General features: G+C 47.9%; 8 protein-coding genes and 2 long non-coding RNA genes across 25 annotated transcripts; 3 read left to right on the top strand and 7 right to left on the bottom strand.

Annotated features, from left to right (window-relative positions):
• Window positions 1-4,585: 4,585 nt before the first annotated feature.
• Window positions 4,586-7,579, bottom strand: GPR84 (G protein-coupled receptor 84). Its single transcript, XM_004274216.3, has 2 exons — window positions 7,449-7,579; window positions 4,586-5,987 (listed from the first exon to the last, which is right to left on the bottom strand). The coding sequence occupies exon 2, from the start codon at window positions 5,977-5,979 to the stop codon at window positions 4,789-4,791; it is 1,191 nt and encodes a 396-aa protein (XP_004274264.1). The 5' UTR covers window positions 5,980-5,987; window positions 7,449-7,579; the 3' UTR covers window positions 4,586-4,788.
• A 3,442-nt stretch (window positions 7,580-11,021) lies between these two features.
• ZNF385A (zinc finger protein 385A) lies at window positions 11,022-31,644 on the bottom strand. 7 transcript variants are annotated; one of them, XM_033436113.2, is made up of 8 exons: window positions 31,284-31,644; window positions 24,751-24,887; window positions 17,328-17,438; window positions 15,497-15,659; window positions 13,343-13,591; window positions 12,806-12,975; window positions 12,502-12,621; window positions 11,022-12,357 (listed from the first exon to the last, which is right to left on the bottom strand). In XM_033436113.2, the coding sequence occupies exons 1-8, from the start codon at window positions 31,291-31,293 to the stop codon at window positions 12,127-12,129; spliced, it is 1,191 nt and encodes a 396-aa protein (XP_033292004.1). In that variant the 5' UTR covers window positions 31,294-31,644; the 3' UTR covers window positions 11,022-12,126. The 7 variants fall into 7 exon arrangements, with proteins under 7 accessions (XP_033292004.1, XP_033292006.1, XP_049549832.1 ...); XM_033436115.2 differs by lacking the exon at window positions 31,284-31,644 and adding an exon at window positions 29,412-30,016; XM_049693875.1 differs by lacking the exon at window positions 31,284-31,644 and adding an exon at window positions 25,943-26,027.
• A 3,352-nt stretch (window positions 31,645-34,996) lies between these two features.
• ITGA5 (integrin subunit alpha 5) lies at window positions 34,997-56,404 on the bottom strand. The gene is made up of 30 exons (XM_004274211.4): window positions 55,590-56,404; window positions 49,006-49,136; window positions 47,531-47,646; window positions 47,275-47,395; window positions 47,006-47,067; window positions 46,871-46,916; window positions 46,480-46,605; window positions 46,198-46,242; window positions 46,012-46,055; window positions 44,232-44,288; window positions 43,983-44,035; window positions 43,497-43,705; window positions 43,024-43,215; window positions 42,757-42,802; window positions 42,484-42,585; window positions 42,232-42,287; window positions 41,942-42,096; window positions 41,536-41,673; window positions 41,337-41,404; window positions 40,839-40,989; window positions 40,664-40,756; window positions 40,439-40,518; window positions 40,220-40,300; window positions 40,002-40,107; window positions 39,317-39,469; window positions 38,318-38,404; window positions 38,094-38,207; window positions 37,396-37,497; window positions 36,721-36,843; window positions 34,997-36,084 (listed from the first exon to the last, which is right to left on the bottom strand). Exons 1-30 carry the CDS (start codon window positions 55,961-55,963, stop codon window positions 36,001-36,003), a joined length of 3,315 nt encoding a protein of 1,104 aa, XP_004274259.1. The 5' UTR covers window positions 55,964-56,404; the 3' UTR covers window positions 34,997-36,000.
• On the top strand, window positions 38,400-52,307 carry LOC117202974 (uncharacterized). Its single transcript, XR_007469947.1, has 3 exons — window positions 38,400-38,566; window positions 39,687-39,764; window positions 46,484-52,307. It is a non-coding gene; the product is annotated as an uncharacterized LOC117202974 (long non-coding RNA).
• Window positions 56,405-86,883: 30,479 nt separating the features above from the next.
• Window positions 86,884-101,970, bottom strand: GTSF1 (gametocyte specific factor 1). Of its 2 annotated transcripts, none has more exons than XM_004274210.4 (9): window positions 101,687-101,970; window positions 99,741-99,785; window positions 94,637-94,737; window positions 92,712-92,838; window positions 92,187-92,270; window positions 91,658-91,721; window positions 89,976-90,070; window positions 89,022-89,055; window positions 86,884-86,980 (listed from the first exon to the last, which is right to left on the bottom strand). In XM_004274210.4, exons 2-8 carry the CDS (start codon window positions 99,754-99,756, stop codon window positions 89,039-89,041), a joined length of 504 nt encoding a protein of 167 aa, XP_004274258.1. In that variant the 5' UTR covers window positions 99,757-99,785; window positions 101,687-101,970; the 3' UTR covers window positions 86,884-86,980; window positions 89,022-89,038. The 2 variants fall into 2 exon arrangements, with proteins under 2 accessions (XP_004274258.1, XP_049549833.1); XM_049693876.1 differs by lacking the exon at window positions 101,687-101,970 and adding an exon at window positions 100,428-100,573.
• A 9,464-nt stretch (window positions 101,971-111,434) lies between these two features.
• LOC101288998 (gametocyte-specific factor 1-like) lies at window positions 111,435-112,681 on the bottom strand. The gene is made up of 3 exons (XM_004274457.1): window positions 112,585-112,681; window positions 112,060-112,066; window positions 111,435-111,639 (listed from the first exon to the last, which is right to left on the bottom strand). Exons 1-3 carry the CDS (start codon window positions 112,679-112,681, stop codon window positions 111,435-111,437), a joined length of 309 nt encoding a protein of 102 aa, XP_004274505.1.
• Window positions 112,682-118,051: 5,370 nt separating this feature from the next.
• NCKAP1L (NCK associated protein 1 like) lies at window positions 118,052-160,533 on the top strand. The gene is made up of 31 exons (XM_012534668.3): window positions 118,052-118,210; window positions 119,291-119,401; window positions 120,130-120,222; window positions 124,556-124,612; window positions 125,342-125,484; window positions 126,311-126,401; window positions 126,492-126,629; window positions 127,441-127,489; window positions 127,585-127,741; window positions 131,784-131,840; window positions 132,132-132,228; window positions 132,646-132,755; window positions 132,927-133,059; window positions 133,459-133,540; window positions 133,721-133,779; window positions 133,996-134,141; window positions 136,404-136,536; window positions 136,826-136,945; window positions 139,093-139,238; window positions 139,547-139,678; window positions 142,938-143,156; window positions 144,670-144,800; window positions 147,256-147,353; window positions 147,486-147,579; window positions 147,731-147,813; window positions 148,109-148,189; window positions 151,572-151,665; window positions 152,574-152,690; window positions 153,024-153,133; window positions 155,162-155,251; window positions 159,093-160,533. The coding sequence occupies exons 1-31, from the start codon at window positions 118,109-118,111 to the stop codon at window positions 159,222-159,224; spliced, it is 3,405 nt and encodes a 1,134-aa protein (XP_012390122.1). The 5' UTR covers window positions 118,052-118,108; the 3' UTR covers window positions 159,225-160,533.
• A 5,358-nt stretch (window positions 160,534-165,891) lies between these two features.
• On the top strand, window positions 165,892-193,210 carry PDE1B (phosphodiesterase 1B). Of its 7 annotated transcripts, none has more exons than XM_004274207.3 (16): window positions 165,892-166,086; window positions 166,175-166,297; window positions 182,823-182,936; window positions 183,828-184,010; window positions 184,198-184,264; window positions 184,613-184,729; window positions 186,973-187,113; window positions 187,522-187,622; window positions 187,704-187,829; window positions 187,947-188,048; window positions 189,242-189,362; window positions 189,672-189,753; window positions 190,073-190,181; window positions 190,604-190,734; window positions 191,255-191,374; window positions 191,839-193,210. In XM_004274207.3, exons 2-15 carry the CDS (start codon window positions 166,188-166,190, stop codon window positions 191,356-191,358), a joined length of 1,608 nt encoding a protein of 535 aa, XP_004274255.1. In that variant the 5' UTR covers window positions 165,892-166,086; window positions 166,175-166,187; the 3' UTR covers window positions 191,359-191,374; window positions 191,839-193,210. The 7 variants fall into 7 exon arrangements, with proteins under 7 accessions (XP_004274255.1, XP_049549835.1, XP_049549836.1 ...); XM_049693878.1 differs by lacking the exon at window positions 191,839-193,210 and adding an exon at window positions 191,510-191,832 and having other exon boundaries at window positions 165,954-166,086; XM_049693879.1 differs by lacking the exon at window positions 191,839-193,210 and adding an exon at window positions 191,513-191,832 and having other exon boundaries at window positions 165,954-166,086.
• Window positions 170,171-174,958, bottom strand: LOC125960377 (uncharacterized). Of its 2 annotated transcripts, none has more exons than XR_007469949.1 (4): window positions 174,892-174,958; window positions 173,711-173,830; window positions 170,816-170,952; window positions 170,171-170,308 (listed from the first exon to the last, which is right to left on the bottom strand). It is a non-coding gene; the product is annotated as an uncharacterized LOC125960377 (long non-coding RNA). The 2 variants fall into 2 exon arrangements; XR_007469948.1 differs by having other exon boundaries at window positions 170,171-170,394.
• Window positions 193,211-194,173: 963 nt separating the features above from the next.
• PPP1R1A (protein phosphatase 1 regulatory inhibitor subunit 1A) lies at window positions 194,174-201,919 on the bottom strand. 2 transcript variants are annotated; one of them, XM_033436108.2, is made up of 7 exons: window positions 201,626-201,919; window positions 198,040-198,100; window positions 196,995-197,032; window positions 196,598-196,631; window positions 195,850-196,005; window positions 194,850-194,956; window positions 194,174-194,302 (listed from the first exon to the last, which is right to left on the bottom strand). In XM_033436108.2, the coding sequence occupies exons 1-7, from the start codon at window positions 201,707-201,709 to the stop codon at window positions 194,297-194,299; spliced, it is 486 nt and encodes a 161-aa protein (XP_033291999.1). In that variant the 5' UTR covers window positions 201,710-201,919; the 3' UTR covers window positions 194,174-194,296. The 2 variants fall into 2 exon arrangements, with proteins under 2 accessions (XP_033291999.1, XP_004274254.1); XM_004274206.3 differs by having other exon boundaries at window positions 196,598-196,661; window positions 201,626-201,916.
• Window positions 201,920-281,949: the final 80,030 nt, after the last annotated feature.

The raw sequence follows: 281,949 nt of genomic DNA on the forward strand, positions 1-281,949 counted from the left end.
CCTGAGCCCTGCATTCCCAGCCTCCCTTCCCAGGGACCCAGGCTGTGGTCTGTGGGGCGGTGGAGGATTTCAAATCTTCCTCTCCCAGTGAGCAAGGTGACAAGCCAGAGAAACCTGCCTCTGAATTTCCTGGCTCCTCTCCCTTATTCCTCAGCAACTGAGTTTAGGGGGGCAGAGGAGAAACTGGCTTCTCCCCATTTCTCTCCGTCTTCTGCAGAAATGCTGTAACTGCACTCAAGGAGGGGTGATAAGAATGCCAGGATGATTGGAAAGTTCCTCCCCCATCTGCCTTCAATCCTTTCTGCTGCAAAGCTCTGCAGTCCTGAGGGGCTCTCCAGGATAGTCAAAGGCCCTTTCTGATATCTGAGAGCCATTCGCCACCTCACTCAGTGCTCCTTTCTCTGGCTCAGAATGAGAGGGAACTGGTGGGTGGGGGCCTTGGGAAAGCGTCCGTGCTAAAAATAGGAGCCCAGCGCTGCAGCCCCTCCACGGCCCCTTATTTATATCACCTTCCAAACCTCACTCTCAAAGAAGCATAAATATTCCTAATTCCTGAAGGCCAGCCCTGAGCTCATAAATTTAAGCGGGAGGAGTGAGGTGTAGGAAGGGGAGCCTACTGCAGCCTTGAGGAAGTAGAACATCTCCTGGGGGTGGTGTCTGACTTGTCCCCCGGGCAGACGCCTATGGGTGTTCACTGAGAGGAGGAGTTGTGGCTCTCAATCGGTCCTCTAGGGATTAGCCTTTTCTCACGCCCCCAAATAAAAACCAAACTTAGTTCTGTCTTCTCCATTAGTTTCCATCCTTCTCCCTCTCTCTTTTCTTGCTATTACCTTCTAGTTCTTTCCTGCGCCCCTCTCCCCTCTCTGCTGCGCTTTTCTCTACGTGTTTGCTCCTCCAAGTCTCCCCCTTTTCAGAACCGTTGTCTGAAGAGGAAATTTCCATCTCGTTCGGTCTGGTTAGTGAGGTTTGAAAAGAAAAGTCTCTCTCCGTGCCCGGAGCTCCCCGCTTCTGCCCATTTGCCCCCCTCATACACGCCCTTTCTTTTCAGTCTCTCCCGTCTTCTCCTCAGAGCCCCCCACCCTTTCTCTCCCTCAGTCTTCCTTTTCTCCTCAGCCTTCCTATTCCTTGGTCACCCCCTTCGCCCCCTCAGTTTCCCCTTCGCTCTTCAGCTCAGGATTCTCTCTCCCTCTCCAATCTCCTCTTCTCTCCCTACTCTACCCCATCCTACCCCTCAGATTCCTCAGCTCCTGTTTACCCCTTCAGACCTCCTCGTCTGCTTCAGTTCCTACCACCACCACGCCCCATTTTCCCCTCCCAATGGATGAAAGAGGAGGAGAGGTCTTGAGGAACAGGTAGAGGGAGTGCGGTTCCTTGAGGGGAGGGAGAGCAAGGGGAGAAAAAGCAGGGGATAGGAAGACGGAAGCGGTGCAGAGGGGAGGGGCAACCTCATTCCCCAGCGGCGCCCCCCCTCTCCTCCGCCACCGAGCCATAAATCAGGGCCAAGGCGTTTTGGCCAATGACAGAGTGACTCGTAAATCGGCCTGTCAAGCTCAGCCAATGAGAGGCAGCGTTAAATCAAGTCCTGTCAGCGCTTGGCCAATGAAAGGCCCTGGGCTGACCATAAATCTGCCTGTAAGAGACAGCGAAAGAGAGAGAGTGTGCGGACGAGCGACAGCGGGGTGAGGGACCGGGGAGGGGGTGCGGGGAGAGCGGGCGGGGGGCAGGCGGGAGAGAACAAGCTCGGGAGAAAAAAGGCGATAACGGAGGTACAAACGATGAAGACAACCTACAGGAGAGACGGACAGATGGAGAGAGACAAAGAGAAGCCTCGAGAGATAGCGTCAGAAAGTCCGCGATAGAGCCCGAGACTGACAGAGATAAAGAGAAAAGAGAGACAGACACTGACACCCTCAGGAGGGCCCCCGTGACCCACTTCCCCGAGACAAATGCATACACTTCCCCGAGACACGCGTGAGCTCCGCACCACGAGGGACACGCGCGCAGTGCACACCCGCAAGAGAGAAAAAGCCTGAGAGATCATCTTCCTCTTCTTTAACCTCACTCAGCGCCTATCGAGATTAGGGGTGGGGTATGGGTGTGTGGGCTGTGGAGGGTGAGAGAGGAGGGCGTATCTTTCTCGCTATGATCTGTCCTCTCTGGTCTCAGACTCCAGGGTTTCCTTCCGTGTTCCCTGAGTCATTTTTTCCAAGCGACTGATGATTGGGAAGTCCCTCCTGAGGTCTAACCTCAATCCCTATTGCTGCTCCTTTCTACTTGCCAAAGCTTTTGAATCGCCTTCAAGGAATATGCAAAGTGAAGCCTTTTACAACCCTTCAGAGAACTCTCAACTTTCAGAATCTTAGGTCTGAGCAGGAAGGATTTTTAGGGATCATCTGGTCACTTGATTCTAGTTATAAAAAGGCTGCTGTGGGCTTCCCTGGTGGCGCAGTGGTTGAGAGTCCACCTGCCCATGCAGGGGACACGGGTTCGTGCCCCGGTCCGTGAAGATCCCACATGCCGCGGAGCGGCTGGGCCCGTGAGCCATGGCCGCTGAGCCTGCGCATACGGAGCCGCAACGGGAGAGGCCACAACAGTGAGAGGCCCGCGTACCGCAAAAAAAAAAAAAAAAAGGTTGCTGTCCTATAGTGGTTAGACATGTGGGCTGGTACTAAAGTCAGACTTTCGGCCCTCAAATCATGATCATATCACTTACTAGCTCTTGGACTTCAGACAAATTGCTTACCCTATTTGTGCTTCATTTTTTTCATTTGTAAGCAAGAGATTATAATAGATACTTTTTGGTAAATTTTGTAAGGATTACACAGAATAATATATTTATAGGATTTAGGACAGCACAAGGCACATGGCAAGGGTGCACCCCACCCCCATCTTTGTACAGATTATAAAACCTGAGGTCCAGAATGATCCAGGGTCCTGCTCAGGTTCACAGAACTAATTATCAGAGAGCCTTGTTTGGAGCCCTGGTCCCTACACTCCCAGGCTGATGTTCTTTATCGCTTCTGCTGTTCACCCCACCTGTCAGGACCCCTGCCTTAGCCACCTGAATTTGACTCAGTATAGGCTGCTGTGATTTTTGTGGGAGGAGGACACTCCGAAGCACACACTCCTCATTAGGAGGCAGGATTCCTGGGCCCTGGCAGTGTGTTGAATGTGAGGGTATCAATCTGTCCACCCTGACTATGGTTCTTTCTGCCCTTGTCTTAATCTCTCTGGACTTTGTTAGCTCAAACCATGGACTTGGGGGCAGGGAAGGGACGGCACGCAGCCACAGCAGTGTCACCATCAACATGACTCTCACATTCTATCCCCAGTGCCCACCCTGCTCCCCCCAGCCCAACCAGGGCTCATGAAAAATAAGTGTCTAATTCTTCACTTTTCTTCCTAAGCTTTGGGGAAAAGGGAGGGGTGCGGATTCCTGGGTCTCCACCCCTGCTGGCCATGAGGGTGGTATATCTCTGGACTCCCAGTCTTGCTGACACCTTCTGTCCTCAACAGGGAAGCCAGAAAGGAAACACAGAGAACCAGCGTCACCTGGTGGCCACAGGTGCTTTAAATTCGTGCATGTGCATTCGCGAGCACATGGGTGACAGGATGTCAATTACACTGGAGGAAGGGAATGATATGCTCTCCCCTCAGCTTGGCTCCTGAGCCTTCTTTTTTTTAAAAAAATTTATTATTTATTTTTGGCTGCATTGGGTCTTCTTTGCTGCACGCAGCTTTCTCTAGTTGCAGTGAGCGGGGGCTATTCTTTGTTGCGGTGAACGGGCTTCTTATTGAGGTGGCTTCTCTTGCTGTGGAGCACGAGCTCTAGGCGTACGAGCTTCAGTAGTTGTGGCACACGGGCTCAGTAGTTGTGACTCACGGGCTCTAGAGCGCAGGCTCAGTAGTTGTGGCGCACGGGCTTAGTTGCTCCACAGCATGTGGGATCTTCCCGGACCAGGGCTCGAACCCATGTCCCCTGCACTGGAAGGTGGATTCTTAACCACTGCACCACCAGGGAAGCCCCCTGAGCCCTCTTAACTAGAGTCTCTGTTCGGCTTTCGTAATCCAGGATGACAAGAGCAAGTCTGGGGGAAGGGAGGGGCCAGGACCCAGGTGAATTAGCTCCAACAAGTGTGACCTTGCTAGGGCGGCTAGAACACCCTTCTGCCATCGCCTCAGCTAAGCTCAGCTCCATTTCCAGAGTGAGGAGATCTTCCCCGTGACCATTCTCTTTGGATAGGGCAAGGGCCAGGAGGCTGGACTCCCTGGAGGGCCTATCAAAGCTGGATTTCAAAACATTTTTGAGCTGAAAAAATCTGTTTGCAGTGATGGGGGATCCTGGCAGCAGTAGATAGAGGTGGGGGCCATTTCTGGGAAGTTAAGCAAAAGGCAGACCAATCCTCTTAAACCAACTCACATGTTTTATACCTGAAAACCCCTCAGCTGAAGGCTGTGTCCCAGGTCTTCTGCTTCCTGCCCCTCCCTGCTCTGACCTAGGTCCCCCCAAACCCTTAACTATTAAGTTCCAGCTGCAAACCAATCCTGGCCTATTTCCTTCTTCCCCAAAGATCACACCTGAATGTGAAAAGGACAGGTTTTGTTTATTAATAATTAATAATGCACCTTGAGCAGCCTAGGGCTGAAATGTTGAGCGAGGGGTGGAGAGGCCTGGTTTGGGGCTTGGGGAGAGGTTGTCTGTGCAAATTCCCAAAGGTCTTTCATCTCCTCTCATACCAGCTGACCTGGAGGAGACATCTCCAGATTCTGGTGACTGGGGACATAGTTCTAATGGAACCTACGAAAATTCTGGGGCCCTCGTTTTAGGAGGGAGCCATAGGCTTGGCGGAACTGGCGGTTCATGGCTGCATAGAGCACAGGGTTGATACAACCGTTGAGCCAGGTGAGGTTGGCAGCAAGCATGTGGACAACCCGGGGAGCCCGGACCTTGGCATCCAGGATGTTGAGCAGCAGGAAAGGGATGTAGCTCAGGGAGAAGCAGAGGAACACAGCAAAACACATCCGAGTCACCTTCCCAAACTCTGATGGAGAGTCCTGAGCTCTCTGGGCTCTTTTAGTTGTCCTGGCTTTGGCAGGCTCTCCTGGAGGACTTTTCTCTGCCGTTTGCTTAGCTGCCTTGCTGTTGCTCTTGTCCCCCACTGCTGATGAGTCCCCTTCCAGGGTCTGGGTGGTGGCAGCACTGACTGGCTCAGATGAAATCCCCTCGCTGTGCCCTCCTGATGCCAGCCCACTGTCCAGCTCCCGGAAACGACCAGGCGTGGCATCATCCGTCCCAGCCACGTTGTTGGAGTGGATGCTCGCCTGGCGCAGCTTGTACTGATCCAGCGCCTGTGCTGCTCGCTTCACCTGGCGGTGGATGAGGCAATAGAAGACGCCGACACTGCTGAGCCCAACCACAAAGTAGATGCCCATGAGGATGGTGGTATAGGGCCGGCCTCGAATGCGATCAAAGCTGCAGGTGCAGACTACGGGCACCAAGACATAGACTGGCCAGAGGGGAGCAAAGCTGGCCACACCTACCACCCAGGTGCTCACCAGGGCTAGCACGATGCCCTTGGCACTGAAAATATGGGGAAAGAGCTTCGGGTGGGCAATGAGGAGGTAGCGTCCCAGGGCGATGAGGCAGAGGGTGAGAATGGAGACAGAGTTGGACGCAAAAAGGAGGAGCCCAAAGACCCTGCAGAAGGTGGCACCAGTGCGCCAGTGCAGGTGGAGGTAGGTGTCCACAGAGAAGGGCTGGAGAAGGGTGCAGTAGAGCAGATCGGCCACTGTGAGGTTGGCGATGAGCAGGTTGAAGCGGGTACGGAGCCTGGGCTGGATGGCCAAGGCCAGCAGGGTGAGCACGTTGCCCACAGTGCCTGTCACGGCCACCACCACGCCCCAGCTAACTGCCACATAACGATAGCCCAGCACCGACTCATGGTAGCAGGAGAAGTTGGCATCAGAGGTGTTCCACATGATGGAGGCTGAAAGGGGTGGGGTGGGGGGAAGAGGGAGTCAGAACTTGACCTTGAACTTAGATTGTTCTCTTTTTTTTTTTTTTTTTTTCTTTTTTTTTTCTGCCCCCTTCCCCCAGGAGAAACTAACAACAGACGTGTGAGTTGGGAAAGACCATTTTGGTTCTTTCTTTCTTTCCCAGTTACAGATTTGTTCCTGTGGAATGTTTCTGGAAGTTTCTGGAAGCTTCATCTGCACTGCATCCCCAGTCCCATATGAGTGGGGTCCCAGGGGTCCTGAGAGTGAGGAGAGAGGTTTGGCCTTTGCCTACTGGGTATCATCTGAGAAGAAATGGAATATGCATCCTAAATAGATTAGGATAGAACAGAGAGGTCTAGAGCATCAAGTCCCAGCAAGGAGGCTGGGATTCAGGGGAACCCATAAAAGGGTCCACGAGAAGGAATGGGACCATGAAGGCCATTGGTTGGCTCAGAGGACTGATGCTGAAAGCTTGGCCTCTGTGCCCCAGTGCTGAATCAAATCTTGGAGACAGAGTTTTGGGTGAAGTAGAAAAGAATAGCTATATTGCTTTGCCAGGCAAAGGGGGACACATTGGGCTCCAGCCCGGAAAGAGTATGTGTCCCTGTTCTCTTTTTTTTAACGAAATTTTATTTATTTATTTGGCTGCTCTGGGTCTTAGCTGCCGCACGCAGGAAACTTTGTTGTGGCGTGTGGGATCTTTAGTTGCGGCCTGCAAAATCTTAGTCTTAGCATGTGGGATCTAGTTCCCTGACCAGGGATCGAACCCGGGCCCGCTGCATTGGGAGCGTGGAGTCTTAGCCACTGGACCACCAGGGAAGTCCCTAGATCTCTTGAATAACTCTGGGCTCCTGAACATCTGAACCACTCCAGGATCTCACCAGCCTCCTGAGCCATTCACAGGCCTCTTCATCCCAAGATCCCCAACCCCTTCCTTTCCCATTTTCAAAGATTTTCCCAAAGTTTTATCTAACTTTAATTTCTGTCCACTCCAAACTCCAGCCTTTTCAATATCCATCCAGATACTCTCAGTAACCCCAGCACCCTCCGACCTTTCTAACTCTTTCCCTGTCCCTTAAGACCACCCAGGAGTCCCCTCTCCTCTGTATTCAGGAGAATAGTACCCTCTGTCTGTAGTCCCAGGCCTCAGGGTTTTTTTTTTGTTTTTTTTTGGCAGTACGCAGGCCTCTCACCGTTGTGGCCTCTCCCAGCGCGGAGCACAGGATCTGGAAGCGCAGGCCCAGCGGCCACGGCTCACGGGCCCAGCCGCTCCGCGGCATGCGGGATCCCTCCGGACCGGGGCACGAACCCGTGTCCCCCGCATCAGCAGGCGGACTCCCAACCACTGCGCCACCGGGGAAGGCCCCAGGCCTCAGTTTTTTTCTGTTTTTACCACCTGGGAGATGAGGAGACAGAGAACGTAAAAGTACACCCACCACCAAAGTACTCACCTGAGTCTCCCAGCCTTCAAATCGCTCTCCGGTGGAAGATGTCCAACTCATTCAAAGAGCAGTCCTTTCTGGTGGGCAGTCAGGCTTCAGACAGGAGGTGCTCTGCTCTCCTGTCTCCTATTATACTAGACGGAGAGAACAAGTAACTCCCCAGTTACACAACCTCAGCCACTTCCTCCCTGCTTCCTTCCTTGCCTCTCTGGTCCTACTCACTTTGCCTTAGCTAGTGAAATCTGGGCTTCTCTGTTGAAATTTCCCTGTTACTCACCCCAAAGCCTTATCACTCCTTCAGTTCTCCTTCCTGAAACCCAAGCTCTGTTTCCTTCCTCTCTTTGCACGGCAGGACACCTATAAGATCATTGCTGAGAATTGCTGGGACAGGGAGACAGAGCATCAGAGTATCTGGGCCACTTCTCAAGGGGCCAAAGGACAAGACCAAGTTCTAGGAGCAACTCTAGGCATCCCAGAAGTCTTGAGTTTGTTTTGGGAGAACACTGCCTTCCCTCTCTCCAGAACTTGGAGATAGTTCACATCTGAAAAAGGATTCAGACGAAGAAAGGTGGGAAATGAAGCATCTAGGATGCTGGCTTCCCGCCCCACAGGGCCTCAGGCTCCCAATCATTGGTTCATTCATCCATTCACTCACCAAAAACGTATCGAGTGTCTACTATGCATTGGACTCTGAGCTAGACCCTGGGATGGTGCATGGCCTTGTGAGTAGTCTAGGGGAGGAGACAGATATGTAAATATATAAAGGCCTAATTGGTCCTCTGAAGCAGCTGTCAGCAAAGTTTGGCCTTTGGGCTAAATCGGGCCCACTATCTATTTTCATATGGGCCATGGGCCAAGAATGTTTTCTTTCATTTTAAAATGGTTACCCGGGGCTTCCCTGGTGGCGCAGTGGTTGGGAGTCTGCCTGCCGATGCAGGGGACAAGGGTTCGTGCCCTGGACCGGGAAGATCCCACATGCCGCGGAACAGCTGGGCCCGTGAGCCGTGGCCACTGAGCCTGCGTGTCTGGAGCCTGTGTTCCGCAACAGGAGAGGCCACAACAGTGAGAGGCCCGCGTACTGCAAAAAAAGAAAAAAAAAAAAAGTTTACCTATGTAGGTACCTACATAATACCCTCAATTTTACCTCTTGGCCAATATAACCTGAAATATTTGCTATCTGGCCCTTTAAGAAAAAGTTTGCCGACCCTCTGTGAAGTACATCAGAGACTTGGAGAAAAGGAGCCAACTGCCAAGGAGGGGATCAGGAAACGGTTCACAGAGAGACACCTGAACTGGATTGTGAGTGATGAACAGGAGTTTTTTGGGCGGATAAGTAGAAGGACGTTCTAGATAAAGGGAACAGGATGCACAGAGCCACGGAGGTTTAGGTAGAGGTGAACAAAGGATGTGAAGGAGGGGCCAAGAGGGAAGATCCTGGAGAGGTGAGTGGGGTCAGAATCAAGGAAGGCCTTGTGCGCCATGCTGAGGAGCTGGGGTTATATCCTGGAGGAGATTTACACTTGGAGAGCTGTGAGTAAGGAGTGAAAGCCTGCAGGCCAAAGGGAGAGAGACCAGTAAGGAGGCACCAGTTCAGAGAAGGGGTGGGCAGGGCCTGAGTTAGGGCCAGGGCTGGTTTTGTGGGCATGCTACCTGCGCGTGTAATTGCACAGGGCCTTGTGCTGAGAAGGGTCCAGTGCTTGAGTTAATGCTCTGCAGTCAGCCTTGAGATCGTTTTTGAACACTTTGCTTTTTCATTTTGCACTGGGCCCCACAAATGATGTAGCCGGTCCTGGTTAGAGCGGCGGTTGTGGGAATAGAGAACAATGATCGGGATCCGTAGGTCCTTAAGAGGTCAAATAGGGTTTATTATTTACTTATTTATTTATTTATTTTTGCGGTACGCGGGCCTCTCACTGTCGTGGCTTCTCCCGTTGCGGCGCACAGGCTCCAGACGCGCAGACTCAGCGGCCATGGCTCATGGGCCCAGCCGCTCCGCAGCATGTGGGATCTTCCCAGACCGGGGTACGAACCCCTGTCCCCTGCATCGGCAGGAGGACTCTCAACCACTGCGCCACCAGGGAAGCCCAAATAGGATTTATTTAATGACTCATTAGATAAAGGGTTAGGAAGAGGGAAGGCTAGGAAGACTCCCAGTTTTCCAGGTGGATGGTGGTTCTCTTAATCGATGAGATAGGGAATGTGGGAAGCATAGCAGGCTTACAGAAGGAGGTAAATAATGAATTCAGTTTTATACCAGATTTGAAGTACCTGTGGGACATGCTAATATCTCAGCCCCTCTAACCCCGATTTCTTCCAGCCCCCCCACCCCACATGTGATCGAGCCCCGGCTTTTCTCATTCCACTCTCCTATTCAGCCACTCCTGCCCCTCAGACTTCTAGATCTCCAGTCTCTTTTTTTGAGCTAGATCGACCTGAAACAAAACAAAACACACACACACAAAAACCCCCCAAACTTCTTGTTGGGTTCCATTTCTGAGCCTACAGCAAACTCCCCCCAACAACTTCATAATTGACTAGCTCAGGAGGCCCCTCTTCCCCCTCTCCTTCCTCTTTGACAGTCGTCATGTCATCCCATCTTCCCTCCCCCTTTCTTCAGCAAGACTGAGAAGTGGGTAGAGAGGTGGAAGTGAGCAAAGAGAATGCAACTCAGGATGGGCCCATGTAGAGACTGGGTTCTGGTCTGGCCTTTCTTGTTGACCTTCTGCTGCCCAGCTGGACTAGAGCAAGGGGGGGGTCACAGAATCACTGGCTGCTCTTGTGAGTGTGTGGTCGAGTCGAATTCTGAAGACAGAGAAGAGACCCCTTCCCCCAGCATCAAGTGGGAGGCAGTGAGCGATGTGTGCTCTCTTGTCCCATAGACCATTTAGGGAACCAGTTGAGAAGGCACTCTAGCATATCTGTAAATGGCACGGTCCCAACACTTTAGTCATGGATCCATCCATGAAGTCTCAATGAACTTTTAAGAGACCCAAACCTGCTTATTTTGCAGATGGGGAAGTTGAGGTCTCGAGAGGGTAAGGACTAACCCTAAGGTCACTGTTTACATTGGGGCCGAGCAGAGCCTACAGCTCAGATTCCCAAGTCCCTGCCCCTACTTATTCCCATGCCTTGAGGGTTGCTGGCGTGCGTTTCCCACCAGAGGTACAAAAACCTGGATTCTTCCTTTGTCTGAGACCGGGTCTAGACCTGTCTGCCTAGAATCTAGAGACACGCACTGGAGCCTAGCGGTCTCCTTTTCCATGTCGTTGGCGCCGCCTGGTGGAGTTGCGGCGAATTCTCAACAGCCGTGGCTGCAATCCGAGACCTGGACTCGAAATGATTCCCCAGGGCCAAGTTGACACTTGAGCTGGGCCGGAGTAGGCGTGAGTGGGATGGGGAGCTCTGCTCACTTTGCGCAAGCCTCGGATCTTGCCTCCTCCCAGCCCCGTTTTCCCGTCCCCCTCCTTCTTGCCCTCTTTCCTGTGTGCCCGCCCCCCCCCCCCGCCCCCCGTCACCATACACATACACTTCTGATGGAATTGCTCCCAACTCAGCGGGCAAAGACAGAGTCTGAGTCTGGGGGACGGAGGGCAACGAATCCAGATTTTATTGTCAGGGAGGGGGAAAAGGGAAAGACGTGGGCTGGGGGCCGGGATTGCTACATCGTCAAGCATTAAGAGTTGATGGGGAGGGGAAGGCCAGTGGGGGCCTGTCCCCTCCCGGGTCTGTGCTGGAAGGACTGACGATACGGAAACCACAAGGTGGGGTGGGGAGGTCACGACCCCGCCCGAGTTGTGCAGTGGAGGTGTCTGGTGGGAGGGGACAGCCATGAGGTCTAGGAGCTGGGATGGGGTAGGCTACAGGCTGCAAATCCTGCGGAAAGGGGCGGGGCGGGGGCGAGGCTTCTATTGCTGTTTGCTCACAGTTTTGCGGAAGGCGAGGCGGGGGTGGGCTTGGACTGGACACCCCTTGCCCCCCTTGGTACCCCTTGGGCGATGGGTGCTGGTGAAAAGAATGGAATCCGGACTGGGAAGGAAGAAGGTGAGGGAAGGGTCTATAGGGGCATCTACTTGGTCCCACCCAAGTGCCAGAGATGCCACCAAGTGCTGCCCGTGGGCCCGGCTAGACCTGGGCTGGGGCGTGATGCGGGGCGGGCACAGTGAGGTTGCAGGCGGTAAAACCAAAGTGCTTATGAGGGACCCAGGATCCCGCCTGCTCCCCTCCCCCTGCGGAGGACGGGGGTGTTCACGGAAGCGCTTCAGTTTGGGGGTAGGGGGCCGGAGTCCCAGAGTCCGCTTATTGCCAAGAAAATCCATTTCTGCCCCCTGGACCCCGATCATGGCTTGTGAACCCCGTTTTGTGCTAGGTTTGGGGGGGAAGGGCTGGATGCACATGGCTTTTGGGAGGGGGTGTCTCCAAGGGGGCCCGGGGGTGAGACAGCCCCCCCTTTTCTAGGGGAGAGGGAAGGGCAGGGGGCGGGGTTCCCTGAGATCTGGGGTGTTCCCCCCCTTCTGAAGCCCCCCTCCCCCGCTACCCCTCCCCTTTCCTGGAACCCCGTACCTCGGGGTGGGGGGGAAGGAGAGAGATCATTCAGGGAGTGCCGGGAGGAGGGACGGACTGGGAGCCCGGAGGCCTGGGTCCCGGCTGGAGGTGGGGGGTTTGAACGGGAGGGGGTTCAGGGTTCAGGTCAGTAGGGGGAGAAGAGGATGGGTCCGTGCGCAGTTCGGATGGGCCCGGGGGCCGGGTGGAGCAGGGGGTGGGTGATCGGCGGTCCCTGGAGAAGAGGTGCGGCGGGAGCCGGGCGCAGAGACAGCGGGGAGCCTGCTGCCGCTGCCATCACCGCAGCCACCGCGAGGGGGCTGGGGAGCAGGCCTCCGGCCAAGGACTTGGGCAGCTCCTTGGAGAAAGTCAGAGTGCCCTGCAGGGGGGAGAGGGGCGGGGAGAGGGAAGAGTCCTTCTGTGGCCCCGCAAACTCCACCTCTCCCAGGGCCGGCCGGCATCCCCTCTCCTCCCCGCTCCGGTCCCCGCCCCTAGGACGAAGTCTCCATCGCCCAGGCCTCACCGCCAGCTCCCCGGCGCCCCTGGGCTTCTTGTGACGGCTCAGTAGGGGGTTGGGCTTCCCGGCCACGCCATCTCGGTGCCGCCGGCTGGAAATGTGCTGCAGGGACCAGTGGGTGGGGGGCTGTGAACCACGGGGAAAGGAGCAACCGCCAGGGAGCGGAGTGATCGCACCTCAGCACCTGGCCCCGCCCCTTCTGTGGCACCAAAGGACGAGCCTGAAGAAGAGTCTCACCCAAGCTCCCTGTCCCCCCTCCTCCCTCAGCAGGTGCGCTCTCCAGAGTCCTCGGAAAGGGCCTTGGACCCACCTGTTTCAGTTGGACCTCCGAGTTGACCTTGACATTGCAGATCTCACAGTGGAAGGTTCGGTCCTGGGCAGGGGCCTCTGGTTCCCCGGGAGTGGGAGGCCCCAGCCGAGGGTAAGCTTTGATGGGGCCCAGTCCACTTCGGGCCTCCAGAATCGTCTTGTGCTTAGTACCTGGAGCCCCCAGAGGGCGGGAGGTAAGAGGTGGGAAAAAAATTCTCCAGGCTTACTACGCCTCAAATACCCACATTTCCAATTACTATATTGGGGGGGGGCATCAAGCGTGGGGGCTTTCCAAGGCCCTTGGGACCCTTCCAGACACAAGGTGGGTCAGGGGAGAGTCACAGTTACCAGAAATAGGGCGGGGGCGGGGAGGGAACTGAGAAGGTCAGGGGCTAAGGAATGAGGGAGATGATTAGGGAGGGAGATAGGCTGGTGAGTCTTCGAGGGTCCAGGGATGCTGGAAGCCAGGAGGGCTAGGACATAGCGAGCAGGAGGGGATGGGGACAGGGGAGTGGGCGTGGGGGAGGGGAGCCCATACCTTTGTTATGTGCCTCAAGCTGGGACAGGGAGTTCACTGCCACCTTGCACAGAGCACAGTAGAGCAGCCGCTTGGCCTTCTCCTCCTCTTCCTTGCTTCCCCCAGGCAGGGAAGCTGGGGCTGGAGTCCCCCCTTCACCCTTGGTCACACCCTGACCAGTCTCCGGAACACTGGGAGGGGATGGGGAGCCAGGCTGTTTCTCTGGGGATCCTGGGGCTGGACCCAGTCCATTTTCCATGGAAACTGTCACTGGGGGAGAAACATAGGGATCATCCCAGATGGCTTTCGGAGAAGATTCTTTATGTGGAGGAGACCTAGCCCCGTTTCCCGGAGGGCAAGGGCCCAGGAGTCCCCACCCTGTGACAACACGCATGCTCTCATGCCCTGGACCAGAGCCAGATGTGGTCCAGCTGCCGCGGGCTGGGTGTGAGACTCCAGTGCCTGGCTCATTCTCCATAAGCTGGGAATGGCTGAGGGGTCCAGCCCCACCAGCCTCCCCTTCAGCCAGGGTGACGCTGGCAGCCAGCCTGGTGAGGGGGAGAGGGGCACGGAACAAGGAACCTCCCCTCCGAGGCCTGCCAGCCAGCCTGGGCTTCCCGCCCGGCCAGCCCCTTCTCAAGAGGCCTGCCCAGTCCCCAGGGAGGCATGCCAAAGAACTCTAGGAAGGGGCAGAAGCGAGGTGAGGAGAGGTTGGGAGAGACAGGCACAGACATGGCAAAAGGGAAACAGAAACAGCAGAACCAGAGAGGGAAGAAACAGGGATGTGGGCTGCTCTATAATTCATGGCTTGATTAAAGATGCACAGGCCCCAGGCCTCAGCGCTGGGTTCTGGCCTCTGCACAGGGGAAACTCTAGCGCTCCCATTCTTGCTCCAGCAGCTGATCCAGTTTCCGGGTCAGGGGGAGGCCGGGGGTGGGGCTGGGGAGCTGGTGGGAGGGGACCTCCTGAGCCCTGCCAGTGTCCATTTTGCTGGTCCATCCTGTGATCTTTCCTTTTCTTTTCTCTTCCTCATTCCTGACATCATTTATCTCCATCCCAATCCAGACAGCACACTCACATCTCTATCTGGACAGAAGCTCCTGGCTTCCAAAAGCAGGGCAGGTCTCCTTACCTCCTTAGGGAGATACCCTAGGAACTAAGTGAGGTAATATGTATCGAGCACCTAGAACAGGGCTAGACAGAAAACGCTAGCTACACCGCCACCATCATCATCCCCCTTTGACAGAGACATTACCAAGTTAACCTGAGGTGTTCAGGCTGAGAAGCAGCCAGAACACAGTTAGAACTCAGCTCACCCACTCGCCCTGCCTGTGCATCCCCGAGGGACGGTGTGTGTGTTTGTGTGTGTATGTGTGGTGAGAGTGGGGCCTGCTTCCCAAGCTGGTGGTGCAGCTCCTTGGTTTTCATTCTCCTTAGGGTAGGGCAGGAAGGACAGGCAAGGACAAGGAGGACATGGGGAAGTCAGGTCTCTCTGGAGTTGCCATGACTGACATCTGATGTAATCCCAGGATGGGGGTGGCTCGGATCGTCCGTCTTGATGTTCCTTCTTTCCAGTTTCTTGGCTGGGAGTTAAGGTTGAGGATGGCCACCAGCCACGAGGGAGAAAGAATGTCAGAGTTGCTTTCTGTAAACCCGGAAAAGACCTCACAGATCTTCAAGTCTCACTCCCTCATTTCCGAGGGACAAAAAACTCTGGCCCAGAGAGGTCGAAAGATCTACCCAAGATCACCCAGGGAGTTGCCTGGGTTTCCTGGGCCCAGTCCTCCCTGGGGGGAGCCCCCATGGGCAGGCCCTCAGATATCCTGATTCTCTCCCCTGCCCCTCTCCCCAAGATGAAATGGTCTCTCCCTGGATTTGGTGGTTCCCTCTTTCTTGAGGAAGTTTGCCAGGTAGCCTCACCCTAGCCCCTGTCTGAGTCACTGGGAGGTGGGGAGGACAGACAGTGGGGACTCTGCTGAGAGGAGCTGGGGCAGCAGTGGGGGTGACAGGATGGAAATTTTGCGTCACTGGCTTTGGCTGCAGGACTCATCTTGGGTGGGGCTGGGGTGGGAGCTGAGGAAGAGAGAGATGAAAGCAGAGGAGAGTTCTGGGAACTGGGGACAGAATGGAGGAGGCAAGTTCAGTTGAAGGATGCTGGGGGGGAGTCAGACATACCTGGACGGGGGGCTACACCCTCTCCACTTGGGGGCGTGCCGCCTGGGGGAGCTGGATCTCCTGCTTCCCGGACGCTGGGCTCCCTGCCTCGAGTCTTGGCAGCCTCGATGCCTTTGACTCTTCGGGCATGGCGATTACCCTTGTAGTGGGCCTCAGCCTGGCTCTATAGGGATGGAGGAAGAAAAGGGAATCTGAGATCGTCTTTCATCTGAACATTCTCCCCATGGAGCTCCTTCAGGTGCTGGGGTGGCCTCAGCAGGCTGCACTTAACCTCTCCCTACACCAGGGAGAGGTAAAGCCCCATGTCGAGAACCCTGGTTACTCAGTCGCTGGGAACCTGGATCCCCACCTAGCCCAGGCTCTACCCCACCACCACACCCAGGGCCTGCCTGCTGACTCAGGCTTCCCACCTTGTCCAGGGGTGAGGGAAGGGGACCCCACAACTATAGGAGAACCCTAAATGGGAGGGGCCGAGCAATCTAGCCAGTCCGCATACTCTTCGACCCCTGGCCTTCTATGCCTGTGTCCCCTGGCCCCAGGATCCAGCCTTTGCTGCTCCTGGGACTCCCACCCTCACGCTGGGAGTCCCAGGAGCTCTGCAGCCTGGGCCGTACCCTGACTACTCCCCTCTGGGTCTCATTTTCCCTGAAGCCTCTGCGGACACCCTGGAGGACCCTGGCCCCAAGCCCAGCTCTGGAGACAGAGAGAGCAGCAGAGACAGCTGTCAAAACAGAGGTGCTTGGTGGAGGAGGGGAGGGGAGGGCAAAAAGAGGAGAGGGCTGTTTACTATTGGCCCCTGGCCCCTCCAGTCTCCCACCCTCCAGCAGTGAGCAGAGCCAGGGTTGGGAAAGGGGATGCCTGGGGTCGAGGTCAAGGGGAGGTCTAAATCTGGGTTGGTCCTGGCTCCACCCCACACTGTGTGCACCCCCTGCTAGGAACACACAATCCTGGAACCACAAGGTCACTCAGACAGGCAGTAAAGTAGAAATAAAAGGTGTGGATAGGCAGGAAAAGACTGACAGCCCAGGGGTGGGCCAGGGGTGTGCAGAGCCTGGAGGCATGGTGTGGCACGCGCGTGTGTGTGTGTGTGTGTGTGTGTGTGTGTGTGTGTGTGTGTGTGTGTACTGGGTAGAGAAACAGAACATGCTTTCTTTTTCCTACTTAGCAGAATGAGGCTCTGCTGTTTTTCTCCAAAACTTCTCAGAACCTGCACGCCACAAAGCCCCCTCTAGACCCACACAAAAGTCCCAAGGGAGCCTCCGAGGGAGAAAATCTGGGAGGCCAGACACCAAGGTTCTGAGTTTGGGGTGGCTTCTCCCATGGGAGAGGCTTTCCCTTGGGAGAGCAGTGGGGGCCAGGCCTTGTGTGTAATTTGGAGGGAGGATGGCAGAGAGAGGAGGAAGCCAGGAGGTTAGAGGGAAATGGGTGAGCCGGGGAGGAGTTTAGCAGAGGCCAAGGAGGGCACAGGCTCTGCAGGGAGCCAATGACATAACTCAGCCCTGTACCCAAGACCAGAGGACCAGAGGCCACACTCCCACCCAGACACAGATGGCCACCTGTGTTCCAAGAAGTTCTGAGCCAGGGATGCCTCAGTCCCCAAGGGAGGGAGGGGTCAGCCTTAGAGGACTGGGCTATATACTTCATGTCAAAATATACAGCCATCTCTTGTCCCTCCCGAGTGCTTTCCATCAGCCCTGCCTCTCCTGCAGTATCCCCTCATATCCCCTTAATCCCTGCCCCTCATCCAGAGCTCCCAGACCCTGCCCTCCCCTAAGATCCCCTGGTCGTCCCTGCCCCAGCCAGTGGATGGGTGAGCAGCTGGGTTTCTTACCTGAGAATTGAAGCGGATCTGACAGACATTACAGGAAATGATGGGCCGCTTGGTCTTGAGTAAGGGTCCCCCAAAAGTGTGGGACAGTACAGCCTTCTGCACAGGGTCCATCTGTGGAGGCAGGCTGGGGTGAGCCAGGAACCCCAGCACAAGCTCATGTCCATCACAACCCCACTGGCAGCAGCTGGGTTGAACCAAAGTCCCCAGAGCCTCCTCCCAATCCCCCAGCATGCCAGAGGGCTCCGAGCCTCAGCTCCCTGATTCCCTCCCAGCCCAATCTTCATAGCACTGGGAGGGACCTGAGAGATCCCCTGGCCCAGTGCTCCCATTTGACAGAAAGTAGAAGTGGTTTACCCAAGGTCAGAGCATGACTTAATAGCAGAGCTGGGACTCGAACCTGGACTCGTCTCCATCCGTTATACCATGAGGATCAAGCTCTGTCACCTTCACCTTTCTCCGGGGCTGATCCACCAGAGGCCCACTCAGGAAGTCTCAAAGCATCCCAGACCCTAGGGCTCTCAGCTGAAGCCTTCTTCGGCCTCCTCTCTGGGGCAAGACCATCAACCGAGCCAAGCTTCTGGTCCCAGGAGGCAGATGTTCCTAGCTTCCCACCTCTGCGCCCCAGGTTGCCCTGACACACTCATTCCCTGGACCTCTTAAAAGCAGTAGCTTCTAGAGGGAGCAAAAGAACTCAGGAGAGAGTAGGTGGCTCCAGCGGGAGTCAGTCGGAGAACGTAAGAAGCTGGGCTGGCCTGAGGCAGCCCGGGGATCTTCTGAACTCCCTCCCCTTGGTCACAGGGCTACGGGGCTGGGAGGGATCAGGAACGGCCTCTGCCCCCACCCTGGGTCAGCAGATGTCTTTGCAGTCTCCTGCCAAGAGTTCACATGAGGCGGGAAGAGGATGGGAGTTTCTGTCTGAGGCTTTCTGCGATGAGGATAAAGCCAGGGGCCTAGAGGCATGAAAACTGCCTCCCTGCCCCGTCCTCCTCCCTTCTGGCCCCCAGGCGGCCAGGGAGAGGCGAGCCTGGAATGCAGCTGAGGCTGAGAAGAACTGGGTGGTGGCTGGGATCTCTCATAAGCATGGAACCAGATTAGAGCTGAAACCTTATCTTCTAGGTGGAAGGATCAAGTGAAAAAAAAGTTGCTGGGGGTACCCAGCTCCTCAGCTGAGGCCCTCCCTGCGCCCAGGTCTTCATGACTCCCCATGAGACACTGGTGAGAGACAGGAACACGGAGCAGGGGGAAGAAGGTGGTCTGGAAAGGGGCTTTAGCATCCCTGTGAAATGCGCCATCCCATTTGGCAGTGACAGAGGCAGGAGCCAGGTTCAGATAACCAGTCTGACAGGCCAGTGTCAATTTCCTGGCCTGCCGTTGGCTGGAAGCAGCCCCTCTCAGTGGCTTACTCTTCACCTCCTGGAAGCCCAGGTCCTTTTCAGGGAAAAGCCAAACAGGGGAAGACTGGGTGTGTCTGTGTGTGTCTAGGCAGTCTATGATCAATCTGTGCAGGGGTGGAGTGTGAAGGCGTGTCACGTGCTGTGTGTACATCATTTCTGTATCAACAGTTCTGTGTCAGGGGCTCTGCCGAAGCCATGAATGGTCAGGTTGTGCAATCTTCAGCTGTGTGTTTATCGGTGTGAATGTATGATGTGTCTGGCAGGAAGACAGACCGAGTTGGAGACAGGCTTTAATCAGAAAGGGGAGACAGAGGTTGCACTCAGCTCCCAGCCTCCGGGCGACAGTCCTCCCTAACCAGGGACCCCCCCAACTCTGCCCCAGGGTTCTCCATAGCCCCTGGATGTCCTCACATGCTGGGTGGGGAATGGAATTCAGCCCAAACAGAAACCCAATCTGGGCCAGGAAACCTAAGTCGATGAAAATGGTAGGGAGAGAGGAGTGGGATGGAGAGGGGAAAGCAGAGGTCCTGGCTCTGTCTGTGCCCCACCCCAGGACCCCAGCCTGCTCCCCAGAGTGGCTGAGGACCCAGTGCCCTGAGGATGACCTGTGAGCTGACTGTCCCAACATCCATCCCCTGCAAATTGGTCCCTGTCCCGCTTGGGTCCTTCCTCCAGGTGAGAGCCTTTTCCTTTGCACAGCCCTCTCCTCAGGCTTAAGTCCATAAACACCAACTAGGGGTGGGAGGTGGGCAGAGAGGAGGGCGGCAACCCAGTCAGGTAGGTCCTTCCCACCCTCTCCTCCGGGAACTGAGGAGACACCAAGCTGAAGGTGAGGGTTCCTGGGCCCAATCCCTGCGCAGGTGGAATATGAGCCACTGAAGTGCTGCTCCAGGCCAAGGTCAAGAGGCCCTGGTGACCTAGATGAGGGCTCTCTGGGGAGGGGTGAAGGCCAGCATCTCCCAGAGCCCTCTCACTCCAGAGCCCCTTCCCTAGGATTTTGGCCTAGACACTGTCTGGAAAGGTCCACAAAACAGTCTCCTCCCACCTGCCCTCCAATAGCAGACATGAAAGGGAATCGCTCTCCTAAGCTGGGGCAAAATGAATCAGGAAGGGCAAGGGGGAGGGAAGGGGGAAACCAGATCAGGAACACCAGGAGGGGCTATGATTATATTTCCTTCCATTGCCCTTTATCTGATGGCTCCGCTGCCCCTGTCTGACCACCACACCACCTCCCCGCCCCAAATAAAGGCAAAAAGGGAAGGGGGATGGAATCTCAGGGATGGGAAGACCTGAGGGACAGGAAGGATTGAAACAGGAAAGAGAGGGAGCTAGAGGGTGTCTAAAGAGCAGGTGGAAGCTGGTGGGGGAGGGATGCTAGGAAAGGGACTAAGGCTGAGATGGGGTCAGGGCTGCATAAGGGATCTGACCGGCGGCGTGGCAATTTGAGGGTAGGTGCAGGACCTGATGGGAAGTCTGAAAATTTGGGGGACTTCAAGGATCTGAGAAGCAGAGGCCGGGGTATCCAGTATGGTGGCAGCAGTCTGGGGGGCGCCAGATGGGATCCGGAGATTGGTTGGGGCCGCGCCGGTCGTGGGGGATGGGCCGGATAACCCGAGGACCAGGCGAAGGGAGAGGTAGGGAGCCGGGCAGGGGCGGGCGGGGATGGGGTGGGGGGGCGCTGCGGCAGCGGCGGGAGCCAGGGAGAGAGGAGGGGCCGGGTGGCTTACCCTGCGGGACCCCGGGGGACGCGGTTCCATGGCCCGGGGTGGCGGACCCGGGAGGGGAGGCCGAGCCTGGCCGGGCCGGGCAGGCCGGGGACGCGGCGCTCGTTGCCCGGGTGGCTCGGGGCTGTGCGGCCGGGCCGGCCCGGAGAAGGGGAGGCGGCGCCGGCCCGGCCCGGAGCCCGCCCCAGAGGCGGGGCCGAGGACGGGGGCGGGGATAGGGAGCTCGGGAGGCTTGAAGGGGCGCTAGGGCGAAAAGAAGAGAGGACGGGGTGTCCATGTCCAGACACTGGTTCCAGAAAGACCTGGTCCTGGCGAAGGGCCTCTCGGCCTGGCGACGGGGCATTGACCAGATGCTCCACTGGGCTTCCTCCAATGGGGACCCTTGCTGGGTCCAGTATCCCTACCAGTGGCCGACCCTGTTTCTCTAGCTTGGACCTTTCTCCTTTCTTTCACCCCTTCCACCCTCGCTCTTCTGCTGACAGCTTCTCTTTCGAGTCCGCAGACGACCCTTTCCCTGCTCCCTCTGCACACGACCCCTGTGCCCCTTATACATGTTACTTCCCCTACTAGGGATGCAAGACCGAGCCCAGGTACCCAGGTGTCAGGCACTGCTCTCTTAGTGACTCCTCTGAACGGTGGAGCTGGGGTCGCCCAGGGCAGAAGCGACCTCAAACTGGGGACATCATCCCTAACCTCTTCCCACCTCCTCCTCTCGCCCGCCACCTGCTGGAGAACCAGGTTCCCGAAGGGCTTATGCTTCGTGCACTTGCTGCCCTCTGGCGGTAGAATGGGGGCAGCACTGGGGGACGAGGGACAGGAGGGCAGAACAGCCCACTGCCCCAGACACTTCCTTATCCTCTCTGGATAGGTCCTAGGATTCCGGCTCTCTCATCTCCGGATCTCATCCCCTCCGTTCCACCTAGGGCCGAGAGATGAGCGAAGCAGGGGCCTGGATGTAGAGAGAGGCTGTCTTTGGGAGACAGTGAGGGATGTCCAAGGGCAGAGGGACGCATAGTTCAGGGAGGGGTCTAAGGGGTAGGAATTACCCGAGTAGGAGACATCTGGAAGTATTAGTGCAGGGAAGGAGAGACTCTTCCGTGAATAATAATACCATCACCACCACCTAATGTTGACTGAGCCCTTGGAATGTGCCAGCGTCTGGACTGAGCTCTTTGCGTGGATTATCTAATTTAATCTTTACAACCACTATTATAATAATAAATACTATTATTATCTTCATTTTATAGATGAGGGAACTGAGGTTTAGAGAGGGTAAATAATTTGTCCAAGGTCATAAGCTAGTAAGTGGCTGAACTGGGATTTGAATTTAAACCCGGGCGTTCTGACTCCAAAGCCCTGTACTTAACTGCTGCACAGTACTGCCAGGGCATGTCTGCAGCTTTTCTGCAGTCCTCATTCCCCTGCAGAATTTGGCACTATTGATGCAGCCTGCCACACTCTCTCCCTTGGCTTCTCCAACTCTATAGGAACTTGGTTCTGTCCCCACCCCGTCCTGTGGCTCCTTCATTTCCTTTGCAGGGGCCTGCCTCCTCCTGTTCCTACTGCCTAATTCTGCTTATTACCCAAGGCTTGGGCCTTGGAAACTACCTTTCTCTCTCTGATCCTCTATTAAATAAAAACAATGAAATAACGTAATAATCATAGCAGCTTACACTGATTGAAAACTTACTTTGTGCTAGGTGCTAGGCATTATGATTATGTAATACGATTCTCACAACAACCTTGCGAGTTGCTATTACTGTCTTCTTTTACAGCTGATAAAATTGAGGTTCAGAGTGGTTAAGTAATTTGCCTAAAGTCACACAGCCAGTACTTTTGGAAAATCAATTCAAATCCTGCCAGTCTGATGCCAAAGCTGGTATCACTCGACACCTGGCCACACTCTCTCCAAGCTTATCCACTCTCATGGCTTTAAATAGCTCCTCCCCACTAGAGGCCGTGGAGCCATGAACCTGGGGAGTCAGAAACTTGGGATTATCCACGTGAATCAACAAAGTAGCTTTGTGATCTTGGGAAAGTCACTTAACCTCTCTGGGTCAGTGTTTCCTCATCTATAAAATGGGGACAAAGATAGGAGACCCAAGGTTAAGTGTAAATCAGGTATGTAGACTGGGGGGAAACTATTCCCAGCACCTTCTGCTCCAGTCACACCCAGTCAACTGCAGTTTCTCAAGTGCTCTTTTTTAGCCCTTGTTTCAGTCTGCAGTCTGGAATCCCTTTTAAAATCCTACTAATAGTTCTTCAAAGCCCAAATCATAACGTCATCTGCTCCAGCTTCAATCCCTTTTTCCTCTGCTGTTTCTTTTTTTTTTCCTGCTCAGCTCTGGTTGGTCCCTCACCACATGCAATAAGTCTTTCCTGACACCCCCTTGGGCTCCCCTACAAGCTACCTGCCTCCAGCACAGCTCTTCTCACACTATAGGGTAAATGCTAACTTACTGTCTTTCCTACTACACCGTGAGCTCTCCAAGCACAGACTGAGTCCTGTGTCCCTGATACCAGTGCCTAGCACATAGTAGGTGCTCAAAATTTTTTTTGTTCAATTAAATTTTTGTTAGTGTCTCTGTCACAATATTTATAACCCGTCCTCTGTTTTGCATTGTAGATCACTGCATACACATCTATACTTCTTTCCTGAATATAGCGCCTTTAGCATGGGAGCATGTCATATTTACCCTCATGTCTCCCTTTTATCTAGGACAGTGCCTTCCTGATCGTCATTACTCAATTTTCTCGTCTGTAAAACGAGGATAAAATGACAGCTACCCCATAGAGTTGCTATAAAAACTGAGATATGAAAAATGCTTCGTAAACCTCAAAGCGCATTGCAAATGTTGGTTTGGATTCTCTGGGAGGAGTTTGGAGGAAGCAGCAGGTATAAAGAGAACTGTATTTGGAGTCAGATGCTCTGGGTTCAAATCATACCTTAGGCACGTACTGCGTCCACTTAGATAAATCCCTAAACCCTCTGGGCTTTAGTTTCTGTCTTCCAGTATGTCAAACTGGAATAATAATGTCTACTTTGTTGGGTTGTGGTGAGGATTAAATGAGATCAAGTATAGAAACATCTACTGCAGGGAATTCCCTGGCAGTCCAGTGATTAGGACCCCACATTTTCACTGCTGAGGGTCTAGGTTCAATTTCCTGGTTGGGGAACTAAGATCCCACAAGTCACACAGTGTAGGCAAACAAACAAACAAACAAACAAAAACCACACACACACACAAAAACACATCTGCTGCAGTGCCTGGTGCGTAGTTGATGCTCAGTACGTGTTTGTAACTGAATATGGTTTGATGGTGGGTTACTTGAATTGAATAAAGCTGACTTCCCCCAAACCTTTAGCTCCAGCCCACTCTCTAGGACCCAGATTCCAACCGTCTGCTGGACATTTTTGGCTCAACGTCCCACTGGTCCACCAACTCGCCATGTCCTAAAGTGCATTCAGCAGCCTCACCCCAGGCCAGCCTCCTCCTCTAACCCCCTGTCCCTGGCAAGGTGAGTTCTTTCTCCCGGTCACAGAGGCCTGAACCCCGGAGTCATCCTTGACTCATCTTCTCTCCCCCACCCCCAAATCCTGGTTGGTCACCGTGGCCTGTCAAGATTTCCTTGGAAAAACCTCACCCACCCCGCTTCCTTCACGCACTCTTCCGATGCCGCGGGCCCAGTCTGGCTCTCCAGGTTCCCCTGCAGGCCCTTATTGCTGGGACAGCCTCCTAACTGGCCACCATCCTCCAGTCTCTGCTCCCTTCCATCCAGATGCCCCACTCACCTGCCTCAAACACTGCCCCTTCCCACTCACTCTCCTGCTCAAGAATGGATAATGCCTCCCTACTTCATAGTGATTAAATCTAGACGACTTTGCCAGCCCTCCAAGCCCTACCCCACTGACCCTACCCTATCCACCCAACGGTGGGCTCCAGAGAGCTGCAGCTTACAAACAGCCTGCTTGTGCCCTTGAAGAGTCTCTCTTTCCACCTCCCTGTACTCACTACCACCAGTCTAGGTCTTGTGACTTCTCTCGATGGTGGACTGAATGAGATGATTCATATAAAACACCTAGCACAGTGTCTGGCCCATAGCCGGATTTCAGCAAATATTAGTTATTATTGTTATTGTTGTCAACAGTATACCAGAGAGCCAACAACACTTGTAACTGACTAGAAGTAAAGGAGATGGGGCCCTAAGAAGACATAAGGAATTAGATACAAGAGGAGAAGAGGGCAGGGACGGAAGCAGCGGGGGTGGCAGAAGGGTGGGGAAGGCAGGCAGGCTGCTACTCACAGTGCTGTAGTTGCTGAAGAGGCCCAGGGTGGGTGCCGGCTCCAGTGGGAAGGGCAGGATCTGCTTGAGGTCCAGTGGGGGCTGCATGATGGGGGGCTGCCGTAGCAGAGGGAGGGGCCCTGCCCGGCTCAAGCTGCCTAAAGACCAGAGAAAACATCATGTGGGGCAGGAAGGCTGAAGCTCAGGAGCCCAACCCAAGCCTGGCAGTCCCACTTCCCAGCTGGGGGCCCACACTCAGAAGTGTGACCCCCACCACACACACTTCCCCTGCTGGCTGGCTCCGGAGCAATGGAGCACGGTGCCCTGTGGGCCTGGGGGAGGGCGCAGACCTGTTGTTCTTCCCTTCTGGGTGATTTTCACTTCCCCCTTCTCCAGCCTCCCTCCCCCAAGACCTTTAGGCATTTTACAGACCCAGGAAAATCACAGGCCTTCTCTGCAGGCCGCCTGCTGGACCACAAGGACTCCGGAGTCCCACGCCCCTGGCTACTCCCTTCTGGTTTTGCTTTCCCCCAGGGAATCCCAGAGGCTAAGTCTTACCCCAGGGAGAACTGTCAGGTGAGTGATTCATCCCACTGCTTAGAGAGGAATATTGAGGCCTGTATTTGGAGGAGGGCTGCTGGATCTCTCAGGCTCCCCAAAGTTATGATTTTGTCCCAGTCGTAATTCTTAATTAACTGTCGATGTCTCGGAGTAGGAAAGTGGCATTCGATCTGGGAGGTGGACTGCCTGTGGCCATTCTCAGAGCCCCTTCTCCCCACCTTCCTGTCCTCCCCAGGTCCCTCTGTCAGCCGCGGGAATGTTCAGCTCAGGCTCTGCGGGAGGAACTGCGACCAGTCCCTGGGAGGGGAATGCCTGGGTCTGACCCCAAGGGGAGCTGAAAGTCCACTACCGTCCCTGAAAGCTTCTCCTCCTGCCCCAGAGCCGTGGGAGGAGCCCTGCCAGGCTCCGCACGGCTGGCCCCTCTGGGCTTCTGCTGGCCCAGCTCCCTTCTGCGACTTCTCTGTCCACCAGTCAGGGAACTCTGGCTGCCCTTCATGGCTCTGGCAACCCCCTGCCAGCAACAGGGGTCCCCAGGAACAAAGGCAAACCCAGGAGGCTGCAAGCTTAGCCCCGTCCTCCCATGACCTTACTGGGGCAGAGGGTCCCCCTGGGATCCTTTCCTACTCCCTCCAGAGACGGCCCCTTTTCATACCTTCAGTGTCTGGTGCCTGCTGCCCCCAGGCAGTGGCCTGGCCCTGGCCCCCCAGGGGCCTGGGCCTGACAGCGTCCCCTTCCCTTGGTTCTGCCCCCTGCCCCCTCCCTTGCCAGCCTCCCCCCCAGTCCAGTCAGTAGAATCAGCCAATCAGAGTCCTGGAAAAGTGGGGCAGAGGGGAGGGCGGGGGAGCAGGGATTAGGGGAATCGGATGCGAGAGGGTGGGGGTGGGGAGGGCTCAGGCACAGCTGGGGGCAGGGAGCCGGTCCAGGAAGGTCTGGAGGGGTCTGTCTTTTCCACCCACTGCTCCGACTGGGCAGCTAGGGTGCCTGAGGCAGAGAGGGGTCAAGGCTGCTGGGAGCTTGGCCTGCAGACATCTAAGGGTTGAAGGAGAAGGCCAGGATGCTTGGCTTTGGCCCTTGGACAGCTGGGGGTCTGTGTGTCATGTCCGTTCCCTCCTCTGCCACCTCGGGGTTGAGATGGGGTAGGGGGAGAGGAGAGAGAGAGACAGACAGACAAAAGTGAGTGAGATAGAATGGGAAAGACTGACAGAAGCAGGAATAGGCGACTGAGAAAAGGGACATAGACACTGAGAGAGAAGAGGACAGGGGACGATGGAGAGATGAAGAGAGTGAAATGAGAGAGAAACAGAGACACCGCTGAGAAGCTGGACACAGAGCTAGAGACGAGGGCAGAAAGACCAGAGAACAGAGAGAACGAGAGAGGGAGAGAGGAGAGAGAGGGACCGACAGACTGACGGGGCAGGGCGACCATCTCCCCTTCCCCTCTGTCCGCCCATGGCTTCTCCCCTCTGTGCCCGCCTCCTCCCGTCTGGCACACAAGGCCAGGGCAGCCTTAACGAGCCCCAGGCGGCATCAGGAATGGTGAGAGAAACCTGAGCAGTCCCAGAGCCCCAGGCACCCAGCACCCACCCCAGGCAGCTGGCCCGGGGCTCGCGCTTGCTCCGGCCCCAGAGAGGGAGGCAGCTCAGCTCCTTGACCCTTTCCTGGCTCTGAACTCTCCAGGCCCCCACCCCTCAAACAACCACCTCAGAGGAGAGAGGTGAGTTCCACAAAAGGCAACAGAAGAAAACAATGTTTTCAGGCAAAGCACCTTGAGTAGTAGCACATTTAATCTCTGAGGTAACTATTCTATGGGGTGGCTGCTACTAGTTTTTAACCATCTGACACTCGAAGAAACTGAGGCTCAGAGAACTGAAAAAGACTCGGCTGACGTTACACAGCCTGTAAGTATCAGAGCTGGGATTTCCATCGAGATCTGCCACCCTCTTTCTCTGCTACGCAACCCCAGAGGGCTCCCGTTTAACCCTGAATTCAGCAGAGATCTGAGAAAGGCTTCCATCTTGTCCAAGGAGAGGAAGGGGAGAACAAGTTCCATGTACTTCCTGGGGTTGGAGGAAAACAGGTAGCAGCCAGTCAGTTCCCTCTAGCCAGCAACTCATCTTTTCCACTGACAGGAGCCCTGGGGTCGGGGGAGGGAAGGGGAAGTGGGAGGAAGGAAGGAAGGATGCAGTGAGGCAAGGAAGCAAAGTGGGCAACTGGAGATTCATGTGTCTCTTTCCCAGATTCCTGGGTCCACTCCACTGAGATCAGAGGTGGGAGGGGGCAGATGGCAACTTACGGACCACGTGGGGAGAAACTGGGCCCTTGGTGTCAGGTAGCCCACGTCTCAGTCCCCTCTCAGCCATACTGAGAATAATAAGGGCCCACTGTATGCCAGGCGCTTTACATATATGCCCCCCTGCGGACGGCTCTACTGCTCACTAGCTGGGTGACTAGCTCGTTTCCGAAGCCTCTCTGTCTCATTTCTCCTTTGTCAAATGAGAGCAACGGTACCTGCGTTGTGGAGTTGTTGAAAGGATTGAACAAATCCATGTAAAGTGCTGGCCTGCCACAAAGAAAGCTCAATAAATGTTTGCTAAATAAACGAATCCTCATCTTATAGATGACTGTCAGCTCAGAGAGGGGGAGTTAATTGAGCAAAGTCACACAGCTAGTGAGGGATTTGAACCTGGCTGGCTGGCTCCAGACAGGGCTTTCAGGCACCACACTTTCCTAGGGATGGAGGGGGAAAAAGGCAGGAATATAATAAGGGCTGTGAAGGAGGAAATCCAGGGCTTCATATGGCTGGTTAGGTGAGGGCTTCAGGTGGGTTTGGAGGAGGAGGTGGAGAGCAAACTGGAGTATGTGTGTGTGAGTGTGTGTGTGCGTGCGTGCGTGCGCGCACGCGTGCAGGTCTGCACACCATGTCAGGCATGACAGGGAGGAGCTGAGGCCTGGCTGGGACAGGCCACTCCAGAGGGAAGCTCATTAGCTCCAGCAGATAGAGCCCCACCCAGCTCTGTGGGGAGCTGCCAAATGCTTTATTAAAGACAGTTCCCAACCACTTTGGGGGGGGTGAAGTCTCAGTCCCTTGGATGGATGGCCATCTGTTCATTTCTGCACCCCACCTGGACCTAGGCACTTTGATCCTGCTCCGGTATCCCCCCAGCACCAGGCCACAACCAAGCCAGGTCTGACTCCTTACTCCTTCCATCCCACTCAGAGCTCGTCTTTTCCTTCCTCTCTTCCCCAGAAATTCTGGCCAGGTGGGAGTCCCAGTCCCTTGGCTGTCTCCGGTCGGGCCTAGGGCCTGAAGCCCCTGTGGCAAAGAATGGGAGTGTCTGCCAGTGAGCTGGCTCTGGGAGCAGCAGCGTCAGGGTAGGAACAGGAGCCAGGAAGGATGTGAGGGTAAGGCTGCAGGTTAGCGTTCGTCTGGAGATTGGGCCGCGATGAGATTCAGATCCCAGAGAGGTATCGGGGATAAGGTTGCACGTAGCGTTAGGGCCCAAGGTGGTGAAAAACATGGGGTCAGCACTGGGTTAAAATGGGAATTACGCTCTGGGGCCAAAGGAGAAATGAGATTTGCATCTGGACTGGAATCTCATCTCTAATCCATCCCCTTTTCACTTTAGGCCTTTTGGCCTCTTCTAACCCCAGAAATGCCTAAAACTGGGGGATTAAGGGGAGAGCCTGGAACCCCTAGATCTTGCCTTCTTGACCAAGTCTCAGGTATTTGAGGTATTTGTCCCCTTCTGCTGCAATTTCCCCCTTCTTGGCAGGAGGCCGGCTGAGTGCTGGAAAGGCTTTGAAGTCAAAGATGAAAGCAACAAGGGGATGATTATGAACAACTACTCAAAACATCATCCCTAATAACCCCGGGGGAGATGTGGGCGGGGGCAGGGCCTAAAGGGGGGAGGTGGCCAGGAAAGGCAGAAGGAGGACCCCTGGGGAATTTTCCCTGGCCTGATGGGAAAAGCCTCCCTCAATGCCCCCGCCCCACACACCACACCAAGGGCCCAGTTGGAGAGGAGGGTAAGCAAAGTTCAGAACGGTGAACCTGAGTCCAGAGCCACCACCTTAAACCTGGGCCCACAGTCTAGCTCTTGAGCAGGCAGGCTGGGCCTCACCTGCCGGGCAGAGCACCTGCACACAGACTCAGTGGACCTCAGCGTTCAGAACCTGAAAACCTTAGAATGGGCCTCAGGCCTGGCCGGCAGCTGCCTCCCTCTCACCTTCCTTCGTCAAAGAGGGTTAAGGTATGTGGCCGGCCAGGCTTCCCACCCCTCTGTGGGCTGGGCACAAGGAGGGAGTTAATCGCAGTGTCCTCAGGGAGGTGTGGTGGGCGTCCAGTTGGTGGCCCCTGGCATTCCTCCTGTGGTGGGATCTTGGGCTGGTTCGAGCAGGTTCCCGAGGTCCTCTCCAAGGCCTACTGACCAGGAGAAGCACGACTCAAACTGGCCTGTCCTGGACAAGCGTGATGTTGCCTCTGGGGCCCGTGCCCAGGCTGGGGCCGGGGTGCAGGGATTGCACAGGTTGGAGGAATGTGGAGCCTGTGCTCTGGGAACCTGAGTCCAAGTGTGGTGGTGGGGGTCACGCCAGGGTCGGGACAGTCTTCATAGATGGGCCTGGAGTCTCTTTCCTGCTAGAGACACTCTTGGGAAGAAGGCAGGCAACCAGTCATTCGTGCCTCTGTTGGCTCATTCATTTAATGGATTTGATGGGGTGCCAGGTGGAGAGGGGCAGATGTAGAGGGGTGAGAGCAAGGAGCTACAGGAGTTGGGGGGTGAGAAAGGGGTGGAGGAAGGAGGGCAGAAGGGGAGAGAGCCACCTAGTGGGAGTCAATAGGGGTCAAAGGAAAGAAGAAAAGCAAGAGTCAAGGGGGCCCCAGCAGAGGGCTGAGGTGGGAGCCAGGCGAACCCTGGGGTGCCAGCATGCAGCCAGGTGTCCCTGGTGGGGGGCAGGGAGACCACAGGTGTCTGGGCCTGGTGGGGGGTCTCCCACCACAAACAGGGCCCAGGAACCGGCCTAGCCAGGACAGAGGGCAGAGGTCAGAGGTCAGAGGACAGAGCAGGCCTGTGGACTATCGTGGAGGCAGGGGCCTGGAGCCCGACTGATGAGGAGTCCTTTCCTCCCCCTCCCGGGGCTCCCTTCCCATGTAGGTCATGAGGCTGGGGTGGCTGTGGCTGAAGGGATGTCAGAGCCCCGCGGCAGTCTCCCTCCGCCATCCTTGTACTCCCCGGGGCCCCTTCCTCTGCTGGTGCCCCCAGCCCAAGGCAGGGGTGGGGGTGGGGTGGGGGAGGAAGGAAGAAGAAGGCAGCCGGGAAGGAAGGGCCCAGGCAGCCAGAGCACGGAGGCAGAGGGGCAGGTCCCGGCGTGTTGGGGCAGGATGGCTGTGGAGACAGGATCCGAGCCGCAGGGGCCCTGGGATGGACAGTTTCCCACCCCTTTTTCTCCCCAGACCCCTTATCTTCAGCCCTCAGGTTCCCACCTCCCACCACACACCTCGAAGCTACACCCACCATCTTCTCCCCCCGCCCGCCCCTCACTTCCTCCTTTCCCTCTTATCCTGGGCCCAGAAGGATGTCGGAGTGTTTGAGCTAAGGGTGGGGGAAGGCCCCGGGGCGGGGCGGGGGGGGGGAGGGGGGGACGGGTCAGAACCTTTCGCTCAACTCCGCCAGGCCAGGACCAGCCCCTCCCCCAGCCTCTCGTAGACTGTCATATAATATTCATGAGCCTCATGAATACGCAATGTTCTCATTACGGGGCGGGGGTCTTACTCGGCTCTGTCTCCCCCTTTACCACTCCCTGGATCACCGGGAGAAGAAGTGGCAGTTTGGGGAAGAGGGAAAGAGGGGGCCCCAGATGTGGAGCCAGATGAAGGGGGAGGGGGAACCGGTGGCTGACGGGCGGCCGCAGTCACCGCGGTGCGGGAGGTTGGGGGGTGACCTACTGAGAGGGACCCAGGAGCCTGGAGCCGCGGAGCCGCAGAGCCCACTCACCGAGGATCATGCTGGGGACCCAGGCGTCCGCGGTTCCGCGTCGCTCTGTCCCGGGGGCCGTTCTGGCCGGGCTGGGGGTACGGGGGGTGGAGTCGGGGGAGGAGCAGAGGCCGACCGAGGCGGAGCGGGGGCGGAGCCCGCAGCAGGTGAAGACGGGAGGAGGGGGGACCCGGACACCCAGGGCTCCAGGAGAGGGCGTCCTGGCGGCTCCTTGTTTCCTCCCGCTTTCTCTTCTACTTGCTGCCCTGGGTCTTCTGGATTTACGGTGTCACTGCAGCCAGGGCTGGGGGAACAAGACATCTAGAGGACGGTGTGTGTTGATACAGGAAGCTGGAAACTAAGATGCCTGGGATCCCGGGAAGGGCTGAGTCTGAGGGCGGGAAGTCTGGTCACAGGCTGATATGGGGTGGGGAATGCCTAAGTACTCTGGCGAGGGATGGGGCCTGGCTGGATGGGACACCTGAGTCCTCTCCAGAGTGATGGGCTGGGCAGGAGCAGAGGGTGGGGCAGAGAACGTTTAGGTACTAGTTTGTTTCCCTGGCTCTGGAGCAGGATGCCTGGGGGCTGGGTCTCAGAGGTGAAACGTGGGGTTGAAGATGGACCCCGGGTTGATCTCTGGCTGGGGTCCGAATGCCTAGGTCCTTAGGGAAGGTCTGAGGGAAGAGATTGCAATCAGTGGACCCAAAGAGGTGGAAATAGAAGCTTGCAACTGAGCTCATTAGGGCAACCAGAGATGACAGAAGATCAAGAACTGAGGCTGAGCCTGGTAGAGATGACCTGGATTGGTGGGGATGGGAGCATCTATCCAGGGCATTCCCCATTAAGGTGAACCTGGACTGAAGAGGCCTGGTAGGGGGTCTTTGATGAAGTGGAGGGGAGGATGGAGGATAGGACAGAATGTATGGGCTGGGGAGAACGTCAGGGGAGAGGCGGAGTACAGGACACCGGATGTATTCTAAGGACCAACAGGATGTATTCCAAGGCAAGCAACTGGGATCGCGGCAAGAGGCTGGAGTCTGGGAGTCTACGAGGTGTCTGGGGAAGATGCAGCTGCTGCAGCCTGGACCTGTCTGTACCTGCCCCAAGAGGGAGGGCAGCAGGAGGATTTCCCAGAATGCCAAGCAGCCAGCTTCAGGCCAACCCCAGCCAGAGGGAAAGGAGGTGTGAGCGGGAACTAGAACACTTGGGATTTAGGGACAGTGGAGGCAGGGAGGAAGAGGTCGGTAGAAGGGTGGGGGGACTGGAGTCTTGGAACAGTCTAGGAAAGAGCAAGGGGACTGAAGACTGGCATTCCTGGGTTCTGCAGGGAATTTAGGACCATAGGGCTAATTAAGGTACAGGAAGTTCAAGTTCCTGTTTCTGGGCCCCCAGCAGTCTCTTGTCCTCACTCCACTGATCTGGTTTGAAAAAAAGATCTGTTTCTGCACCTGCCAAGATGCTCCAGCTCAAGGGCAAGTGAATTCTGGGGGTGCTAATGCCTTGGCATTGTTCTGATCCAGAGACTCAGAGATCTCAGGGGACTGCGGCCTTGCTGCCCGAATCTGGCCTTGGGGGGAGAAGGTAGGGTCTCCGAGCCCATCAGAGGACGTCCTCTTGCTCCAGAACCGACCTACCACCATGCTGTTTGAGCCTAGTATCACAAAGCCTGCTTCTCCCACACCTTGTTATCTACCCCCCCTTGCCTCTTCCCACTCTTTCTCCTGGGTGGACTCAGAGGACAAACCAGAGTCAGCATCAGGCCTGGCTGATCAGTGACAGAGACCCCTTTGCCCTCATCCTCGTCCATCCTCCCACTCTACCCCCAGGGACCCTGAGTTAGGGAGGTCTTAGAAGAGGGGTTCCTTAGCTCACCAAGGGGAGGCAGCTGGCTGGAGGGCGGGGTGACCTTGCAGGCAGCTGGAGGGGGACAATGTGTGGGATGAATTCATTATTGATGAGCCCTGCACCCTGGGCTACTAATGAGCCCAGGCCGGCTGCTCTAATTGATGTCAAGAAACTTGAGACCCCCAGATCAGCTTCCCGCCTGCCAGCTGCCTCTCCTGAGCCCCCTCCCCCTTCTGTGCCCCCAGCTGCTCTGTTCCCTTCCCAGGGCCTCCTTTCCATCTCCACTGACACAGACGAGGCTAGGACTCAGGACTTCCCCTTCCCCTCTTGTCCCTTTGCATCACTCAAGTCTCAAGATGGGAGGCAGACAGGCTCTGGAGGGGCTGGGAGATTGGGAAGGGGAAACAGACCAGAGCCTGAGAATTACAGTTCAGGGACAGAGAGGCTGGTGCTGGGTTACATCTGCAGCATTGCTGAGCCCAAGGAATTCTCATCTTGTTTTGTGCATCCTTGGGAGAGACCTTGTCACTCTCTGAGACTCAGAGGTACAGGCGCTATACAGACACACCCATGATACTAGCCCAGTACTCACAGCCCACTTCCCCTCCTCATTTCCTCCTCATAATCGTATAAGAAATCTCAGATTTGGCCCCTGGAGTTCGGCTGATGCCATTCCCACCCATCCCCCGAGAGGGCGAGTATGGGATTTCCTTCCTGGAGAATTCCCAGTGCTTTGTTATGCCACAGCTGTCATCCTCGGAAATACTGCGTGTCTCTTTGCCTCGTCAGGTCTCACCCTGCCTGTCAGTCCCTCTTCATTTATGGGTTCTGGGAAGAAGTTCCCAAGTTACAGTATTATCAAGACGTCACAGATTGTAGTGTGGAGCGGGCTTGGCCTCCTAGGAGAGATATTTTTGAGATCACGTGGGTACTGATAGGCAGGAGCCTAAGTTAATAAGAATAGCCCTGTTGATGGGGGAAGAAAGGTGAGGAGGACCTCATTTCCTCCCCTCCCCAAATTCCCATGAATTTGTGGCTATGCTGCCCTCTGGTGGCTGAACTCTGGTTTAGCAGGACATGAACATCTTTGCCTCTAACGATCCCGCTAGCATTTCAGCACCCCTCTCTGTCCTCTTCCTGGATATTAGGACAGTCCTAGAGGAGACAGAGGATCCTGAGGGGTTCCCTCACTCTGGTTTCTCTTCAAAGACCTCAAGGCCATGTTGGTTAAGCATGAGGGCTTTCACAGTCAGGCAAGGCTGAATTTGAGTCTGTGACCTTGGGCAAGTTACATAACTTCTCTGGACCTCAATTTCCCCTTGTGTAAATGGGGTTAATTGTACCTACTTCACACATTTAATTTCTATCAAATTAAATGAGATACTGTATGTAAACTATTTAACACTCCCTCTATGCACCAGAATACAATGGGCAATGAAAACAAAACAAAAACCCAGCTGGCTTTCTTCTGATTTAGTTCTGCGGCCTTTTCTCGAAACCCATTTCATTATTTTGATTTAGGAAAGCCCAGGTGAGTCTCTGGACCATGGTCCCCCACCTTCAACTTGGACCTCCCCCTTTGTATTCTTCCCTAACCCTCAAACCCAAAGAGAAGGGATTCCGCTCCCTTCTCTCCTGGAGGTGCTGGGGCCAGATCTGGCGGGGGCTGGGTGATGAGCAGAAGAGTCAAGCCTTTCTTTCACCCCTTCCATCATCTCTTTCACTTAAGAAAAGGGAACCCCCAAACTAGTTCCACAGTTGCTGGGGGTCATACTCTTGGCTCCCAGTGGAAAGAAGCTGCAAGAAACACAAACATTTCCTACCCACCAAGCGGTCTGGTTCCAGGAAAGTTCTGGAAAGAGTGGGGATAGGACAGATTCCAGCTCTGGTCAGTGGGGGCACCGGGCCGGGTTTATTGCACTTGCAACAGAGTTTAAATAAGTCCCGGGTGTCCGGAGCCAAGGTGAAGGGAGGGTTGGGCAGGGAGAGGAGGGGCAGCGTCAGTGCAGCTGGCGGGCAGAACCCAGATCCTGCAGGCCGGGGGCAGCGGGCTCCCCCTTTCTCCAGGCGACTAGTAGGGCCTGTGTCCGGCCAGTGTTAAGGTTCCAGATCTGTTGCCATCGTGGCCCCTTCAGGGTCCTGGGCAATTCCTGACTTCTCCTGAGTCAGAGGTGGATTGGGCCTCCAGGCCCAGGTCTGGAGCAGGCTCAAATGTAGTCCTGGATCTGCCTAGTTAGGTCACCAATGTCTGAGTCTGGGTCCCAGATCAACCCCAGGCCCCAGGTTCGATCTGGCCCTGTTAGAGTTCTGATTCCCCTTGCAGCTGGTTCTGGGCCAGCGTGGATCCTGGTGTGGGATCTGTCCTGAGCGGGGCCTGGGGCACCATCCACGGTTATTGTTCCTTGTTGGCCCACCGGGGTGGGGGCTGTCCAGAGCTGCCATGTCTCGCTCCCCAGGTTCCAGGTTCTTAGCTGGGGGCTTCTGGCAGGGCTGAGGACAGATCTTTGCAGGCTGGAGCTGGACAGGAAGTCCTGGTGGCACGTCTGAGCCGGAGAACTGGGATTGGATCCCCCAGTTCTGGTTCCAAGTTGTTTTCAGGAAACTCTCCAAAATGCAAAGGCTGCAGGGAGGCTGGGGCCTCTGTCCCTGGATCTGAGTTCCCCCATCCATGAGGAGGGCATGTGTAAACGAGGGTCCTTCACAGTGCATGGGGGGAGGGGATCCCCAGCTCCGCACCTCCCGGCTCTGGCCCTTCAAGTATGTCTCTGGGCTGGGGAGAGGAGCTTCTCCCTGGCCCTCAGCACCTTCAGGAAGCACCCAGCCCCCTCCCTGTCAGTAGACTGAGGGTGGGGGGACTGGACCTTCAGGATTGGGAGTCTGGGATTGGGAGAAGTCAGGCATCAGAGGTGGCTGGAGGCTTGAGCTGAGCTTTTTCCATGGCGGTGCCGTATGGGAGGGAGCGTTTGAAGAATCCGAGCTAATGAGGGGAAAAGGAGGGAGAGTTGAGTTACTCTGGTTCCCCTTTCTCCGCAGATCTTATCCCAAGGTGGGATGAAGATGACTCTAGTGCTTCCAATCTCCCCATCTTGCAAAAGTGGCCCAAATTCAGGCTGTTAAGACCACCTCTCCAAGAGGTCCAGTGGGTTAAGAGGGCTAAGGTTGGGGGTGCTTTGGTGCCATAAGAATGCCCCCAGTTCAGCCAGAGACGGCACATAGGTTTGAAGTCAAGTTCTAAGTCTCATTGCCTAGTAGTGGCTGCCTCTCGAGAAGGGCTCTGAGGCTACTTCTAGGGTATGAACGATCAGCGATGGCTGCCATGGCTTTCTGGAGGAAGTGACAGCACAAATGCCACATACTGGCCACTTGGGAGTAACACTGATTTTGAAAGTAGAAATAAACTTATCAGCTTGAGTCAAGAGAACTTTTTCTAAGCTAGGGGCTGTAGAATGAAGGAAAGGATCCCATAGGCAGTGTCCAGACGGGATGCCCGTGGCCAGGGAGAGGTGGGGACCTGTGGCTGGAGAACTGGTCTGGAGGCAGATGCTTGGGACTGTGCTGCCTCAAGGGCAGAACCTGGTGAGAGAGAGGCCAGGTCAGGTAGGATGTGGCTGACCTTGTAGAGGATATAGATGAGCAGACCTAGGAGCAGGAGGCCAATGAGGACGGCTAGAATAATGATCCACAGCGGGACGCTGTGGCTGCCTTCCGCCTTGATCCACTGCACGGCTGTGGCCACCTGGGAGCAGGTCAGGAGAGGTCACTGAAAAGCCGTTAGTCCTTCCCACCCTACACTTGGCTCCCACTTGCCACTGGACCTAGACCCACCTTTCCCCTTCCGTCTTGGGCTAACAGAATTCTGATCTTCAAAAGTCAAATTCCTAAAATGTGCATTATTGTCTCTTACTTTTGGGCTTTCACACCTGCTCGTTCCCTCTCCCCAGAGAATATTCCTTTCCTGACTGGTTAGCCTGGTAGATCCTATTTATCCTTCAGGTTTTGCTTAAACATCCCTTCTTCCAGGAAGCCTTCCCCGACTCTGCAAGCCTGTGTTCGAGTGTCCCTATGATGTGTTGCCATAAACATGCTGGCACTTGTCACACTGTCTTCTCACTGCCCTGTCCATCTTGCTTATCACTGTATTCCCAGGACCTAGCACAGTGCCTGGCACACAGTAGATGCTCAATCGATATCTGTCACCATAATCAGGCCAGCCCCCGTTGCATCCCAGTGCTAGCGCCAGGCCCAGCACTCCATCATCCTTGGCCCCGACCTCTGGCCCGGGACTCACCTGCAGTTCCTTTCGGGGAAGCTGCCGAGGCAGGATGCGGTAGGGCATCTTCAGGGCTTCATACACAGCTTCACACTGCAGACTGAATGGCTGGTGTTCCCGCTGTGGGTGGTGGAAAGGTGTTCAGGGTGGCCTCTTATGGTATCTAGGAGGTCACTGGGCTCCCCATGGTCTGGCTCTGGTTATGATCTTTCCCTATTTTGGAATCATTCTCTTCTGAATCTCTCTCTGTGTTCCTTATATGAGATAATAAATGTGTAACTGAAGAGTTACAATTAGATGACAGCATGTTCAATAGAAAAAGCATTGTTTTGGAATCATGAATATGGGTGAAGCACCCAGGATGACGCCTGGCCTATAGGATGCACTCAGTAAATGACTGCTCTCTACTGTTCCTACATCTGCTTGCCTCTCTGTGATGGATATGTCTTCCGTCCCTGTTTTCTATCATTCTCTGCCACTGGTCTCCCTCCCGCCCTGCCTCCTCTGAATGGGCCAGGAAAGGGAAGCTGTCGGTCCCAATGTGGCCACTAGGTGGCGCCAAGGACACACAGCCCTGTCCAAACAAGGGTGAGGGAGGGGAGCGCGGCTGCCTGGGTCCCAGTCACCAAAGCGGGTGGCTAGGGCAGTGGGGAAAGGAGCGTCAGTCCAGGCAGGCCCGAAGGTCGGGGGTCAGGACTGAGGTGAGGCTCCCTCACCTGGAGGAAGGTCTTGGCCCAGACGCGGAAATGCAGTAGCAGACTTCGGCTCTCTTGCCGGTGCAGTGGCCCCAGCTCGCAGCGCAGCCGGAAACACTCGGCCTCCGGGCATTTCTGGGAAGAAAGCGGAGGCTTGAATGCGGCGTTCCGCCCTGCTGGTGGCTCTGAGGATGCAAACAGATACTCAACGCTTCGACCCAGACCTCATTCCCAGGAGGACTTACCAGGATCTGAGGCCCTGAGGAGGCAGGGCTCCGGCCTGGAGCATCCCGTCTTTGCAGCCGGTGGTGCTGGGAACCCTCGGGATCCAACTGGAAGAGGAAAGGGACCATTAGCTGCCTCTCTCACCTCATTACAGCCTCTAAGTCAGCCTGCCTCTGGGGTCCAGAGCAGCTTCGACCTGGTCTTCCACCCATACAACTGACCACCTCCTGTGGCAAGGCACCGACCTCAGCACTGAAATACCGAAACGGGTGAGACTTGATCCTTGGAGTTTACAAGGAGGAGATGTCAGTAGATAATTAGGGCCCCGTGCCTGCCTTGGGGCCTTTGCCCTGCCTGTCCCCTCTGCTTGGAATGCTTTCTCGAGTCTTCACACACAGGTTCACCCTTGCCTTTCATGCCTCAATTCACCTGTTCTCTCCTCAAGAGGTTTTCCCTGATGCCTCAAACAGGCTCCCAGCCGGGCCCTGCCCTGCCCCAGCATTTTAGCACTGCACTCTCAACACTTCTCAATACCTGTTTCTCTCTCTCTCTCTCTCTCTTTTTAATTTTTATTGTCTCTTACCCTCCACTAAAACATAAGCCCCATGAGAGTGGGGGCCTTGTGAGTTTTGTTTGGTGCGATCTTTCCTGAGCCTGTAACATGGCTCAGTGCATTGTTGTTTATGTGTAAACGAGCTTTAAAACAGGCACTGGGGCCCAGGCGAGCGGCTCTGAGGAAGGCTTTCCGGAGGTGGTGGTGCCGAGCTGGGCCCTAGGAGTACGCCAGGGCAAGACGTCAGGGAAGGATACTTCAGGCAGAAAGACAGAAGGGCAGTGCATAAAACAGTCTTTTCCCCTCCCAGGGTCTCAAGGTGTCTGTGGGCCTTCGGACCCCCTTCCAGTGGCCTCAGTCCTAGCTCCAGGCACACCCTACTTGGCTCTTCTAGTTTCCCGGTGACCTTCCCCAACCACCTTCGACTTGGTCCCCTCACCCCCAGGCCAGTCCCCAGGCCCCTCACCTCTAGGCCCTGTGGGTTGGGGGGGTGACTGGTGGTGCAGTTGCTGAGTCCTGTGACCCTGGTCACGTAGAGGAGCTGCTGACCTTCCAGAGCCTGGGGACAGCTGAGCTCCAGCACGCCCCGGCTAATGGAGCTGGGGCCCAGGTTGATGAGCTGAGGAGAGGAGGGCACGGTGATCATGGGAAGGGAGGCAGTGATTCTGCCCTGTTGCAACCCAGGTCCTGGTGGCCCGCTCATGCCTGCTGCGAGTCTCCCATCTCAGGAGCGAGGGAGGAAATCAACGGGCAGAGGCGAAATCCTCCCCAGCCAAGCCTCCTGGAGGAGGCGGCTCCATCCTTCCCCCACCACTTTTTTTTTTCTTTTTTTGCAGGAACTTAGCTCCCCAACTAGGGATTGAACCCGTGCCGCCTGCAGTGGAAGCGTGGAGTCCTAATCACCGGACCACCAGGTAAGTCCCCATCCTTCCCTTCTAAGTTGCTCAGCTGGCCAGTCTCTCACACTGATCCTGCCCAGGACTTTCTCTCTCACTCCCCACTCCCCCTCTCTTGCTCTCAATCCCTCAGGCTGGTCCCAGCCATCTGTCACTCATACAGCTCCTCCTTCCCTGTCATTCATTCTAGTCCGGCCCTCCACTCCCAGTAGCACACCTGGGGACCAGGGCCTCCCTGCCTCTGTCCCTCCTCACCTCATACACATGGTGGACAGCAGGGCCCACGTCCCCCTCCTCCTGCGGCTGGTCTCGGGGATGCCAGTCGGTCACAGGGAATAGCACTGCCTCGGGCTTGGAGACACTAAAGAGGAGGGTGGTTTAGAAGACAGTGGAAGGTACCCCATCCCATATGCATCCTTTCCTAGAAGTCCATCTTGCCTCCCAGAGAGCCCCATTTTGCCCGGAGAACTGACCCGTTAAGGGAGACCTGGGCCTGAGCTTCCACAGAGAGCTGGAAGGAAACCACTTCGCTTTGAGAGTTGTTGAGATTCTTGCTGTGGGATGGAGGAGAGACTCAGGTGGTGCTGGAGCCCAGCCAGGAAGAATTTCACCTGCACCAGACTCCGCCCCTGCCCCACCCTCCTCGGCCCCGCCCCCAACTCAGCCTCAGCCTGGCCCCACCCACTCCCTACCTGAGGATCTGGAAGTCAAACTGGATGGTTTTCTTCGTGTCCCTGAGGTGCGGGACTGTGAACCGAAGGCCACCCCAGAGCTGGAGGACAGGGAGGGAGGACAAGGGGGCTGTTAGACTGGGCGTCTGCCAAATCCCAATTGCAGCCCTCCTTCCCTATCCCACAGCTCTGCTCAGGGTGAGCCGGTCACTTTCCCTTGGGTCCTCTCTCCTGTCCCAGACTTACACTGGCTCCCGCCTTCATGGGGTTGCCCAGGTCACACACCAGCAGGCGGCTCTGGTTCACAGCAAAGTAGTCACAGCTCAGGCTGGAGAAGTTCTGGAGGTGGGGTGGGTGCAGGTAAGGCTCTGGTGTCCCTGTGGCAGGATCTCCCAAGCCCTGCCTAAGAGTCCCCTCTCACCCCTGGGTGTCTGACGAGTCCTGAGTACTCAGCTTCCGGAGGGGCCGTGACGCGAAGCTCTGCCTCGTAGGCGCCGCCCTCACCCACATTCTGGGCATGGAAAGTGAGGTTCAGAGAGTTCTTGTCGCCCAGGTACACGTGGTTCTGCTCCCTGGAGGGGACACACAGGGTCAGGGACACTGGGGAATTAATCCGCAAACCAAGACAATGGGCCATAACAATAATAGACACCGTTTACTGAGTTCCAACTCTATGGCAGGCACTAGGCTAGATGCTTTATGTAGATTATTTCATTTAATCCTTCCCCAAAGCCAGAGAAATAGATGCTCTTATTCTCACTATACAGATGAGGAAGTTGCATAATTTCCCAGGGTCACACAGCCAGCTAATACGTTCCTATTCTACTTTTTCACATGCCAGGTGCTTCCAAGCTCCATGTGTTCTGCTAGGAGACCTTGGCATCTGGAACCCCCCAGCTTGACGTCAGCCTTCACTTACCCAAACACTTCCAGCTGTAGGTCTGGCACACAGATATTGTCTTCTCCACAGTCCAGCAAGATCTGAGCCTGGGGAGCAGGGCAGCCTTGAGAGGGGGAGTTGCGACCCCCTCCTAAGCTGTCGGCTCCCCCCTCCAGGGCCCCACCCTTAGCGGCCCAGGCCCCTCTCCTCCTGGCCCGTCTCCCCACCCTGCCCTCACCTTGTCCTCTATGCGGCTCTTGCTCTGGTAGTGTAGGACTGGCCGAAGGCCGTGGCTGTCCACAGGGGCTTGGGGGTCCAGGGAGAAGTTGAGGGCGATGTGAATCGGGGAGAGTTTGTCTCGAAACTCTGACTCGTTCTGGGGCCGGGGGAGAGGGTTCACAGATTCAGGGGACACAGGGGACTTGGTCCTCATCCAGAATTCAGGTGTCCAAACTTGACCATGCTCATTGCTTCAGAGGCAGCCTGGTTCCCAGCTCCTCCAACAGAAGGGCCCCCTTCCCCAGCCTCCCAAAGTCCCAGGCCCTTCACTGGAATCTCCCTGTCTCTTTCCCTTCATGAGGGGCACCCAGTTCTACGTGGCCACTCTTCCCAGGCCAGTCCCGACCCTGCCCCCGGGCCCATACCCTGAGGTAGATCTTCATCTCTCTGCAATCCTCCCGAGCCCCGTTCTGGATGAGCAGGGTCTGGGTCAGGGTGGCCTGTCGGGAGGCCAGGAACAGTGCCCGCCGCGCTCCACCCTTCTGCTTCTGCCAGTCCAACTGGAGCTCCACCGTGAAGCCTGCAGCCAGGCACATACGTTAATGAGCATCTGCCCCTCCCTTCTAATCTATCCAGAGAGATAAGAGGTCCCCGAGTCCCCAGCCCCTCCATCCCCATCCCAGTGCCTGAAAGGTTCAGGCAGTCTCTCCCTCACCGATGGAGTCAGGAACGTGTTTTCCAGAAGCATTGAGGCAGAAGCTGAGATTGATGCTGGAGGAAGACCAAAGGGAAAGCTGGTGTATCCAACTGGAACAGGCATCCTATTCCCTACCTGCCTCCCAGACAGACCCAGACTGGGACAGTCCCATTTGTCCACTTTCAAAGACCTGGTCTCCCTCCCCACTTCCAGGCACAGATGAAACACCCCCAGACTCCATCCCCGCAGTCTCCTGGGCACCCCACTCACCAAGACGCAGGGTTCCCCCCCAAGCTGCAGCTATGCTCCTCTGGGTTGAACATGGCGGGAAAGATGGTGAGGGAGGCACTGGCAGACACGATGGGGCGACCCCTGCCAAGAGTGGGTGTGGGGTCAAAGAACTAAGACTGCTCAGGAACCTGGGCACAGGAAGCTGACGCCCAAGCCCCAGGATCCCAGTCTGTGCACTTCCCCAAACTCGGCCCTGTTGAGAAATCCCCCAGTTCCCACGTCTCCCAGGCTGCCCCCTGCCCAAGTTCATACCTGTACACCACAGCCTTGTCTACACCAAAGGACCCCACAATCAGATCTGCAAGAAGTCAAGAAACTACCCCTTACAGCAAGCCCCAAATCAGAATCCTTCCCAACCCCTTCCAGTTGCATTGTTCAAGGAGGCCGAAGTGAGGGGACACCGCCATCTGGTGGCATCATCCTAGAACTGCACCCAGGAGCTTAGGAAAGTGCATTAGAGGGGCTAGGGTTCTGAGACCAGGGAATTCTAAGGTGAAAGGGGCCGCTGGCACAACTCACCAGGGTATCCGTTGCCATCCAGGTCTCGGCCTCCTCGAAGGGCAGAGCCAAAGAAGTCCGGCGTGTGGCCAGCTGCCCACAGGGGCAGCAGGACCTGGGAAGGCTTAGAGGCCAGGCCCCCTGGGCCCCCAGGGAATACAAACACCACTCCCTGCTGGTTCTCCCCACCAAAGGCAGCCCCAACGGCTACATCTGCAAGACACACAACACACAGCAGTCAGCAGGCCAGGAATCCAGGAGTTCAAATCTCTACCATCGGACCCCAGGACCCGGGATCCTATTTTCCCCATCTGTCATTCCCAGTATTCTAACCTCTTCAAGCCCCAAGATCCAGACATTGGGATTAAAATCCACACACCTCCTGGAGGAGTCACTGGGGGTCTTGGGTATCTTATCTGACAGCCATCTCTCCCCAAATCCCTTCTGACTCAGGCCCCCACTCCTCCTCAGCAACTTGAGCCCACGGTGCTTACCATTGTAGCCATCCTGGTCCAGGTCCCCCAAGGGGGTCAGGGAACTGCCGAATCGACCAAACTCATCATGGCCAGTGAGGGTAAGGGTGGGCACAGGCTCCATGCCGGCTGGCCGCTGCAGGTAGACGTAGACCCTGCCCACCTCCTGCGGCCGCCCGTCGGCTGTCCGCTCCATGAGCAGGGGCGCCCCTACCAGCAAGTCGTCCAGCCTGAGGGTACGGGAAACGCAGTTATCCTGAGGCCCTGCCTTGCCATGTCCCCTCCTCAATCCCAGAGCCAGGAAATCCCAGGCCTCTTGGATCCGGGCTCCTTCCCACCCAAGTGAGAGACCTGAGGTCTTCTGGTCTTTGGTTCTCAGCTCTCTCTTTGCCCCTGAGCCTAGGGAATGCAGGCAGGAGGAGGAGAATGCAGAGAAAAACTCTCCTTGCGTTTTTCTGTCCCGTCCCTACTCCTCGTCCTGTGCTGTGCCCCTTTCCCACTACTCACCCGTCCCCATTGATGTCTGTGGCAGCCACTGCATAGCCAAAGTAGGAGGCCATCTGGGAGGGACAGAAGGGCAGCAGTGGGTCAGAACTAGGGGGTCAATCAACAAGGGCTATGAGGGGAAATCAGGGACTCCAGGGAGCCTGAGAAGCTGGGCTGAGCTTATGGGCTCAGGGCAGGGGCTTGGTTGGCAAAGGGCCAAGCTGGGTTGTGTGTGTGTGTGTGTGGGGGGGGGGGGGAAGGTGTCCTCACCTGTTCCCCTGAGAAGTTGTAGAGGGACCGGATGTCTGAGCCATTAAGGATGGTGACCTGGGGACGAGGAGATATACCCATTGGTCCCAGACTCCCAGACCATCCCATGGGTACAGGATACCCAGGGGCAGGCATTCCTTGAAGACATAGATCACTTGTCTCCTAGTTCCCTCCTTTGCTTTGCCTCACATTCCCATCTCTATATTGGGTAGCTCCATCCCAGGGAGACTTCATTATTTTCCTCCATGTCACTTATCAACTACTACTGACAGATTTCGTACTTATCTCTCTGTTGTGCCTGTCTACCTACTAGAGTGTCAGATAAGTGAGGGCAGGAGCCTTGTTTTGTTTTTTGCTTTCTCCTCTGAGCCTAAAGTAGTGCTTGGTGAGCAGCTGACACTCAATAATTATTAGCTGAAGGACATCCACCAGCCCTCCCAAGTCACAAACACTCATGGCTCCCCCGACGTGCCCCCCTTAGTGATGGGCCCTTCCGGTCCCCTGAGGCTCTCGACTCCCTGTTCTCTTCCCCAGTCTTGCAGCTGTTCCTCTGGTGTGAGCCCTCCCCCAGGACTGCTGGAGAGCCCCCTGGCCTCCCCCTGCCTCGGGCTCTCCCTTCCCCTCAGCACCCTTCCCCCATGGCAGCGGGACCGATCGCCCTAGAGCCGGTCTAGGAGGGCTACGGCTGGCTTGGAAATCCGTGGTGGTTCCCTGAAGCCATGGCCCAGTCTCAGCTTCTTGGCTGGTCCTCTGACGCCCTGGAGAATCTGGCCCCACCTCTCTGTTTCTGCCCAACCTCTCTTTAGTCTCCTCATGCCCAATCAGCCCATGCTGAACTGGCTTGCATTTTTTTCCTTTCCTTCCCTGTCTTCTCACGCTCCCGCCCAGGATGCTCTCTTTCCTCATCTCCACTGGTCTTTCACAGGACATTTTCTGATCCATCCCTGCCCTAGAAAAGAGGTTATTCTTCCCTCTAAACTGCTATATCATCTTGACCACTTTTCTGAAATTTATCCTAGTGCAGAAAGAATGCTGACTTTGGAATAAGACAGGTCTGGTTTTAAATCTCTATCCAGCCACTTATTAACTTAAACAACTTACTTGGTCTCTTTGAGCCTCAGCTTTCTCATGTGTAAAATGTGAATGGTAATATCTCCCCTGATAAGCTTGTTGCGAAGAATAGAAATCATGAGTGGACAGTGCCCGACGCACTGAGGGGCTCGTGAATGGGAGCTGCACCTTCGATTACAATCGCTTGTGTGTCTTATCTTACATACTTGATTAGAAGCGCCTTACAAGATGGGGTATGATGTCTTCTTCATCTTCTTATCTCTTACCTTGCCCTCATAAATGTTGGTAATTGAATGGACTCCTATAGCGTTCTTATCTATATCCTTTTTAAAGCACTCGCCATGGTCTAATAATAACAGCTACAGTTGTACACTGCCTCACAGTTCGCTAAGTACTTTCACGTGCATTATCTCGCTTCATCCTTACAAGAGCCTTGTGAGGTCAGAACTATTATTATACCATTATAAAGAGAAGAATGAGGCTCAGAGAGGTTAAGCAGACTCAGGTTTTTATGGAATGAAGTGGGGTAGGAATAAATCACAGATTGATTCATCCAGAGTGAGTACCAGAACTCAAACACTGGTCTGACCCAAAAGCCCGTGTTCTGATCCACTTTTTCACCCCCCCCCAAACTGCCATGCATGGTTCTCTGTGATTAGCCAGGGGACGGGAGAGCAGAGGAGGGAGGGAGAGTCAGGCTGGGCCTTACGTAACCATAGGTGAGGTTCCCTTTGGGCACGCCAGCAATGAAGTCTGTAGAGGGAAGAGAAAGTTGTAGGCTAAGGGCAGGGAAAGGGGAGTCAGACAAAAATGGTAAGTGTCTCAGTCCCTGTGGCTCCGGGTCCTGGGTCTCCATCTGCCCCCTCCCTTGGCCCCAGCCTGGGGACACACTCACCTTCTGTGTCATCACCACTGAATTCACCTACAGCCACAGAGTATCCTAGGAGACAGGGTGGGCGGATATTAGGATTCCTGCTTTGGGGACCCCTCTGTCCTGGCCCATCCTCAATCCCTTCCCCACCCCTACTGGGCCTTCGTAGTCAGCCTCCACATGACACATAGGGCAGGAGGCTGGGGATGCCTGGGTGGGAGAAGGGAGGCGGGGTGGGGGGGGTGAGCGAGGACAGGGGCCCCTGAGGTGCTCCCCCTGCAGCTCCCACCCCATTTGCTCCCTCACCCAGGTAGCTGTCATCGTAAATGGAACTGGCCTGGCGAGTCTGCAGCTGCCCCCGAACTGGGTTGATCAGGTACCCGGGGTAATAGGATTCTGCAATCTGCTCCTGGGTGGCGGACAGGATCTGGCCTGGGGAAGGGGATAAGGAGGGGATGGCTGGAGGAGGAGGTGGCAGGGATGGGGGCACTGGGGGCTGACTGGGTAGAATTTCAGAAGTCTGGTTCAAGGAGGGGAAGCTTGTGGAGGGTGGTGGGAGAGGATGGGTAAGTCTCAGGAAAGGGAGAGGAGAATTGGGATGGGGGCAGAGGAGGGAAGGATGGTGATCTCGGGCTGGGAGAGGGATAAGAGGCCAGGTGCGGGAGACAGACGCAGGGATAGAGGAGGAAGGGCTTACCTTGCCAGAAATAGCTCCCTGGTCCGCCCAGGACCACACGCCCAGTCTGTGGGGGGAAGGAGGTGAGTCCACATCTGGTCCTGATTCCCCTGCATCCAGCACCCACAGCCACTCTCCTCCCAGATCCCTCCTCACCTTGGTGAACTCGGCACTGAAGCCCCCTTGGCAGTAACCCTGCCCCGCTGCCCGGCTGAAATCTGCGAGGGGAGAAGGTGGTGGGAAGGAGCTCCACACAGATGGGTCAGGCAGGAAAGAGCAGGAAGCTTGGGGAAGGAGAGGGGAGAGGGGGCCAGAGAAAGGACCTCTCTGGACCAGACAGTGAGCATCAAGGCTGATGGGGGGCGGGGGACCGTGGGGATTCACAGAGAAGGCAGACTCAGGGCTCGTGACCCCTCTTGCCCTACCTGAGCGGCACGGCGCATACTCCAGAATCCGGGTGAAGTTGTCTGTGGAGAGGTAGCAGGTGCCCACGGGATCGCTCAGCGGCTCCTTTTCGGTGCGCCAGCTGTAGAGGGGAGCACAGGCCTGGGAGGGCCCAGGAGGAGGGGGGTCCAGGTTTAGTCCAACAGGACCTCTCTTCCCCGCCTCCCCCACTGTGCTCCGCTAACCGCAACCATTGCCCCTCCTGCCCACCACGCCACTCAGCCTGCTGGCCCTCACCAAGATGGAGGAGCCATGGGCTCGCACCGTCGCTCCGAACCACTGCAGGGACTTGTACTCCACAGGCTCCTCTCCCTCGAGGCTGGACGGCGGCGAGGACTCCAGGATCCGAGAGCCTTGGGGGAGTGAGAAAGGGGAGTCATGCCAGCTGTGGGCAGCTGAGCCCTAGAGCAGCCCGTGCCCTCAGTCTGGGGGCACCCAAGCACTTGCAAGCCCTGAGCCCATGACTCATGGGAGGGTGAGTGGGGAAGGTCCTTACAGTCTGCCTGTTGTAGCCTGACTCAGCTTCCCCTGCACGCGTGCACACAAGCCCATGTGCACACATGTGCACACGCACACACACACAGAACCTGGGGTTTCTAGAGGTGCATTCCCCTGGTCCGCCTGCCTCCTCACCCAGCTGGGACAAGGATGCTTGTGGTGAGGTGGGGAAGGACGGCTAGTTCCTGAGAGGGCTACCCTCTGGCTGCGCTTCTCTGTCTGTACCTGGGCCTGTGTCTCTAGCAGCACGTGTTCTATGTCCTTGACCTTTCTCACGTCACTGAATCTCTGCCCCTCGTGTCTGCGTGTGTGCGTGTGCGCATCTGTCTGTCTGGCTGTCTCTCTCCTTCCAAACCCTCTCTGCCTCTATGGGGCAGCCTTTTTTATTCCTCCGCTTCTCATCTGTCTTCCAGGTTTTAAAAAGAAATCGGTCGGTTTTGTGCTCTTACACCACCCCTCCCCCACCATCTCCATCTTTTGATGCTCTCCTCTTTTGTCCCCTCACCCCAGTTTATCTCTGGAGCCACACTGCTCAAGTTCATGTCCTCGCTCCACCTTCTACTAGCCGTGTGACCTTAGTCAAGTTACTTAACCCGTTTCCTCACCTATAAAATGGGGATAATAACACCTCGCGCCATCGTTGAAAGGATTAAGTGCGTTAATATATGTAAAGTGCTTACAACAGTGCCCAGTATATAGCAAGTGCTCTTGAAGCGTTAGCTGCTGTTATTATTCTTTCTCAGCCTGTTTCCTTCCATCCCTCTCTGCATCTACTCCGGACGTTAAGCTCCTTGAGGGCGGGGCCTTAATCATGTTTCAATCCCCTGCAGTACCAGCACAGAGCCTGGCACGCATTATCACTTAGTCAGTGCTTAGTTAAATGAATCGAATAGGCTCTGTGACTCTCCCTGTCTTTGTCTGTGTTACTGCCCTGGCCTCCCTGAGCTGTGGGTGATTCAAGGAAAATGAGAGCCACATGTTTCTGAATCATGCCCGCCCTCCTTGGGCTGGGCTGGATTGGGAACGTGGTGTGAGTGCCACGGGGAGCCGCTGCACCGCTGCACGGAGCTGGAGCCCCAGAGCCTCAGAGCACGTGGCCGGGGAACTGGTCAGGCTCCGCCCCTCGCTCCAGACCCCGCCCGGGCCCCGCCCCCTAGCCTCAGCCCCACCCCTTAGTCCCTCCCTGAACCTCCCCGACCTACGAAGAGGGTTACCTTTGCTGTCAAATTCAATGGGGGTGCACTGTGCTGGGCTGGTGCCCCAGGGGCAGAGGTAGACGGCACCGCCCTGCAGCACTCCCGGCTGGCTGGTGTTAGCCTTGGGCGCTCCCACCAGCACGCTGACCCTGCGGAGGGGAAAGGAGAGGCAGCTCAGGGGGGGCTCCTAGCTCTTCTCCAGTCTCCCCAGGCGGGAAGGACCCAGGCCTCTGGGCCAGGGTCTGGGTGGGCGTGGCACAGATGCCCCCCGGGTTGTATTTATATCTCAGAAAATGCCACAGATGCCAGAGGCCCAGGCCGGAGTCAGGCGGTCCCCATGTGCCGCTGTCACTAACACAGCCTCTCCCGCCTCCCCCCAGTCTCTCCCTTCCTACCTTCCCCTGTCATTAGAAGGAGGAACCAGAGTCAGTTCTGGCAAGAGGCCGGGGCCAGAGCTTCTCTATCTCCTCTATGGACCTGCCAAGACTGGAGATGCAGCCCCTAGAACCCCAGGGTCCTCTTACCTAGCCTATACCCTCTCCTCCCAAGCCAAAGCCCTTTTCTGGGCAAAACCCAGGCGTCCAGCTGCCCAGCCCTGGGGCATGTCAGAGGAAAATGTGAATCTTGGAAACCAGGCAGAAGTGGAGAGAGGAACTGGAGAATGGTGAAAGCAAATTGTTCCCCTGGGCCTGGGCGTGGACCTGCCCTCACCCTGGGCTCTGGTGGGACCTCCCCATCCTGGCTGGGTCTCTGTCTCAGCCTCTGAACCCCTTTCCCATACACCATTGGTCAGAGTCTGAACTCAGATCCGGGTCTACTTGGGTCTTAGTTTTGGACACAGTGCCTCGTTCCCCCTGAGACGACGAGGAGAAGGTTGCCTTTGCTGGGGGTCCTATGTAATGGGGTGGTGACAGCTAAGGTCCTGGATAATTCTGCTGCCTCTGGCTCTGCCTCTATCATTCCTGGGTCCCTTGCCTCCAAGACCTCTGTGCAGTAGTCAGCCTTCTGGGCTTTCTCCTCCAGAGTCTCCCATGAGGCTGCATCTGGCAGCCGGGGCAACTGAACCAGTGTCCCTGCCAGCCGCCAGCCTCGGCCTCTGCTCTCCTCCCATAACTGGCTCTGGCACTGCTTCTCCATCTGTCCCTCTGCCCCTAGGACTGCTTGCTCTCTTGGTTTTGGTTTTAGGGACCCCCCCCCTCTCTCTCATCTCAGATCTTGGGCTTCTCCATCTCTGTTGGTTTCTGGCCCCTTTCAGCTTTCAGCACTCCCAACACCCACCCTTTTCCCGATATTTGGATCCCTTCATTAGCCTTTCTTACCAGGAGTCCCCAAGTCGGGGATTACGGTAGAGGTCACAAAAGCGGGTGTGTGTGTGACGGGATGGGAGACAAGAGATACATCGAGTAGGGGTGGGGTGGGGGGTCCAAGAGGAATAGGAATGGGAGCACCAGAGAGAGCAGCTCCAAGGGGCTGAAGCAGAGAGTGAGGGCGGTCTAGCAGGGCCAGAGGGTGAGGATGGGAGAAGAAAGGGTCCAGAGGGATAGGAGGGGAGGCCTGGAGTGAGAGTTCCTGGAGTGGTGGGGGGTGGGGTGCCAGCCTCGGTTACCCTGGGGACAGGAAATGTTTACTGCCTGCGGCTTCCTGTCTGTTTCCAACCTCTCACTTCGCCGTTTGTCTCCCACCCGCCCGCCTGCTGGGCCCCACCCCTCTCACTCAGGCAGTACATTCAGTAGGGGGGTGGGAGCTGGCTACTCGGAGGCACAGTGACCTGGTTGGCTGCCAGGCCTAGTAGGTGAGGTTGGTGGTGGGGAGAGATTGCATTGCCCCGGGGCTGGGGGAGGAGAGAGGGGTGCAAGCCTCTGTAGCAGAGGCAGCCGCAGAAAACAGCAGTGGTGCAGGGGTTCTGGGTCAGGCACTAGCTCAGTGTGGACTTGGGAATACCCTCTCCCTCTTCCTCTGGGTGAAGAGGTTGAACAGGTTATCTCAAAGTCTTCCGGAGCTCCCATACTCTTCCAGGAGAGTGTAGGGGCTTGGCCAAGGGACCCTGCTCCCACCCCCAATTTTCCCACCACTCCGTGGAGGGGGGCTGAGCCTGGGTGCTCCTGGGATGGCCTGAGGAAGAAGCTTGGAGTTTGGCAGGGCGGGCAGGTGAGAGAGAGGCCTTACAAGGCTTAGAAAGCCCACAGACTTGTGGGCCAGGGGCATATGCCATGGCTGCGTGAAGGTTCAGGAGATCTGGGGTACAGGCAAGGGACACAGATCCCGACCCAGACTTGCCCCGTGCCGCCCATGGCTTATACCTGAGGATGCAGTGGCCCTTCCTTCCCAGCTCCTCCAAGTCAGTCCAGTAACTAGTGCCCTCCCCTATCTGCCAAGAGAGGCACCCAGTGTCAGAGGTGGCACGTCACATACCTTATCCTTATTCTCCCACTCCTGGTTCCTGCCTCCTAAATCCTACAGCAGTTGGGTCCTACTAGGGGTCCAAGAAGGTAACAATGGAGGGTCCTTGGGCTCTTTTCAATATTTCAGAGAGCCTAACGGAAATCATGCATTTACCTGATAAGGCAGCCCAGGCTAATTAAAACCTCAAGTGTATTTGCTTTGGGCCGGAATTATATCAACTCCTGTGGGGAACCTAGTTATCTCATATTGGTCAGAAGCTCTGATTGGCAGCTATAGACGTCTTCTTGTTCTAATTTTTGGTGGATAAAAAAAAAACCAGGAAAAAGGAATGAATTATTCCTTCCTAAATGCAGCTTGGCAGATAAACTCTTCCAAAATATAGAGACCAAGGGAAGAAATAAATTGCCGTAATTCATTTTGAAGCCTCGGAACTCTGATGTTCTAGAGCTGCTTCTTGGAGACACAGGCTGCCTCAGCACCGTGGTTTGAAGACTTTCTTGTCGATGCCTCAGGGCTGCCACATGGAGCGAGCAGAGGCCAGTTCGGTCCTGACAGTCCTCTCCATCTTCTTTCAGAGCAACCTCTTTTCTCTGTTTTTTTTTTTTTTTTCTTTTTTGTGGTACGCGGGCCTCTCACCGTTGTGGCCTCTCCCGTTGCGGAGCACAGGCTCCGGACGCGCGCAGGCTCAGCGGCAATGGCGCACGGGCCCAGCCGCTCCGCGGCATGCGGGATCCTCCCGGACCGGGGCACGAACCCGTGTCCCCTGCATCGGCAGGCGGACTCTCAACCACTGCGCCACCAGGGAAGCCCTTTTCTCTGTTTTATATAGAATGCCCTGATAAGATATCATTTGAATTGAAAGAAAGGAAGGAAGGAAGGAAGGAAGGAAGGAAGGAAGGAAGGAAGAAGGAAAGGAAGAAGGGAAGGAAGAAAATAAAAAACTGTAACAAAAAATACTGCTGACCTAGTCCCATGTCCTCATTGTACAGATGGGGAAACTAAGTCCCAGAGAAATTAGGTCACATGTCCTGGGGTCACTCAGAATCCTTCTCAACCTAAGAACAGAAGCCAGGAATCCTGATACCTAGGCCACTGTTCTGGTCTACCCCGTTGCTAATTTGTTCCCTCCTCTCCTCCCCACTATCTCCCCAGCCAGGCTTCTGATTAACCAAGTTCCTGTTCAATACATGGTTACTGTTTGACTCTATTGGCCTGACAAGGTCGGGGGTAGAGAGTAGCAAGTGGACTGGACCCAGCTCCTGCAGGTCCCACGGCAGCCCTGGCCAGGCCAGAGGAGACACCTGGTTCTGGGTCCCCCAGTGTAGTCTCGAGGGAAATGCCTGGCTGGCTGGGAAGGAAGAGTTGCCTCCACTTGTGGCAGCTCCACATGGGGAAGGAGCTGGGCTAAGGCTGGTGCACCTTTCAAGCGCATGTCTTGGGTCAAGTCACTTCCCCTCTCCAAGACTTGAATTCTCTACCCATAAAATGATGGGTTGCCCTTGAATGGTCCCTAAACAAACTTCTAGTTCTAAACTTCTATGATTCCTGAAGCTTCAATTCATAGACACGCATAAAATGGGAGCGGTAATGCTTCGTCTGTCTAAGGCAAGGATTTTTGTAATGATCCGACAGAAAAATTGATATGAAAGTGCTAAGGAATGTGAGGCACTATTATGACTATCTCTGCCATAAGCAAATATTAAAAGTGAGTAAGAAATAGTGAAAATCTTAGACAAAGAACTAGGTGGTGTCCAGGGAAGAGAGAACCAGAAATAGAAAATAGCTACCTCATAAAAGTCATACCTCCACGTACCGATCACCCTCCACGGACCAGGTGATTTTTATATATATTGTCTCGTTTAGTCCTCAGAACAGCCTCATAAGTTAGGTGTCTGATTTTCATGAGAAGACCAGGCTCCAGTATTTAAGTCTTAAGTAACTCAGCCCAGGTCACACAAAGAACAAGTAAGTGGTGAGGCCTGGACGCACACCCAGCTTGGCCTGACTTAAAGCCTGCCCCTTTCCTACTGTGTAACCTCTCTAGTGCTTACCCTGCCCTCTGATGCTGTTTCGGTTTCCACAGTGAGAGGTGATAAAGGGGGCCAAGAACACTGAGGCCCTCCCTCTCCAGAAAAGGCCCCAGGTGAGGGGCTACATTTGTCCCCCCGCAGGTAGGAGGGGTTGAAAGTCCCAGATGTGGTGGGGAGGGAGGTCACTGGGGAGGTGGAATGTTCCGAGTCCTATTCTAAGAGTGCTTTGTAGAGAGAAAATGAGAGGGGGAGGTGCACAAGCTGGACACCTGGGTTCTCTTGGGAGAAGAGATGAGCAGAGGGGAGGGGGAGGGGAAGAGACTGCTGGGTCCTGCTTTAGAAAAGGGCTTTTGGGACTTTAGGATCAGGCCAGGGGCCAGACAGACACCTAGGGAACCAACTGGGAGTGTGTGAAAGTCCAGATGTTTCAGAGGAGTGTTTTAAAAGGGAGATGACACTCTTGTTAGGTGGCAGTGGGGGTGGGATAAGAGGAAGGTTAAGATACAGATAACTGGATACCCTATTGTGGGGGAGGATCCCTTCCCCTCCCTCCCTCCCCCTTCTCTACCCCCGTTAGGTTTGTGGTAAGGAGTTGCAAGGGGCCTGGGGGAGGCCGGGCCTGGCAGAAGCTCCAGGCCAGGGTGATGCAATGGGGTTTGGGCAGGAGGCCAGGGGGGTGGGGTGGGGGCTGGGTGGGGACCTTGAATAGCCCAGAACCAACAGCTGGGGCCTAACCATCCTCCAGACAAAGGAGAAATATGCCCCATACCCCAAGTGAATTACCTAGATTAACCCCTTTTCTCCAAAAATTAAAGGAAATGAGTAGAGCTCAGTTAACTGTATCATGTGTAGGAACAGCTCACCTCTGACAGAGGTCCTATCAAAGCTGGATACCAGGGGTGGTTGTGCTGGTGGCGATGGTGGGGAGCAGTGGCAATCTCAGAGCCCAGAGATGCAGAAAGAGGATTATTCCAGACATCGTGGAGGATCAGGCATCTGGCACCGGGGAGCCCCCGTCCCACCCCAGGAGCAGCTTCCTTCCCCTCTTACTCCCCCCCCCACATTTAAACAAACACCCTTGTTCTAATGTTGCCTAGCTCGTTTCCCCAAGCCCGTGGGCTCCCCATTTTCCTGGCACACAGGGTCCGCTCTGCTTGTCACCCTGCTGAGCTGGGAATGGGGATCCTCCTTTGAGACTTCCCCGGTCTCTGAGGTCCTGTGTTCTGACGCTCTTGGGCCCTGCGAGCCCGCGTCTCCCCAGCTTCCGACCCCAACCCCAGAAGTCCCGGTCTCAGCTCAGCTCCAGCCGACAAGCTACAGGAAATCAGTTTTTCTCTTCCTCCCAAGAGCTAGAGGAAGAGGGAGACCGCCCACCCCCCTTCACGGGCGCACACACACCCCTCCCGACACATCCGAGCCCCCGCCCTTGGCTGAGACAGCCCCCAGCCCCGGCGCCCCCCAGGACCAGGGTCCCGGGACTCTCCCCAACTTCCCGGATCCCCTCTTCTGAACAGAGATTGGGGGTGGCGGGCGGAGTAGGAGACCGAGGAGAGAGGGGAGGGAGCCGCCGTCCCCCTCCCGAGTCTTTCCCAGTCTGAGTTGAGGGGGGAGGGGAGGGTAAGGCTGGCCCCCATTTAACCTCCGGACCCCTTCAGCCTCCCACTCCCTTCTTACTACACACAGCTCATTCTGCTTCGACCCGTTCTCTCTCCGCACAATGGCCCTCAGGGGTCCCGGGGTTCCCAGTGCTCCAAAATGCCCACCCTGGCCTCCGCGCCCCCTCTCCATCCCCATCCGCCTCCGGTCCCGGCAGCTCTCGGATCTCAGCCAGAGACCCTCTGCTCTCCATTCCCGCGCCCTCCTCTCTCTTGGCCCCAAGACCCCGGCCCAGACTCCTCCAGCTTGCAGCTTCGTGTCCTCTCCCCACCCCACACGTCTCCCTGCTGATCGCTCTCAAACTCCTGGCCACCCTCCACGCCGGCCACTGTCCCCTCCCTACTCCAGCGCGGGCCCCCAACTCCGGCGAGGGCCCCCAACTCCAACCCTAGTCCTTCCAAACTCCGCCTCCCAAACCCAAGCCTTGGTCCCCTCCAGACTCCAGCCGCGCCCCCTGTCTCCAGGCGCGCACCCCCGACCCCGCCAGCCCGCCGCCAACCCTCCTCAACTCACCCGTCTGTCCCCGGCCGGTAAAACTCCACCGAGAAGCCGAAGAAGGAGCCCGGGGGCCCGGAGAGCACTGCTGGGGCCTCCGCGTCTAAGTTGAAGCCCCCGACCCTGGGCGGCGGCGGCAGCAGCAGCAGCAGCAGCAGCAGCAGCGGCAGCAGCCGGGATCGGCGCCGGGGGCCCCAGCGCAGCTGCACGGCGAGGAGAGGGGACCCTGGCGTCCGGCTCCCCATAGCACCCGCTCTTCCCTGTCCTGGGGCCACCGACCCGGAGCCGCTTCCTAAACCTCCCAGAGGCGAATGACTCAACGCGGGGAGGAGTTTGCCAAACTCCCGGCTGAGCCCTCCCCCCGCCTGCCGGGGGGGCGGGCGGGGGGGCATTCCTGGGTCCCTGGAACGCTGAGCCCGCGCCCCCCACCCCGAAGGGGCGTGGGGGGGGAACGCACCTCTCCACTTCCCTCGCCCCAGCCCCAGCTGGAGGCCGGTTGTCTGGACTGGGTCAGACTGGGCTGCTTTGGGCTCTTCCCCCTCCTTCTCGCTGCTTCCCCCTACTTCCTCCCGCCTCCTTTCCAGATGTACAACGTAAACGCTCGGAAAAGGAGTCGGAAAAAGGGAGCGGAGAATTTCCTAATGAGGAAAGGAATCACCTCCGGAGGGCGGAGGGAGTCTGAATATGTGTGTGGGGTCTCCCTCACCAATTCAGGGAGGAGGCTTTGGGGTCTAAAGGCAGAGGAGACACCTCTGGCATCTGGCCAACTGGGATTCCCCCTTTGCCTTCCGGGGCCATGGGGTGCCTGGGTTCCAGCCAGCTGGATTTGGGACTCAGGAGTCGAGGTACAGGGTGCTCCCAGTCAGGCCGATCCGATGGAGGACCTACACCGGCTCTCCGCTCCCTGCCCCCTCCCCCCGCCCAAGTTGCTAGAATTGAAAACCCAGGAGTCCAGAAATTTGGGGTTACTTCACCAGGAGGATTCCGGTCCAGGCCTCCCCCTTTCTTGGTTGCAGGATATGGAAACCTCTGCTGAGTCCCTTCCTAGAACCTGGCAGTTGACCAAGAGCCTGGTAGTGGGAGGGGGAAAAGGTTGCTTTGGCCCTTCAGTGCCTTCTTGATCAAACTGGCCTGATTCCTACAGACCTGGAGAATTGTAGGATGGGGTGGGGTGGTGTCTTGCAAAGGGGCCCAACCTTTAGCTTCTATTGTCTTTAGGCTCTGGGAGCTGGAACCCAGGACCCCATTCTCCCAAGATGCCCTGTGGATGTAGAGGAAGGGACTGTAGCAGGAGAAGGCAGTGACCCCCTGCCCATCCCTTCCCCCAGCCCTGGCTCTGTGTGATGAGATCACCTTTCAGGATTCTAGTCTTTATCTTAGTCTGGGGGAGGGGGACCAAGGGGCCTAGATCCTCTCCTAACCTCCTCTCCTTTCCAGCCCTCCTCCTGTCTTTTTCCTCCAGGACTCCTCCCCTTCCAGAATAATAATCCCCCGAATTGGAACCCTGCCCCTTCTCTTCTCCAGTCCCCTGCCCCACTCTGGCTTGGGGGACTCAGAATCAATGCTCTTTCCTTCGCCACGAGTCTCCTCCTCATTCTACTACTCTACTTCCTGTCCCAAATCGCCCAGCTGTTTTTTTAAAAGCCCCTCTCCAGAGCCAGCTGCAGCCCAAGGGAGAAGGCAGCTGGTCAGACCGTGGAGTGGTGCTGGCTCCCATCCCACTCTCACATCTGCAGGTCCTGACCCCCTCTTAGGCGAGGAACCCAAAGAATCTCTGGGTCAGGATCTTAAGCACAGCACTGCCACGAAGGTAACCTCTAGGTGAAAACTACTCAAGCCAAGGGCTGAGACCCTCTCTGGGAGGAAAGAGGTTGCGGGCTGACTGCTGTATAACCCAGCAGAGCCTGTGTGTGTGAACCCAAATCTCTCCTGTTTCAGCCCAGGCACAAGCTCTTTAGATTTTCCCAGGATTTGGGAGCTTGGGGTGGGGGTGGGGAGGGATACAGGGAGGGAGGTGTGTGATTCAGCTCCTCCCAGGAGCCTTGGTGAGGGACAAGGGACATAGCGTCCTGCCCCAGTTCTCCTCCCCACTCCACCCCCCCCCACCCCGCTTGGCCAAGTCAAACAGGCCCCCTCCCTGTCCATTCCCCGCTCCTGTTTACACCGGGAGCCCCTTAGTCATTCTCTGGCTGGCTTTTCTACTCTCCCCAATATCCCTCCTCTCTTGGCTCTCTCTGCCCTTATAAGTCCTCTCCCAGTGGCCCCAACACCTCCTGCCTTCCATCTCACCATGCCTGCCTCTGCCTGGCCCTCCCTTCCTCTGCTCCGGGTCAGGCCTGCACTTGGGGTTCCCTCCCAGTTGGAGCTGCTTCAGGCAGCCCTCCAGGCCTGGAAGCTGGCCGAGAAAGGTCAGCCAGGAGGGGGTTCCTAGGGATCATCAGCCCAACCCTCTCCTTCAGAAGAGGAAATGGGTGTAGAGAAGTGAATTGACTTGTCCAAGGTCACATGGCTGCTAGTTAGGGGTGAGTCTGGAACCTAAGTGTTTTGACTCTAAACCCAATACCCTCTCCTCTCAGCCCACTGCCCACTAAATGCTCTGTGTCCTGTCAGCTTTTTCTCTGTGTATCTCTCAGCTTGTCTCTGGCCAGTCTGTGTGTCTCCAAGTGTCTCTGTTTTCTCTCTCGGCTCTGACCTTTCTGCTACCCTCTGTCCCTTCATTGCTCAGTAAGAATTATTTGCTGTGATGACTGATTATTATTAATCACGGTCTGCTTGACAGAGGGGCAGAAGGGGTGAAGGGCAAGGGCAGGACACTCACCAGACTCCTGCTGTCACCAGCCTGCCTGCCCTGAAGGCTGGAGCTTAGAACTAGGAGACTGAATTTCCGCAGAGGAGTTCAGGGTAGAGGTGCAAGTTTTAAAGCCAGGAGCCACGCTGAGTGTCAGTGGCATGGGAGAGGGGTGAGGAATATTAATAATAGTTTATTTAGCACATGCTATATGCCTGGCCTTGGGCTTGACCATTAACCTGCCTTTGTCCCATTTCATCTTCCGAATATCTCCAGCACTGCAGGTATTATGATTCTCATTTTACTGTCAGGAAACTGAGGCCCAGAGAGTGAAGTGACTAAGACAAGATCAGCACAAAGAAAGGGGCAGAGGTAGAATCCAAATTTCATCCCAACTGATCCCGAAGTCCTTGCTTTTCCCACTGCACTGTTAGTTTAGTCCTCTAAACTGGGATGGGTTTCTACAGGGGGAAGATTCTGGAGCAGAGATATTTAACATAGGACCATTGTTCCTAGGGTGGGGGTGGGGAAGATTGGGTGCACAATTCATTAATCCTCGGAAACAGGATGGAAGTGTGTGTGTGTGTGTGTGTGTGTGTGTGTGATTTCTCTGGGGTTGCTTCTTCCAGATTCTCAAATGCCTGGAAACTCTGAGAGCACTGAGGCTGGATATCCTGATTTCGGGGAATAGACTTGAGCCTTGTGGGGCCTGTAAGAAGCCTGGTGGGGTGGCATAGGCTGGGTGAGGTCTTCCTGAAATAACACTTCCCAACTGGTGTGTGTTCACACACACAGATGGGCTGTGGGTGTGCCGAGGCAGGTATCAATCCCCTCAACCCTCGCAGCCTGGTAAGACCTGGGAGCACCAGAGACCCCAGGCTAGTGGCTTCTGGCCAGAGCGACTTCTCTCACTACCTCTGGGGATGGTCCAAATCTAATGTTCTCAATGTGATATGATGCAAAAAAGAGTGGGAAGACTTCGCTGGACAAAGGCATCAGAGGAGCTTATTGGTTTGCGGCTCCTGGGACCCCCTCCTCCTGCCCTGTGGTGGGGTGATGAGTGGGAGTTCGGTCTCCCAGAGGGAAGGACGGAGGGATAGGTATACAGATTATGGAGCTGCAAGGGTTGGGGGGGAGGATTCTGGAAGTAGAGTAAGATCCTGGTTATCCCAGGAGTCTGGGTCTGGAACCTGCTAAAGTTGGAGCATTGAAATGTATGTGTGTCCAAGAGAGAGAAATCGGAAAGTACAGGAGTGGGCCATATGAACCCTAAAGCTCTTTCGCCACCCTGACTCAGGTCTCTGCTTAGGGGAACTGACGGTTCCATCATCTGTGACTCACCCACCACCATCCCCACTCCCTGTCTGACCCGGGGGGGGGAAAATCCCTCCCCCATGTCCTGACCTAAAATAAACGCAGACTCCCCTCCCCTTTCTACCCCCACTTTGCTCACAGCACAGGAGGGGTGGATGAAGGATGTTTGCTAGACATCATGGGGACAAGACCAGTCCTGGGAGATGAGATGCTTTGGTTCTCTTGTTCTAGGGCTCTGAACCTAAGGCTTGAGACCGTGCTCAGGTATCTCTGTAGGGACAAAACTGGGACTTTTTCCAGGCTGGACTAGGTTTGGGAGGGGCAGAGGGACGGGGATTAGGGGAAGGGCACTGGTGGGAGAGGGGCAGGGCTAAGGGAACACTGGGGTAAAAAAATACAAGGCCCAGGGGTCCAGAGCAATCAGATTAATGGGAAGGAATTTCCACCATCCAAGCTAGTGTCTTCTTTTCCAAACCCTCTTCAGTTTTCCTATTCTACTTTTTGGCATTTTTTTTTGAGGCAACAGAATTCTGCAGGAAAATGTAACAACTTCACATAGGAAGTTAAAAGGGAAATAAGATTCTCTGGGGTGTCCTAAGCATTGACCTCATTTTATTTGCTCACCCACCCCACCCCCATTGCTGTCCATCCTTTTTCTCTCCTTTGTTGCCATGTACCTACCTCTAGAGAAGAAAGGAGTGCCTGAAGCTTCTGGGCTCAAGGGCCTGGAAGCTGAAGGAGAGATCCATCCGGGGTGGGAGTGTGTGGGCGGGAGCGTCGTTTCCTGGGATGGCCTTCCCAGATGTAAGCACATCTGGAGCCCATCAGGGAGGGACCTGAAGCACCAGGATTCCCAGTGCACACCCAGCTGGGGCTGTGAGGAGCTGAGGAGGAGCCAGGCGTTCCCTCCCACCCCCACGACGCTTGCCATTTCTAGCCTGCTCTTGGGAAAATATTACCAATGCCAGACAGAAAATTAGGGCATTGGAAGGGGCCGGGAGGAGGGCAAGAGGGCCAGAGATTGCACCCAAAACACAGACATACTATTTCACTAGCTTCAGCTTTTTCTGGCTCTATAAAGAGGACAGCGGGAATTCCCTGGTGGTCCAGTGGTTAGGACTCCTCGCTTTCACTGCTGAGGGCCCGTGTTGGGGAGCTAAGATCCCACAGGCCATGTGGTGCAGCCGAAAAAAAAGACAGCATCTCTGATCGGTTTGGAGTCAGGATGTGCGTGTGCGTGTGCGCGCGTGCATGCACGCGTGTGTGTGTACAGCACAGGTATGCCATCTGTCCTTACACACACAATAAATTGGCTTCGGCATCAGGTTGGGGATGGGGGCTAGCACGTTCCCCTTCTTGCTTTTCATGAAAAGGTGTAGGTCTTCCCACGAGCTCTCTGGACTTCTAGCACTTCTCACCCCTCCACCCCCAAACAAACACACTCCTTCCTTGGCTGCCAATTCCTTCCTGTCCATCGTCACCTCGTAATGAGCACACTTGTTTGCCCGGCATCATGTACAGGGCTAAGAATAGGTCCCTCCCCTTGCCCTTCCCTTCAGGGAGATATAACATGTTGGGGTAATGAATTAGGGGGTAAATGGGGGTATACCGTGATCCCTGCAAGGGATCCAGGTGTTCCCAGCAGCCAACCCCAAGGGTAAAATGAGAAGTCTCTGGGGCCGAGATTCAGGAGCGCAGTGAGAGGGAGAGCTCCTCTGCACAGCCCTCTCTTCCATAGCTATAGCTGGAGGGGGAACCAAGCCCTAAAAGATTTTTAAACAACCTCTGGACTTCAAGCTTGTGGCTTTACTGAGTTGAGATATTAATATAATAGAAGGTAGTGGTGGATGCAATTTACAAGTCTGATGTATAAAAATATCTTGGGCTTCCTGTCTTACCTGCAGCAAGGTCGAATGGACTATGCCCTTTCAGCCTCCATCTCTTCTCACCTCTGGCCTCAACCCTAGATTGGACTTCAGAGCCCCAGGGGAGAAGCCGAGGAGCGGAGCTCCCTGACCTTCTGGCTTAGATCCCTTTCAATAGCTGTCCAGCAGTTCAGAGCCTGGGCACTGGGACACCTCTCTGATCTAGGTTTGACTAGAGTGTCCCAGATGACGGAATTGTGGGGTTAGGGGCAGGGCTAGGGCCTTCAGGTCTCAAAGATAGAGGAGGGGTGTGTGGTAGAGATTGATAGGGGAAGAAGGAAAGTTTGGGGTTTGGGTAGAGAGCTGAGTGGCTGGGGGAGGGGAAGGTGGGATGGAGCTCTAAGTTTTCACCTCCTGGAGATCAGCCCTTCCTTTAGGCCACACCCTCCACAGCTGGCTGGGAAGAGCTCTCAACCCTACCCCCCCCCACAAGCCGATTGCTTACAGATGTTCTAGGAAAGGGGGGGGTTGAGAGAAGGGAGGGTGGAAAGGGGGTGCAGAGAAGGAAAACTGAAGGAAGGAGGAGAGGGAGATCCATGGAAGGGAGAGAGGGAGAAGCTGCGGTCAGGTGGGGAAGCCTGTGAGGATGAGGAAGAGCCAGAGGGAAACAGCTGGAGGGGGAGAGAAAGGACGTGAAAAAGGGTCTCATCTCCCCGCAACTCGCCCTACTCATTGCAGGCAGACAAATTAATCTTCTTCACCAAGGCTCTAAGGATGTTCCTTGTCAGCTCAAAACCTTCCCTGCCTTCAACTTTTTAATCAGTAAAGATCTGTCTACTCTAAAGTGTCTAGAACTGGGACTTCCCTGGTGACGCTGTGGTTGAGAATCCGCCTGCCAATGCAGGGGACACGGGTTCGAGCCCTGGTCCACGAAGACCCCACATGCTGCGGAGCAACTAAGCTCGTGCGCCACAACTACTGAGCCTGTGCTCTAGAGCCCATGAGCCACAACCACTGAGCCTGTGAGCCACAACTACTGAGCCCGCACGCCTAGAGTCCATGCTCCACAACAAGAAAAGCCACTGCAATGAGAAGGCTGTGCACCACAACAAAGTAGCCCCCGCTCGCTGCAACTAGAGAAAGCCAGCGCGCAGCAACAAAGACCCAATGCAGCCAAAAATAAATAAATAATATAAATAAATTTATAAAAAAGAAAATAAAGTGTCTAGAACTGTGCAAGTCACATAGTAAGAGTAGTGATCCAATTCAATATACATCTTTGGGTGCTAATTATGTACAAAGCTCAGGGGGCCATGCTGGGAGGCAGGAAGAGGGAGAAGAAGAGGGGGAATTGGGCTGAGGTGGAAACACAAATAAGAGCAAAGAGGTAGAGAGAGGCTTCCAAAGAGATAAAAGGCAGAGTGACCAAGGAGCGTGAGCCGCGAGTGATAAGTGGGGAGTGAAATGAAGGTGGTGGAGGAAGTAGGAAGGAGGGCCCCCGAAAGATGGTAGCAGGGAGGGAAGGGGAAAGGAAAGGAGAAGGAAAGTAGAGGGAGGGGAATGGAGGGAGAGGACCGGCAGAGAGAGAGAGGCCAGGTGCGGAGCCATGGGGAGTGGGAGATGGGTAGAAAGGGGGAACACTCCCCTCTGGCCTCTTGTCGGCAGTTTCGATGGTCAGACAGCCCGCAGGCCACCTGTCTGCTCCCCACCCCCTTCCCATTTAGGACTTTCTATGTCCTTTGGGGGTCCTTGAATTGACTCTTCCTCCTCTGGTTCCCTTTCCTCCCCACCCTCATCTCTTGGGCACAGATTTCTGAAGTCAGCGTCCTTCCCACTCATCACATTGCGGGGCAGTCTCCCGTGGCCCTCTTTTCTGGGTTTCTGTCTTTGAAATGGGTGGGCAGGGATGAAACAGACCAGAGGTGCATCCAGGTCTGGCCTAGTCTGCACTCAGTGGTCCCCCTCCTTCTCCAAACCAGTGCAGGGCTGAGAATGTGTATCAGAAGTCCCTCTGGCCCCCTTCCTGCTCCAGAGTCCCTGGGGTGGTATTTGCGGGTGGGGGGAGGGGAAACGTCTGAGGTGGAAAGTCTGACGCTGAGTCCAGGCCCCCAGCCCCACTCAGACTGGCTGAGCTCATCTCTCCAGGCAACCACAGCTGGACATTTTCCATGTGATCACCTCAGGGAGGGGGGCTGGGTTCCAGAAACCCAGACAGTGCTGACCGAGTCTCACAAGCGGGCTTGGGGATGGGGCAGCCTCAGGTGGCCCCAACGCACCTCTGCTGTGCTCAGCGGGGAAAGCCCCGGGGGAGGAGCAAGGAGAAACTGGCCTTGAGAAGTGCCAAGGCTAGGATAGATTTTGGGCCCACGTTGGCCCAGGTTTTTTTATCCCTACACGTGAATGTTGACCATTTGCACTGGCAGGACTGGGAAGATGCTGTGTGATGTGAATGTTTATGTGAGGTGAAAACCTGTGTGTGCGTGCGCGTGCGTGTGTGAGACCACCCTGCTCCCTTCCCAGTGCAGTGGGAGGTGAGACAGCTGCCTGCCCTCCCCGTCACCCCATCCCTTCCCTAACCCAGGGCCTTCTCTTTCAACCACAGACAACGGGAAGGCTAGAGAAAGTAAGCCAGGGAACAGAGAGAGGAATGGGTCACTCTCGTCCCCAGTGGAAGAAACTGGGGCAAGGGGTTTCCGAGCTGGCTGGGGGACGATGATCACCCAGCAGCGGGTGCAGGGGCTGCTGTGAGAGTAGCCCCTGGCGCCCTGCCGTGAAGGCTATGGAGCTGGAAGCATTACTGGGTGTCCGGTGTGGGTCTCTGCACCCCTCTTCTCCCTCTCCCCAGCCCCAAGATGCTGGGGTAGGCTGAAGGAGGCTGGTGGGGCGTGTGAGGGGGAGGCAGGGATGGGGGGGCAGGAAGCCTTTGGCTCTTTGTTCCCTCTCTTTCCTGACTCCTCGGTGGCGGCAGACTGGCTTCCTTCCTCCCCACGGCACCTTGGCTCCCAGCTCATTTCCGCTCTTATGCCCTTAGCGCAGCCCTCGACCTGGCACCGTAGAGCTTTTCCAAGCTGGATTTCTGGGCATGGGGACCCCTAGATGAGTGGGAATGGGGGCTGAGGAATGCAAATGAGATGCCAGTGAGCCCCTCCCTCAACCCATTCAAGGTCTGTAAGCTGACTTGAGCGGATCTCGGGAGGGGCTCATTGGCCAGCAAGTGGGAAGCTCTCTGAGCACAGCAGGGACCCAGGTGTTTGGTTACCTGGGGCCTGCCTCTCCTTCAGCCTGGGGTGCACAGAGATCAGGGCTGGAGAGACACCCCACCCCCACCCCAGCCTGGCTTCCATCTCTGTGTCCCTACTTGGCTGTCCTTGCCTCAGTCTGCCCCTGCCCCACCTCCCACCTCCATCCACTGCCCTACAAGTCAAGGAATGTAAGTTTCCTCCCTCACTCTCCCATTGATTAGTCATGGGCGCCCCGATCCCCACGGGAACTGTTACTCACCCTTGAGCCCCCCCTCACCGGCAGTCGTCTCCCCAGAACTGGCTGAATTCCTGTAGGAGGAGCTCCGGTGTTGGACGTGGAGGGGAGGTAGCAGTAGCAGGGGTTGTGTCTGGTGGGCAGTGTCCCAGAGAGAGCCAAAGCAGGAGCCCCCTGCTTCCAACACACACACACACACACACACACACACACACACACACACACACACACACACGGAGGTGGTACTCCTGAGTCCAGCCATCTTAAGGGCCACGAAGGTTTAGGCAGAAGGGGTGGGGTTGGTGTAGGGGACAGTGCTGTGACTGCGGAGAAGGGCCCAAAGCAACCGAGCATCTAGTCCCTCCACCGGTGCTGCCTTTGGGGCCAGGATGAGGGCCTGGGGCCCGCTCTTTGCACTTGGCTGACTGCCCAGGCCTGGCCTCTGTCTCACAGAATCAGACAGGGGCCTTTCCCAATAAGGAGCCTCGAACTCCGGGTCCACTCCCCTAACTCCCTCTCCCCTCGAACAGCTCCTCTGCCCTAAAATGGCCACGTTTTCCCTCCTTTCCTCCTTCCCTCCCCAACACCCCAGTTTGGGCCCCAGGGGAGAGAAGGGGGCTGGGTAAGGGTAAGACTGCACAGGGGCCAGATGGGCAGGTTTGGAGAAGGGTAATGGGATCCCGGGAAGAAAGGGGAACTGGGCCGCATGACCCAGGTATGTATGGGGGCGGGGGTGAGGGCACAGCTTCCTGGAGTTATTGTCTTTCCTACGCTATGTATTCTAAGAGCTTTACATGTATTAACTCATTTAATTGGCACTGCCGCTCTATGAGGGAGGTACCGTTGACCTATCTGGTAAGGTGAGGGTACCGAGGAACAGCGAGGTTAAGTAACTTGCCCAGAGTAAGTGGAAGAGCTGGGATTCAAACCCAAGCGATCAGGCTTCTCTTTAGGAGAAACCAACCCACTCGCTTTGCCTATGGAATCCTTGAGACTCACTGGCGGAGGCATAAAGGATGCCCGAGTGCCTTGTGGGATGGCGATGCTTCACAGAAGCTGCCGGTCACAGGGGCCCTACTATGGCCCCTTGGGTGTTTGCATGGATTCAGAGTATATACTCCCAGAGAGCCACTGATGTATTAAAAAAATACCAAAAACTAAAACCAAAATCTATTGTTAAGTGACAGGCCGAGGATATGCAGGTTAGCACAGAAGTTAAATAAGTGTGACTGGGGAGCAGGGAGGAGATGGGGGAGTGGGGGAATGCAAGAAGGGGTGAGAAGTGAGAGTTAGGGCCGAGCTGAGAGAATGAAGGAGAAGCCACAGGGAGTGTGTGGAGGGACTTCCTTGAGCCCTTCCCCAGCCTTTGCTTCTGTTCTAGGCAGTTAAAAATAGTGATTTATTCTCCCCACTGAGGGGGAGAAAGGAAGAAAGGGATGAGAATTCTAGCCCTGACAGCAGCCAGGAAGCCCCTGGGATAGATCCAGGTATTTGACTTGGAAGTACCAGTTTAAGCAAGACTCTCCCCTTTTCTGGCTCTCCATTTTGTCTTTCATAAGCCAACGGAATTGAACTAGATGATCCCTGAGGTTCCATCCCCAACACATTCAGATTCCTCTATGGGAACTCAGCGGGGAAAACCAGCGTGGAGGCTGGAGTCCTTGTGTGGGGCTACAACTAAACAAACATTTGGTAACTAGGATGAGCTCAGGGCTCTGGGGGAAAGGCTCTGCAGTGGGGGATGGGAAGGAAGCCAGGCCACGCAAGGCCAGACCCCAGAACAGTGAACGGAGGATGGACTCATTCATTCACTCAACTGTGTTCCTTCAGAAATTAAAACCTAGAGAGCTGAGCTTCCCATCTGAGGAGGCTGTACGAGAGTCTGAGCTCTAGATGTCTAGGAAGGGCAAACTCTCAGGTCCCTCCTCAATTTTTGAGGTATTGTGGGAAAAATTAGTGAATAGTTACCAAGTACCAGGTACACATCTAAGCATTTTACATGTATTACCTCATTTAACCCCCCCCCCCAAAAAATCCTGTGAGGCAGCATTTTATATCTTTCAAATCGATGTCCCTATTTCATCTTCCTAACAACCCTCTAAAGTTAACAAGGCCATTTGGTTAATGAGGGATCTGAAAAAGCCGGAAAAAGGGAAATTAGATTTCTAGTAGGATTTTCTAACTGGTAAAGGTGGGAGACCCTGGAGTTAGGGGACCCTCACTTCCCAGGAAGATCTTTGCTTTCTCTGGATTTCTAGATTGGTTTAGCTGGAGGGAGGGTGGGGTGTGCTTTCCAGCCCTTGACAAATAGGGAGATGAAGATACGCACCAAGGCCACATGACATGTTACTGAGTAGGAGGGGGAAAATGACACTGATATCTTGGAGAATGCGCCTTAGAAGTCTTTAGCGATAGAAACACCCCCATAGGGTTGGGGGTTACCTTAAATCTGCAAAAGGAACTTGAGAAGCTAGAGGGAGAATTCTGAGTGAGCTAGCTGCTCTTTGTTTTCACTAACTACTGGGCCCAACAGCAGGAGAGAAGGCAATTAGATATATAGAGGGACTTCCCTATTGTTTGGGGCCGACAGGGGAATCTCGCCTCCTATGGTGATTGTAAAGTCAATGCATTCCTCCATTACCAGTCTGTGGGAGGTGGAGGGGTAGTGGTAGTGGTGGTAGAGAAGGGGGATGATGGAGAGGGGGATGGTAGTGGACACGGGGTGGTTCGCCCGCATGACCTCTGACCAGCTAGAAGAGCCTGAGATTTCTAGGAGGAGGAGGAGGAAATTTGCCAGAAGGGTACTCGAGGGGAGGGTCCATGTGTTTGGGTTCCAGCCTGGGGTGCAGTCAGAGACACAAATCACACCATCACACCTCCCAAACTGCCCGTTTCCGCTTTGAGCTCAGTTCTGAGCCAAGAGCCAGCTCTCCTGCCAGAGGAGTGAGTGTGGCGATGGGGGAGGGACCAAGGAGCTGGAGGCCGGTGGCTGGGAATGGGAATCAGCTGGGACCGGGAATCTGGTCTCATCAGGGTCATGAAATGGGCTCAGGGTCAGGGCTGGTACAACAGGGAGGCTGGAGATCTTAACTGAGTAATGATGAGAAATGCCTGCGAGGGTTGTCGCCCTCATCCCATTCAGGACACACCCACTGCCACACCCAGTCTGCCATATTCTCTCCCACAGATAAACCCCCTATGACATGCCTAGAGGCACAGATACCTATGCAGACGCAACCCCCATCCACCTCTTCCCCCATCCAGCTGTTGCTCACTTTTGCCAGAAAACCCCAGATCTTCCTGTGAGCTGCAAGTGGGGTTGAAAGAGATAAGAGTATCCTGGATCTCCTTTAAGATCTGGAAACAGCCTCCTCTCGTGATCTCAAAGGCCTGCGACCATGTCATGTCTTTTGCCCCTCCCCACTGGGGACAGGTCTGGATGATGTCCCCTCTCACTTTAGGAGAACCTTGGTGGTCTGTTGTCCTCTTGGTCTGTGGTACCTGGGAACCACAGTGACGGAGCGGGAGGCCTGAGATGGAGTATGCACGTTGGGAGGGGGCAGGAAGTTGAGAAAGCAACTCAGACAATGGTGGTTTCCGCTGGCTTGGGTCCAGGTTGCTGGGTCTTGCCTGACCCTCACAGCACCTCCTACCTCTTCCTTTGGTCAGCTTCCTACTCAATGCTCATTTGAGGGGGGGAGAGAGAGGAGAGGCAGGGTTCCTTTGGAGGAAAGGTACCCCTTCTGTCAGCCCCTTCCCAAGTGACCGTTCTGGATTAATCGCAGGGATTTGGGGGCATAAGTAACCCCATCCAGCCTGGAACCATCCCATGCCTAGTATTCTCTTCCATGTAAAGAAATTTGTCATGGCCCGTCTGTGGTGTAGCTATAAGCACTTTGACATTTAAGGGGAATCATGATGCTCTTATTTTGGACTAAGGTTACCCCATTCTTTTCTCTGAATTGTCTGTTTGTAGCCCCATTAGTCTGGAAACTTTAATGGAACAAAGATTGTGTGTCTGTCAGTTGGTACAGGCCCCAGACCAGCATTAGGAAAATAATATACTATACATCTTTTTTTTTTTTCTTCTTTTTGCATTATGCGGGCCTCTCACTGTTGTGGCCTCTCCTGTTGCGGAGCACAGGCTCCGGACGCGCAGGCTCAGCGGCCATGGCTCACGGGCCCAGCCGCTCCGCGGCATGTGGGATCCTCCCGGACCGGGGTACGAACCCGTGTCCCCTACATCGGCAGGTGGACTCTCAACCACTGCGTCACCAGGGAAGCCCTATACTATACTCCTTGATACGCAAAGTGACAATATGATAATAGAGGAGCAGGGGAGACCTTGGGAATGCTGGGATATATTTTTTCCTAGAAAAGGGGAGGGGTTAGGGCCACAGCTACCAGGACCACTTAAATGAGGGTAAACTGACATCGAGGCCTCACTCTTCCCCCACCTGTGAGGACCATAAAAAGCCTCTTTCCAATACAACCTCTAGTCCAGTCACTTGAGTCTCTGTGTTTCCATATTGTCTCACTATTGTGCCCAGTTTATCTTTAGCTTTGCTCCTGTGATTCCCACGTCTGGAATGCACTGACCTCTGTATCATTCATCAAGGCCCACCCAAGCCCTGCATACGTTTCTCCAGCTCATTATAATTCTCAGTAACGTCCCACTCTTCTGAATTCCTGCACTCATCGTCTGGACTACACAGTCCAGCACTTAATTATGCGGGGAATTTACAAAATGCTGTGCGATTTAGAAATGGAATACATTTGGATGTACATACGATAGAAGCAACTATAAATATTTTATGAAAGCATATTCCATAGAATTTTTAATGCTAACGTTTGCTTTTAATTGAAGTACTTTTAATTTGCAAAGGAAAGGTGTATACTATACTGGAAAGAAGACCTGGGTTTGAATGCCTCCTCCCTCACTTAATAGATATGTGACCTTGGGAAGCTACTTAACTTTCCTGGGTCTCAGCGTCTTCCTCTGTAAAATGGAGATAACAACTTCCTCATAGATTTATTGGGAGAATTAAACGAATATACTATATGTAAAATTACCTACCACAGTGCTTCACTGCACAGATTAAAGCCTCGTTCAGTTTGTCTGAGGAATCTGAAAACTATTCAGTCTGATGCGCTCTCTGAATAGAATGGAATGTATTTTATAGGTCAGTTCTCAGCACAGATATTACTTCCCCCAGAAGCCTTCGTTAATCCCCTACCCAGTACCCCAGATTTCACTAGTCATAGCCCTTACCCCACTGTATTGTATCTCATTGTTTAATTGCGTCCCCCACTAGACTCAGTTCTGTGAGGATCTTGTTTACTTCTGTTTTCCCATCATTGCCTAACACTTTGCCTAGATCAGTAAACATTACGTGAATAAACTGAGTCTTTTTAAAAAAAGTAATGGTAAACATAACAGTGATATTATAAAACTAATTTCTGAACTCTATGACAAATAAGTTAAGGTTTTTATTTATTTATTTTAACAAGATAGTCTTCTAGGGACTTCCCTGGTTAAGGCTCTGTGCTTCCACTGCAGTGGGTGTGGGTTCCATCCTTGGTCAGGGAACTAAGACCCCACATGCTGTGTGGTGTGGCCAAAAAACCACAAAACCAAGAAAGTCTTCCATCAAGATAGCACTTCTTCTTATTTTTTTTTTATTAATAAATTTATTTTTGACTGCGTTGGGTCTTCGTTGCTGCGTGCAGGCTTTCTCTAGTTGCGGGGAGCGGGGGCTACTCTTCGTTGCGGTGTGCAGGCTTCTCATTGCGGTGGCTTCTCTTGTTGCGGAGCACGGGCTCTAGGCGTGCGAGCTTCCGTAGTTGTGGCTCGCGGGCTGTAGAGTGCAGGCTCAGTAGTTGTGGCACACGGGCTTAGTTGCCCCACGACATGTGGGATCTTAGTTCCCTGACCAGGGATGGAACCCATGTCCCCTGAATTGGCAGGCAGATTCTTAACCACTGTGTCACCAGGGAAGTCCCAAGATAGCACTTCTTGCTATCGTGTTTTAATGTACATCCAATTCTTGAAATGTATCTGGAGGGACTTCCCTGTTGGTCCAGTGGCTAAGACTCCCCGCTCCCAATGCAGGGGGCCCGAGGTTTGATCCCTTGTCAGGGAACGAGAGCCCGCATGCCGCAACTAAAGATCCCGCGTGCCACAACGAAGATCCCTCACATGGCAACGATGATCCCGTGTGCCACAACTAAGATCCGGTGCAGCCAAATTAATTAATTAATATTAAAAATATTTTTAATTAATATTAAAAAAAATGTAGCTGGAGATGTGATCCAATTACGTGTTAACCTCGGTCACCTGACCTATCCCCAAAGAATGAAATTTTGTAGGTGTAGCAGAGAGCACTGTAGCCCAGGATCTAGTCCCCTCTTCCTTTTAGTAATATGACCCCCTCCACCTGGCCACCCACACGCTGAGTTTAGCAGGGTGTGTGGCTGCCAGCTAGGGTACTCTGCCCAGCCTCTCCAACAGTTAGGGGGTACAACTAAGTGCTGGTCAATGGGATGTGAATAAAGCAATGTGTGTCACTTCTCAGTCATGTTCTTAAAAAGGAAAGCTGATGATCTTCTACTTCCTCTTTCTTCCTTCTGCTTGTTGGGACATGGTGACAAACTAAGCAGCCACCTTGGATGAGCAATGCAAGCTTTCTTCACCAGTCAAGGACTCTCTACCTACCTCTGGACTATTACTCTATCTGAGCCCCTCTATTTGCCCATCTCTTGGTTATAGCAGCATGGCTTACATTCTTCGCATAAAGATTAAGATCGCAATGCAATCATGCAATCTCTTAGCCTACTCTGAAGAATGTTCTCAAGGAGTTTAAAGGTAAAACTGAAGCAAGTTTCAATGAAAACAGAATCTGCTGAAGTCATTTACTTAATGGCATTTTGTGAAAAACTATGAAATTTGCCCTATCATGGTGTATTCAAATTTCTTGCAGGTTTGTAAATATTCTACCCCTTTTGTTTAGCGTAATGTATTATTTATGATAACATTGAGATCCCAGATGGTTTATATGGTAGCCAGACTCCAAGATGGCCCAACAAACCTCACCTCCTGGTATTCATGCCCTTTCTGTGTTCCCTTCCTACACTGAGTCATGGCTGGCCTGTGTGATCAGCACAATACTGCGGTAGTGTCGTGTGTAACTCCCAAGGCTGTCATAAAAGACACGGCAGTTTCTACCTTGGTCTCTCTCTTGGATTACTTGCCCTGAGGAAAGCCAGCTGCCATGTCGGGGGGGGGGCACTTAAGCAGGCCTATGGAGAGACCCCTGTGGAGAGGAATTGAGACCTTCCGCCAAAAGCCAGCACCAACTTGCTAGAAGTCAAGTTCACTCACGCGAGTTATCTTGCAGTACGTGGTGGCCAACCCCAGTTCAGCTTTCAAATAACTACAGCCCCAGTTGACATGTTGACTGCAGCCTCATGAGAGACACCAAGCCAGAGCCACCCAGCTAAGCGGATTCTGAGTTCCTGACCCACAGAAACTGTGTGAGAGAATAAATGTTTGTTTTAAATTTTAAATTAAAAAAAATTTTTTTTAGAGTAAATGTTTATTGTTGTTTTAAGTCACTACATTTTGGGGGTAATTTTGTTAAGTGTTAATAGATAAATAATACAGGCTATAAATTCCTTGAAAGTGGGATTCATGTTTTATACCTATTTTACTTCAAGCTATTGCATCTCCCTGCCCCTCCCGCCTTGAAGATTATAGCATATTCAAATATATGGTGGAGTATGAGTGGTGAAATTAACTTCCCTTTGAAATTCAGCACAATGCAACATGATGTTAATCTGTCAGACTATTCCAACCATTTTTTCCTCCCTGAGGGTGTTATTTAAGATTCCCCAGGGTGGAGGGGAGGACAAGGGAGTAGAACTCAGGTCTCAGGTGAGTATGATTATTTGTCATTTTTGAGTCTCCCCAAACTCCCTGTTCTCAATTCTGAAGTGGAATATTTTCTTAAGCCTGGGTATATAGGGAAGCTTTGGTAAATGAGGAGTTTCCAATATCCTATGGAAACTCACCTGGGCAAAGAAGTGAGACAATGCTTGGAGGGGAAGTAAAGGGATACCTCTCTTCACAGGATAAATTCAGGCACAGGTCCTATCCTAGGGACCAGGTGAACCCTGCACAGGCAGCCAGAACCAGCACTCAGCCCACTGTGAATCTGAATGGGCAGGAAGGGACCTGAGTGAGGAAGGGCAGCTCTGGGGGCAATGGAGCAGAGATCAGAGACAGATCTGCATTCGATCGATCCAAACTCAGTAGATAGGAATTCAATGGATGTTACCCAGATGAGTATCACTTTCTTTTTGACACAGGGGTTTTAGATTCTCTTAGTTACAAGGTTGACAACAAGAGCCTCCAGCCTTCTCAGTAGACAGAAGATTAGGAGGTCTGGACCTCTGAACTTCATGTCTCTGTGGTGGTGGGGAATCCCTGTGGCGTAGTGTGGGAATAGAGATAGTGAGTCTGGAGGCACTTTGGGAACCCAGAACTTTCACTTCCCCCACTCCTCTAGTACTTGCTTCCCTTAGCTCAGACATAGCTTATGTCTAGTCACATGGGGGTCTGTGGTGCTAGACTAGTCACCCTCAACAAGGGAATGTCAATCAGTTCTCAAAATTGAATAGCACATGTCGGAGAAGGAAGATATTCTAGATACCATCCAGCCCAATGTCCTCATTTTACAGACAAGGAAACTGAAGCCCAGAGAAAATAAATGACTTGCCCAAGGTCATGCAGCTAACGTGGGATAGAATCCAGGTGTCCTTATCCCAAATTAGCTCCTTCCATGATGCCACACTGCCTTCACTCTACTTCCATCATACATTGTTTTATCCTACTAACTTGTAACTTCAAGTTCTGGGTCCTATTCAGAAAGGTCCATTTCCAGACTCTTCTTTTCCAGTGGAGGAGTGAAGAGCCTCTGCTACTGTCTTTAGGTTAAGTAGAGCATTACCGCCCTTCCCTGCTTCCCTTTCTCCTGCTGTTCTCAAGGAGGAACTGAGTCTATGGAGGAGGGCTCTCGTAAGTTTCGGGCTCCATTCAGTTTGTGGCAGGGGAAGCTGATGGGCACAACATCCTGGGATGCCCTTCACCTTGGCAGGCTGATTGTACCCAACTGGTGGCCATGGCCTAGTGCCCAATGGCAGGGAGGGCGCCCACCCATATCTTTACCTGTTGCCTGGCATCCACAGATGCCAGAAGGTTAGTTAGATACTTATGCTGAATCCTGCCTGGTCTCCTGGTCCTGGTTTGTGTCACCATTTGTTTATTTGAGTTTTAGGGGGGTGGTCCCTCCATGGATTTAAAGATACTGACATTTCCAGATTGGCAGGAATGACACCTCACTGCCAACACAGAATCTGTGCTAAACAGCACAGATCCTGGACTTCAGGAAAGTTCTTCAAATGTCTCTATGATCCCCCTCTTCCCATCTCTCCTCCACCATAGAGTTCTTTGTATCACCCCTTCCTAGTCTGAAACCAAAAGCTGACAGGTCATAGTCTCAGGCTAAAGTTTCTGTGAAAGGGAAGGAAGAGAAATATGCAGGTTAGGATGACTGGGGACTGGTAAGCAGCAAAGGCACCCTGCTTACTGTCTGCCACAGGCTTCAGAAGACTCTGGAATGTACCTATTGCCCAGGAATTTCCACTGCAGTCCCGGGCAGCCTTAGACTGTATCTCCACCTGCTGGACACCAAGGAGATCGACAACTCTGTGTCAACTCTTCAGACATAGAATTAAATAAAACTTCACAATTACTCCACCTTCATTCCAAGGTTAAATTATTCCTTCTCAGAATCTGTTGAAGTTACAGTTTTCTCTCGGAAGACTGCCTTTTTTGGAGACTGGATTCAAGGGAGACCTGGGTACAGTTTCCCCCATATGCTGTCCTTTATCGAAAACTCAGAGGCTGAATACAGAGCCCTGTCTCCTTGTTCAGCTGCCAGAGGTGTAGGGAGGTTGAAATCTATGCCCCTCCTCACACAGGTTAGCTATGTCCACAAACAGAAAGCAGCAGGCAGGTGGGCTTATGCTTGGGCATAAATCACTAGGTACTCGTTAGCCTTAGAGGCCAGGAGAAGGAAATCCTAGATAAAGAATTGCCCTTATTTGTCTATCCCCTGCCTGACCCAGGTATGGGAGAAAGTGGGGGCATCCTCTACTGTTCTCTTCATACTCACTGGCTGTTCTCATCTTCCTATGCTCCTAGCAGAGACAACACCACTACAACCCATTAGCGTCATTCAGTCCATGTTGAAACCATGGGCTAGCTAACCCTTAGAGTCCTCAGGCTATATCTTCAGAGGTGAAGGTCATTTATAAGTAGCGATAGCTCTCAAATGAATCTTTTATTGGTGAAATGGGACAATGTCAATAAATACCCTCAGGATTGATCAGGACATACAATAACATCAATCTGTGGCGGTTACAGGGCTAGGCAAGCAAATGACAGCAGATCTAGAAATCTACTCTCCTTTCCCAGGGGATATTGTGATTTACCCAGGTTAAGTAAAAAGCAGCCATTGCTTTACTTTTTGGTTGCCTGACCTTGACTGAGAGGATGTCCTTTAATGGCTTTCAAATTTTTGTTTTAGAAGGAAGAAATCGAGGCGTTAAGACCGCGTATGGGGATAATCTTGTGCTCCATGTACGTCACGTCATTTGTGTATTAGGTGCCCTCAGTTTATTCATTACGGCTAAAATGTATTGAGGGCTTACTGTGAACACTCTTAAAAACCTTAATGCATTTTTCCCCATTTATACCTTTAAATGATCTTATGATTCGGGTACTGCGCTGTATTGTACTCCTGTTCTTAATTGCTGTTATGCTATACTCTTTGCTTTGTGATTAATGTGCAGATTTTTTAAGGACTTGGAGCCTGAAAACTCAAATAGTATAATTATCTTCCTTGTAAATTCCTAAAAAGCCTTTATTCAAAGTAATATGTGGTTTCAGAAACTTTACTGTACCTAAGAATTATACGAGGTGTATTGTGAAAATTAGATTCCTGTGTGCTGCTTCCAGATATTCTGATTCAGGAAATCTGGATGAAAGCCCAGGAATCTGCATTTTAAAATACGCACCCAAGTAATTATGATGTAGGTGATATTTGGATTATGCTTTGAGAAACACTGCCTTTGCCTATAAACGGCTTGAGGGTAGGGCTGTAACTATAGCAAATCTTCATGTGTACATCCCATTTAATTTGGCGGCAGGTAGCAATAGATGTATCATTGGGGTTTGTATCATCTGTGGCTAAGAACTAAACCCTGCTTATTCACTCTTAACTCTCTTTTTGTGTGTGTGTGTGCACTGAGGAGAGGCAGCCCTGGAACCTCCCTGTCTGTTAGAGGCCCTTGTGCTCTATGTGAAGTGGCTTTTTCTTTTACTAACCTGAAATATCTCTGGGCAAATGTTTGGTGAAGGCTGTACAATTTGACATATTGGCCCTGGTAATTCTGCTGTCTTCACTGGAGACGGCTGAAAAGAGGCTGTTATTTTTCTCTATCTTTTGAAATGCACAATGCAGGGGGCAGGGTGAAGGGAGGAGAGTCCAGGGACCAAGCTAGAGTTGGTAAACAAGCTTTGAAGCAAACGAAGGAAGCATATTAGCAGGGGAGAAATGAACGGCTGCACAAAACTCTTGTCATGCCATAGCATTCTCTGAAGACAGCACCAGTCTCTTATTTTGAAGGAAATAACAACAACAGAAAACAGTATTGGCAAACTGACCCTCCGCTAACACTTGAAGGTTTGTCTGGGAATGGTGTTCTGAAAAGCCATTTACATCAGAGAAGCAAGAAGATGAAGGACAAGTCTTGCAGGAAAAAAAAAAAATTAGGCCAAAAAATACAGCAAGCACCTCAAATAGCCGAAAGGAGGCTGCAGGGACCTGGGAAGGCTCCATTTAATCTCTGGCCTAGCTAACATAGCCTAGAGGATGCTTCTTAATGCACTTTTTATAACAAGCTTGGCTTCTGAGGTTGTGATGAGCCCTTCTAGCTCCTAGAATCTTTGAAGAATCTCTTTCCCCCTTAACTCGGGGGACAGGTTAACCAACACTCCAAATTGGGAAATTAGGGAACTTCGAAGCTGCTCTGTGTGTTTTAAAAGACTGTATTTGATTCAATATGGTGAAGGCAAAATCCCCTCCACTTTCTAGGTTCCTTTCTTTCCCACTGCTTCTCTCGCCTCATCTGGATGGCCTCAGAGAATGTTTTAAGGTTGACAGGGAACTTTTTTTTTTTTTTTTTGCGGTATGCGGGCCTCTCTCTGTTGTGGCCTCTCCCACTGCAGAGCACAGGCTCCGGACGCGCAGGCCCAGCAGCCATGGCTCACGGGCCCAGCCGCTCCGCGGCATGTGGGATCCTCCCGGACCGGGGCACGAACCCGTGTCCCCTGCATCGGCAGGCGGACTCTCAACCACTGCACCTCCAGGGAAGCCCCGACAGGGAACTTTTACAGAATGATCAAAAGTACAGAGAGTCCTAGAGATGGTTGCATAATCTTCCTCCTCTTTACTTTAAAAATGCTTTTTTCAGTTGAATAACTAACAAACCCAAAATTTAGGGTTGGATTAAATCTTGAAGGTCAGAGAAAAGAAGAATGAAGGACAAACAGTTTAAATGATGTTTCCAAGGTCACAGGGCTGGTCTTCGATTCAAGGTAAGTTTGTACTGACTCCCAGTTTAACAGTACCCCTCTTAATTGCTTTCGTAACTGCTTTTCTCAAATGGTTTTGCCTGCGCACTTAGTACTCAAGTACTGTAGCTACAGAATTTTTGGCTTTTTTTTTGGAGTGGGGAGGTTGGCATATGGTTATCTTTTCCTGTGGACTTTGAAAATAACTATTTCCTTAAAAAAAAAAAAAAAGTCTTACCTCAATCTTACTTTTTGAAAGCAAACATTCAAAAACCCCAACCCACCCTAGAACAAACCCTCAGTGCTCCAGGTTCTGATTATGCAGTTTCCTTTTTCCTCCCTCTGCTGACTACGCATTGGATGTTTACACTGGTCAGTAGCTCTGCAAGAAGTCTGACACTATATATGTCGTGGGATTGTTTGTCAGCAGCTTCCTGATCCCTGGGTTGTACTAGAGTGCTACGGTCTCACACTCGGTACCCCCATGGCCATCAAGGCTGTAGCTTCGTTGGTGGGTTAGTTTGGTAGTGTTCTGCGAGTCATTCCTGGAGGCCTCAGCTACAGCCTGCTTCTCCAGCTATTCCAAGGATTTGGTAAGCACTTCATAATTCTCTGTATTAAATTTCTTTTCTGCTTAAAATATGGAGATATTGAGAGTGGTTTCTGTTTCCTAAACTGGCGGATACAGGCATTTAGAAGCTAATCACAACGCAACTCAAAATGAGTACTAACAGAGAACAGCAGGAGCCTAGACCACAGAGCCTGGAGTTACCCAAATAGATAACACTGGAGTTGGAACTTGAAGGTGGAACATGCTAAGCAGAGAACCACTGGAACGCGAGGGAAACAAGATGCACCAGGTGTTGTCATTAAAGAGCACAATGCATTAGAGGGATGGGGAGTTCACTATGGCTGGACTACGAACAGGGTCGGGAGAGATGAGGCTGGAGCAACTGTAAAATGTGGTGGGAGTGAGAATACTGCCTTTGCGGGGTAGCAGACCTGACTCCAATTCCAGTTCCTCCATGGAGTGACTAATGGCCAAATCTTGTATATTCTATGATCCTCAGTTTCCTTATCTACCAAGTGACGACATAATAATATCTACTTCATGGGGAATTAAATGTGACAGTTCATATAAAGTGCTTTGTACAGTGCTTGGCACAGACCAAGTGCTCGAAAAGCCTTTGCTATTATCATTAGGTAAACTGGAAACCGATTACTAAATATCTTGAAGGCAGGTGGAGGATAAACTGAAATGGGAAAAACCTAGGGGCTGAAAGACTACTTAGGAGGTTACTGTAATAATCCAGGCAGGGACGATGATTGGAAATAAGGCAGTGGCAGTGGAGATACAAAGACCTGGTTGGCTTCAGAAGTCATCATTGGTATTGAAATTCCAGGATCTGGTGACTAATTGAATGTGAGGGATTCTGAAAAGACTAGGCGAACAGAAACATCATTAACCTAGATTAGTCACGTATGAGGGAGAGCAGGTCTAGATAGCAGCTGAAGCTCAAGGCTTTAAGTGCCTCCAAGTCCAAGGCCTGTTCCAGGAGAGTGGCCTTAAGTAATTCTTTTGTGCCTCACATTGATATGGCTCTTACCACAAGCAGCACAAGAAACAACCCGCTGCTTCTTGAATGTCCAAGGGAGTAGGACTAAAATAGGCCACTGGTCCTGCAAATTAGTAGGTTGGGTGGAGACAAAACAGAGTGGGCAGACTGCAATGGATTAAGGGATAAGTGGGAACTGCAGACCAACTATATATAGGCAATTCTTTCAAGAAATCAGGCACTGAAGGGAAGAAGCAAGCAAACAATAGCTCGAGAGGGAGTGTGGAGGTTTCTATATATTGATTTGCTTAACATTATACTCTTCTAGTGTACCGCTCTGGAAAGCTGGACTACATTTCCCATAATCCCTTGTAACTAGGGTTCAGCCGTGATTTCGGTTCTGCCAATCAGATGAACCATTGTATGATTCTAAAGCCCGCAGCGATTAAGAGAGGGTACAGGGCATCCGTTTGGTGATGCTGACAGTGGCAGAGGTAGTGTGCTTCCTGAACTGGCAGCTGCAGTGGCAGCTTCCTTACTGTAGTAGAAGCAGCAGCTTCCTGGGTGTTATTTCTGGAAGTCCAGTCTAGAGTTTGTTTCTTCAGTCTTCCCAATAATTCTGTGATCCATTTACTGCCCCGTAACACGTCCCTTCCTGCTTAGACTAGCTCAAATAGATGTTTTCTGCAACCGAACCCTTATTAATACGGCGGAGAGTGTATGTGTTGTTGTTGTTGTTGTTTTTAATTTATTTTTTGTCTGTGTTGGGTCTTCGTTTCTGTGCGCGGGCTTTCTCTAGCTGCAGCGAGCGGGGACCACTCTTCATCGCGGTGCGCGGGCCTCTCACTGTCGCGGCCTCTCTTGTTGCTCCAGACGTGCAGGCTCAGTAGTGCAGACGTGCAGACGTGCAGGCTCAGTAGTTGTCGCTCACGGGCCCAGTTGCTCCGCGGCATGTGGGATCTTCCCAGACCAGGGCTCGAACCCGTGTCCCTTGCATTAGCAGGCAGATTCTCAACCACTAAGCCACCAGGGAAGCCCGTATGTGTTTTTTTTTAAAAGAATGAAATGTAACATTAGCATTATTGTAGTTTAAAGAGTTAAAGATTAAAGAAGACAACCTATTTATTACTGAAAAATATAACATATAAAGAAATAGAATTAAGGTAAAGAGAAAAGAGGGAATAACTTCCGGAAGATATTGGAAGACAGAAAAAGTGTCTGAGAGCCAGCCTCCAGGATGGCTCAATGATTCTTGCCTCCTGGTACTCATGCTCCTTTGACTTCTCCTCCTACAATGAAAAGGGCTCACCAGTGTAACCAAAAGCATGTTATGGAAATGATGGAGTGTGACTTCTAAAGTTGTTAGGTCACAAAAGAACTCACAGCTTCCTCCTTGCTCTTAACTTACTCACTCTGGGGGAAGGCAGCTGACATGTTGTGAGGGCACTCAAACAGGCTGTGCAGAGTCCCACACGGCGAGGAACTGAGGCCTTCTGCCAACAACCAACACTGACTTGCCAAATATGTGAGGGAGCCACCTTAGAAACAAACCCTCCAGCCTGTCAAGTCTTCAGAAAACTGTGGCCCTGACACCTTGACTGCAACTACATGAAAGATCCCAAGCCAGGATTACCCAGCTAAGCCACGCCTGAATTCCTCACCCACAGAAACTGGGAGGGTAATAACATTTAGTTTTTGTTTGTTTGTTTGTTTGTTTTTGCAGTACGAGGGCCTCTCACTGTTGTGGCCTCTCCTGTTGCGTTGCGGAGCACAGGCTCCGGACGCACAGGCTCAGCGTCCATGGCTCACGGGCCCAGCCGCTCCGCAGCATGTGGGATCTTCCCAGACCAGGGCACGAACCTGCGTCCCCTGCATCGGCAGGCGGACTCTCAACCACTGCGCCACCAGGGAAGCCCTAGTTTTGTTTTAATCCACTGTGCTTTGGGGAAATTTGTTATGCATCAATAGCTGGGATATAGTACAGGGATGAAGTTAGCCTTGGAGAAGAAGTATACCTCTGACGTAAAGGAAAAGATGGATGTCACAAGAGTTCAAGTCTAGGGATGGGAAAAGAGGAAGTTAAGTTTGATAACCAGTATTTTCTCTAGAGAGTAAGAGGCAATGCCATCTGCTGAAAGTAGGGGTGGGAAGTAGGGACTATAAAGTTGAGGAGAACAATAAAAAGGGTGCAGTAGTTACCAGGTAAAGCTGAAAAAAGCCAAACAGGAATGGGTACTTAAGAAATCATACATCTGCAGTGGAGTCAGTTGGCATATTTATGTGATTTTTCTGTCACTACGCTTGATAACCTAGAGGAAATAAAGAGATGGTGGGTTTCGCTTGACTTGAGAATTGGTGAAGCGGAGACAGTAGAAGAACAACAGGGTCAAGGGAACTCAGGGTGTTGACTTAGGCCACTGAAGTGACTGACCATGGAATCCAAACTGGTAGACATGGAAATGAGTTGCGGAGGAAACGCACAGCCTGAGAGAATGAGAGGTTGAGTGCAGAATCAACATTTAGAGAAGCAGAATGGTTATAGAAGCCCAAAGCTGCAATTTAGGAATCAGAAGTTGCAGGTTATGGTCACTATTAACAAGCTGTGTATCCTTGGTAAAGAGAAAATTTTCAGGGCCTGTTTTCCCCTAATCCTTGGTTAAAATATGTAAAACGCTAAGAACAGTGGCTTGCTTACAGTAAGCACTCTGCAATGATTTTAGCAAGTATTCTTAGATGTTTTAAAATTATATACTATTTAATACACACATATGAAGCATAACAAGATAAACACTGGGAAACCCACCACCCAACCTATTAAACAGAATACTACTAATATACTGTGTTTTTTCCTGATCCCATCCTCCTAGCTTCTCCTCTAGAGAAAATAACTATCTTGAATTTTGTATTTATCATTCTTTTTCCTTAAAAAAATATGTCATGTTCCACATTTGTACAGGGCCTGTTTCTTTATAGGTAAGATGAAGCTTTGGGTTAGCGGCTCTCTAAACTCCCTTCTAGCTTTAAGAGTATATGAGATATGATAGGTGGATAGGAAAACTACATACCTAGCAGAACCATATTAATGTTTATTTTTCAAGGGTTTTATAAACCTAAACACTTGCTCTTCTGTTGAAATCTCCAATTCAACAAAAGGATATCTCAATGGAACTTTTTTTTTTAAGAGTCTGTGGGTTGTTTTTTTTTTTTTCATAAATTTATTTATTTTTGGCTGAGTTGGGTCTTTGCTGCTGCATGCGTGCTTTCCCTGGTTGTGGTGAGCAGGGCCTACTCTCCACTGCGGTGTGTGGGCTTCTCATTGCGGTGGTTCTCTTGTTGCGGAGCACAGGCTCTAGGCGTGCAGGCTTCAGTAGTTGTGGCGCATGGGCTTAGTTGCTCCACAGCATGTGGGATCTTCCCGGACCAGGGATCGAACCCATGTCCCTTGCATTGGCAGGCATATTCTTAACCACTGCACCACCAGGGAAGCCCAAGAGTCTGTGTTTTTTTTTTTTTTTATATTATTTATTTATTATCTTCGGCTGCATTGGGTCTTTGTTGCTGTGCATGGGGTTTCTCTAGTTGCGGCGAGCTGGGGCTACTCTTCGTTGCAGTGTATGGGCTTCTCATTGTGGTAGCTTCTCTTGTTGTGGAGCACGGGCTCTAGATGTGTGGGCTTCATTAGTTGAGGCACATGGGCTCAGTAGTTGTGACTCACGGGCTCTAGAGCACAGGCTCAGTAGTTGTGGCACACAGGTTTAGCTGCTCCACGGCACATGGGATCTTCCTGGACCAGGGCTCAAACCTGTGTCCCCTGCACTGGGAGGCGGATTCTTAACCACTCTGCCACCAGGGAAGCCCCCTCAATTGAACTTCTAATTTCAAGATCAAGACTTTCCATCACTTTCAATTTGCACCTCTGCTATAAAGTTATACTCTAGAGAAAACCAACACAAAGAGCTAAATAATCTAAGCCCCTGACACTGTCCAATGAAATCCTGAAACTCAAGCCTGAGGAAATAGGACTGAAACAGATGAACTGGGAAAGCATACTTTATTTCAGTGACAAGTATTTCAATAAAAATTAAGAGGCATGGTTGGGTTCATATGCAGTAGCTTTTAATACAACCTGGATTTGTTTCTTCCACATATATGTGTATATATAAGTAGTATAAAGTAAAACAACTAACTTTGTCTTTTTAACTTCCATCAAAGGTGCTTACACTATTTTAGTTTCATAAAAAACCATCTTTAGGGCTTCCCTGGTGGCGCAGTGGTTGAGAGTCCGCCTGCCGATGCAGGGGATGCGGGTTCGTGCCCCAGTCCGGGAAGATCCCACGTGCCGCGGAGTGGCTGGGCCCGTGAGCCATGGCCGCTGAGCCTGCGCGTCCGGAGCCTGTGTTCCCCAACGGGAGAGGCCACAACAGTGAGAGGCCGGCATACCGCAAAAACAAAAAACATCTTTAAATACGATAAACACAAATGCAAATCTGCTGACCATATGGCTTTCCTCTAGGGTGCCTGTCTGGCCTAGGATGCTGTTCTCCCTATCTGTAAACAACCTGAGATTTTGTATTTGTCACACCAGTTACCAAGTTGATAAGAGTTAAGTGAGTTGGACCAGGCAGTGGAATTGCTATGTCAAGGGCAAATAAATGCCCCGCTCATACACAGGTCTGCGTTTATCAGACTTCAGTATGGCTGGAATAGAAAGTCAGCTGAGACTGTTGGTACGAGGTAACCGCTTACTGTGTTTTCAGTGGCCTTTGAAGAGGCCATGACTGTAAAGTAGGATGTGAGTATGTTCTGAACCTTAACAGTACCAGGACAACAGTGGTCGAAAGAATGAGCATTCACTACAGTAATTTTTTCATGGAATTTCAGTAGTTTTCCTTATTCTACCCATTGAATTGGCACAAGAAAACAGATATTTCCTTAGAGGTATCTTCTTCCCAAGTCCAGTCTTGCTTCAATCAATTAAAATATAGCATACAGGGCTTCCCTGGTGGCGCAGTGGTTGAGAGTCCGCCTGCCGATGCAGGGGATGCGGGTTCGCGCCCTGGTCTGGGAAGATCCCACATGCCGCCGAGCGGCTGGGCCCGTGAGCCTGCGCGTCCGGAGCCTGTGCTCCGCAACGGGAGAAGCCACAACAGTGAGAGGCCCGTGTACCGCAAAAAAAAAAAAAAAAAAAAAGAATATATATATATATATATATATATATATATATGGCATACAAATCACCTTGATTTTTATAACCTGCCTCTTTAAAAATGGTAGTAAGAAGTATAATGTCATCTCCTTGGTTTCTGTCTACTTTGGAGCTTAATATGAATTGTGAAAAGTACAACTAAAGGACTCTAAGAATGTCAGTATAGGTATTAAGAGACTAACACAAGCAGCTACTGTTCTCTCTCAACAATGAAAGGGTACTGCTGTGCACTATTTGAAACTGAATCCAAATACTCTCCTCGTTTAGCTCAGGTACAGCTACCAGGAGAGCTAAGCATCATTTATTACCTACATTTGTTTATTCCCGGTAAGAACATTTGCAAATCACAGTGGCACTTCCAGAATACCTACAGAGAAAGGTAATCTTCCAGAAAGCAAATGCTCTCCTTGGGGTAGAGTGTGGAATCCCTGGATAAGATCAATATGCAGGATTCAGAGGCTCTCTAAGATAAGCTCAAAATTTTGAAACATGTCTGCATTTAACCTTTAACCATAACACTTGACCTTAACTGAAATTAAGGTACAATATTCAAGTGTTTACCTTCCACTGTTCACATTCCAAAGGGAAGGCAGCCTCTGAAGAAGGTCTCAAAAATAAGTAAGCTTCTTCTCCCAACTCCCAACTTCTGACAAGAGTTAAACAGTCACTTCTTTGTTCTAGTTTTTAGGAATGTCCAAAAATCTTCAGCAAACTAAATCCAGTCTAGTGAATCCTAGGCCCAATAAAAATCCTAAGCAGTCTCTGAAAGCTCCTGGACAAGACAAATTGGCTGCTTTAATCATTGGTTTACTAAAGAAAAACTGGGTTATCTATTTTGTGAGCTAACAAAATTAACATAGGCAGGCATTCTCCCATAGTGAGTGTTACACTCGCAAAGGTCAGATGTGTTGTGGTTAAGTTTTCGTAGTGGTGAGCAAAGAGGTGTCCTCCTAAAATAACATAAGGTTTTTCATGAATGACATGCTAGCCTTTCTTGCCCCTTTAGATATTTAAAAAACACAAAGTAACTATGTTCTATTTAATTCCTTTGTTGAGTTGTACTCAAGTAGCTAATTCTTTGCAATATGACTCATACCCCTTTTTCCTAAACTAGGAAGGAGCTCTGGGTTACAAGTGTAGTGTACACAGTTTGGGTTGTCATTACCCAAACGAAATCAAAAGGGTTTTGTATTTTCTAGTTAAAACTATTTTTAAATAAAGTTAAATGTGAGTTGCTGACTGATACTCAAACGTAAGTAACCAGAATTAGGAGAATAATGGGTGTTTTTTTCCCCTCCTCAATACATTATACCACCCACTCCAGAAGAAATGGTCTACTTACTCACTTATTCATACAGCTAGAAGAAGAAATACTATTGTACTAGGGCTTATCTTGAATCTGTTTTTAGAGATTGGAACTAAATAAACAGATAGCTCTGCTTCATTAAAGAGAGAATCCTGTTTTGTGTGAAACTTGTGGAAGAGGCATTCCACAAGAGCCCACTCCCCCTACAAACAATGCTCAACAGATCAGTTTTGGAATTATTGGTCAGTATGCTTCATCTGACTCCCTATCTATACCAGATCCCAAATCTCTTCCCATGCCAAATGGCTTTAAAACCAAACCACACCAAACCTGAAAAAAAACAACCAAACAAAAAACTGGTCTGGGAGGTTATGAAGTCTCCTTGTGAGGGTCAACAAGATGCTAGGATAGCCAGAGCCTTGAGTTCAGAAATCTAACTTATACACACGTCCCAGGGTAGTCAGCAGGGCCTTCACACATTTCAGCTTTGAAGCTTAATCAAATTTCACACACAGATGAAAAGCCTATCTCTTCTCCACACGTACATTAGTTCCTCCTCTCCATTCCAATCTTCACTCCTACGCAATCCACACCTGGTTTGACAGCTAGTACAATTTCTAGCTGGAATGTGGGAAAGAGAAAAGAAATAAAAGAAACCTACCCTAGGTTACAAATATTCAGGGAACAAGATGTCCTAAAGATTCTAAACAAGAATAGGGTATATTTCTATATATAAATGCTATCAACATCAAAGACTCAATAAAAAATGCACTAATCAGAAAAGGTCCATTCCTATAAATGTTAAAAGGAATTTGGTTCATGTGTGTCAGAGAACACAAATATATACACAGTTACTTTTTCCAATCCAAATTTCTTGCCTGCTTTAGCTGGATCCTTTAAGATAACTTTAAATGATTTTGTTTCATTAATGTAGAATGAGATATGAGTTCTGATCTTGCGGCTGCAGGTACTTAACCAAACTATCAAGCTATTTACAATGATGGTTTATTTGAAACAGTTCTTCTGAGCATGAGGATTCTTTCTTGCATCAAATGAGTAAGGACTCAAAGGGGGGAGGAAAAGAAAGGTACTTGTCAGTTTGAAAGTCACAAACAATTTATCTTTCTATAATTAGATTAGGAGAAAAAAATGAAGAACCCACTGTAGCAGGAAGAAGCAGAGTCTTCTAGGGTCTGGCATCTGCAAGGAAATAAGAAAAAAAAAAAAAAGAGCTCTTAGTTCCTATCAATGACAAAAGCATCAACTACATCTGACAATGGGCCACACAACTACAGTCCAATTAGTCTCCTGGTCTGCTGGAAGAATCTGTTGTTGCTAATGGCAGAACACCAAGTACTTTCTGACCCTTAGCTCTTTAGTATCACTAAGCACACAGAAACTTGTTAATTGAATTAAAAACATTCTATACAGAGATCAACGCACACTTGTTGTGTCAACAGTTTTCACGGGTGAGGAGAAAATCAGAATTGACCATCCAGGCAATTGACTTCTGCAGACAATTCTGGATTAATTCCAATTAACTTATATTGATCTTTTTCTCTTCTCATATACCCATCTACTCAGTAATTCAATAATATTTTTGAGCTGTTACAATGTACATCATGGTATTACCTGCTTTTGAGGCACTTACCTAGTAAAAATTGGAGTTGTTGATAAAAACACAAATGGGATAAAGCATTTAAGTGCAAGGTGAACAAACCCTTTTCAGGCATGTGCATTAAAAAAAATTCTCCACCCATTCTTAAGTTTCTTAAGGGAATAAGTCATGTCTTACATTTTTTTTGTGTGTGTATCTATCCAAAGAAGAGAGTTCTGCAACAACAGGTATTCAAAAAATGATGCTTTATTTTTATTAAGGGGATAAGAAGGTCTTTGGCTGTTAAAGGATTCTTTTTTTGTTGTTGTTAAAGGATTCTTACCTATTTTTTTCCCCTTATTCCTCACGGGTTACATAGAAAAAAAAATTATCAGTGTGTAAGGAGTTTATTAGCAAAGAGTTAAGTTCCAAAGCAGAAAAATGTTTAGTCTTAAGTGATAGAAGTTTCTCCTAGGCTTTCACCGTAGAGTAGCCATTTTTACTAGGTAACTATCCACACTCTATGAACACAAGCATCTCATGCAGTGTGTCAGAGAAGGATTCAAAGTTCACCATTTACCCATGTCTGTGTATGCTTTCTTGACACACCCCAGTGCAGTTGTGTCTTTCCCTTCTGGGATCAAATCCAACTTTCTGGCTTCCAGATATATTCAATAATTTGATATCAGAACCTACCAAGAAAAATGGCCAGTACCTACAAGCAACTGATAAATATTATTGTTCATAGCTAAGGGGTGTTTGCTTTTAGAATCTCTTTTCTGCTTCTTACCAGAAGAAACATCAGTTTTGGTACTAAAATGAACCCTAACTTGCAGGAGATCCATCTACTTCACTGTCCAGAGAAAGTAACCATCTACTTCACGTCCAGAGAAAGTAAATGGACTAGAAGGCAACAGGCCAATTACTCATTCATTCAATAAATATTCGCTGAAGGCCTACTATCTGCAGGACAGTGGGGATTATCAACCCATTCCCAGCCCAACAATATTCCTTCTGCCAGAAGCAGTGTGGCCGAGCAGCCTCAGCCAAGACAGCATCTGGAGCATCAAACCTGGCTCTGCTATGGGTACATGGGGTGACCTCAGAGAAAGGCTTCATCTGTGAAAACTAAAAGATTCTGGACTCTTTATATAGATTTTGTGAGGTTCTGCTAAATCAAATATTCAGATAAGATCAACAGTGAGAGACTCTTAGAGACCCAAAACTTTAAAGTTCTCATTCAAAAGAGTATGAATTTTTGATGAGTACTAAACTGTACTGCACAGGGGAAGAACTGCAGAGCAGTGAAGCACAGTTGTTTGATTAATCTCAGTCCATTAAAAAGGCATGATAGTCTAGAATGCAACTTTGATAAAAAAAAAAAGAAAAAGGAAAGAGGCAGTGCACACTAACATTAGGGAAAGCAACTTGGCATGTAACGGAATTCTAATTTAACTAGTAAACGCCTATGCATTAGCGTGTAAAGCCATAACAGAGGCTATATACTTAAAAACACAGGCACATACAAAGCTTTAATTTGGTACCATAATCTGAAAGAAAATTGGACCCAAATTGCTTTATGTCCAGTTAAATCTTGCTACCATCTGGAAAAAAAAAATAGTGAAATAAAACTGGAATACTTACTTGAGATAGATACTCAGTTACTGTGCATTTCCATCTATGGAGTAGAAATATTTCAAAATAAATACGCCATGTCAATTGAAAATCACTCCATCCCCTATTCTTACTAAACACGAATGACTTATTCCTGGGGTATATGGAATTATAATATAAAAGGAGAAGAATTTAAAATTAGCAATTGGATTCCACTCAAGAGCATGGAAAAAGGAAATAGTCCTCTACCTATCAAGCCTTATGGCATATGATTTGGTGATCTCATTTTTGGAGAAATGCAAGTATCCAAAGGGAAATGTTTTAAAGGGGATACTCTAGCCATTTAAAAATTAGCTCAAACAGTAGCAAAAACTGAAATCAAGAGAATCTGAATTTGGGGGCAACATTAGGAAAAGAAAGTTTGTATTAAATAAAAATGACAGCACCTTGGGTGTACCATATGTGGGAATTTCTTTACTAGGGTGGTATGACATGAATTTCATACCTGTTTACTCAGCATGGTCTCTGAAGCCTAGGAAAGACATCTGAATACCATTCTTATGGTGGTTCTTACGACTTATTACTTTCATTTTGTCTCTACCCATTACCTTTTAGGCCCTTGCAATCCAATTTCTAATCCCAATTCCCTATCAATATTATGGCTTGAAAATCAGGGATGATTTCCTCCTAGTCAAAATCAATAGCCTTTTTACTGGTCCCCAAATTTACCCATGGTATTCGATGTCAGTGATCACCCCATCTTGAAAATATTCTTTATGCTTCTGTGATCTTGTCCTTTCCTGCTACTAACCAGGAGTAGGGGGAAGTGAGTGAGGTGCTTGGGGTGCAAAATTTAAGGAGGCACTCACTCTCAGTGTCATGTGGGTACTAGGTGTTCAGACTGAACATGTCCTTGAATAATCAAGACCAACTGTATTTAGCACAACAAACAGAGTAAAAGCATTTTGCCTCTATTTCACTTACTGTTTTTCCATGGCAGAACATATGGCAGAGACTTGGGAACACGCATGCCTGAAGCCAGGTTACTCTTATGTTCCATAACTATGTTGCTTGCGGGGCTGCAAAAAGAAAGATGAATTTGACTATATGTATTCTTCAGGCAGGCACACACAAGACAATCAAATGCGTTTTTTGTAATTTGGGGAAAAACAACAACCTACATTCTGAAATGTAAACACATTTCCATCAAAACATTCTCACAATGAGAATGATTACCAGCTTCTCTGGAAAGCTCACTCTTCTGTACAGGCATTAAGATGAGTCTAACCATTTTCATTTTCCAGAAATTGAGATAAACAGCAATGCCATCTACTGTTCAGTTGTATGACAGGCTCATGAACTCAACAGATAAAAGAGATAAAATAAAATGCCAAGACAACCAAACTAAACGCAACAAATCTCACAGAACTGAGATAAAATTAAAATTGTACCAATGGAATTCATCTTTAAGTTTTTCTATCTCAGTGCATACACAGACTAAGATACATTTATTATAACTAACTGACTTCAGGAGCTAAAAAATAAAAATTGATAAGTGTTCTATTTGAGGAAAAAAATGAAGTCTAGCATCTAATTCCCTCATTTTCTAATCCAGAAATATTCTCATTTGGGTTTGAAACATGATCTTTTTTTGCCACGCAGCTTATGGGATCTTAGTTCCCCAACCAGGGATTGAACCTGTGCCCTCGTCAGTGAAAGCATGGAGTCCTAACCACTGGACTGCCAGGGAATCTTTTAAGGTTTGAAGATCAAATAGTAATGAAAATTCTTAAGAGGTTTAAATTAGATACAAAATCAGTGGGAAGAAGAGATGCGTTTTCTTTCCTACCCATTTGGTATTATGGATTGCCCAATCTCAAGTCAAGAACTTCTGGGCTTCCCTGGTGGCGCAGTGGTTAAAAATCCACCTGCCAATGCAGGGGACACAGGTTCGAGCCCTGGTCCAGGAAGATCCCACGTGCCGCGGAGCAACTAAGCCCGTGTGCCACAGCTACTGAGCCTGAGCTCTAGAGCCCACAAGCCACAACTACTGAGCCTGCGTGCCACAACTACTGAAGCCCACGAGCCACAACTACTGAAGCCTGTGTGCCTAGAGCCTGTGCTCTGCAACAAGAGAAGCCATTGCAATGAGAAGCCCGTGCACCACAACGAAGAGTAGCCCCCGCTCGCTGCAACTAGAGAAAGCCTGCACACAGCAACGAAGACCCAACGCAGCCAAAACTAATAAATAAAATAAATTTATTAAAAAAATAGAACTTTTAAGATTACTTTTTCCTTAGACACTAGTTACCCAGAGTAAAAATGATACATGTGGTATAGCTAGAGAATTTTTTCAAAGCATTAAAATAATGTGAACTTAGCAAAAACTCCAACTAAGACATAAGAATGGCTGGCGCCACTGTCTCCCTTACTAGACTATAAGCTAGTATTTTTGTGTTCCCGTGGTAATTAACACAAAGCATGTGACCTTTTTATGAATCAAGGAATAAATAAGGAAAAAACCCCACCAAAACTATATCTAGACTAAATTACCACCAAGTAACATCATCAAGGAAAGAGGTCAATACATGCTTTGGTGGCTTCTATTGGTAACAGAGCACTGTGATTCTGGGAGGAAGAGGTGGGAATGAGACCCTTTCATTTACCTGTTGTTGCCACAGTAGTTGGCTTCGCCCCAGACAAATGGGGTGCTGGTCTGTTCCCACAAATCTGCCAAAGGAAGCAAAACATGGTTTGTGGTACTACTAGGTAAAACACCAATTCATGCTAGTTGAATTTGTAAGATGAGAAATAATAAACATAAGCTTAGAGAAGCAAGTAATAACTGATCAAGTACATGGCCTAAGTGACAGAGTAGCAAGAATTTAATTGAAGGATATAAACACAAGTGACATAAATAATAATAAATGTGCCTAGTAGCAACCAAACACAGATGGTACAACACAATTTATGGAAAAAAACAGATGTAAAGAAATGCTTTTTCCAATCAAGAGGGATAGGCTGTTCCACGTGTCTGCACAGAGAGAAATATGTGCTTGTATTGGGGCCCAATAAAAATAACAAGTCATTCTGAACAACATGGTATGTTCATAAAAAAGGAAAATATTCCTTCTGTCTAAAGCAAATGACTTGAGATTTTGACATTGTGAAGAAAAAGATGTAGAAGCATTTCACCTTTATCCCAGTCTTCATCGCAAGGAGGGCACTGCCATGTGCTCTCAGCCAGAGCCTCTTGTCCAAGGTTCCTGGTTTGGCTGACTGCAAGACAATAGAGATTCTGACTTAACAAGGGAACACTGCCAAGTTATTATGTTTAAAGGGGTTAGTGGCTTAAAAGGTTGCAGGGTCTTTGTTTCTGAAAAATGGATGGGATGAAAGCTAAACAGAGAGGTCTTATCCCCTTGCCAACAGAAGACAAGAAAGAGAAGCAGAAACAAAGATGTTTGCCATATTTATGGTAATAAAAGAATTTTCATTTTTAGATGAATTATTAGCAAAATGAAATCAGGTTGTTCAGAAGAGAAAGCAGTCTGACAAACACAACCTGACAACCTTTTGCTGCTAAAATAAAAATCTCAAAGGCAGAAAACCATTGTTCTTCTGAAATGATGAAAGCCAAAATCAAGATGATAACGTAGCATCATATAAATTTGAAGGGGCTAACCTCCAACACTGAAACATTTAGCTAGTCAGTCTTACCTACATCCTGCTCAATACAGCTTTTGTCATCACAGCTTGAGATATGATGACTGATTTCAGCCCGAGGAACCTGATGGCGAGCATTGAAGGGACAAGTAGCCAGTTTGTTTGCGATGTCAGGATGATTCTGTGAAAAAAATTAAAGGGGTCCGTCAATAAGCTTGTGGCTTAACTTGGTAGGTAAACTCATAGTAGAACATTAAGAGGGAATTATTTATCACTCATATGGACCATAGAGACATTACCTCGGAATCATCAAAAGCTAAGCCTCTTTGTTATGATTATAAAGACTGACAACACAGATATTGGGGTTAAAGTGGCTTGTATGGAAGTAAGCAGTGAATTTAGGATGGGGTATTTGAAACATATCTTCACCCCGTTTACTTCTCAGGGTCACAAGATTCAGGCGGCACAGCCTGTAATGGTAGAGCTCTCTGGACATCTTTGAAAGCTGATATTCAGGACGAACAGCAACACTAAAACACACTTAGTCTGCATTGCAGTAGTGCCCCTGCTACTGCAGTACAATAGTGCAGGAAAACAGCTGTTGGAAGGGAGCTGCAGAAGAGGCAAACCCAATGATTTTTCAGATTAACACAGGAACGCTTATTTAAAGTAATGATGCCTGAAATGAGGCTCTGAACAATTTGACCTTTATTTCAGCTATTTCACTAAGGAAAAGTCCAAATGATAGAGAACTCTGCTGACCAAGTTCTTTATTTTAATACAAAACAAGAAAACAAAACAAAATGTTTAATATCACCCAAATCCTATGGTAAGTTTACCAGCAATTAAGAAATTTATTAGGAGAAGCAAAAGATGTATCATAAATGCTACTCAAAAAAGTAAAAATAATGTAAAGTGGGGAGAAGGGTGGAAAAATACAGGGGATGGAGAAAATTGTGAGGGCAGGTATCTCCATGATTTTTGTAAGGGATATCAGGCATTCGAATGCAAAGGTTTTGTAGCTGAAGATTAAGAGCATTAGAATAGGGGAGTTATGACAATGTCTTCTTACCACTTGGACCCCTTTCCCAACCTTTATCCTTGGAACATTTTTGAGAGCCTAGGGGAGGAAGTTGTGGTAGTATTTGCTAGTCCATATTGCCCAGGTTCAACCTTAAGGAATCCTTGCTCTAGAGATTAAAAGGAGCTGAGAAATAATCAACAATGGCATTATAATCATGTCTCCAGGACTGCAAGAGAAACATCCTTTGAAGAATGTTAATGCATACTTGAATTGTATGCAGGTTTAGATTAAATACTAAAATTGTTTTCCAAGCATAAATCCTGGCAGAAATTTGGCCTCTGTATCTGACATCTATATTCTAACAATCCTTTCAAACTGCCTCAATTAATATATCAGCATTAAACTAGCTTACATCAGCTAAGTCTACAAAAGGGTGACCAGAGGAAAAAAAAATCTTTGAGCTGGTTTTTTTTCCCCCAAAGATGCTTACTGTTGAAACTTGGAGAAAGTTATTTTTAGGAATGATCTTTTCTTGGGTTAACCTCTAGCTGTTCAACTTCTCTAAAATTTCTAAACAAACAAAAAAATCAGAAATAAGTGTATTACAATACTCAATCCTTATCAGGACAATGAACACATCAAATTCACAAGGCAAGAGGGATTTCTCACTGCTAGCAAAAATTAGTGTTTCCTTTTTACAAAGGCTGCGAAGATTCTTGAGAAGCTGTTTATGAAGGGTGCTCTGTCACTAGTGGGGGGAAAACCAAAACAAGAAAAAACTTACATATCCAAGAAATAAACAAATTCTTTTCTATAAATATTGGTATTTAACCCAAAGCAATTCTGGCATTCAGTTAAAACATTTATGCTAAAATTATTTGATATTTACAAAAGTTGGCTTTTAAAAAGAACTCAGGAGGGCATCACAGGGCAAATTAAGAAAATAATACCCTACCTTTCTGCACTTGATAAGATGATAAGGAAACCTGCAGGCCCTGATCTGGTGGTTTTTATCATAGGGGCATTGTAACAGCTTTTCAGGGTCCAGGGTATCGACTGAAAGAGAGAAAAATAGGGTAAGTATACAGCTTAAAAGGCCCTTGTAAAACTTCAGCATCCCCGGCACACTGGATTTTTTCAACAGAATCTGTAAGAGTTCAACAAGACAGCCTAACGACGGCTTGGAATTTTTTTTTAAAAGGGTGACTAAACATCTGAAAATAAAAATGTAACTGTGAGAAGATAAAACTGCATTATCATCGAATCTTCATTAAGTCCAGCAAAACCAGCAGTCATGGGGTGGGGTCTTGGTTCAGATTTGGTTGTACATGAATATTGCTGTTTTCATTGTTGGTTACCCTTATTATAAACAAAAAAATTAAATGAAACATCTTTTCCTTTTCTAAAAGTGCTAATTCAGTGTCATAGGACTTGCGTGGTGGCGCAGTGGTTAAGAGTCTGTCTGCCGGTGTAGAGAACACGGGTTCGAGCCCTGGTCCGGGAAGATCCCATGTGCCGCAGAGCAACTAAGCCTGTGCACCACAACTACCGAACCTGCGCTCTAGAGCCCACGAGCCACAACTACTGAGCCTGCATGCCAAAACTACTGAAGCCCACGTGCTCTAGGGCCTGTGTGCCGCAACTACTGAGCCCGTGTGCTGCAATTACTGAAGCCCGTGTGCCTAGAGTCCGTGCTCCACAACGAGAAGCCACCGCAATAAGAAGCCCACGCACCACAACAAAGAGTAGCCCCCACTCGCCACAACTAGAGAAAGCCCACGCACAGCAATGAAGACCCAACACAGCCAAAAAGAAAAAAAAGTGCTAATTCAGGGTCATTCTTATCTCTAGCTAGTTCAACCAGAGCTTCCCAGCCAGTATGTTGAAGGTTGGAATGGACAGTGTACTGATACACTGCCGTGGGGGTCCATTGCATGCGTGTCCCCTATTCCCCAACCAGTCCTAGGGTAAGTTGAGGGTAGTTAATCCCCTACACTAGCATCCCTATTTACTAGTATGCTATGACATGAAAAGAGTTGGTAAGCATTGCTCTATATCAGTTATACGTTCTATGGAAGCTTGAGAAATATTCATTGATAGATTTCTTTTTCGTCTGTCTGCTTTAATGTACTTCTATAAGTAGTTCCTGATCTTGGTTAATCTAGTTACCTCTCAAATGAAACCAATACCTTTACCAGATCGGTGGTTTTACTTTTCATATTTTGGAACATAATGAGAGAAAGACAGAGAATTCTTTAACCTAGTGATTATCAAACTGGCCAGATAAAAAAGTAGAATAATCTGCAAAAAGAGAACCCGAAGTTATTAAGACAAATGCAGATACCTTAAAGGGGCTGCTGTGTGAAAGAAAGCCCCTAACCTATATCACGCTATTTAAAAGTACCCTTAGAAGACTATACTTTTAGGGACCATTTCAATAGTTTGAATAGAAACTAGAGAAGTTTCTCTGAACATGTACAACTATCCTTATGTTCTGCAAAATGTCCAGGCTGAGCCCCAAATTTTAAGAAGCCTGGTTAAAGAAGGGAAATTAAATGGTTAAGCACATTCTGAATATATTATGAGGACAAGAGGCAACCTAATAAAATGCTGTTGCCACCACTGAAGGCAATAATAAAAGTGAAATAAGATAAACAATTCACATTTGATAAGAAGCTTATAAACCAGGAGACTGCTACGAAAATCAGAAGCTAGTGGGGAATTGAAACAGACAGCTTCACTGGAAGAGTGGTAAACATGGGATAAATTGCTAACCATGATCGTGATGCAAATGAGCCAGAAAGGTGACTTGAAGGACAGAATGAATAGGAACGAAAAGTCTTAAAGGACAAGCAGGCTTATTATGCCAGCTAGGCTCATCCTGACCAGCAATCTTTTCATATTTCTGAAGCTTCAGGACACCCGGGAAGAGTGTACAGATGAAATTCTTGTTAGTTTTCCTTCATTTAATCCATTCCATCACTAGCAAACGATACACCATGTCAGCAGCTGACAGAGACTGGATGTACTTTATGATTCATACACATTTTACTGCCCATACAGTGGTATTCATCAGAGTTGATAATGATAGCTTCCTACCAAAATGCTTTACTTTTTGGTCTCTGATAACTTAGGTCAGCTCTAAACTGTTTTGTGTTTTTTTTGTTTTTTTTTTTGCGGTACGCGGGCCTCTCACTGTTGTGGCCTCTCCCGTTGCAGAGCACAGGCTCCGGACGCGCAGGCTCAGCGGCCACGGCTCACGCGCCCAGCCGCTCCGCGGCATGTGGGATCTTCCCGGACCGGGGCACGAACTCGTGTCCCCTGCATCGGCAGGCGGACTCTCAACCACTGCGCCACCAGGGAAGCCCTAAACTGGTTTTTTAGATTAAATTTTTTAAAATTTTATTTTTAATTAAAAATTTTTAATGGTAATAAGATACACATAACATAAAATTTATCATCTTAACCATTTTAAAGTATACAGTTCAGTGGTGTTAAGTATATTCACATTGTTGTGCAACCAACCTCCAGAAATTTTCATCTTGCAAAACTGAAACTCTATACCCATTAAATAACTCCCATTTCCTCCTCCCTGTAAACCCTGGCAACCACTATTCTACTTTTTGTTTCTATGAGTTTCACTATTCTAGATACTTCATATATGTGAAATTATATGGCATTTGTCTTTTTGTGACTGATTTGTTTCACTTCCCACAATGTCCTCAAAGTTCATCCAGAGTATAGCCTGTGACAAGATTTCCTGTACCTATTTTGCTATTTGCTTTCTTTTAACTTAACATATCTTTGAACTCCTTCTATGTCAGTATGTTAAGAAATGTTTCACTGCTGCATACGGATGTACCATAGATTCTTAATCAGTTCCCTTACGGATAGACATTTAAGTTGTTTCCAGTTTTTTACTCTTATATACAATGCTGTGACTAGCAATATAACATATACTTCTTTGTGCATTGTACGAGTATTTCCCTTGGGCAGATACCTAAGAGTGCTACACGAAGTATACACGCATTTAAAGTTGTAATGAATACTATCAAACTGCTCAGCAAAAATCTTGCGTGGCTTTCTGGGAATATAACTTAATTTGGAAAACAAAGCAGGCCCTGTAGACAACCTTCCTCCAAGAGCATAGACTCAGATGTTCCTCACACTTGCATAGAGCCCAGAACCCATGGTGAGAAATGGAGGAAACTTCACAGAAATAAGGAACTAGACTTGACGAGAGTATCTTCAGCTAAGAGGTACTGCCCAAAGACAGAAGCTGGAGATCTTCAGGAATCTATCAGATTAACGTTAGAGTTTTAGGTCACTTTGGGAAAAAGGTCAAACATATTCTAAAGCACTGTTTCTCACTTTAACATGATTCCCAGTGTTAAATCACTTGGGGACTGTGTTAAAATACAGATTCTGATTCAGCAGGTTTGAGATGAGGCCTGAGGTTGTGCATTTCTAACCTACTTCCAGGTGATATTTTTCTTTTTTTTAGTCTTAAAACAATGAAGCTTTATTAAGAAAGACATAGATAAAGAAATGCTATAGACTTAAAGGAGCTGATTCTTCACAAGCCAACTTATTTATTTATTAAACTTAATCACAAAACTTAAATAAAATTGTAAACATACAGCAAAATTCACCATTTCCTTCTTTCTTTAACAAACATCTACTGATTATCACTACGTAAAAAAGTCTGTTATGTAGCAATACAGAAATTAAAAGAACCAGGTGATATTTTTCTAAGAAAAGAAAAATCACCACTGACAAAAGTAATGAATAGAGATATAAAGGGGAGATGTTGCTTTCTAATTTAATAGAGTAGTAAGCTTCCAAGAATAAATAAATATAAATCTCTCATATCTATCTCACATGGAAATTTCAGATTTTAATTAACACATTTTTAGAAAAATTAAGGGGGTGAAGGAGGAAGCCCTAAGGAAGATCAAGGAGAATCAGATCCATTATTCTCAAAGTATGGTCCTCAGATTAGCATCATCACCTGGGAACATGTTAGAAATGCAAATTCTTGGGTCCCAGACCTTCTGAATCAAAAATTTTGGGGGTGGGGTCCAGCAACCTGTGTTTTAACAAGCCTCCCAGGTGATTCTGCTGCATGCTAAAGTTTAAGAATCTCTATTGTAGATATTTAATAAAGATTGTTTCCATGTAGTTTCTACATGTTGGTGATAAAGATTCTATTGGACTCTTCCTTGAAGGTAGAATGGGACTAAAATACCCTTTAGTTAGAACTTATTAATTATAGAGATTCTGAACAAGACAGAAAGTAGGAAACAAAGGAGGCCTTGTTGACGAGTTTTATCCACTCAGATGTTCCTCAAACTTGGTCAGGGTCTAGAAACCATAGTGCTTTGTAGTAGCAAGTAGGGCACTACATATAAACAACATATAAGACTCTGGTTCTGACTCTGTCCCCAACTACCTATGTAACTTTAAGGCAAATCAATTAATCTAGGTTCTGTTTTCTCAGTTGTAAAATTCGAATGTTGAATGAAATGATTTTTCAGGTCTCTTTTGGTGTTACACTTGTATGATCCTAGGTCTCCTGGTTCCCATTTGATTTGTTGGGCCATCTAGATTCCTGGATCACTCGAGAAACAAGAATCCTCCCTAGGATTTCTTTAAGTCTAAAAACTCAGTGTACATCAACATTACGTATATCATATTATCCCACAAAATAGAAAGAAACCAGTTAGTTAATGACTATCCCTGTGTCATTAACAGGAGAAACTGAAGTCCTGAGGAATGAAAATGCTTCATTTAATAAAAATATAGTTTAACACAGGTGTCCCAACCACAGCTTTCTCAAAGCTTGATGACTTCTCATACTTCTTTATTTAAATTTCAAGTGTCGTATTTCAAATTTGGACATTTCTCTACATTACTAAAACAGTCTCTGGGGAGACATTTTCTTCTCAGCCGTCTAGTGAGAAAAGTGAATCTTTCCCAACACAGTAAAAGTCTTGTCAGACAGAAAACTACATGTAAGTAATTTAACTTATTTTCTAAAAGCAAAAAGAAGTACGTACTGTAAGTTTCTTCCATGTTGGAAATGAAGGAGCCAAATCCAAGTGCTGGTGGGGGGGAAAAAAAAGCAATGGATCAGGGAATCAGAAATGAAATGTATCAAAAGTAGCCCTAAGAAGTGGAGTCAAACTTGGATTCAAAGTAGAATTGAAGTCACCCAAGTTCAATATAAAAAACCCTTATAGCACCTCCCTCCCCCTCAATAAATTTCTCCCCTTGAAGGCATTCTTTACTACTTTGAACCATTTTAACATCATTTGCCCAATTCACACTCTTGGAATAAATTCTAGGGCTCACAGTTAAGAAAAACCAAATATGACTACTAACTTAAACTGTATTCAGGCGATAAGATGTCAGTCTATGTTAAGTGCCATTACAACACCCTGTCACTGTTTACCATCTATTAGGGTTTGATGCTATTTAACATTAGAGGGGGCAAGTCAAGTCCACAAGAATACTGTTATTTAAACTTCAGGATAAACAAAGGAAAAGGGTACTATGTTAAAGCTCTCCTCTCAAGTCGTCAAAAATACAGGATGGGCAGGCTGCCAGTCTTGCTTCTCCCCCGGGGACCTGGGGATGCTGGAAGCCTGTGTCAGACTATACACTCAATCCATCCAATATGTCCAGAGACATTCTAGTTTACTACTTCTATGACTTTTCTTAAACATGATTAGGAAGTACCGTACTTTTTCCAGTGATGCTTTACCCCCCTCCCCAAATCTCCTCTGCTCAAATGGATAGACTTGGTTATTTAAATCTCTCCAGTTAATACTCATTCCCTCTATGCATTGAGGCAAAACTTCTGAATGTTAGGACTCGAGAACTGTCCATTTTATAGTTGACAGTCATAAAAGAACAAGTCTGTAACAGAAATGTGGAAGATTAAAAGACAAATTTTTTTTTAGTTTCAGTCCTCTTCCACCTGAGATTCCCCCCTATTGAGCTCTGTGATTAAATAAACTTATCATTATAGAAAAGACTAAATTTATATAAAACCATCTCCATAGGAAACTTCTGAAAACTGGCTAGGTTTACATCTATTGCCTCTAGAGCCAGCTCTCCTTTGCCACCTCATACAATTCCACACCCCTTCCCTCCATTCTATGACATAAGCAGCCTTGGAACCTATGATAGGAAATACAAGTGATCAGCTGGAACTCATTCAGTTATTTGCTGCAGAGCTCATTTGTAAATGACAATCATCGGTGAAACTGTCATAAAAAATATTTTTCATGTCTGGATTAAGAAATTCTGACATTCCTTTTGACATGTTACACATAGTTACTTTATACTTTTTCAACAACAAAAAAAGAGAATTGGAAGAAAGAATCAAGCACTATGTTCCTTGATTTTAAGTCATTTAAAGGAGCAATCAGTGCCAGTTTCATCAACTTGTAGGGAGCCACCCTATCCTTTGGGGGCAAAAAGACTAAATTACACAAGATTAAGGGCACTGGAATCTATAGCCTCATCATTCAGCCCTGTCCATCTAAGTATCTTCCGTATTAAACTGTTAACAAGTGAGTCTTTTACGTTTTTCCTAGTACTAGACATTGGTGTAATGGACAAATGACACTTAGCAGGCAAGCTTGGGGGCTGGTTGCAGCCTGAAGCAACTGGTTACACTCTTAACCGAGCTGGGGTCTCGGTAAAACCATCATTTTTCTTCCTTTAAACAAAACAGAGTCGATTTAAACAATGGGACTAAATAAGAGAAGGTGGGGAAGATGGTTAACTTAAAAGAATGGAGACACAGGAGCTAGGGAGGACCTCGAGGGGACGAAGCAGCGGCGGCACCACAGGTTGCCAAAAGAGCCGCGCTGAGAACCCACGAGGCCGAAAGCTCTGGGCAGAAAAGGGAAGATCCTAGAAGGTGAAGGTATCCCAGCCCACTAAAGGTGAGGTCTTTGGAGGCCCCAAGCCGGGGCCCGCGCGTCATTCCTACCTCGGCCGAGTCACACTCCCGCTCACACTCGCCTTCACCCCACACCCGCGCCCAGCAACGCTCACTTCCGGCCCCTGACGTTAGGGGGTGGGGGTGGGGCCCCCACTTCCGGTGACGGAGGCTGGACTCTGACCGAGCGAGGCGCGGGCTGTGCCGAGGGCCTCCTCGGCTCTTCCACCCCTGCCTCCCACCTCGGGCCGTCGTCCTCTGGCCCCCGGAATGACCGTGACCTTGCGTGGGTGGAACTCGCGCTGCCCCGCCGGGCTCTGGGGTGGCCATCTTAGAAAGGAGAACGAGTGCTGAGACATGGGCGCTCGAGGAGGGGCGGGACTCATTAGGGGTCCATCGATGGGTACTGGTGAGAACGAAGCCTTGTTTGTGGAAGTTGTCTAGAGAGAAAGATAATTTAGATTTTGACTGGAAGGAAGAGGAAAATTGAAAAGGAGATAAGCAGACACAACAGGCCCCTCTCCCACCCACCCCAACGCCCCAAAACGAATCACCAAGGACAGGAATCTAGTTGTTTTTGTTTAGCACGCATTGTAGGCAGAATTTCAAAATTCAAAAGTTGATAATGGTTTATCAGAGAATGGTGGTGGGATGGATGCCCTAGTCAGATTAAAGCGAGTTTTAGAGTTGAGGAGAGAGCTCGAGGTAAAAAGGGCCAGAAAGTTATAATTTGATAGTGGAAAAGGAAACATATATTGTGAGCCTTTGTTCTGGAAAATGTGATACCCAAAAAAAAAAAAAAAAAGAAAAGGTGCAAGCGGTGGTTCTTGTCTCCAAGGTGCTAGGAAAATAGGCCCCAAAGTGAAAGGTTAAATGGTAGTGTAACAGATGCCAAAAAAGTTGTTGAGACTGTAAATTCATATTAGGAGGAAATCAGTGGGGCCCAGAGTCACCTGGGGAAGGCTTTGAGAAAAAGGACATGTGGCCTTTGAAGATTAGACAGAAAAAAGGAAGAGATTGACACTACAGGTAGATCTGGTAATAATAGTTTTCAAAACCAAGAAGTAAGAGATGTGATATGACAAATTTTTGTAAATCCCAAGGTAGGCAGTCTGGGAGCTCAGTCTGGGTGCTGAAATATTGGGGGTTTTAGAACATTTCAGTGGTTTCTGGAGCCTAAATATGATTTAGGAGAACTTATCCTGACAGCATGAAATTAATGTGGCTTCAGTGAAAAGGGTCGTGGGACATTTTATCTTTACATGAATAATATGTAAACATTGTTACCGGGTTTTTTTGGGGTTTTTTTGTCCGCACCACGCAGCTTGCAGGATCTTAGTTTCCTGTCCGGGGATGGAACCCAAGCACCCTGCACTGGAAACACGGAGTCTTGACCACTGGACCGCCAGGGAAGTCCTGTTTTTTGTTTAATTATCATCCCTTGGGCTGAATAGAGTGTGCTTCACAGCCTTTGGTTCATATTAAGACCCTAAAAAGAAATGTGTTGATGCAAGCAGAGCCCAAGCCTGCTTGTTGCAGGCTACTGTTTGTTTTTTTTTTAACAAATTTATTTATTTATTTTTGGCTGCATTGGGTCTTAATTGCTGCACGCGGGATTTAGTTGCGTCAAGTGGGGGATACTCTTCGTTGCAGTGCATGGCCTTCGTCATTGCGGTGGCTTCTCTTGTTGTGGAGCACGGGCTCTAGGCACGTGGGTTTCAGTAGTTGTGGCACGTGGGCTCTAGAGTACAGGCTCAGTAGTTGTGGCGCACAGGCTTAGTTACTCTGCGGCATGTGGGATCTTCCCAGACCAGGGCTCGAACCCATGTCCCCTGCATTGGCAGGCGGATTGTTAACCACTGCGCCACCAGGGAAGCCCGGCTACTGGTTCTTAATCTTGCCTGCACATTAGAATCATCTGGGGAGCTTTTAAAACATATTGTGCCACGTTCCCCTCCCAGACCAATTAAAGGGTTGGGCATAGTTATTTTTAAAAATCTACCCAGATGATCTAATGTGCAGTCAGGGTTGAGAACCACTGACCTAGGCACTGTTTTGAACTTACAAAAGCTATTCTTCACCTGGGTGGCCTAGATGATTCCTGTGAAGGAGGAGCAAGCTGTTAAAGTGCTTCTTGAAGGATGATTGCTAAGAATGAAAGCTTCCTTACAAGCTTAGCACAAAGCATTTTAGGAAAAGCTGCTGTTTTGGCGAATCAGTTTCAGATTGTTCGGAGTATCTTAATGTAATCTTTGCGAAATCCTAAACCTTAAACCTCTGGATTTATCACAACATTATTCATGCAGAATTAGTGGGGCCACTGTGACTTGAAATGTGATTTTTCAGGCTTTATTTATTATTCATTTTTTTTGGCTGTGTTGGGTCTTCATTGCTGCACGCGGGCTTTCTCTAGTTGCGGCGAGTGGTGGGCTGCTCTTTGTTGCAGTGCGAGGGCTTCTGATTGCAGTGGCTTCTCTTGTTGCGGAGCACAGGCTCTAGGTGCATGGGCTTCGGTAGTTATGGCTCATGGGCTCCAGGGCACAGGCTCAGTAGTTGTGGCTCGCGGGCTTAGTTGCTCCACAGCATGTGGGATCTTCCTGAACCAGGGCTCGAACCTGTGTCCCCTGCACTGGCAGGCGGATTCTTAACCACTGTGCCATCAGGGAAGCCCGATTTTTCGGGCTTTACATTGAGGTAATCTGGTGAAATTGTTGACACTGTTTCTGTGACCCATCCGAACTTTTCATTCAGATACCTGAAGGTTGAAACTTCTGGGGAACAAAGAGCTAAGAGCTTGAGAGGACGGGGAGTGGGTACCAAACCAGAATCCAAAGTCAGGCTTCAGTGCATTCAGTAATGCCTTGTCAGGGTGACAGGATCCTCACCTGATAAAGTTGTTCCATTTAGCACCAGTGAATGAGCCCACTGACTTTCAAACAAACAAACAAAAGAACCAAACCTGTCTTTCAATGGTGGAGATATTAAAATAAAAATGCATCACACATCTATTCTTTCTATTCTTAAATGCTTTGTTCATTCCTTTCCAACCCAGAAAGTTCCTGCTTTATCTGATATCCCTGCTGAGCTTTCTTTCAGACTGATTTTCCAGCCAGGTTGAATGTATTTGAAAAGGAAAAAAAAAAGAGAGAGACCAAGGCATTTACACAGGGTCATTCTAAGAGCTAGTTGGGATTAATTCCCTAAACTGAATCTGATCTTTGCTGGTTCTATCTCTGGATATGCTTGCATTTATCCCTAAATTATAAATTATATTTTTAGAGTTATTAGTTAAAAATAAAGACTGAACTAATGAGTAAAGAGACATCTGTATGCTAATGACTGGAAAAAAAAACCCCAACTTTGTTAGAAGATGAGTTTTCTCAGTTTTTAGGATGAAGGAATCCCAGTAGTCTTTCAGATTCTTTAGAGATTTTCAGTGTTTCAGAAAGCCTGATAAAACTTAAACTTTTGCCCATCAGAAGACTAAAACATTAAATTTCTTTGTTTTTGGCTTAAATTTTATCAACTAAGTCCTGGTTCCCTCATCTAATTATGATTTCTGATTGGTTGTTAAGTGTATAATTTAAAATAGGAAAATTATTCAATAAATGAATTGCAAAATATTTCAAAAAGAGATCTATGGGGGAACATAATAGATGTTCTTATTGGTGAGGTTAGATTGGGAAGTATTGCTGTAGAGGAGGGTGAGAAGTTGGGGCTGGTTACAATTTTTCAGGCAAAGTAGCAGGGAGAGGTGTTCCCACCAGGGAGCCACTGAACATAAATTTATGTTTAAAAAAGGGTCATTAATGGGAGTTTGCCAAGAATAGCCAGCAACCCCCTCCACAAACACAGGATGATACAGGATAAATGAAAAACCAGTAGTGGGGCCTCCCTGGTGGTGCAGTGGTTGAGAGTCCGCCTGCCGATGCAGGGGACACGGGTTCGTGCCCTGGTCCGGGAGGATCCCGCATGCCGCGGAGCGGCTGGGCCTGTGAGCCGTGGCCGCTGAGCCTGCGCGTCCGGAGCCTGTGATCCGCAACGGGAGAGGCCACAACAGTGAGAGGCCCGCGTACCGCAAAAAAAACCCCGAAAAAACAAAAACAAAACAGTAGTAACTTTTTAATTTTTGTCTTTAAATTCATTCTGTGTCCTAATATGTAAATATTATATAGCTGTGTAATCCACATTGCCTGTAATAGTTGCCAGTGTACTCGAGCAATCTGTTCTCTGTGTTTTTCCTTGACTTCTAGGTAATTTCTTTCCCTGGGACTCAGCAATAAATAGCCCCTCATGCCCTTACTGGTGCTGGCATCTAAGATGTAAATTGTAAGTCCCAAGTTTGCAAACCATTGTTAGTATTGCTTTGGCAAGGCTTAATGAATAGATAGGTAAGAAAATGGAAACTTCTTAAAAGTTTGTTGAAAAGATGGTAGGATGGCAGAATTACGCTAAGGAAATTTTACCTTCTAAAAATTGTGTAAAGGGCTAGTCTTGTATGGAACAGTTCTAAAATTCCAATAATACTATTCTTCTGATGTTATTTTAAGGAATGTCAAATGTTTAAACCCAAAGGTCATTTTCTTTTTGAAGCCTTCTCCTAACCTCTGCCTAGGATTAAGTTCTTATGTTTTCTTATAACCTCCTTTCCTCCCAGCACTTAAACTGCGTGTCATACCAGTTGTTCTCAGAGTGTGATCTCCAGACCAGCAGCATCAGCGTCACTTGGGAACATGAGAAAAATGCAGATTCTTGGGCCTTACTACTGAAGCAGAAACTCAGGGGTGAGATGCCCTACAATCTTTGTTTTAATAAGCCCTCCAAGTGATTTTGATACCCACTGAAGTTTGAGAACTGTTGCCTTATATTAACTATAGTTGTCAACATTGTTCCCTCATAATGGACGAAGCCCACTCTAGTTCTTTTTTTTAAAATAAATTTCTTTATTTTTATTTATTTTTGGCTGCATTGGGTCTTAGTTGTTGCACGCAGGCTTTCTCTAGTTGTGGCGAGCAGGGGCTTCTCATAGTGGTGGCTTCTCTTGTTGCGGAGCACAGCCTCTAGGTGAGCAGGCTTCAGTAGTTGTGGCACGTGGGCTCAGTAGTTGTGACTCGCAGGCTCAGTAGTTGTGGCACACAGGCTTAGTTGCTCTGCAGCATGTGGGATCTTCCTGGACCAGGGCTCAAACCCGTGTCCCCTGCGTTGGCAGGTGGATTCTTAACCACTGTGCCACCAGAGAAGCCCCTACTATAGTTCTTAACATAGTGTCCCAAACTTAGTCAATACTTGATTATTTGACTTGAGAGCACAGGTATATTTTGTCAGGGGCTGCAGCAACTGTAAGACATCATCTGTCTTGTAAGAGAATACGTGGGAGGAAGAGACTAAACTATTTGAGGTTGTTTTCTTTCTCTTTTTTATACCACAGCTGCTTGGAAAGCCTGAACAAAAAGGCCCATAAAGTATGGACCAACAAAAGGATAAAAGATGCGGAACCAATGAGATACGTTTTGGTACGTATCTAGGACGTGAGTAATGGGCCTTAGCAATTTTTCCCCCATAGTTCATACTGTGAATGTAAGAGTAGAAACCCTAAAACCCATTTTAGGGACGAAACTTTATAGCCAGAGAGTCTTATTACTGTTACACAAACATAATTTAAATCACCTTGATAGAACTTTTCTGTGAAGATGAGTGAACCTGGTTACCAAGGGTTTTGAAAGGTTGATTTTTTTTCAGTATAAATATTTAGCCCAGAGTACTGAATCTCTTTTTACTACACTTTGGGTATAAAGTATAGATTCTCCACATTCAGTAGCTTTGATTTTGTATGGGCATAGGACTAGTACATAGTAAGATCATGCCTCTCCTAAAGCATGCTATAGTTTAATAGTAATAAATCAGAATGAAAGGAGGTTAAAAGGAGACATAAGCCACCTGTTATGGGAGCCTGGGGAAATAGTTAGGACTTTGGGGAGTCTAGGCAAGCTTCGAGGCAATTATTTTTAAACTTTGCTTTTTTTACAAAGTATTTTTCCATAAGTTAATTTGGTCTTTTTGAAGCTTTGACCAGATGTTATGTTAGAAACCAAGAAAAGTGATTCTATTGTGCTTTTGTCCAAGGGACTCAAAACCTCTTAAAGCAAGATTTGAGTAAATCTGGCACCCATGTTTTGAATGATACAACTGCCTAATAAGTGATGACTTATTAGGGTAGTTGACTCGGTTTGTCTGGCTGTTATCCCAGGATAATTATTGTTCCCCCTTTCAAGCTCAAGAGTATCCTGGTTTGGAGGAAAAATTATATGGTCCCCCAGTTAAGACTGCATGCTCTTTTAGGGGAAGATTCCATATAGCTAAAATATGATAAAGGAAGACAGTTTTATCTTTTAGGGCCATTTTTCCTGGGAAACAACCTTTTGTTTTTATATAGTCTGGTGTTAATATACCAAAGTATAATTTTAAAAATTCAAAATATGTGTAAGGTCTTAGTCAAGAGATAAAAGTAAATCTTGTTTATATTCTGTAAAGCTAAGTGAGAAAGTCAGTAGCCCCCTACCCCCTCCACTTTGTACCAAATATACTGGAATGTGCTAGATGCTAAAAGTGTCTAGTGTTCTCTGTTCTCCCTTCTATTTTAGCGGAAGAAAAAAAAAAAGATCATTTGAAAAGGATCTAGAAAATACTTAGGTAGGGATAGGACTCTTTAAGTCTAAATATACCTGGACTAGTCAGTAAACTAGCAAAACGCCAAACTCATTATTTTAAAAGGATTAGCTAGCTGCAATAAAAACTGCAGGTTAAGAGGAACTAATTTTGGCCTGTTTTAAATTGGGTCTTGGTTCAGTTTAAGCACCAAGTATTTGAATATCTCCTAGATGCACAGCACTAGGCTAATGAGGTAGCAAATATAAAGCAGTATGTGATTCTGCCTTCCTTCACGAAGGTTTGTGGTTTGGTTGAGGTCGGAGACAGGGAAGGTTTAAATGAGGTGACGATTAAGAATTGGACTTAAAAAAAGCTAGAACAGGGATTTGAATAGTTGAAGGGCAAGGGGTGACATTTTAAAACGAACCAAGTGAAAAAGAATAAAACATATTTAACATGGATGTAAACTGACTTCTGCAGAGTTAGGAAGGTAGATTTGGAGCCATGTTTCAAACTCAGCTTGTCATAAAAACTATATCCTTTAAGCATGGAAGATTCGTATGGAGAATTGATTGAAGAAGGTTGATATGATGGTCATACAGTAAATGACTTGGAGGTAGGAGAAAAAGGTTGGGGGATAAAGAACCTAACTAAGGAATAGCATTATAGACCACATGGTGACTGTATTTCCCCTACAAAGAGAAATAGGCAAATCAGCCCTCCAGCCCTTTAGTTGAAATATGAGGATATGACAGCAAGGAAGAATAAAAAACCAAAGGAAGCTTGTCATAGGAAAAATACTCTTCATTTAAATAAATAAAAACATGTTAAGATGCCAACAGTGACAAGAGTTGTTACCTAAAACTTGACAGTAAAGATTTCCCCAAAGTTTTAAAAAAAGACTTAATAAATCTTCCATCTGCTGGCTCTTTAACCTACAACTTCCCCATCAGTTCTTCTTACCTAAGGATAGAAAGAGAACATTGAGGCAGTGCCATTTTGATAGCAAGCGTTTTTATGGAAGACCTAAGCTTGATGTGTGTTAATAGCATTTCAAATAGAGTTCTAGACAGCTCTTTCTCCAGTCTGATTTAAAGCCATCAGGACTTTCCCTGCATTCTATTGTGAGAGGAGGAGGACTTTGAATAGAAAACGTTCATTTTTATTTATGTATTTATTTATTTTTTGAAAGTGTTTATTTTTAAAGAAGAAAAGCTTGTCTAAGAATCTTTGAAGATTTAGAATACAATGTTAGTGATATTAGTTAAAACTATGTTAATATAAAAAACTATGTTAATATATATTAAAACTGTGATGTTAAAAAAGTTATTCTACCTTTTCTCTAGGACTTATGGTTGTTACGATGTTTATCATCCATAGTCTCTTTTTTTATGTCTCTTGAATCGCTGTAGAAGATGACCAAAGGAGGAAAGTTAGCTGGAAATCAGAACTAGAGAATTAGTCTAGATAACCAGTTCTAGGAGATTAAAGTTACTTTAACAAAAATAGTTGATGCTACTACATGTCCGGGTAGGAATTACTGGTTTTGTGCTAGCATCTGTTTTATATAGTTCCTTTGCACCTTCCCTCCCCACTGTGTATCCAGTGGGTAGCTCCACTGAGGGCTCCTCTAGCTCTTGGCTGTGCCCTTGAAGTTTGTGTGGTTGGGGATCCTGCCCATGTATAGTATACTAGCTCTTTCCCCTTTGTAGCTTTAGGAATTGGGGTTTTTTTCCTTGAAAATCTTACACAGAATTGAGAACCTTGTGTAATCAAGTCCTTGATGGATTAAAGTCCTAAGTGGAGCCTTAGGAAAGGAATGGAAATACTCAGAGCCCATGAATACAGCTCTTTTAAAATTTGTAATTGAAGCTTAGGCATCTGCCATGCCTATGATCTAGTGGCCATTCTCCTAAGGTATTAAAGGTATTTCACTCTCTATTCCAATAACTTCTATAGGATGATTTATCTTACCTTTCACAAACCAGCATTTTTGGAGCAAATGTCTTAAGGACAAATGAAGGAGAATGATGTGTGTTATCTAGAAAGAAAGAAATCAGGATGAAGTAACACAAGTACTAAGCATTTTTACATTATTGCAGAGAAGGCTAGCTGGCAGGAGATTTGAGTCTCCCTTCCATAGCTGTTGCTGGGAAGTGACTGCTCTGCCTGGGCCTACATTTCTGCCTCCCTGACATAGGTATGGTCTTGTTACTAGTTTTTGCCAATGGGATGTGAGTAGAAATACTCTCTTCTGGGCTGAGGTGGTTATGAGGTAGCTGTACTTTCTCCCTTCTCTTTTTGTGGCAGCTTGGGAAGCCAGGTGTGGGAGGTGACAGTCAAAAGTCAAAGAGCCTCTGTTCTTGAATCACCACTCCTACCAAATACTTGCACTGGATTGTATACAAGGGAACTTCTGTTGTGTTAAATCATGACATTTAACACAGTTTGGACTTTATCTGTTAAAGGAGCTTGCATTGCTCTAACACATACATACATCTTTATTTAATATTAATCTACCTTATGAGGTAGATATTATTCCTTTTATGGATGAGGAAGATGTGTTTGAGAAGTAACTTGAGGCCAGAGCAAGTAGTTGAACCTAGATCTGACTGAAAAGCTAGTGAATTCTCCAATATAACATGCTGCATCTTAGAGAAAAGATATCACTTGAGATAGGATAGATCCTAATCTTTCAGATTACAAGTAAAAAATTACTTCTATGGAAAGTGACTGGGTATTGGTAAGATAAGAATCTTTTAACTGTTACAAGTGAATTTAGATTTAATTAGACTCCTTTTTACTGGGCTGCCTCTCCAGAGAGAGATGAAATTCTGAGATTTACTCTTTTGATTGCTTTGGTGAAGGATTTTGTGGGAGTAGTATTAAGACTAATTACTGCAGAGCTTCTGTACTTATTAGCTATAGAGGACTTAGGGTCCAGGCCTTCACTTAGGACTGTGTTCACTGTCTCACCCTTGCTTACCTACATTCCAGACATCAGGGTCAGGAATCTGATTGGCGGCATCAGAAAATTTTTCACTTGGTTCCAAACTTGGAGAAGTAACCTTTGGAAGATTAAATGGCTCTGAAATAAAGCAGACCAGAAGTTATAGAAGCAGAGTGGAAACTTCTTTTTGTTTTTCATTCCTCATTTGGCTAAGGTGTCCATAGCTATGAGATATGGAGGGTGGGGGGGCAATAGAACTCGACTCCACTTATCTGTCCCCCAAATGAAAAACTTGCTGTCATCTATAGCAGTTCTATTGACACAGTTAGCCTCATGTTCTTTGAGCCTTTTGATTGGGACCACATGACAAGCATTATATTTGCAGTTAGCCATCTTTTTTAGTTTTCTTTGGATTTTTCTAAAAGGAAGAAGTTCTTGTTAAATGGCTATTAGGTTTTGCCTGTATTCTACCCTCCATTCCTTTCTGGAAATGCTGAAGACATACAATGTTCCAACATTAAGAACTTGCAGGTGCTATGTATACTCAGAAGTTTTTTTTTTTAAATTTCTTTCTTTCTTTATTGATTTTTGGCTGCCTTGGGTCTTCGTTGCTGTGCCCGGACTTTCTCTAGTTGCGGCAAGCAGGGGCTACTCTTCATTGTGGTGCACAGGCTTCTCATTGAGGTGGCTTCTCTTGCTGTGGAGCACGGGCTCTAGGCACGCGGGCTTCAGTAGTTGTGACACGCAGGCTCAGTAGTTGTGGCTTGCGGGCTCTAGAGTGCAGGTTCAGTAGTTACAGCACATGGGCCTAGTTTCTCCGCGGCACGTGGGATCTTCCCGGACCAGGGCTCAAACCTGTGTCCCCTGCATTGGCAGGTGGATTCTTAACCACTGCGCCACCAGGGAAGTCCTGTTCTTTTATTTATTTATTTATTTATTTTTGGCTGCGCTGGGTCTTCATTGCTGCGCGCAGGCTTTCTCTGGTTGCTGCGAGTGGGGGCTACTTTTCATTGCGGTGTGCGGGCTTCTCATTGTGGTGGCTTCTCTTGTTGCGGAGCACGGGCTCTAGGTGTATGGGCTTCATTAGTTGTGGCATGTGGGCTCAGTAGTTGTGGCTTGCGGGCTCTAGAGCACAGGCTCAGTAGTTGTGGCACACGGGCTTAGTTGCTCTGTGGCATGTGGAATCTTCGCGGACCAGGGCTCAAACCCGTGTCCACTGCATTAGCAGGCGGATTCTTAACCACTGCGCCACCAGGGAAGCCCCCTGTTCTTTTTTTTTAAAGGGTCTTTAACCTTTTATATTTTGAGCTTAGTTTTCTCCTTCCAGTGACTTAAGAGTTATCAGGAAAACTCACCTTTCTACATGATGCCAGGTGGTACTGTAACCTGCTGACTAACATCCTGTGGTTTGGGTCATAAGGACATATTTCCAAGACTTCTAGCTCCATGAGCCCTAAATAGCAGGAGCCATGGGTTGGCAAAGAAAATACTGACATTTAGGATCAAGTAATGTTGACATAGGTCTATTTTCTGTTCTCAGAGAAAGAGTAGTGTGAAAGATATGGGTGTCTCAAGTTTTACCTATGAAAGTTTTGGATAACTAAACAATAGTCTAGCCAGTTAGATAGTAGGATAATAGGATAAATTCACTGTTTATCTGCCTCGGAAGGCCAAAAATTAGTATTTGTACATATTATATAGCTTGTTTTAGATAGTTTTTTTTGCCCTTCATTAGTGTGTTAAATAAACAGGTAGGATTCCTTGGAAAATTCACAGTACTGGGGTAAGGTGAAGTTTAACACCATAAGCTTGAGTGCTGGAGAAAGCAAGGGCTGGGGCAGCCGGTTCTTTCACTGTTCAGCACTGCCCCCTTCCATCTCTCTGCCAAACCTGTCTAAATTAAGCTCTTTTCCAGACAAGGATGCTACTTGTCAGATAGGTCAGCATAGACGCTTTTGGGGAGAGGGATTTGGAAGAATGAACATTACCATATTCAAGTTCAGGCTACTTTATAATCATCTGAGAATGCTCATCTGAAATCTCTAAAGTTGTAGGTATTAACACATGAAGACTCCTAGAAGTGAACTAAGAATACACAGTCTCAAATCTGCCTCATTTTACTACCGATAGGAGGCCTACACTCCCTTATGGCTAGCTGTCTTTAGCATCGCAGACATTCACTTCAAGGACTCCCAAGTTTCCAGGCAACAGCTACAGTTGAGATTTCTGCAAAGCAGAGACAGCACAGTCTGATAAGGGAGAAAAAGATCAAGGCAGACTGCCATAAGCAGTAGGGATAGAGAAGTGCCTAGAATAGCCCATTTCAATTCTACTTTACATCATGCCTAGGGCATAGACAAAGGGCACAGAGCTAGACTGTTAAATGTCAGATTTTCCTGAGGGCATTTAGGTGATTAAGTCTAGGGATTTAAACTCAGGTACCTTTCAGGAACACAAGCCAAGGTGTTTTTTTAAAGCTTACAATGCATATTAATGGTTATGTTAGAGCCGTGAATACTTACTCTGAAGTGAATTGGCTCCCTGAATATAAAGGCGCAGTATAATCCAACATTGCATAGCTATCTTTAGATTCTTCTTCTTTTTTTTTTTTTATTATTGGGGTATAGTTGTTTTACAATGAAGATTCTTAAAGATAATGGAAAAAGAGCTTTAATACCTAAGTGTAGTCTTTAGATAACCTCAAACCCTCATTTTTAGCCAGCAGCCTAGAAAAATTTGAAGTTTGATTGGACTGAAAGGCTGGTCTTAATAAACAAAGAGTGCTTCAGGCATAGGCCTCAAGAATTGGTGCCCTGGGACCGTTCACCTAATTATTGCTAGCTGAATATCCCATGTAGAGAGGCCAACACTCTAATGGAGGCCGTTTGGTTTAATGCCATTTGTTAGACTTGGCAACAGTATTCCAACCTTGATGCTAGCTTGACACTTAAACCTAGTCTGAAGGCTTTTTAGACCGAACTTATTCTTGAAGCAGTGACTCTCAAGAATCCGAAAGGCAGGGTCACTTGAACAGGAGAACAGTCCTTCTGTAAGGCAAAACAAGGCAAACAGCTGAAGGGAAAGCACAGTACCTTTCAGTCAAGTGATGTGAAGCAACTTTCTGTTCAAGTGGTGTGAAGCAACTTTCTGCTCAATGCCTCTTCTCCCATCATATGTTCTGTGGTTTCTCAGAGGTTTGGAAGTTTTTGATGTCATAGTTAGGTCCTGAGAAGTGGTTCTCAAGCCTGGTTGTGCATGAGAATCACTGAGTAGTTTCAAAGTGACAGAGCCTTTGGCCCCACTCCAGAACTGTTGTATTAGAATCTTCACGAATGGGGTTTGGCTAACTGTGGCTTTAAAAGAGTTCCACAGGGTATTCTGATTTGTAGACAGGGTTACTAGACCCTGCTCTGGGGTAATTGAACTCCCCTTAGAAGGGTTCCTCCCGTTTCCAGCAGGACCTGCCACATAATGTTTCCAGTGAAGTTTCCCTAGAGATTACCTGTTGGCAGATTAGTCTCATCTTTAAACTTGGCCTTTTTCTTGATGGGGTGCCAAATAGAATTCCACAGAAAGCAATATAAGCTCACTACATGCTAAAAAAAATCAAAAATTTATATTTGGCGCTCCTAATCCAGTGTACCAGGTCTTGAGCCAAATATTTACATACACCATGTCATATAATTACTTGCACAGTTGTATGAGGGATTACTGCCATTGTATAGATTAGGAGACCAGCTCAGTGGTGGTAGATAGCTTAAAGTTACAAAGCTAGTAAGTGTTGATTTCATCAGGAACGACTTTTTTTTTTTTAATAAATTTATTTATTTATTTATTTATTTATTTTTGGCTGTGTTGGGTCTTCGCTTCCGTGCGTGGGCTTTCTCCAGTTGCGGCGAGCGGGGGCCACTCTTCATCGCGGTGCGCGGGCTCTCACTGTCACGGCCTCTTCCGTTGTGGAGCACAGGCTCCAGATGCACAGGCTCAGTAGTTGTGGCTCACAGGCATACCCGCTCCGCGGCACGTGGGATCCTCCAGGACCGGGGCACAAACCCATGTCCCCTGCACTGGCAGGCGGATTCTTAACCACTGCCACCAGGGAAGGCCCAGGAACGACTTTAAGTATCGGGAATCTGTCAGGCTTATAGTAGTGGATACAGGTTTTCCAGAATTGTCATTTCTGCTTGACAGTTTGTATTTTATCAGTGGCAATAAATACTGTCAGTTGTTTTCGCTGAAAAAAAAAAAAAAAGCTAGCAAGTGTTTGAGTATCATTATTACTATTCTTTGATGTAATACATGTCAAGCACTTAAAGTACCTGGTACATAGTAAATAACCAGGTCATCACTTTACATGCAGTAACTTACTTAACACACACAGTACTCCCAAGAGGTAGGAACTATTAATATCATCTCAATTTTACAGACAGAGACACTGGATCAAAGCTGCTAAGTGATAGAGTTGGGATGTGAACTCAAGCTATCTGGCTCTAGAACCTGGGATCCTAGCCTCTAAGTCATAAGGCTCAGTCCACTGTACTCAACTGTTGAACCCAGAATTCTGTCTGATTCCAGAATGTAGGCTTTTCCCATATGCCAAGTACAGGCAAATAAGTGTTTCTGGGCTCTAGCAATCTTACAGTTCAGCTGAGGTGGCAGTATAATATGAACTGGGCAATTAAAGGTGAAAACTAATTTAGGTGTGAAATATGTGCTATAGACCAAGTGCTATAGGAGTTCAGCAAGGGCTGGACTTGGGATTGTTTGTGCTGGATCCAGAAGATTGACTGGGATTTGGGTCAGCAAGAGGGAAAGCATCCATAAATGAGAAAGGCAGAAATGAAAAATGAACATAGGACACTGAGAACATGGTCCCCACTAAGCTGGTGAGTACATAATAGGGGATAGCAGAGCGTAAGATTGGCTTGGCATGGAGTGTCTTTAACAAAAGTTTTTGGATGAGGATAAGAAATGCAAGTGAGAAAGATCCAATAGGAACTATACTAACCCATAAGGAGGCTGCTGCTATACTGCTGGTCAGCTCCGTAGATATTGGTGTCTTACTGCCTGCCCTTTATTCTCCTCCATCAAGGTGAAAGACCAATAGAAACCTCATGGATCTCTTTAGTAGAACCTGAGTTTCGTTGGTAACAGCAGGTAATTCAAATATTTGGGGCCACTATCACCTTATGCTAGGCCCATAGCCTTCTAGGGACTCAATTGCAGTAAATAAGCTGGAAGGCAGATTCTGTTTTCCGAAAATGCAAAGTCTACCTTAGAGATATTTGAAATTTTATTCCATCTTCTTGTTTATTTGAAAAGGTGTTAGAAAGGAGGTAGATATGAAGACAATTCTGTTTGATTTAGAATTTTCTGAGGACTTTCTGCTTTTTGCCTTGAAAGAAACTTGAAAGGGAGCTGATTTTCTTGAGTTAGGGAGTTAAGGCCTAACTTGGAATGACAAAATATTATAGTGCTAAGGGCTTCCCTGGTGGCGCAGTGGTTGGGAGTTCGCCTGCCGATGCAGGGGACACGGGTTCGTGCCCCGGTCCGGGGGGATCCCACATGCCGCGGAGTGGCTGTGCCCATGAGCCATGGCCGCTGAGCCTGCGCGTCCGGAGCCTGTGCTCCGCAACGGGAGAGGCCACAACAGTGAGAGGCCCGCATACCACAAAAAAAAAAAAAAAAAAAAAAAAAATTATAGTGCTAAAATTTATCTAATCTTCTAAGATTTAAAGTCTGTCATTAATTTACCCTTGTTAATCTCAGTTAATTTGGTTCTTCTTTATGGGGTCTATTTCCCAGTTTAGTCTTAATAATTCAACAAATAAATCAGCATATTTATTGAGTGGCTATTGTGTCTAAGAGGTGGTGTTCTAGATCATTGTTTCTCAATATGTGTCCAACAGAACATTTGCACCAAAACCTCCTAGAGTACTTGTTAATGCACACTTCTAGACCCCACTGCAGACCTGCCAATCCTGAATCTCAGGAGACAGGGATTGATCTCAGTTTCTTAAGCACCTTTAAGAATCATTGTACTTAAGTGGTGGTTCTCAAACCTGGGAGAGCATTGAATTTAACCTGGAGGGCTTGTTAAAACAGAGTGCTGGATACTACCCCGGAGTTTTGGATTCAGTAGGTTTGGAGTGGGACCTGAGAATTTGCATGTCTGATAAGTTTCCAGGTGATGCTAATGTGACCACACTTTGAGAATCATTGTGCTAGAGGGATATAAAGAAGTGTTAGATACAATTCCTGTCATTAAGGAGCTTATGATGTAGTTGGGAAGATAAGACATGTACTTAAAAATATAACAAGGAATACAGTGTTATATAATGTTTGACAATGAATGGGGTAGTTTGGAGGAGTTGGAATTTAATCTAGGCCCTAAAATTTGAATAGGCTTAAGGTTCAGGAGAGAATAACATAGGCATTCTTGATGGGGATATAAAAGAGGGAAAGTATAAAGGTGGATGGGCCTGGGGTGGTTGATACTTTTTGTCTGGTGTGGAGCTTTATATAGGGCACTAGTGGAAGGGTAAGGCCAGAAAGGTTGGTGGCAGACTGTGAAGAGCCTTGAAAGCCTGCCCCTCTCCCCCACTTCCACACATTTTACAGTCTTACCAAAAATGCTGCACAGCTAGAAAGAGGAAGTCTCCCCTGCTGAGTGTGCAAGAGGAAGCACAGAAGATTTGGAGGCCTGTGAGGTGTAATGACTGCTTTCAGCCATGAGCCAATTGTAGAGGCAACGGGAAGACCAGCGCACCAACCAGGCTGGGTGCCTCCGCCCAGAGGGTGTCACCACCCAAGGTGAAAGTGTTTGGGGAGATCAGGCATTGCTGTCTGGATGCTCCTCTCTCTCCGTGGCCATCATGTCTTTGACTTCTGCCTACCAGCATAAATTAGCAGAGAAGCTCACTATCCTGAATGACCGAGGTCAGGGGGTTCTCATCCGAATGTATAACATCAAGAAGGTAAGCATAGGCAAGTGGACTAGTACTAACTATTCCAGCAGTCGTAAGGCAGGGAACCCTGAGGCAGGTCCAGCCGTTAGGCTTGCTCCTCTTTCTCACTAGTTTAACTGGCCTTCAGTCACTCGGATTATGTAGGACAGCCAGTGCTGGGAGGCAGAAGCGGAGGCTTTTTTTCAGGGCTTCCGCCTTTCTTGGTATGATTCTCACCCCCAACGAGGGTGTCTGCTTCCTGCTGGGGTTAGAGATGGGATGGGAAATAACTGTGTTCCGGGTCTCCTGGATAAAACTCTGGGTCTAGAATTCTGGGTCTTATTGTTTAGTGCTGGTCCCCCACACTCTGAAGACAGCCAAAGTTGGGTCTCTGGCAAAAACTTTTTCGTGCAAGTACTTTCCCTAAAAGGAAAAAATAGATACGCTATTTGGATTAAAAAAAGAGTAGGTACCTTCTGAGGGACTTAGGCTCTGAGACAGTTGTTGCTGTGGTTATATATATATGTGTGTTTAGGATAGGAACTTCGGAATTGGGAGAAGCTGGTGGCAAGAGGTGGGCTAGGGGCTGGGCCTAGTGAAGTTGAGAGATAAAGACGGGTGGGAGTGGGGAATTTCTGGAAGAGAAAATAGGGGACTTGGGGGGAGGGGACTTTGGTGCATGTCATAATAAAACAAATCACTGGGGACATAGTTTCTCTGTCTCCATGCCCCCTATAAATGCCCTTTGGGATAAGATGCTTATATAATGGACATAATTGTGACACTGATTCTCCCACAGAGTCTAAGTTCTGAGCAGCTGCTTTTCTCCTTCCGGCTTCAGCTGAGGGGTGAGGAGAGAGCTTCCTCTTTGTGCCGGGCGAGCAGATGTTAAGCTTTACCCAGCAAGACGAAATGCTGAGGTTATTTAGCTCTTCTGATAGTTGGCTTAATGTCCTGGAACTTGTTCCTGACCTACTCTTATGCTTTTATAATTAATTCCCAGATTCCCTTTCCCTAAGAGAGATTGTGTGAGAATGCATGATGCAGGAAGAGGTATGTTTCCAAGGAGCGGGAGAAAGGGTTGAAATATAGTGTTATTTATTTGTGCAGACTTGTTCAGACCCCAAATCCAAGCCCCCTTTCTTACTGGAAAAGTCCATGGAATCATCTCTCAAGTACATCAACAAGAAATTTCCCAACATAGATGTCCGAAACAGCACGGTGAGAATGCTGTCCCTCTTCTCTCCTTTCTCTGAAATAACTCTGTGCTTGGATGGTTCAAACTCTCTTTTGACTGCCTCTCTTTGAACTTGGCAGGGGATGGACTAGCCTTCTTTTAGTTTTCCTAAGCTCAACCACAGGGCTTCAGGTTGTTGTAGTCTTAAGAATTCTGAGATAAGATGGGATTCTCCTAGGGTAAACTGGAGCAAAGCATTGCCCCTTTCTCCATTGTAAGATTCACAAGAACACTTTGTTCTTTCCAAGAAAGACGGCTCTATCGATGAAGCAGTTGCATATATTTTATTGTTGTTCCTATTTCCCCCTCAGTGTTTTCTTGGTTATTGTCTTAGAGTTATGCATCTAGTGTCATATCCCTTACTTCTCCCTTATTAAATGTTAGCCCTAGATTTCTTACCATCTTACCTATAGCATCTTCTCATTCAGCTTCTTTTGACTTTGATATGAATAATAAACCTCTTTAGCTGAAAGAGACCTTGAAATTTCCTCTCACTTCACAATCTATATCCAGTCAGGATCGCATGCAACCATCCTGCCTAGATAGAGAATATTCTCTGTTTAAAAACCTTCCGAGTTCGAAGACTTTCCAGCTTCCTCTGTCAGTGTATTTTAACCCTCTTTAAGAATGTTTTAGGTACAACCCCTGTTCTTCTTGGGTTACTTTGATCAATTGTCTTCTTAATTTGTGTTTTTTATTTTGTTTCTCTCAGCAACATTTAGGACCAGTACATCGGGAAAAATCTGAGATAATTAGATTCCTCACCAACTACTACCAGTCATTTGTGGACGTTATGGAATTTCGGGTGAGCTCTTTCTAGCCCAGGTCCCCAATGTTTGGACGTTCTTTTATGTTCCTTATTCCCGTTTCTTGAAAAAATAAGATGTATTGATATATGGAGGGATATCTAAGTTGTATTGTTAAATGAAAGTGAGTTGCAGAATAGTGTATGATACAATTTTATTTTTGTTTTAAAAGATACATAAACTTATATACACATAGTGTTAGTATATATATATATATATATAGGAAAGATGTGGAATAGTTCACATTAATCTGTTAAAAATACCTGCCTTTGGGGGTGGATTATTATGATTGGCTTTAACTTATTACACTATACATTTTTGTATTATTTGAGTTAAAATTTTAAGTATTCTTAACCAATAGTTTATTACAAATCTACTGAAAAATTTCAAGAATGGTACAATGAACATTGTTCTACTCTCCCCCTGGATCTCCTGATTTTTAGTATTTTGCCATGTTTGTTTACCTTTTTTTTTTTTCTTGAACCATTTGAGTTAGTTGCAGGCATCGTGACATTTCCCTCCCTGAACACTTTAGCATACATCTGCTAAGAGCAAGAATATTTTCTTACCTAACCTTAATACAATTATCGTACTCAGGAAATGTAAAATTGCTACAATGTTGTAGTTAATATATAGCCCATATTCATATTCCTCTAGCTGTCTCAAGGATCATACATTGAATTTATGATGTCATGTCTCTTAGTTGTCATGTCTCTTTAGTCTTTAATCTAGAATAGTTCTCAGCCTTATTTTGTCTTTCATGACACTGACCTTTTTGAAGTGTCCAGACTAGTTATTTTTCAGAATTTCCCTCAGTTTGGATTTGTCTAATTGTTAACAGTGTTTGGTAGCATAATACATGGATGATAAATTGAGTTTTAAACAATGAGCATGTACTATTTTTGTAAACATAAACTGTGAAAAATTATTTAGTACAATGTTTTTGAAGGGCAGATCGATATGGTGTTTCAAAAGTCTTAAAAATATATACTTTTAAATGTAACAATTCTAATTCTAGAAATTTGTCTTAAGGAAACAATCAGAAGTGCAAAGGTATATGTACAAGAATGTACTCTGTTGCATTACTTATGATAGTGACAACTTGATAATCATATATTCAAGAAATAGAGGCTTAGTTAAAAGTTCAGAGTATATGTCTATAAATGAATATTATACAGCTGTTAAGGATAACACGTATTTATATTAATCGGCATGGAAAAATGCTCTTCACATGTTCTTTAGTATAAAAGCAAATTACAATGTAGCTTACGACAGGAGATGTCCCTAAAATGTATATTTACATAGATAAATATGCATATAAATAAGGCTGGAACTTCTTTACATAGTGAGATTATGAGTGGCTTTAAAAATAAATTGAAATTATGTTTGTATTTTCTAATTATTCTGCAATGAACACCTATTATTTATGTATTCAAGAAATAACACAAATTTTAGTCATCTGAGCCATTTAAGTTTGTGATGGTATTATAATATTTTTTCAGGTGGTACAAGAGTATGGGACCCTGCTTTGGGTGTCCTGTATTTTCTCTAGGGAGCTAATCCAGGCTGTTCATTAGATCATGCAGTGAAGAGGGAGGGTCAGGTCAGAGGTTAATTCATTTGGAATTGAGAGTAGTGATTAGGAAGAAGGTAGGCACTGGTGGAGGTAGTAGAAGAATGCTGGAAGCATATAAAAAGTCTGTTACTAGAAAATTTGTCCAACGGAGATTTTAGGATATCTCTGGTTGCTGCAGTGGTAAAGTTCTGAGCCCAAGGAATCTAGTATGCCTCATTCAGGGCAGGAAGGGAAATAGAGACACGGAGGTATTGTGCATTGTAAGGTAGGTAGGCTCTGAATCAGACAGACCTGGTTTTAAATCTCAGCCTTATCACTTACAAACTGTATGGCTTTAGACAAGAAACTCTTTGACTCCCAATTTCTTTATCTATAAAAGGGGAAATGAGATTTACTACATGGGGTATTTGTGAGAATTAAATGAGATAACACATTGAAAACATCTAGTACAGTGTTTAGCATATAATAAAGTAATAGGCCAAACAGATGTTAAATCCATTCCCTTCTGATTCTGTCTTTACAGTATAGTGACACTGGTTGTATGAGAGGCTGAAAGCAAACTTCAGTTATATCTTATATCCCTTGGGAACTGGGTTGCAGGAAGGAGTTGTAGACAGGCCCTCCCAGCAAAGGAGGCAGCATAGACCTAGACAGAGGTCTTGAGATCATGTAGTATAAACAGAAGATCATGGCCTCCGGGTTCTAATTCTGATACTTTGCCTTACTAGTTTTGTGATCTTTGGGGAGTTTCTTAACTGCTCTTAGCCTCAGTTTCCCCATATGTTACTTTAGATGCAGCCTTTTGGGGAAGGTAACTTGGAAACATTTTTCCCCATACATTTAATAAGTTTGCAAATGTATACACCTGTGTAACAACCGCCACAAAGTACAGAAAATTACCATCAACCCAAAGCTTCCCTGCACCTTTTTTTCCTCAGTCCATCCCTACCTCCCTGACTCCTGGCCCCAGGCAACCACTGGTCTGCTTTCCAGATTAGGTTTTTCTTTTTCAGGGGTTCATATATATAATTAGAATCTATATAGCATGTTTTCTTTTGTGTCTGGCTTCCTTCACTCAGCATGTTTTTAAGATTTGTTTATGTTTCATGATTCATTTCCTATTTTTGCTGAGCACTATTTCATTGTATGGATACAATCTGTTTATCCACTTACCTGTTGATGGACTTTTGGGTTGTGTCCAGTTTCTGGCCATTATGCACAAGTTGCCATAAACATTTGAGTACAAATCATTTTTCATTTCACTTGGGTAAATAATCTAGAAATTGAATTGCTAAATCATATGGTATGTGTATGTTTAATTTTATAAGAAACAGCCAAACATTTTTTCCAAAGTCGTGGTTCCATTTTCCCTTCCCATCAGCAATATATTAGTGTTCCAGTTGCTCCACATTCTCATCAACACTTGCTTTTAGTCATTCTTTTTTTGTTGTTTTTTGGCCGTGCCAAACAGTTTTCGGGATCTTAGTTCCCTGAACAGGGATTGAACCTGGGTCACTGAAGTGAAAGTGCCAAGTCCTAACCTCTGGACCACCAGGGAACTCCCGAATTTTAGTCATTCTGATGGGTGTGTGTAGTGATATCTTCTTGTGATTTTAATTTGCATTTCCCTGATGACTAATATTATTGGGCGTCTTTTCATGTGCTTGTTCGTCATTTTTATATTTTTAATTGTAAAGAGCCTGTTCAAATCTTTTGGCAACATATTTTAAAAATAAAAATATATATACCCTTTGATCTAGCAGTTCCACTTTTGTAGAAATGAAAGTACCAATGTGCAGTGGATAGGGCCAGGAATTGGAACAAAGCAAACACTCATCAGTGGGAAAAAGGCTGAATGAACTGGCCGTACCATGGGCTATTATGCAGCCATTAATAAGAAGTACATTAGTGCTCTACCAGATGACTTGAGGACTTTTAGCAGGTAAGGTTGAATAAGAAAAGTAAAATGATAAGAACAGTGTAATATTATCTCAAATTTTTAACACAAATGATTTTCAAAAGACCCCTCTCTCTCTTTTTCTCCCTATCTAATAGGATTATATAAATAGGATGAAAATTAAGAAAGGACATACCAGGTTGTTAAACTGGTTTACCTGAGGGTTGGGCAGGATGGAGGGTGGGTGCTGATGTTGCGGGGAGGGAAGTGTCCACAGTAAAACTGCATATTTATTTAGGTAAAATTATGTATGAAAAGAAAAAGAATCCCTCTCACACTGAAATGAGGTTAAATGAAGTATATGCAACTTACCTAGTAAGTACTTAGTACGTAGTAGGTGATCAGTGAACAGAAACATGTAGAAAGTTGGGTAGTTTTCCCATTTGTTAATGATTAACTTCTGAGAATAAGAGACAGAATCAAAGAACAGACTGATTTTGGGATTCACCAATAAAAATGGGTCTGATTTTTGGTAGTTTAGAAACAGCCTATCAGATGGTCTGCATCTTGTAACCTTTTTTTGTGGAGGAAGGGGGCACTGGGATGATAAGATCAGGGAAAGTGTGCATAATGTAGTAGTGACTTGTGCCTGTGGAGACATGGGCATCCAGTAGGGTAGACTGATAGGGGCCCACGGACAGCTTACGGAGGAGGAACTCCCTCTACTCAGCAACCCGCTCTTATGTTATTCAGTGGCTCTCTAGGACCTCCAAGGGAGAGAACCTTCCCTCAAATTCTGGTAGTACATGTCATCTTCTCTTTATTCTTTATTCATTCTCATCTCCGATTCTACCCCCAGGATCATGTATATGAACTTCTCAACACGATTGATGCCTGCCAGTGCCATTTTGATATTGTAAGATTCTTGGCAATTCTCTTCTATCCTAGAGCCACGGAAATTGTCTCTGTTGGGACAGTGTGGGGTGAGATGGGACTGGAGGAATGGCTATTCCCCCAGGACTATAATATAATATATATAATATAATATATACTGTATAATGAATGAATGGCTATTAATTCCAGGACTATAATTCTTTTGTAAAAATGTTGAAGTTAAAGTGTATTTACGGGCTTCCCTGGTGGCACAGTGGTTGAGAGTCCGCCTGCCGATGCAGGGGACACGGGTTTGTGCACTGGTCTGGGAAGATCCCACGTGCCGCGGAGCGGCTGGGCCCGTGAGCCATGGCCGCTGAGCCTGCGCGTCCGGAGCCTGTGCTCCGCAACGGGAGAGGCCACAACAGTGAGAGGCCCGCGTACCGCAAAAAAAAAAAAAAAAAAAAAAGTGTATTTACATGTTAAGCAGATCAGCAATGTGATTTATTTAATCCAGAATTCACATAAAAATCTTCTTATTCTACCTCCTCCAGCCTCTAAATGCCACCTTATTTCCTGGCCTCCTTATATCTTGAGCTCACTTTTAACTCCTGAATTTTGTTAAAATTTTCTCCTTCTGAATTTGCAGTCTTGTCAGTTTCTCCTTCTAAATAGATCTTTCCAGAGTCTGTTTAGCACTGTCTGGAATGGTTGGGGAAATAGTGGTTAATAGGCCTTGCTGTTCTTGGGTTCCTATGTATTTTCCTTGTAGAATCTCAACTTTGACTTCACTCGGAGTTACCTGGACTTGATAGTGACCTATACCTCAGTTATTTTACTTCTGTCACGGATTGAGGATCGACGGGTGCTCATTGGCGTGTACAACTGTGCCCATGAGATGCTGCATGGACATAGGTGAGTTGAGATATACAAGATGAAGAATCTCATACATGGTGCTATGAGGTAAAGGTGGATCCAAGAGAAATAGATGGCATGCTTTCTCATGTGAGAATCTATAGTCTATATGATAACCCAGGCAAAGTAAAACAATTGCCCTGTCTCTAATGAGTTTTTAATCCTGGGCTGGCTGCCACTCTGCTTTTGAGGTTATTGCAAAAGGCAAAGAAAATTCTTTTTAATATTGGTAGGAATAATATTAGTAAAGTTAAAGCCATTAGAGGTAAGTAATGTTTGAAAATACATTTGGAGCCAAATATAAATGGATTTTGGATTATCTGCAATTCTTTGCCTTTCCATTAGTGCAAATAAAAGTATTTAAGGGCTGAAAAAAATAAAGACCAGAGGGATCAGAGGGGACCGTGGAACATTGTTCTATGTATGATGTGTATTCCCATGTGCCTGCATGAATACCTAGGCACATGACTTATCATTCGCTTTGAATGTATATATATTCTTTTGGGTTGTATACAGATTTGGGTCCAGCCATATTACTTGATTTGTGACTAATCAATATGAATTTATAGAACACCTATCATGTGTCCAACCTTATTTCAGGTGCTTATAATGAAGAAACTTTCATGGACCAGCACCAAATCATGTGATTCTATCTTAGTTATACCTGGGCCTGGAGTGGGTTATCTGTATATGTAATTCACAGTTTAGTATCTTTGGAGGTGGTGGAGAATACCAGACTATGTACACATCGTTATCCTATATGCAAACATGAGAGTTTACATCATGTTTAAGGGAGGGCTGTAACTCCTTTTTCCTATGCTTCCAGTGACCCCAGTTTTGCCCGTCTTGGTCAGATGGTCTTGGAGTATGACCACCCTCTGAAGAAGCTGACAGAGGAGTTTGGGCCTCACACAAAGGCAAGTTTCTTGAGAGAGTGGAGAATTCCTCAGGCAGAAGTATGTTGTCCCCATCATTGACATTGGAGATTCATTTTTTTTCCTCCACAGGCTGTGAGTGGAGCCCTGCTTTCTTTGCACTTTCTGTTTGTCCGAAGGAACCAGGGGGCTGAGCAGTGGCGTAGTGCCCAGCTTCTAAGTCTCATCAGTACCCCTGCAGCCATGATTAACCCTGCTAATTCAGACACAGTGAGTTCCCTTTTCCTCTTGTCAGTGGAAGTATTCTCTTTCCAAGGCCATCTCTTTAGAGGGTGCTTCTTTTCAGGAAGTATCAGCCCTAAGAGTGCTTTAGCCCTCTTCTAGGATATGCCTCTGAGTTGATCACCTCTTGTGGCTAAAAAAATCATAGTTGGGTTGGAGATTTTCTTTGGACCAGGATTAGTGTGTGCCTGCCCACAGAAGGAATTTAATAAATGTTCATAGAATGAATGAATGGATGAAACTGGGTCATTAGGCACCTATTCAGCCCAGCAGGAACTTGAGCATAGATGTCAATTAATTAACAAATGTTTTTATTCAACTACTATCGGCCCAAGGTCCTTGCTTCAAAGAATTTATAATCTAGTAGGAAGATATGCCGTGTATTCATAAAAATACAACTGACGGTACAAGAGTATGAGAAGCACCAAACAAGTGACGTATACTTTACATGGTAAAAGAATCCAAGGGAGACGGAAATCATGAGATTTGAGTATTACTCTCCTGAATTGTTGAAGAGAAGTTATGTCAAACCATTTGTTTGTCCTCACTTCCAGTCCAAGTTCCTTTTTCTTTTCTCAACTATATTCTTTTCTCCTCACTCCACTTCTAGTGCCTCACCTCCATTACTGGCAGCTTTCCCAGATATTGGCTTATCAATGTGCCCTTATCCAGTCTGGTAAAATAAAAGTTGGTTTTAATACTCAAACTCTAGCTTGACTGCCCTTGTCTCGACTGCCTTAGTCTTTAGCGTAGACCAAGTTAAATAACTGCTAGACCATCTCCGCCTCTCTTCTCATAGATGGCCTGTGAGTACCTGTCTGTGGAAGTGATGGAGCGCTGGATTGTCAGTAAGTTTTGTGGGATGAGGTGGGAACAGACATAGCATGTTATATGGAGATCAAATTCTAAAAGTCTTCCTCTGCACTGTTTTACCCACCCACAGTTGGGTTTCTTCTTTGTCACGGGTGCCTCAACTCCAATAGCCAGTGCCAGAAGCTGTGGAAGCTGTGTCTGCAGGGTTCCCTGTACATCACCCTCATACGGGAGGATGTGCTACAAGTGCACAAGGTCACCGAGGATCTGTTTAGCGGTTTGAAAGGGTGAGATATGAGGTCCCAGCTAATCTTTTAGCCCCTCGTGACAGGGATTTTTAGCCCCTCCTGACATCCTTTTTTTTAGGGATTTTTAGCCCCTCCTGACATCCTTTTCTAGTCTCCATAAGTGTCCCAAGTACAGGTGTTAAGGAATAATTCTAATTATTGAACAAATATTTATTGAATACATTCTATTTACTAGGTACTTCACTTGATACATTAGTTAGTAAGATATCATAGAGGTTAAGATAACGGATTCTGAAACCAGATTACCTGTGTTTGAATTCCAGCTCTACCACTTACTGGCTATGTGATCTTGGGCAAGTTAATTAGCTTCTCTATGCCATGCCTCAATTTGTCTATAAATAATAATAATACTTCCCTATGACCTACCTCATAGGGTTGTTATGAGGAATGAAAGAGTAACTATTTATAAAGCATGTAGAAAAGTGCCTGGTACTTTGTAAGTGCAATATATGTGCTTATTAAATTAAAAAAGACAGAATCTCTGCTCTCAAAGAGCTTGCAAATTAGTGAAAAATAAACTGTTGTGATATAATAAGGGATTATGATGTATAAACCTAAAGTGCTTTAGAAGGATACTTAAACTGGCCCTGGAGGATCCAGGAAAACCTGGAGACAGATAGACCTGAAGAATTAAAAAGGGGAAGCGTGTATATGTGTGTGTGTGTGTGTGTGTATGTGTATGTGTATGTGTGTGTGTGCTGGAGTGGTGAGGGTGGGGATGGAAAGGCAGGGAAATTGCTTAAGGCAGAGAAAGATACTTTAGGCAGAGAAACTATCAAGATTTCGAGGCAAAAGGGAGCATGGCAAGTTCTAAGAAATTCATATAGCCCAGGTTACAAAAATGAAGATGTTCTCAAGAGACAGATTTGTAGAGGTAAGCTGGGGCCTTGGATGACCTGTCATGGGGTTTGAGCCTGTTCTAAAAAGGCTAGGGAGGGACTTCCCTGGTGGCACAGCGGTTAAGAATCTGCCTGTCAGTGCAGGGGACACGGGTTTGATCCCTGGTCTGGGAAGATCCCACATGCTGCGGAGCAACTACTGAACCTGTGCTGTAGAGCCCGTGCGCCACAACTACTGAGCCCGCGCGCCTAGAGCCCGTGCTCCGCAACAAGAGAAGCCACCGCAGTGAGAAGCCCACGCACCGCAATGAAGAGTAGCTCCCGCTCGCCGCAACTAGAGAAAGCTCGTGCGCGGCAACGAAGACCCAACACAGCCAAAAATAAATAAATAAATAAATTTATTTTTTTTAAAAAAGGGATAGGGAGCCATTGAGTGATTTTTCTTTTTTTTATATAATTTTTTTTTATAATCTAGTAGATTATAATGAACATGGAAAGGTGTGCATATATTTTCAACCTTATATAAGCAATTGGTAAAAAGCAATGGATCCACATTCTACATTATATTCTTTTTTTTTTTTTTTGGCTGTGTTGGGCCTTTGTTGCTGCGCGCGGGCTTTCTCTAGTTGCAGCGAGTGGGGAATACTCCTTGTTGTGGTGTGCTTGCTTCTCATTGCAGTGGCTTCTCGTTGCAGAGCACAGGCTCTAGGCGCGTGGGCTCAGTAGTTGTGGCTCACAGGTTCTAGAATGCAGGCTCAGTAGTTGTGGCACACGGGCTTAGTTGCTCCACGGCATGTGGGATCTTCCCGGACCAGGGCCCAAACCTGTGTCCCCTGCATTGGTAGGCGGATTCCTAACCACTGTGCTACCAGGGAAGCCCCTCTACATTATATCCTGAAGTTGTTTTTTTTTTTAACTTACTGTATTTTGGATATCTTTGCGTGTCAGTCTACAGAGACTTATTCTTTTTAACATTCAAACAGTATTTTATTATGTGGTTGTAACATAATTTATTTACCCAATCCACTATTGATGGACATTTGAAGTGTTCCCTCACTCCTTCCTTTTTTTTTTTTTTTAAAGAAAAAAACCTTTACAAACAATGTTGAAATGAACATCCTTAGACATATATCTTTGTGAACATTTCTATAGGGTAAATTCTTACAAGTGGAATTGCTGGGGTAAAGGATATGCATATTTCAAATTTTAATAGCTCTTCCCAAATTGTCCTCCAAACAGATGTATTATCTACCATCTATGAGAATACTTATTCATCATACTCTCAACAACTGAGTATTATTAAAAATTCATTGCCAGACTTAAGAGAGAGTAAATCTAAGATTAATAATTAGAAGTTACAGGAGGTAAATAGATACAGATACATAGAAACACTTTCTAATGATTACCGCTTCTGGGGAACGGAAGGGATGTCTGAAGTGTGTGTTGTTCCCCATCACTAAGAACAACACTAACATGTAAGATTTATAGTTTAGGGAGTTCTTTGCCATAAATGATCTAATTTGATCTTCATGTTACTTATACTCAGGTATATGTTTAATATATTCTTTTTTTCTTTTGGCTGTACCACGGGGCATGTGGGATCTTAGTTCCCTGACCAGGGATCAAACCCGTGCCCCCTGCAGTGGAAGTGCTGAGTCCTAACCACTGGACTGCCAGGGAAGTCCCAATATCTTCTTTTATAAATGAGAAAATAGAGGCTCAGTCTCAGTGTCACTCAGTTAATAAGAGATGAAATTAGGAAATCATTCCAGATTTTTTGACTCTTAATCCTCTCACTTTCCATCATACCACGTAGAGGATGAAATAATTACCCACCAGGAATGCTGTGGAGTTGAATCCTGATTTGATTAAGATACTTTCCAACTCTAAATTTCTCTGATTCTGTGCTAAGCTCAATAAGGGGTGGTTTGGAGAAGAGAAACGAAAGGTTATAAATTCGACTAATGTGGTGGCAACAGATGCAATACAAGAGAAGACAGATATAAGGGACATAGAGAGCACAGAGCCTACAGTAGTGTGGGACTTTTGAGCATGGGTCACTAGTTGAAAAAAAGAAGTATGGTCAGGAGAGTCAAATGTTACGGAGAAACAAAGAACAATGAAAAGGCCATCTAATTTGGTGATTCAAAAGTTGACAGTGACCTAAGACAGAGCAGTTTGTTTAGTGGCTAAGATCATATGGGCTTCAAGGGTCAGTGAAAGGTGAGGTGAAAAAGAGTAAAGGTGTCTCTCTGGAGGAGTTTGGTGGTGTGGGAGAATGAGCAAAGTTCAGTAGATTGTCAGGGTCAAGCGAGGGTCCTTTTAGAATAAGGGAGGCTTATTGGGAGAAGAGAATAAACCAGTGGAGAGAGAGAGAGATTGAAGTGACAAAAGGGTAACTGATAAGGTTAAATTCTAAGAGGAGGTGGGTGGGAATGGGACCCAGGGGAGAGCTGGAGTAACTACTTTTTTGTTTTAAAATAAATTTATTTATTTATTTATTTTTGGCTGTGTTGGGTCTTCGTCTCTGTGTGAGGACTTTCTTTAGTTGTGGCAAGCAGGGGCCACTCTTCATCGCGGCACGCGGGCCTCTCACTGTCACGGCCTCTCTTGTTGAGGAGCACAGGCTCCAGATGCGCAGGCTCAGTAGTTGTGGCTCACAGGCCTAGTTGCTCCGCGGCATGTGGGATCCTCCCAGACCAGGGCTTGAACCCGTGTCCCCTGCATTAGCAGGCAGATTCTCAACCACTGCGCCACCAGGGAAGCCCTGGAGTAACTACTTTTACTTGAGAGCAGTGTCATATTTATGCACTGCTTCTTTGTATTTCCCTCAAACCTGGAAGAGTACTTCAGCTTGAAGGTGTCAAGGCAGGAGCACAGGACAAGAAATCTAGTTCCAGCTTTGCCATTAAAACCCTATGTGACCTTGGGCAAGTCAGTTTTCTTCTGCAGGTATTATTTTCTTTATCTGCAAAATAATGATGAGAACTAGATAATCTCTAAACTCTATGAATCTCTTGTTAATAGGTCAGGGTAAAAAGTAAGGTTTGGAAAGATCCTGATGGTGAAGGCTGCCCATGCCCCTGCAGGCTGTAGTTTGGAATCTCTGAGGACTGGGAAGGTGGGACAAGGCCTTTAGCTGGTGGTATGGCCAACCCTTCTGTGTGTATGTCAATCCTCAGGTATGGCAAGCGAGTGGCAGACGTAAGGGAAAGCAAGGAGCATGCAATTGCAAACAGGTAAAGGCGGGCAATGAGCTCTTCCAGAGGGGATGGAATAGGAATCTCTCCTGAGATTGTTCTCTCCTCTCCTTTTTCTCACCCAAGTTTCTGTACAGCCTTATTGTCTCAACCCAAGAACTTGCTGCTACCCCACAGATTCTTGTGTTTCCTTACCAGGTCTAACTGTGGCATTGAACCTTCCTCCTAGCTGACACCCCTTCCTAAATGCAGCTGTCTTCTGCACTGCCTTTGGAAGATTTTTAAGGGTGGGTGAGGCAATATTCTCTAGTTTCCGCTTTCTTTCCTCAGTGGCCAGTTTCACTCTCAAAGGCGTCAATTTCTGCGGATGGCTGTGAAGGAGCTGGAGACTGTGTTAACCGATGAACCAGGACTACTGGGTCCCAAGGCAAGAGAAAGAAACGTTGGGAGGGGGACGATGTTCAATGATAAAAGACTCCTATGTGGGGGATGACTTGGCATTCATGAGTTTTTGCATTTCTGAGTTTTTGTTCTGTTTGTGTATGTATATGCTGATTCCCTTGAATCTTCTTAGAGTACCCTAAAACTTCTTGTATCTCTTTTTTGGGCACTATCATAGTATATCATATATTATAGCTATTTGTGTACTTGCCTTATCCTCTATTTGACTGTGAACTAATTGAAGACAGATAGTTTTTTGTGAGTCTCTGTGTTTAGTATTGGATACCACTGTTGGTACGGTTACACAGTTGTTTCCATATGCATATTTTCATGATAGTCTTCTCTGTGCTTTGAAATCCATTTATAAAGTTGAAAATTCTCATAGTCCCTGTCCCCTCCTTAGGCGCTTTTTGCTTTCATGGCCCTGTCCTTCATTCGTGATGAGGTCACTTGGCTGGTTCGCCACACAGAAAATGTCACCAAGACGAAGACACCTGAGGACTACGCTGACTCGTTAGTACTTGGCATGGTTAAGAATCTTGACCTTAGATGGACTGGGAAAAGGGACGGGGGGACATCAGATGACCTCGGGAGGTCTCAGTTTCTGCCCTGTTGTCGCTGTCTTTGTTTCGGGTCACGTTTTCAGTCTCCTACAGCTCTCTGTTCTCATCCTCGACTTTGTAGGAGCATTGCAGAACTGCTTTTCTTGTTGGAGGAGATTAGGGCTCTGGTCCGAAGACACGTCAAGGTGATAGAGCAATACCACCTTCAGTACCTGGCCAGATTTGATGCTCTTGTGCTCAGTGACATCATTCAAGTATGTTTAATTGATGATACTTTGGAAATTTGGGGGTGATCCCTGGTCATTTTCCCCTGGGGGCCACCCTGGCTGAATCTCATGCTCTGTAGATTGTCTGTCAAAAAGCCTGATTTTCCCCTCTATGTTTGTTAAAATTAAAAAGAAGGACTAATAACCATAGCAATTTTTTTCCCCAAGTGAGGCTGCACAGAAATAGGAGAGAAGAGTAAAAGGCAGTTGGGTGTTAGCATGGCAGGGAACTCAGGGAGGTTCCTCCATGTCTTGTTTGGCTCTTTCTCTTTGTTTGTGGCACTTGGCAGCTCTTCCTACCTTCATACACTGACTGAGCCTTGTGGTCTTGTTTCTCTCTTGGTGGAACTTATACCTCCTTGACGGAAACTCCACCTTCTCTTTTAGAACCTGTCTGTGTGTCCTGAGGAGGAGTCCATCATAATGTCCTCATTCGTCAATACTCTCTCCTCTCTGAATCTCAAGCAAGGTAACTGGAGGGAATTGGAGGAGGAAGAGTGAGGGCAAACATCTTTTTTTCTAGAAATATTGATCTCTTGAGCCAGGGAATAGCCAAGATGACTTTGAAGAGGACCTATTATACCATTCCATGCAGTTGGATAGAGGTGCTGTTTTATTATTTCCTTTTAAACTTCTATTTTTCTTGCAGTTGATAATGGAGAAAAATTTGAATTTTCTGGATTGAGGCTGGACTGGTTCCGTCTACAGGTAGGTCTGTTTCTGTTAATGGTCCCCCATTCTCAAGGTTTTCTCTCCCTCACAATCCCTTCTCTTTCTAACTCCTAAGCTCTGCTGTATGGAATGATTCAACACTGAAAACTGCTGATTGGACAGGACAAATACCAGCCAAACTGTAGTCCCAAGGCTGGGAGTCTTTTTCATTTATCTTGTTTTTCTCCACCCTTTTCCGAACTCCAACCATAGGCGTATACCAGTGTGGCTAAGGCTCCCCTGCACCTGCACGAGAACCCTGACTTAGCCAAGGTGATGAACCTCATTGTCTTTCACTCTCAAATGCTGGACTCAGTAGAGAATATGCTGGTGGAAACTTCTGATTTATCTACTTTCTGGTATGTCCTGACTCAGAGCTCTTTATCAATTGACCCGATCTCTTGCCTGGCCTCTGTGGAGGACTCTAATTCCCCCAGATACACAGGAAAGGCTTGTTTTCTTTGAGATCACTTTAAAGACGGATGCTCAAACTCCACAGCTTCTTCTTTCCAGCTTTTATCAAGTGGTAGGAATTTGAAGTTGATTCCCTTTTGTGTTGGCTTTCTTTAGGAAAGCCATTTGGACTTTACACAGCATTCTCTTCTCTGGGATAATTCATTGATTATCTTTTCCTCACGGTTATATGTGGAACCTCCTTCTTCTTTTTATTCTTGGGACATTGTGATTTAAAAGAGACATGGAAAACTTGGAAGTTTAGTGGAGAGGACTGAAAATAATTGGGAGGGCCGGGGAACAGGGTCTTTAGAGAATGCAAATGAGTTTGTCTTCCTTGGGTATCATTCGGCCTTTACTAAGTGACCACTGTTGTTCATAACTCTACCCTTTGAGGGATCAAACACCCAACACAATATGTTGGCTCTGCTCTCTGCATTCAGCATGAGTGGGGAGGTATAATACCCACATGTGAAAAGGACATCAACATAATAATGGCAAATGTGCATGATGTTGAGAGAATACAGGGTTGAGGAAAGATCAGCCTCATGAAATTAATCAGAGAAAGTTTTCTGGAGCCTGAGTGTCAAGTTTTGAGAGAGATGTGAATTAGTAATACTGAGGGACTTCTAAATCAGGGCCCAAATCATGCAGAGATTCTGAGGGAGGAATAGCAAATTTTGTATAAGAAAAGGGAAGGAGGTATTATTGGGTTGGCCAAAAGGTTCCTTTGGTTTTTAACATAAAAATGAAACACACATTTTTCATTTTCACCAAGAACTTTATTGAACAATGTATTAACCCTTTTGTTCCACTACCTTCTGCCATTTTTCAGGCAGCTTCATAATTCCATCTTCCCAAAACTTTTTATCTTTTTGCTCAAAGAACTGTTCCAGGTGCCTTTTACAGTCTTCCAGGGAATTGAAATTCTCTCCATGAAGAGAATTTTTGTAAAGACCGAAATAAATGGAAATCTGAAGGTGCAATACTGCGGGTGGATCAGAACTTCCCAGCCAAGCTATAACAGCCAAGCTATAACGAAGAAACACGTGGTCTTGCGTTATCCTGATGGAAGATTATGTGTTTTCTGTTGACTAATTCCGGATGCTTTTCGTTGAGTGCTGCTTTCAGTTGATCTAACTGGGAGCAGTACTTGTTGGAATTAATCATTTGGTTTTCCGGAAGGAGCTCATAATAGAGGACCCTCTTCCAGTCCCACCATATGCACCTTCTTTCGATGAAGCCCAGCCTTTGGTGTGGTTGGTGGTGGTTCGTTTCGCTTGCCCCACGATCTCTTCCGTTCCACATTATTGTACAGTATCCACTTTTCATCGCTCTTCACAATTTGTTTTAAAAATGGAACTTTTTTTATGTTTAAGTAGAGAATCACATGTGGAAATATGGTCAAGGAGGTTTTTTTCTTGCTTAAGTTATGTGGAACCCAAACATCAAAGCGATTAATGTAACCAAGCTGGTGCAAATGATTTTCAGCTCTTGATTTGGATATTTTGAGTATGTCAGCTATCTCCCACGTGGTATAACATTGATTGTTCTCAATTAATGTCTCAATTTGATCGCTGTCAACTTCAACTGGTCTACCCGACCATGGAGTGTTGTCCAGCGAGAAATCTCCAGCACGAAACTTTGCAAATCACTTTTGACAACTTTGAGCAGCCACAGCACCTTCTCAATATACTGCACAAATCTTTTTCTGCGTTTCAGTTGCGTTTTTACCTTTCTTGAAATAATAAAGCATAATATGCCCAAAATGTTGCTTTTTTTCTCTCATCTTCCATACTAAAATGGCTACACAAAAATTCACCAATTTTGATAAGTTTTTTTTTTAAAGGCATGCTGATATGACAGCTGTCACAATACAATCTAACAAAAGTTGTTTCGAATGAAGTTAAAGACAACTAAGTGCTACTAGAGCCATCTTATGGAAAAAAACCAGATGAAGTTTTTGGCCAACCCAATACTAACCTGTCCTGGGATCCAGTAAAAATGTCTGAAAGGGTTGAGTTTCTTGGGTTCCCGTCTACCTTAAGGGTAGGGAAATTGAGGGAGGGATGAATATCAATAAATATTTGTTGAAAGAATGAATATTCTATCTCAAAGGGACCAGCTCCTAAACCCTGGTTGTAAGTGTCCTTCCCCCTTTTCCGCAGCTTTCATCTTCGTACATTTGAGAAGATGTTTGCTATGACCCTGGAGGAACCTGCCATGTTGCGTTATGCCATTGCTTTTCCCCTGATTTGTGCTCACTTTGTCCACTGCACTCATGAGATGTGCCCAGAGGAGGTGAGTACCCTGAACTCCAAACCCTGTCATCTCTTTAATCACATCTCATTCTTATTCCCCCAAAACACAATTCCAAGGGTTGATTTTGGTCCCAGGAAGGGTACAAACGTAGGTATCTGATGCAAGTCCCTAAATGTCTCAGCTTTATGTAGAATGTGTACTCTCTCTGGGTCTCATTTTCTTCTTCTGTGGGAGTGGGTGGCTCAGGCTGGGCCTCAGAACAGTATTATGAGGAAGAAGTGGTTGTCCTGGTGATGACAGTTTCTTCCTTGGGTCCTCTTTCCCAAAGTACCCCCACCTGAAGAACCATGGCCTTCATCACTGCAACTCCTTCCTGGAAGAGTTGGCCAAGCAGACCAGCAACTGTGTCCTGGAGGTCTGTGCTGAACAGCGAAAACTGAGTGAGCAGGTAGGCTCAGCCCTCTCTCTGTTTCAGTCTGCCCTCTGCAGTCCCTTGGTGCCTTCCCCTCTATCTACCTTTATCTTCTCAAACATCAAGTTCTCTAACCCTTTCAGGTAGGGCTAGGGCTTTTGTGTACATGAGTTTATGGCGGGCTTCTTTTTTTAGTGTAGTCCCATCGGCAGTCTTTACTCCCTTGGGACTCAATAGAGGTGTCTAAAAATACTCTAATTTGAACAGCTGCACTGCAACAAAATCTGTGCTTTCATTTGAAGTGTTCCAAGAGATGAGTTAACTTTCTAATTTACTTCCCCTCCTCTCTCTGCCCTGTGTACACATACTTAGAACAGTGGCCCCAGATCACCTGTCTTGTCTCACCTTTGTGTCCATCTGCACCCTAATCTGTAGCTATCTGAACATTTTCAGGCACCTCCTCTGTGTTTATCCCCAGGGCTGCTTTTGTGTCTTTTCTTTTTTTTTTTTTGAGGAGTCATCCTTCCTGATTTTATTAGTATTTTGAATTATGTTAATAGATTTGAATATTGAATCACTAATTCAACATACTTCACCATCATAGTGTAATTCTTCCCTTTGCTTCTGGATTCTGTTTGCTGATTTTCAGCTGGAAATTTCTGCTTTGCTTTTGTGTCTTCGTCTGTTGTTTTCCCCTCCCCTCCGTTGACTGACTCATGGCACCCGGTCATGATTAGCTCAACCTAAGTTTATAGGAAATTTGAAAATGAAGAACTTGTTCCGCTGTTGCCCTGGATTCTTTCAGGTTTCCTAGACTACCCACCCTTCCTGGGTTTGAGTCAGGCTTTGTAGCAACTTTGGTAGGAGGGGAGTCAGTTTGTGTGCGTGTGCGTGCGTACGTGTGTGTGTGTGTGTGTGTACATACGCACAGTTATATTATTACTTAACCTTCCCATTTTCTCATATGTAAAATGGGGATAAAAATAATTTCTTTTTATTTTTTTAAATTTTTGGCTGTGTTGGCTCTTCGTTGCTGTGTGTGGGCTTTCTCTAGTTGTGGTGAGCGGGGGCTACTCTTCGTTGCGGTTTGTGGGCTTCTCATTGTGGTGGCTTCTCTTGTTGCAGAGCACGGGCCCTAGAGTGCGCAGGCTTCAGTAGTTGTGGCACGTGGGCTCTAAGGCATGCAGACTTCAGTAGTTGTGGTGCACGGGCTCAGTAGTTGTGGCACACAGTCTCAGTAGTTGTGGCACACAGGCTTAGTTGCTCTGTGGCATGTGGGATCCTCCTGGACCAGGGATTGAACCCGTGTCCTCTGCATTGGCAGGAGGATTCTTAACCACTGTGCCACCAGGGAAGTCCAAAAATAGTTTCTTAAAAGAAGTATCATAAAGGTGAAATGAAATAGCATATGTTAAATATTTGGTATGCGATTCTCAATCGATGTTAGCTGCTATATTATTTGGTATTTATTGGGCACTAAGCCCTGTGCTGGGTTTTTGGGATAGGGTCCCAGAAGGAAAGGTACACAATTCCTGCCCTTGGGGAATGTCCCAATTTAAGGGAGAAAGGTGTACAAATACATGTTTGAAATAAATTTAAATAATTAATGCAAGGAAGATATGTAAACAAGTACAATCATGGGTATATTCATCGCTCAACTTGAATACCTACTACATACAAAAGACACAGTTAAAGATATTTGCTCAGTGCTGTATCAAGGTTGACTAAAACATTATGTATTATTTTCACACACACCAAAACTTTTGCAAATGAGTATTGACCCCTCCAAAGTTATCATTTTGAATAAATAGTGATGTTGCCTTACTAATGGAGTTGCGTTTTTGGAACTACTTTCAGAATCTACCACAGACAGCTTTGCATAGTTTCAAGGTTGACGCACCTTTGCCCATCAAGGTAGACTTGATTTTTTGGAAACAGTAGAAGCTTGGATTTTAAAAAAAACAAGTGTGACTATTAAGTAAGAAAACCAGTTTTCTCATGGCTGCTATCGTGCTCTAAGAGTAATTCCAAATGAAGAGATGTATGGAAGGAAAGAGAGGGAAAGGCAGAACGAGAAAAGAACAGACAATAAGGGAGGGACCTATTTATAACTGTTAGATGGATTACTCGGCAGTTTTAGGAACGAATCTCATTTCTCCATTCACTTGTGTTTGTTTCTAAAGCTTCTACCTAAGCACTGTGCCACTACCATCAGCAAGGCCAAAAACAAGAAAACCATGAAGCAGAGGCAGACTCCGAGAAAAGGAGAGCCTGAGAGGGACAAACCAGGAGCTGAGAGTCACCGGAAGAACCGCAGCATTGTCACCAAGTGAGGACCTAGGCCTTAGGGGGCCAGCAGGGCACTACCTCAAAGAAGGGAGAACAGGAAAGAGGGAAGGTGATGCAGCAAAAGAGTGCGGAAGTGGTGGTGGGGAATGACAGATATGGAAAAGCGCTTAAATATGAATTTTCTACTTTGCCTTTGAAGTCACCATCAATGTGTACTCTTCTAGGCTGAGTTTTTCCAGAAGATGAAAGGGGTCTGAGGGTCATGGGCCTGACAGATCCTCCCCAAATACTAGCAGGCAGTGCCAGACCTGTAATGGAGGCTCATTTTACTTTCTCAATTTTACTCAGCATGGACAAGCTACACCTAAACTTGACAGAATTGGCACTGACAATGAATCATGTACACAGCTTCTGTGTATTTGAACACACCATCTTCCCTTCTGAGTATCTCAGCAGCCATCTGGAGGCCAGACTCAACAGGTATCACTCTTTTGTTGTCTTCTGTTTGCTTAGTATGGTCATTCTCAAAGCTGGGTTCCATTAGATCCATCTTGATGGTCATTCTGATGCAGTCAATCTGGCATAGGTTCCAAGCATCTCTATTAAAAATAAATAAAAGAACCCAGACTTCCCTGGTGGCGCAGTGGTTAAGAATCTGCCTGCCAATGCAGGGGACACGGGTTTGATCCCTGATCTAGGAAGATCCCACATGCTGCAGAGCAACTAAACCCGTGTGCCACAACTACTGAGCCTGTGCTCTAGAGCCTGCGAGCCACAACTACTGAGCCCGTGTGCACAACTACTGAAGCCCGTGCGCCTAGTGCCCATGCTCCGCAACAAGAGAAGCCACCACAATGAGAAACCCATGCACTGCAACGAAGAGTAACCTCTGCTCGCCGCAACTAGAGAAAGCCCACGCGCAGTAACAAAGACCCAACGCAGCCAAAAACAAACAAACAAACAAACAAATAAAAGAACCCCAAACCTTTATAGGTTTCTTTTTTTTTTTTAAGATTTATTTTATTATTTATTTATTTACTTATTTTATTTTTGGCTGCGTCGGGTCTTAGTTGCAGCATGCTGGATCTTCGCTGAGACGTGTGGGATCTTTCGTTGCAGCACGTGAGCTTCTCTCTAGTTGTGGTGTGCGGGCTCCAGGGCACGTGGACTCAGTAGATGTGGCTTACGGGTTCCAGAGCGCATGGACTCTGTAGTTTGTGGCACACAGGCTCTCTAGTTGAGGCGCTCGAGCTTAGTAGTTGTGGTGCACGGGCTTAGTTGCCCCACGACATGTGGGATCTTAGTTCCCTGACCAGGGATCGAACCCGTGTCCCCTGAATTGTAAGGCGGATTCTTTACTACTGGACCACCAGGGAAGTCCCTCTATAGGTGGTTTTGTTGAACAACCAGAACTGGTCATCACTGGTTTAGTAGGGTGACTGGGGCCTTTGCAGTCAGCAGATCTGTGTTGATGCTGTTAGCTAAGACATCAGAGCAGGTTATCTAACTTGTTTGAGCCTTAATTTCCTACCCTATAGAGTAAGGATAATGATATTTACCTTATAATGAGAATTACCTGTAACTGAGAATTGGTAGAGAATTAAAGATAATAATGAGTGACATATATAGGCCTCAACAAAATAAATTCCCTTCCTTCCACTTTGCCTCTCATTCTGTTGCTCCCTGAAGCTGCAGGAACATTCCTTATATTCAAATTGGGCACTATAGTAGGCAAATTAGGGGAGTGAGGGGAAAAATTTTTTATGAATAATCTCCTAGTCTTCTGTGTTTCATTTTGCAATACGTAGTATATTTACTCATTCACTTAACAAGTATTTATTGAACATCTATTGTGTGTCATCAGTGTTCTCAAAGCTGTTAATACAGCAGTATACAAAAGAAATAAAGACTCCTGGCCACATAAAGCTTACCTTCTAGCGGGAGAGACAAGCAAAGTAAGAACGTAGGATATATGGTAGATTAGAAAATAAGTGCTAAGCAGAAAGTTTAAAGCAGGAAAAGGAGATGGGAAGTGTGTAGTGGTGGTGGTGGTGAAATTTTACATAGGGTGGCCAGGGAAGGCCTGCTTGAGAAAGTGACATTTGAGTGAACTCCTGAAGGAATTGAGGAAGCCAAGTGGGTGACTATCTGGGGAAAGGACATTCTGGGCGGAGGAAACAGCAAGTGCGAAGGCTCTGAGGTGGGAACATGCCTGGTATGTTCAGGGAACAAGGAGACCAGTATGAGCCAGGGGGAGACTGGTAGGACGTGAGGTCAGAGAGGCTGGAGGAGTGGCAGACTGACGGTTCAGGTGGCTCTATGCCATCGTAAGGATTTTGGCTTTGATTCTGAGTGAGACGGGGAGCCTAGGCATGGTTTGAGCAGAGCAGGAACATGATTTCACTCAACATTTCAGTAGGTTCACTCTGTCTGCACTAGGGGGGCCAAGGACAGGAGTAGGGAGAACAGTTAGGAGTCTGTGCCTTGACTGTAGGAGATGCAGGCTAATTTTTCAATTAGTTTTTTGCTTGGGTGACAGTAAAATTAGTTCGTTTTCATTCCGTACACTTTAGCTATATGGAAGGAAGTGTCTCAGGTGCATGTAAAATGTCAAGAAGATGACAATTTGATGATCATCCATGTGTAAACCTTCAGAAGCTGGCAATGGTTTCTAGGCCCTGGAGCAGCATGTCACTGGCATCATTGTTCCTAAAGCCTGGAAGTTGGCCTAAAGGTTTGGCCTCAATGAAAACTCTAAAATAGATTAGGCTTGCCTCCCATCTGTCCCTTCCGTAGTATTTTTCCTCAAGGGGTACCTCTTCTCTCTTCCTTTTCATCTGGGGAGTAGGCCCTCCTGTTCCCTTCCCCTCCCCTGCCATAAAGTTTTCCAAAAACACGGAACAAACAAAAAACGCCCAAACATCTGTGGCTTTAGGGAGAACCTGATGGACTCTTTCATACTGATGTGCAGATGACTGACAAAAGCTTGTGTTGGCAAAGTCTAATGTTCCTCTTTCCCCTACTGTTTACATTTTAACAAGGAAGAAAGCCTCAGGCAGAGGACTGACTCTAATTGTGAATTCTCAGGTTCCTGGGGAAGGTATTTTGGAAGGGGCTGGGAGTCCAGTGAGGAGGGGTGTTCCTGGTGTGCCCCTAAAATAATACAGTGTGAACAGTTATTCTACCTTCTCTAAGGTTGGCTATAGATGTGTGCCAACCAAGTGTACCCTCTCTCCACCTGGCATCCCGTGGCCACTTGGGATTGCACTGCACCTCTAAGGATTTCTGGGTGTGGTTTTCCATTTCTGACAGTCATTGGAACTAAGTCTTTCCGAGGAGAAAAGACAAATGCTGGCCCTGAGAATGCAGGAGGTTGTAAGCAAGCACGTACTGTTAGATGGCATTTGGGAGCCCAGGTCTTTTACCACCTGATTTAATTTCTCCAGAGGAGGCAGAAGAGCATGGTGATTGAGAATCAAATGTTATTTGATTCAGGTCCCAGCTTTGCCACTTGCTAGCTGTGTGGTCTTCACAGACCACCACAGCTGTGTGGTCTGTCTCAGTTTCTTCATCCGTAAAATGGGGATAATAATTGTACCTACCTTATTGGGTTGCTGTGAGATTTACATGAGATGATGCGTGTAGTTAGATCATAGTACAGCACGCAGAACACAGTATAAATGTGATAACTGTTACTATGTTTGTCATTATGATTGTGATTATGGTTTTTGTCACTTAGAGCCATTGTGTGGCTGGCTGGCTACAATGCCACAACCCAGGAGATCGCCAGGCCTTCTGAGCTCTTGGTAGGAGTCAAAGCGTACATCGGTTTCATAAAGTCACTGGCCCAGTTTTTGGGTGCAGATGTGTCCAGAGTCATCCGCAACGCCCTCCTGCAGCAGACGCAGCCACTGGACTCGTGTGGGGAACAGACTATCACCACTCTGTACACAAATTGGTCAGTGTTGCTTATCCTCTCTCGCTGCCTTGCTTCTTTGTTAGCACTTTTTCCTTTATGCAGTAGGACCTCGGGACCAGGCATTTTAGCTCCTAGGGTCATAGACCCCCAAACAGAAGCCTGTTTCTGCCCGAGGACTGGAGCTGTAAGCTGGGGCAAACTCAGATCCCCTCTGTCCACCATGAGGTCTCTTTCTAAGCTTCCATGTAACATCCATTGATCTACTCTGTAACAATTTGACCCTTTTCCTCTTAATCTGCTGTTCTTAACCTTCCTTTTCTGGATTCTTACTGTTTTCATTTCAAATGATCTCTCTTCCTCTTTCTGAAGTTCTTTTTTATTTCTCTCTTTGTCCAGTTTCTCCCCCTGGAGACCATTCTGTCTCACACCATCTCTCCGGAGCACTGCCTCCTTACCTCCCGACATGACCGTGTCGCGTCTAGTAGATTGCTCTTCATAGCGAAAGGGGCCTCCTCCTCCAGACTGGAGGAGGCAGGGGTCAGCAGTATTTCCTTTGAGGGTTAAGGATGGAGAGGAGCTGGATTCCTACCTCCCTAAGCCACTGGGTGGCGTTCTTAATCCAGTATCAGCTCGGCAGGAGCCCGCCCGGCTGCAAAGAACCCCCTGAGGAGGGAGAAAGACTGAGACAAGGTTTACAATAAAATGCCAACAGGGGCCTGGCAGGTAAGGTAAATGGGTGTTGTGGGCTAGGTGGGGACTTTGAGTAGTTGGAGAGGGCATGCCCCTCTGAAAGGCGACGGCCACCACTTAGCCCCATCTGATCGCTGCCCCACTAAATCCATATTTTAATGTAAAATCTCTCAGTTTCAAAAACTTGACAACTGATTCAACTTAAAAGGGAAAAACCTCACGTTTGAGTGCTGGTTTTGACCTACCCGTGGTTAGCTTGTGACTTTTGTAAGACCTAGGCCCGGAGCTCGTGCCTGGGTGAGTGGCAGGCATTGCCACGCCCTCTCCTGACACTGGCTGGAGGCCTTCTCAGCTTGCCAGAGGTCAGGAGGGCATATTTGGAGACTGGATGACAAGTGTTCACGGGGCCTCTCTCTGTCCAGGAGGTTTGACTTGAGACCTGCTTCCAGGGTCCTAGGCCCTTAGTCCAACACTCTCATTGGAGAGGCTGAGGCTAAGTATATTTCAGAGGAGCCCGATTAGTAGGAATTTTTGTCTTGTCAGCTTAGACTTGTCTCACCTGACAGAGGAAGGCCAAGGGTGAGGGGCATGCAGTAGCTGGTAAAGGTGGTAGGGCGTGCACACCGTTACGTCTGACAGCACAGCCAAATGCCCTGCAGGTTAGAGGCAAAGCGGAACCACGCTACTGCCAGTTGTTTTTGAGCCAACAGCTTGGGGTGTTAATTAGAGTGTTGTACTGTCTTCTTTGAGTCTCTTCTCCCCACCCCAGCCTTTGGTGGAGTTTCTCTTCCTGAGCCCAGTGATGGTGGTAGGGAGAAAGGATTGAACACTGATCTTCTGTGCTTTCTTGCCAACCTTGTAGGTACCTAGAAAGTCTGCTTAGACAGGCGAGCAGTGGGACCATTATCCTCTCACCAGCCATGCAGGCCTTCATCAGCCTCCCCAGAGACGGGGAGCAGAACTTCAGCGCAGAGGAGTTCTCTGACATCTCTGGTGAGCCCAGAGCCTGGTCTCTGTCAGGGAGCCGAACCTTTCCCCTCAATACAATATCTTAACCTATGGATCCCATCTAAATTCTCCTACCTTCCCAGAGGCTCATTCTGTACTCTTCTAGATCTCTGCTAGATTCTACCTTAGGGACAGTAAAAAGAGATTTCAAGTGAGACCCAGAACTGAGGAGTGGCTTGGGGGTTGAAGGTGGAGAGGGAAGATGCGGGGAGTTAGGAGCTAGGCAGGGGCACTCAAGTCACTGAAAGGATTTATTCTTCGAAGGGTAGTAAATGGTTATTTTCCATTTCCACAAAGAGTAAAGAGTAGGACATATAATGAGGGGTAAAGGATAAATGTAAGGAGGACATTCTGATGTTTGGAATTATTAAACAGTGGTCTGACATCATGGCATCTTCTTCCTGAGGGATAAGTTTTAGAGCCTTAGCTAGTGCTTGGATTGCTGATGTTTAATAATGATGATGAGCTAATGGATGACATTTAGTGTGGGCTTGGCTCTAAATGTTCACATGTATTTAACTCCTTTACTCCTCACAGCAGCCTTGAGGTAGGTACTCTTATTACCCCCATTTTGCAGATGAGGACACTGAGACACAGAGAGGTTAAGGAGCTTGATTAAGGTCATACATCATTCATAGATGGTAGAACTGGGATTTCAACTCAAGGCAGTCAAATTCCAGAGCCTGGGCGCTTAGTCACTATGTCATGCTGCTTCCCAGTGTATAGAAGCGCTTTTGTGTCTCAAGGCAGGCAGATGAGGAGTGTGTCGTGAATGAGTTGGGAAATTATTCTCTTTTTAAAGAGGGCTTGAAGCCATGCAGATCCTTTTTAATAGATTTGTTTTACTGACTGACTGATTCATGAACTATCCTACTGCTTCCTCCTTCCTCTCACCTCCATGTAAATCATGGACCCCGCGTGGTATCTGAGACAGGTAGGAGATGTTTCAATGACCCTGCCCTCTCCATTCTTCCCCTTCCTTGGGGGGTGTTATGAAAGTCAGAGTATACAGTTCTGTTTTCCAGCTCTGCCTTCTTCTTACCCTCATACTGACTCCATCAGTGAGCTGACCCTACCCTTTACCTGTTGGAGGCTTCAGATGTCCCCTTCTTATCAGCTCCTCCCACAGACTGTAGGCAGCATCTAAAATCAGCTTTAGGTCTCTCTGACAACTGACGAGCCGCAGGAGGTAATGCTGATTCCCCCTTCTACCACCCCCACCCCAATTTCCCTGGGTTACCATGGTGATGGGGCAATGCTGCTGCAAAAATAGATAGATGGATAGAGAAGGATGCCCTAGGGTTACTAGCCTAGAGAGGACCAGAGTAAGGAGAGTTGGCAGATCCAAATCAGTAGATCAGTGTGTCTTTTCTCCAGAGAAGGCAGTTCAGCCCCTCTGCCTCTCTGTCAGCCATTTTAGAATTATCTAAGTTGACCAGTTTGGAAATCCTTTTCTAGTTCTCAGCTCAGTTGTTCCTATTGTAAATAGGTGACTAAAAATGTTTAGTATTTATTCCACATGAGGCTCTGTGTCAGCTACTGTGACCAGTTCCACTTCCTTTGTCAATGGTAGAGGTGGAGATCAACTGGTCCTGCCTTTAAACACTTGAGTGTGGAGCCTTGATTTCCTTTTCCCTCTGAACTCTTGTTAACTATATTAAACTCACCTTTCCTCTACTGGTCTCTTGTTACTTCTGGTCTTTATGGTTTTCTCTGCTGGGACCGCCCATAGCCAAAGGTCATAGCTGGAGCTCTTCCCTGTCTGAATTTGTCACTAGTGTTTCTAACATGGGATTTCCTCAGCCAGGTTTTATTTAATTCACAAAGGGCCAGAAGCAGGTTGGGTAGGGAGGGATAAGGTAATGGGGCAGACTTGAGGGAAGAAGAATTTAGGGGAAAAGACAACTGGGAGTCTGGGGATGTGTACTGATTATGCTATCATATCAACTCTGGGAGGTATTCAGAGTGGATATTAATTTCTTCATTTTACAGAGAAGTGAACTGAGACTCAGAGAGGAGCTTAACATCTGATAAAGCTAGTGCAGCTAGTCCAGCAAGAGTAAAGTCCAGGGCCATGTAAAGGGACTGGTCCAGCAAGAGTAAAGTCCAGGGCCATGTAAAGGGACTGGTCCAGCAAGAGTAAAGTCCAGGGCCATGTAAAGGGACTGGGAAAGTCTAGATTCTTATGGGAATGAAAAGTAAATAGTTATCATTTGTGGTACGTCTTGGTGTGGGTACCAGTGGGGAGAGGGTAAATTGTCCCACAGGCAGGCCAGACCTCTCACCTGAATACAGGATTTCAGGCTACGTTTGCTCTCCAACTTCCCACTTCCTTTCCTTGCTGGAAAACACTTAAGGTGTTCACGTTACCCTATAGCTATTGTGCAAACGCACCGGCGTTCTCTGAGTCCCACCTGGGGCCTCTGTGACTCTATTCCAGAGTTGCGGGCTTTGGCTGAACTCCTGGGCCCCTATGGCATGAAGTTCCTGAGTGAAAACCTGATGTGGCATGTGACCTCTCAGATCGTGGAGCTGAAGGTACCGTGGAAGCAAGCCCCCGGGAAGAAGGTCCAGCCCCCGGGGGAAGAAGGGTAGGGGTAGGAGACTGGGGGGAAGATGTACCATGGGTCTCATCTTTTCGTGCTTAATGGCTCTGTGTCCCGGCCGCAGAAGCTGGTGGTGGAAAACATGGATGTGCTTGTTCAGATCAGATCCAACTTTAGCAAGGCAGACTTGATGGCTTCTCTGCTTCCCCAGCTGATGGGTGAGCACGTCTCCTAAAGGGAGAAGGAACTGTGGGAAAAGCATTGTGGATGACAGGTTTTTGGGGCTCTGGGGCCTAGGCTGGGTCTGAAGAAGCAAAACCGTTGCCATTCTCCTGAGTTCTCTTCTTGAACGCTCTTCTTTCTCCTCAGGGGCTGATAATGTACTGAAGCGTATGACCATCATTGGAGTTATCCTCAGTTTTAGGGCCATGGCCCAAGAGGGACTTCGGGAGGTGAGCTGGGGGAGAGGGGGCTGCCACAGGATAAAGCCTTGGGTAGGGCTTGTGTGAGAAGTTGTGGAAAGGGTTGGTGAGCATTGAGGAGAACGGAGCTTAATTCGGTAGAGGTACTGGAAGTTCTTTGAGGCTAGTTGAGCTGAAGAAACCTAGACGCATGAGGAGAGAAGTGGCATGGGAAGCTGGCTAGGTTCTTATCTAAGCTGAGGCCTTTTTTTTGTTTCTTTGTTTCCACCTGTTTGAAGGCATCGGCCACTGTCCCTTGGACTCATTTGTACTCTCTTTCCTCCAGGTTTTCTCCTCCCACTGCCCATTTCTTATGGGTCCCATTGAATGCCTGAAGGAGTTTGTCACCCCAGACACAGATATCAAGGTATGGGAGAGTGCAAAGTGGAATCTAATTAGGAGATTTTTGTTGTTGAAAATGGATGGAGCTAGGATCTAGTAAGGGAGAGGGGGCTCTGAAGAATACTGCAGGGAGAAGAGCCAGAATTTGAATAGAAACACGTTGGGGGAGATTTTTGTGGAGGGAGGGGCGTTGGTCAGGCGAGAGGGTGCACAGCTGGGGAGCCCTGGGGAGATCCTGCGGGGGCTAGGGAAACGTTACTGGAGGGAGAGGAGTAAGTTCTAGGATAGTTTCTACAGCTTTTCTCCTAAGATGTCCAAATTAGATACCCAACTATATGCAGACAAGTCCCCTCTTTAGTCAGGAGCCTGGGTACTTTTTGTAAATTTTTTTTCTTCCATTCCTACCCACCCTGTCTGCCCTCAGATTTTCCGTTCTTTTTCTGGCCTTTTCTTCCTCCTAGTTCTGAAACTTTCTGGTTCCTCTGTGTGTGTGTCACCTGCCTTGGGCCTCATTTCCTCTAGAGATGGGGAAAGGCGGAGGGGACTCTGTAAGCACCCAAGTTAAACATCCATTCCCCCTCCCCCACCTCATGTCAGCTTGCCTTTTGAATCACCTAGAACAAACAAGTATGTTTTGCAGGAAATACAGCTGAAGGCTGGGAACAAGGGCCTTCAAATGCACAGGGCAGGGCACTTCTCTTATAATTGATTCCGTTAACGGAGGGAGGTCTGTGAGAAGAGGAAACTGGTTAACAGGAAGTAGTCAGGAAAAAAAAAGAAAACTTAGAGAAAAAAACTTCCTTTACCTTGAGGTCAAAAGAGTTGTGAACATTTCCTCCTCTCTGCCTGAAATCAGATGATGAGGGTCAAGGGGTCACGGGCCCTGAGGGGGTGACATTTCACTGGATTGGCTGCTCCTTCAGGGCAGGTCTTTGGTGTCACGGTGAGCCTGGGGTTCAGGCAGGTGTTGGTGGTGGGGCTGAACTCTCTGGCCTGTCAGGAGTGTGTCTAGCTGGCATCTCCCAGGCAGCTCCGAGCTTTAGGCTCTGCCTGCCTGGGAGAATGAGCAGGTCGGGTGGCGTGGGGGATGACCTGTCCGTCAGAGATTCTGTTACTGCCTCAGAGGGGTGAGAAGATTAGGAGAAGAGAACAGAAGCTCCTTCAATGATCACTTTCTTCCTCCAGAAAACCACAGGTCATGGACCAGGTCCCTGATCTCCTAGGTCATGGGTGCCATGAGCAGGGTTATTTAGTTAGTAGGGAATTTAAATAAAGGGCAGAGCAGAATGTGGCTGAGGTTAACTTTCTGTGTCCAGCACCACAGGCAGTGTGTTTATTGTTATGTCTGTGGGGTTCTTTGCATAAGACACTCTACTTAGTTATCTACTGTTGAAACAGTTATCCTTGTTCTCTCAGAACATTTTCAAGTCTTTTTTTTTTTTTTTAACCTCGAAAGGGGTCTTAGTAATTTGTGGGTGGGTGTTTGGGGCTACATCTTGGGAACCTGATTCTAAGTACAGTGAGGGATTCAGGAATCAATCAATCAATATTAACTGAATGCCTTCTATGTGCTTAGCATTGTGTTAAAGCCTAGAGAGGATAAAAGAAATGCAGAGTTCCTGGCTTTGAGAGAAAGGAAGTAGAGCGAAAGGGACAACGGTTATTAGTGTCTTAGTGACTCTGTGAGTCACTAGGTTAGATACTTTACACATGTGGTCTAATTTAATCTTCACAGCAACTTTGTGAGGTAGGTATCATTATCCCACTTTTACAGATGAGAAAATGGAGGCTTGAAGAAGTTAAGTAACTTTTAGCCAAGGTCACACATTTAGTAAGTGGTGATGCTAGGATTTGAGCCCAGATCTTCTCACTCCAAAGCCTTTTTCTCCCCTCTCTATGCCATGAGGTTAAAAAAAAAAAATTGTAATCTAGTTGATGAGATAAGCCATACGTCTCACCTCCAATCTGAAAAGAAAACTGATGATACCAGGTGCTGTGTGTGACCACTGTGAAGTAAGTGGCACCAGGTTAAGGAGGGAGAGATGAGCTTGGGCTGAGGTCAGCAGGGAGGGCGCCATAGAGAATATGAGATTGAGTTAGGCCTCAAGGGTGGGTGTCACTTAGATATAAGTAGAGGAGAGGTAAATAGGAAAAACTCTAGACTTTTTTCCTTCCTATGTAGGGAAAAACCCAGTTCTTTCCTGCGTGTTTCTCTCCTGTGAGTCTTCTTTCCTCTCACACAGAACACTTCACTTCTGACACTTCTGGTCACCAAATGTGTGGAGGTTTTTCCCCCACCAAATCTCTGTGACACCAGTTGGGTGTCCTGAGACTTAATTCTGACACTATCTACCTGGAGATAGTGTCAGATCACACAGGTTAAAGGTTCACTCCCACAAGTCTGCACCTACTCCCCGCTTCAGAAGCCAGTTGCAAACCTGAGTTGTCACCTGTGCTTCTGACCAACCGGCTGTAGGTCGGAGGTTCCAATATCCCCCTCCTTATTTTCCATTAATTTGCTAGAGTGGCTCACAGAACTCAGGGAAACACATCTACCAGTTTATTAAAGGATGTGATAAAGGATATAAGATAAACAGCCAGATGGAGAGATACGTGGGGCGAGGTCTGGGAGGATCCTGAGGGCCGGAGCTTCTGTCCCCGTGGAGTTGGGCTGCATCACCCTCCTGGTCCGTGGATGTGTCCTCAACCTGGAGGCTCTCTGAACTCCGTCCTGTTGGGGTTTTATGGAGGCTTCTTCACGTAGGCATGATCAATTATTAACCCTATATCCAGGCCCGCTCCCCTCTCTGGAGCAGTGGGGGTGTGGTGCGGCTGGAAATTCCCAACTTCTACCCAAGCATGGTCTTTCTGGGGAGCAGCCGCCTCCGGGAGCTGTTCGGGAGCACACCCAGAGCTGCCACATAAGACCAAAAAAATGTTCCTAGTGCTTTTATCACTTAGGGAATTACAAGGGTTTTAGGAGCCCTGTGTCAGGAACCAGGGGCAGGGACCAATATATATATTTTCTATCATCTCTCAAGAAGAAAGGACACTCTAGAAGAGGGAAGCACATGAACCGAAGCATGCAAGTAAGAAAGTAAGTTGTAGCTTGGAGACAGTGAATAAATTACCCTGGCTGCATTGACTGTAGGAAGCATTTGAGGAAATAAGGTTGAAAAAATAAATTTGTATTGTGGAGAATCTGAATGCCAAGCTAAAGAACTGGATTTTTTTTTTTTCCTCTTTCCCCTGTAGGTTAGGGAGATCTATGAAAGGAATACCCAGCAAAGATGATAGTACACCAAAAGTTTAGAATCTGTGATCCAGGAGTCTTGACTGCCTGTAGCTTCTGTCAAGCACTTCTCTCCAGGGGATACCCTCCAGAATGTTGTTTTCTTCTCTACCAGGTGACCCTGAGTGTCTTTGAGCTAGCATCTGCTGCAGGGGTGGGCTGTGACATTGACCCAGCTCTGGTGGCTGCCATTGCCAATCTGAAAACTGGTAAGATTGGGGAAAGGGGGCAACGGAGGGCTTGGGCCTTATTTTGGGGTGGAAAAATGTCAGTCTCAAAGAAACCTTTATTTAGGATTGTGAATTCAGAGGTTATAAACTGGGAGCTAAGGAAAGACTTAAAGCATAGTCTCTAATTCCCAGAAAATACTTCCACAGGCAATTTAGATTTCTAGTCAGGTTCTAACCAGTTGATCTGTCAATCAGCTAAAAAGTATTAAGTGAGAGTCTGGTACTCAGCAAGTGCTCAAAGGAACTTACAATCTGGTTGGGGAAATAAGAGTAATGCAGATGAAACGATGAGCGAACAATACACAGTAGACGTGAATTCGTACTAGGTTGTGTGGTATAGCATCCAAGTTCCCCAGAATGATCTTGTGCTCCCCCTCCCCTATAATCACCTTGACACCATGCACTTCCTCCCCTGGACTCACACTTGTCTCTTATATTTCCATTACACATTTCCTCGGATTAGCACATTCATACTTGTACACACTCAGAATAGGATGGAATCAGGGGGCTGGTAGTAAGCCCTTTTAAAATTGCCAGACTGGCTCTCCCTCTTCTCTCTTGGTTTTGGTGAGACTCTTTCCTCTCCTTCCTGCCTCTGCACCCCATCAGGTAGCTGACAGAGTGCCCTCAAACTGCGTGTCAGCAGAGCCCTTTGCCAAGAGCTGTGCTCAGTCACCCGGGGAAGCCTCCAGGACTCAGGCCTCTCACTATCAGTGGGGGCTAGTACTGTCCCCTGCGGCAGTAATGACTTGCCTATAGTGCTCTACAAATTATTTTCACAGATATTTTCTCATGTGATCCTCCTAGTAATTCGGCGAAGTAGGACCCCCTGGAAGAAAACTCCTGTTCGCTGACCTTACTCTCTTTTCCTTTTTCCTTCTTTCCAGATACGTCATCCCCTGAGGAAGAATATAAGGTAGCCTGCCTGCTCTTGATCTTTCTTGCCGTTTCCCTCCCCCTTCTTGCCATGGACCCAGCTTCCTTCTATAGCATTGAGAAGGATGGTAAGTAAGGAGTAGGTTTGAGGAACCAGTGCAGTTTAGGTTAGTGTCCTGGGGTCGGGATATGAGACGGAGACATTTATCTGGAAAACAGAGACTTCTGACTCAGATATAAAGTTCTGTTTCAAAACGCACTTGAGAACGAACTATTCCTAAAATTCAATTCCAGTGAAATTTCATAGGAATATCCTTCTCCTAATCCTCAAATGCCTTCCAGTCCTTTCAGTGTCAAATAGGGATGGCCCAGCCTGAAAAAATGAGAAGTTACTAGCTGGGGTCGCCTGGGGTGGCTCACTTTCCTTTCCTTTCTCTCCCTCTCTGTCAATAATAACCTAGGTTACAGCAACAATATTCACTGCTTGACCAAAGCCATCATCCAGGTGTCTGCTGCCCTCTTCACCCTCTACAACAAGAACATTGAAACTCACCTCAAGGAATTTCTGGTGGTGAGTGGGTATAGGTTATAAGGAATGGATGATTGCAAAGTCTGGTGGGAATTGGTTTGACTTAAATCCATAGACAGTTATTGTTGAGCAGGTCTTGGAGCCTAACCTCCCATCCTATTCATTAAGTAGTGAGAGGCCACTTTGTGAAAGGCAGGGGTTTCTTCTAGATTCTGTAACAGCTGGTATTTCAGCCTCTGCCCAAATACTTGGAAGGAGCATTGGCCTAAGAGTTAGCAAATCTGAGCTCTAGTTTTGGATCTGCCACTAGGCAGTTGTGTGATCTCTGAAGACCCAAACTTTTGGGTCCTCAGTTTTCCCATTTATTAACTAGAAAGATTAAACTGAATCCATGATTCACTACCTTGGTGTGCATTACATTACCCTGAGGAATTTGTTAAAATACAGATTTCTGATCCTTACACCAGACCTACTGAATTAGAATATTCTAGGGTGAGTCCAGGCCTCTGTTTTTAACAAGGTCTCCAGGAGACCAGATGTACAGTGAAGTTGGAGAGACACTGAGTTTTATCATCTATAAGGCCCTTTCCAACTCTAATACTGATAAAAAGTCAAGCTTTTTTCAACTTCTCAAACTTCATTGTAAGTCAGAATCTCCTGGAGAATTTCTGATTCAGTGGATTAGAGGTGGGGCTGGAAAATTTGCATTTTCAACAAGTTCCGGGAAATGTTGGTGCTGCCCATCCTGTGATCTCACTTTGAGAATCACTGGTCTAGATTTCTAGGGACTGGAACTTACAGTCAAGCAGCTGATTTTACTATAGGTTATGGCCAGTTTGTTTGAAAAAAATTGTTAAAATATTTTTTAGCCGAAGTTTGGCTCCCTGTAGCTATCATTATTGATCTAAGTTTTGCCTCTGGAAAATCACAGAATAAGTAATCTCTTTCCTTTGTTCAAAGAGGCCCCAGAGCTCCGCATTCTAAATACTCCATGAAGGAATCCCATCCATACACCTCTGAAACATGGTCCAGTACCCACTGCCTGCTGGAGCATTCTCAGCAATAGGGAGCTTATTCTTTTGCAAAGCACGGTCCTGATTTAAAAACTAGGTCCTTATCTGTCTCTTTTTAGGAGGAGGCAGTAGATCATATGCTCTAGGGAATCACACTCTTGTCCTGAGAAGTACATGTCAGGGACTTGGAAGCTTAGTGAGAGGGCCTCTATTTAAACTGGGACAACAGGCCACACAAAATGGGCTCTGAGCATCTTGGATAGAAAGAGGATTCACACCAGATCTCTAAGATGGGGTGAGAAGGGAATCACCCCCCGCCTTTCCCCTTTTACCCTCTTTGTTTGCTGAGTACAGGTAACCTGGGCCTGGGATGCAATTAGTGACATATCTTTCTCCCTCTTTGATCTGTTGGGGGCCTGAAGGTGAACGAAGAGGACAGCCATTCGGGAGCTGACAGGAGGAGAATACCAAGAGCGCTGTGTCTGAATCAGAGGCCCAGCCCTGTCTCTGGTCGGGTGGGGAGTCAGCTGTAAACGGTCTGATGACAGTGGTGTCTGGAGGCCGCCTAGGAAAAGAGATTAATCTCCTGGCCTACAGTATTACCTGCCTCTGCTGCAGGTTCTTTCTTCGCCCCTTGCAGCCTCTCCTCCAGCAACCTCCTGTTGTCTGCACTGGCTAGTTTAGAGGCAGTGTGCATCTCTGAGACCTGGGGGATTTGCCGCTTGCCCACCCTGAGCCTCCAGGAGTATCCCGGCACTTCTTAACTCACCTCCTAGTCTGAGGCTGTCGTACTCTGACCATAAAAATCTGCTTCCTGGGCTTCCCTGGTGGCTCAGTGGTTGAGAGTCCGCCTGCCGATGCAGGGGACGTGGGTTCATGCCCCGGTCCGGGAAGATCCCACATGCCACGGAGCGGCTGGGCCCGTGAGCCATGGCCGCTGAGCCTGCGCGTCTGGAGCCTGTGCTCCGCAATGGGAGAGGCCACAACAGTGAGAGGCCCGCGTACCGCAAAAAAAAAAAAAAAAAAATCTGCTTCCTTACAAGTTCTTCCCTTACAGGTAGCTTCCGTCAGCCTCCTGCAGCTGGGCCAGGAGACTGACAAGCTTAAAACCAGAAATCGGGAATCCATTTCTCTGCTTATGCGCTTGGTATGTATCTGGTGTAAGTTGGTCTTAGAGGAAGGGCCAGAAGGAGGTTCCTCTTTAGGGTCCTTGGCTCCCAGCCATTGTTATCACCCAAAAGCATTAACTAAGAACTTAATTCTGCCTGAGGAGGTCTAGGCCTTACGTTCTGGCTAACATTCTAGACTTGTCTTGTAATCCCAAGGTAGTAGAGACTTCGAGGACTTCTCTACAGGACAGGGTCTTCCCAGCCCCTAGCTAACTGGGCCCCTTTCCCTACAGTGTTCTTGAGTCTGATGTGGTGGGGCAGCTGTGTCCCTCATCCTTAACTATCTGTCCAGTACATGTTTGGTTTTACTTGACCACTTCCTACCGCTGTATTTCTTGTCCTTAAGAGTACCACGAAGAAGATGCTGAGTAGCACACAGCTGAACTGGGGGAGGGGGATGGGGGCTCAGAGGAGGGATGGGATTTTAGCTGAAAAGCTGTAAGGCAGGGAGCCAGGTGGGCCATGAATCAGACAGCTCCTGCTGTCTCTTCTGTCTTCCCAAGCTGTGGCCTTTCCCCGACTTTGGCAGAAAGTTCTGGGAACTCTGACCCAGTTAACTTAAAAAAAATCTTTTCCTCTTTGACCCTGTTTCCCTCTTCAACATGTTTACTCTTTTGCTCTAAAGTTTGATTCCCTCGGTTAGTGCTGCACTTAGATGTGGACAGGAGGGGCTCCTGTCCGGGGCCCTGGGTTTAAGTGGCCCCCTCTGGCCTACAGGAAGAGGACATGCTCACCTGGAGCCTGTGCCCCACCTTGAAGCCCCCACTAAAGATTTCTAGGGCCTCAGAATTCTAGCCCACTTGTAGGGCTTGTGCTGAGCTTCTCCAAGTCCATCCTACTGAGGCAGACTGTGCTCTAGAGCCCACGGAATGTATGGCTGGAGTTTAGATGTGCAGACAGGAAGTTTATGTGTGTATACAGATCCCCCAGACTGGGGGTGGGAGGAGAAGGGGGCCAGGCTGGAGGCTGATTCCCTCTCTTCCCCCTATTCTGGTGCAGAACTCTGAGGGGTCTAAGAATTCTTGATTCAAACCTGTCTTCCATGAAATTGTAACGGTACACTCAGCCCTCCATATCCACAGGTTCTCAGCCATGGATTCAACCAACCGTGGATTGAAAATATTAAAAAAAAAAATTCCAGGATGTTCCATAAAGCAAAACTTCAGTTTGCCCACACCAGCAACTATTTGAGCATTTACATTGTATTAGGTATTATAAGTAATCTAGAGGTGATTTAAGTATATGGGAAGATATTGTAGGTTATATGCAAATACTATGCCATTTTATATAAGTAACTTGGGCATCTACAGATTCTGGTATCTGAATCCCCTGAATTAGTTCCAGGGCTGGTCCTAGAACAAATCCCCTGCCAGTACCCCATGAATACTGAGAGACGACTACATATTGCAAAGGTCACAAGGAAGAATAGTTTGTCTGATTTATTTAGTCATCTGGTATATGGGCTTCCATTTGTACTCTTGGCCAGGCCAACAAATATTAGGGGCAGGCAAGCCTGGGACTCCCTCTGGGTCTCCTTCTTTAAATACACAGGCATTGAGTGGTGTCTGTGTCTCCCTTTCTCCAGCTTGAAAAAGGCCTAGGCTGGGCTGATTAAGGATTATGATGGAGAAGAGAAGAGAATGGACCTGAGGGGGCGGGGGTGAGGTGAGGGGTGAGAAGGCACAGGAGGCAAAGGAGGGCAGAGGGAAGGCAAGTGTAGTATGCTAGGTAGAGCACAGTCTTCAGAGCAGCGGGACCTTGGGCAAGTTAATTAACCTTTCTGAGACTGATTCTTCAGCCATGAAAGTGGGCAATTATCCTTATGATAGAGGGGCAAGGATTCATGAGACGGTATATATAAAAGTGCCTACTACATAAGAGAGGCTAAATAAATGTTAGTCCCCTCTCTCCACTGCTTAGTTTAGTTTCTGGATGATTTAGGCACGCCTGTTCATTCCCTTGGGCAGTTTTCACCTCTGTGAGGTTGGAGGTGATGCTGCATTGCCGCTCCGTGCCATCTCCTCCCTCTGCTTTGCGTCCCACCCTCCCCCCGCCCCAAAGTGTGGGAAGCTGTCTGCCCCTTAAGGCATCACAGGCCTGCAGAGTGGCTGGAACAGAGCTAGGACCAGGCACTTTTTGTAGGAGGGAAGAGATAGAGGGCCTAGCTGCTGCAAAGCAATTTAAATGCAAATGGTTCCACAGAGAAATTGGAAATGACTGAGGGGAAGAGGCTGTATTTTGAGTTAAGAGGCTACTCAGGTAGCCCCAAATCCTGGGCAGGCACTTCTGTCTGTGGGGTCTTTCTGTCTTGGCTGTCAAGCCTGGGCAGTGCCCATCCCCACTACTGTCAGATTGTTCCTGGCTTGGGTGTCACGGGGGAAGGAATGACTCTCTCATAGGATCATGGAATCCTAGATGTCAGAACCAGATCAGATGCGGGCAGTTAGTCCAGTCCTCACAATTCATAGGTGAGAGGGAAGGAAAGATGACATCCAAGGTCTCCCCCAGAATACATGGGCAGATTTGGGACTAGAACCCATTTCTTGGCCTTCACTCTAGGGCTGTTTCCGCTACCATGAATTTCCTCCAGTTAGGAGCCCTGTGGTTTTCTGTGCTTAATAGAGCGGAGAATAGAAGTCTTGGGCAAGTGGGTCTTCTTGAAGCCACCACTCATTTCCCTGTACCCAAGGGTCATGTCCTGGAAAAGAGATCCTATCTGTCTCCTGGCTTAAGTTTTGAAAGTCTCGTGTGTAGCAAGAAATTCTTTCTGTCATCCAACCCAAGATCAGAGCTACAGTTTTACGGGCAGATTTCCTTTCCTTCAGCCTGTGGTGTCTGCTCTTCTGAGGCTGTTGTGTGTATTGTGTGCGCATGGTTTGAGAATTGCAGTATCTTACAAATTTTAAAACTTGAAAGGGCTTCAGGGAGAGACACATGTTAGAGTAGAGACGGTAGATTCTCTTCCCTGAGTGAATTTTCAGGACTTGAAACACCAGACATATTGGGAAGGCCCATCTGTGTGAACTGCCAGAGGATATGGGACACTTCTCTCCAGAGTGTGTTTTTAGTCCCATAACCTCTTGGGTGAGGAGAGTACCGAAGGAAAGACACCCTGTTCCTTCCTTAGGGAAGGGGGCCCTCTGGCCCAACGCTAGGCTGTGCTGCTCTTCGCTAATATCTCCCTGCCCCGCTTCCCTCTGTCTTACCCAGGTATCTCCATCTATCATTCTGCTTGGCTCTGCGGGCTGCAGGGGTTACCGCAGCACACAGGCTTCTAATTAAACTAATTAATCATGCCTGCTCCTTCATGCAGCATCCTTACTGTTCCCCAAGCACTGTACTAAGGGAGGGAGGAGACTGAGGCCCAGCCCAAGAGGACCCGTGTGGATTCCAGACCCCTCTTTCTTGGCCTGTAGTGGTAATTGTTTCTTTCTCTGCAGAGCTTTGTCTTTAGCTCTTTTATCCATCTTTACCTGCATCTGTGCTGCCCACCCACGTATGATTTAGCATCCAGAATGGGAGAGAATGGGAGTTTTTCCGTTGCTAGAGAAGTGATTCTTTCCTGCTTTCTTCTTCTGAGCCCTTTATATAACCCTGAGGAGGGGCACAGAGGCCATTATAAGGAGCTGAAGAGGCCACATTGCTTTCCTAGAGTGGAATGAAGTGTGGGAGGAACGGGGGGACAGTGCCTTGGGAACCCCATTCACTTGTAACTCTAAGCACCCCAGAGGGCCCAGGGAACTGAATGAAGAGGAACAGGGTGTCACTGAGGTACGCCCTACCTGGGGTCCTCATCTGTCTTGGCCCTTTCTCTTCCAGGTGGTGGAGGAATCCTCCTTCCTGACTCTGGACATGCTGGAGTCCTGTTTCCCATATGTCCTGCTTCGAAATGCCTATCGGGAGGTATCCCGGGCCTTCCACCTGAACCGAGTGTCGGCCAGTACCCACTGAAGGGCCCCTTGGACCTGCCTCAGCCCGCGCTGCAGTGGAAACTGTGGCTATTTTCTCAAAGGGTGGGGTCGCTAGAGAGAGGATCAGCCAGAGTTGGTGAAGAGGAATATGGGGGAACAGCCCAGGGCTGAGATATCATAGACAAGTGGGGCCCACTGGGGCGGGGAGTGGAGGATTTTTTATGGAAAAAATTTAGGGGATTGGGGCCACGGGTATGAAGTTTTACAATGAAAAAAACTTGACACACAAGTATGTTTTCTATCTTCTGGGGACTAGAGCTTGAGCTCTGACTGGCATGGGTCTCTTCGACCTTCATCACTATTCTAGGATAATGCTGGCGGGCAGAGATGATCAATCATCATATTAAACCATAATGAGCCTATAATCCTCCCACTGGAGCTGCTTTTGTCTTCTGCACATTCATTAGGACGATTATCTCCTCTCTTCCTCTTCCAAATGTGTTCAGCAAGCGTTCGGCCTGCCCCTACTGCAAAGTAGTAGCAAAGGAGCCCCTTTTCCCCTTGTGGGAGCTCTTGTAGGAGCCGTGAGTCTCTTCCTCTGCTTCCAGCTCTGCGGCCTGCAGGGGCAGCGAGGAAGTGCTCTTGACAGGTTTTCACTGCCCCAAACCCCCCCTCACCTGCCCTACCACACCTTGTAGGTAACCAGTTAAGTCCTCTCATCTGTTGAACTTTAACCCTCCCGCTTTTCCTTGACATCGCCACAACCCAGAGCAGAGGGTCAGTCTAGATTAATTGTAGGTCACAGGACAACTAATTGGACCAGTGTCATGTGAGTTTCCGTCACATAGCATTTGGGGGTATTCTCGCCCCTGTTTGGAGGGACTAACTTAACCCAAATCCCCTTGTCATCCTGGGTACAGCTGTTGCTCCAGGCAGGAATTTCTCTTCTAGATCTTAAATTTCATAGACCTCATTAGGTTACAGGGCCCTGAGAGTAGGTATACTTGAGGGAGTACAAGCTGTTTCAGCTTCGCCCTTTTCTGCACTAATTAGAATTTCAAGTGTCACAAAACCCAGGGCATTCAAGATAGCACTAAACTAGGTTTAGTTAACTCCGTGGCAGGAAACAGTGGCCCCCATCCAGCACTTCTGTGCACCCAGTGCCAGGGAGGACTGGAGCAACAGATCATGTATGTCACAAGTCTAGAGTGGTTGGAATGGGCAAATATAATTAACTAATTGATTAATTAGGGTCATGTCTATACTTCCATGATAAAAGGGAAGCGATTTTTGGTTTTCAGCAAATCCATCGGAGTTCATTAAAGCTATTTGTTAGCTATTTTTAGATACTTGTGTGTTTGATCTTTATTTCTCGAGACCCAGGCTTAGTCAATACTCATTAAACTTGGCAGCCATAATCAATACACAAGTTTTTCTTAGCAACAATTGTCTACTCTTTAGGATAGAAGCATCAGAGGGTCCTGCTTCGTGCGTCAGCGAATTGTCCTTCTGTGCTATGGAAAGGACATTATGTTCTAAGGAGTGATTTGGGGTCAGGCCTACTGAGACTGAAGGCAAAGTTGATGAGGAAGAGAGAGCTCAGAAATATCTGAGCAACTACCCTTACCCTCTTATGTCTCTGCTGGGATCTTCTCGTTGAGGAGCTGGGAGATCCTTTTTCCATATACATGTGGAATCGCTAAGAGGAGCCTCCCAGAGGACAGCAGGACAAGTTGCTGAAGGGGAATAGAGGGTAGACATAATCACTTTTTTTTAATTAAAATATTTATTGAGATAGTTAATCCACATGCACTTGTAAGAAATAATACAGAGCGATCCTGTGTACCTTTACCAGTTTTCCTCAAAGGTAACATCTTGCAAAACTATACTATGCCATCATAACCAGGATTTTTTTTCATGTTTACATCTTTTTTTTAATCACAAGTTGCCAACAGCACTTTATCAATCCCAATACTCATTTCATTGTGTGTATTTAGCTCTGTACAGCTTTATCACATGTAGGTTCACGCATCTGCCACCATGATCAAGACACAGAACAGTTTTATCACTGCGAGAACCCCCTCAGGGACTTCGCTTGTGGCCCAGTGGTTAAGAATCTGCCCTCTAATGCAGGGGACGTGGGTTCAATCCCTGCTCGGGGAACTAAGATCCCACATGCCACGGAGCAACTAAGCTCATGCACTCTAGAGCCTGCACACCACAACTAGAGAGCCTGTGTGCCACAACTACTGAGCCCCACATGCCACAGCAAGAGAGAAGCCCACACACCGCAAAGAGCCCACGCACCACAACTAAGACCTGATGCAGCCAAATAAATATTTTAAAAAAGAACCCCTCATATTGTTCTTTTATGTCCCTCCTGCAACCCCCTTCCCCTTCCCTAACCCCTGGCAACACAAATCTGTCCTCCTTTTCTAAAGGAGGACAGCAAGACAAGTTGCTGCAGGGGAATAGAGGGTAGACATAATATCTGTAATAATGACATTTTATATATATATATATATATTTTTTTTTTTTTTTTTTTTTTTGCGGTACGCAGGCCTCACTGTTTTGGCCTCTCCCGTTGCGGAGCACAGGCTCCAGACGCGCAGGCTCAGCGGCCATGGCTCACAGGCCCAGCCACTCCGCGGCATGTGGGATCTTCCCGGACCAGGGCACGAACCCGCGTCCCCTGCATCGGCAGCCAGACTCTCAACCACTGCGCCACCAGGGAAGCCCAACATAATATCTTTTTATAAACATATAATCACACACATACTCCTCTACCACATAAAATTTTTCAAGGTGCTCTCACATCCTTAAGACAATTCTGCAAGGTAGCCAGGGAAAGGCTTCCCTATTTCAGGCCAGTAAGCAGATTCAGAGATGTTAAATGACTTAATGAAGGTCACATGTTTAGCAGTACATCTGGAACTGGGACCCAAATATGACATTCAGTCCTAGACCTTTTCTACCTTCCCCGACTGTCTCTTCATCAGGGAAGGCTTAGTTGTTAGAATCCAGAGACCTTAGAATGAGCAAAAACAGGAGAAGGTGAGGACATATGGCCTTTACCACCTGAAACAAAAGGTGACTGTCTAGAGGTGAAGGACCGATGAGGTACCAGGACCCATTGGCATTTTAGGCAGTTTACTTCCTTGGCCAGGAGGGTCTCTGACCTCTTACAGTCTGGGATGCAATCAACAATGAACTGCTTTCTCCTCTCAGATCCCCAGCTCGCTTTAGTTAGGTCTAAAAGGAACTGCAGAATGAATATCAAGGAGAAATTCTGACCCCGATTGTTTTGTCTCACAGACAGAGAGTAGGTTTTAGCCTCAGCATTTTCATCAGTGCAGTGTTTTCATTAAAATCTCCATTAACTTGTTTGCAGCAATGAGATAGAATTATCGCTCCCACCAGACCCGGGGCGAGATGTTTGCAGAGGAGCTCCCGTTCCTTTGGGCAGTAAAAACAGTGCTTCCCCCACTATGCTGTTCAGTCCAGTGGGTGGGTGAGGGCAGCCTTCATGTGCAGGGGGGCCGGGGCCTGGCCGAGGGGATCTCACCCTCTGGCACTTTGCCTGGGAGGGAAAGAACAAATGTGGTTTGCACACGGGGACCCAGAAGGGAAGGAGGTCCCCGCTAGGGACAAGACTTCCCTAACCTTAGATCCTCTTGCCTAGATCAGTTCTCCTCCAACAAAGTTTGACTTTGAGAAGCTGGCACCTGGTGGAAATGCACTCACGTGGTTGGGGGACGAGTGTTCTTCCAGTCCTCCCAGGGCCTCCTGCTCCTCCTAAGTACCTGTCATCAAAGGAGACGAGGATGAATCCCCCCTCAGCCCCCACACCTCGATGAGTTGTCAAGTCCTCTCCCTCCCACCTAAATAGGAAGCAGGAGCGGCAGGCCAGGGTGCAGGTTGAGGAAGTCAGAAGTTAACTTGAGCTGAGTTTGCAGCTCTGGAGAGATTGAGGAGCAGGCTTTTCTCTTGTCACTTTGGAGGGAGAGAATTGTGAGGCTGCCCCTTTAAATAGCATTCCTGTAGGAGGCAGATCACATCCAGCCGTCACCGCCACCCGCTGCCAAAGCATCGTTTTTCTTTTCTTTTTTTTTTTTTTTGGTCTTTATTAAACTCAAAGCTTGTCGGCTGGGGTTAGGGGAGTGAGGAGGCAGGGTCTGGGGCAGAGGCAGTTTGGAAGCTGAAAAAGAGAGGGATAAGGTTGGGCAGAAGGAGCCTGGGAAAGCTGGGGGTGGAGGACAAGGGGAAAAGACAGGGAGAGAAGAACGGTGGTGGTCTTTTGAGCCTATGAATGCAGCAGACATACCCTGTTCTTCCCTCTCTAGAGGTAGGGTAAGGCAGAAATGGGATTGGATTGAAACAAGGTTGAGGTTAAATGCCAGGACCGGGGATGAAGAAAGAGAAAGAGAGCCACAGAACAGAAAAGCACTAGAAACAGTTTAGGAGACTTGGCCCTGGCTTTGTCACTGACTCTGTGGGACCACACAATTTTTCTGGGCTTAGTTTCTCATTTGTTAAATGGATGGGGTGAGACTATATGGACTCTGAAGTATCTTTCATGAATAATTTGTGTGTGTGTGTGTGTGTGTGTGTGTGTGTGAGTGAATTTTCCTTTTCTTAAACTGGGTTAGGACTTGGGGGCCTGAGAGGGCAGGGATGGGATATGTCACTGTGTTGACAAGAAACGTTGAGCGATCCCTCGGGAAGTACATCTCCTGCCTCTTTCCCACCTCTTCTACTTGAAATGCCTGCCTAATTTGGAGAGCTCCTTAGCTCTAATCCCAATTTCCTAATTAAAGCTCTTTAGCTGTAATCTTATTTTGCAGTTCTTTTGAATTATAATTTCCAGGACTTCCCTGGTGGCACAGTGGTTAAGAATCCGCCTGCCAATGCAGGGGACATGGGTTTGAGCCGAGGTCCGGGAAGATCCCACATGCCGCGGAGCAACTAAGCCCGTGCGCCACAGGCACTGAGCCTGCGCTCTAGAGCCCACGAGCCACAACTTTCCATGCCTAGAGCACATGCTCCGCAACAAGAGAAGCCACCGCAATGAGAAGCCCGCGCACCGCAATGAAGAGTAGCCCCCGCTTGCCACAGCTAGAGAAAGCCCTCACGCAGCAACAAAGACCCCTAATGCAGCCAAAAATAAATTTTAAAAAAAAGAAAAATAAAGAATTATGGTTTCCAGCCCATTCTTTCTCAGTTGATAAGGAAGGTGATTGCTCTCAGGTTTTGAGAGCTGGATTGTGTAGGAGTCAGACTCGGATCTCAGAGGCATCTATGTCTTGGCTGGGACAGTTCCACTGGCCAGGAGGGGAAACAGTGTATGATGAAGTTAGATGGACAGAGAGGCTGAAGTCTCAGTATTCTTTCTGCTTTTTTCTGCATCTCTGACTTTGCTCTCTCCTTCTGCTTCTGTATTTCCTGGGAGCTGGTTCTGCTGATACTTCTCTGTCCTGTCAGGTCGGAAGGCCTGACCTAACCTAATTGCCTAGAAGGCAATCATTTTACGTTGGGACTCTTCACGCTGCCACTTCTGTTCTTTTCTCCTCCATTGCTTGGGAAGAGGGGAGCTTCCACCCGATATTTAGAATGGAGTACATATCTTTTCCTTATCACCCCTCCTTCCAACCTCCAGAGTTCTTGAAATTAAAACTCACATTCTGGGATCATGGATTCGTTAGAGAATACATCTCCACTTTCTGTTTATATAGGATTTTCCCCAATGCCAAAGTAGGTGGTCATTAAGGAGGAGGAGTTTAAGGAATCCTAATGTGGTTCCTGCCAGAGTTCCAGGTAGGACTCAATTTGATGGAAGAGGATTTGCCCTGTTATAAGTCTTGAGTTCAAATTCCAGATCATACATTCTACAGATGCTTTAAGCAGCTAAACTGTTTTGTGTTGGGCCCTTAGCCATTAGATTTATTTCACAGAAGACAGAATAAGAGGAAATAAACTGGAAAGCTACAGCAGGGGTTGAGATGAGATAGGAATGATTTCCTGGTCCTTATGGAGTTATCTATAGCCAAATGAAGATGGGGTGCGGCCTGCTCTTGTGAACTCTCTCTGGAAAGCTTTAAGCTTAGGAGAGACTCCCACCCGCCAGGTGTGTAGTTAGAGGCACCAGGGGGAAGGCCACATGATGGGTGCGTGTCAGGAAGACCGCGCTAAGGGAACGGGGGCAGAGGTGTGGGATACCGTGGCCACTCAGAGCACAAGCTAGACTTCTCGCCTCAAAGTCAGGACCACACATGCGAGGGTCTGGTCTGGGGCTGGGTTCTGGTGGTGGGTGGCCTCACTCAGCGAGTGCCCAGGACCCCAGGCAGAGAGCTGTGGACTCGTCCCCGACCCCTCCTTCACGCCTGGGACGCACCGGCGGCTCTGAAACGGCACGCACTCACACAGAAACTCAAAACACACACCCAGGGAACCCACAGCACCGCCCAGAGCGAAGTCCTGCCGCCCGCCGCCTGCGCTGCGCTCCGTGAACACGCACTCACATCCACCCGCGTGGGGCACACGCAGCCTCCCGCACCCGCTGCCAGCGTGCGTGCACTCGCCTTTGGGCGCTGCCGGCTGTGTGTGCCCCAGGCTGCCAAGCGTTCCTTTGGGAGGGGGAGGAGAGGCTGCAAGGAGCGAGAGACGAGCGCTTAGGCAGAGAAGGGAGGGGGAAAGGGAGGGGAAGCCGGCCCGGGGAGGAGGAGAGAGGCGAGGAGGCGGCTCCGGCAGCGCACGGCGGCGGCGGCGGCGGCGGCGCGGAGGGCTTGGACTGGGAGGCCAGAGCTCGGCTGGGCAGCGGGAGAGGAGGAGCCTCAGGAACTGCAGCTCTGCCAGCTTGGGCCGAGCCTAGAGACATCGGCCTGGCTGGTCCCCGCCAGCCGCAGGTGGGAAGGGGCTGGGATGGAGGGCGCGGGTCTCCCGGCTAGCGGCTGAGGCTGAGCCGCGGGGCTGTCTCCTCCCTCTGTTCCGTAGACAGAGGCTGAGCATGGAGCTGTCCCCCCGCAGCCCTCCCGAGATGCTGCAGTCGGATTGCCCGTCGGCCCTGGAGCTGAAGTCAGCCCCCAGCAAGAAGATGTGGATTAAGCTTCGGTCTCTGTGAGTCCCCGGGCAGGGGAGTTGGGGGAAGGGATCTTAGGGAGCCTGGAAAGGCGGGGGATAGCCGGAGCCGGGCCGGTGGATTCTCTCGGGCACACATGTTGGCAGGTGAGAGGAAATAAGCTGCCCTGACACGCGTGGCCAGACGACATGTGCAAGGCATAGGCATGTGCGGAGCAAGCGGGCCGGTTGGAGCGGGTTTAGGAGTTGCAGAGCTAACGATGTGCCTGCGGACCCCCCGGGTGACACATGCAGCGCAGAGAGGCGGCACAATATTTGCGGTGTGGCAGGGCCGCGGACGGGCAGCATTCGGGAGGTGCCAGGCTGACTCACACGTATCCATGTGCAGGGGTGTGCAGATGTGAGACACATCACATGTGTGTGCATGACTGTCCCAGGGTCACAGAGGTGTGTGTAGAGTGATTGCACACAGATGCAGATCTACTGCCTGGGGATACTTGTGCTAACCTGTGGGCCATATGTATCTCGACTGGGATTGGTGGTTTCCGCCTCCTGCATCCAACGGGGGTGGGGGGGAGGGAGGGGATGGGCCGGGGCGGGGCACCCCATACCTGAGCTGCTCACCTCTCTGCATATTAATAATGGGGGACCCATCTGGGATCTAGAGAAGAGGTGGAACCCCTACCTGGGATCTGGAGGAGGGGGGGTGGAGCCCCTACCTGGGAGCCGGGGTGGTGGTGAAGAGAGATTTGTTGACAGGGGCAAGGTAACTGTCAAAGCCTTTTTGTCGCTGTAGGGTCTCCCAAGGATCTCCAAGCACATTTAGGCATCTTTTCTTATTGTTGCAGGAAGAGGGCAATGTGGGGAGGAATAAATGGGAAAGGGGAGGACTCCGGTGTCCCATACTCCAGTTCCAGGGAAGGAAAGGAACTTTTCTTCCTGCTCATCAGAGAAGGAGAGGATTGAGTCAAAGACAAGCCATACATCATGTTTATCTCCCTGTCAGCTGCCATCGGGTAATCTCCGCAGTCTGTTGATTCTTAACCAGAGCTAGGGAAGTGCTCCTCTCCCTGCTAAGACTTTCCATGGCCCTAGGAAAGAGGCTGCAGATGTTTGGTGAGGAAATACAGGAAACACAGCCTCCAAACCCAGTTCCTCACCAGCATTCTCAATGGTGAGCACTGAAGCTTTTCATTTCTGGGCTCTGGCAGAGGGAGAGATGGGGGTAGAATATGGATAGATGTTTATGATTGTGTTTTTTAAAAAGCCTTCACCTGTGGTGATAAGATGACACCTTTATATTGGGTCCGTGGGTCTGATTTACACACTAGCTGCTTAGAGAGGCCTTAGGGAGAATGGAGGCATAGTGGGCAACAAACGTGCCGTAGTGGAATCCAAATACGCTTCCCGGTCCCCTCCTTTGCTGTCTCTGACCAATGCAATTTGCGGGCTCCATGAAGTGCAGCCTTGGAATGAGGTTCTGGGATGAAGAAATGGAAAACCGGATTGAACTGGTTTTTGTTGGGAGGAACACTGGGTGATTCTTGACAGAAAACACTGCTCTGTTAACAGGAACTAAGCTGGGAAGAAAGGTAGGTAGGGAAGTGGTCAAAAGGTAAAGAAGGACCCACAGGGTCTATAAGTGGCAGAATTCAAGGTGTCCCAGGATGCTTCCCCACAGCACTAGTGGCTCATCACGTACTTCCCTCGCCTCCGTTCCAGGTAAGGGACGCTGCAAATGAGCAGGTTCTACCATTTCACTCTCTCCCACACCTTGCTAACCACAGGTCTTTTCTGGAAGCAAATTGCTATTTCTTCCTTTAGTGTGAGAAGTGGTCAATGGCAAGAGAAGAGGAGCCTCACAAGGAGGCACTGAAACCCAGGGAAAGAAGGGAGTAGAGGCAGCTGCCCCTACAGAGTGTGTTGGCTGAGATGTCCTTACAGGAGATCACTGTGGACAAGAATCACTAATCTTATTGATGAGACTGTTCCGGTTTTCACTCACTCCAGCAATCTGGTCCTTGAGAGTGCTAGCTACATGTAATAACTTACCCAGAAAAGTACCATCTCCTCAATGTTAATTACCAGGAATAGATTCCCAGTCTCACTTTTTCAAAGCAGAGGCAAGTCTTGATATCAAGTTAGATCCCAAGTTGATAGCTTACTAGATTTGGCCCTGTTTGAATATTGGGCAGGGGTGTGTGCTTTGCCAATCAGATGAAGGGAAATAAAAGGATTTAGGACTTTTGCTTGGTAGGAGAGGGAAACAACTCTCAGGGTCGAGTGGTTTCTGAAGAGGTGAGCAAAGAGGGCATTTCTTCCTTTAAATGGAAATAGAACCTCACCCTCACCCCCAGTCACCACTGTCCCCAAATAGGCCTGGATGGGAAGGGGCTATTTAGTCTGGAAATAGGTAGATGGACGTGATTATCTCAGGACTAGATACTGAACAGAAATGAAGACAGATGGAATATATAGATTCCCATGCTCAACATATCCTATCTTCCCCCCCCCCCCACGACCCTTTTAATTTCTAATCTGGGACATCAAGATTCTCTTTAGGGAACCTGGGCCTGGTGTTTTTTTCCTCTGGTTAAAAAAGCCCATAGGAATATAATTGTCCAGGGCAATTTCTTCTTGGGAAGGGCATCCATCCAGGAATTCTGTTTCCCGTACTAGCACTCTGCCAAAGCTAAATTCAGAATCTGGAGCATATTAGCTGGAGAGACTCTAAGTGTGGGATTTCACCTCTACCTAGCAGGAAGATTTTCCTACCTAAGCAGACTTATAGGTTGAGGCATGAGAGAGGCTGAGACAGGCATTTCAGGGATGATGGGTTGGCCAGGTGAGTTTCAGCATCTCTAACCTTAAGATGGAGGACTGGACTTGCCTACCCACCCTTCTCTGAGACCAGAGGGCCTTGAGGAGTGTGGGGAAGGGCCAGTAGAAGTTGAAAGCGTTTTCGGTGTCTTGTGAAACAAGAAAAGCTATGAGCGGAGATTGGTTTGCCGTCCTTAGCTCATTCATTCATTGAACAACTATTAATGGAGTGCCCCCTGTGGGGCAGGTGATGTGCTGGATGCTGGGCATATAGTGGTGGACAAAATGGACTCAGTCCCTGATTCTGCGGAGCTTGTAATATGGATCAACTCCAACAGATGGAGTGGAGAGTAGAGAAGGCCTCCTGCTCCTTGTTTTGCCACACCCATCCAAGTGGTAAAATTCAACCTTTCTGGTATCTGCCTCATATTTTCCTTTGGGGGGGTTACCTACACAGGAAAAGCACATATACGATTTCTCTCTCTCCCTCTCCCAGGATAGTACAACATCACTCTCTTCTCTCTGCTCCAGTTCCTCCTGGAATTTCACAGACAGAACTTCCCTCTTCCTTGGGATAGTATAGACACAATCCCTTTCTATTCTCCTTTCTCCACATCGTGTACACTCAGGCTCCCATGGTCTAGACCCAATGTCCTAAGCTGTGGTTCAAGGTCATTTCAGGGGACCTGGAGCAAAGACCCAGCTGGGGATTATTTTTGCCCATCTTTGTTTCATCAGAGTCAGTGTGGGACCCAGAACATAATAGGCACTCAAAAATTGCTCTTAAATAAAGGAATGAACAAATGAGTTAATGAATATACCTGTATATGTCACAGAGCCCAGTTCTGTCTCTGATTGTGTGTTGCGTGTGTTCCTGTGGGTAGTGGGTTAGGGGAGTAGGCATGGGGATGGAAGAAAGGGAGAGGTTGTTTTTGTTGTTGCTTTTAGAGGGTGATGTTCAAAAAGTGTGGTCCTCTCTTTTTTTTTTTTAATTTGTTTATTTTATTTATTTATTTTTGGCTGCGTTGGGTCTTCGTTGCTGCGCGCGGGCCTTCTCTAGTTGCGGCGCGTGGGCTTCTCATTGCGGTGGCCTCTCTTGTTGCAGAGCACAGGCTGTAGGCACGTGGGCTTCAGCAGTTGTGGCATGCAGGCTCAGTAGTCGTGGCACACGGGCTTAGTTGCTCCGCGGCATGTGGGATCCTCCCGGACCAGGGCTGGAACCCGTGTCCCCTGCATTGGCAGGCGGACTCTCAACCACTCTGCCACCACGGGAGCCCTGGTCCTCTCTTTTGAGGACCTCAGACCAGAGCCTGGAACTGAAGGAGTTACAGAGAGGATACAGAAACAATCTGGATATATGAACGAGATGTATCAGGATGAAATTGTGAATGCCTGACGTATATACATATGAATCTGGGAAAAGGTTGATGTGAGTGACAAGGACATTTGGTGGAGTGTGAGCTCCATGGCGATGTCTGTTTTTATGTTTATAAATGGCATGTGTGATAATAAATATGTTGGGATAATAAACACGTGCTTACCTGAACACCTGAAATTGTCCTATGTATGAATGAGATGATGTACGTGAGTGTGTGTATAGGTGATGGGATAATATGTATGTGTGATCTGGTGTATGTATCTGTGACACACCCACATTTTGGACAATTCTGGGGAGATCAAATGCACAGGAGGAAGAAGCCCAGGGACTGGACTGGGTGCCTCGCTGATTTATCCCACCTTCTGTCTTCATTTTGTATGGGACCCATGGACTGATCGTCTGTGGCTCTGTTTTGAAAACTGTGCTGCTGTCCTTTCTCTGCATATGGCTGTGGAGCTGCCATGAAGACTGCAGGATAAACTGGCTCCCTGGACCTCTGGAGAAAAAGGAGCATCATTTCTCCCAGGCCTTGGCGGGAATGATTTTTAGTGTCTTCCTCCCTGGATTGGCCCTTCTTCCTTTATATTCAACCATGGCAAAGGGAATCTCTCCTCCCTGGGTTTTATATCCCCCTCTATTGTCTTGAATGAGGCAGCTATTGCCCCCACCAGCTTTGTCTTGAATGAGGTATCCCTCGATGGTAGAGGGTGGAAAACACCTGCAGTAAGGTGAAGGGGAGGTGCAGAGATACGGGAACTCAAATTTAGACCAAGGGGAGAACTTCACAAACCTCTGGTCAGAACAGGTGGCTGGAGGGGACCGGGGACCGGAGTGGTGGCGGTGGAAGAGCAGAGGGAATATTGGGAGACTTGAGCTTGAGTTCTTGTTTCCACTCTGCCAAGTATTAGCTGCATGACCTTGAAGTCATATAATCTCTGCGTCTCTGTTCTTTATTTGGTAGCGTCCATATGAAAGTGGCTGTTAAATGATAAAGTCTGAAGTTCTTTCAGCATGGGAGCGCTTGCTGTGTGAAGAGGCAGCAGAATGGGAATAAATGGGTGGCCATTGGCTTGGATGGGGAGAAAATAAAGACTCAAGAGGCAGGAATATGAATGACTTAATAGGTTCAGAGTCCTGGTGTCTGGGACCTGATTTGGAAGAGTCTTGCTGATGAGTGGTTGTCTGGAGGGGGTGAGGCAGGTGACTGAGCTTAGAGAATAGAAGGCTGGGTGGGATGGGAAGAGGGCCGTCCCACAAAGGGTGTGGGCCCCTGAGGTCAAAAGAAAAGAGAGAAACTTACTCCTTGTCATCTCTTTCTGATTGGTCAAACTAGAAGTGGATGGAGCAATTTTAAGTTTTGGTGGGTGTGGGCAGCCTAGGGACTGCGTTGGTGAGTTCCTGAGCATTGGAGGAATTCCCCTCTGGCATTTATCCTAAGTCTGTAGGCCTGGGGGTGATATGACCAGGTATGACACATCCTATTCTAGAGAATCTCTAAAGTCCCTTAGAACCCAAAAGCACTCTGCTTGCCTGGGAGCCCCAGGAGGCCGGTTAAAAAAGGCAGAGGAGATCCCACGTTTGAGGTTGCCACTTAGCACTTTTGCCAGGAGGAGGGTGAAGTAGGTTGGGGATGATGCTATGGGACTGGAAGGCCAGGTGACAGACTCAGGAAGCTTGGATGTCTCTAGACCCTTTCCACCCGCCCCCAGTCCAGGGAGCTCCTGAAGTCAATGCAGTGAGGGGTTGTGTCTCATCTTCTCCTCTTTATGTTTTTGGCTATTCCCATCAGACTGGGATGGAGGAGCCGGGAACCTTGAAACAGGTCTTTCCCTCTGTTCTGAGTCTTTACGGGGATCATCGAGGATTTGTTTGCAGCTTCTCTGCTCCCTCTGCTTTCCTCTTCTTTGATTCTTCCTGCAGCCTTTCCTCTGCCCCTTCCCTCCTTTGTTCCCATCTCTTTCTGGTTTCTCTTTCTCTGCTGGGCTCTATTCTGCTCTCCTCTCTTGTCCCTCTTCCTCCCTCTCTTGGTCAGAAGCCAGGACCCCCCCACCCCCCAATCCCCCACCGGCTCAGGTGTTGTTGTGGTGATTGCGGTGATGGTTCAGGGCAAGTTGGCTGCAGGCACCCTTTGGGGCCGCCTGACGAGTCCAGCCTCAACTCCTGTATTCTGCAAGGCCTTTCTTCTGCCATCTCAGTGACCTCATCCTCCCAGCTCCTCTGGGGAGGAAGCCAGGTAATTGCCTTTGGATCTCAGGGGGCTGATTTTCGCAGGTATGGAAGTTGAGTAGCTATTTTCCAACTCTCTTCAGGACAGCAGCAGAGAAAGGGGGACAGAACCAGGGCAGCAGGTGGGCTGCAGGTGAGACCACTGGGAGACCGGTCTCCCAGTTGTTATATAATGAGATTGTCCCCTAAGGGAGGAAGACTTAATGGTCTGCGAGAACTGGGGGAGAATCCTGGGAACGGTGAGTGGGGCAAAGATGGGACTTGAGGGGGAAGAAGGGCTACTGAGAAGGGAAAAGGAGAAAAGCGAGTTGTGATCCATTCATTGCAGGAAGGTCCCTAGTGCCGGTGTTCTTGCCCCTCTGTCTCCCATGCCCCCCGTCCTGCAGCTGCTCCCCTCCCCTCAGTTCCAGTGGCATCCTCTCCCTCTCTGGCAAGAAAACAGCAGGTTAGGATATGCTTCGGCATCCCAGACCTGGCAGAGGTCCACTGAGGGAGCTGGGATGGGGTTTTGGTGGAGAAGCAGGCTTGGGGGAGAAAGGGCATATCCAGGGAGAGGCCTGGGGGCTCAGGGCTGGGAGAAAAGCTAGAAAGGGGGTACTCAGGTGGTACTGTTGGATCCGCAGCTGCAATGGGTAGTCAGACTTGCAGATAATTACAGTGGCTGCAGCGGGATCAGCCTGCCTGCTGGTGTTGGCACCATTTAGGATGGGAAGGGAGCTTGGCTTCCAGGGGACTTAATGATTCTCTGGCAGGCAGGACCTGGGGACAAGAGAAGCTTCTTTCCTTCCTATTCCTTGGCTTCTCTGCTCCCCTGTTTATGATCTCTTGATCATCTAACTTGGCACCATCCGCCTAGTTCTCTCCTCTGCGCCCACCTTGTTTGGAAACTTCTCGGGGCCTGGGTTGAGTGAGTACACATGCCAACAGTATTATCGGGCTCCCTAAATTCCAACCGTCTCTCTACAAGCCGTAGCTTTAGAAATTCCAATCTGAAAGAAATATAATTAATCAAATTGCACCAGACTCACCCCAAAGACTTCTTTGTCCTGCCCATTCTCTTCCTTTCTGTTCTTCTTTGAAATGCCAAGAAAATGCTGTTGTTTTCATTGCAGCAAGATGGACTAAAGATAGATATGCAGGAGAACTTCCTGGAAATTTCATGGAGGTTAGAATGTAACTTTCCTACGGTAAAGAAGAAAGCCACCCTCCTCCTTTAAAGCATCAGGTTAGGGCTAAGTTGGGGGAAGCAGTGAGCCAGTCAGAAAGATAAACTCCAACTAGGGACTCGAGACCCAGGCACCCTACTTCCCTAGTGCCTCCAACCCAGGCAGTGACTCTGAGAACCATAATGTGTTACAGAGGGGGAGACTGATGCCCAGAAACAGTTGGTGAGGTGGGGGGCAGGGCTGAGACCAGACTCAAATCCTGCTGATTCACAATCTAGAGCTGCTCCCGTCACACTGGCAGTCAGTACCTTGCCAAGCTTCCAACTCACTCTCCCAACCCAGGCGCCCTTCAATGTCTGTCAGGTCCCCTGGAAGCAGGGAATCTGCTGGGAACATCTGTTGGGATGTGGTTTGGAGGGCCGGTGGGGAGATCCGTGCGCAGGAGGTTAATGAGCAGAATTAAATAGTGCAGGGATGGCGAAGAGGAGTGAGCGAGTGAGCCAGAGACGGACTCCTCCTGGGTGGGATCCTGGGAGCCTCCTCTCTGGCTACCCTTCCCCTGACCTTCTTGCCCACCCCTCCTATTTCCTCCCTCTTTCAAGGGCTGAAGCCTGAGGGAGACGGGATTCATTTGTGTGCTGGGCAGGCAGCTGGGGTATCTGGGTTCTTATTAGTCTGGCCTGAGGCTCCAGCTGCTTAGATTACCCCTGCCTCAGCGGATCTGAGCTGTGCTGGGCTGTTGCTAGGAACACCTGTTAGAAAGGGCTTCTGGTCAGGAGGCGTAGGGGGGGAGTTGCCTTCAGACACACGTGGGGTGTGAGCCGACCACTCCCCCTCTTCTTCAGTGTTTCCCAGACCTTCTTCAGCAGCGCTTTTCAAGTGTCCTTTCTTTCCTTCCCTGCCCCCTTAATACCTCCTGCCCCTCTCCCTCATCTCCCTCCACTCGCCTGGCTCCTGTCCTTCCCCCACTACCCACCAGCTTTCCCCAAGCCCTGCTCAATTCTCCCTCGACCCTCCCTCCATCCAGCTCCTCTGTCCAGTACCTGGAGATCTCTCACCACCGCTGCCATGTCAACCTGAGGCCTGCCGCCTCCCGGGATGGCACCCCAGCTCTGTCACCAGGGGGGCTATTTTTATCTCTGGAGCCACCCCCGCCACTGTGCCCAGCCAGCTGCCAGAACTGGGACTGCCTGTATAGCAGTGGGAAGCCAGGGGAGTGAGGGGAGCGGCAGTACTTGGGTAAGGTGGGGATCTGGTTGTTCCTGGTCTCTGGAGCTCCATGCTGTGCATGTCCCCAGCTTCCGCTTCTGCTGCTTCCCTGGTCCCTGGAATAAGGAACCAGGGAGGAGACCCAGACATCTGGAATGGTGGTGGCGGGGAGACTGGGCTTTTCCACATCAGGGGCCCTGGGTACAAGGGTGGGCACGGGGAACTTTGTTCATGGAGGAGTTGTAATGAACCTTGCTGAACTAACTAAAATAAAAACTAAATAGTAATTTTTTGCATTTATGCATCACTTTATAGTTCCCAGGGTGCTCTCATATGATCTCATTTGATCCTTGTGAGAATTCTATGAAGCGTGTACTTACCCATTTTACAGACAAGGAAACTGGAGCCCAGGGTGTCTTGTCCAAGGTCACACATAGTGCTGAAGTCCAGGCAAAATCTCCTGATTTTAATTCATATCCTTTTTCTATTGGATTTAGATGATTTCTTTCAATTTCTGAGATTTTGGAGCCTTTAGATCAGCCGGGTAATTCCTTCCCCAACACCCCTCCACCCACTCCCCCTCACACCCCTCTTCTCTGACCACAGGCAGAGGCTCCTATGCTTTGCTCATCCCCTATTCCAGCTCCTGTTCTTCAGTGCAGGTGGGGAATGGTGGGGATGGACCAGGGAGGGAGGCATTATAGTTGGGCTCCTTGCTATTTTAAAACTACATTTAAGGGCTGAAGGAAACTTCATGCTGGGATCATCACATCTATGCCCTGCCTCCCATCCAGGGAACAGTCTCCTTAGCTCAGACAGAGGTAGAGTGTGGCATGTGTATATATGTGTGGGTGAGTGGATACGTGTGAAAAAATTTTTTTCCCAGGAAGGAATGGTGGTTGATCAATATCCTTTCTAATTAGGAACAGTTGATAATAGGCTGGAATGAGCATGTACGGGGTGCACGCTGGGATGATGCAGCATGTATGCACGTGGGGTGATGTGGTAAGCCGTTATTTGTCCAACAATCTTTGGTTCTACTGGGCAAGAGAGCAGAGGGATGGACAAGACATCCTCTCTAGAGCTTTTCTAGTCTAAGAAATCTCTACCTTTCAGTAGGATGGTTGAGGTTAGTGCCTACTTGGCTCAGGGGGCTGGGCCTGGAGTCGGGTGAGGGAGGGGAGCTGGCTTGGGTTGGTGTTTGCTGGTGTACCACCTGCCCCCACTCCCACCCCATCTGTATCTCTCCAAGCGAGCTTGTCTACAGAGCAGGCTGAATAACTTGTCCCCCATCCTCTGGGTGGCAGTTCTAGGTCTCTGACTCTGGGTCTAGTCCTTTCTCTCCAAAAACACTATCTAGCGCAGCGGCCGCGCTGCATGGCTACCAGGAGTTCACTAGAACACAACTTTGTAGACATTTAGCCTGCATTGCTGCTTCTTGCTGCTGCTGAAGCCCGCTTCCGCTGGTCCCAGTAATTTCCCAAACTTCATTTGTTTATAAGCCTTCAAGGCTATGGCACAGTGACAAGGTATTTTGATTTCTCCCTGCTTTTGGTGGGGAGGGGTGCGAGGCGGGGTGTGTGCGGGGGGGGGGGTGGAGCAAGACTTCCCGTCACAAAATTCTGGCTCTTGGCCCGTTTCCTTTCTTTTCTCTTTCTCCTGTCATCCTCATCCCCACGTTACCGCCAGCCCTAGGACGTAGATTAAAGAGACTGTAATCGAGCGGAACTCTCTTCACTCGCTGCGTTTGGCTTCACTCCGGCTCTCCTCCTTAGCCCCGCCTCGCCCCTCCGCTGACCAATCGCGGCCCCAATGCACTTGTATTGGTGACGTCACCCCACAGCCAATCTGGAGGCGGGCTGGAGCTGTATGCGCACTTCGCGCCGCAGAGGCCGGGTTCTTTTCTTCCTAACCTGAGCGAGAGCAAAGCCAGGAGGAGAAAGAGGGGTCTTGGTTCCCAGGCACTTTCTAGGCTATCCCATCACTTCCCTTCTCCCTCTGCGCTGGATTGACCTCTCTCCAGTTAATTCACGGTTATTCCCCAGTCCCCGTTTTACAGATGAGGAAACTGGGGCTGGGAGTATCAAAGAAACTTGCCCAGCCTCTCGGTTTCGATGAGCAAGTCCTTCTGACTTTCAGTCACTACTTGGGCGGGGGCTTCCCTCCCTGTTGAGCGGATCTCTGGGTAAGGATCCCCGGATCCCTAGCTTTAGCGAGCCCCTCTCCTGCAGTTCCTAGTTCTCTTCCGGTCTTGCTTCCATACTTTCAGGTGGGTTAAAGCTCATTTTGAAGAATGGACCCGGAAAAAGACCCTGGGAGGGAGCCGAATCTGCCTTAGCCTCGCTGAGGGGCTCTTGCAGGGCCCTTTCCCTTCACTACAGACTTCCTCTCATGGACAAATTCCGGATGGTTCCCTGTCCCTGCACCCTTAAGCCTCCTGCTAACCCTTTCCTTCTCCCCAAAGAGGAGCCCCACCTCCTCAGAGCAAGGGGCTGGCCTGTACTATTTCTGTCCTTTCTGGGATTCTTCTGAGAACAGATGCTTGTTTTCAGTCTGATTCAGATGTGAAACTTTTCCTGCGGCCTCTCACCCACTTGCTGTGGGCTGGGTCTCTCCCTCATCACTCCTTCCTCCAGCCAGGCTCCTCCTGTTCTCCTCCTCCAAATTCTCTCTGGTCAGTCACTTTTGCTGAGACCTGGAGGAGGAAGTCAGGGGCCCAAGAGGGAGCCATTCCCCTCAGGGACCCAGGGGGCCCGGGGGCAGCATTTTGATACTTTGAAGTAGGAAACTTTGATTCCCATGGCAAGCCCTGTTCCTGTGCCGAGGCGCCACCTCCAGGGCCCCATCCTCAGGTAGGCACCAGGGATGAGGAAGGGGGAGGGGAGGAGGGGGACAGGCTGCTGTGGGTCTACCAGTTGTAGTTTGGTGGAGGGGAGGGATCAAGACCTGACAGCCCCATATGCTGTGTGTGTGTGTGTGTGTGTGTGTGTGTGTGTGTGTGTTAGCAGGGGCAGGTGACTTAGCAGTGTTTCCCCTCTTTCTCTCCTTCCTGACCCCCAGCATCATTTAGGACCTCATATTCCTCCAGTATCTCCTCATCTGGTTTTAAAACCTCCAGAGGGAAATAGGATTCTTTTCTCAACTCCCAGCCTCTTAGCTTGAGGCTGCCCTGTCCTAAGCCCTCTACTTACAGTGATCTTTCAGGGAGTGTGGGTGCTGGAAGTAGTGGCAGGGGCCTTCGGAAATTGTCAGATCATCCTATGGGGGCTGGAGAAGCTGCACTCTTCTGGGGCGTTGGGATTATTACTGCTCAGAGCCCCCTTTTCCAGCTGGCTGCCTAGAGCTGAGAGAGACTGGGGCCTCCAGCAGTCAGGACCTGAGGCTTTCCCGTCGTGGTATGAGGACTGAAGATAAAGGAGAAAGAAGTGGTGGTGGTGAACCAGGGCTAGGAGTGGAGTGGAAGGACTGTTGGGAAGCTTCCAGGCTTTGCCAGGCCAGGAAGTGTCGTGGGGAGACACGTGGGGAGAATTATGTAACTTCAGGAGGGATCCTTCCAGCTGCCGGAGTCCAGGTCCCTTCCTTGGCCTCCCCATTTGTCAAATTTATTCTTTAATCTTTCTTTTCCTCCCTCCCCCCCTCCTTCTGGTATCTGGATCGTGTTGGGTTCAGATTTCAACAGGAGCTATACAAGAGCTCCTGGACAACATCGAGAGGTGGAGATGGGAGGAACTTGGAGGGAGGGGTGTGTTGAAAGCCAGCCTACAACCGCACTCTGCTTCCTAAGCCCTGAGATCTCAATTGGGAGTGCTGGCAGTTAGCCCCCAACCTGATTAATCTGCTCCCTTTCCCTTTTATTATTTAATGAACATTTAGTGAGCATGTACTGTGTGCTCTGGGCGCAGCAGCCAGGATAGAAAAGTCACTGTCAGTGCCATCAAGACACCCCCAGTTTCCTGGGGGTCTGGTGGTGTCTGCAGACACCATCACCCCAGGAAGCCTGGACGACTGACCCTGAAGGAGCTGTGATGCAGTGGGGTCCAGCCTCGCTTTTGGTGTTTGGGACACAGTTAAGCTCCAGTAGAGTGAGTTGTAAGCTTGCCGACCTGAGTGAGATTGACAAGTTGTGTGACCTCGGGCGAGTCTTATAACCTCCCCCATGAGGAGATTGTGAGGCTCAAGTCAGGTTTGTAATTATAAAGGGGAGATCATGGTCATTATCATCCTCTCATTTCCTCTGTTAGGGGGCTTCCTAATTACCAGCCTCCATCCAAACTAGGCTCACTCTTCTCCACCTGGACTTGGGATCAAGAAGGCAGGTAGGTGCTTGTTGGACTTGAAGGGAGTGAGGCGTGAGCTGGGCCAGCATGATGCTGGTCAGTTAATTCCAATTCAACTCATGCTTAAAGAGCCTCGTTTTATATGCCAGGCCTTTCACATACATTCTTTCATTTACTCCTCTTATTAACAGGTGGTTTACTATTATCCTCACTATTTAACAGATGAAGGAATTGAAGCTTGAAAATAAAGGTTCTCAAACTTTAGTGTGAATGAGAATTATCTGGGATGTTTGTTAAAAATGCAGATCCCTGGACCCAAACTTCAGAAATTCTGGTTCAGTAGGTGTGCAGTGAGGCCCAGAATCTAAAATATTCACAAGTATCTCAGGTGATTCAGGTGCAGTGGTCTACAGGCCACACTTTGATAGACACTGATGAAGAATTAGTGACTTGCCCAGGACTCAGAGCCAGGAAGTGAAAGGTCTGCATCCAGGAGTCCTGCCTCCCAGAGTTGTGCTGGGAGCCTGGGTTTCTGCATTGGAAATAGGGGCAGCACTGCCTTCCCGCCTCCCTCTCTCCCTCCCTCTAGGCCCATTTTGAAGACAAAAGGAGATAATGTAGGAGAAAGCCCTTTTTAAAATGTAGAGCGGGCAGCATTGTCAGAGATTATGCAAATACATGCAAATGAGCACCCATGGGCTTGGCTGTTCACTTGGGAGCTTGTGCTGGGATGTGGGTTTCCCTAGGTGGCTCAAGAAAGAAGAACTTTGGTGGTGGGCATATTGACCCCTAGTGGGCAGAGTTTTCCGCTGTAAAAGGGGCTGATCGAAATGGAAGACTGGGGCTGGGATTGGGAAGAGATGGGACCAGAGGCCTTTTTTTCTTCCTGGGTTGTGTGTCCCCAGAGTTGAGGGTCCCTGGCCATGGGGACTGACCAGGAGAGGGAAGCTGTGTGCCCCAATGGCAGAGCGTATCTCTTTCCTCTGTGATCTCTGGTCAGCTCTCAGTTGCTCCTTTCCAGCCCATTGGCTGGAAAGCCTTTTTTAAAAGAAATAATTAATTAATTAATTAATTTATGGCTGCGTTGGGTCTTCATTGCTGTGCGCGGGCTTTCTCTAGTTGCGACGAGTGGGGGGTGGGGTGCTACTCTTCGTTGCGGTGCGTGGGCTTCTCATTGCAGTGGCTTCTCTTGTTGCAGAGCACGGGCCCTAGGTGTGTAGGCTTCAGTAGTTGTGGCTCGTGGGCTCTAGAGTGCAGGCTCAGTAGTTGTGGCGCACGGGCGCGCACGGGCTTAGTTGCTCTGCGGCATGTGGGATCTTCCCGGGCCGGGGCTCGAACCCGTGTCCCCTGCATCGGCAGGCGGATTCTTAACCACTGCACCACCAGGGAAGCCCCCTGGAAAGCATTATGTTGTCAGCCTCTATTCCTCCTCCCTAATGAAGCCTGAGCTGGGGCTGAGCTTTACTGAACCCGGACTCTTTCTTGTGGAACCACCTACTCTTTCCACATGGAGATGGTGCAGCAGGAAGGCTGGAAGTGATATTTGAAGATAGCCCACCGAGGAGGCTGCAGTGTCACCCTCCAGCTTCCTTCCCCACCCATTTTTCCCCTTTCCCTTCTGCCCCATTTGTATTCAGACCTGTCTTTGGCCAGGACTGCTGGTCCCTGAGGTGACAGTTGGCCAGTGACGCTTCCTGGGGCTGGCTATTCTGAATGCCCCTATTCCAAAACTGCTGAGACCCCGGGATTCTAGAGCTGCTTCTGTTCAGGAATGCCATTGTTCTCCCTCCCCCCCACCCCCACCCCGGCATCCCTGGGAATCGATGCTAATTTCAGCCTCCAGTCCCTGACTCATTCTCTTCTCCTCCCTGACTCATAGGGTGACCTTGGGATTCTGAAGCCCCTCTCAGTGGGGAACTGTGCTGGCCACCATTTCACACCATCTTGGTTTTAGGTGGGATGGGGTGGGGCAGGGCTGGGGGAAGGAGCCAGAGGGGAATGTTTTACAGCTTCCTTTAAAATCACCATCTAAAGTCAGAGAGCTCTGTTTGCTTTGTGACTGCCTGGGCTGGACTCAGGCAGTCACAAACCAGACTTTTAAGAAGCCTCCCTGTTAATCCCCCGGAATTCATGAGGGCAAAATATTGTTCCTTCAGGCAAAGCATCCCGTAAGTGAGACCTCCAACCCCACCCTCCCCACTTTGGCTCTGTGGGAAGCTGCCACGGGGCAGAGGTAGGGGATGGGTACAGTCCCCCTTGGCCAGAGGTTCTCTCTGGCGTGGCACTGGGGAGGCAGGGGTTAACCCTGCTTTGTCCTGGTTGATGGATTCTGGAATCATAATCGATTAGCTCTGCTGGGATGGAGTGAGGCCAGGCGAAAGACCAATTCAGATTGGTCTTTGTTCTGTGTCTTTGCCATCCCTGCCAGAGACAGCGGGGCTGTGGACATGTACCCCCTCCCCGTCAAGACCAAGAGACATAATGAAAGAATGCTGGGGGCTCCCAAAGCCCTCTCTTAGGGGGAAATAAGCAGTTTCAGCTCTTGGTTATTCAGACTATGAAACAGCTCATCCCCAAAACATCACCCTGGGAGCTTGTACCTGCCTAATTCTGCTGGGCCCTGGGCACTCTAAACAAGAGTTTTCAGGAAACACTGACTAAAAGGGGGGCATTGAGAGGTCAGAGGGGGTGGGGACCATGGAACAGCCCGAGATTTAACTTTGGGGGCTAGGTAAACTTAGTAAGGCAGTGGCAATGGCCTGTGATGAAAAACATTAGCTGCTGTTATATTTTAAATTCTTTTTTTAAAAATTAATTAATTTGTTCATTCATTTTTGGCTGCATTGGGTCTTTGTTGCTGCACGTGGGTTTTCTCTAGTTGCGGTGAGCGGGGGCTACTCTTCGTTGCGGTGCTTGGGCTTCTCAGTGTGGTGGCTTCTCTTGTTGCGGAGCATGGGCTCTAGGTGCACGGGCTTCAGTAGTTGTGGCACGCGGGCTCAGTAGTTGTGGCACACGGGCTTAGTCGCTCCACAGCATGTGGGATCTTCCCGGACCAGGGCTTTTTTAAAAAAAATTAATTAATTAATTTATTTATTTTTGGCTATGTTGGGTCTTTGTTGTGGTGCGCGGGCTTCTCATTGTCGTGGCTTCTCTTGTTGGGAAGCACGGGCTCTAGACGCACAGGCTTCAGTAGTTGTGGCTTGCAGGCTCTAGAGCGCAGGCTCAGTAGTTGTGGCGCATGGGCTTAGCTACTCCGTGGCATGTGGGATCTTCCCAGACCAGGGATCGAACCTGTGCCCCCTGCATTGGCAGGCAGATTCTTAACCACTCTGCCACCAGGGAAGCCCAGCTGCTTTTATTCTATTAGAAAGATTAATGGGTTATGGAAGACTGAGGCTGTTTCTGTAAAATGCATCCTATTAGAGGTATCCTGTTCTCTTGACAAGGTCCAGCGCCTAAGCAGGTTATCTGTACCCGGGCCCCTACAGGCTGCGCTACATGGTGAAGCAGTTGGAGAATGGGGAGGTAAACATTGAGGAGCTGAAGCAAAACCTGGAGTACACAGCTTCCCTGCTGGAGGCCGTCTACATAAATGAGACGCGGTGAGAGTGGTGACATGGGGCTGCGGGGAGAAACTCACACACAGAGGAGAAAGATACCAGACAGACACAGTGATTCAGGGAGGGCCGGGGAGTCAGACAGGAGCCTGACCCGGCCAGAGCAGGGAGGAGGGGTGGGAGGGCAGATAGATCTATAGGTAGAAATATCGGCAGAGGTACAGGCATAGAGTTGCAGAGGCAGAGACAAACACAGACATCAAGAAGAGAACACTGTTCCAGAGCTGGAAGGGACCTTAAAGCTCATCTAGTCCTAACCTTCTTCCCAGTGCGGAGGCCTTCCAGACCTGCGCGCCCAGGATGGGAGCCACTGGTCACACATGGCTGTGGGGCTTGAAACGTGGCAAGTGTGAATTGAGATGTATGTGTATGTAAAATACGTGCTGGATTTCAAAAGATTTTGAAAGAATGTCAACTATCTCATTAATATTTTTATATTGATTCCACATTGGAATGATAGTACTTTGCGTGTATTAGGTTAAAGAAACGTTATCATTAAAATGGATTTCATCTGTTTTTTTAACCTTTGAATGTGGCTACTAGACAATTTAAAGTAACTTATACGTGGCTTGCATTTTATTTCTGGAGGACAGTGCTGCTGGTCTGTTGCATCCTTGATGGGTGGTATCCATTCCACTGTCTGCTTGAATACTTCCAAAGTTGGGGTGCTCACTACCTTGCATAGTGACCTGTTTCATTATTGGAGACATCAGATAGAGAAACAGAAGTAAAAAGACTTAGCGAAAGAAAGGAAAGGGAGGGTCAGAGAAGGGAGAGAGCTGGTGTGAGAGTTTCCAAGGTGTGGCTGGGCCCGGGCCTCTAGGCTGTGGAAGCACCTGCCGTCTTTCCTCTGTGACTCCCCTCCTGGGGCTTCAGGCAAATCTTGGACACGGAGGATGAGCTGCAGGAGCTGCGGTCTGACGCGGTGCCTTCGGAGGTGCGGGACTGGCTGGCCTCCACCTTCACCCAGCAGGCCCGGGCCAAAGGCCGCCGAGCAGAGGAGAAGCCCAAGTTCCGGAGCATCGTGCACGCGGTGCAGGCTGGGATCTTCGTGGAACGGTGAGGCTCCCCCACGCCCTGCCAGCTTCTACCCCTGGCTGTGTCCCTCGTTCCCAGCCACCCTCGTCTTCCAGGACCCCACTGTACCACCAGCCCCACATGCCCACGGCCTATCCGCACCGCCCCGCCTGATCCGACCCCATTCCCAGACCTCACACCTGGGCTCCTTTTCGTTCTTCTCCCTCAGGATGTTCCGGAGAACGTACACCTCTGTGGGCCCCACCTATTCCACTGTGGTCCTCAACTGTCTCAAGGTGATCCCGGGGGTTTCAGGCAAGAGGAGAAGCTTGGAGGGGGGTGGAACAGTCCTTGGGACTTTCAGGCGCTTTACGGGATGAATTTTGCCTTCCCTTTTAACTGTTGTTTCCATATTCCTCAAAACAACTTTTCCCCACTCAAGAGGCACACTCCTGACTTCTTGTCACTCCCCTACTGAATGATATCTGGGAAGAAAGAGGCCTATTTACCACTTCTTCGTTTTCCTGCTTGCCAAGCCTCTGTAATCATTGGGAAGTCCTCCTTGAAGTCTACCTGCAGCCCTCGCTGCTGCAGGAGATGTCCCCCTTGGGAGTCTCCCTGCCTAGTTCCTTGTTTCTCCACAGAACCTGGATCTCTGGTGCTTTGATGTCTTCTCCTTGAACCGGGCATCTGATGACCACGCACTGAGGACCATTGTTTTTCAGTTGCTGACTCGGCACAACCTCATCAGCCGCTTTAAGGTTGGGCAGCATCCTATCCCTGCCTCTGGGTAGGATTCTCTACTCCCACCAGCCTGTTCTCAAAGAGTCCCAACAAGCAGCAGACTCCACAGGCTCCCTGGCTCAGTCTCACTGTCAGGGAAGTCGCCCCCTGCACACCCCAGTCTAGCCTTTCCTTCACTTGCTGCAGTCCCAGCCTCTGGCTTCACGTATTGCTTTCTAGGGGAAGCTTCTAGCCCTGAAACTGGCCAGCCTAGGATTCTGCACTCTCGCCCTTTGCTCTGTCCCCTAACTTGTCCTCTCCAGGCTGGCTGCAAGTTCAGCTCCCTGTTTCAGCCCTCCTGCCCCTGTCCATGGACGCTGGAGGCTTAGAGGTCAGAAGCTCTCAGCTGGTGCCCTGCAGGACTAGTGTCTCTCCACTTGTTTCGTGGGGGCCTCTCCCTCCCCTCCCCCTCCAGCTCTAGTCTCTGTCCAAGGAATTTTAGGGAGAGGGTCAGCTCTTGGCAAGGCTACGTAGGGCTGTAGGAGGGGAGGGAGGGTGTGAACTCGATTTGCTCTTCAGCTTGGCTGGCCAGGAAGTGTACAGGATTAACGTCCTCTTCAGATCCTGTGCCAGGAGGGAGGGTCTTTTGAGAACAGGGGCCGGTTAAAGATCACTTGCACGTGGAAAAACCACACTTGGAAGTGGAGGGTGAGGGGGGCTGAGGAGTCGCCATGGGGATATTTGGCGAGCACTTGGGTGAGGCGTTAGGGTGGAGGAGAACATGTGTGTTCTGAGGGGTTTGGCGGGGGGTCAAAGGAGTCCAGCTGGAGGGCCCCTCCCAGAGGGCTCTGGGAGGTAACCCGGCCACCTGTGCCTCCACTTCACTGTAACAGACTATTGGTGTGTGAGAGCCTTTCCTCGACCTTTGACTCCTCCCTTTACAACTCCCAAGGGGTTTCCAGAACGTCCCTGAGATGCTCAGCTGAGATTTTCTTCAGTGCCTCCCGAGCCCTGTTCTGCAGTTGCGTTTTCTTCTTCTTTCCAATCCTGCCCTCTCCAGGACGGAGAACAGCAGGCTCTTATTTTTCCTAAGACTTTTCCCAGCTCGTGTTTCTCCAGACTGGTTCTCAGGCTTACTCCAGACACCAAGTTCTCCCACAGGTGCTTCCTCACCCGGAAGGACTGGTTCCGGGGAACTCCGAGAGTAACTGCATCACGTTGGGTTTGGCCTCGCCCCAGCCCACCTTGCTCCAAGGCAGTTAGAGAGAGAGGAGCCTTCTTGCTATAGTAGTAGAGACCCCCTTGGAGCTGCCCTTTTCAAGCTCCACATTCCCTTCCTGGGTACCCAGGCCCTCCCATGCTCCTCCCCTTCCCTTCCCTTCCTCCAGGGACACCATGGCAACGCAAAAGCAAGGGCGGTTGTCGTGGAAACAGTCCTTTAAAATTCCCTGAATTTGGGGCACAGCCCTCCAGGGGTTGGGGCGGGGGATGTTAGGGTCCGACTGACTAGTGGCACATCCTCTGTTGTCTCGTCACTACTGCGCATCTCTACAGAAACTTCCTCAAGTCCTGAACCCCGCTCTCCTTGCAGCCTCAGAGATCTAGGGACAGGTACAGACACCAGCCCCGCCCTCTGGGAACCTTGGGCCTTTGAAGGAAGCAAACGTACCCCAGGGCACATGCAGAGACCGAGACAGGATTGAGACAGGATTGAATAGCCCGCGCGCAGCCCGACAGACCTCTGGTTCCTGGTGCTTGGGTGTGTGTGTGTGGTGGTCGAAGGGTGGGGAAAGGCTTCTCAGAGGAGGGGGTGATCCACATCTGGCTAGAGGGGCCTCTCCGGGTCATCTTATTCTTTCGTTTGCTTCTGAGCCCCTCTCCATGGTATTGGCTTGGGGATGGGGTAAAGTGGTTGGAAGGTAGGAGGGAAACTTGACTTCCTCTTCTTAAAAATCTCCAGGGAAATAATAATAATTATAGCTACTCTCTAGAGAACACTTACTAAGTGCCTTGTGCTTATCTCATTAAATTCAAGGTAGGTGGTATTATCTTCATTCTGCAGTTAAGCATCTGAGGCACAGGAAGGCACGTGACTTGCACAAGGTCACACAGCCAGCAGGTGGTAGAGCAGGATGTGAACCCAGGTTCACCCGACTGCAGAGCCAGCACTCTCCTATGCCCTGTTGCCTTCCAAAGAATGGGCCTTGCTGACCTCCGTCTTCGGCCGCCTGCCATTCCCGCACATCCGCCACAAATCTCGATTTCCTCCGTCCTATTGCAGATTCCCACTGTGTTTTTGATGACTTTCCTGGATGCCTTGGAGACAGGTTATGGGAAGTACAAGAACCCTTACCATAACCAGATCCATGCAGCTGATGTTACACAGACGGTCCATTGCTTCTTGCTCCGCACAGGGATGGTGGTAGGTGCCCTGGAAATCAGTCTTCTGTGACTCAGGGTCTTACGGCTGCAGAACCGGGAAGTCTAGACTTTACTCCCATTTCCTCTTTTCTCTCTTTGGTTCCTCTCCTTTGGCATCCCAGAGTCTTTACAGATTCAGATTGGGCTTACTCTAGAGTATTCCTGGGTGGACCGTAACTTCATGGGCAGCGCTGGGGATGTGTGCCGGGATGTGATGGGAATGTTGCTGGTTGGGATGGAGGAAGGTCTTTGGCCATTCCGGGAGCTGAGAAACGTGGCTGCATTAGCCCAAGAGCTGGCCTCGAAGAATGCAAGGGCTGGGCTGAGCAGTCCTGCCTGTGTGTGGAGGTCTTTGGGCAGCGGCCGGCAGGGGGTCCGCCCCCTCTCATCATCTATCTCTTTCTCCCAGCACTGCCTGTCGGAGATCGAGGTCCTGGCCATCATCTTTGCTGCAGCCATCCACGACTATGAGCACACTGGCACTACCAACAGCTTCCACATCCAGACCAAGTGAGGGGTGGGGACGTGGCAGGGGCAGGAGGGGCCGAGTGGAGGTGCAGAGGGCCGGACACGGTGACTTGGGCTTTGCAGGTCAGAATGCGCCATCCTGTACAATGATCGCTCAGTGCTGGAGAATCACCACATCAGCTCTGTTTTCCGAATAATGCAGGACGACGAGATGAACATTTTCATCAACCTCACCAAGGATGAGTTTGTGTGAGCAGAAGCCAGGAGTGGGCATCCCTAGGGACCCCCTCACCCCAACCCTCTTTCCCCACTTCCCGGAACTCCTGCCTAGCAGTGCTGATCAATACTTGGGTTCTGTCCTTTCAGAGAGCTGCGGGCCCTGGTCATCGAGATGGTGTTGGCCACAGACATGTCCTGCCATTTCCAGCAATTGAAGTCCATGAAGACGGCCTTGCAGCAGCTGGAAAGGTGAGATATGGTGGGGTGTGGCTGGGCATAGGCCAGAGTGAGGTGTGTGTGAATTGGGGGGGGGCATCCGCATGGGTAAAGGGTGTGACAAGTCTTTACCTGGATATAGAAACTCTCCTGGCTCCAGGAATCTGAGTGTATCTCGTCTATGTGATGTGTACAGCCCAGGCAGCCAGTCTACTGGAGAGCGCTTGGGCTGGGGGTCTGAGATGGGCGTTCTCAGGGCAGCTTCAGGTCGGGCTTACTCCAACTCTTTGGACTCATTTCTGTATCTGGGAAATGTGAAAATGTAATGCCTCCTTCCACAATAGCTTGCCACCAGTTCCTACTCTCATAGGGCTACTGGGAGAGTCATGTGAGGTTAAAAAAAAAAAAAAAGCACAGAAGAAATGCCATAATTACATCTAATGTTGCTTAAAAGTGGGTGGGAGTATATAAATGTAAGGGAGAACAGACTGTGTTTGTGTGTTCTGAAGGTGTGTGTTAAAAATTGTATGGTGTCAGACTTCCCTGGTGGCGCAGTGGTTGAGAGTCTGCCTGCCGATGCAGGGGACACGGGTTCGTGCCCCAGTCCAGGAAGATCCCACATGCTGCAGAGCGGCTGGGCCCGTGAGCCATGGCCACTGAGCCTGCACGTCCGGAGCCTGTGCTCCGCAACGGGAGAGGCTGCAGCAGTGAGAGGCCTGCGTAGCACAAAAAAAAAAAAAAAAATTGTATGGTGTCTGGGTGTAAGAGAGTGTGCAGTGTCAGAGCGTGTCATTGTTGGGAAATAATAATAATAATTATTATTATAGATTACATCTACCGAGCACTTATTAGGTGCCACTCTTCTAAATACTTATATGCTGTATGTCATTTAATTCTCAGAACAACTCTATGTGGCAGATTCTGTTATTATTTCCACTTAGGATTGAGGAGAATGAAATATGTAAATTTTAAGTAACTCGCTCTTTGTCACAGCTAGTGTGTGATAGGTATGTGGGGATTCGAACCCAAGCCCTTTGATTCTGAGAGCCTGGGCTGTTTCCTATACATATGTAAATGTGTGTGTGTGTGTGTGTGTGTGTGTGTCTAGCCTCACAGGGTGTTTGAAGTTTGATCTGAGAGAGGGCTTGTGATGGGAAGTTAGGAATGGTCCAGGCTTCCTTCCCCTAAAAGATCAGTCTCCCTCCCCTTGCCATCTGCCCCAACAGGATTGATAAGCCCAAGGCCCTGTCTCTACTGCTCCATGCTGCTGACATCAGCCACCCAACCAAGCAGTGGTCGGTTCACAGCCGCTGGACCAAGGCCCTCATGGAGGAATTCTTCCGCCAGGTATGAGGCCTCTTTGCCTGCCCCCGCCCCCGCCCATGGGGCCTTCTCTCCCCTTTGTTCTCCAAGTTCCCTGTTCCTACTCCAGTCCTCATTCAGTTGCCTGCAGCTGCCAACCTGATCCCAAACCCATGGGATATAATGTCATCTCCGAAAAGCTTAACAGTAATCGCTGGCAGTGGCATTTGCATGCCACTCATTTCCAGGTCCAAGGCACAGAGATTCCTCTTCTCCCCCGGCAGCCCCTTCTACCCCCAGCTGCACCTTGATCTGGTAGACTGAGGTGCTTCCCCGCCCTGTCTGCTCCCCTAGGGTGACAAAGAGGCAGAGCTGGGCCTGCCCTTTTCTCCGCTCTGTGACCGCACTTCCACTCTCGTGGCACAGTCCCAGATCGGTGAGTGTCCCTTCCCGCAGGGAGGAGAGAGTTGCGAAGGCTAAAGGATGCTGGCTGGGCCGGGTCAGGACCTCTCCAAGTCCACCTCCTTCAAAGCCATTCTTCCCGTAGCAGCAAGCCCGCCGTGCTAGAGCATGGGGTCCTGGGGTGGAGTTCTCTGGGGTCGTAAAGACATCATCGCAAAGGTTGTCCCCACTGGGAACTTTTCAGCCCCAGGTGATCCTGTTTTACGTGCAGCCGGGGGCACAGCTGTGCCGGCCATATCCTCTGCCCGGGCCCCCAGGTCAGATGGCTCCATTGTGTTACCCCTGCACTGCAGGTTTCATTGACTTCATCGTGGAACCCACGTTCTCTGTGCTGACTGATGTGGCCGAGAAGAGTGTCCAGCCCATGGGGGAGGAAGACTCCAAGTCTAAAACCCAGCCCAGGTGAGGGTGGCCGCAGCAGCCGGGGGCCCACAGAGAGCACTGACTCCCAGGGAGGAGGTACAGGCGGGCGTGGAGAAGCAGGCGACTCCAAAAGTGGGAGCCCCTCTACTGCGAGTCACACACAGGGGCGGAAGGATGGGGGGCAGGGAGTGTGGTCTGCGCCTCTGTTCCCTCCACCGTATTTATATCTCTCCCATTAGCTCTGTCTTTATTGCCTTTCTGCTAATCTGCTTTTATTTTCCTTCTAGGAGGAGGGAAGGTGTGGAGAGGGATGGGGACTGCGGGTACCTAGCAGAGGGAAAGAGGACAAGGATGAGGGTGCCTGAGCCTACTGGTCTTCTACCCTCTCCACTCCGAGGGCTGTGAAGATGGCTCTGGGGTGGGCAGGGCCTGACCTCGCAATGTTGGGGTCCGGCTTTTAGCTTCCAGTGGCGCCAGCCTTCTCTGGATGTGGAAGTGGGAGACCCCAACCCCGACGTGGTCAGCTTCCGCTCTACCTGGATCAAATACATTCAGGAGAACAAGCAGAAATGGAAGGAACGGGCGGCAAGCGGTGGGTCCATTGGAAGGATGAGGCCTTGCGGGGAGGGTGGCTGCTGCAGCAGTAGTGGGTCCCTTTTCCTTAAGCCCGTAAGCCCTTCCTCAAGCAACGCTTTGTCTGACTCCTTCCCTGAGTTGGGAAAGGGAACTGACTAGGCTGCAGTAAGATCACAGGAACGACTGACTGGCCGACTGGCCTGGACCGTTTTAGAATGCGAACTTGAGAGAGGATAGGGACAGCCACATGCCACGACCTGAGGGACCCCATGCACACTGCGGCCTGTCAGTGGTCCCCTGTGGATGTGGTAACCTGGTGGCCCCGGCTGGGACATCTCTTCCTTAACGTGGGAGTTGAGGGCTGTGCATTTTAGCAAGGTTGGAGAGGCTCTCCCCAGGTAGGCGTGGGTTGAATGTAGCTCAGCTGGAAGGAAGGGGGATGTGTGAGAATCCCTTACTTGTCTCCACATATTCCTTGGGTTTGGGGGAAACGTACTGCTTGGTCTGGTCCCAGCTTCCTTCCTGCCCCTTTGCAGGCGTCACCAACCAGATGTCCATTGACGAGCTGTCCCCCTGTGAGGAAGAGGCGCCAGCCTCCCCCGCCGAAGATGAACACAACCAGAACGGGAATCTGGACTAGCCTGGGGCTGGCCCAGGTGAGCCTGTCGCGGCAGACAGGGAGGGGCTTAAGGTTCTGCAGGGAGTTGGGCCAGCGGGGTGTGCCACAGCCCTCTTTGAAGGGTCATCTCTGGGGTTCAGTGGATGCAAGGTGGTCCTTCCCTCTTTCCCAGCAGGGATATGGAGGAAGTGAGCACACAGACTCGAGCGGGGCCTGAGTGGAGAGCAGAGTCCTCCCACCTGCAGGAAGAGAGGAGTGGGCTGAGCAGCTCCTTTGTGAGGGCCTGGGGAGAGGCGGCAGTCAGGGCCCAAGGCTCCGGGAGGTCAGCTGGGCATGACTTTCAATCCAGCCCCGCTCGCGCCCTGGCTGAGCTCCTTCTGCAGGGCCTTTTGCTCAACTGTAAGCGGGACTGAGTGGGGATCCAGTGGGACCCGAGGAAGGTAAGTCAGGCTGGAGATGAAGGAGGAGGTCAGAGCACCGAGGTGTCTCCTCTTCCCCCAGGTCCTCACCGAGTCCAAAGTGTTCGATGTCGTCAGCACCACCCATCGGGACTGGCTCCCCCATCTGCTCCAAGGGAGCATGGACATCAAGGAACAGACACCCCACCCGGAGGACAGATGCCAGAGATTGCGGGATTGGGGAAAGGGCCTGTCCCCGCCCGACACCCATTGGGGCGCACTTTAATCTCCCGGCGGCAAGACTGGGGAACTTCAGGCTCCCAGTGGTCACTGTGTCCATCCCCCCCCGCCTCTGGACTCTCCCTATGGCCAGATGGTCGGCTGGAGGGGAGCTTCCTGGAGGCTTCCCAGGGCCTGCGGGGGAGGGTTGGAGATGCCAGCCCCCTGGGTCCTCCCGCATCCTTTTTGCCTCCAAGTTTCTAAGCAATACATTTTGGGGGTTTCCTCAGCCCCCACCCCAGACCTTAGCTGGCAGGTCTGGGTCCCCCTTTTCCTCCCCTGGGAAGGGCTGGAATAGGATAGGAAGCTGGGGGTTTTCAGAGCCCTATGTGAGGGTAGGGGAGTGGGCTCCTTCAGGGCATGGTACCTTTCTAGGGCCTGGGAATGGGGGGCATCCTCTTTACCCCAGACCTGCACTGCTTCAGTCCCATCCCCAGCCCAGACCCTGCAATCTTCCCTCTCTCCCATTCTGAAATGGTGACTGGGGGAAGAGGAGCCATTGCCACCAGGGGCCGAGAGGAGGCCTTTCCTGGGGTGGCCAAGGACTCGGGACTGGTCTAGGCCCCTGGGGCTTGTCATCTGCCCTGGCTGAGTCCTGAACCCTTTGCCTCCTTCCTCTCCCCTGGGGCTGGGAGGCTCCCATCCGACCAATGTCTGTACAGTGCTTTGAAGTCTCCCCAGCAAAGCACCTTCAGGATACATCCTACGGGCACAGGAGGGGAGAGCTGGGTTGGGGTCAAGGGCGCATGGGGAGGGTGAGGTGTAACCCAGTAATCCTGTGTTGCTGACAGAGAGGGTCCCTCCCCCTCCTAGCCCCGGCCCAAGAGGCCCCTCCCCAGGACAAGTGGGGAGTGGCGGGTGGAAGGCAGACGGGCAGGACTGCTGCTCTCATGTCCTCTGGAGAGAGCCCAGCCAGGCCCCTGCCCCTTCCTCTCCTCAGGCTCCTCTCACCCGGCTTTGTCCCAGGAAGGGCCCAAGTCCAGGTGACTGCCCTCCTCCTTTCTTGTACCAACCATGCATTTGTACAGTGGGCCCTGTTCCTGTGAAGTCATATCCATGGTCTCTTAGACCTGCCACCTGCCACTTGTCCCTCCTACCCCACCCTGAGTGGGGCAGAGACGCATGAGACTCACCCCCACCCTTGGTCTCCCAGAATCCTGCTATAGCCAGAGATCAATAAAGAAGGGAGACCTGGCCTGGCTGTGTGTGTTGTTTGTCGGGTGAAAGTGCACTGGGCATCTTCACGTGCACTGTCTCTTCAAGCTGATGAAACCCTGGTGCGGTGTTCATCCTGTTATATATGGAGGCCCAGAGAGGTGAGGTCTTGCCTGAGGTGCACAGCAAGGGTGGCAGAAGGGGACCTTGCACTTCTGAAGTTCTTTTTTCTCTCCATCGCACTACTTCTTCAGTAAAGAGGGGTGAATCTCCCCTCCCCTCCTCTCCTCTCTCCACTGCCCGGAAAAATCAAAAGCAGTAGACAGGAGAGGCCTGGCTGTGGGGTCTGAGGAAGGTTCTTCACTTCTCAGCTTTCGTCGTTTACCCTGGCCCCTTGGTGTCTTGGACAAGGGGGAGAGGTGACCTTTCCAGTTCCCAGCAAGGGCCTCTTCGTGAATAGCCACTGTGTCCTCAATCTAGCTTGGCTAACAGGTTGGAGTCTGGGTGGTGGTCTCCGCACAGCTGGAGAGGGAACACATCCTGAAGCTTGGGGATCACTGAGGCTTGGAGGGCAGGCAGGGAGGCATCCACGCAACGCCCTGCCTCTTTCCCATGGGCCAAGTGCCAGGGTGCAGTTCCCAGCTTTGTTCAGCAGATGGCGCCCACAGCAGCGTCGCAGCCCTACGGGCCTTAGGGCTCCAAGGCCTCAGGGCAGCCCTGCCAGGTGGTTGTATCTTTTCCTCAATATGAAGAGAGCCTGGGGCCATCCTTCCTTCTTGGTACCCCGGAAGTCAGTCCTCCTACCTATCTGACCCTCAGCTCTCTTTCCCCAGCAAGTCAGGGCAAGGCTGGGGAAAAACTCCCTTCTCAAGGCTCCTGCCCAGCTTCCTTATTTCCTCCTTCCTGGAGGCAGCTGGGCAAGAGGGAGGGGGGCTATAGAGAGGGCAGGACAAGACGGGAGGGAGAAAAGATTCTCCAAGTTGGAAAAGAAGGAGAATACCAAGGACTTAACACTAAATTTATCACTTTTAAAAACAAGAGATTTTCCCCAAAAGTGAAGAAATAAACAAATCCAGTGTCCGTGCATTCCCAACTGCAGTCTTGATTCCAAGATACCTCCTTCACTCTCAGACCTGTTGCAAGGGAAGCAGGTAGAAAGAGAAGGTGAGTGAGAGGCCTGAGGTCCTATTGTCCCCTCCCCTGCTGGTGTGCCCAACCATCCCGTTAGGCATCTAACTTCTCATGTCTGACTCCAGTCCCTGGCCCCGTGTCCAGTCTACAAAGGGGAGGGGAGACTGTAGAATCAGAGCTCACAGGGTTATTTCATCCGTGTGTCCACTCCAGGCAGGACCACTGCTCACCAGCCTGGACAGGTGAGGATCTCCCTTTGGGTTCCAAATGCCCTTTATCAGAAAATCCTGGTCTACTTCCATCACCCATTCCAGGAGCCAGAAATCCTCAGACAAGAGTCTAACCTCACTGCCTCCTGCTGCACTGTTATCCCGTTTCTCTTTGTCTGTCCTTCCGGGGAGATGCAAATCCTCCGGCCACAGACGACAGCTTTTCAGTGACCGAAGCTGGTCCTTTGTCCCCCTTTTCCTTGACTCCAGATCTTAGCCCTCACCCTCCCCACACAGCCTGCTCTCCTGCAGACTGGGCAGCCCAGCCCTGGGGTCTTACCAAACTGGCTCCCTTGGAATCCAATGGTGGTCTATGGGTTGAGGGTTCCTCTGTGCTGGGTTTCTCACTGCCCCTCTCCTGAGTGTTAGGGATGGATTCTGCAGGCTCTGAGGAGGGAGAACAGGTGGTGGGAGGGACAGGTAGTATTCATGAGGGCTTGGAGAGAGGCAGCTGCTTCTACTCACCCTAGCCCATACTTCAACAAGCCCTGAGAGGAGCCCAAGACCAAGCGGAAGGCAACGGGGCAAGACCAACAGGGTTTTCTCTGGTCACAATGACTACTTAGGTCCACTATTTTTTAAAAAATCTGCAATCGGAAATCGAAAAAAAACCCAAAACCCTCTAAAAAAAAGCTTAAAATTTGGGGTGTGATCTCAAAGTGTGGCTAAACCTGACCTGAACAGAGATGAGCGTTTGATAGCCTATTTATCCCCCTTCGTGTGACCACTCATTTCGCTGCAGAAATCTTCACGTGTTTGATTACAGGGGGCTCTGCTGGGGGTGTTATGGAACATATGGTGTATATACCCTGTCACCTTCATAAAACTGGAAACATTCTGACTTCCGGCCCACATCTGGGATAAGGACTCGTGGACAGGCAGGTTCCATTGCTTGCATACTTTGTGTTCACTGCTGGGCCAAGGACCAGTCTCACTGAAGTTTCACACACAACCCGATGCGATAGGCGCCATCGGTATCACTCTACTGATTGAGGTTAAGCTGCTGAAGACCTCTGGGCTGATAAAGTGGCAGAGCCAGGATTCCAGCCTGTGAAGGCTGCTCCCATGCCGCCGGGCTCCCCCGATACAATAGGGAGCTCTGAAGTCCAAGTTGGGAGGGGATGGTGTCATTCAGTAAAGAAAGATAAAGAGATGCAAACACACGCTGTCCATGCAAAGTTCCATACTCTCAAGACAGTTTCTGGCTACTTCTAGGCCCCTCCCTACAACGGGGAAGGCTGGCCTCGCCCGGGGTTGGTCCCTCCCCAGCCTGAACGTACTGTGTGCTTTCCCAGAGGTGCCCAGCCACGACGCCGCTGCTGTGTCTCCGATCCCAGGTGGGCAGGACTCTTGTGTCCCTGTGCTCTCGGCGGCTCCTTCAGGCTCCTCTCCCTCCTGCTGTTGCCCCAGGTGATGTTCGACCATCATCTGGAGCTCTGAGGGCAAACAGAAAGGGAGAGAGCATTGGACGTGACTGCCCAGCCTCCTCCATGGACCCTCAGATGTGACAGCCCCACTAGAGGGCCAGCACACACTGCCCGTGTGGTTTGACTTTCCTGTCTGAGATTGAACAAGGAGGGACATCTGCTGTACAATAAGGAGGGACTAATGTTAGACAATAAAATGTACTTTTTTCAAAGGTAAGGGAGGGGAAAGGAAGAGCCTTTAAGATCAAAAGATCCTCCTGATTTGCTGGGATACCTGGTCTCCTTTGGGGTCAGGAGAAAAGACTCAATTTAGATTCAAGAAATATTTGAGTACCTCCTCTGTGCTGTGCACTATGCCGGGTGAGTTCACATACTTTATTTAACTGCCAAAGTGAGGTAGTATTCAGGGCCCCTGTAGGTTAAGCAGGTTCTCCAAGGCCACCCAGCTAGTGGGTGGCAGAGCTGGAATGCAGCCCCGGGCGGTCCAGCAACAACTCTCCTTTAATAAAGGCAGACGTAATGACTTCCCAAGGATTCCTTCCAAACGGGTCATCCTGGCCACTGCTCAGCGTCAGGCATAGCGGGGAAGAGTCTTCCGAACCTTTCATTGTGGGTGTGGTCCTCATCACCTTCTTCTGTTGCCGTGGAGACATGGACAAAGTGGACTGTGAAGGGCACAGAGCACAGGTGGGCGTCCGCCCTTCTCTCCCTCCTCCCTGCCGTGCCATGCTGTGGGACTGGAGACTGGGGGTAGGTGTGGGCTTCAGCAAGCGGGGGAAGAAAACTCCTGCTTCCTCGGCCCCCACCCCTATGATGGTGAGCAAGGAGACCGTGTATGGGAGAACGTAGAGGACCATGTGTGTACATCCACTCAAGAACATTTTGGGGGGGTACAAGAAAGAGGGAGACAAAAGGTCCTAAGAGGGGGGGTTGAGGAATAATCTTCTAATGGGTCTGGGGGTTCTCTGTGCTGGGCTGAGCGGGAGGGGCCAGCTCACCTTGAGATGCGGGTTGGGGACCCGGTCTTCATCCACCTCTGAGGGAAGGAGGGAAAGGAGAAAGTGATGAGGATGGGAAACCCAGGGGGTCCCGCAGACTGACTTCCCAAGGGGAGGAGCCTCTGCCATCACCTCCTTCCTGATCCGTCCCTCACATCTGTCCCTAGGAAGCTGGCCCTGACTGTGGCTGTCCCCAGCCTCTTCCCTCCAGCTCCCTCCTGCTCTGCTGGCTGGCGTTACCTCCTCCTGCTTCTAGTCCTGTCCTTGCCTCTGTGGTCAGTCTGCATCTACATCCTTGCCTCAGACCTGGAGGTTCTTGAAGGCAGGCTTTGTGGTCCTTTTGTCCTTTTCCTCCCTGTCTCCTTCCAATCAGCCCCCCACCCCCGATCCAGAACTGAAACATGCCTAGGAGGGAACACCGGATAGAGAACAGCAAACTTATCGTGTGCAGGGCCCAGGACAGTCTTTTTTAGTAGTTGGAGGAAGTTGGAGACTCAGGTATCCTGAATTCCAGTCCAGCTTATTAGCGTCACTACCTCTCTTCCACTCTCTCGCCAGCGCCCCTGACATTCTCTGAGACCTTGTTCTCTCCCCAGACCTTGATGGAGACACTGGTGACCAGAATGCCAGCTGCTCCCTGAGCTGTTTCTAACCTTCCCCTTCCCCTCTGGGGGCCATGAGAATAGCTGATGGCGTTGGTCCCTCCCCCTCACAGCTGTCACCGCCTCTGGCAGTGGGGGCAGCAGCCTCTCAGTTGCTGGAGAAACCTGGAAGGCTGTTGCCACAGCAACCAACACTCCGTTGACCACCCCAACTCCTGGGGGGCTTAGGAACCAGGTTGTCTCCCCCGCTTCCTAGCACTGCTCTGTCTTTCCAAAGCGGAGGAAATCCCACTGCTAACCCAGCCACCGCTTCCCTGCCTCCAGGACTGAGGAGACCGCGGGCTCCTCAGATGTGCCCTCCTGTCTAGCACCCACCTTCTCTCACTGGGACCCAGCTGTCTTCAGCAGCCCCTACTCCCTTCAGCGACCCATCCTGGGGTTACCTGGGGATGACTGGTCACTGGTCAGCACGAGGGTGGCAGGGGTGGGGCGGCGCCTCCGGATCTGAGGGAAGAGGTCAAGTACACGTGGAAGCATCGCAGCCCCGCGCACACTCGGTAACATAATCCAGGCCGCCCACTTAGCACACCTCCAAAAGTGCCACGTTACACTGAACCCACGCTCTCCGGGTGGACGTTCTTGGGCCCATCCCTCTGCCCTGGGGACCCAGAAGACCACCTCCACTCCCTGCTTTCCCCAACCCCCTTTCTGTCTCCGCATCTCCCCGGGTCCTGGTCCCAGCTCTCCATCTCAGCAGCTGTATCTGCACTAATGCATCGATTTCTGGCCTGCTGTCCTTCCGTCCATCCTGGATCAATGGTCAGAAATAACCCGAGAGGGCACAAAACTTTCCGCTTAGTCTCCCAGACCACTCCCCAAATGGACATAAACCTGTAGTGGGCCAGCACCGGCGGAGAGCGCCCCTCGATCCCCACCCAGCCTGGGAGGACAGCACAGAGAAGGTGGGTCTGAACGTGCCTTCACCTGGCCCATGCCCCTCCCTCCCTCATCTCCTCCCTATCCTTGTACACACTGCCTTTCTGATTTGTCAGGAAATACGGCCTAGAGAAATCCTTGTCATGGTAAATATAATATGAGGAGAACCGTGAGGCGGGACCCTGGTCAGGGACTAAAGCTAAACTGAAAAATCTTATCCTGGGCTCTGGGGTCCGATTCTAAGGAAGTAACAGATAAGAGCGGATTCCCTGCTGGGCCTCTGAGCCCCCTTTCCCCGCCTCTGTTCTTTTGTCTTGCTGCCAATAAAGTTGACTGTTGTTGAAGTCAGTCCAAGGACTCTTGGGACACGTAGTTTTTTCCGTTTCTCTGGAGGCTTGAAAGTGAAGGGTACCGTGGGGTTGGAGTCCCTGCGGCTCCCTCCAGGGCAGAAAGTGGGTATCAGCCCTAGCGGGGGGCAGGGTTAATCTGAGAGAAGGACACCTCAAAGAAGAAATGGGTACATAGAATGGGGGTAGGTTGGGGTAGGGACTGTTTTCTTAGGAGAATCCAGCAGCATCTGTTTCTGGTGGCATTTCAAGGTCCCTGGCAGTTCTGTGTGTGTGTTTGTGTGTGCATACAAGCACGCACAGCATAGACATTATCTGTGAGTCCGTCGCTGGCTATTCCTGGTGCAAACGTGCTGGGGGCCAGCAGGTGGGCAAGTGTGCTCCGTGCATGTGGGGTGAGGCCATCCTTCTCCTGAGACAGGACTCCTCTCTATTTCTTTCCTGCCCTGGGGGAGGGGAGCTGAGAGAGGGAGAGGGTGCGGTGGGGGTGGGGATTAATGGGGGTTGGGAGCCTGAGAAGGAGTCTGCAAGTTTGACAGAAAGGACCTCTGAGAGGGCAGCAGGGCTCTGTGATCTTGGACAGGTCCCTTAACCAATGTCCTTGCCTTGGACAAGATTTCTAAGCACTCAGAGTCCTTGAGGATTTTGATGTCCTACAGGAGGAGGGAGTAAAGTTAGACTTCCTGAAGTACCTCCCAGGCACCTGAACTACTAGCAAATGAGTAGGCGGTTTCCTATTTTCCATGCCCCATCACAAATCCTAGTTCTCAAGGACACTTGGTGCCTTTGCCTCTGATTTCTTTCCAAACCAGTTATGCCAAGGACCTGGTAGCTGCGGGCACCCCTCCATCCCCTGCCACTCTGTGCTCCATAACTCAGAGTTTCCAACCCCTGCCGCCCTCTCATGTCACTCTGGGTTAGGTGTTCCTGCCAAGCCTGGAACTTTTTGCCTACACACTTGGGTAACACGGCAAGGGGGGTTGAAGTTAGACTGCAGGTAGAATTTCAGGCTGAGCAGACACAGATTTCTGAAGACGAGAGAAAAGCAGGCTGAAGTCCCAGCTCTTTTTCCCTCTGGCTCTATAGCACTGCCTCATTCTCCTCCCCTGCTCCCCAGAACCCTGGGCCAGCTGGCCTGCCATCCCCCAACACACACCTACACCTGCCACATCTAACGCCAAACAGAGGCAGGCGTCAGGCAGTGAGCACTGGCTGTGCCAGTGGAAGGCATTTCTGCTTGGAACCTCACCCCTGAGCCCGTAGCTCACACTCCTGGGCCCTTTTCCCTGGGTCTGAGGTTATCTTAGCCGGCCCCCTGCCTCTAGGCATAATAGCCTTTTCCCTGACCCCAAGGGGACGCTCCCCATGCCCCTGGCTCTCCACCCTCCTCATCCTCAGGAGGTTTGCAGTCCCACCACCCTCCCTCCTACTGTCACACCTTAGAGGTCTGGAGATCCGGCTCCCCCCACAGGCCAGGGAGAGGATGGAGACACAGGTCCCTAACCCCTCCCCACACTTTGGGAAGCTAACGTTATAGGGAGAGCGTGTGTACCCAACCTTTCCCTTCACATCAGACCTTATTCCACCAAACAGCTGGAGAAACAGAAAGAACACTCTCTCCAGCCCATCCCAAGAGGTCAGAGTTTTCTCAGGTGGGGAGGCCCAGCCAGAGCCCTGGCAGCCGGTTGGGGGAAACAGAGAAGTGACCTTGTGGGCAATGGATAGTCTTTAGGAACAGGGATGTCTAGGCAAATGGATAGAGAACCCGAAAAGAGATGGAGCAATGAGCAAACGAGCAAATATTTGGCAAATGGGTGGTAGTAGCGACCGCGGGTGGTCACCGTCTCCACGCACAGGCTCACTCTCCCTGATACACACACTTGCTCACACAGTCTCATACACTGCCGCCTCTGCCAGGCTGCTCGGAGCTAAAAATAGGCCAGGCCCGGAGGCTGGGCCAGGGCCCTGGACTCCCACCCCTTGAGCCCAGCCCAGCACAGTGCTTCTCTCTTGCCCACGCCCAGCTAGGACCCCAGCCCCGAGAAAGCGCTCGTTCCGCGCTCCCCAGGGCCATTCTCTCCATGCCCTCCCCTTCCCGCCGCCCCCCCCACCCCGCCCCATAACCGATCCAAAGGGCAGGAGATGGGAATAAGGACCCAGTGTCCAGACCTGAAGAGCGCGGAGTCAGCCTGCAGACACGACCACTCCTCTCCCCCAAGCCCCAGCCCTCGCAGTTTTCCTCAGCCCTTCTTGTCCTCACCCTCTGGGGTCCGGCAGGGTCGCCCCCAATTAAGAGCTGGGGGGGCTCTTTCTCCTCTTTCAACTCCCTCCATTACCTGCCCTCTCCCTTAGGCCCTCCGACACCTTTGGGCGCCCCTTCCGAGCTCAGAAACTCTGGCAGGGTGTTGACTGGGTGGGGGATGAAAGACTGGCGAAGGGGGGAGGGGTCGTGTCCTCAGGCAAGCCCCCTCCCCCAGGGCTGGGAAAGCAGGGAGCGACTCTCGCGGGGACCGGCTTCGAGGGCAGGCTCTCGTCCTTCAGTCCGTCTCGAAGAAGCACAGATGGGGAGATGGGGTTTCCACGGTGGGGGAGGGGAGAGAAGACCCCCACCCCCCGCAAACAGCGCGCCGGCGCTCGCAGGGGCGCACCGCCAAGGGAGGACTGAGCGGGGGTCTCGGATCGCACAGTCCAGGGGTCCCTCGTCCTCTGTGGGGCGAGTTCCCTGCCGCCCCGCCCCGCTCCGCACCTGCTCCGCCGCCTCGGGGTCAAGGTGCGGCTCTAGCAGCGGGACGGTGAACTGGATCTTCCGGGGGCTGTGGTCTTGCTCCATGGCTGGGGCGGCGGCCGCTGGGCCGGCGGCGGCGGCGGTGGCGGCGGCGGCGGCGGGCGGGCAGGCGGCGGACTCGGGGCTGGGACGGGAGCGCTCCCTCTTCGCTCCGCTCCGGCCCGGCCCCAGCCGGGCGCGCTTGGCTCTCGGCTCCCGGCTCAGCGCTCCCGGCTCGCGGCCCCGGGGACTCCGCGGCCGCCGATTGGCTCGGCACCCGCCCCTCCCGGCCCCCTCCCCTTCCCCACGCCCGGAGCCTTAACCCCGTGGTGGCTGCGCCGCCGGCTGGCGGGGGTCACCGCCCCGCTGGCGGGCGAACCTGGGTCCCGGTCGCAGTGGACACAAACCGGATGGGTATGCGGGGATCCTTAGAGTTCTGGGCGGGGAGTGGAGGTGGGGAGTGGCCACGATGAACTTCTCCAGGCTGGGGCAGAATTGAGGGGCTGGGAATGTGGAGGAGCGCTGCCAGAGAGGAGGCTGCAAACGCTAGAGGAAGATTTCCTTTCTGATCTTAAAGGGGTCGCCTCATAGAGAAAAGAAAGAAAGGGGATCTAGGCTTGCAGCAGGAGGGATTAAAGTTAGACCAGGAGAGAGACTTTCCACTGAGAGGAGACTGCTAGAGCGGAGGTGAAAACTTGGAGGGGAGGCGTGGGGTCTGGGCACAGGTCTGGGTTCACTGTGCAGCGAGAGGGGGAACCGAAGACCTTAGAGGGTATCCAGAGCCTCTGTCTTGAAGTGCTGATGGCAGTGGGTGGAGGGCTCAGGGAGCAGGACCATCTGGGACTCAGCAGAAGGAGAAGTGGGTGTGGGGAGCCAGTAATGCTTGTGAAATAGGTTTCTCTTCTTGCTTGCTAAATTCTGGGGATGTAAAGCAGGTGAAAGGCCTGCCGGGGAGAACGCTCCCCGGGGATGGAGAGGGAAACACCTTTGGTGGGGTGGCTTGTTTATAGATGGGGTTGGTTTCCATTTCCACTATTGGCAGAATAATGAAAAGGATCTGCTGTAACTGAAGGGATGGAGGTGAGACTATGTGAAGAACTTACTAGTTTGGTGTAGGACCAAGACGTCAATACTACTGAGTGAGGGAGATAGGATATTCACCGGAGCTGGTGGGCACTCCGCCAGGGACTGGGGGCCACTGGGTAGAGGGAGGAGAGGTGCTGGGCACTGAGGAGGGCAGGGCTGGATGCATCTTTGGGGGAGGGAGCTCTGAGGGAGGGGCTGGGCAGAGGCCGGGGCCAGAGATCTGTTTCTCTAGTCTTAAACTGAGCAACTGGCACGTTCAGTACAGATTGATGCCTGGTTCTCTGGGAACCCTGGGATCATCCTCTCCTCTAAGTGGTCAGCCTAAATCCTCAGTTGCCTCCTTTTCCAGGCAGCCCTTCCTGGCCTGGATTTCACATTGCCCCTTTCCATCTTACCTCCCCAAATAACCTCCCCTGCCCTTCCCCCTAACCGTACCCCTTTACACAAAACAGGTCTGGCTCACTTTTCTCAGGGCAAGGCTGGGGCTATAGGCACGCAGTGGGCCAGCCAGACCTCTATCTGCTGTTAATTCTCTCCTGTTTTGCTGTCGCTTGGACTCCAGAAATGACCCCCTACACCCAGCCTACACATGCATGGTCCCTTTGTGCTCTCTTTGAGGTAGCGGGGCCATTCTGGATAACAGCTGGTTGGATCCTCAGATCCCTCCCTTCCAGTTGCTCCCCTCCCCGCAGGTGACATTGGAAGGAGGGTGTGTGAAGGCACTGAAGCCAAGAAGATAAGGCTAGGGTGGGGGACAAGGGGGCCCAATAGGACCCAGGTGCTCTCTCTGGCTTTCCCTCCGCTCACCCATCTCCTAACTACACATACACAGAGCAAGGTCCAAGGTGTCCTTTAAATAGGTGACTTGTCCCTCCCCTACACCATTCCACCAGGACCCTGGAACCTGGAACTTGAAGCCAGGACTCCCACACTCCCGTCTCTGGGGACTCAGATGCCCCTCGCTGAGGCTTGATTTCCACATTTGTAAAATGGGCAGAATTGTCCCTACCTGATAAATTCAGTATCATAGGAGGTAAGGCACCTGGCACATAGAAGGCCCTCAATTCATTGATAGCTGCTGTTATTATTGTCGCGTTATCTCCTGGCAGGACAGCAGAGTTAGGGGAGTCACCTTTCCAGGTTCTCAAAAGAAGACCCTCCACACCCACCCCAGTCACCCAGTTTGCCGTATTCCCTTCAAACTTGGGTTTGGTCATGGAAATTCCTCCCAAAGCCTCACATCCACACTTCCGTTTCCCTTCTCAATCTCCAGATCCTCAGACTCCCTTCCGCTGAAAGCTCCAGGTCAGGAGAGGGCCCAGAGTGCTCAGGCTCTGGAGAGATGGCTGTTGGGGGCTGTGTAGGACAAGGGTTCCTGGGAGCAGCCAGCGCTGGGGTAGAGGCAGAGGAGGGGAGAGAGTGGGGAGGGAGGACAGGCAGCTCCTGCTTCTGGCAGGAGCGTGGGGGTGGGTGGGCAAAACGTTTATGGGTAGCGGGGAGGGGAGTGTGGCTGGCTGCAGCCTCTGGTCCTGGGGTTGCTACACAAGTTGGAAGGGGTCTGTCTGTGAAGACCTGTGATGTCGTTTTGACCTTTCTTATGCCCGGAGCTGGGTGGGTGACTGTGGTGCCTGTTGGGCTTGTGGGTGGAAGAAGACGTGGGTCGCTTGCACATGAGGCTGGGAGTTGCAATGCCTGCTCTTGGAGCCCTTCCTAGAATGAGTAAGAGCAGAGCCTGCCCCGTCCCTGGCTTGCACGTGTCTGTGCAAGGTGTGCTTGTGTGTGTGCAAGCGTTCACATCCCTGCCGCAGTCCCGGCCCCACCGGTGGAGCAGCAGCTGTTCCACGTGGTGTACTTCTGGGTCCATGAAATATTTAAGGTTACAGGGATGTGACTCGGTGAGGCAATTGCTTCACAGCTCCCGCCCGCCCCTACTCTCCAAGCTGGACTCTGGCTTAATGTGGCGGCTCTTTGTGGCTCTCAGCATTTCTGCTTTTATTTGTCTGTCATCCTCACCCCCCACTAACCTTCTCCTGCGTTAATTTACTAATCCCCACACCCAACCAGGAAGGAGGGCAGGAATTATGATTAGAACCCAGGAGGCCAAGCCCTTACCTCTATCTTTGCGTCTCCCTGCTGGCCAGTGTGGCAGGGCTAAACTCCTGCCTGTTGAAAACATGATGTCAAATAAAATTCAAAAAAAAAAAAAAAGAAAACATGATGTATGCGCACTTTCCACGCATTCAGCTCTGAGGACTTTATACACCCAAAGGAGTAATGACCCTATCCAAGTGGTCCCCTGGGAAGCCATATGCTCCTACCAATTTGCCGCAGTTTCTCAAACATTTCTGGAAACTCCTTTGGAATCATCTCAGAACTGGTGGCATCTGCTCTGAAAAATCCTTCCTGGGGAGCGAATCTTTGTCCTTTGGGGTGGCTTTGCTCTTCTGGAAACGAGTGAGAGTCTTTAGGGGTTGTGCCTTGTGAAGAAGGAGGGAAACCAGGTGAGGAGCAGAACTGGATCTAGAACTGAGGTGCGGGTATCCTGCAGTGAGGCTGCCTGCCCCCTGGGGCTCCAAAGCCCATCTAGAAGCCATGTCCGCAAGAGAAGTTTCCAGAACTTCTTGTGAGCCCCAGCAGCACCGTTGGAGTAGATGTGTGGCCTCTCAGGGGATGACTTGGAAGGCCCAGCCTTCTCCAGCTGCATGAGTGCTGGTTTGCCTGCAAAAAACCCCATTGTTGCGATTCTGCCAGGCTTGGGTGCACACCCCCTTGCAGATGGCAGTGTTGGGAATGGGGCCAGAGCTGGTGATTCAAATCGAGGGGATGCTCATTTCCAAAATGCTTTGCCTCTTCTTGAACCACAAACTGGTAGAGGTGGAAGAGACGTAAAGATCAGTCAACCCAACCTCCTTGAGCTAGAGAGGGGAAACTGTGGCCGAGAGAGAGGAAGCAGCTCTCCCGAGGACTTGAACCCATGCCAATGTTTTCCCCAATAAGCCAGATTTGGAGGCAACGGCTGAACCTGAAGCAGGGGCATAGACCAGAGGACCTCTTGAAATGCATTTTAACCCTGTGATCATCACTAGTCTAGAAGACCCAATCCCTCGCCTTCCACCCCAGTTCTCTAACAGGTTGAATTTATACTTCCAACCAATCTTTATCAGGTATTCATATGTGCCAGGCATCGTGCTAAGCACTGGGGATACAGTGGAGCACAAAACAAGTACATTCTCTGTCCACTGGCATCTTACAGCCTAGCAGGGCTCCGGGTGGAGTAGGGTAACTAGGTAATGATAAATGACAAATACTGCAAAGTGAAAGTACAAGAATGAGGGGCATCAGGGAAGGCGGAAGGTCAATGACCTCTGATTGCTTGGATAACCGTCTCCTGGGCTCAAATCTTAGCTCTGCCACTTTGGGCAAGATATTTAACTTCTCTGAGCCTTGGTTTCTTTATCTGTAACTAACAGGTATCTCTATTATCCTAGTGAGGGTGGGACGAGGTGATGTCCACAGAGTGCCTAGCTCAGTGCCTGGCGCCCATCCAGCTCTTGTGAAAGGAACGTGAGTAACGAGGAGATCATCTTAGCTAATGTTTTCTCCTTTGACTCTGGAAAAGGCAGGGATGAAGGAATGGGAGCTTCAAAACTTTCAGAATTGGGAGGGGGTCTGCAGAACACCCCCTGCCCCTTTTTAGCCAGACCCTGCTCTTCCCACCCTTGCCTGGTCAGCTGTTCTTGATGGCCAGCTGTGTCCTCATCAGCACGGATGACCACCCTGCCCTGCTAATTAACACCCGCCCTGTTAATGATTAAATCTACTGACTTTGACTTGGGGGTGGGATGGAAAATTCCCCAGCCACAGGACGGGACTGAGGTAGGTTACTGGGAGTAGGAGGGATGGGCCCCCTGGGCTCTGGGTGCGTTGTTGATGGTAGGTGGCCGGGGAGCAGATGCCTGGTTTTCTCCCGGGGGCTACTCAGCAGGGGAGTGTGGTTGGAGAAGGGTCATTTGAAAGTCGCAGCCCATCCTCCTCCCACACTCCTAACAAGCTTGGCGGAGGGCACTGGGCCCCAGCCCAAGCCTTGGCATTCCTCTTGCCGGGGGTTGGCCATTGAATAATGCTATAGCGGGAAGGACAGGGGGAGATGGTGTATTAGTTCCTAGGGCTGCTGTAACAAAATACCACTAACTGGGTGGCTTAAAACAATGGGGCTTTATTCTCTTACAGCTCTGGAGGCTAGGAGTCGGAAATCAAGGTGTCAGCAGGGTCACGCTCCCTCGGACGGCTCTAGGGCACAACCCTTCCTTCTCTCTCAGCTTCCGATGGCCCCAGGTGTTCCTGGGTTTGTGGCAGCGTAACTCCAGTCTCTGCCTCTGTCTTCACATGGCTTTCTTCCCTCTTGTGTGCTCTCTGTGTCCTCTCTCCTCTTCCTGTAAAGACATCAGTCATTGGATTTAGCACCCACCCTAAATCCAGGATAATTTCATCTCAAGATCCTTAATTAATTACATCTGCAAAGACTCTATTTCCAAATAAGGTCACATTCTGAGGTTCTGGGTGGACGTGAATTTTTTGGAGACACTCTTCGGCCCGCTACAGATAGTGAGATTGCCCGGCAGTTCGGCGAGGTGGTGAGTACTCTAGAAGACTGCGCCAGGGCTGGTACAGGAGACCAAGGCTCTGGGTCCCCACCCCCCCAGAAGTAGAGGAAGTGCTCAGGACCCGTAGGTGGGGTTGGACTGGGTCTCAAGGGGCCTAGAAAGAAAGGCTACTGGTGGTACAGAGGCAAAAGGATGGGAGTAGGGCTGTTCTAGTTTGGAGTCAAGAAGGCTGAGGGGACTTTGAAGGGAAAATCCTGGGTCCCTGTAATTTAGTCCCATTGGAGGGGAGAGCATAATGCCCATTACATTATATATTGTATATCGTACATATTCTGTATTGTATATTGTACATGTTATTGTGTATATTATATACTATATATTATATGACAACCACAACTTTTCATGTAATAAAAGAATGAAGTTGCATTTTGATTACCTGATACGTTTGATTTCATGACGCAATCCTTTATACTTTATTGGGCCAGTGGGCAGAGAGAATTGATTCTCTTGCTCGTGGGAGAAAACCCAGGAAAGCTTCTTAACTATTCTGCTCACTCTTAGATAAGAGACAGGCTCAATTCAGAGATTAGAATGACCCGGCCAAAGTATGAACCAAAACGTAAAACTGTTTATTTTTTGCCTTGCTATCCTTAGTCTTTTTTTTTTTTTATTGAAGTCTAGTTGATTTACAATATTGCATTAATTTCAGGTGTACAGCCTAGTGATTCAGTTTTTTTTTTTTTTACAGATTACATTCTATTACAGGTTATTACCAGATACTGGACATAATTCCCTGTGCTATACAGTGCATCCTTGTTGCTTATCTATTTTATGTAGAGCAGTGTGTATCTGTTAATCCCATACTGCTAATTTCCCCTCCCCACCCAGCCCTGCCCAGTGCGGGTGGTGCAGAGCAGACAGGAAGGGGTAGGTGAGTTTTTACACCCTTTGGCACTCAGCCTCCTTCTCCATCAGCTGGCAGTGTCCTCGCCCTTCCTCTCTGATGTTCTCTGGTGACCATTCTCTCCTGGGTGCTCTCCTGGCTCCTCAGAGCTTTGCCATCAGCTCTGTTTACCTGTGTTTCCTTATCCTAGAAACTTGAGCCTCCTTCCTCAGCTGCTGGGGTCTCTTTGTCCCTTGAGGAAGCCCTATTGGACAGCACCCAAGATGCATGCGTGGGGATACACCTGTTTCTCCTCCAGGACCCATAGTTGGTTCTTCCTTTGCTAGGCAAACTCTGGGAGCCCAGGCTGTCCCAGAGCGTCAGCTCAGCCAGCCTGCCTACACGCGGTTCCCTGGTGCTTGTCTCTCCTTCTAAACTTCTGGGAGGCATCCAGCCCCCAGGACATGCTTCTCCCCACCCTAGGGGCCACATATTCAGCTCTTGGGGTAACCCGTGCCAGCATCCACTAGGTTTGCTGCAAGGGGGTATGTCCCCTTCCCTTCCTTGGGAGAGAGGGGATGGGGCTCACAGCACAGCTCCCTCCATGCATTTCCTCCTTGCAAAATCCTCCCTTTGTTACTGGATGCAATGGGTCCATCGCTTGGGATGCTTAGCCAATGAACACGCCAAGTACTTTTGATTAAAACAGAAACATTTATTACTTGTGACAAGTAAGGAGACAGGGAGATAGCTCTCAAAGCCTTGTCTCCCAAAACATCAGGATCAGGGAAGTTTTAAGCTACAGGTGCACGCACATTCATGAACGGTCGAGTGTGATCTTCCACGCAGAGGTAGAGTTCCAGATGCGCTTGTGCAGTATGACACGTTCAAACATATGTTGTGCGTTCCAAAATGGTGGCAGTCCCTGCCCTTGGAGTGGAGATTTTAGCATTGACGTGAGGCAAAGGGCGCTCTAGGCTGACAAAATCCAGGCACCTCGTTGAGTGAAGTCACGAGGGTCAGCAAAGGTCAGTATTGTCATTCCCTGGGCTCCAGTGATTCTGGTGGTTGAGTGGTTGAGGGCTTTGGATCCTACAGAACAGCTCAAGAATGTGCTTCAGGCTGATCTTTACCTTTGAAAGAGAACTGGGTGTCTTTAAGGCTGATTTATTATCTTTGCTATGGTCACTTCACTTTCTGATAATAGTTTCTGCATTCTTTTTTCTTTTTAAAATCATTAATTATTGAGACTGATTCTTTCCACATGAAGACCTAGGAGCCCATAGTTCACCTTTCTCCGAATCATCAGTAAAGAGAACAGAGAGGGGTTCTGAAATGTTTGCTCTGGTTCTTAACGTAAGCTTGTCCAGGGCGTGTTAATGCTTTCTCTTATTGCCTGGTACTCTACTTCTGCAAGATATGACATACTCTGGTTTAACCCCATCCCTTCCTTGTCACTGTCTTGCTAACACCTTCTCTCTCTATAATGATGCCTTTCTGTCTCCTTGATCTGGCTGAGGGGGTCAGAAACTAGTTCTTAAACACTTCTTTTGAAATTCTTCCTATGATGATTTGGTGCTTCTCTTTGAAACTCCATCTATTGTATCTTCAACTGGTGCCCAGTTGAAATTCTAATTTTAATATTCTGTTGCAAAAGCATCTGGGACAGTTACGATTGTGCCGGGAGAGAGGGGCATCAGGTTTTAAATTCATACCAGCATCTTCTCTGTGTGGGGAACAAGAGGACGTCAAGTGAACGGCCCTGAGGTGGAATGGCCACCAGAGGGCAGCAGATCCTGCTTCAAACCCTGTTTCCTTCCTTGGACTCACTGGAGCTGGATTGTTTTATTCAATTCCCAGAGACCAGGTGGCGCCCAGGTGCTGGGTCACGTGGAGGGGCTGAGCTCTCCCGATATCTCAACCGGCTCTTCAATGTTGATCCTGCTTTCTGACTTTCTGCAGTCTAACCACCATTCTGCCAGTTGAAGGATCAAAGATGTCAGTCTGCATTTGACAGTAACAGCCAGTTACTAAACACCTACACTGTAATGGGCTTGGACATTAAAGCCATACTTCCTGGGCTTCCCTGGTGGCGCAGTGGTTAAGAACCCGCCTGCCAATGCAGGGAACACGGGTTCGAGCCCTGGTCCGGGAAGATCCCACATGCCGCGGAGCAACTAAGCCCGTGCGCCACAACTGCTAAGTCTGCCCTCTGGAGCCTGCGGGCCACAGCTACTGAGGCCCGTACGCCTAGGGCCCATGATCCACAACAAGAGAAGCCACCGCAATGAGAAGACGGTGCACCGCAACGTAGAGTGGCCCCCGCTTGCTCCAACTAGAGAAAGCCCGTGCGCAGCAACGAAGACCCAACGCAGCCATAAATAAATAAATAAAGCCACACTTTGCCCTGGAGAAGCCTAACCAGTGCTGTGAACAGATGTGATGGAATGCAAAAGAGCAACTTCTGCTGCAGAGGCAGGAAAAAGGGCTTTGTATCAAACCCCTAGAACCAGAGAGCAGGCTGATGGTTGCCGGGGAGTGGGGGTGGGGAAAATGGGTGAAGGGGGTCAAAAGGTGCAAACTTCCAGTTATAAGATAAATAAGTTCTGGAGATGTAACATACAGCATGGTGACTATAGTTATACTGTATTGTGTATTTACAAGTTGCTAAGAGAGTTGATCTTAGAAGTCATCACACACACAACACAATTGTAACTATGTGAGGTGATGGACATGGTAACTAAACTTATTGTGGTAATTACTTCACAAACTATACATATATCAAATCATTACATTGTACACCTTAAATTCATACAATGTCGTATGTCAGTTATATCTCAATAAAGCCAAAAAAAGAAGCAGTCAGGGCTTTGGGAGCACTGAGGAAGGGACAGGAGCTGGAGAAGGCTTCGTGGAGGAGGGGAGGGGAGTTGGGTTTGTTTAAGGATGAGCAGGACTTTGGGAAGTTGGGAAGAAGAGGTGTGAGCTAAGGGGGAGCCAGATGGACAAATCCTGGGGGACAAGGAAGTTGACAGGTGATAAGGGAGGTGAGAGTTAGCAGAAACTGGAGGGTCATCAGGGCTGCGTTTGAGGACTGAGGGGAGACTGGGGCCCAGTGGGGGAACTTTGGAAAGACTCCATTTTCTGCTGTCCCAGAAGCAGAGCTTCCTTTTCCATTCTCCAGTCTCCAGGAAGAGGGTCTGAGCCTAGATGACACGAGGATTTTATTGAACTTGGAAGTTATCGGAGAAAATGGGGAGATGGGTGCCTTGAGCTTCTCAGAGAAGAAACGCTTGAAGGATTTGGTGTTGTCTAGCCAGGATTAAAGACGACTCTGTCAGGGATGGGTGATCTTGCATAACAGGAGAAGTGAGGGCATGGGCTTTGGATGGAGTCAGATGGGTCCTGGAACAAATCCTCATTCTTCCAATACCTGGGTGACCCTGGGCTGATGGCTTTCCTTCTCAAGTTTATTTCCTAATCCCCAGAATGGGAATAATAATTCCTACCTGCTAGGGATGCTGCAAGGATTGAATGAGATAATATACATAAAATGCTTAGCACAGTGCCTGGTAACCATTCATCAAATGGCAGAATTTATTATTAGAATACTTGCCTTCATATGTTTAAAGGTTTTCACATGGGCACAACCAGCTCATCTGTGCTGGTCCACCAGACTGAACTAGCAATGCTGGTGTGAAGGAGACAGATTTGGCCTGGCTGGGAGGAAGAACCTCTTATAATCAGAGCTGCCCAAGCCTGGAAAAGGCTGCATTATGTGTAAGGAGAGCTCGGTCTCTGAAGTACCCAGAGGCTGTCTGGGAGCTCCTTACATTAGGCCCAAAGCTGGACCTTTAATGACTCTTCCTAACTCAATTCTCTGGGATCCTGGGTTGTTCTGAAACTGTGCATCAGTGTCTATGAATGGAAGATTCTGTGATTTCCCTTGGAGGAGAAGGGCCCCTGGAACAGGGGAGACGGAACCGGCAGTGGAGAGAACCAGCGTCTGTCTGGTCCAAGGCCAGATGACCGGAGGCCTTAGCTTTCTGGTCTCCTCGGGTGAGGGAGTACGAGCAGGAGGCTCTGTGGAGGCTGCCCTGTCCCTCCTCTTCCCTCCACGTGATGGAGTTCCATATTCTGTGTAGGAAGTCTGGGAGTGGTGGGGAAGATTCTTTTTAAAGACACTTCTCTCAACCCCAATAAAAGAAATTCCCAATGCCGGGGTCCCCCTCCCTGTGCATGTGTTGAGAAGCCCTTTCCGAGACACAGCCTCAGGCTTCCGCAGTGCAGTGCCTGAACCTCTGGTGCTGTACCTTGTTCTCTGGGAATGTGGTCTCCTCATCTCTGCATAAACCCTGTTGAGGCTGGGGAAGAGAGCACCGGGCCTTTGAGCAAAGGCTTCTCAGCCCTTCCCAGGATCTTTTCTTCCCAACCACTCCGACGAAGGGAGACCCTTTTCTGCTGCCCCCTCCCTGTGCCCCTTTCCATTAGAGGAGAGAACTTTGCTCCCTTCTTCCGCAGGGGGTGGGCATCTGAGTGAACCCTTCTCGTTTCTCTCTGTCCCTTACTTGCTCCTTCCTAGGAAAGGAGTAGCTAATTTCACCATTCATTCATTCCTTCATTCAATTCACTCATGAATTTAATTGGGCTTCATTCATTGAACCCTGTTTGCCCAGTTATTATTGTTCAAGGCACCAGGGAGAAAATGGTGAATACTAATGATTGACAAGTTCCCAGGTTTCATGGAGCTCAATTTTTCTGAGGTAGAAAGCATATACACAAGTAAACAAGTGTATAAATAAGATAATTTCAGACTATGCTAAGTGCAATGAGGGAATAAAAAGAGTGAGGTGACGGAAGTAACGGATGGGAAGGGAGGTGGGGCTAAGCGCTGAATGGGGTGGCCACGGAAGCTCTCTCTGAAAAGAGACATTTGAGCTGAGACCTGAAGGATGGGCGGGAGTCAGCTAAGCAAAGAGGAAGAGAAACAGGGTTCTAGCAGAGGGAACAGCCCTGAGGAGGAAAGCCCTGAGCTGGGAAAGATGCTGTGTGTCCCAGGATCATGACGGATGCCAGCGTGGCCATGAGGTACTGAGTAGGAGAGTGGAACCTGAGAGGTTGGGGGGATATAGGCGGGAACATGTCGGCCCTGGGAAAGGGGTTGGATTCCACATGATGAGCAACTGGAAAACATCTAAGTGTTTAAGCAGCAGACTGGCTGACGTGATATGATATACACCTTAAAAATATCACTTGGGGCTTCCCTGGTGGCGCAGTGGTTGAGAGTCCGCCTGCCGATGCAGGGGACACGGGTTCGTGCCCCGGTCCGGGAAGATCCCACATGCCACGGAGTGGCTGGGCCAGTGAGCCATGGCCGCTGAGCCTGTGCGTCCAGAGCCTGTGCTCCGCAACGAGAGAGGCCACAACAATGAGAGGCCCACGTACTGAAAAAAAAAAAAAAAAAAAAAAATATATATATATATATGTATCACTTGTCTAAATGCTGAATGGAGGGTGGTTTGGAAGGGGTAGGAGTAGAGGCAGAGAGCACTGCAGACATCTGAGTGATGAATCATGGTGGTGGAGCTAGGGAGACGGGAGAGAGGGAGGAAGTCAGGATATATTCTGGAGGTAGAGTTCAAGGCCTTATTAATGTGGGCATTGAGGGAAAAGCACAAGTCAAGACTGACTCAGGTTTTTGGCTTGAATAATTGATTATATGGAGGATATATTTAGTGAGCTAGCAAGATGAAGTGGACAAGTATATTAAGATATTAGTTCAGATGCAGTAATAAGGTCATAATACTGCAGCTTTAACAGAAGTTGAACAGGGGTACTAGGGTGGCTCCACGATATTCAAGACTCAGGCTTTTTCTATTTTGCAACTTTTTAAAAATTAATTAATTCTTTTGTTTATTTATGTTTGGCTGCGTTGGGTCTTCGTTGCCACTCACTGGCTTTCTCTAGTTGTGGCGAGCGAGGGCTACTCTTCGTTGCGGGGCACAGGCTTCTCATTGCGGTGGCTTCTCTTGTTGTGGAGCATGGGCTCTAGGCATGGGAGTTCAGTATTTGTGGCACGTGGGCTCGGTAGTTGTGGAGCACAGACTTAGTTGCTCCGCAGCATGTGGGATCTTTCAGACCAGGGATCAAACCTGTGTCCCCTGCATTGGCAGGTGGATTCTTAACCACTGTGCCACAAGGGAAGTCCCACAACTTTTTTTTAACATGTGGCTTCCATTTAGTGGCCTACAATGGCTGCTACAGCTCCCACCTCTTCATCTCATTCCCATCAGTGGGAAGGGGAGCAAAGAGAAGGGAAGGACACACTCCTCTTCTATTAAGGATCTCACACATGACTGCCCTTATCATATTTTCTCATATCCTACTGGCCACAGTCTAGTCACATGGCCACATCTAGCTGCAAGGAATCCTGGGAAATGTAGTCATTAGTTGCATGGAAACAATAGCAGAGTCAGTAGATTGGAGGTCCGGACAAGGTGAAAGAGTTGTTACAGCTGGACTTCTAGAGCAAAGGAGATGAAAGGTCAGGAGGTTGTAGACGGAGGATGGGATTCCTGAACTGGAGATTTAGGAGGTTACTGGAGCAAAGAGTAGGCTGAGGTACAAAAGTCAAGGGCTGAGAAGCCAGAGTGGATGAGAGGTCATCTGTGTGAATGTTGAACATCAGGAATGGTGAGAGGAGCAGGTGGGGAGAGGAAGACCAAGTGCTGAGATTGTCAGTCAATGAGGGGCAGTGGGGTAGAAGCAGAGATGGGGAGCAAGGAGGACATCCCTTCCCACCTTCTGGCTCTGAGGTTAATGGCGGTAAGGGAGACAGCGGCTTCCACTTGGGAGTCTTGTAGGTGCCGTGGGATTCTTAGGAAATCTTAAAATGTCACTTAAGATCAGGCACTTGAGAGAACATTCAAAATAAGACATTGGCTCAAGGAGTTTGCTGATCACAGATCAGCAATTCTAGAGGGCACAGGAAAAGGGTTTGGGAGAGAGAGGCAGAGGACTGGGTTGGATTAGGGACAGACAGAGTCAAATGGAGATGGGAGTCTGGATAATAGCGTCCCGGAGGCTATGGTTTTGTTCCGGTGATGACTGAGGAAAACAGAACAGGCTTGACAAGAGTGACACAGTTGATCATCTTCCCCTAAGAGCACTTGGGATAGGATAAAGACCTGAGTATCTAGCTGGATGGTTGGGGCCTCTGGTTGGAGTAACCAATTCCTGTGGTGCCAAGAACTAAGGGGTGTGAGTAGTGGCCAATCCCATAGGAGCAGGAGATGTGTGGTAGCAGAGTAATGGCCCCCAAAGATGTCCATGTCAAAAAAAACCCCCAAACAAACCCAAAAAACAACCCAGGGGGCTTCCCTGGTGGTCTAGAGGTTAAGACTTCCACTGCAGGGGGTGCGGGTTCAACTCCCCAGTCGGGGAGTAGCACATGCCATGCAGTGAGGCCAAAAAACCCCCCCAGAAAAACAAAAAACAAAAATACCTCAAAGATGTCCATGTCCTAATCCTCAGAGCCTGTGAATATATTAGATTATGTGGCAAAGGGGAAATAAGGATTTGGATGGAATTAACGTTGCTGATCAACTGGTTTAAAATAGGGAGATTACCCTAGATTATCTGGTTTAGTCCAATGAAATCTCAAGGATCCTTAAGCATGGAAGAGGGATTCAGAAGAGAGAAACAGATTGATAGCAAAGTGAGAACCTGGATGGATGTTGCTGGGTTTGAAAGTGAGAGAATGGGGCCATGAGCCAAGGACTGTGGGTGACCTCTAGAAGCTGAAAAGGTTACAAAAATGGATTCTCCCCTAGAGCCTTCAAAAAAGGAGTGTGTTCCTGCGGACATCTTGATTTTAGCCTAAGTGAGACCCATCTTAGACTTCTGAACTCCAGAACTACAAGATAATAAATTTGTGTTGTTTTAAGCCAGTACATTTGTGGTAATTTGTAATTAGAAATTGTAATTAGAAAACTAATACAACTCCCTCACACCATACACAAAAATAAACTCAAAATGGCTTAAAGACTTAAATATAAGACATGACACCATAAAACTTCTAGAAGAGAACATAGGCAAAACATCCTCTGACATAAATCGTAGCAATGTTTTCTCAGGTCAGTCTCCCAAGGCCATAGAAATAAAAGCAAAATACAAACAAACAAACAAGAAAACCCAAACCAAATGGGACCTAATCAAACGTATAAACTTTTCCATAGCAAAGGGAACTGTAAACAAAACGAAAAGACAACCTATGGAATGGGAGAAAATATTTGCAAATGATGCGACTGACAAGGGCTTAATTTCCAAAATATACCAACAGTTCGTACAACTCAATAACAAAAAAAACTAACAACCCAATCAAAAAATGGGCAGAAGACCTAAATGGACATTTCTCCAAAGAAGACATACAGATGGCCAGCAGGCACATGAAAAGATGTTCGACATCACTAATTATTAGAGAAATGTGAATCAAAACTACAATGAAGTGTCACCTTACACCGCTCAGAATGGCCATCATCAAAAAGTCTATAAATAACAAATGCTGGAGAGGGTGTGGAGAAAAGGGAGCCCTCCTACACTGTTGGTGGGAATGTACCATAAGTTGGTGCAGCCACTATGGAAAATGGTATGGCGATTTCTTAAAAAATTAAAAATAGAGCTACCATACGATCTAGCAATCCCACTCCTGGGCGTACATCCAGAGAAAACTCTAATTCAAAAAGATACATGCACCCCACTGTTTATAGCAGCACTATTTACAATAGCCAAGACATGGAAGCAACCTAAATGTCCACGGCCAGATGAAGGGATAAAGAAGATGTGGTGTATATATATATATATATATATATATATATATATATATATATACACAATGGAATATTAGCCATAAAAAAGAATGAAATAATGCCATTTGCAGCAACATGGATGGACCTAGTGAAGTCAGAAAGAGAAAGACAAATACCATATGGTATCACTTATATGTGGAATCTAAAATACGATACAAATGGACTTATTTACAAAACAGAAGCAGATTCACAGACATAGAAAACAAATTTATGATTACTAAAGCGGAAAGCGGATGGGGGAGGGATAAATTAGGATTTGGGGATTAGCAGATACAAACTACTATATATAAAATAGACAAACAAGGTCCTACTGTATAGCACACGGAACTATAGTCAACATCCTGTGAAAAACTATAATGGTTTGCTGTACGCCAGAAACTGAAACTAGTACAACATTGTAAATCAACTATACTTCAATTACAAAAAAAAGAAAAGTAATACAAGATGAAAGTGTCTCCTATTCTGGGTGACTGCTGGGCGAGATGCTGTGGCAGCTGGTGAGGCAGAACATTTCTTGGACCGTGTTTCACCAGGAAGTGGAGTTAATGCATGAACGGGAATGTTCCCAAATAGCATTGCCTCCTTCTCTGCTACCCTCTCCTGATGCAAACACACACACTTGGACAGGCTTCCCCTCCCCTCCTCTCCGCTGGGGGATGTCTGCTGTTTCCCTCTCTGTTTAGCGGCAGGAAAGAGAGGAGGCCCCTTTTGGACTCGTGTCTCAATTGTATTCTCCAGCTCGGCTTGCCAGGGAGGTCAGAGTGCTGTGGGTTGTCTGCAGCTGGTCTCGTCCTTAATAAAACTGATACCTTGTCTCGTTTTTGCGCTCTGTTCTCTGGGCGCTTTCTCCACTGGCGGGATTCAGAGGTGTGGAGGGATGACACCAGGGTGGGCCCTTCTGGAGCCTTGATGATAAAATCAAGGACTAGCCTTGGGGGACACAGTACAGTGGATTTTAAAAGGCAAAAACCTCTGAAGTTACCTCTGACCTGCAGCCTTATAGGTACAGTTGAAGCCGAATGAAATTACCCCAGTTCCACGTGGGTACAGAGCACAAGACTTAAATTTTGGCTTCAGATTATTTGTGCTAATCTTTAGGAAGTGAGGCTATAGGTTGGCTGTCCCAGATCCTGACTGTCTACTTTGTTATGAACTTCACTTAGGGCCACAGAAGGAGCCATGGAGGGATTTTATTTATGGACTGTCCATAGGTTCCTAGAATTATTTCCTGCTGCACAGTCTCAAGGTTGTACCTTTATAAATCAAGCCCTGCCTATTTGAGAAGTTGTGTATTTCAGACGCCCGCTGTGGGATTAACCACAGAGGTGTGGTGGACTTCATACCAATAAAAAGGACCAGGACCCCTTAAATGGAGGAAATGCCAATGTGCGTGAAAGTGGAGAAAACTCAATTTGGAATTATCGCAAACCTGAAAGATAAGAGAGAAACGAACAAGTCTTGTACCTGGAACATTCTGCCTCTGGAAAGTAGCCTTACTCAGGCCATCAAGGAGGCATGGGGTCCAAGAGAGATACAAGTCTTGGACTTGTGGTGAGAAAAGTCAGCAAGAAAAGGAAAGAGAAAAAGAAGGAAGTTCTGTTGTTCAAGCTGGGGGAAAAGATAAGATTTTCTTGGGAAATAGTTTGAGTTTTTAGAGGGCGTGCTTGAGATGTTTGAAGAGAAAAAGGAAGTTTCCACACCTAAATGCTTTTAAGGACAGAACTAGAAAAGAGCAAACTATTTATTTATTTCAAGATCAGGGAGGATGAACGGGCAGATTTAACAACGATGCAAAGAGGAGAGAGGCCGCTAGAGGGAGTGTGGACCCAGGAAACTAGTGTCGACAGTTGCTTGCCCAGCATGAAGGAAGAAAGGACCAGTTGGAGTGTTGTTATATAAGTTTCAAAGGGTCACAGTTATTTGGGCATGTGTGTGTGTGTGTGTGTGTGTGTGTGTGTGTGTGTGTGTGTGCGCGTGTGTGTGTGTGCGTGTGTGTATTGCTCACGTCCTGAGGGGCCAAGCCCAGGAATTTGTAGAGTCAGGACTGACCCTCCACATAGTTACTGAGAAGATGAAATGCACACTAAGGGGAATTCATACAGGAAAGAAATATCTCTAGTCCCACCTGAGTTAAATTAGTACTATTGGCAGCATTATTTTAAATTTCTACATATCGCAAGATGACAGAAGTGTCTTTTTTTAAATTAATTAATTAAGTTTTGGCTGCGTTGGGTCTTTGTTGCTGCACGCGGGCCTTCTCTAGTTGCAGCAAGTGGAGGCTACTCTTCCTTGCGGTGCGTGGGCCTCTCATTGCGGCGGCTTCTCTTGTTGCGGAGCACGGGCTCTAGGTGCGCGGGCTTCATTAGTTGTGGCACGTGGGCTCAGTAGTTGTGGCTCACAGGCTGTAGAGTGCAGGCTCAGTAGTTGTGGCGCACGGGCTTAGCTGCTCCGCAGCATGTGGGATATTCCCGGACCAGGGCTCAAACCCGTGTCCCCTGCATTGGCAGGCGGATTCTTAACCACTGCGCCACCAGGGAAGCCTCAGAAGTGTCTTAAAGGCCCCTCTTTGAGAGAAGAGATAGTAGGCATGCCCCGGCCCTCACCCCATGGTAAACAATGCCCAAATCAACCTCTCCATGGGTGGTTTCTCCCAGTTGAGGTTTAAGTTCACATGTTGGGAAAAAGCTGGCACTGACTGAGAGCATCCTGGCGAGGTGCTCTTCTCTCGGGTACCACTGAGTTTCCGCTATGGCACAGTGCTGGCATTGGCAACTTGATTGGCTGAGTTCAGTGCCCCCCGTGTCAGGAGGAGACTGTCATGGAGATGCCTGGCCATCACCTCTTGTGTTTCAACTGCATTCTGCCCTGGCTGAGTGAGCCACCTTCCAGCCCCTGTGCTGCCATGAGCTGCCCACTGAAGATCTCATTCAAGGGGATCATGGATGAGACAGGCTCTTCCCCAAGCAGCAGCCGAAGCAGCAGTGGAGACCCTCCGTGAAGTATGCACTCAGGACGCATCTCCACAACAGCTTTCTCTTGCACCTTGAGCCCCCATTAAGCGTTTCTTGGCCCCCATCCTCCCCCGGCAAAAGAACCCCAGAAAAAGCCATGCACTAGGTCCTGGGCACATCATTGCCCTGGAGCCTGAGAATATGCTTGTGCTTCTAAGTTTTGTGATGTGGAGCTGGTCCCATAGTATTCTGCGTCCCAGTTACGCTGGCTTGGAAAAAGCAGAACCCAGGAGCTACTTGGGGGTGGACTAAGTCAGCGTTGGAGGTGCTGGAGGAGCTGCTCACAGTTCATGGGCGGGAAAGACCAGGATGCAGCCGGCCCCCTGCCTCTAGGCATAATAGCCTTTTCCTGACCCCAAGGGGACGCTCCCCATGCCCCTGGCTCTCCACCCTCCTTATCCTCAGGAGGTTTGCAGTCCCACCACCCTCCCTCCTACTATCACACCTTAGAGGTCTGGAGATCCAGCTCCCCCCACAGGCCAGGGAGAGGATGGAGACACAGGTCCCTAACCCCTCCCCACACTTTGGGAAGCTAACGTTATAGGGAGAGCGTGTGTACCCAACCTTTCCCTTCACATCAGACCTTATTCCACCAAACAGCTGGAGCAGCAGAAAGCACACTCTCTCCAGCCCATCCCAAGAGGTCAGAGTTTTCTCAGGTGGGGAGGCCCAGCCAGAGCCCTGGCAGCCGGTTGGGGGAAACAGAGAAGTGACCTTGTGGGAAATGGATAGTCTTCTTTTTTTTTTTTTTTAAATAAATTTATTATTTATTTTTGGCTGAGTTGGGTCTTCGTTGCTGTGTGCTGGCTTTTCTCTGGTTGTGGCGAGTGGGGGCTACTCTTCATTGCGGTGCACGGGCTTCTCAATGTGATGGCTTCTCTTGTTGCAGAGTACGGGCTCTAGGCACGCAGGCTTCAGTAGTTATGGCTTGCGGGCTAAGTAGTTGTGGCTCGCGGGCTCAGTAGTTGTGGCTCACGGGCTCAGTAGTTGTGCACGGGCTTAGTTGCTCCACGGCATGTGGGATCTTCCTGGATTAGGGCTCGAGCCCCTGTCCCCTGCATTGGCAGGCGGCTTCTTAACCACTGCGCCACAAGGGAAGCCTGGAAATGGATAGTCCTTAGGAATAGGGATGTCTAGGCAAATGGACAAAACCAGATTCCTTTGGAGTGAGACCTCCTGGAGCAGAATAAGAAATTAGAAAGAGAAGAATTTTGGACTTTCATTTCCTTATATTTTACTTTAAAAGAAAGTGTATTTAAATTTTGTTCTTTGTTACTTTTGAAATTAGGAGGGGGTTTATGTTCAAATGTCCTAGGCCTGGTTCTGGGCCTAGGACTGAACTAGTTGACTTCCTGTGCCCTTCTCTGGCTGGAGGTTTCGAAGATCTCTCTGGAACCTGTTTTTTGGATCATCTCCTGGAAGGTGAGGGCTGCTACCCGCCCCGTGATGGAATCTCCTGTCCTCAGCAGGGAGCACGACTTGCTGGGCATGTGGGGTTCCCACAGAGGGTAAAGTCCCACCTGTAGACCACAGAGAGCTCTGGGCTCTGCCAGCCAAGCTGGGGCATTCTCCTCCCTCTGGAAGCAAGAGGGAAGAGCCCGGGGGTTGGCCGTAACCCCGTGATGGCTCAGTTGCTGCTCTCTCCTTAGGCGAGGCTGTGAAGTGAAGGAAGCTTGTCTTGGGCTGCCTCCTGCCTCTCCTTCCTCCCCGGTTTCCCCCACTGACTGGCCACCTCCCCTCTCGCAGCCCGGGGCACTTAGGAACAGGGCATGGACAGGGGAGGGCATTCACAGCATCCTCGAGAACACGGCTGCAGCCCTATAGGCTTATTTCCTAATACCCCGCAATTTTGGACCTCCACCGTTTCCAGTCTAGGCTATTTCTCACTGTTTCTCACTGCCCTTCTGGCTTGAAGTCTGTCTCCACTCTAGTCCATCTTCTGTGTTGATGCTGGAGGAATCCCTGAAGTTCAGGCCACTTCCCTGCTCAAAAGTCTCTAATGACCATCATTATCCATTGGATAAAGTCCACACTCCTTGGCCATGTGTTTGAGGCTCTCCACCTTTCGGACTTCATCTCTTGGCCCTTTGCGTTATTCCCTGCTCACTGAAGTGTTATTCCTGTTCAAGCTGTTCTTCTGTCAGGAGAGCTCTTTCTTCTCCACCTGCCAGCTGTGTTCCTACCTCATAATCCACTTCAAATAATACCTCCTCCCTGGAGTGAACCCCACCTTCTCACCATGACCAGTCTCTTGCTTAATTGCCGCACCTCTGTGGTCCCATGATACGTGGTTCATATCTTCGCCTTTTTGTGATTCCATCCCACTACTATTTATTGAGTGCCTGCCATGTTGCAAGTTTTGGAGATATGGTGGTGAGCAAAATTTCCTGGCCCTGGCCTGATGGCCTTTGTTGTTTAGCATTTATCACACTCGATTGTAGTTCTCTGTTTAGATCGATTGCTCCTACTGGTCAATTACCATTTTGAGGACAAGAGCCATGGTTTATCTCTGAATCTCAATTTAGTTAGCACAGATCCTGACACTTGCTAAGTGCTCCAGTCTGGTAAACTGAACGAGTCAATTTGTCTGTTCAAGGCGGGCCCCTGGGGGATAAGTTTACTGTTAATGGGGAGGGAGGGACCTCTGAGAGGCCTTCTTCAATAACTGAATATTTCAACAAGAATTGTATGAGTGTCTGCTATATACCAGGCATGTTATGGGTACCTGAGATTCAACCCTGAGCAAAACAGACTGGATCCCCGCTCTCCCAGGTAGGATTGCCAGGTAAAATGCAAGTCACTCAGTTAAGTGTGAATTTCAGATAAGCAGTGAATAATTTTTTTCAGTATAAGTACGTCTCAAATATGCATGGGACATACTTAAACTAAAAAGTTGTTTATTGTTTTTCTGATTCACATTTAACTGGGTGTTCTGTATTTTGCTGGCCAAGTTTGGCAATCCTACCCCAGGGGTCCAGACCAGCCTCTACCCTCCACCATCTATCCCTTCAAGACGGAGACTTGTCCTTTGTACTTAAGGGTTCAGGGGTAGGCAGAAGATGGACAGGAGTGGAGCCCGGCTGCCAGGCCTGTAGCTCTCTTCTGAGAAAAGAGGTCACAGTGGTTCTTTACCCACAAGTTCCCAACTTTGTGTCAGATGACCCTGTTCCTCTGGCCACTCCTATTTGGTGAGGAAGTCCGGGTCTTATCCAGAGGCAGCCACCACCAGGCTGGACATAGGGAAGACCAGTGGCTTCTGAGGAGGCCAGGGTGAGAGACGTGTCCATTTCTGGTGCTCCCTACTGGATGGTCCCTAACCAAGTCAACGAGATCCCTCTCAGTGAATTCGGAATGTGAGACGGAGAGAACGAAAACTCAACGGGATGTAAAAGCAGTAGATGCAGAGGAGGAGAGGAGAGGCAGAGAGATGCCAGCGAGACAGACAGAGGTCATTATGTGTGCAGTACTTGTCCTGGGCTGATATTTAGGGCAAGATGACTGTCACCAGAGCAGCCGGAGGGGCGCACGGCCCAGCCCCAGTTGTACCCTGCACAGCACTCCACTAGGCCTCCTGAGATGCTTTCCTGGTCGTCCTTCCTCCCAATGTCACTTGACATAACCTGAGTGAGTCTTATAAACTTGAAAAAGCCTATTTTGTTTTTTTAAAAATTAGCTTTTAGTTGGGACACTTATGTCCAAGGGTCAATCTGCCATTACTTCACTGTGTGGCTCTTGGCCAGCCATTCCCCCTCTCTGGGCTTCATTTTCCTCCTCAGCAAGGAGAGGAAGGGTCCACAGGGATCTCCAAGGACCTCCAGGATTCCTGTTCCAGGATCTGACACCCTCTTGGGTCAGGGCTAGAGTCTTTTTTGGAGATTGTCATTTCAAGAAGGATAACAGCATCAGGCTGGTTAGCCTTAAAATTCCGTGCACACCAGAGTCAACTGGGGAACTTCCCTTCCTCTCCATTTAGTAAGTTAGGATGCAGCCCAGGAATCTGCATTTTAGAACCAGCGTCCAGGGCAATTCTGATGGATGCTGATGGGAGATGTTGAGGAACACATGCCCTTTGGCTGACAGAATAGCTTCTAAGCAAAGCTCAACCATTTTTTCTGGTAAGGATTTTGGAAGGCAGAGAGTCTGTGTGTGTGTGTGTGTGTGTGTGTGTGTGTGTGTGTGTGTGTGTGTGTTATTACTATGGTGGCTGCCGGCCTGAGGCACTGGGGGTTGGAGAGGAGGAGAAGAGGAGATTAATATTCTGTGAGTTCTGACCTTGAGCCAGATACAAGATGATTTAATTCTCACAGTAGTTGGCAGGGTAGTATTAATAGCCTCTGGCAGATTGGGAAAACTGAGGTTTTTGAGCCCAAAATTGAGGCTCAGAGAGGTTAAGTAAATTTACCAAGGTGACATAAATGTCAGCTGGCATGGCTGGGATTTGAACCCAGATCTGTTTGATTCCCATGCTTCCCATAATGCCCTGCCCACCCCCACCTCAAGCATCACCAGAGTCAACTCCACAGCACAGCAACCATAAACCCTTGTTTTCCCAGCGGGGCTCCATTTTACATGTTCTGTGCTGTTTCCCACAAATCATTGACTGTCCTGGAAAATCACTGTTTCTGCCTCCGAACCCTCCCAGACTGCATCTCATCCCCAGGGGATGAGAGTAGGGGAGTCTGTTACTAGAACAGGGAGGAACAGAAGGCCATTGACAGGGGAGCTCAGAGGGCGACAGAGCCAGTGGGAGCAGGTCTACATTGGAGGTGGGGGAGTGCAGGGGGGTCAGGAGGGAGTGAGCATGGGGCAGCCAAGTGCGGAAAGATTCCACTTCCACGGGGCCTGGAGCAGGTGCGGGGGAGAGCAGCTCCTGTCTTGCTTCTCAGTCAGGATCCGTAAGTTCTTCCTGAATGAATCTCTAGTTCCCTCCTTCAAGGTCCATTGCTGACAAGTCCACTCCAGCCATATCTAGTTTCTCTGCAGGAGGGTCTGAGCCAGACTTGGAATGTGGTCCCCATGTGGGAGATGGGGCCTCAAGAATGTTGTCCATGTTGCTCGCTGCTCAGTGCTCCCCACGCATGCTCAGTGGCCCCCACGCAGCCTGGTGCACTGGGTTGGGAGTCTGTGAGCGTTGTGGGTGTGAGAGCTGATGGGCCGGCTACACTGAGAGCTGCAGTTACCGGGATGCCTTAGGACCACTCACCCACCCTTGGGGCTCTGAGCAGGCTTTTTCCCTCTCCTCTTAAAGCCTTTATGAACCATTCCTCAAACTACGTACACAATATCTAAACTGGATGTTTTCTGTCAATAACTCTGATCTGTAAGGTTTTATTCCAGTGTGAGGATTGCAGGCTGTGGGAAGGGGCTACCACAAATAAGGATGGTTGGAGGTTAGACACCCCGGAGACCAGGGGTCTGTCCTCCCCACTTTGCACGTTGGGAGGTGAAATAAAAATGGCAGAGTGCACAGTGGAGGGAGGGAGGTTGTTCCTGGGGTAGACTGAGCATCACAAAGTTATGGAGTTTTGGATTTGGAAGGAATCATGTCATTTGTGAACCTATAGTGAGGACTCTACGTGAGGAACGACACTAACAGGTAGTGGTTGTGAGACATCATGGTCACTTCTATGTGTTAGGGGCACTTCCGTATGGCTGTTAGCATAACTGACGCCATCTTGGACCCTTACAGGGATGTGGGCACTTGGCTGCCCCTTGCTGACTCCCTTCTGTTCCCTGCACTCCCCCACCTGACCGAGGACTGTACTGTGCAGTGATCAAGGGCTTTGCAGTTAATAGATATTCTTTAATAATCATTAGGACCAGGTGGACTCTCTGCTCTGTTTAGTGCCCTAACAATGATGAAAACTTGCCTTGACATATTCCTGGCACCCATGAGACGAGTTACCCGTTCATAAACCTTGACTTAGGAATGCATGTCCTGTTTCTAGGCTCCTAACCTCATACCTTAGGTTAACTATAAAATTATCCCAGGGGTCCCTTGGTGGTGCAGAGCGCAGCTGTGAATGCTCCCAGATCATTGTCTGCCTGACGCTGATCCCACCCTGTGTGTAAGTTACTCTATAGTAAACTGATCCATTGATTATATGGAGCTGCCTGCCTCATCTTACAGTCTCAAGATGCCTTCTCAGTTTGGTGGGCACTTTTTGTTCCCTCTGTCCTCCAACAACTTCTAGTCTCATTAATTCCCACATGGGAGTGGGGTGGAGGGTTTGACATTGGGGACCTTGTTCAGGGATGTACTGGCTTTGAAATATAGGTTTTGAGTGCAACCCAGAGCACTCAATTTTCCTGGCTACCCGCAGATAGGATGCTTTCACATGTGAATAATGAACAATCCAATTCAACTGGCTAAAACAACGAGAAAGGTATTATTTCTTGTCACAGAACCCTGGAAGTAGGATTGGTTAATTCATCAGTTCAAACAAATCATCAAAGGCTTAGACTCTTTCCATTTCTTTGTTTTATTTTTTATTTATTTATTTTTTCGCGGTACGCGGGCCTCTCACTGTTGTGGCCTCTCCCGTTGCGGAGCACAGGCTCCGGACGCACAGGCCCAGTGGCCATGGCTGACGGGCGCAGCCGCTCTGCGGCATGTGGGATCTTCCCGGACCAGGGCACGAACCCATGTCCCCTGCATCGGCAGGCCGACTCTCAACCTCTGCGCCACCAGGGAAGCCCGACTCTTTCCGTTTCTCCACACTGCTGTTCTCTACCCAAGAACCCTGTCTTCTGGCTACCTCTCCTCAGGTAGCAATATGGCTGCTGCTGCTCCAAATATCACATCTCAACATTCGGAGGCAGAAAAAGAACCGTTATCTTTGTGTGTCATTTTTTTAAGATCAAGGAAAACCTTTTCAGAAGTCTCTATGGCAAAATCTTCCTTATGTCTCACTTTTTTTTGGGTTGTACCACATGGCTTGCGGGATCGTAGTTCCCCGACCAGGGATCAGACCCCGGCCCCGACAGTGAAAGTGCCAAGTCCTAACCACTGGACCACCAGGGAATTCCCTGTGATTGATCCTTCGATGGAGTCTGCCTCTCCTAAAACACATGGCTATGAGATTTGTTCAAGATGGTGGAAATAGGAGGATGAGTGCCCACTCTCTCTTGTGAGAGCACCGGAATCGCAACTAACTGCTGAACAATCATCAACAGGAAGACACTGGAACTCACCAAAAAAGATACCCCACATCCAAACACAAAGGAGAAGCCACAATGAGACAGCAGGAGGAGCGCAATCACAATAAAATCAAATCCCATAACTGCTAGGTGGGTGACTCACAAACTGGAGAACACTTACACCACAGAAGTCCACCCACTGGAGTGAAGGTTCTGAGCCCCATGTCAGGCTTCCCAACCTGGGGGTCCAGCAACAGGAGGAGGAATTTCCGGGGAACCAGACTTTGAAGGCTGGTGGGATTTGATTACAGGACTTTGACAGGACTGGGGGAAACAGAGACTCCACGCTTGGAGGGCACACACGAAGTAGTGTGCGCATGAGGACCCAGGGGAAGGAGCAGTGACCCCATAGGAGACTGAACTAGACCTACCTGCTAGTGTTGGAGGGTCTCCTGCAGAGGAAGGGGGTGGCTGTGGCTCACCACGGGGACAAGGACACTGGCAGCAGAAATTCTGGGAAGTACTCCTTGGCATGAACTCTCCCAGAGTCCTCCATTAGCCCCACCAAGGAGCCGGTGGGCTGCGTCGCCTCTGGCCAAACAACTAACAAGGAGGAAACTCAGCCCCACCCATCAGCAGACAAGTAGATTAAAGTTTTACTGGGCTCTGCCCACCAGAGCAACACCCAGCTCTACCCACCACGAGTCCCTCCCATCAGAAGGCTTGCACAAGCCTCTTAGATAGCCTCATCCACCAGAGGGCAGACAGCAGCAGCAGAACTACAATCCTGCAGCCTGTGGAATGAAAACCACATTCACAGAAAGATAGACAAAATTAAAAGGCAGAGGACTGTGTACCAGATGAAGCAACAAGATAAAACCCCAGAAAAACAACTAAATGAAGTGGAGATAGGCAACCTTCCAGAAAAAGAATTCAAAATAATGATAGTGAAGATGATCCAGGACCTCGGAAAAAGAATGGAGGCAAAGATCGAGAAGATGCAAGAAATGTTTAACAAAGACCCAGAAGAATTAAAGAACAAACACCTGGAAGAATTAAAGAACAAACAGAGATGAATAATACTGTTTTGTAAGTTCATTTGTATCATTTTTTAGCTTACACACATAAGTGATACCATATGATATTTGTCTTTGACTTACTTCACTTAGTATGATAATTTCTAAGTCCATCCATGTTGCTGCAAAGGGCATTATTTCATTCTTATTTTTATGGCTGAGTAATATTCCATTGTATATAGGCACCACATCTTCTTTATCCATTCATCTGTTGATGGACATTTAGGTTGCTTCCATGTCCTGGCAATTGTACATAGTGCTGCTATGAACACTGGGGGGCATGTAACTTTTCCAAGTATGGTTTTCTCTGGATATATGTCCAAGATTGGGATTGCTGGATCATATGGTAGCTCTATTCTTAGTTTTTTAAGGAAACTCCATACTGCTCTCCATTGTGGCTGAACCAATTTACATTCCCACCAACAGTGTAGGAGGGTTCCCTAGAAAATTTACATTTTATATACTATTAATACCTTATTACTGTCTAAACCACAGGTCCCGTTTATTTTATTTCATTGATCTCTTTTTTAATTTTTAAAAGTTTTTATACAATTTTAAAAGTTACTTTCCATTTACAGTTATAAAATACCAGCTATACTCCCCGAGTTGTACAATACATCCTTGAGCCTATCATCTTACACCCAATAGTTTGCACCTCCCACTCCCCCACCCCAATATTGCCCCTCCGCCCCATAAATATTAGTTTGTTCTCTGTATCTGTGAGTCCCACAGGCCCCATTTAAATGTTGTCAGTAGTCCCAGTAATGTCCTCTATGACAAAAGGATCTAATCCAAGATTCTGCAGAACATTTAGTTGTCACAGTTCCTCAGTCCTTCCTTGATTTTCATGGCATTTTCACTTTTGAAGATTACAGGTCAGTTGTGTAAAATGATCCCCAATTTGGGCTCATCTGATTTTTCCTCATAATTAGATTCAGGTTCTGCATTTTTTTGTCAGGAATATCAAGAAGTGACACTGTATTCTTCACATTCACGTTTTATCAGGTGGGACATAATTTCGATTTGTCCCATTTTTGTGATGTCAACTTTGATCACTGATTAATGGGAAGTCCGTCCTCTCCTCTGGGGAGTTCCTTTTTTTTTTGCAGTACGCGGGCCTCTCACTGTTGCAGCCTCTCCCGTTGCGGAGCACAGGGTCCGGACGCCCAGGCTCAGCGGCCATGGCTCACGGGCCCAGCCGCTCCGCCGCAGGTGGGATCTTCCACTGGGGCACGAACCCGTGTCCCCTGCATCGGCAGGGGGACTCTCAACCACTGCACCACCAGGGAAGCCCGGGAGTTACTCTTTTTACTCTTTGTAATTAATAAGTATTTTGTGGCAAGGTACTTTGAGGCTATGTAAATATCGTATTCCTCATCAAACTTTTACAGTTAGTTTTGCGCTCATGGATATTTCTTGGCTGAATTCTTTATTATTGTAGTGGTTCCCAAATAGCGATTTCCTAGCTCAATCATTCCTTCTCCATTCATGAGCTGCCATTCTGCTGGAAGGAAAACAGCAGAGTTTCTCACTTCCCCATTTATTTATTCATTTATTTATATTAATATGGACTCATGACTTTCTATTTAGCCAATGAATTATTATCCTGTTGCTATCATTATTTATCGTTGTTATTACGATTATTGTAATTATAATCTTTTATAATGTTTTTCTTTTCCACTGAACTTGGTTAGTCTGAAACAATTTGACAGTAAGGGAATTAAGCTAGCCTTTTGGAGCTTCTGTATTCTTTTGATATGTCTCCATCATTCTTTGAGCATTTTTTAACTTTCTGGCACAAGGCATTCCAGGCTCATCATGTACTCTCTCTACCCCAGCCCTGGTCTCAGCCATTTCTTCAAGGATTTTTGTTCTCTTAATGGTACTTAGAAACAAAGATACAGGCTCTAGGTATGCTCACTGTTCTTGGGATGTCGCTGCTTCCAGGCCCTCCCAATGGTTAAAGCTAGGGAATGGGCATTTGTATGTATGTATGTATGCATCTATGTACATATGTATGGATGGATGTGTGTTGATACAAATAAATAACACATGCCCATTTTACAGCTAGATGTGTGTGTGTGTGAGTATATATGTATACATATATATGTGTGTGTGTGAGTATATATGTATACATATATATGTGTGTGTGAGTATATATATATACATATATATGTGTGTGTGAGTATATATATATACATATATATGTGTGTGTGTGTGAGTATATATATACATATATATGTGTGTGTGTGAGTATATATGTATACATATATATGTGTGTGTGTGTGAGTATATATGTATACATATATATGTGTGTGTGAGTATATATATATACATATATATGTGTGTGTGTGAGTATATATACATATATATGTGTGTGTGTATATATATATACATATATATGTGTGTGTGTGAGTATATATATATACAAATATATGTGTGTGTGTGTGTGTGTGTGTGTGTGTGTATATATATATATATATATATATATATATATATATATATAGTTTGGCACCACAGAATTCAGGTTCAGTCACCCTGAAGCATGTAGACCTGCTCCTTACCCTGCTTGAGCTCTGACACCCCATGCCAGGCCACTACTTCCTCCCTGCCCCCTGAACCTGTGGGCAGACACCTTCCTCATCTCACTCCAGTTCCAACACCCTGTTCTAGCTTTCTAGCAATCCCCCATCCCCTGACCATGCAGATGCCTACCTTGCTGGGCTCTACCTACGGGCTTTTGTGATGAATTACTGGGGAGGAAGGCAGGAGTGCAGGCAAGTTGGAAGGAAGACAAAATGAAGCACTTACTTTGTTATTGATATATTTTTTAATCCATTGTTTATAGTTTGGTTTTGCTTTGTGATCCAATCTAAGAATCTTTTGCTTTCAATACATGAATTTGTGCTATTTATTTCTTCATATGAAAGGTGTTTTGGTACTAGTTTTATCTTCTTAATACTATCCCTTTTTAACAATTTTTTTTTATTATCTGTGTTTTGCTATATGATTTGTGTTTCTCTTTCCTCTTTTATGTGTAGCTCTTCTGGTAATAGAAAAGATTTATAATTTGTTTATAGTCCTATTGATTATTTTCATAACCATAACTTCAAATGATACACTCAATGCTTTATTATTTAAAGTTGACTCCCTCTACTAGCAATGATTAAAATAGTGCACTTTCTGGTATATATATATATATATATATATATAGAGAGAGAGAGAGAGAGAGAGAGAGAGAGAATGGAATATTACTCAGCCATAAAAAAGAATGAAATATTGCCATTTGCAGCAACATGGATGGACCTAGAGAATATCATACTAAGTGAAGTCAGAGAAAAAGTATTTATATGATATCACTTATATGTGGAATCTAAAAAAATAATGCAAATGAATCTATATACAAAACAAACAGACTCACAGACATAGAAAACAAACTTATAGTTACCAAAGGGGAAAGAATGGGAGGGAAGGGATAAACTAGGAGTATGGGGTTAACGGATACTACTGTACATAAAATAGATAAGCAAGAAGGATTTATTATATAGCACAGGGAATTATATTCAATATCTTGTGATAACCTGTAATGGAGAATAATCTGAAAAATATATATATATAACTGAATCACTTTGCTGTACATCTGAAACTAACACCATATTGTAAATTAACTATATTTCAATTTAAAAAATAGTTTACTTTCTCCTTTCTCCCCTCCTCTTCGCCATCTGATTTTCATGGATCATACTATTATTATTATTAATTTTCCTACTAATTTCCTTTATCATTATTACTTGATTTAGCAGGTTAAAAATAGTTTTTGATACTCCACCTATAACAGTTGTATAAGTCTGCCTACTTATATTAACGCTACTCTCTCTTCTATCTCTACCATTCCTATTCTGATCTTTGGTTACATTCTCATACTTTATTATAACATTTACCTTCTGCATTGTAACCCTAATTCCCACAGCAATTTTAGCTTTTGTCTTGCATTAAAGTGGATTTAACACTCACAGCTAATCCTTTTACCCAGTTTTCTCTTGGTTGGCTAGAGTTTATTGCCTAATACTTTTTTTTGAAAGGGTTCATAGGAATGAAATTCCCTGAATTCTTGCATGCTGGAAATATTTGTTTGTTGCCTTTAGCCCAGTAAAATAGTTAAGCACAAAATGCTTGGATCTCATTTTCCTTCTCCTGGAGGACTATGTAGGGATTTCTGCGCTATCTTTTCTTGTTGAAGTCTGGAGCCGGCCTGAATATGTATATGTATGTGTGTATATATATATATATATATATATATATATATATATATATATTTATTTATTTATTTATTTATATATATATATATATATATATATATATATATATTTTTTTTTTTCCCTTACCTCAGCGGGGTATTTGATAGTTTTGCCTGAACGCCTAATGATTCTTTGTCTTTGAAGATAAGGAACTTTACTAGGCCAGGCTCAGCATTGATCATTTTGAATCCGTTTCTCCTTTCAATCTGTAGATTCAAGTTTTTAGTTTTTAATTTAAATTTTAAAGTATAGTAAAATACACATAACATAGAATTTACCATGTGGACAAAGAATGCCGCTTGCCATATCAGCGAACAAAGGGTGTTGTGGCCATCAAGCCATCAGCCACTACAGCAGCCTGTCCCCCCACTCCCTCCCCCATGGTGAGCCCTGAGGGAATTCTGGATGGAGACAAACAGGATGCCTGCCGGCAAGCTGTCAGCCGCTGCAGCTGTCCCCAGCAGTGTACCCTGAGTGGATTCTGGGTGGGCAAGAACACGATAGTGACCCTAGATAGTTAAGCTTCCTATCAAAGGAATCTTTCCATACATAGAAAAGCGCTAAATTGATTAACTGGAGATGGCTGTTTTAACTGTCTGAGATTACTGTTTTAACAGGAATCTTTTGATGTTCCGACTACCTTTTTTTTTTTGCAAAAATTCCTATATATCCTGGCTCCTCCCCTACCTCTTCAGGGGAGGCCCTCAGAGCTATCTGAGAGGTTGACTCCTGGGCTTAAGTCCTCAACAAGTCTGCCGAATAAAACATAATCCCCAACTTTTAGGTTGTACATTTTTTTTCAGGCGACACCATCTAAATCATTTTTAAGTGTACAGTCCAATAGTGCTAAGTATATTCATGTTGTCGTGCAACCCATCTCCAGAACTTTCTCATCTTGCAAAACTGAAACTCTATACCCATTAAACAACTCCCCATTCCCGCCCCACCCCACCCCCCAGCCAGATTCAAGTTTTCTTTATCTTTAAGAAACACTGTCCTTGATCATGTTTTTCTTTCCTAGGTGTTCCGTTCTTTTTTGCAGGAGCAATCATTATACACATAGTGGATCTAGTTATAAATAAGGTGTCCTCGATTTCACTTTTCTGAGTATATCATGTCCTCAGAGAACTTGTCCTTTGCCAGCTCTGCCCATGATCTGTCATTATGGGACACTGTGTTAGCATTCTCCCTCAATTTGGTTCCAGTTTCACTGGACTTGGCAGAAGTTCGTCAAAGAAAGTGTTATTTGGGGTCGTAAGTGCTTTCTATTTTCATCCAAAATGGAATTTACACATCTGTATTTATTTTTCTTGTTGTAATCAATTCAATTGGTTTCAGAGGTAAGAAGTTGGTAGCTATGTCTTTACTCCTGTTCCTTACATTTGGAATTGTGTTGGGACCCTGACCCTCAAACTGGGCCTGTGCAAGTGTACAATGAATGAAGTTTTGACGTCAGAGGGCCAAAAACTCCACCCTCAGATCATGCTAACATAGCTACTTTCTGAACATGAGTCCCACGAAGAAGTATGTAACTCAATATGCCTGCACAGAACACCGATTACCTCACCTTTTCCCTGCCTCCAAACACATTTCCCCGTACCTCAGACCGCTCTGCTTCTCTGTCCCATAAATATTCCAAGCTCCGTGCCTTCAGGGAGGCAGATTTGAGATCTGTTATCCTCACTTGACTGCCTTGTGAATAAACCCTTTCTCTGCCGCGAATCTCTTGGTGTCCCAGCGTTTGGCCTGCTGTGTGTTGGGCAAAGGAATCTAGTTCCTGGTTCAGTAACACAAGTGCCTGACTTAAGCTTCTATTGCCAGGGCATCCACTTCAAAGATGGCTGTCCTGAATAAACACAATTCCCAGCTGCAGGACTAAAGAAACAGGCCACCTCCCTGGTGCCTTTGTTTTAGAGAACTTGGCTGGTTTTGATAACTGGCCTTTTGGGTCACTTGTTTTTTCTCTTCCCATGCTTTAAATTCCAGCTCTTATGTTTTAAATTCACCAATAAGGGGCTTCCCTGGTGGCGCAGTGGTTGAGAGTCCGCCTGCCGATGCAGGGAACATGGGTTCGTGCCCCGGTCCAGGAAGATCCCACATGCCGCGGAGCGGCTAGGCCCGTGAGCCATGGCCACTGGCGTGTCCGGTGTCTGTGCTCCGCAGTGGGAGAGGCCACAACAGTGAAAGGCCCGTGTACTGCAAAAAAAAGTACAGATTTGCCTCTGAGTCTTCCAGTTTTCTTTTGATATCACCCCAAAGTCCTTTCATTTGACATTACCCAAAGATCACTGAAATATTCTGTTACCGACAAAAAAATGTATACCTGGATAAATGACGTCATTAATTTGGAGGGCAGGAGGTCTGTAGCCAGTTATTTTTGATATAAATTATTCTATAATAAGAATGATGTAATTTGGTTTGTATGAGGAGGGCCTGGGGAGAAGAGGAGGTCCCACCTGAAGGCTGAGGTAATTCCTTGGGCAATGGTTGACCTTTAGGTCCCTGCTGGTTCTGACAGATGGAGTGTCAGTGTCTGACACACTCTCTGCCTCTCCTCCATCCCTCCCCCTCCCACCACCCCAGATTTCTGGCTTTTTTGCCACATGTGAGTTTATTGGAGGCTGCAGTGGATCTATCATTCATATGTTTCTGGGTGTTGAAGTGGAAGAGAGTTTTCTTGAATGAACACAGGCCAGGGACCAGGGAGGGTCAGAACTCAGGCGGGCTGCCTGCAGATTCCCACCAGTTGATTCCAGAGCCCCAGCAGTGGTCCTGTGAGGCAGGGGGTAGAAGGGGCAGCCCGTGAACCCTGGCAGTGAGCGCTCCCTGGGAGGCTCAAAATTCTGTTAGCTGGACTGTTTGAATCCTGGTTTTTTGTTTTTAAATTCTCTGTTTATTTTCCTTAAGTAAAATCATGCTGATCATTCCAGACTAATTCTGCTGTGCTAAACGAATTAAACAAAGGGTATTTTTCCATACACAAGCCCAGGAGGACATCAGGGGACAGAATGTGGTGGTATGGCGGGGACATTCTCCAGAGCGTTTCATGGGGACATTCTGGCTGCCTGGCTAGGCTCCTTCCCCTTTTTCTTCCAGCACTTACTTACTTAGCATTTCTGAGTTTAGAGTTAAGAAAAGACGACAGTTTTTATATCTAGGGCTCATTTAAGGACTGAGTTTTCATGGAGGGTCAGGGGTATGGGGAATGGCAAGCAAACTAGCCTCCTTCAAGGAGAGCATCGGGGTGAGAAACAGGAGTGATAGAAAGAGACTCACACGGTGGGCTGGTTTCTGTCAGAACTGGGGACGTGCTGTGGTTCTGGAGGGGGGCTTCTCTAGGGCCACAGCCTGGGTTTCCGTATCTGTTAAGCAGTCACCTGGTCCTACCTCCCTTCCCTTTGTCTTAGAATGTTTTTCACGTTTGGCACAGCTGATGCTTGTAAGCTGTGCATTTCTGGTCCCTGGTTATATCGCGTTCACAGGAAGCCTCTGGCCACGTGTCTGGTTTACCTTTGGTCTGTGAATGTCGTTCCCTGGGAACGTTTCTGCCGAACGGCTGGGAGAACTTGGATTCTTCTCACAGCTCTGCCACTGGCTCACCGGGTCTCTCTGGAAAGCCACCACCCCTCCCTTGGCCTCTGACCCCTCCTGTGTAAAGCAAGTGTATTTCATTAGACCCCTCTCAGGCCCCTGCCAGTTCCGGCGTCCCAGTGGGTGGGCCGGCCCCTGCCAGCTCTCCCTGTGCTCTCTGGCTGATGCAAGACTGCCTGAGACTTGGGGGCTGGAACCGGGCCTGAGTGGAAAGTTCCCTTTCCGGGGAGGATGCTGAGTCCATGCTTTGGACTGACAGTGTTCACATCCCCTCACCCTCCCCTCCTCCTTTCCCCAGGCCCAGGACAATTCTGCCTGCCAGAAACACTGGATTAAGAACAGTTTCCTACCAGCTGTGTGTGTTTTCTGCCCTCCCTGGTCCCGTGGAGGCTGCCCTCTCATGAACGAGGATGGAAGTGCTTTCGGGGAGGCACATCCCAGGGCGATCAGCTGTCTGACACTTGCAGCAAATCTGGGACAGCAGAGGGTGCTGTGGGAGCAGCCTGATGGTCCCCACAGCCTTCCTTTCCCTCCGGAGGTTATCTCAGGCCACCCCTGCCTTTAAACCAGATTCTCCCTCATCTAGCCCAGCCCAGCCCTAGCCTGTTTCATTTTTGTAATTTCACAGTGCCCTGTACACGGAAGGTACTTGGTGTGTGTTTGTCAAATGAATGAATAATGGAAAGAAACAGAAATCTCTTCTCAGTTCCTACTTCTGTGGACAAAGGAGAGGCGCTCCTGCCCCAGCTGGTTTCCTGTCCCTCTCTAACCTTGCTGGAATCCGGAGGTCTCCCTGTAAGGCCTGTTGCTTCCAAGTGCCTAGAGACTTGCAAGCAGGCAGTGCTGAGTCCTGAGCAGCAGTCTTGAATCACTGTTCTGGTTGTGCACAGGCTCTGTTCTTTATTTGACTAAATCCCACAAAGCACCATCCAATGTCAAGAACATCTTTGAGAGAGAGACCAATAGACAGAGGGTCAGCAAGCCCGAGACCAGGACCATGCACCGAAGGAAGGTGGGCTGTCCTCCTGCTGTCTCTGATGGGAGAATGACCAAGGCACTGAGGTCCTGGAGGACCTGGGGTCGTGGGGCAGTGTGTCCTCCTCTCCAGGTGGTTCTGGGGTTCAGCACTGGGTGAGGCCCGGGGTGAAGGAGGATGGGGTTATGGCCTGAGCGCTGCAGTCTGGTCCCCTGGGAGAAGAACCCAGGCTGTTTGGGTTGTGCATTCCTTCCTTTGAACACCATGGAGGATACACCAGTGAACTGTTGGGCTTTTAGGGAGCTTGCCGGTGAGCAGTGTGGAGAGAAGATGAAGTGGAGGCTACTTCATAGGTGATCTGTGTTGTGTTGAATAGAGACTCCAGGTGCAAGAAGGAAAGAGCCACAGGAGGAGTGGGGAGGCTTCAGGGGACAAGCAGAGGGTACGGCTGACTTAATGAGGAGGCGGCAGGTGATTCCTACAATGGCAGCTGAGAGTGGGGCTTAGTGGGGATTGGTGGTGGTGGTCATGAGGAGGTATCACCTCAGTCTACAGAAAGGACGTGCTGGAGGCCAGTAGGAGATGAGTCTGGATGGGCAATTGTGTAATTGTGGCTAGATTATGTATAAAGGGGTCAATTTTTCTTCAGTTTAAAAATATTTTTGTTATTGTTGTTGGTAGAGGGGTCTGAAAATAAAAGGATATATATTCCCTAAGAAGGAGCATGGTCAAGCAATATTGTTGTTAGGGGCCCTGACACATCAGCTCTCTAAATTCCATCTATCATCATTGCCACTTTCTAAGTCCAGGCTGCTATAACTATGTACACTCACCTCCCAACTGGTATCCTTGCCTCCAGTCTTTCTGTCCCCTATGGTTCTGCCAGAATGAGCTTTTGAAAAAAGCATATCAAGGCATGCCAGCTTTCACTTTAAAAATCTTTGTCAGCCCATTACCTGCAGGATCAGTTCTAAACTCCTTCAGATTCAGATTCAGAATTTTTCCGAATTCCCACTTAAAGACAGAGTAACTAAATGGCAAAATCCCCAAATCATGAACAATAATTATAACAAAATTAGGTTACAATATCCTCACAAACCCCAAAATGCAAGGGGATGAGGGCAAGTCACCTTCTGACCTGAGAACTTGTGTTATTGGTGTCTAGAAGGGAGAGAGCAGAGACAAGTGATGGGAAACCTTGCAAACTCAAGAGCAGAAAAACCCCTAAATGCCCAACAGGTATTCCCTGGAAGGCATTTCAGACCAATCTGAGAACAGCAGCTTAAGATGAGAAGGGTTTTCCTCACTGCATTTGTGGGTGGGTGCCAGGGCCCTGCGGGGAGTCTGAAGAGGCTGGCTGGCTGGGGAGTCAAACCCCTTGTTGGTGTGAAAATATCAGGGCTCCCTTCCAGGGAGGAGAAACCGCTGGGAGTGGAATAAAAATAGTGCAGGATAGGGACAAGAGGGGCAAACTATAGGGAAGAAAAGGTAAGGGTGAGGTAGGAGGACAGAATGGGAAATCTCAGAAGGAAGCCGCCATATATATTTTTTAACACTATGTGAAAACAACAGAAGAGGGAGCTTGTGAAGTTAGAAAAGCCACCCTGTATCACATTTCCTTCTGAAGTCCGAGAATACGAATTTTATGTAAAAATGAACAACAGAAAGGTATTAAGTTCAAATACTATAAAAGCTTTTTTATAAAAAAGGAAAAACACCAGAATAACATGCCTACAGACAAGGAAAGCATGCCAAGAAAACATACCCACAGAACAGATCAAATCTTGTAATCTTTTATTTAAAAATGAGGTAAAAGACATCAAGAAAATTATTCAAGACATAAAAGAACAACGTAAATCAGAATTATGAACTCCGAAATGAGGTGACCAAACTCAGAAAGAATGAGGAATAAAAGAGAAAAAATTATTTCAGAGTGAACTTAACTAGAAGGAATATAAGTGAATTAACACAACAGATAATGCTTCAGGTAAATAGAAGTGAAAAGTAGGAAAATTTTTAAAAATATAAGAGAAATTAAGAAAGATAGGATTCAAGAGCAAATGACTGGTACTGTTGAGAGGCAAATATTATACACGTAATAGAAATCCCTTGAGAAGAAACCAAAGACAGGGAGTAGAACAATTAAAAATCCTACTTTGAGAAATTTTTCCTGAAATCAGAAAGATTTGAAGCTACAAATGGAAAGAGCATATCCTCTACTTGAGAATATCTCAGCCCAATGACCAATACGAATGACCAATACGAAGACAAAATGCAGTAAAATTGTTGGACTTCAGACACATAAAAAGCCTTTGGTCATGTAGGCAAAAACAGTAAGTGACTTAAAAGGAAAAGAAAATTAGATTATCATCAGACTTTGTGATAGCAGCGCTTTGTGTAAGAAGAAAATGAAGTAACATATTTAAGTCTCCAAGGAAAGAAAATGTGAACTAAGGATTTTATATCCAGCAAAACTGACTTGAAAATATAAGGGCACACACGATTATCAATGTGCCCTTCCTGAGGAATCTACTAGAAAATGAGCTTCAGAAAATCAGAGAGACTAGAGAGGTATCACCATAAGGAACGGTGGCAAGCATTAAAAATATAGCTACAGGGCTTCCCTGGTGGCGCAGTGGTTGAGAGTCCGCCTGCCGATGCAGGGGACACGGGTTCATGCCCCTGTCCGGGAAGATCCCACATGCCACAGAGAGGCTGGGCCCGTGAGCCATGGCTGCTGAGCCTGCGCGTCCGGAGCCTGTGCTCTGCAGTGGGAGAGGCCACAACGGTGACAGGCCCGCGTACTGCAAAAATAAATAAAAAAATATATATATAGCTACACGTAGAACTAAAACAAAATGAGAGTTAAAAAGAAGGGTATAGCATGAAATGGTTATATATTCAATCAGTTAAGATACAGGGTTACAAGAATGAGGAGCGTACATAGGCATTTTTTAAAAATGAATTTATTTGTTTTTGGCCGTGTTGGGTCTTTGTTGCTGTGTGCAAGCTTTCTCTAGTTGTGGTGTATGGGCTTCTCATTGTCATGGCTTCTCCTGCTGGGGAGCACGGGCTCTAGGCGTGTGGGCTTCAGTAGTTGTGGCATGCGGGCTGAATAGCTGTGGCACACGGGCTTAGTTGCTCCGCGGCATGTGGGATCTTCTTGGACCAGGAATCGAAATCGTTTCCCCTGCATCGGCAGGTGGATTCTTAACCACTGTGCCACCAGGGAAGCCCATGCATAGGTATTTATAAAAACTATTCTGAGTATCAGAGTTGGTAGTGTTAACATTGTTATTTTCATATTATTGTTGTATAATATAGGATAATGTAAATAAGAAGTAATTGCGGGGCTGTTCCACCATCTAGTGTTTTTAAGAACTAGGATTCTTTTTACTTTCTAGGAAAAAAAACTTGCTGGGATTTTTATTGGGATAACATTGACTCTATAGATAATTTGGGGAAAATAGACATCTTTACAGTATTGAGTCTCTCCATCATGAACATGGTCTATTCCTTAATTTATTAATAATAACTAGTAATATAATATTAACAGTAATGTTTTGTAGCTTCTGTACAGGAAATTTTCTGTATCTGTATTTTGTTTTACAATAAAAGGTTTAAAAAATGTCTAGTCCTTTGCTAGAAAGTTCTCCTTTCCATACTCCCATGCACCCCTTTAGTATCTCCATTCTGAGCAGTTCCTCTGACAGTTCAGCGATCTTTCCCCTGCCACAAATTTGTCTGACTGCTCCTTTTGCCTAGGATAACCCTCCCAGGTCATCCAGCTAATAAATTACAAAGCTGGCACTAAACCTTGGGCTGGCTGATTATTCGTGCTGGCTCTTTCCACTGTAGTACACTATTCCTCTTTCATAATCCAAATTGATTCAGAAATCTGCCTGGTCCAGCTATTATCACTTCTTCGGTGATAAGTCTCCTGGTCTCGCTCAGTGAGTGAGACTGGGGTCCTTCATCACCTGCTTGATCCTTGGGGACCCCCATCTTCTTTTAGGGTCTATGACTTTGGAACTTAGGACTGTGTTCCCTCTACTGATTTTCTTAAGAGTTTGTGGTCTTTGGCACTGCTCTCCTCCTTCTTGGCTACCCGGGAAGTTCTAATCTTCTTAGTCTTAACTTCAGGCAAGGACACACCATATATAATTTGACAGTGAGTATAGTGAATGATGAAGAGCCAGCACAGCAGGAGTGCCAGGACTGATCAGGTTCAAAATCATGGTTCTTTCCATTGACCTCATGTCCTGTCCTTGTACCCAAAACCCTGCATCAGGCCAGAGTTTCTGGGTTAAGTATCTTTTATGATCACAGCCACATGCTGGACTACAGTCAGTTCCCCCATCTCTTGTGTAGTGACTTCCCTTTTGGGAGCCCCTGGTGTCCTTTTCTATCAACAGACTCCATTGGGATAGCCCGAGCAATGAGAGCGGAGTGTGTTACAGTTTAATACCAGGAGGGAAGGGCTCAGTGTCTTGATCCGTGTCCTCTTAGAAGCTTTGTTGGACCCTGTGCATATCTACTCACTTTCACTCCAGGGGTCTTCTCTAGCCGCTGAGGATATTAAATAAACTGGCCTTGTCTAGCCATGTAGAAAAGGTCTGATGATGCCATTTCCCCAGGAGAGTGGATACCCACCCATCTTGCAACTGTACAGTTAAAATAACTATTTAGTGTTTCAACCAGAACAATGAAAATCTGCTCAGAGGTGATCCCTTCTCTTTAGACCTAGAAAAGGTTAGTGAAATCTTAAGTTCTGTCTTACTAAGCATTCCATTACGTAAGTAATAATCAATTCCAGTATTCATGTAAGACACTTATAGCCTGATTGACATAAGCTAATTAGGGTTGGAACATTGGTTTTATATAATTTAAAATAAATGGAGTGATGTTTTATATTTTCTCCTATATATCCTTATTAGTGACGTGTAATTATTATTAGAGTCATTGAAAGACAGCAAAGAGTTAGAGGCCCTACATTACCACTCTCATGAACTGCTAGGGATCTGGATAACCCAGGTGGGAAACTTTGTTTTATATGACATAGATCTAGAATACACACCACCTCAGGGCTTTCTTAAAGGATGTTCCGCTGGGGCTCACACGACACATGCTCTGCTCTGCATGCTTGTTCATGTCCAATGCGGGACGACTGAATCATTCCACTGAGGGTGAGGTCCTGCTTCCCAGTTCCCAGGAGGACAACGCTAGATACGCTAGAATGTGGGTTTAAGGGACACACTTCCCTGTTTTGATGACAGGGAAATGTAGACCTTGGTGATGGAAGAGGGTGAGGATAGCAGCTTCCTTGGAAGGGTGTGGTGCTTCAAAATGAGTCCTGTGGTTTCCCCCTTCTCTCTCAGGTTTTGGGGGGCAGCTGATCAGTGCTCAATATGTATACAATAGGCACCTGTTAGGTACCATGTGATCTTACCTGCCTGTGCAACTTGGTACCCGAATCTGTAATATCATCAGCAGACCCTCCTCACACTCCTGGGAGAGACAGACTGATAGGGCGCAAAAAAACTCTGGACTAAAGTACCGCTCAGAAGCCCAATTCACAGCAACAGCTCAAGGAGCAAACTTGCTAACACCCATGTTCCCCTGTTTTCTCAGTCTTTTCTAGGTAAACTTTCTCTTCCCTATGCCTTATCCCTCCTCCCTTTCCTTAGAGCATTTACTTTAGAAAACTTGAAATTATAAATCCTTTCTCTGCTCCTTTGAGATGTAAATCTTTAACAAAACCTTCCTGTAGCTAGTAGGAAGCAGCTGCATAGCACAGGGAGATCAGCTGGTGCTTTGTGACCACCTAGAGGGGTGGGATAGGGAGAGTGGGAGGGAGGTGCAAGAGGGAGGGGATATGGGGATACATGTATACATATAGCTGATTCACTTTGCTATACAGCAGCAACTAACACAACATTGTAAAGCAATTATACTCCAATAAAGATGTTAAAAAGAAAAAAGCTTCCTGTAGGCTTTACAATCAAGGAACATCTTTCTCAGGGCCTGGGAGCCAACTCTTTGAAATACAATCAAGGACCAGAGTTCCCCTATCTCTTAGTCTGGTGGAGGCTAGGAGTCTAATTAAGGTGCCTGGCTCCAAGTAGCAAAACTACCTCCTGTCAGGACTTCCCTGGTGGCGCAGTGGTTGAGAATCCGCCTGCCAACGCAGGGGACACGGATTCGAGCCCTGGTCCTGGAAGATCCCACAAGCCGCGGAGCAGCGAAGCCTGTGCGCCACAACTACTGAGCCTGAGCTCTAGAGCCCGTGTGCCACAACTACTGAGCCCATGTGCCACAACTACTGAAGCCCGCGTGCCTAGAGTCCGTGCTCCACAACAAGAGAAGCTACTGCAATGAGAAGCCCGCGCACTGCAATGAAGACCCAACGCAGCCAAAAATAAATAAATATTTTAAAAAGAGAGAGCAGATTGCTAAAAACAAATAAACAAACAAAAAAACTACCACCTGTCATAAAGATGAGATAAGTGTTTTCCTTTGGATAAAGGCAATTAGCTAATGCTCATGACCACCCTAATTACCACGTGAATTTCGGATGAACTCTGTGTGATTATCATTTATCTGGAGACCGTGTATGCAAGTCGAATGTACTTGTCTATACATAAGGGTGAGATTCCTTTCTGTCTTTGCAGTCTCTTTAGTGAATTGCCTGTGATGCGCACCACATTCTGGTTTAATGCTTATTCAATAATACAAGTGTTTCCTTGTCTTCTACTTTTGTGGAAGGATTTTCTGGGTTGGCAGGAGATTTTATCTTTAATTACATCCCCTAACTCCTCTTTCACCAGACTTTTCAGCTCCCTCCTTCGCCCCCTCCTGAAACTACATTTTGCCCCCAAGAATCTCTTCTACAACTGAACCTTTCTCTGGAACTTTCTTCCACTTCCCGGCTTTAACTGAAACCTGCTACCTTTGGGCAACAGGGCAGGCAGCAGGGCGGTGTTGTTTGACCACCTTGGGCTCTGCTGACAGACATGGTGTGTTAACTCCCCTCTTCTAGGACTTCAAACAGTGACTTAGTTTCTCTGAGTCTGTTTCCTCATCTATAAGAGAAGGATGACACAACTTTCTGTAAAGAGATAATTCGTTTTTTTTTGAAACAGAGTCTGGTTTTTGGAAGCAGAAAGTCATCTGACAAGAAGTGAACGCATTTCCAGATCCAACTTAAACCAAGCCACCGGGGGTTCTGGTTAGGACTCGGAGTTCATTTTGTGTTTGAGTTGTTGTTTATCCACTGACTTCTTGGTTAGTCTCTCAGGTTCATCAACATCTTTGGCATTTGGTTCAGAGTATTCATCTGTATTTCCCTGAGGTCATTTCATTATCCATTTGATACCCAAATATTGGGAAATCATGTTTTCCAATTTCCCAAACATATACACACACATATAAACATATTGATACATAGTGTCATCTGTTTCCATACTTTCTCCTTCTTCCCCTACCTTCACTCTCAACACCCTCACCCCTGTCCCCCAAATCTTAGTGGACAAAGCATTGTTCCTAAACCCTTGATTTTATTTCCACATTTTTCTGCAACTTGAACTTATTCCTCTTCTGGCAGTTTTCCCCCAGCCCACAAACATTATTTTATTCCTACTTTGTAGAGAAATCTCTCTTTTAATCCTATGCTCCCCTCTACCTGCTCTATCACTTTTTTACCTTTTACCAAAATTTCTTTATGCTTTTATTCTATTCCTCATCTCTCTATTTACTCCTACATCCATTTAACTGGATTCTGCTCTAACATTCCTTCTGAAAAAAATCCTTTAATCCTTATTTGATATTTCTTTTATGAATTTGATTTTGCTAATTTCCTTTTTTACAAATAATTCACCATTTTTCCTTAGACAAGTTCATTTAAAATCTTTGAAAATGTGGATTAACAAAATGAAGAGAACAAATCCGTCATTAAAAATGATTATTGAGGGGCTTCCCTGGTGGTGCAGTGGTTGAGAGTCTGCCTGCCGATGCAGGGGACACGGGTTCGTGTCCCGGTTCGGGAGCATCCCACGTGCCGTGGAGCAGCTGGGCCCGTGGGCCATGGCTGCTGGGCCTGCGCGCCCGGAGGCTGTGCTCCGCAACGGGAGAGGCCACAACAGTGAGAGGCCCGCGCACTGCAAAAAAAAAAAAAAAAAAAAAAAAATGGTTATTGAACATTGGAGGAAGCACAGGCTCGAGGGTGGATTGAAATAATGAATTCGATTCCCAGAATGTTGTATTGAACTGGCTGGGTGTTATCCAAGATGTTATTTAGGCAGTTCAATGTACGGGTATGGAATTCAGGAACGATTTTGGGCTGCCGGTATAGTGATGACAAAAATAATACTACTATGTGTTAGATGCTGTGCTGGGAGTTTTCAATTGATTTTCTTATCTAATCCTGTTAACATCTGTATGTTTTTACAAATTAGGAAATTAAAGCAAGAGATGTTATGTAATTTATCCAAGTTAATAAGTGGCATTGGTGGCATTTGAATCCAGGTCAGCCGTCTCCAGAGTCCACACGCTAACCTCTCCGCTGTACTTCCTCTCTCGATCTCTCTCAATCTCTTGTATTCCTAATTTCAATATGGGGATATTTTGGTTTATTTTCCTTAAAGATGTTTATATCTTAATGCATGTTCTTCTAGCTCCTGCCTAACTATTAAAGGATTAATTCAGAGTCTTAATATTTGATCTGTTCTTCCTCCTTTGGACCTTGTGGCTTGACTTACTCTCCTCATGGGTTTTCCAAAAGCAAAAAATAACAATCTCAATCACATGTTATCCAAGCAAGAAAATAGTTCTTAGTCTTCATTGAAAGGGTACTGAATTTCTTATGTACCTGGGGAAGGCAATGTCTTCTTTGGTGATTAGCAGATGGTCTGGCCTCCCCGGACACCTCCTCATCTGTGACTGCAGTAGTTACCGTGAGAAGGACATCTGACATCTGACGTGTCGCCAAGAAGGGAAATTAGAGGCTAGTTCTTCTGGTGAGGTGATAAAGGGGTCAATGCGAAATGAAGAAGCAAAAACAGGGAGTAGAGACGCTTTCAAGAAGTTTGGCCTGGGTGGTGACAGATCTGTGTTGGCAGGGATATGGTGTTGAGGGAGGGTTTTTTCCAAGTTAAGAGTGGCTTCACTATATTTAAATGCTGATGGAAAAGAGACTGCAGATGAACACTGCTAATCTTTTCTTGCTTACACATTCAGATATGTTTCTTTTTTAAATGCTAAATCTCTATACTTCCACTCCTATGTGGTATTATTATTTAAAAATTTTCTTGCAGTATAGTTGATTTACAATGTTGTGTTAGTTTCAAGTGTACAGCAAAGTGAACCAGTTGTACATATATCCACTCTTTTTTAAGATTCTTTTCCCATATAGGCCATTACATTTCCCATATAGGCCATTAAATTACAATATACATTTCTATACATATACATATAGTAATTTTAGAAAATAAGAAATATATAAAACAGTCAAAAGGGAAAAAAAAGAATGAGAATGAAAAAATCACTTGGAATGTCACCGTTGAGGGTTAGCTGTTTTTAACCGTTTCAGGTTTGGGGGGGATATATATATATATATGCATATAGATATGGCAGAACTTTTATCTCCTCTAGTTCTGTTCCAGTACCTCAAGGACTGTTTCTATTTCTTTCCTTCCCCCAGCCTATACTGGAGCAGATACAAAGATTTAAATCTCAGCTTAATTTCAAGACAAAAAGATACAGTTGCTTGCTTGCTGAGCTAGGGGTTCCTCTCCCAGAAACCAGACAAGGCAGGGCTAGAGGAGAGAAGGAGGGGTTGAGTGGAGTTGGAGAGGACGAGGAATCACAGTCCTTGGATTCCATGCTGAGGACCTGGGAGCTGCCTGTCAGAACTCAGTGCTGAACCAGTTCTTAAGGTGGACTCATCCACTCCACTGATCCTGTAGAAAACTGTCTACAACAATCCTGGACTCTTCCAAAGCCTCCCTGGGCAGGTGGTCGTGTACTTACAGATCTATGATGAGGTTGAGCCCGAGGAGAAATCGTCACCTCTGGACCAAGGGTAACGAGGCAGAGCCATTGAGAACCTTCCTATGAGCCCGTGCGACAGTGTGACAGATACTGCCACTGTTAATCTATGGAAATTGTTTATTGAACAAGCTGGACCTGGTAGGAGGAAAGTAGAGAAACAATATTCTTCTCACCACCATCTTTGGAAATCTTTTCTGTAAAACCATTTTTTCTACCCCCGGATGAAACTGCAAACTGTTTTTATAGCTTTTCCAAACACTGTCAATAAATAAGAAGTGAATTATAATATCAAAACTCAAGACTGTCATCCATTTAAAAGCTTTCCCTCTCCTTATGGACTGTTCTGGCTTGGAAGCATGCAGTATGTTTGGCCTGGTTGCCAATGCCCCCTGCTGTGTCCCTGATCCCCTCTCTCCTGTGTCAATTCATGGAGTGTCCTACTGGTAGAGTCTATCTCAAGGAGATCTAGGGAGCCTTCCTCCCAAGTACTCTATCTCTGGCCCATGGGAAACTCATGTACCATTGCCCTGCCAGTTTCTGGACACGTGGGCTGTGACCAACACAGACCTTTTGATTCCATTGTGTAGAGTAGTGACGGGATAGCTTCTTCCTTTTGGAATTTTCAGGAGAAAGAGTGATAGCTATGACTCACCATTCCTTCAGATCCAGAAGACACATGTCATACTCCCTAAGTGCTTCTATGGAAGCCTCTCTCATCTAGTTTAACATGAAGGGAGGAAGCACACTCTTCCTCCCTGGCACACTGACATTCCTCTCCAAAGGAATCCCCCGTGACGGGCTTTAAATGCTCCATGAATTCTCAGGTTTGTCTCATAGAATCTGGAGATGGGTGATGAGGAATGGCAAAATCCTTTGAACTATCTATGCTCTGCACAGGTGGTATAACAACACGTTGCTTTAGAAGTGAGGGTACTTGGTACCTATTATTTGTTTTTTTCTTCCTGGGGGCTTTTGCCAAAACAAAGACAAAAAGGTCGCATGGAAGCATCCAGTTACATACAAAGACACAGATACATTCAAAAGAATTTCGTCATACTATATATACACTGCTTTTCTCAATGGACACTATATTGTAATACTTTTCAATGTTAATAACAGTACAACCATATCTTACCTGAATGGAGTGTATTTTTCAATTTAATTATTTAAAGATTGAAAGGCAGTACATGCTCATATAAAAATTCAGAAAATATGGAAAGGGGAAAGTTCCCATTTGCTACTGAAATTCTTCTCTCCTCTCTATAAAAAGCCATTTTAATTTTCTATGTGTCCTTCTGAGTCTTTTTCCAATTTACAAACATACGTATAGACTTAAAAATTAAGAATAGGACCATATTTTTATTTACAGCTCAACGTCTTAAGATGACTTCTCATCTGTGCATCTTTCTTATTTTATTAGCACATACAGCCTTATCTCATCTTAAAAAATGGTAGCCTCGTATTTCAAAGAATGAATGTGCTCTCTTTAATTTAGTTACTTCCCTATTGATAGATCTTTGGGGGTTGTTTCCAATTTACCTCTATGTTAATAATGCTGAAGTGGAATTCTTTGTGTACATGTGTGAATATTTTTGAAGGACAGACTCTTAGAAGTTGAATTGCTGGTTCAAGGGATATGTTCATTTGACATACTTTCCTTACTAACCTTTTGTTTATCATATGTTGTTAGAAGAGATATCAGCTTTCTTCTATTCAGAATGGCTCTTTCCATGTTAAGAAAACTCCAAGCATAACACTCATGGCCTCTCTTCACCCCTAAGCAGAAGTGACTTGAAATGAGTGGGGAGTTTGGAAGAAGAGATTGAGTAGGTGTGGCGGGCTGAGCACCTATTCTCCTCTTCTCTTGGGACCCAAACTGCCCTTGGAGAGCACGTGTCCTGCTGTCCTCCTCCACACTGGGGACCTCCTGTGGGATGGCCTGGGGTGGCCCAGCACCACCTGTGAGTAGACAGGTCACTGTATTTAACTCTGGGATCCAGTGGTAGAAAGTTTCTTTTGTATAAATATGAGCTTTATTCTCCACTATCAGATTTATCTGTAGGAAAGGTAATATCTTAATCATCCTTTGTCATATTCCGTAAAAAAAGGTCAACTTTTTATTCTGAAATACTTTCCAACTTCAATAAAAGTTACACAAATAAACAAGAAACTTCTGTATGCCCTTCACCCAGATTTCCCAATTGTTAATAATTTACCACATTCGCCTTATCATTCTCTCACTTATTTTTATTATTTTCAGCCATTTGAGACATGATACCCAATTACCTTTAAATAGTGTATATTTCCTAAAAAGAAAGACATTAATCTAAATAACCATAGTATACCCATCAAAGTCAGAAGATTAACACTGATACAATACTACCATGTAATCCACATTCAAATAATGTCAATTGTCCCCAACATATCCCTTGTAGCAGAACAAATAACAACAAAAGAAAACCAGCAACAAAAAAACAACAAAACAACAGAAATCTTCTCTTTTGTACCTTGACTTTCTTTCCAGAATTGAATCTAGGATCATGCATGATATTTGGTCTTCATGTCTCTTTAGCTTCCTTCAATCTGGAAAACTTCACTGCTGTATCTCCAGGGCCCAGAAAAGGAACTCAATTTAGTATTTGTTGAATGAATTAACACCAAACACTTTTCCAATTGAAAAGCTAAAAGAAAAAGAAAACTTTTGGGACCAGATGATGGAGAAACTCAAGCAGAAATAAAAGCAGGACAGGGCTACTGCCAGAAATGTGACCTGCTCTGCCCCCAGGAATCCTGGAGAGCCTTGAAGCCAGGAATAAATAAACTCAAGGAGAAACTGACCAAGGGGATAATCATAAAGATAAATAAGCAAATGACTGGAATAGCCAGGCTAGTCATTCCCCCACCCCTCCTCATGTTTACAGAGTGACTGAAGGGTTTGCCCTGGAGTGAGCAAACAGAGAGAGGAGTGAACCAGGGCCTGCAGTGACTCTGGACCTTCAGATGGTCACAGAGGAGAAAAGAAAGGAAGGATTGTTCTTCAGGAGGAATATCGGCTTACCTGTTGACCCCATTTTCATAACATCCACATACCTTAATAAGAAACCTTTCTGTCAACATCCTCGTCCTGTTTGCTCCTTTAGGCCTTCCAGGAGAAGGAGAGCCATCTATGATGGAAACAGACATGTAGAAAGTTGGAGGAACCTATGTCAGGTATTTATAGCATTATAAAGCGCTAGGAGAGGAAGGCCTTAAGGTGCCTCATTTAAAACGAAGAATTATGAAATATTTGCGGAAAAAGAACAGTTTGGAAAAAAAAGAACGAAAATACAGAATAACTAATTCTGGTTTTTTTTGTGGTACGAGGGCCTCTCACTGTTGTGGCCTCTCCCGTTGCAGAGCACAGGCTCGGGACGCGCAGGCTCAGCGGCCATGGCTCACGGGCCCAGCCGCTCCGCAGCATGTGGAATCTTCCCGGACCGGGGCACGAACCCGCATCCCCTGCATCGGCAGGCGGACTCCCAACCACTGTGCCACCAGGGAAGCCCAGAATAACTAATTCTGGATGAAGCAAACTTTTTTTCATTTCATACAAAATTATAATTACTTAGGAAACCTTGAGTGAATACTAAATGTACAAAACTAGGGCAGATTTTGTTGAAGAAGAGCCAATTGCTAAACAAGAAAGATTTATGATTTTAAAAAGAAAGCAATTAATAGGAGGGCTAAGTAACTGAAAACACATGGCTAAAGAATAAATCAGTGATTTGGAAATTAAGGTGTTTTTGTTTTGTAATGTAAAGCAAAAAGACAACAGACATTATGGGACAAAAGTTAAGAGATATAGACGATATGCCCAGGAGAACAAATATTCATTGAAGAGAAATTAAAGAGAAGAAAACACAGGGGAGACAAAAAGTGAAAAATAGACAGAAATTTACAAAAATAGAAGGAATTTCCCTGAGGGCAACATATACTCAAGACTTTAGATCCAAAGTGACCACTAAAGGTTAGCTAGGTAGGAATACTGAAAGAAGACACCCACATCTAAACATGCTTGAAATTTCTGAATTTCAAGTGTAAAGAAAAACCTTATTACTTTACAGAGAAAAAAGTAACTCACAAAGGAAAGCAAATCAGATTAGTGCTGGTGTCCTATCTACTACCCAGAACGCTAATGGACTGTGGGTCAGAGCTGCCACCTTTTAAAGCTAGAGTTCTGTAGCCAGTTAAATATTCTGAGGGCAAAATAAAGAGCTGTGAAGGTATTTCACTCATGCTTATTCTTTGAAAAAAAAAATTGGTCTACAAACAGCACAATTTCAAGGAAGGAGAACCTGATATACAAGAAAGATTGGTAAACAGAGATACCAACAGAATGTATAATTAAGTATAAACAATTCTCTTTCTTATCATGGTGTTTAATAGCATTGTTAAGAAATGATTCCTAAAATATATAGTCTCTATTATATTGACTACTATTATATTATTATACATGTATATTTTAATAATATATAATCATATATAATTATATATAAAATATTACTATGTATTATTATATAACAACAAAAATTAACAATATCTGAAACAAAATTAAAGATAATTTCATCAAAATTTTGGAGACTGGGGCTTCCCTGGTGGCGCAGTGGTTGAGAGTCCGCCTGCCGATGCAGGGGACGCGGGTTCGTGCCCCGGTCTGGGAGGATCACACATGCCGCGGAGCGGCTCGGCCCGTGAGCCATGGCCGCTGGGCCTGCGCCTCCGGAGCTTGTGCTCCGCAGCGGGAGAGGCCGCAGCAGTGAGAAGCCCGCGTACCGCTAAAAAAAAAAAAAAAAAAAAAAAAAAAAATTTGGAGACTGAATAGGAAAGGAGTAAATTATATACAAAATTATACATGATGCAGATATCACTTTTTGCAGGGGGAAAGTCATGGATATTAATACAAAAATATTGAAATAGGTTCATTAGAAGTAGAAACATATTTACTAATAGAATGAGTATAGTATGCAGCTGTGGCAGTGTGTTACTTGCCTACTCAGTATCCATTCTTGGTTCCTTCCATAGAAATAGAATTCTGATGTCATTTAGGGAGGTAATATGTCTACTGAAAAGATGACATTTCCCAGCCACGCTTGCAATAAGTAGTGGTCACATCAGTAAATGTAAATGGAGTGCTGTATGAAATGTCAAGAAAGTCTTCTCAAAAGGAGCTGATTCAGCTGACACTTTGCCCTTTGTGCCTTCTTTCTCCCTACTGCTTGGAAATTGTACATGATGGCTAAAGCCTGAGCAGCTGCCTTATGACCTTGAGAAACAGGAGTTATTTTGTAAGAACCATGGAGCAGAAAGAGGAAAGGTGGCTGGATTCTTGAAGCCAATGGAGTCTCCATTCCAGTCCTGGTATAACTGACTGGTGTGGACTGACTCTCGCTAGACTTCTTTGGCTTAGAAAAAAAAGCGCTCATGTCTTTAAGCTGCTTATTTTGGAGTTTCTATTTCATGCAGCCGAACTGAATCTTAACTGATTTCTAGTCTTCCGTACTGGGAGAGGGAAAAGAGGAGCAACAACAAAAATTTTGATCGACCCAGTGAAGGTTAAGAAGGCAAGGTGAAAAAAAGATATAAAGAACAACAAGAAACCAAAGTAAATAAACGGCAGGTTAGAAAGTGAACTGAAGTCATAGATTTCTTTTGTAAGAGACACACCAAGAATAAAATGACACACAGAAGTTGAAAATAAAGGGATGGTTAGAGAAATGTTAGGTAAATAGGATGGCACTATTAATATATGGCAAAATAGAATTCAAGGCCAAAATAATTAAAGGGAATGTAAAGTGTTACTTAGATAGCATAGATAGGAAAAGGTAAAATTCGCCAAGAGGATAAAATATTTGCAAACATTTATGCACTGAAACAAAGCAGAGACTGTTATAAATATGAAGAATATTTGACAAAAACACGATCTCTGTAGGAAATCTCAGGAAGTGATGATTTTTGTGGACTGAATATAATTTTGTCTATAGAGGATTTGAAGTAGCACAATGGACAAGCTTGCTATTTTTTTTTTTTGCGGTACGCAGGCCTCTCACTGTTGTGGCCTCTCCCGTTGCGGAGCACAGGCTCCGGACGCGCAGGCTCAGCGGCCATGGCTCACGGGCCCAGCCGCTCCACGGCATGTGGGATCTTCCCAGACCGGGGCACGAACCCGTGTACCCTGCATCGGCAGGCGGACTCTCAACCACTGCGCCACCAGGGAAGCCCTGACAAGCTTGCTTTGAATGTTATACCCAATGATAAGAGAATAAACATTTTTTTCAACACCCACAGGATTTTACAAAATTGATTAAATACTATGTACCAGAGAAAATCTGAATTAATTCTCCAAAGAAGAAATTATGAAGGGCACTTTCCTCTTACCACAGTATAATATGTTAGAAATTAAAAATGAAAGGGAGGGCTTCCCTGGTGGTGCAGTGGTTAAGAATCCGCCTGCCAAACTAGGGGACATGGGCTCGAGCCATGGTCTGGGAAGATCCCACATGCCGCGGAGCACTAAGCCTGTGCTCCACAGCTACTGAGCCTGCGCTCTAGAGCCCACGAGCCACAACTACTGAACCCATGTGCCACAGCTACTGAAGCCTGCGCACCTAAAGCCCGTGCTCCACAAAAAGAGAAGCCACTGCAATGAGAAGACCACGCACCGCAACGAAGAGTAGCCCTGCTCCCCGCAACTAGAGAAAGCCCGAGCGCAGCAACAAAGACCCAACGCAGCCAAAAGTAAATAAAATAAATTTTTAAAAAGAATGAAAGGGAACTGACAATAATTAACAAAACTAACCACTGGGGTAAAAGAACAATCTTCTTAATAATTTTGGGGTCAAAAAGAAAACTGAAACTTAAATTATGATTGTTTGGAAAGGATGTTATATGAACACTATACATTTTTACCCGGATTGCCTCCAATTGAGTTCTCACAGGATCCCTGGTGTTTAGTGCTTCTATGAGAAATGAATACTTAGCAAAAATAGATTCGGGTTTAGTGGCTAGGAAAAGGCCAACCAAATACCCTGAGAAAAAGAAGAGAAGGGAATTAATAGATATAAAAATAGAATTAATTTAACTAAATTTAAAAAGAAGCTAATAACCTATAATGTAAAATAATCTGAAACTAACACAATATTGTAAATCAACTATAGTTTAATAAATAAAATTTTAAAAAAGTAAAAAGAAGCAATCCCAGCTGGAAAATCACAGCTCTCCAGGCATCTCCCTTTCTCTCTGAAGTGTGGCCCACTCATTCCCACAGCTGTGCTCCTCAGGTTAGCGGTGGAGGATGCTACAAGGTTGATCACTTTGGACTCACAGCAGTGTCCAGACGTGTTACTAACAACTCCTCCTCCGAGGAGTCCCGGGTCATCTGTCTACCCCTCCTCATCACTTCATCTGCTGAGCTCTCAGTTACTCCCCCTCCTTCATGGAAGACTGACCCTTCGATGGTCATCTTCTCTTTTGTCTCAAGATTCTGGACAACTTCAAGGATCTTGAGCGTGACCCACCCAGCAATCTGGGTTCCCAGTTCCCTGAGCTCATCATGACTTTCATCTGAACTCCCATGCTCAGTATGGACCTGGTCATCACTCAGAGCTACTCCACTTCTGAAAACACCCACTCTCTGACCACAGTCTCCTTTACTTCCAACTGTGTTATTTTGATACTTCCTTTACATCTGTTTTTCAAAATTCACTTCCTTGACCTTTTAATTCTCTCTCTTTTTTTTTAATGTATGCCTACTCCAGCCTTTACTTGCTTCCATTTCCAAGTTAAATTGCATGGTCCACCAACTTAGACAAGTCTTCTGCCAATATGTACTCCTCCCTGGTCCCACTTTTACAAAGTCTGGCAAAATTTTGATCCTTGAAGAAACTAGTCATCTACTTTCTCTGGTCCTATTCCAGGCTACCGAGCACATCTAGAGAGGAAAAGATACAAAATTATAGACATAATACATTTAAACTTCTGGTGTGCAATCTCAACTAGGCTCTCAACTTTGTCCAAGCAAATCCACAATACTTTCCTAGTCAGTGCTGTCTCCTATTTCCACAGAAGCTATAGTAGACCTTATTCTAGCTCCTTAGACCATCTATCCCATCACATCCTGTCTCACCCACACCAGGTAACCCCTTCAGCTTCACAGAGAAAACAGAAGGTTTTGGACGTATAATCCTTTTATTTCCTGGTAATATCTACAATCTTACGTGTACTTACATCCACCTTTTGTGCCTCTTCTACAGTGACTGTGTGAGAGTTTTTACTTCTCTTGTCTAAGACTTAATCCTTCATCTATGCTCTGAATTCTCATCTTCTGCCTTCTCAGAAATCTTGCTCTGCTGGTTATCTCCATTCTCTCCTGCACTTTCTCCTGGCACTTAAAAAAAATTGCGATTAATGAGAATGACAAGGGATTAATCTCCAAAATATACAAATAGCTCATATAGCTCCATATCAAAAACAAACAAACAACACAATAAAAAAATGGACTGAAGACTTAGATAGACATTTCTCCAAAGAAGACACACAGATGGCCAACAGGCACATGAAAAGATTCTCAATATCACTAATTATTAGAGAAATGCAAATCAAAACTACAGTGAGGTATCACCTCACACTGGTCAGAATGGCCATCTTCAAAAAGTCTGCAAATAGGGCTTCCCTGGTGGCGGAGTGGTTGAGAGTCCGCCTGCCGATGCGGGGGATACGGGTTCGTGCCCTGGTCTGGGAAGATGCCACATGCCGTGGAGCAGCTGGGCCCGTGAGCCATGGCCGCTGAGCCTGCGCGTCCGGAGCCTGCGCTCCTCAACGGGAGACGCCACAACAGTGAGAGGCCTGCGTACCGCAAAAAAAAAAAAAAAAAAGTCTGCAAATAATAATGCTGGAGAGGGTGTGGAGAAAAGGGAACCCTCCTACACTGTTGGTGGGAATGTAAATTGGTGCAGTCACTATGGAGAACAGTATGGAGGTTCCTTAAAAAACTAAAAATAGAGCTACCATATGATCTAGCAATCATATTCTTGGGAGTATATCCAGAGAAAACTCTAATTTGAAAAGATACATATGTCCAAATGTTCATAGTGGTGCTATTTACAATAGCAAAGCCATGGAAGCTGCCTACGTGTCCATCAACAGATGAATGGATAAAGAAGACGTGGTATATATATACAACAGAATATTACTCAGCCATAAAAAAGAACAAAATAATGCCATTTGCAGCAACATGGATGGACCTAGAGATTATCATACTAAGTGAAGTAAGTCAGACAGAGAAAGACAAATATCATATGATATAACTTATATGTGGAAACTTAAAAAATGATACAAATGAACTTATTTACAAAACAGAAACAGACTCACAGACATAGAAAACAAATTTATGGTTACCAAAGGGGAAAGGGGCAGAGAGGGATAAATTAGGAGCTTGAGATGAACAGATACACACTATTTTATATAAGATGGATAAAGAACAAAGTCCTACTGTATAGCACAGGGAACTAAATTCAATATCTTGTAATAACCTATAATGGAATGAATCTGAAAAAGAATATATATATATAAATGTATATATACATAAAACCGAATCACTTTTCTGTACACCTGAAACTAACACAACATTGTAAATCAACTATACTTCAATTAAAAAAAAAAACCTTCCCCAAATCCCCCAGCAATTAAACATAGTTTACAGGGTCCTTCATGGTCTGGCCTCTTCCTACCATCTCATTGGCTTTTGGGGTTTTTTTTTAATCTCTTTTCACCTCTCAATCTGTGTCCTAGCCTTATAGATTTTCTTTCAGTTCCTTGAGCAAGCCTTGTCTCATTCCTGGGAGTTTGCACATGCCAATCATTTTTTCTGGAATGTTACCTTCCCCTTCACTTCCAATCCCCATATTTGGGTAATGCTTTTTACATCTTTCATCTTATATCACTTTCTCTGGGAAGTACTCTCCTATTCTTTAAGTTCTGATTAGGCATGGTTCTAATAGACTTTACCTGCACCCTATACTACCCTTTCATAGCATTTACCATTTTGAAATATACTGAGAGATTTATTTTTCTAACCTTCTCTACTCTTTCTTCCTCCAACAAGACCAGGACTTCTTATTCAATGTTGAATTCCTGGCATCTGGAACACGTCTGGCACATAAAAACCACTCAACATTTATTTTTTGTTGGATTGATTCAATCATTTGACTGATTCTATGGCCTCAAGGCAAAATATAGAACTTTAGGAAGCTTAATTGGTCCATATGGGAAATGTATTTTGTGTGGCTAAGAATCCTAAAACGTGCCATTTGTTAAGCTCAAATTTAAGTCTTGGAATTTTCCACTCAGGAGAGATGAAATCCACAGCCATCAGTGTCAAAGGAAAATGAGCTAGAGAGAGGTTTTTCACTGTACACAGATATTTATCCCACCCTGCCCCTCTGTCCGCAACTAGAAAACAAGGTTCAATGAGGGTCTGCAGTCTGCTCTGGCCTCCAAGTATTTCCTCTCCTTGAAAAAGAGTGAAGAGGGACCTTGAGTTTCTTCCCCTAGAGACCAATACAATGATATCCTTCAGTGGAGAAGTTTAATCAGTGAAACTGAGAAACAACATTTGAGCTCTGTTAATGCAATTCTGCTTAGGCATCTTAGTTTGGGTATATTCTTAGCAAACACCCCTTATTTGAATAGCTTTTTTAAATTGAGGGATTTGATTATTACTATGAAATTTTATGTTTTCTGTGGTGGAAGCAGACAGTGTAAAATGCTTAAGTAAGTACTAAGTAAGGTGGCCATATGTCCTACTTTGCCTGGGACAGTCCCAGTCTAGGCCTGTTTTCTCCCAGTGTTCAGTCTGGGTTAGCACGTGACCTGGAATTTACATATTTTAATAAGGTATTAATATGATGATTAATAACTACATTACAATAAACAGGTAGTTTGGTAGAACTTCGCTGTGCATTTCTGCCATGGTCTCATTGAGAAGTGTGAGAAACCCATGTACTCACTTTAACGTGTGATTAAATCTGAAAGACAGCTAGTGATAACCTTTCCTTCTTACCTTTTATAGATGCAATTTGACTAACACCTCCCTTTCAAGGACTGCATGCAGGGCACTTCTGATAAAAAATAATGTGCCTACTTGGAACAGTTAGGGACACTTATTTCATTCAGGCCTTGCATGGTGGTGGGAAAAATATTTGACACTGTTCTTCCTTCTGGCCACTTGCTGTGTCAGCCAGTTGTTCAATGGTCTGTGAAAAGACCTGCGAAGTGCAACAAAAATCAGGGCACAGGTTGACAGAGTCAGTAGGAAACCTGGGAAGTTACGTGAGGTATTTGTGGGAGAGAGAGGCTGATCAGTTTTGTAATAGATATACAGCAAATAGCCTGATTTCCCTAGCTAAGTGTTTTGTTTTGTTTTTTTAAAAATAAATTTATTTATTTATTTTTGGCTGCGTTGAGTCTTCATTGCTGCGCGCGGGCTTTCTCTAGTTTTGCGGCAAGCGGGGGCTACTCTTCATTGTGGTGTGCAGGCTTCTCTGATGTTATACCATCAGTGTCATTGGATATTTCAAGTAGAAAATTAATTAATTCCAATCATTCAGTTTTGTTCCCATTCAATTCATGGAATCAAAATAAAGCTTCTGGAAGTTCATTTGATATTATTGAGAATACTAATGTTAATTTAGTTAAACAGCTTAAGTTTGAAGATAAAATCATTTGTTTTTGTGGTGATAATATGAGTAAAATTTTTGGAGGATCATAATGTTGTAGTAAAAATGTTTCAAAATTAATAAAAAACTATGAACTAGAAATGTGCTTGTGGTGCATATATAATTTATAACTGAGGCCAAATAAGTGACAGTGTTCTACCAATCCAAACAGAGCTATAGTTGTAAAAATTTACAAATATATATATTAAATTTACAAATATATATAAAATTACAAACTCATACATAATTTATATGAGTGTAAACATACATATATACATAATAAACATACATACATAAACATACACATATAAGTTAGATATGTATGAGCATAGATATGTGTGCATTATACATGTATGAGCTAAGATAATTTATCAGGAAGCTGATGTCATCAACTTAAATGTTCTACAATGGTATGAAAGTTTTTAAAAATGAGCAGAATAATTATTACTGGTATATACTCATGAACAGTAACCTGTGAATTGTGAGTGCACTTTGTTTAAAATTCACTGGAAATATTTAATAAAAATATTCCTTAAATGACATGCCCAAAACTTCAGCATTTGAAACTTTTAGTAAATTGCAACAATGGAAAATACAGTTTGCTTGTGGAGACATTGAAATTTATCTCCAGAAAAGCAAGTGAAAATCAAACAAATCAAACGATGAGCACTCAAGCAGTTTACAAGGTTTAATTCCGAGAATTTAGAATATCTCAACCTTGTGGGAAGAGTGTTTTGATAGAGCCTCTATATTTAAACAAACAAACTGATATTCTCTTCTCGCATTTAGATGAATTGAGAAGCCCTATGATATTGCAGGATCTCAATCTGATGAAATAGCCAAAGAATCATAAATTAAAGACTACTTGTCAATTCCTTTTGCCTTCTAAAAATATTTGCCAACAGGTTAGAAGATAGTTATCTGTGAAAATTTCTGGGCCAAAATATTTACACATTTCAAAAAGAAAAAATTAGGATAGAATGTTCTATTGGGCAGAATTTTCTGAGTTTACCAGGTACTTCAGCAATTGTAAAGAGAGTATTTTCTCACTTAAAATATTATGGTCTACAGAAAAGAGTTAATTAAAGATGTCAACAATTTCAAATTTGTTAATCATAAAATGCAAATTTGGGAATGGTCACTGGCAATTTTAATAAGAAGTAAAAAAATAATAAAATGCTGTTGAAAAAATATCCTTCAGAATGAAACCAGTGACATATGGTGTTAGAGGCAGAGATGGCTGAGAAACAGTTAAAGTCTGTGAGTACAGACCCAGAATAATTATTCTGCTTATGTTATTTTTAAATGTATGGTTTGAAGCATGAGGTGTCTATTACATTCTAGCAATGTCAACACTTGCACTTGTGTTATAACTTAATATAAAAGATTATGTGATTGCTAACCTGTAATTTTTTTTGGTTGCTCTCTAGAACTGTTGGAAATAAATGGTCTTCCAGAAATAGTCCACCTTGAACTCCCTGGGTGAGAGATATTTAATCACATTGCTTGCCAATTTCTGGGGACCTCTGGAGACCTACCGGGTCATCAGGATCAATATATCGGAACGTTTAATACCTTGAAACAATTTCTTTTTCAGAGATAGGCCACCTAGGTCTCTTAAAAATATAGCACTGGGAGCTGGCCTTGTTGCCCCAGGCCTTTCTGTCTGATTATTCAGAAAAAGAGGAAAACAGTAGTGAAACTTCTCATGACAAAGGCTGCCCTTAGCTGTCAGGTCTGACCCCCATGGAGAGGAAAAAGTCAAAGCAGGATTTAGGGAAACCTTCTTTGCCAGAATCCACACCTCACAGAAATCAGAAGGGATGGAGAATTCAGGAACACAGCTCCATGGCTGTTTCACAGAATATTAAGCAATATTCTCAACCTTTCCTGAAGTTTTAGATTTTTGGATCATGGTTTGAGTCACCTGCACAACAAGTGATCCTCTGCTAGATTTTCCACTACATATTAATCTTCTTTCAGGGGATTCAAATGTTGAAAACATTTGATTCATTTTTTAAGAGTGGTAAGAATTTAATATAAATTGTTAAAGTGCCATGTGAAGACGCCCAGCAAGGCTGAAACCCCTAGACAGTGGGTCTGCAATAACCTGGGAAGGATGCAAAGGTTCGTGGGCCTTCGGAGAATGTGAGATAATCCGGTATGGTTTATCCTGGACATCTAAATAATAATTTAAACAATAATGCAGTCTGTGTAAAATTGTTCATAAGCTCGTTTAAATAAAGAGGAAGCTGGCAGAGAGTCCTTAAGCACATACACAATGTCTGTCTAAGAATTCCAACCCCACCTACTTGGTGTCTGTACTCCTTGAGCTGAACATGGTTGGGGGAAAATCACATGTGGGCCGGTCTTAGTTTAAATTTGTTACTGCAAACCTACACCAGGTACCTATCCCCACTTATCAGTCCTACAACATTTCTCCAGTGAATATGCTCCCCACTCACCCAATTAACTATTTCACACAATGCTTTCTCTCCTCAAACCTTCCATGAACACTAAGCTCCTTTCCATGCTCAGGGCCTTTGCATAACTTCAACCATCTTTTCTACTGACGGCTCCCATCTCTTCCCCAGGGAGCTCTCTGACATGTCTGTACACCTTCCTGGTGACCCCCCATAACTGCTCCTCCTGTTGTGTTTCTCATTCAGCCTAATGGTGTGAGCACATTTTCAAATGACTAAGTCAGAAATCTTGGGGCTTCCCTGTAGAGTCCTCTCGATTCTTTCCCTGTCCTTATTTTTTAGTGCCACTCTTTTAGCCCAAGCCCTTGTTGTATCTCAGCCTGATAAAGAACCGTCTTACAATGAGTTTACATTCTGATGGTCTGATCCGTCCTCCAACGGCTGCCAGAATAGCTTTTAACATGAAAATACGATCCTGTCACTTCTGCTTAAAATCCTCCAAAGCCTCTCAACTGCCTTTAAGGATAAACCTCGGATACTTAGTCGAGCAAACATAGTCTTTCAATGACCTGACCCAGCCACATTTTTAGCTTTCTCACTTCTCAAGCCCTCATTTGGACTTTATGCTTTTGACACAGATTTTTTGAAAGTTTCTCAGTAGATCAAGGTTTTCCATTAAGTTAGAACTTTTCCCACGTTGTTCCCTAAACCTGAGAGCCCTTGCCCGATTGAATAGATGTCTAAATCTACTCATCCTTTAAGGCTCGGATCAGGAAGCTCTTTCCACCTGAAGCTTCTCCTGGAGTTCTCTGGATCTTCTTCCTTTCCAGTCTGGGTCAGGGATCTTTCTTGTGGGCTCATGGTGCCTTGTGGAGTGTGGCCTGTCTGAGGTTCTCTAGGATGGGCCCTGCGAAGTGTCAGAAGGGAGGTGAAGTCACCATACCTGGCTTGGTGGAGAGCAGCTCTGCTACATCTGAATGGTCGCTTCTTGTAGAGGCTGATATACAGAGAGGAAGGTCAGGTAGGTCTGTAGGCGACAGTGGGCTCAGTATGAGGTGGAAATAAAGTGATCAGCAACGGAGGGGCTGAGAGTCAGTTGGTTCTCTGATCAGGAGGGTTCAGAAAGAGATTCCTGGCAGTGAGGGGCGGAGCAGGGTGGTAGTAGGAGGTGGGACAGGATAGATTGTTGTGGGCCCCACTTACCCACTGGAAAAACTTTTTGTTGGGCACTGGTTATAGAGAGAAGAGTCCGGCAGATTCTTATCCTCAAGGGGTCCACAGTCAGGTTTGGGATTAAATTTGAGATAAACAATTTGAGATTTACCTGGTTTCTAAGGGCAGGATACCCAGAAGAGACAGAATGAAGGGCTGATGTGCTTTAGGGTCAGTGGCTGGAGAAAAGGGCATGTGCTGGATAAGGATTCAGAGGCAGTGTGGACTTGGCCGTTGAATGGCTGAGGGTAGCGAGGGAACGGATAAGGGGTGCATGTCTGAGGGTTTGAGTCTGGGTATGCACTGGTGTGTGTGAGTGTGTTTGTGTGTGGATGAGTGTGTGTGTTTGTGTGTGTGTGTGTGTAGTGTATGGGTGGGTGGTGGCTTGTGGCTAAAGGGAAGAGCTCTGATTCTAGGACCCAAGCGGTCTCTAGCAGCAGAGTGTTAGAGCCAACCATTGCAAACTGTAACTTGCACAAGTCTTTTGTAAGAGGAGATGGGGTCTCCAAAACCAACACCAGAATGGCCACAGAGCAGAGTCTTTCTAAATATCACTATTTACTATCGACCCACTTCTCTAGTTGCCTTACTCCTGACCCCAGGAGTTAACAAGGAAATTATTCACAGAAATGCAGGCTTAAGAAATATGGGCTTGTGTGCTGTAGTATTGCCCCCCCACTATTTTATGCTAGGTCCCAGTCTCAATGTTATTAAATGTAAGGGAAGGGAAGGAATCCATTGTGTGTGTTGTGGAAGGACTCGTTAAAGTGAAGCCTCCTCCCCTCTCCTGTGTCCTGTTGAAGGGCTGTTCTCTATGAAGTCCTGTTAGACCTGATGAATATCCATCTGTTTGCCCAGTTGTGTATCCTCCACCCACCAGGCTTTTCTGAACTTCTTTTCCCATTCTTCTGCCCGCCTGTGCAGACCTTGCCTGGGAGTGGGAGGGGTAACAGAGACCCCAAAGAGAGGAAGTCACTCTGACTCATTAGGGTCGAGACATAGATATAGGCTGTCTCTACGAGGGCCATCTTATCCTGACTGCTGTGATTGACATGACTGCTCTTCTCCGCCAAGTACCTGTGGTGCTGCTTCACGCCCCTGATGCCCTTGACCCTTCACCTTGGCCTGGTAGGGGACTGTATGACGGAAAGCAATGGAGCTGAATCTTTACCAGATGCCTCAGAAGATGCCTGCCTGATTCAGTCCTTGAGAGTCAACATGTGGCAAACGTTGGTCTTTTGTGGGTTGATTCGACTTTTGGAAACAGTTGTAACAGTTTTACTTTCCTGCAGTCATTGCTTCCACGTATGCTTTGTCGAATCATCTTTTCCTATTCTTTTTTTTTGCGGTACGCGGGCCTCTCACTGTTGTGGCCTCTCCCGTTGTGGAGCACAGGCTCCGGACGCGCAGGCTCAGCGACAATGGCTCACGGGCCCAGCCGCTCCGCGGCACGTGGGATCTTCCCGGACCGGGGCACGAACCCGTGTCCCCTGCATCGGCAGGCGGACTCTCAACCACTGCGCCGCCAGGGAAGCCCATCTTTTCCTATTCTTTAACTGCACTTTGGCAAATACCATGACTTTCTGGTCATTTGGTTATTAAGGGTCTGTCCTTGAAAATTTACTATCAATTTTAGTATAAACCTCATCCCCTTTCTTCCTCCCAGTACAGGCAAGGCACCTGGCTGGAGGGAGCTGGGAGGAGCAGCTGTGTGATCTGGTTCTGGGATGCCTCATATCTGCTGGACAGATGAGACCCCAGCCTACATTTTCTGTCCAACCCAACCTTACACTATTCTCTCTGGTCCTCTGTCCAGCTGTTAGGCGCTGGGGTAAGAGAAATTAACTTGACAAGATTCTTCTCTTGCAGAAGTTTACAGTGTGGGACTGATACAGAGCTTAATGTCAATGATGTTGAGATCAATCTAAACTGTAATAGGAAGCCCCTAGAAGAGAGGGATAGTAGTGCAGGAACAGTGGGAGTGGAGGAAAGAAGGTGTGTTGGATAAACGCTGCAGGGTCTGTAAAGACAGGACTTGGTAGCTGGCTGGACGTGGGAGGTGAGGGAGAGGGAGGTGCGTTGCATGCCCGGGGATTCCATGTAAGTGAGCAAGAGGGTGTGTGGTCTTGAAAGGCATGGGGGAGCCTGAGGGGGAGGACAGGAATCAGGTGTGTGTGTGTGCGCGTGCACACGCACGCACGCGTGCACGGTAGGCGAGCGTGCATGTTTCCAGGATGTGTAGACAGATGTGGGTCCTCTCATTCTCCGTGATGGGTCATTGAAGACACAGCCGGGGCAGGTCCCACTATTTGCACCAGGCTTTTTCTCAGATGTAAACTGGCCTTCAGGGTTCCTGACTCAGAACTTGCAGCAGGAAACGCCTCTCCAACTCCAGCCCTCCCTGCCTTTCTCCTGTCGGAGGCCCAGGGATTGAAGGGGATGTACTGACAGGGATGAAAAGCAGGGATCTGGGTGGTAAAGATCTTCTCATTAATTTTTAAAAAGTGACCCAAGTTTAATGTTCATCCCAAATGGGGTCAGAGCGGGAAGGCATAGGATGGGAGAGGTAGGGGCTATTCCAGAAAGGTTTACCTGTTTTCTCCTGAGATGGTTAATAAACACATCCCGTTCTGTTTGGGTGGCTTGAGAGCCTATCCTCCCTGGACCTCCTATGGAAGGTCCTAATGATTGTATGTCTGACTGTCCTCATGTCCTGCATGTTCTTTCTGTAGTCCTTGTCGCTGGGTGCAGAGCCCTGTCCCAGAGAGTGGGGGATGGAGGATGCAGAACTCAGCGGGAAGGAATGACCCAGATCCTCCCAGGAGCTCCTAGCCCAACGTGGGAGGCACCTTGCATCTCCAAGACCCAAGTATAAACTGCCTTTACATGAGTTATCTTACTCAGGCCACTGACTTCCCTGGTCCTCCTGCCAAGCCCCTGTGGGCACTGCAGTAGTGAGTTGCTTCCCTGAGCTGACCAATCACCTTGGTCAAGTGCACCAGGTATGAACAGAAGGCAGAGAAGCTGCCTTACCAGAAACACACCTGAGAATAAATGTCCCAGGCTTTGAATACTCTCAGGTGACATATCACAGTCCTATGAAGGCTGAGTTGATGTTTGGAAATAGGCACATGACATTAAGCTCGAATGGTAAGAAATATGAGGAGAGAAATTTAGGTGGAAAATAGGGCTTGACAGGTGTAAGCTTTTATATATAGAATGGATAGACACCAGGGATAAACACCAAGGTCCTACTGTGTAGCACAGGCAACTATACTCAATATCTTATGATAACCATAATGGAAAAGAATATTAAAAAAGAGTGTGTATATATGTGTAACTGAATCACTTTACGGTACAGCAGTAATTAACACAACATTGTAAATCAACTATACTTCAATTAAAAAAATAAAAATTTTTTATTCCATGTGTATGCCTTGCCTATATTTTAAAAAATCTAAGTTTTAAAAAAATAAAAACAAGATTAAAACATTAAAAAAAAAAGAAAATAAGGCTTGATGACACCAATACAAGGTTTTCTAGTTTGCATGGACTACAAAAGAGCTTCTAAAGGTCATTTTAAATGGGAAGTTTTCACAGGCATTTTTGGAGCAATGAATGCTCTAGCCCCCTGCTCCCCCGTATTTATTGAAATATAATTGACACATAACATTATGTGAGTTTAAGGTGGTTTGAGGTGTACCATGTGTTGATTTGATATACTTATATATTGTGAAATGATTACCACCATAGCATTAACCCCGACCTCTCTCCTATCACATAGATTTCCATTGCTTTTTTGTGGTAAGAACATCCAAGATCTACTCTGTTAGCAACAGTCAAGCATATGATACGGTATTATTAGCTATAATCACCATGTGGGCCATTAGACCCCCAAACCTGTTAACCTTATAACTGGAGATACGTACGCTTTGACCAATATAGCCCCAATTCCCCCAGCCTGTGGTAATCACGACTCTGCTCTCTGGTTCTCTGAGTTTGACTTTTTTAGAGTCTACATGTAAGTGATCATTGGATGCTCTTTTGGAATATAAGTGCTTTGTCTCTGAGAGTGACTAGTTTGGAGAGGACAAAGGCCACTTAGATGTAGAAGTTCTGATTTATTGGTGACAAATCTATTCTCACCTTGTCATCGTGTATCTTGGACTTGGTCTTACTTAGCAAGGTCATGGACATACTTCGTGGAAGATGAGTTCCTTCACCCCACAGGGATGGGGGGACTGAGGCATCATTAGACCCTGGGAAGTTGTGGGGGAAGCAATACACTTCATGCGACTTCCTGAAGGAAGAAACCTATGAAGTAGAGTTAGAAAGGAGGGCAGGTGGAACTTAGGGCTGCCAAGCTAGAGACTGCTGACTGTGGGTTTTGGATATAGAAGGGGAGGGGCAAAACCAGGACAAATCAGCTTCGTGGAACTGATCCGGGGACCCCTCTAAATGACGGGTGACATAAACATGGGGTGGAGGGAGCTGTCTGAAGCCCGGGATGTTTCTTACAGGAGGCTGTGATAAGACAGAGTCCTAATCAGCTTAGCTCTCTGCCTCGATCTACTTTTGGCAGTTGGGGCCAGTTCTAAAGTTCTGATAGGACCTTAATTGGATCTGGGTCCTTGCCAACCCCGAGTCCTCCTGACCCATGCTTTAATCCCTGGAGGCATCAGAGAGGCAAGCCCAGGTACATAAATTGCCAATTCACTCATGGGAATGATGTAGACAAATAGAATTTTTGTGTTTCTGTTAGTTCGTGGGGTGGGGAAAAAGGAGCTGCCCAGTGGAGTATGAAGGACACACGGGTTCCTGTTCCCTGCTGAGACTCCAGGAACTTTGGGAAGACATTGTGTCCTGAAATGCCCCAAATGGCCACAGTCCCTGGTTCCCTCTCATTCTGTATTGGGTAGAATTCCACTCTCTCTCCTTCTTCCTGTTCTGAGTTGGCAACAAGGAAGGAGCCAGCTGGGTACATGAAGGGATTTAACTCAGAGATACTTAGAGGGGAAGGGGCTTAGGTGGGTATCATTCCACCCATATCTGTCAGACTGGCAGGGAGGGGGAAGCAAATAAGCCATGTCTAGTGTAGAGTGGAGCTGGGGTGAGAGAATAATTCTTTATTCTAGTTTTACCTTTTGCTGTAAGCATGTAACTTTGCTCTCTGGATACATGCTATGGTTAGGTATTTATAACTACATCTATCTTAAGGCTGGGAGTCTCCTTGTTCTCCAACTTTCTTTAATATCTCCTTCTATGACATGAAAAATAACATATGGGGGAAGTTGAGCTCACACAACCCCAAATATCAGTGGAGCCCCAGGGTCTTCTAGTCTCATGACCACTTTCCCTGTGATTTCCTTTTCCTGCAAAACTGCCGGTCTCATTGGTATCTTGTTCTCAGTAGCTATTCTATTGGCTTTGAATCTCCCCAAAGACTTAGTCCCCTTTCTCTGAGTCCCCCCAGCATTGCCAGCATGAAGCTGCTGTGTGAGACAGGCTCTTGCTAAAGGTTTGGGCTGACATCACAGGATGACTAACAATTTTAGGAGGATGAACCACCCACAATGTATGCTCACGGGCTATGGCTGACACAGAATCTCCCACTCTCCAACCTCCTCCTCGGGCCTCTCATCTTCTCACAGAGCTTCTCTTCCTGTTCGGCCACTGCCCCTGGCTATTGTCTCTCTCCTCAGGTCCCCCCTCTCCTAATTGTTTCCACCTTTTTTTCTTACTCATTCAGGAAACAAGTGTTTGTCGAGAGCGGTACCAGGTAGCATTCTGCTCGCTGATGAGTTTAGTTCTCTCTGTCTTATTGCCCAGGGGAACCTCGCCTTTCTGACGAAAGTCCTGCCGGAGGTCCTCAGGATGTAATTTTTAGCAACAAAACAAAACAAAACAATCAAAAAACTGTCTGCTCCTGGATGAAAGCTGTCACTCTTTTGTTGTAGAGTTTTCTTACTCTCTGGGGTCAGTATTAGGGGTAGCGTATGTGTGTGCGCGTATGTGTGTGTGTGAAGGGCTGGGAAGAACAGGGAGGGTCCCACCGAAGGGTCAGGAGACTCCCTGGGCGGTCGTAGACAATGCGTGTTCACAGCAAGGTTTTGACGCTGAGCCTCGGCACCTCTCCCTCATCCTCTGTCCCAGGCTCCCCATGAGTCCCCTGTCCCCTGGCCGATGACGCCTCGCAGGGACCAGTGCTGCAGAGCTGACTCTCTGTTGGGAGGAAGGGGTCTCTTGGCAGTTGGAGGGGAGCAGACTGTGTCGTTGACAAGGTCCTAGGTGGAGGGGTGTAAGAGAGTTCCCAGGATGGGGGCAGATTTCTGCCCATCCTTTCAGGGCAGCTTGGGGTCAGCCATCTAGTGAGGCAGGAGGTAGAATGGGACGGCCTGTGAGCTGTGGTCACACAGGAAGGCGAGGACCCTGTATATGAGGCAGCAGAGCACATGTTCTAGGGTCAGAGCAGCTGGGCTTGAATCCCAATTCTGCCCCTTATTTTTTGAGTGACCTTGAAGAGATCCTGAGCTCTTGAGTCTGCGAGATGGACATGACAGGGTTCTCACCCTCTCATCCTGATTAAAGTTCAGTAGAAGAATTGGAGGTTACTGTAGCCTGTAATGTAAGAGGGAAGGCCAGAAGGGAGAGATGAAGCATCTGTCATAGTCTGAGGACAGCGGGTGTGGAGCAGAGGGTATGCGTTGGATAAACACTGAGGTGTCAGCACGGACAGGAATGCGTGTGTGTGCGCACATGTGTGTTGTGTCTGAGAATGTGTGGGCATCTTATATGTTTGTGTGTGTTGTACATGTGTGTATTGTGACTGTGTGTGGTATGTATATATTGTGTATCTGTTTTGTCTGTGAGTTTGTCACAGTTGTGTTTAATTTTTTAATGTTTATTTATTTATTCATTTATTTATTTTGGCTGCATTGGGTCTTCGTTGCTGTGTGTGGGCTTTTTCTAGTTGCAGCGAGCGGGTGCTACTCTTCGTTGTAGCACGCAGGCTTCTCACTGCAGTGGCTTCTCTTGCTGCGGAGCACGGGCTCTAGGTGTGCCGGCTTCAGTAGTTGTGGCATACAGGCTCAGTAGTTGTGGCACATGGGCTCTAGAGCGCAGGCTCAGTAATTGTGGCTCACAGGCTCTAGAGCGCAGCCTCAGTAGTTCTGGCACACGGGCTCAGTAGTTGTGGCGCATGGGCTTAGTTGCTCCGCGGTATGTGGGATTTTCCCGGACCAGGGATCGAACCCATGTCCCCTGCATTGGCAGGTGGATTCTTAACCACTGCGCCACCAGGGAAGTCCCATATGTTTAATTTAATTTAATTAATTAAATTTAATTTAATTGTATCTTCCCAGGGCTAGTCTTAGAGGAAGGAGTGCCTCAGGGAGCAGGGCAGGTGATGGCACCTGAAGGAGGAAAGTAAACAGCCTCACAGCCCCAGGGAGCCTGCAGAGAGGTCCAGGGACTGAATCAGAAGGAAGCCCAATCCTGTGGCTTTCCAGCGCTCCGCTGCCTCCCAATTCTCTGGAGTGGTGTTCTGGGCTTAGTGCTTGGAGCCATGTGGGTCGTCTATCAAGGGCAGGTTAGCCCCCAGGTGACTCGGAAAAAGCTTCTCGTACAATGTTCAGTCTCTGCTGCTGTCCCCCGCTTCCCAGCCCACTTGCACCGTGACCTTGAGAGAGTGAAGCAAGGCAACCTCAATGCCAAAGTAAATACCAAGCTAGTACTGGCAGGAACCCAGGGAAACATTTGACGAAACACAGAGCCAACGTCCTCGGGCAGCGGGAGGTGGATCAATGGATTTGGCGGACAGGTGAAGGATGAGGGAGAAATGGAACCCAGGGAGGGATCTTTTGGCCAGGTGGTCTGAACCTTGTCAGGGTTACCTAGGATGGTCTCCTGAATGTCATGGCTGAGGCCCTGGGGTCAGATTCCCAGGTTTCTGGGTGAAGATTTTGGAACTGATAGTATTGATACATGCTCATGGCAAGCAACGTTTGAATGACTCAGGGGAGAGGGAAGAGCAGGGTTTGGTGGGTGGATGAGCAGAGACACACAAAGAGGTAGAGACACATGCAAAGAAAGATGGGAAGAGAGAGACCAGGGAGGGAGAGATTTGGAGAGACAGAAAGTTGAGAGGTCTAGAGTGAGAAACTGAGAGAGAGAGGGAGAGAGGGAGAGACAATAAAAAGTCTGTCCTGGGCTTCCCTGGTGGCGCAGTGGTTGAGAGTCCGCCTGCCGATGCAGGGGACGCGGGTTCGTGCCCCGGTCCGGGAAGATCCCACATGCCGCCGAGCGGCTAGTCCTGTGAGCCATGGCCGCTGCGCCTGCGCGTCCGGAGCCTGTGCTCCGCAACGGGAGAGGCCACAACAGTGAGAGGCCCGCGTACCGCAAAAAAAAAAAAAAAAAAAAAAAAAAAAGTCCAACCAAATGCTCTGCAAAGGGGGTACCCATGACGTATTTGTTTCCATTGCTCCAACACTCAATATTATTAGCCTTTAAAAAGTTTGCAAATATAATGGATATGAAAGTCGTTTCTAATTATTTTCACTTGTGTTTATCAGTGAAGTTGAAGTTTTTTTTCATATGTCTATTGCTTTGTGCTGCTTTTGTGAATTTCTTTTTTAAAATTTTTTTTTTGTTTGTTTCCTATTTCCTACACATGCAGGAAGCATGCAATGATGAGTGTTTTTGCTTTATTTTCATTTATTTATTTATTTTTCTGCGGTACGTGGGCCTCTCACTCTTGTGGCCTCTCCCGTTGCAGAGCACAGGCTCCGGACGCGCAGGCCCAGCGGCCATGGCTCACGGGCCCAGCCGCTCCGCGGCATGTGGGATCTTCCCGGACCGGGGCACGAACCCGTGTCCCCTGCATCGGCAGGCAGACTCTCAACCACTGCGCCATCAGGGAAGCCCTCTTTTTAAAAATTTTTAATTTTTTTTTTTTTTTTTTTACTGTGGTAAGAACACTTAATGTGAGATCTACCCTCTTAACAAGTTTGAAAGTGTTCAAACAGTTATTGTTAACCAAAGGCATAACGTCATAGAGTAGATTCTAGAATTCACCTTATATCTACTCTTTTTATTTGCACTTTTTAGGTCTCTGTTCAAAATTCATTTTTCCAAACTCCTGTAGCTAAGGTTATCCACTCTGACTCCGATTAATCTTCATCCTACCGCCCTGCTTTCTTTTCTTTCTTTTTTTAAATTGCCATTTAAAACTTTAACTTTAAAATTAAAAAAATTTATGCCAGCTTTACTGAAGTGTAATTGACGAATAAAAGTTATATATATTAAAGATGTACGACTTGATGTTCTGATATACAGACATATTGTGAAATGATCACCACAATCAAGTTAATTAACATCCATCACCTCCTGTAGCTACCTTCATTTATTTATTTATTTTTTGTGGTGAGAACACAAGATTTACTCTCTTAGCAAATTTCAGGTACACAGTACAGTATTACTAACTATAGTCACCATGGTGTACATTAGGTCCCTAGAACTTATTCATCTTATAACTTTGACCATCATCTCACCATTTTTCCCACCTCCAGCCCCTGGCAACCGCTATTCTCCTCTCTGCTTTTATGAGTTCCACCACACCATACAGTATTTGTCTTTCTGTGTGTGGCTTATTTCACTTAGCATAACGTCCTCCAGATTCATCCATGTTGTCTTAATTGGCAGGATTTTCTTCTTTATCATGGCTGAAGAAGAAGACATGACAATAGTGAAGAATATGAGGGTCTCCTCACAAGCGTTTCCTCTTATTAGGGGTCACAGGAAGCCTTCTCTAAAAGCCGCATCTAAGAATTTTTTCAGCTGCCATTGGCTACCCACCCCTAACTGAAAAGAAGTCAGGATGTGGTCATCTGCCTTTGCATCCTTGATAGGGCCAAGTGGGCTGGCAGCAAGGAATATGGGAACTAACACAACACTGTAAATCTACTATACTCCAATAGGAATTAAAAAAAATAGGAATACGGGAAGTGGCAGGTGAAAACATGGGCTATCAGCCGAGTCAACAGCCAAGTGCCCACCACATAAATCAGTAGAAAACTGAAGAACCTAACAGAAAATTGTGCTAAACATATGATAAAAAAATTCACAAAAGAATTCAAATGACCAGATAACCTTGAGAAATGTTTAACTTTGCTTGTGAGTAAAGGAATGAGAATTAAAGCAAAGAAACATTGCCTTTGGCTTATCTGACTGGCGAGGGTGGAAAAGAAAAATGAGAATCAAGTTTGGAGGGGGGGTTTGGAGAAATTGGGAATATTTACTCCATGCTGAACAATTGTAATTTTGCCAGTGTGTCTGAAAATCTTTTAAAAAGATGTATATATTTTTATCCGAGCAGTTCCACATTTAGAATTTTTTCCTGAGTAAATAGACAGACAAGATACAATTTTATTGCTTCTCTCTGTTGTGGAATAGCCCATAATGAAATGGGCACTCCCTACAACTTACTTATCCACTGCACTGGTGATGTTCCAGCCAGTTTTGTTCCAGCTCTTTGCTATCATGAACAATATTGCAGTAAATAGCGTCAGACGTGCCTCCCTATGAATGTGTGTGGGGTTGGATTGTTGGGCCATAGGATGTATACATGTTTAATATCACCTGGGACCGCCCGATTCCTCCTGGAATGGTAGAACCACGAACAGCTGATGAAAATTCCCTTTCTCCACATATCCTCATCAATACAGAATATACCAATATTTGTTTTTATCTATTTTTCTAATTTTTTGCCACATTAATGGTGGTAAAGTGGCAGTTAGCTGCTTTAATTTGCATATTTCTGATTGCTAATACATTTAGAATATCTTCATATAGTACTTTTTGCCCATTTGTATTTCCCTTTTTGTGAATTTTATATTCTTTGCCCACTTTTTGGGTTGTGTTTCTTGTTTTATTGATACCATAAAAATCAGCTAATATTATTGATTGTTTTGTATGTGTTAGGCAAATACTTTTCTAAATAACTTAATCCTCACAATAAACTCTTATTATCTTCATATTATTGGTGAAGAAAGTGAGACCTTGTGCGGTTAGTAAGTTGTGGAAAAATTACAAGTTCTTTCTGCCCCTTTGAGATGTAAATATTAAAAAAACCCCAAACTTCTTAGGACTTCCCTGGCGGTCCAGTGGTTAAGACTCTGTGCTTCCACTGCAGGGGGCACAGGTTTGATCCTTGGTTGGGGCACTAAGACCCCACATGCCTTTGTTTCAGTAGATTTGAGCTAAGACTGAGTTCTGGTCTCTCTTCCTCTATTGCAATAGCCTTGAATGAAGTCTTTCTTGCCTATTTAACTTTGTCCACTGTGATTTTTTCAACTGGTTATTTTTTCAAAGAAAAACGATGAGAAAATAAAAACCGTATGATAGCCCACTTGTGTGCAATTATGCATACATGTACGTGAATATGTGCACAAAGACAAATATGAAATATGGTTATAAAAATGAACATAATGGCAATCCTAAAATGGTGGAATTGGAATTTCTGGTGATCTTTTTTTTTCTTTTGCAGTACGCGGGCCTCTCACTGCTGTGGCCTCTCCTGTTGCGGAGCACAGGCTCCGGACGCGCAGGCTCAACGGCCATGGCTCACGGACCCAGCCGCTCCACGGCATGTGGGATCTTTCTGGACCGGGGCACGAACCCGTGTCCCCTGCATCGGCAGGCGGACTGTCAACCACTGCGCCACCAGGGAAGCCCAAGCAACTTCCTTTTGAGAGAAAGGTGAAAGAAAGGATTTAGGTTCGGCATCCACGTTATACTTTTCTAAGCCACAAATCGCATTGAGTCCCCTCCCCCACTCCCAGGAGAGTGAGTGAGAGCGCTGTGCGAGGCCAGGAGTACTGGACAAGCAGAACATTATCCACACAAGAGGAAACAGCAAAATCAGGAAAGAAGCATTCCTCCTTGTGCTAAGAGTTTCCAATATCCATTCCTTTCTTCCTTATCAGTATCAGAACTCCTAAATTTAGCTAAGTCCATGGCCACCCAGAAGAAAAGTGACATTTCTCAACCTCAGACAAGTGTGATTACATGGTTAAATACGTCCATGAGAGGTAAGTGGAAGAGGTATCGTGAAACTTATAAAAAGTTTCCTTTAAAGAGGGGTCATGCCTTTCTTCTCTCTTTTCTTTCCTTCCTGCTGTGTGTAATGTGGGCCTGATAACTGAGGCTACAATAGCCATGTTGGGCCATGAGATGAAGAATGCATGGTCAGGATTGTAGAGCAACAGGATCAAAGAACCCTGGGTTCGTTATGATGGTGGATTGGTTACGGCAAGTGTAGACTTTCAGGGAGAGAGAGTGAGACAGAGAGAGAAAGAGAGAGAGAGATGTTTAGCATGTTTAAGCCACTGTTTCTTTGTTTATTTATTTATTCGTTTATTTCCTGCTGGATCCAGTCCTAACTAATCTATACTATGGTACTAGGAAATGGGAGGATACACGAGACAGAAATTAACGTTGGCTTGGTGATTGACTAGCGGGCAGCAAGGGCCCAGATTTTGCAGGGTGAAAGATTTTGCCACTACTGTCATTCAGTGGCAACACATTTGAAAAAAGGAAACTGCCAGAATTGGAGAGCTAAGCGCCTGCCCACTGAGCGTGTGTGGTATTAGTGGAAGTGATGGGAAATCGCATATTAGTGTGCGTCGGCTGCTTCTTGCCACTTTCATCAAAGTCCTGGGAGAGAGATGATTTCAGGCTAGAGCTCATCAGTCTGCAAGCCGAGATAGGAGGAGGTATAGCGCTTTGGGAGGTGCTCTCTGCCTGAGGCCTCTAATTTAAGTTGACTGAAAGTCTGTAATTTGGAGTCTTGAAGTTTGGAAAAGAAAATCACTATGATATCCCAAAATGAAGCAGTTATATCAGTGGCTGTGAAGAAACAGCGGGAGCAGGAGGTAAAACCATGGCCCCAAGCCTTTTTTAGCATCCTCAAGGAAGAGTTATCTGCCAATGAGAACCCAGTGCAACGGCAAAGATCAGATTAAGGATGCTGCCTTGATGCTAAAACTATTTTTTTTTCATTCTGAGCACCTGTAGATAGCTGCTGTTAACATAATAGAGAGGAGAGAGGCCAGCCAGTACAAACCAGAGTCTTCAGATTTAAAAACCCTTTGATTGACGCTTAGGTTGCTTCCATGTCCTGGCTATTGTAAATAGAGCTGCAATGAACACTGTGGTACATGACTCTTTTTGAATTATGGTTTTCTCAGTGTATATGCCCAGTAGTGGGATTGCTGGGTCGTATGGTAGTTCTACTTTTAGTTTTTTAAGGAACCTCCATACTGTTCTCCATAATGGCTGTATCAATTTACATTCCCACCAACAGTGGGATAGGGAGGGTGGGAGGGAGATGCAAGAGGGAGGAGATATGGGATATATGTGTATGCATAGCTGATTCACTTTGTTATAAAGCAGAAACTAACACACCATTGTAAAGCAATTATACTCCAATAAAGATGTTAAAAAAAAAAAGAAGCACCATAGAAAATCAGTTAAATAAACAATGTATCTGAATCAAAAACAAAAAACCCTTTGATTGTGGGTTATTTGCTTGTGGGATATCTGGAACTTACCAGATATAAATAGATCAGGTCTCTAAGTTTTTAAGGAATTATAGTTATAAAGAAACCATGAGCCTGGCTGTAAAAGCCTGTGATTTTTCCACCTGCAAAACCTACAATCAGTGGGAAGTTGTATAGCTTCTAAGAAGGTGATGTTTTCTAAAGTTTCTAGGGTTGGCTTTGGCTATCGAAGATGATGCGCAAGGAGGGACAGACTGGATAAGACAGAGGAAAGGGAGTTTACTCTTCAAGACCAGAACCAGGGGAAGCTGGATGGTCAAAATAAGGACTTAGTCTACTACCAAAGAACAACGGAATTAATTAATTGTTATGGACTAGTGACTGGTGTGTATTTTCCCTGCTCCTCTTTACCAAATTGTAGATTTAATCTGTGTCGAAATCCTCCACTGCATCTTGGGTGTGTTCTGAGCAGATGAGGTCTTGTAACTTATAGGTCACCGGATTACAAGGAGCCATATCTAGACCCAACTGAGAAAGAGTTCATCACCCAGAGAGAGCCTTGACTCTGATCAGGAAGCTGTGACTGGTTGGGACTTTGCTGTTGTCTTTTTTTTGTTGTTTTGTTTGTTTGTTTGCGGTACGCGGGCCCCTCACTGTTGTGGCCTCTCCCGTTGCGGAGCACAGGCTCCGGACGCGCAGGCTCAGCGGCCATGGCTCACGGGCCCAGCCGCTCCGCGGCATGTGGGATCTTCCCGGATCGGGGCACGAACCCGTGTCCCCTGCATCGGCAGGCGGACTCTCAACCACTGCGCCACCAGGAAGCCCTGCTGTTGTCTTTTTTGAGGAGCCAGTGTGCATGTCCTTTAGGGAGAGGAAGGATGTACACAGATGAAGCCAAAAAGTCAGACGATGGTAGAGAATGCAAGTTAGTCCCTAATATCCATCCTTCCCTTCTTCCTCAGCCACAGAAACTTCACATGTTAGCTGGGTACTTGGCTGCTGGACCTAAGGATGATTTTCTAACTGCCATTGAGGCCATTATGGCCGCAGGGCTATATTCTGGCCAAGAGCGTGCGTACGTGGAAGAGGCTGGTGCATCTGCTGAGAGCATCGTCCTTAGAGAGGAGAGTGGGTGCACCCTTCTTTTTCTTGTTTTTCCTTCTTACTGGCTAGGATGAAAGCGTGTGAGCTGGAAGTGGAAGAGGTATCTTCAACCAGGAGGCAATGTAGCATCCACATCTTGGGATGGTAGTGTAACAAGGTAGAAGGCAACTGGTTTACTGATAATTGTGGAGTCGAGTACAGTGATGGTTCACCTCTGCTTATGTGAGAGAAAAAAATGTATTTTTGGATCTAATCTTGACATTTCCCCCCCAAATTTATATAATCATAAAAAATCCACTGCAGCATTTACTTATTTTGATTTTTAAAATTTTAATTAATTAATTTTAAATTTTATTGGAATATAGATGATTTACAATGTTGTGTGAGTTTCAGGTGTAAAGTGATTCAGTTATACATATACATGTATCTATTCTTTTTCAAATTCTCTTCCCATTTAGGTTATTACAGAATATTGAGTACAGTTCCCTGTGCTATACAGTAGGTCCTTGTTGATTATCTATTTTAAACATTGTAGCGTGTACATGTTAATCCCAAACTCCCAATTTATCCCTCCCGCCCACCTTCCCCTTTAGTAACCATAAGTTTGTTTTCTAAGTCTGTGAGTCTGTTTCTGTTCTGTAAATAAGTTCATTTGTATCCTTTTTTTAAGATTCCACATAGAAGTGATATCATAGGATATTTGCCTTTCTCTGTTTGACTTACTTCACTTAGTATGATGATCTCTAGGTCCATCCATGTTGTACAGCATTTTTTAAAATGACCAACCAACCAACAACAACATCCGAAAGAACCAAGTTGAAGAGATTTGAGTCATGGTTTGTATTCAGTTTGACTATCAAGAGGCCTCACAAACAAAGCTGTGTTTTCTTTTCCCTCCGAGACCATCTTAGTTGAGTGAAAGCACTCGATATATTGCTTGGGATTTGGGGATGGGCTGCTCTGCAACTTGAGTGGCAATTACACAGCAGGCCCATGTCCCTGATATTGGCTTGATTTGCCCCCAGTGACGTACATTGTCTCCAGCGTATGATATGTGTCATAAGCAAGCTTTTCTTTTCTTCGACATCAGGCATAAATCGCATTTCTAAGCAGGCAAAAGAGATTAACTCAGTGTTCTTTGGCAGTACGTAAATAATTTAAACGGTACATAAATGCCACAGAAAGGTAAAGTATTTTGAACAAGTTGCAGTTATTAGATCAGTTATGATACTACGTAACAATAGATATAATAACAGCAATAGGATACTGGCCATTTTAAGTATAAATGTGTCTGTATTCTACATATATTAAATTCCTCTATATACAATGCATTATTCAAATGGAATTATTATACCACCTTGAAAAGTCTAATGCTAAAAAGTAATAGTTGAAGTATTTAAATGTCATAAACGTTTCAAATATATATGGAAATAAAACATTATAAGATCCTTTGTTTTAAATTAAATCTGACTCTGACTTGTGGTATTTAAAGAAGTTGAAAGTTGAGCTCCTCTGATGCAAGCCCTGGTGGGCCAGGACCCAGAGCCCTCTCACTAAGTCCCCGCCCCAGTCCAGCCTCCACTCCCATAGTGGGTTCAAGGGAATGCCAGAGTTCGTAGGGTGCAGTTAGGCAGAACCTCTCTCGTTCTATGCCCTCACTTAACACTGGAGGTGACTGCAGCCCAGAGGGGAAGTTACGTGTTTTGGATTATACCACGTGCTTTCTTCTTCCATTAGGCAGTGGGAATCCTTACGGCGATTGGCAGGTCTCAGGAGCCCTGTAGCGTTATGGGAGAAAGCGCCTTTTGTATTACTCTTCAATTTGTTTGGTAGATTTACTAGAGAGAGCCTGTGGATGGAGGAGAAATGGAAAAGGGAGAGGAGAGGTAATGAGGGGAAGGAAGGTGCAAGGGTTACTCTTTACCGAGAGTAATCTGATAAGAAAGACAGTTCCTTTCTTCCTTCTTTCCTTCCTTCCGTCAAACTTTTCAAAAAGTTAAACAAACAAACATGACTCTCATACAACGTAGTATGAGAATATATAAAGGATTTACTTAACTCGTCGATGAGGGAAACAGCAAGATAGGAGGGACTAGCATATTTGTTAAATTAAAGAAAAAAATGGTAGAATAAGATTGCAAAATTAAATACAAAACTGGTTAATGTCCAGGACTCGAGCTTTGGGGTTATCTTTTCTATGGGACAGAAATCATTCACCGTTCACTATCTTTTCCAAAGTAATATCTGACTTTACAGAGTCTGGGCCCCACTCAATAATAAACAGAGTCAGAGAACTATGTTCCCTAGACAATCAGATGATCCTTAAGCAGGCTTGTTAGACAATGTCTTGTATGAACTTGAAATGGTACAAAGTGATTTTTTTGGTCTTCTTTCCAAGTTTTTAAATAATTTTTCTTAATTCTTCCTTCCTAATTTCCAAAGATCTTTAATTTCTTGCTTGCTCTTTCACCTGTGGTCCTTTATAAAACTATTAGGAGGGCTTTCCTGGTGGCGCAGTGGTTGAGAGTCCGCCTGCCGATGCAGGGGACACGGGTTCGTGCCCTGGTCCAGGAAGATCCCGCATGCCGCGGAGCGGCTAGACGTGTGAGCCATGGCCGCTGAGCCTGCGCGTCCGGAACCTGTGCTCCCCAACGGGAGAGGCCGCAACAGTGAGAGGCCCGCGTACCGCAAAACAAAACAAAACAAAACTATTAGGAGCTCTATTCTGTGCTCTGGGGTCCAATGGTGAAAAAGACATCTACAGAGTTCTAACATTTCTTGCTCCAGCCGGCTCTCTGTCATTGTGATGACAGCTGTACCTTCCACCCCAATCTGGTGTTAGAGGTGAGGACAGTCTACATCTGCCTGATCCTTAAGGTTTAGTCTTTGTCATTCATCTGATGAGGATGCCCTGACAGCTTTTGGGAAGCCTAGTGTGGGCTGTTACTTGATAGACAGCCCTGGGAAGGACCAGGCATGTTATCTGCTGCTCACGAGACAGACCCGCAATCAGTGAGTGGAGTTCACGGGCTTCACATCAACGTACCCAGGCATTTACTGTGTTATTTTTTCCCCTCTACATTTGTAAGGCATTTCAAAATCCAGACATTCAATATGGTGTTTATCATGAACTCTTCCTCTGCCCTTTACCACTCCCATCTCCTCAGAGTTAGTCCTGGCTCTTTTAAGAACAAGTAATAGCTGTTATTCCATTTTGTTTGAACATAATTACATGACAAAGAACTTCTAAGGTATCTCTTATGACAGACAGAAAAATGGTGAAAGAGGCTCATTATTTCCCTGTTTTCAGCCAGTAACTGTGCTAATTACACTGTGCTTTGTTACTTTCTGAATAAACAACAGGAGGGCATGAACCAAGCCTGATGGTTCCAATTGCATGAGTTTCCTTATTGCTTTTACAGTTTATAAATATTTCTTCAACCAGCTTCTTCACTAACAGGTGTGTGATTCCCAGCAATCTCTCTGAAGGCAAGTGAAGGAGAATAAGATGAAGTTATCACAGATTCACCTTGCTGTGCAGGTGTCTGATACATGAGATACTGAAGTAGAACACCGAGTTGCACTAGTAAAATATAATTCAGTGGCATATTTTCTAGAAAGAACTTTGTATCTCGGATTAAGTTTGAGAAAAATCTCAAAAATCCTTCTTCAACACTGCAAATGGTCATCAGTCCATAGTAATAATTTCAACAAGCTTTTTGTTAAAATTTTTAACTTTGACAGACTCAAAACTATAAGGCAGCGTCTTTTAAAATTATTCTTGTAACGCCTGTTGGCTTGAAGTTTGATTAGTGAGAACACAATGTGTTTTTCCAATACTTCACAAAGTATTCCTCTCTCATTTTCCTGTTTTATTCATACCCTTTGTATTCTTCATTATGGCTTGACTGGTGCTAGAAAAACCTGGTTTGTGTGTGAATGTAGATGTGTCTGACAGATTCTTGAACCTGGGCTTACATGATTTTGGTATTCTTCTCTCGATCAAAAATTTGAGGTGAAGAAGTTGACATTTTGCTTTTAATTCATCCTTCTATGATGTGAAGAATTTCCAAATAAGCCTTTTTTCATGAAAGACTCATGGTTAGCTGCAATTAAAATAATAAAAATTAAGTGTGATTCTTTTTTTTTGGCTGCATTGAGTCTTTTTTGCTGTGCACGGGCTTTCTCTTTAGTTGTGGCTAGCAGGGGCTACTCTTTGTCGCGGTGTGTGGGTTTCTCATTGCGGTGGCTTCTCTTGTTGTGGAGCACGGGCTCTAGGCGCACGGGCTTCAGTAGTTGCGGTGTGTGGGCTCAGTAGTTGTGGCTTGTGGGCTCTAGAATGCAGGCTCAGCAGTTGTGGCTTAGTTGCTCCGCGGCATGTGGGATCTTAGCGGACCAGGGATCGAACCCATGTTCCTTGCATTGGCAGGTGGATTCTTAACCACTGTGCCACCAGGGAAGTCCCAAGATTCTAAAAGGCTATTTTGCTTAATGTCATTTATGTTGCTATCTCAAACAATTCTAACAAGAGGAAGATCGATTAGTCTTCTTTTTATTATCATTTAAAATATATTTTATAAATATTTGTTGGCACAAAATGATATTATATTCTTTCTAAATCATCTAGCTGAAGCCAGATGAATGTACGCTTTTCATACTTGTATTGATTAATAATTAAATTT

This window comes from Orcinus orca, chromosome 11, assembly GCF_937001465.1.
Source record: "Orcinus orca chromosome 11, mOrcOrc1.1, whole genome shotgun sequence".
Classification (NCBI taxonomy): domain Eukaryota; kingdom Metazoa; phylum Chordata; class Mammalia; order Artiodactyla; family Delphinidae; genus Orcinus; species Orcinus orca.

Coding starts and splice junctions, on each gene's coding strand:
- GPR84 (XM_004274216.3), bottom strand. CDS start 5,979: ATGTGGAACACCTCTGATGCCAACTTCTCCTGCTACCATGAGTCGGTG.
- ZNF385A (XM_033436113.2), bottom strand. Junction 12,622..12,805: donor CGGAGGTCCAACTGAAACAG/GTGGGTCCAAGG, acceptor CGTGGTTCACAG/CCCCCCACCCACTGGTCCCT. Junction 12,358..12,501: donor GGGGCGCCGGGGAGCTGGCG/GTGAGGCCTGGG, acceptor TCCCCCCTGCAG/GGCACTCTGACTTTCTCCAA.
- ITGA5 (XM_004274211.4), bottom strand. CDS start 55,963: ATGCCCCCCCGCCCGCCCCCCCGGCAGGCGGGGGGAGGGCTCAGCCGG. Junction 42,803..43,023: donor GGATGGCAACGGATACCCTG/GTGAGTTGTGCC, acceptor GACTTCTTGCAG/ATCTGATTGTGGGGTCCTTT. Junction 41,405..41,535: donor AGAGCCGCATAGAGGACAAG/GTGAGGGCAGGG, acceptor CCTGCTCCCCAG/GCTCAGATCTTGCTGGACTG.
- GTSF1 (XM_004274210.4), bottom strand. Junction 92,271..92,711: donor CTGTATTGAGCAGGATGTAG/GTAAGACTGACT, acceptor ATTGTCTTGCAG/TCAGCCAAACCAGGAACCTT. Junction 91,722..92,186: donor CGATGAAGACTGGGATAAAG/GTGAAATGCTTC, acceptor TTCCTTTGGCAG/ATTTGTGGGAACAGACCAGC.
- LOC101288998 (XM_004274457.1), bottom strand. CDS start 112,681: ATGGAGCTAGAAGTCTTGGAAATATGTCCTTATGACCCAAACCACAGG.
- NCKAP1L (XM_012534668.3), top strand. CDS start 118,109: ATGTCTTTGACTTCTGCCTACCAGCATAAATTAGCAGAGAAGCTCACT. Junction 139,239..139,546: donor AACCGCAGCATTGTCACCAA/GTGAGGACCTAG, acceptor AATTTTACTCAG/CATGGACAAGCTACACCTAA. Junction 151,666..152,573: donor CATTGCCAATCTGAAAACTG/GTAAGATTGGGG, acceptor CCTTCTTTCCAG/ATACGTCATCCCCTGAGGAA.
- PDE1B (XM_004274207.3), top strand. CDS start 166,188: ATGGAGCTGTCCCCCCGCAGCCCTCCCGAGATGCTGCAGTCGGATTGC. Junction 166,298..182,822: donor TGGATTAAGCTTCGGTCTCT/GTGAGTCCCCGG, acceptor GGGCCCCTACAG/GCTGCGCTACATGGTGAAGC. Junction 190,735..191,254: donor GAAGGAACGGGCGGCAAGCG/GTGGGTCCATTG, acceptor GCCCCTTTGCAG/GCGTCACCAACCAGATGTCC.
- PPP1R1A (XM_004274206.3), bottom strand. CDS start 201,709: ATGGAGCAAGACCACAGCCCCCGGAAGATCCAGTTCACCGTCCCGCTG. Junction 198,101..201,625: donor ACCCCGAGGCGGCGGAGCAG/GTGCGGAGCGGG, acceptor CTCTTCCCTCAG/ATCCGGAGGCGCCGCCCCAC. Junction 197,033..198,039: donor CAGTGACCAGTCATCCCCAG/GTAACCCCAGGA, acceptor TCCTTCCCTCAG/AGGTGGATGAAGACCGGGTC.